A 243,793-nucleotide genomic window follows, 5' to 3' on the forward strand; every position below is an offset into this window, starting at 1 on the left:
AAAATTGGAACTCTTTTCCCAATACTTATACCTTAATACATTTCAAACCCTCTTCCCAATACCAGTACAATATTCATTGAATGAATGAATGAATGAATAAAAGACACATGAATGATAACCCTTAGTCTTTATTTATAGTCAGGATTTTCTTTCTTTTTTTGGGGGGGGTACTAGGGATCAAACCCAGCCCTACTTTTATTTTTATTTTGAAACTGGGTTTCACTAGGGTGATGAGCTGTCCTCAAACCTGTGATTCTCCTGTCTCAGCCTCCCAAGTGTTAAGATTATGGGTATCCCACCATGCCTGGCTTATAGTTAGAATTTTCTACTTTATCCTACTTGGAGTATCGACATCTGAAAGGTTTCAATCAATAAATAACAACTGGTCCCGAGAGTGTGCAATATCCCACTCAAAGAACAGTGAGTACTTCCTGGATTTTAAAGCATCTTAATGGCTCAGGACACCAGTGGCCACAGTTCTCCGGTGTTATTAGTAAAGTACATTATAATTCTTGAGTGCTAGGAGCTTAAAAAGTCCTATAAAAGTGACACTCAAAATAGCCCTCCAGGCAGTGAACGAACTGGGCAGCATGAACTGTCATAGGATGCCTCTAAACTGGCTTCCTCTCCTATAAGATGAGGACTGAATAAATTCTAAGTTTTCTTCTAGATCTATCAGGAATATGACCAGATATATTAACCATGGTTAGCCAACTGTTTGGATCAGCCAGGCCCTGCCTTCTTGTTCTACAGCATGGCCTGTGATTCAGTATGTGAGTTTTGGAGGAGGACAGCCAGAACCCTGTCACTAATGGCTGTGAGACCTTAGATAGGCTAATGTGCCTCTCTGTAAAATGGGAATGCCTGCTCCAAAGCTTGTTCTGAGGATTAAATAAAATGATACACATCTGACACTTAGAATAGCCTAGTGACACTTAGTAAATGTGCAAATGTCAGTTAACAGTTTCATAGTAACCACATGTTTAGTCCTTTTATCTGTGTTTCCTTGTGGCTGGTTACCTGTATGAGTGATCTGAAAAAACAGTGTTTCAGAAGCAAAGTCAAAGATCGGGTTACTTTGGGTTTACTGAGAGCAGAGCTGGGCTTGCTGGTGAAGCCCACAGGCTCCTCCTTGCCTCTGTCTGTCACCTGACCCTCGCAGTGGGTGCCTGTCTCCCCAGCCCAAAGACAAAGAGCTCGGTGAGCGCCTTGGGGCTGTGTCTGAACCACTGACCCTGAGCGATTCTGTGCCTTTCGTGCTCCTCTCCACAGACCTGGGTTTTTTTCTTTCTCTTCTTTCCTTTCTGTTTCCAGCCTAGCCAAGCTTTTTTTTTTTTTTATCCCCCGCCCCCATATGTGATACTAGGGATTGAACCCAGAGGCATTCTACCTCCAAGCCATACCCTAGACTTATTTTTTAATAGGGTCTCCCTAAGTTGCCAAGGGCCTCTCCTAAATTGCTAATGCTATTCTTGAACCTGCGATCCTCCTGTCTCACCTCCCTCTCAAATCTTGGGATTACAGACATACACAACCATACTCTACTTCTTTCTTAATGCAGTACTGGGGATTGAATCCAGGGCATGCTACCACAAACTACACCCCCAGTCTTTTTATTTTTTATTCAGAGGCAGGATTTCACTAAGTTGCCCACTGGCTTCAAACTTGCGATCCTCCTGCCTCAGCCTTCCGAGTAGCTGGGATTATAGATATGCACCACAGCTTCCAGCTTAGGCAAGCATCATTTTAATCCTCTTCTGGGTTAACGTGTCCTAGTGAACTGCTGTCTATGCCCCCCAACACCTGCACATTTACAGACAACCTGGGTTCAGCATGAGGCAGGTGAAGAGACCTTGCTCCCAGGGTCGGGGCTGGGGCAGGAGTGGCAGAAAGCCTCTTTGTCATGGGTAGAGGTGGAAGTTGCTCCCAGGCCTCAGTTCCAAATGTTCTTCTCTGCAAGGAGAGGAGGGGTTGGCGGCCGTCTTTCTATATGTAGATTCATTAATAGAGAAGAGCTGGGGCTGGGTTGGACAGCTGTCTTGTTGGACCCAGTACTCAAAGGGACAACAATCAGTTATCACCAATATCAGTGGCACTAAGGGAGAAAAATTGCTCATAATAGTCTCATGTGCCCTGCTCAGCTGTTGTCCAGCTGGAATGGGGAAAGTTTCCGGATCTCTCCCTCCCATGGCAGCACCGTCAGCAGTCTCCCCGCTCCTATCAGAAGTGGAGGCACAGTCAAGGTCAGCTCCCTTTATTTGGCATTAGCTCAGATTCCACTACAATCTCAGCTCCTGAGAAACTGCCTTTTGTTCTGGGGTTATTGCTCTCAAAATGCTTAAGGAAATAAATGAAATCAGTGGGCTCACAAAACCCCAACATGGACACAGGTGAACTGGCGAAACTTGGCAGCTTGACCAAGGTTTGAGCTGTTTCCCAAGGACAGGGTTCTCTCTCTGCCTCTGGGCCTGGAGCAGAGCCTGCAGGCAGTTAAGAGGGCTACCACCTCCACCGCACCCATCCTCTGCCCAAACTCAGCCAAGTAGGGGTGGTGGATGAACCTGGGACAGCTGAAAAGAACCCGGCTCAGGTCATGTGCCCAGTTTTGAACATATCTCTTAAGCCACAGGGTTAAGATTGACACACAGGCCCAGTTCACACTCAGCCCAGGAGCTGAGGGCGCAGTGAGGTCACATTCTTCTCTCTGCAGCAACTGCAGCAACTATTTAAAATCTTCCTCATATTATTATTATTATTAATTGTGTGTGTGTGTGTGTGTGTGTGTGTGTGTGTGTGTGTGTGTGTTGCAAAGGATTAAATTCAGGAGCATTCTACCTTGGTGCTACATCCCCAGCCCTTTTTTTTTTTTTTTTTTTTTTTTTTTTGAAACAGGGTTTTGCTAAGTTGCTGATGCTGGCCCAGAACCTACAGTCCTTCTCTCTCAGCCTACTACGTACTGGAATGCCTGACATGTGCCACTGTGCCTGACTTCCCTCATCTCTTTATAACTTCATCCACACTCTGACCCTTCATCATTTTCAGAGAATCAGGAGCCATCAGATAGGAGCTCCCTTGGTTTCTTGCCTCCAGATCCGCCTGCATTTATACTCAGCTGCCTCTTGCTCCCTCCTGTGAAATGGAAAAGGAGCCTGCTCTGGTCTAAGCATGTCCCTGAAGGGTTCACGTGCTGGGAGCTTGGTCTCTACTGTGCAATGCTGAGAGGTGGTGGGACCTCTAAGAAGTGGGCCCAAGCGGGCGTGGTGGCGCATGCTTGTAATCCCAGCATTTGAGAGGCAGAGACAGGAGGATCTGGGTTCGCAGCCAGCCCCAGCTACTTAGTGAGGTCCTTTGCAACTCAGTGAGACCCTGTTTCAAAATAAAGAATAAAAAATCGGGCTGGGGCTGTCGCTCTGAGGTAGAATGCCCCTGGGTTCCATCCCCAGTACCGCAAAAAGAAAGAAAAAAAAGTGGGCCCAGTTTGGAGGTCCTTAGGTCACTGTGGGGGGGCCCTCAGGAAAGACTCCTGGAATTCTTGAAGGACCCCTGAACTCTCAAGAGAGGACCAATCACAGGGCAACCTGATGCTTGCGCACTCTGGCTTTGTACTTCTGGATAGTCTCTTCCTCCCACGAGTGCTCCTGCAGCCAGAGGCTGGGCCCACCGGGCCTCCTCCCCTTCCTTCTTGGCCTCTGTTGGACTTCAAACAGCCAAAAGTGTGGACTCAATGAACTTCTTTTCTTTATAGAGTTATCCTGCCCCTGGATATTTCATTGCAGGAACGAAAAGGCTAATACACTTCCTCTTTTCCTCCCCAGAGCCAACCCCTGTGGACAGGGCCCCCGAGCCGTTCTCCTTAGGGGCCTGAAACTATTATTTATCCACTTCCTTTCTGCACACTCCTATTTCCCATCCACACGCCCTTCTTGCAGCCGGCAATTATGTATTACTCATGTATGTGCCTGGATCATCAAACCCACTGTAGAATGAAAGCTTCCTGTGACCACATACCTTTCCTCCCACTGCTGGCTCTCCTCCACCCACAGCCACGCCCCCGAGAAGAGTCACCTGTACGCACTCCCTTAATTCACTTTACTTCATTTACTTAATTCACTTTTTAGCCCCTATATCTGTTAGAATTGAGGGCGTACACATGAATAAGAAATAACAGCTTAAACAGTAGGAGGAAGTTTCTTTCTTTCTTTCTTTCTTTCTTTCTTTCTTTCTTTCTTTCTTTCTTTCTTTCTTCTTTCTTTTGCAGTACTGGGGATGGAACCCAGTGGCATTCTACCTCTGAGCTACACCCCAGCTCTATTTTTTATTCTTTATTTTGAAACAAGGTCTCACTGAGTTGCAAAGAGCCTCACTAAGTAGCTGAGGCTGGCTGTGAACCACGATCCTCCTGTCTCCGCCTCCCAAATGCTGAGATTATAAGCCTGCGCCACCACACCTGGCAGGAGGAAGTTATTTCTAATTTGCAAAGCTTAGAGGTAGGCTATTAGTTGGCTATTATGGTGGGAACTAGGTTTCTCTTATGAAGTGCCATTCTCCATTGGTGGCTTCCGCCCCATGGTCCAAGATGGCTCTTACCCTTTCTGGCCATAGAAGGAGGAAGATATCAAGAAGCCACCACTCCCTTACAGGACCCTTCTGGATGCCACACTGGACACTTCCCCATATATCTCATCGGCCAGCACTTAGCCAGAAGAGCACAGGAAGGAGACCAGGAAATGTAGTTTTGATTCTAGGACCCTATGTATCCAACACAAAGTTGGGACTTCTATTTCTAAAGAAGAGAGAGAAATATGGCACTTGGGGGCTAAACATAGTTCTCTGCCACACGGTTGACAATCCAATCTCCATCCCCATGTCTTTATCGCAGTGGCTTTTGCCAGGATTGTACTGGTATTGGGAAGAGGGTTTAAAATGTATTAATGTGTCAATACTGGGAAAGATGTCCAATCTTGAAATATATCTTCTTTACTAAGAAAGCCAGGGTTAGCTAACATGTCCTTGCATTCCTAAGAACAATTTAACACATTTTGGGGGAGAAGACAAAAGGTAAAAGCCTGTGTCTGGAGACAGAGATACCTCCCTCTCAGGCCATAAATCTGAGCCTGTGTTTGGAGACAGAGATGTCTCCCCCTTTAGACCATAAATTCGGCTGGAGAGATAACAGAAGCAGAGCCGGGGTTGGAGATAAGGGGTAACATGATCTCCAAAAATCAGAGGGACCTGCTGGACTTAGACAGGATAAAAACTCAGTAAACTGGTGTTCTTTGGCATTTTCGTTCGAATTGCCCCCCTGTGCCCGCTCTGGCACAGGGCTGTAACTATCTCTGTATTTCTATCTTTTTAATAAACTTCTTTAAATCTGCAGCAGCTGTCCAAGTGATGAATACTTGTTCTTAGCTTAGGACAAGAATCCACGGTTTTTCTGTTTGTCTGTCTGTCTGTCTGTGATAGTGGGGGGGGGTTACTTTTACACACACACAACACACACACCTCCCCCCCCCAACATCTCCCGCAACAAGGATCACCAAGGCTTCTGGGGCTCCAAGTACAATGGACACGGTTCAGTCCTCACTGTCCCGTCAGCAGGTGACCACACACTCCCCTGAGCCTTTCCCCTTGGTTTCCATGGCACCACGCCTTGGGGTTTCCCCCTCTCTCTGGCTGTGTCTTCTAGGTCTCCTTTGCCAGTTCCTCCCCTGTACGGAGCCTCTAGACATCAATCAGAGTTGTTCAGGTCTGTCTGGCCTCCTCTCACATTGTTTGTGGAGGATAATTGCTTATGTTCCCACGGCTTTAATCATGGTTTGCCAAGCCCACACCTGCAGCTCGAAACTCCTGCACGCTCTGGACCCATATATCCAGTGACTCTTGAATGCCTGCACTGGGCTGTTTCCAGCTCACAAGTTCAGCGGGTCAAAGGGAATCTGCCCCTCTCCTCCTCCAGGCTGACTCCTTTTGGGCTGGAGGCAGAGCCGATGCAGCTAATGGTGTTGCCCAATACCTGGCCTGAGCCAGGAATCTGAGAGCCATTCCTCCTCACCCTGTAAATCCATTTAATCACCGTGCCATATTAATTCAAATAGCTCTCAGTCCATCCACTTAACTTCCCACAGCCCCAGCCTTCAATCGGTCACGTGACTCTCCGGCCAAAGAGCTCCATCCACATTGTGACGTCGGCGCTCAGAATCAATGAAGTTAAATTAGATGCCCATTTTAAGCTCTGAAATTTCATAAATTAAATCTAGGCCTGTATCTTGCAGACAGAAATCTAATTTATAACCTTCTAAACTGTATAGGCCTTACATCCCAGGCTCACTGCTCCCTGACTTCTGCCTCCACATCATCCAGATTCTCCTATCAACACTTTTTAAAGACTAATTTCCTGGGCAGTAAAATAACAAAAAGGATGCAAAGGCCAAAGACTGTAAGTGATGTTTGATTACATGTATAAAACAATAAAAATTTAAATTTGATGCTGTGGTTTCATAGTCACTTCAAGCTTATTTTAGAAAAACTATATATCAGGATCTTATCTAGGTAGCTTGGGTCTGGATAACAAAATTTTAGTGTTGAAATAATTTTAAGCTCAGTGGCACCTTCTCTAGATTACTTATAATACCTAACATAATGCAAACACTAGAGATGTAGTTGTACTGTATTGTTTATGAGTGACAGAAAAAAAGTCTGTTCAAAACAGATGCCATTTTTCCCCAGTGGCTTTGATCCACAGTTGATTGAATCTATAGGTATATGGGAACCAACGATACGTTTGTTTCTACAAGAGCCTTTTCCAGAAGGAAGCGAATTCCAGTTTGTATGTGTGGGGCCACGTGGCCTTTCAAGATTCAGTACATCCTCATTTTACCCCTGAAAGTGCTGAGTGCTTCGCGGTGTTGTTCACAACTCTTGTGGTTGAAAGGCTGCTAAGTAGTTGAGTGTGTGAGCAGAGACTGCGCATGGAAGAGCTTTAGGAGGGTGATGGTCCAAGGCTCATTATTGGTTGGCCATTGCCGTACCCTATAATGAGGTGTCCTGTCTTTCCATTAGTTTGTATACCGTAGGGACCCCAAGCAAAAAGCCTGAGGGCGCAAAACTAGTTGGAACCACATCAAATGTAGCTAAGGTCTGATTTCTTAAGTCAGGCCTATGAGACAAGTTAAATATTGACTAAAAAGGAATCTGTACATAGCTGGAATGTGAGAACACTAATGATTTTCTTAAAACATAGCACTGCACGATGTACCAAGGAATTTTTAGGTTACTCCAGAAAAGGGAAGTCTAATTTAGCTGGAACTGGCTTTCTAATGATAGATTTTGACCAGTTACCTCTGTGACAAATGGCACAGTATGTACAATGAAGCACACTATGAGACAGGGGATCACGGGTTCATGCACAGCCTCAGCAACCTACGTCATTCGCAACTTAGTGAGACCCTGCTTCAAAATTTAAAAAATGTTAAAAATAGGTGTAGGTTATACCACAGAGGTAAAATGCCCCCCCCTGGGGTCAATCCCCAGGAACACACACACACACACACACACACACACACACACACACGGCACACTAAGATCCTAAACTGAACCAGTGATTTTGTCTCATTAATAAGTGACCTTGTATTATAATAAGAATTGCTCACCATTTAAAAAAAAATACCGATTTCTATTTAATATTACAGGTACCTATTAAACACAGAAAAAGAATTGATGAGGCTTTTCTACCCAATTTGGCAGAAAATGTTCAACCTACAGCTTTTCAAGTCCAAACAGCTCCATCCAGAATGCCACTTGGACCCCATCAGTAATCACAACTTCTGCCAAATGTTATTTCTATGGTGATTTGAATGAATAAAAGTTCTCTAAACCCCATTAAACCTCTTATCTAATTTCTTTCCAAGAAGCCCTTTGCTTTTCTTTTTACTTTTATGGGTGCATTGTAGTCTCACATCAGACTGTATTTCATGGTGATAGTGACCAGACTGAGAATAATTATATTGTGAGTGTCCTAAGTGAAGCAAGGTTTGGCCCACATAAGCAAGGTTTTTAAAACATAACCATCGATTTGCATTCCTACAAGTTATCCCCGGCTCCCAGTCAACCAGCTATTTTTCAATGTGAGTTTGAGAGGCTCTAAGAAGGTGGAATAGCAAAGACAGAGGTTCTGCTGCTAGTTCAAAGCATTTTTTGTTTCACCTAAGAACACCATCCTTCCACAACCATCATTTCATTCTTCAAATGTAAAGCTCTTCTGACTTTAATAAAATCTTAATCCAGTTATTATTATTATTTTGGACAAGAAAATCTGTCTTGGGTAAAGAAATGAATGGACCAGATCAGAGAAACATACATACATAAAATTTTATATTGCCGTACATTGCTAGTTATTAACTAAAAGTATATATTCAGATAGTTTGGATCTTGAATTCCACAAAGATCCATGTGTTAAAGGCTTAGTCCCCAGCCCAGGGTGCTATTGGGAGGAGGTGGAATCCATAAGAAAGGAGGCCTTAGCTGGGCGTGGTGGTGCACACTTGTAATCCCAGCGCTTGGGAGGCTGAGACAGGAGGATCACACAGGTTCGAAGCCAGCCACAGCTACTTATTGAGGCTCTCAGCAACTTAGTGAGACCCTGTTTCCAAATAAAGTATAAAATGGGTCTGGGGAGTATAGCCCGGAGGTAGAAAAGCCCCTGGGTTCCACCTCCAGCACCCCCCCCCCCACACACACACACAAGGAGGCCTGTTGGAAGGAACTTGTCACTGGGGCATGCTTGCTTTCAAAGGGGGCATCAAACTGCAGGCCCTCCTCTATTGTTTTACTTCTTAGACATCATGAGGTGAATAGTTTTCGCTGCCAAACACACTCATGATGTACTTTTGCTCCGCAGGCCCAAAAGAAATGGAACCAATTGACTTTGGACCCAAAGCTCCAAAAATTGTGAGCCAAAATAAATCATCTCTTTAAGTTCATTTGTCTCAAATGTTTGTTATGATAACAGAATTAACACAAACATATGTGGCTTCTCAAACTATGAAGAAGGTTGAGCCTACTTAAAGTAAATTGTTATATTACCATATAGAATTCACTCCAAGTAGATTAAAGATCCAAATGCATACACACACATGCAAACTTATTTCTGGAATACTTAAAAAGAGGAAGGTCAGTAACATAAGCAATATAAATGACCCCAGCTGAACAATAAATGAAGACATCAGAAATGAAAAATACGGATAGTAGACACACCAACAAAAATATTAATGAACTGAAATTAGTAACAACTAATCTAAAAAATGCAGAAAAAATGTTTTAAAAAGTAACGGTGCATCTCAGTAGTTGGGAGACTGAGAAGGATTATAAGGAACGCAGCCAGTCTAAGCAACTTAGCAATGCCCTCTGCAACTCAGTGAATAGTTTCAAAATAAATAAAATAGGGCTGGAGATAGAATGCCCCTGGGTTCAATTGCCAGTAAAACACACATAATTTTAAAAAGTACTTCAGTGGTCTGTGGATCAACTTCCAGCAGCCTCTATAATTGGAATTCTCAATAAGGTAAAGGGAGTGGACAGAAAAAAATGTGAAAAAGATATGGTTGGGAATTTCCCAAATATAAGATCAAAGCAGCTCAATGACCCTCAAGCACAAGAAACATGAGAAACTACACCCTGGCATATCATAATTGATTGGCTCAAAACCAGAGTAGTTTCTTCTAATATTAAAAGCAGCTGGGCGTGGTGGCGCACGCTTGTAATCCCCATGCTTGGGAGGCTGAGACAGGAGAATCACACAGGTTCAAAGCCAGCCTTGGCTACTGAGTGAGGCTCTCAGCAACTTAGTGAAACACTGTCTCCAAATAAAATAGAAAATTGGTCTGGGAATATAACCCGGAGGTAGAAAGCCTCTGGGTTCCACCCCTAGTACCACCAAAAAAAAAAAAAAAAAGATAAGAGCATCAGGAGTTGAGGTTTGCATAGCGTAGTGGTTATCACGTTTGCCTCACACTTGAAAGGTTCAAAACCGGGCGGAAACAGACTCTTAATTTGCGTGGTGGCACATGGCCCACGATTGTAATCCCAGCATTTGGGAGACTGAGACCGAGGATCCCAGTTCACAGCCAGCCTCAGCTACTTAGTGAGGGCCCTTTGAAACTCAGTATGTCATGGTTTCAAAATAAAGAAAAAAAAGTTATATATATAAAGAAAAACAACCAACAGCAGACTTGGAATAGGGTACAATGTAACCAAGACGACAATGGACCAACATCCTTCCAAGTAGGGAGAGCAAAAATTATCAACCTAGAATTCTATTTTCAATGAAAACCTTTCAAAAACAAAAGCAGTTTGGCATGTGTAGGAAACAGTAGTTTTTGTATTTTAAACAAAAAAATTAGCAAAATAGGCATACACACAAAATAATTCATCAATGGCTACAAAGAAATAGCAAACATTACTAAAAATGTCGAAGTGCTAGAGGACTTTGAAAAGGAAAATACCAGCATTAGCAGGCATCTCCAGAGGTACTAGAGAGTAATAAGTAATGCTAACTAGGGCCAAATATATAGGACATCCTATCCACAAACCTTTTCTTGTACCCCATTCTTAAAATAAGATTTCTCTACATTTTGGGAAGTCATGTTTGGCACGAAATTTGACCAAACTTGAACATAAATGGGACTACTATGAAACCTAATTTACATTTCTAAGACAAATTATAAAGTCCACTCTTAATAGTTTTAAAGGCTTACAAGGAGCCCAGCGTGGTGGCACACGCTTATAATCCCCACGCTTGGGAGGCCGAGACAGGAGGATCACACAGGTTTGAAGCCTTAGCTACTTAGTGAGGTTCTCAGCAACTTAGTGAGACCATTTCCAAATAAAATATAAAAGAGGTCTGGGAGTATAGCCCCGGGTAGAAAGCCTCTGGATTCTACCCCCAGTACCCCCCCACCCCCCCAGGCTTACAAACTTAAAAATCTGTGTAACTCATTACTCATTTAATACAGAATAAATTTTGCCCACAGGGCCCAACAGAACCAGATTTTGTGTGCAGGCATGTGGCTTGGCGGTAGATACTGATACTCTAAAAGCCTAATTTTATTTTATATTTACTCAGAAAAAGGAAGGGGATACAAGAGACAGAATTAAGCTTTCAGAAATATAAAAACAAGGTGATAATTTCATAAATTCTTGGTAAACTTGAGCTTTATTTGTGCAAGATCAATTTACATGTTATCCATTCCTCTATTATTTCTAGTTCACTGTCAGCAAGTGGACTGGTGAATTCTACAACATTAAGTTATATAATCAAAATACAACAGTAAATAAAGAAAGGAGACCAATTCAATAAACATGAAGATTTATTTTAAATCAGTTTGGTACATGATAGATTGATTTTGTAGATTTTAATGAACAGAAATTCCTAAATACAGCAGTGTCTGCTTGTGCAACAAATATCTGTAAGATAAAATATTTGCTAAAACTACATTTGCATGAACAAATCAGATGAAAAATCTGAAAAGTTTTCTATATACCTTCTGGATTAAAAAAAAAAAACCCAAAAATTATTAATGGCTTGAGGTACTACATTGCTAAAAGAAGGGGGGAAATTAAGAAAAGGCTGTGAGTTCTGTTCCAATAATCTGTAGACTTGTAAAATCTAATTTCATATTATGTTTGTTGTTGGAGCAGTGCTCAAAATTACAAGTTTCAAATCAAATTACATTTCACAAATTTGCTACATGTGGCTGACATTAATGTGTGGCGAGGAACTCATATACAGGTAAATGACAACTATACCACTGTAGCTAATTTTTGCCACCTTGTAAGGAATGACATTCTGTATATTTTCAAATAAATCTTATAGCACTCACTAAAAACTAACAGCCATGGCACCATAATAAGTTTTGTGAGGTACCTAGATTACTACTACTAATGGAAACACAAAAATGTGAGGTAAACCTACCTTTCCCCCAAAACCTTTGAAGCCAGAGATTTTAAACAATTAAGGCACTTGAAAAATATCAGGTATATGTACAAATGTGCAAGAAAAACAAACTTTAGCTGTACCAGCAAGTGACAAAGAAACAGTAACTCTTCATTTTAAGAAACTTTAATACAATCAACTAAATACAAGAGTTTTAGTTTATGAAATGAACCAAGGCAATTTGTCATTTCCTACTATAAAATACTGAAAACCAAGTGCTAAGTTGGGCCACTATAGGATAAAGAAAATAAAAGACTTTAATGACCTAGAAAAGCAAAAGCCCATTTTAAACTAATTAGAGCCTCTGAACTAATCCAATGTGTCAAAGGCAAGGGATGAGTAACCCTCTAACTAAACAACCTAGTGCTTTATGAAAAAATATAGAAACAAGGTATACATGTTTATTATACTAAGAAAAATGAAACCAAGGAGAGGAGGGAAGAAAGAAATGAAAGACAGCACAGTCTTCATCCAAGGCAATCATTATTAAAACTACAGTACTGTGATCAAAAATCTAGGGTTTCTTAAACTACACTGATCGCGTTTGCTGTCTGAAAACTTAAAATGATTGTCTCATTTAGTTACTAAATGATTCTAAAATTTCCTTCTTTGCCTCATAAAAGTTACTTTTCAGGAAAGCTTGGTAGAAATCCTTCCAAAAATCAATCAATTTTATCTATTCTCTTTATATAGCCCTAAGAAAAATGCTGAGAGGTTTAACATATGAAAGCTTTGGACTTTATATAATATTTTTAAGATTAAGTTTCTCAGCTTTGAAAAAAGTAGATGCTTTAAATATTAACAGTATGGTATCTAAACGCAGGTTTACTACTGGTCACATATAAACAGTTACGTCCTCAGGCCAACTACTACTTTTCTTAACATGAAAGAATAATCATGAAGATTAAGTTACAGCCTACCTCTGTCTGTCTTTTAAGGCACTGTTCTTTTTCTCAATGATATAAGGTGCTTTACAAGTATGAACAATAACCTGTTATATATTAATGGTCTGTATCCTTTCCACTCATTTCTTTAAATCTGGAATGTAATTCCCCACGTGGTATCTTATTTCTAATGTAGAAAAAAATAACTTATCAAGCTCTAAGGATACGCTTTAGTACTTCTAAATTAATAAATTTATCCCACTTTTGAAATGACAGCCAAAATTCCACCTGATTGATGCCCATTTGGCACACTCTTCTTAATTCTAGTCACTAAATTACATCTTGAATTAGGATGAAAATAATGCAGCTTTTGGGGTTTAAGAGGACTAAATTTAAACTGCCAAGAGGTTGTCTGCAAGGGACAACATTTCCCATCACTTACAAAATGTTACATTTGGCATGTCAAGAAAACAAACATCCCACAGCAGCAGCCACTGAAAATAAAAGAAGACAGCCACAAGGATTCATGCAGAATATTTTAAATATTCCTGTTGAGCAAAATATTAACTGACTTTTCTTCTGGAATGATGCTCCAAAATATCCTATATGCATCCTTTGGAAATTTAAAGATCCTGAAATAGCGTCTTCAAATGTGGGACTTCTTGAAAGGTAATATTTTGGTTTCAGTGAATTATAGAAATGAACTGCCAGTCCTTGTTAAGGGGTCTGTTTACAGAGTATGGTAATTTCGTTCTTTGGACTTGCAGAACTTATAGAGAAAGAAAATCACAGCCTGTACACCCAAGACAAGTACAATTCCTCCAATGAAACTGGCTGCATCAAAGGTAGACTTCTTGGTAGGTTGTGAGGTTGGAGTCAAAGTGGTATTTGTTGTACCTGATATGATAAAGAGAAATAACAATCCTTAATAAATCTCATGATCCTCTGTATTATAATTCTAAGACCCACCATAACTATTTTTGCCATGAGTCAAGTTCTATAAAAAGCATTGAGTCATATTTTCATTATTTTTAGTTTTGAAACAGAATCTTGCTAAGTTGCTGAGGCTGGCCACAAACCTGTAGTCCTGACTGGCTTGAGTCAAATCTTTTTACACTAGAATTTATCTCTAAATGAGAAAAGCAACTATTTGTCAGTACCATTCTCATTCTCTCTGTAGGTATCAAGTGGTCAATGCTGCTGCTATAATACTTCAAATATGAAAAAAAAAAAAAAAGATCTTTCTGGTCTCTAATTGTGCTGTGGAAATTTATCAAGTACTTTTTTTTTCCCCAGGTCTGGGGATGGAACCCAGAGGCATTTGACCTCCGAGCTATAACCCCCTGCCCAATTTTTTATTCTTATTTTGAAACAGGGACTACAAGCATGTGCCACCATGCCTGGCTTATCAAGTACTTTAAAAATATGCAATAAGCCGGGCGTGGTGGCACACGCTTGTAATCCCCACGCTTGGGAGGCAGAGGCAGGAGGATCGCGCAGGTTCGAAGCCAGCCATGCTGGCAATAAGAGACCCTGTTTCCAAAAATAAAGTAGGTCTGGGAGTGTTGCCCGGAGGTAGAAGGGCTTCCAGGAACCCCAATACCACCAAAAAAAAAAAAAAAAAAAAAGGAATAAATTTGTTAGACAATTATCTTTTTGTCTAATTGTTAAAGTAAATGATAATTTTTATGTTAAAACTGATGATATAAATTATACTAGATAAGTAAAAAAATTTAGTTGAAATGTTTCAAGTTACATAATTTCAATAAGCAAAATAATATACTATATCATAAGGAACATGAAAAAAATATTTTTGGTGAGAAAAAGAGTCTGAGACTAAGAAGCAGTATTTAAATAAAAAGCACTAATTAAGTTTTTTTTTAAAAAATAGGATATCAAATGAACCAGTTCTGTTAAATTGCTCAGCTCTAAAATTAATTTCAAATGAGAAGGAAACTAAGTGATAAAAGTACTTGTTTAGCATGCATGACACCCTGGGTTCAATCCCTGACACCCTGGGTTCAATCCCTAGCACCAAAGGAACCGACACAAATAATTACAATTGTTTTGTATTTCTTCTTGTAAAGAAAGAATGGCTTCACTCAAACTGAAAGACAGCACAAACATAAGCCTCAAGAAAAAAAAAAAAAAAAAAAAAAAAAGTATGGAACAGCCAGGTGTGGTGGTGCATGCACGCTTGTAATCCTAGTACTTGGGAAGCTGAGGCAGGAGGATCGTGGTTCACTAAGTAGCAGTCTCAGCTACTTAGTGAGGCTCTCTGCAACTTAGTGAGACCCTGTTTCAAACTAAAGAATAAAAAAATAGGGCAAGCAGTGTAGCTCAGAGGTAGAATGGCCCTGGGTTCCATCCCAGAATTGGGGGGGGGGGGAGTTAAACCCAGTACTAGTACTTGGGAGGCTGAGACAGGAGGATCACTCAGGCTCGAAGCCAGCCTCAACTACTTAGTGAGACTCTCAGCAACTTAGTGAGACCCAACAGGTCTGGGAGTATAGCCCGGAGTTGTAGAAAGCCCCTGGGTTCCATCCCCAGTACCACCAAAAAAAAAAACAAAAAAAAAACAAAAAAAACCAAACAAACAAACAAAAAAAACTTCTCAGCCTAGAAGCAAAAGTTTAATACATGGTAAGCAAAATAGCGAGGTGTACATCTGGTAGCAATGGTGGTTTTCTAAAGCTCTTTTGGTAACAAGAACAGTATTATATTCATTCATATTATAATAGTCTAACACAGCACACAATTCCTTACAAATAACTAGCAGTTACAAGTCAGATTTCATGTATAAGTTGTACTGAAAAGGTTTTGAAAAAACATTCAACTCTAAAGTGTCAGGCCATATGTGTCTATACCTTTAGAAACTAAAAGATGACTCTCAACAGAGCTTACATTATTGTATAACACTTGCCCTTTAGGTCTAAGAGACAAGTTTCAAGTCCATAGCCATTCATGAATGAAGATGGAGCCTGATGGCTGAAATTCTGAAAGGCAACACTGCACACACCCTATTCACGCTTAAGTTAAAAAAGCCTCACTTACCTGGTGTGACAACTGTGGTGGAATTTGCAGAAGGGGAAGGCGGAGTTGTGGTTTGAGCTAGAATGCAAACAAAATGCATATAAAAACAAGTTTCTAAATTTCCAGTTATATAACATCTCACTTTATAAAAGTAACGCTGCCAACATATTTTCAGTATTTGTGAGAACAGAAGCCAAATTTCAGTTAAAGGTTCAGTAACATATTTATATACCTTACACAACTAAGAATATTTAGCATTTAAATGAATTAATCTGCTGGGCATGGTGGCACACACATGTAGTCCCAGTATGTGGGAAGCTGAGAGAGGAGGACTGCAGGTTCACAACTAGCCTCAGCAACTGACCAAGACTCTGAGCAACCTAGTGAGACCCTATTTCAAATTAAAAAGTAAAAAAGGGCTGGGGAGGTAGCTTGGAGGTAGAATGCCCCTGGGTTCAATCCTCAGTACACCCTCCAATACACACACACACACACACACGCACGCACGCACGCACGCTGCATGACATTTATTTTTCTGGTACTGGGGATTGAACCCAGGCTCGTTCTACCTCCAAGCCACACCCCCTCAGCCCTAGCTGGCCTCAAAGCTGTGATCCTCTTGGCTCAGCCTCCCAAGAATTGAGATTACAGGTATGCATCACTGCACCTGGTTTAAATGTATTTTAAAACATTTAGCAATCATAAAATTATATTTGTTAAAATCTAAAATACATCTGGCTAAATCTGCAAAGACACAAAAAAGGGCAGGAATATTTAGGATTTTATAAAAAATCCTACTTCTAAGACAAAAACTATTAACTCAGTCATGGTAAGAAACAACTGCAATTTATCATTTCTTATATAGGTATCTAGATTTGCCTATTTTTATCTTCTTTAGGTGTTGGCAAAGTTTTCTTAAAGAGGCAGACAAGTAAATATTCTCAAGTCTTTGGGTACTGTGTAACACAAATGGAGCCAGACAACATGTGAATTAATAGGTAAGATTTGGTTTAAATAAAACTTTATAAGAACAGGTACCCCAGGGATGCAGCTGTTCAAATTTAGATGTTAAGAGCCCCAAGGGTAAGTTCTAGTTTACCACAATGTACAAGGCCAAAATACTATCTACTGCTGCCTTTAAAGAATACAGAGAAGAGTTAAGTTTGGGTGTAAAATCATTTTAGAAGATAAAGCATTCGATAAAGGGAACTTCAAACTATTAATATCTACTACGAAGTTTCATCTATAAGGGTTCTCATATTACTACTAGGAAGGATCTGAGATAGTTTAAACAAATTGACTTTTTTTTCCTTTCTTGTGGCACTGGGGATTGGACCCAGGTGCATTCTACCTTCAAGCTATACCCTTAGCCCTATTTATTTTTTTTATTTTAAAACAGTCTCAATATGTTTATGAGAGCCTCACTACTTGCTGAGACTACCCTCAAACCTGAGATCCTCATGTCTCAGCCTCCTAAATACTAGGACTACAGATGTACGCCACTATGCCCGGCTCAAATTGACATTTTCTTAAGAGTCTAGCTCAGTACTGGATCCAATCCCCAGTACTTTGAAAGAGCAAAGAGGAAAAATGAGGAGAGGGGTAAAGAAAGGAAGGAGAAAGGAGATTCTTAGGCTCTTAAAATATATTAAATATGTGATTATGTGCCCATTAAAAATATTTTCTCAATTAAAAAGGATACAACTGAAGGGATAGGAGGAGAAAGCTGTCCTTGAGCTGGGTATTGGGGGCATGCCTGTAGTCCCAACTACTGGGAAGACAGAGGTGGGAAAAATCACCTGAGTTTGAGACCAGCCTGGGCACACCATTTTTTGCAAAATTAGGGGGGCCCTCTAAGGCAAGGGGCTAAAGGAATCATTGGCTACGAGTTCTTTATCATGCCCCAGGAAGTAATTAGTTTATTCAGGCTTCATAGTGCAGGGGCTTCAATATAAAGATTTGCCTCCTTTGGTAGGCAGCTAGAGATAATTTGGTGAGAATTTAAGGGAAATTAATTACATGAGATTATTTTTATGAACATATAAAGTGCTATATAAACTGCTTTTGCAGTTTCAAAAAAAAGGACTTGACAGTTAAAGAGAATCTGACAACTATTCAATTCTGTTTAAAGTAACTGGGATTTATGGCATTTTGAAATTTTCTTGTCTTTTACTCATGTTCCACCTTTATATTAGAGGGTAAGACTGACTTATAAATACCTGAACTCTTTTTGGTATCAACATTCTACTTTTTATTTTGTCAATGAGAAGGTATGATAATCACTTAATGCTTCTGATTCTCCGGGCATAAAGATTATATCCTGTTAGCAATTTATAACTTTCATTTGATAAATGTATCTCAAGCTAACCATTACATATTATATGTATTAAAATATCAATCACAATATGTATAATTATGTGTTGATTAGAAAATGTTCTCTTGATAAAAAAGGACCTAAAGAGACTTCAAAGTGATATTCTTAATCCACAAAAGACAGGAAAAGTGTCAAGTAATTGTTGAGGCATAGACATTAAAAAAAAAAAATCTCTAAAACAATCAAAATAAGACAACTTGTATAGGATAAGCACCTTCCAAATTCCACTAATAGAAAAAGATCAATGCCTTAACAGCAATTACACACCAAGAGGAGGCTTGACAACTTTATTACGAAGGTATCACTGAAAGAGTAGAGGTATTAAGACCAGGACTCTCATACATGCAGACTGGCCATATCCCAAGGTTAACAGAATCTTAGGAGGCTAAGTTATTTTTATTTTTACTGGACCTCAAGTAAACAGGGAGTTTAACATATATTTCTAAAAGCTCTGGTAGGGTTTCTTTTACTAGGATTGCTATTACTAAGAGAGATTCACAGGTGACTTAATACTGATGGATATGTTCATACATTTGTAGCTTTTCCTCTCTTGCTGGAGCTATGCTATACACACTTTATCCAGCTGGCTCCCCTCCCCCCTTTAGTGTACTGGGAATTGAATACAGGGGCATTCTACCTCTGAACTACATCCTGAGTACTATTTTTTATTTTGAAACAGTCTTCCCAGGTTCAAGAAGTCTCACTATTTGCTGAAGCTATCACTGAACCTGTGACCCTCCTGTTCCAGCCTTCCAAGTACTGAGATTACAGGCATGTATCACCAGGCCTGGCTGCAGCCTATCCCAGACTGAACAGTTTTCTCATTTCTTTATCCTGTGAACAACTTAAATGGAACACTCTACATCTGAGCCCATCTGACAGGCGACACATACACACAATTCCTAGGTTAGAGGGTATGGTCTCTTTAAGGCTCATTATTTTCTTGAAGTTTTTGTTGCCTATCTTCTGTGTATCAAATATAAGCCAAACTAAACAAACAAAAACCTTTACAAAGTAAACATGTACTAAACTTCTTTTCAACCTTAAAGTACTAATTTTATTTGATGATATTAGGGAAAATAATCTTGCGTATTTGGTATTTGGTTCTTACTATCCACTCTCAGAATATGGTAAAACTAATTATTTTGTTTGAACCCTGGGACATGCTATACCTCAACTATATCCCCAGCTATACTCTATTTTTTATTTTAAAACAGTAAGTTGTTAAGTTGCTGAGGTTATCCTCAAACCTGTGATTTCCCTGTCTCTGCTTCCCAAATTACCTAAGACTCCAGGAGTGTGCCACCACCTTGAGTTACTTTTATACATTTTTAATTTTGAATAGTATTGTGTTGACAGTATTTTAAAAATATGGCATTACTTAGGGAATATACCTCTATAACTTACTATATGTTTACATACACATATACACACAACACACACACTATACCTCTATATACCTATATTTCTATAACCTATTATGTGTTGTTTACTCATATTTGCATACATACACACACAACACACTCATGCTATAAAAACTGTTGTTGGTGATAGAAGATTTGGAATATATGGTGAAGATATTTGAGTAATCCTATCACTTACAGTAACACATAACTTCCTGCTAGACTTTAAACCATTAACAAAAATTGTACCAGAAATGCTTAATAGTTTGTCTTCCAACTAAAAACATCATGAAGATTTCTCACTGTATCTCTGACAAATTGGTTATTTCGTTGTTAGATATTTACATTAATTATACTTTGGGAGGGTTAAACTAACCCCACTCCATGCCTTTTTACTAAAGTCAGATTCACTTTGCATTGCTGGTCCCTCAATTTCTCACTTGTTTCTTTAACAGAAGCAATGTTCGAATGCCATAGACACCACCTGAGGTTTGTCTTTCAACTTGTAAGTGCCAGTCAACTGGCGCATTTTCTGCAGCAAGCCCTGGTCTCCTTCCACTTTACAAATCCAAAGACAAAAACAGTTTAGAGAAGGCCCAATGTGGAACAAGCAGCAGAGACCTACATGAAAAGTAGGCTCGGGAAGAAATTAAAGCAAACCCAAAATGGGTTTTGGGAAAATGACCTCCCCACTTTTATATTTCTGCTCACATTCCACTTTTGATTTCCTCAACCTTTAACATTTTGCTTAGTAAATGATTTCTGATAAGTGCTAAATTTACGAGGACACCACTATGTAACAATCCACTAAAAATAAGTTTTGTAGTATTTGCAGACTTCTGTGTCATGAGTGATTCCACTGTAGGGATTTAAGAGTTACCAACATGGTTTAACTGAAGCTGGAACTGGGAAGAGCTGTGCACATGGGGCTAGCAAAAGCAGGTCTAAAGCAAGCTCTAACACAACACTGCTCAAGTCCTTCAAAATAAGTTCTTATCCAGCCGGGAGTGGTGGTGCAAGCTTGTATAATCCCAGCATTTGGGATTCTGAGACAGGAGGATCCTGGTTTGTGGCCAGTCTCAGCTATTTAGTGAGGCCCTCTGCAATTCGGTGAGACCCTCTTTCAAAATAAAGAATAAAAAAGAGGCGGATGTAGTGGTGCACGCTTCTAATCCCAGCATTTGGAAGGCTGAGACTGGAGAATCATGGTTTGTGGACAGCCTCAGCTATTTAGCGAGGCCCTCCGCAACTCAGTGAGACCCTGTTTCAAAATAAAGAATAAACAATAGAGCTGGGGGTATAGCTCAGAGGTCAAATGCCTCTGGGTTCCATCTCAGACCCGCAAAAAAAACAAAACAAAACAAAACAAAAACACAACACACTCACACACACACACACACCAAAAAAAGAGTTCTTATCCTTGTTATAGCATTTCACTACTTTTTTCTTTGGGGGGGAAAAAAAAATACACCTTTGTCCAGACACTGTTAGTTTCTTGCATACACTTCTGTGGTCTTTTTTTTTTTTTCCTTGCGGTACCAGGGATCGAACCCAGGGCATTCTACCTCTGAGCTACCCACCCCCAGCCCTGTTTTCTTATCCTTTATTTTGAAACAAGGTCTAAGTTGTAGTGGGCCTAAGTAGCTGAGGCTGGCTGTAAACCTGCAATCCTGTCTCAGTCCCCCAAGTATTGGGATTACTGTTATATTCCACCATGCCCAGCTCCACTTACTGTATTTTTTTTTTTTTTTTTTTGCAGTACTGGGGATGGAATCCAGAAGTACTCTACCTCCGAGCTACACCCCCAGCCCTATTTTTTAGTCTTTACTTTGCAACAGGGTCTCAGTGAATTGCAAAGGGCCTAAGTCGTAAGTAGTAGCTCAGGCTGTCCGCGAACCGGGATCCTCTTGTCTCAGCCTCCCAAATGCTGGGATTACAAGCTTGCACCACCATGCCTGGCTTTGTTTTGAAACAGGGTTTTGCTAGGTTACTCACTAAATGTGGAGGCCGGTCTTGAAGATGCAATCTTTCTGTCGCAACCTCCTAAGTACCAGAATTATAGGCATGAGCCACCACGCCCTGATTCTTCCCTGTCTTTCTTACTTCACATGTCCACATCTAATCCCTTTCTTCCCCAGTCTTTTTCCCTTTGATAGAGTTTGACCTCAGGCCCTTTCTCTATTCTCCAGTGGCCTCTACTACTCTCTAAATTGACTTATTTGTACTTTTAGCCAAGAGGACTCTCCATCCTTAGTGGCCTGGAAAAATCCCAAGACAGCCTTAATTTGCTGTGCCTCCTTCTTGGTAGTAAGGGAAGAGGAGTCTTCCCTTACTACTCCACCTCTCACATCCCCAATCATCTCCTACCACTCCCTAAGCCTACTTGTATACATCTATAGTTCCTCCTATTCGTGTTCTGGTAGTCCTATAACAGGGTATCCAATTTCTGAGTTCACTTTGGTCTTCTTCCAAATCAAATCTACTCTCCACAGGCCAGAGTAAGTTATTTTACTAAAATCCAAGTCTAATCATATGAGCTACAAACTTAAAATCTTTTAAGGTAACAGCCAAGTCTACCAGCAAGACACACAAGGGTGCTTCCCAATCCTGCTTCTGACCTGTTGTTGGCCATCCAGCTTACTCTCATTTTGTACTGGACACACTAACTCATGATACGCATATCTCTTCAACATGTGCTGATCACCTGGCTCCATTTGGGAAGCTTTCCTCATATTTTACAGTGTCATTTCAGTCACCTAGTCAATATCATGTCCCTCAAGCTGTCCCCACATGTGCAACGTGTCACCCAAGGGACATACCACCTTCCTACAAATTCCCCAACACTCAGTTACTGACATCATTCATCATTCCTATAGGAGACAAAATACTGCCTTATCATCTAGCCTACCAGTCCTGAAATAGATGCCCTTAATATTTGTAAAATACAAGTATTTATTCTTCCTAGTATTTTAGTAAACTTAGGGTGTAGTAGAAAACATTTCAGCAAGCACATATGAAAAACAATTCAGTGTTGAGCATTAAATAGTCATGCCCTCTGTCCTAGAATCCAGTTTGAATCAATCCTATTAGAGATAACAAATTATTCCCAGTTAAATGTTCACTGGAGAAAGAGATGATAAAATTGTCTAGTGAGCAGCACAATGAGCAAAATAGGTACCACAACCTTACAAGTAAGAAAAAAACAGCACAAAGGTACAGGAACACATCATCCAGTTTCTTAAGATTATTTACTTAGATATATACATAGAAAAGACTGAAAGAAATCACTGAAAACATCCTGGTGTACCACAGGATGATGGAAATTTTAATTTCCTTTGGGCTTCTGAATTTTTCATGATTTCTACAATATCCACAAAAGGTGGTTTGTGGACCCAATGTGAAAATCTGCTGAGATTCACTGTGAAGTACAAAGTTATATGCCATATGTACAAAAAAACATATTTATGTAATTATTGTACTCAATGACTAAATATGTTCTCATTAATCTTTAATATTATACTGACAACTTTTAGATATTTAATGACTAAGAAGTTATCCATCAAGAGAACTTAAATATCATGAAAAATGGAGGCAGAAAACAATCAATCATCTTGAATTACCTGTAGAGTTGGTTGGCACTGGAGTGGTAGTAGGCACTATTAAAAACAAAAACAAAATACATCAAAGCTGTCCAACATATTAGAATCTATAACACTATTTCACAACCTGCAATCATTTGAGTACCTTCATGATTTTTAGAACATAAGTTCTACTACTGGAAGAACTGCCTCCAACTCCAGTACCAGTATCCTCTCTTTACAAATGGAACTACCAATTTTTAGTGAGACCTCCCTTCCCTCAGGAAAGACATTTCTTGGCCTGCTGTTCAGCTAAGTAGCTATGTGTAACTTCTACCAGGCATCTTTATTAAGATTATAAACAGACTCTTTTTCTCTTTCCCTTCCTGCTGGTAGGAGAAATCAATGTGATGGCTGGAACATGGGCACCTACCTTGGATAGTAAAGTCAAAGCCATTTTTTAGGAAGATGAGAATGAAAACCTAGTAACATACTAAGTCCCCACTGGCTGTAGAGCTGTCACTATAGACCTCTAGCTCTACTGTAGCTCTGACTACCTTTATAGAAGAAAAGTGTATTTGTCCAAGTTTAAACCACTATGATTTGGGGGTTATGTACCTCACAGTTCTAATGGGTACATCATCAAATAAAGCAATATTACTTTTTCAATTTTTCTGTTAGTCATTATTTTAAAAATGTTCTAATCGTATCTCTAAGCAACTGAAAACCCAAAGGTCTGACAGTCATTACCTTTTTTTCTCATGCACTAAAATATTAAAAAGGCACTCATATACTGCCTAACCTATATTATGTACTCCACACAGGGTAAATGGATCTAGTACTAATGAAAGCCCTATTTATGTATAAAGTTCACCACGGATGGGAGAACACTTGCCAAATAGTTAAAGGTATCAAAGGCTAATCACACAAGCTACAGAGGTCCTTTACTATGTTCAATTACTTTCTAAATGCCAAATAAGGAGTTTGACCTTTTCATTAACATACTCTCATTTTAAAAAATGCTGTTTCAACTAGAAATTTTAATGATTTGCAGGATAAAGAGTAAAGGTCAAAATGTATTAAGTTCTCCAAATTAAAGCTCAAAAAAAAAGCTGGGCGTGGTGGCGCATGCTTATAATCCCTGTGCTTGGGAGGCTGAGACAGGAGGATTGCCTAGGTTCAAAGGCAGCTTTGAACCTAGCTACTCAGCTACTCAGTGAGGCTCTGAAACCCTATTTCTAAATAAAGTATATGTCTGGGAATATAGCCCAGAGGTAGAAAGCCCCTGGGTTCCATCTTCAGTACCAAAGGGGTAGGGGAAAAAAAAAAAAAAAAAAAGATTTGAGGTAACCTTCAGTGAATTCCTGGGGGGGGTGGGGTTGGTGGTACTGGGGATGGAACCCAGGTTCTTTCTACCTCTGGACTATACTCCCAAGACTATTTTATATTTTATTTGGAAACAGGGTCTCACTAAGTTGCTGAGAGCTTCACTAAGTAGATGATCCTCAGCTACTTCACTAAGTAGCTGAGGATCGAACCGTTAGATCCTCCTGTCTCAGCCTCCCAAGCGTGGGGATTATAGTCCTGTGTCACCACGCCCAGCGGGGAAAATTTTTTTTAAAGAGACCTAGCTAATTCATTACACTAGGCTTCAAAAGATCACCCTTTATCAATCAATTAATATGTTACTCAAGGCAAAGATCTTCTCATACCTGTGGCCACCTTCCCTGGCAGCCAATGTGAAGACTTACCAGAACAGAAGTTGGTGCTGTTCCCCACACTACAATTACTAAATGATGAGTTATGAGAACAGTAGCTTTTATTCCCTATGGAAAAAAAAATACAAAGAGCACTGGTCAGTCACTTATCTTTGACTTTACTACTAAGTTCTACAATGGTTTCTTATACTACTTTTCTTACAGTCTTGAGGATATTACATAGGACCCCTCCAAATTTTATCCTTTAGATTTATCTGTTCAATATTCATGTGAATTTGACTAGATCTCAGAATTATGGTATAGACTTATACAGTCAAAGAAGGCAGCCAGAAATCTACAATAGTCAATAAGGAGTAGTCAAAAAGTTTAGTAAACAGAAAAGGTGCATAGCAGCAGTAGGAACTCTGCTCTAAACATCCTTAATTTATTCTTCTATACTTTCTAAAAAAGCTTTCTTGAACACACAGACTTGAAGCAAAAGTAAGGGGTAGGGCACTGTGGCACAAACTTTTAATTTCAGCTATTCATAAGCCTCAGGCAGAAGGATCACATGAGTCAGAGTTAAAGGCCTGCCTGGGCAACTTGACAAAATTTTGCCTCAAAAATAAAATAATATAGGTAGGTGGAGTGACACATACCCATAATCCCAATATTTGGGAGGCTGAGACCAGAGGATTGCAAGTTTGAGGCCAGCCTGGGCAATTTAGCAAGACTCTCTTTTAATTTTTTTTTTTAAAGGCCTGGAAGCTGGGCGTGGTGGCGCACGCTTGCAATCCCAGCATTCAGGAGGCTGAGACCTGAGGATCGCAATTCACGGACAGCCTCAGCTACTTAGTGAGGCCCTCTGCAATTCAGTAAGACCCGGTTTCAAAATAAAGAATAAAAAATAGAGCAGGGGGTGTAGCTCAGAGGTCGAATGTCCTTGGGTTCCATCCCCAGACCCACAAAAAAATAAATGAATAAATAAACAAAAAATAAATAAGGCCTGGAGATATAGCTCAGCATAGAGAGCTTGCTTAGCAGCTAACATGCAACAGGCCCTGCATATCACCACTCCCCAAACACACACACAAAAGAGTAAGGGGACAGCTTTCCCCAACAAGTCAAATAAAGCACTCAACCCGCAAAACCTCTCATGTTCTATATAATGCTATGTTATGGGGGTAAGGTGTACCCTTAGTTCCCATTTCGTAACTTAAGAAATAAAATTTATAATGAAAAAGTTATTTTAAACCAAATTAATACCATAAAGAGTTTTTTGAACTGTACGCAACATAAGCATTAAATAAAGGAATTTAACACATGAATTTTATTAAAAAAAAAAAAAGCCAGGCATGGTGGCACACACTTGTAATCCCAGCATTTGGGAAGCTGAGACCAGAGGATCGCAGTTCCCAGACAGCCTCAACTACTTAGTGAGTCCCTTTACAACTCAGCGTGACCCTATTTCAAAATCAAGAATGAAAAATAGGGCTGGAGCTGGAGCTCAGAGGTAGAATGCCCCTGGGTTCTATCCCCAATACTGCCAAAAGAAAAAAATAAAAAAGTAGCTGAGTGTGGTGGGGCACACTTGTAATCTCTACTTGAGAGGCTGAGACAGGAGGATCGCAGGTTCACAGCTAGCCTCAGCTACTTAGTGAGGCCCTTCACAATTTAGTGAAACCCTGTTTCAAAACAAAGAATAAAAAAATAGGGCTGGGGTATAGCTTGGAGGTAGACTGCCCCAGCTTCAAATCCCAGAACTGCAAAAAAAAAACAAACAAACAAAAAAAAAAAACAAAACAAACACCCCAAAAGTAATCACGGGGGGGGGGGGGGGTTGGGGGGTTTGTTCTGCTAAAAAGAAGGCAACCTCCTTACATTTAAAAAAAAAAAAAACAGAATAATTAATGCTGTAACCCCATGATTCTAACAAACATCTTACCCACGTTTCAATTTACCTCCTGCTAGTTTATACAGTTAACTTAAAAGCGCATTAAAGAGTCAACTCCTTTCTTATTTCTCCCTCTTACCTCACCATTCAGCAAAGTTTCGAATTGTCTCTCTATAGTTCATCTTACAGGACACATAGGTAAAAACCTCAGTTTTCAAAGGAAAATTACACAACTTTCTTTCACAGATGATCCCAAGATTATCATCACAAAGACCTAAAATCTCTGTTCTTTTAAAAAGCTACTGAGCTTTAACTATAAAATCTAAGAAACCTAAACAAAGAAGGGTAAAAGATTCTTAGTAGTATTAATCAATTAGTACTTTAAAGTATTAAATTTGTGAATAATACAACTATCCTAAATGCTTACAAAATTTTCAAATGTTCAAGAGTACACTTAGTGTTTTTAGTTTCTTACCTTCTTCACATTCTATCCAAAAGCAGGTAGTATTAGCAATGCTAGCATTAAAACAGGAAATGCAGCTGTTGTGGCGTTCACAGGTTTCTAGGAAAATGAATGAAATCAATGAATTGGTGTCTTAGTTTGTTCTACTGAGTTATTCTGAATAAGCACTACATATAGTATTGTAGTTAATAATTCAGGGAAATAATAAAACTTAATGAACTGATATATTAAGAAATTCCAGTCATTACAAACCATGAAACCATAGTTAACACAAAAGAAAATGCCAGGCATGGTGACACAGGCTTGTTATCTCTGTACTTGGAAGACTGCAACAGAAGGATCGCAGTTATCCGCCAGCCTCAGATACTTAGTAAGGCCTTCTGCAACTTAGTGAGACCCTGATTTAAAAGAAATGGAAAAAAAAAAAGGAAAACAAGTTAGTGGGCATACTCAGTATACTAAGGCACCTATAAACAGTCTTTTTTAAAATACAGCAACTAGTTGTAAGATAGTCACAGCCACTCAGGGTTTCTCCAGGCATCTTAAAGCATCCTTGAAAAGATAAACCAACACTATACATAGAAAAATCACTACTGTGAAACATTAGATGAAAGACAGGAATTTTTGATAGTATTAAAAATTATAGGTTAAATTCAAACTTTGATGGTCCCATTATGAAGACAAGTTCATTTTTCAGAGATTAATGATTCATAAATGACCCACTCTTCACAAGATTCTCAACTGGAAACAACATCTAAAAGGCATACATTCATTATGTGTACTAAGGTAATTGCCAATAGTGTAAGCCAAATCGCCCAGAAACTAATTCAAAGTCTAGTTACAATTCAATGCCTGGACAAACAAATGGACTACAGAACTGGGCTCTATGCATTTTTCTAGAAATTAATTCCAACATTTTAATTTGGTTTTCCCCTTACCTAAAAAAAAAAAAAAAAAAACAGTTCTGAAGAGGCACTGTCTTTCAACACATTGCTATTTACTGAAAACTGAGAAATGTATAGTATCCTGGGGGAGGTTAACAAAGTAGATTCAAAGTTCTTCACAAATATACTAGCTATTTAAAATTTTTTATGATTGATGTAGCACAGTAAATGCTATTTACAATGAACTGAATGTGCTATCTCTTCTTTTCTATACTGGGGATTGAATCCCGGGGCATTCTATCTCCAACCTGAACTCCAGCCCTTTATTTATTTTTGAAATTAGGGTCTTGTTAAGTGGCTGAGGCTGGCCTTGAACGTACAATCCTGCAGTCTCAGCCTCATTTGTACTGGGATCACAGACATGGGCCACCTTGATCAGCTGAATGTGCTACCTTTTGGTCTATAGCTTGTCCAACTATGATTTCCAGAAAATACAAATGTCTTTGCACACATTTCAATTACACAAAAGAACCTAACGCAATATTTTCAAACTTCTTTAAACACACAGTACTTCTGAGAGGAAACTGCCAAATAAATGACACAAAAACTATTCTGCTCTATTATCTTAAATACAGTGCAGATTAGTCTGGAGTGGTGGTGGGGCACGCCCTTAATCTCAGGCATAGCTGAAACAGGAGGACTGCAGGTCCAAGGCCAGCTTCAAGAATTTAGTGAAATTTCGAAATCTAGTGAGATGGTTTCAAAACAATAAAAATAAAAAGAGCCGAGAACATAGTCGGGGTTGAATGTCCCTGTATTCAATCTCCAGTTCCACAAAACAACAAAAAGCAAACAGTGCAGTTAGAATTTCCAGTATTATACTGCAAATTACTTTCTTCTAACAAAAAAGCTTTATCATTCACCTCTTTTTTAAATCTCATTCAATTTTTACAAAAATTAAGACTAGGGAAGGCACTATAGGACAAAATGATTAGCATGAGAAAAATGCAACGGTGAGTCATTACACTCCAGCAATCCCTCCAATCCCTCAGTTAAGTAGCCAAGTTGCTTCTCCCTCATTATTAACCAGAATAACCAACCTTGTAGACTATAGTTTTAAACGTCTAGTGTTTTATTTAACTCATTACCTCAAATTTATCTTCCCTCTATCTTTTGTGTTGTCACGGATTTAAAACTCGGTTATGCCTTAAGCAATCCTACTCCTACTTTGCAGAGTTTAACTAAAGGTGGTTTTCTTGATCCGGTTTTAGAAAAATCTATGAGCCGGGGTTCCACAACCTACTAAACGCGGTTCCCTTAGAGTTCCTTTATCATCGCCCCTCCAAGCTACCTCGGCTTCACCACCTCTCTTTCAGCTCACCTTAAGTACTGAAAGACGTACACGCGAAGCATTAAGTACATGCATGGGTACTTTCCTTCCTTTGCATGATACGGAATGTGAAAATTTCACTAATTACATGAGCAAACCTCAGGAGTTTGTTCAAACTGCTCAAATTCAAGTCTGACACACGAGCGCTCGTTAATTTTTAAGTTTCGCTTTCCCTCTTTCGCCAACACTCGGAGACGCCTCTCTGCCGCGGGATACCCTGAGTGGCTAGAGGGCTGGCCCGGAAAGAGGGGTGTTGGGTCTCCTCACAACTTCGAGGCGCGTCGCCTCGCCCACCACCGAGCCCACCGCTGCCAGCGCGGAAGCACGCCACGTCCCCCTTCCCAGCCCGCGGGGAGGCCGGGATTACAAGGCCCGTGAAGAGGGACCACGGCGGGCGCCGCCTGGGGTCGAGCCGGCCCGCCACCCCGGCCCCGCGCCCCGCGCTCGGACCCCGGGCGCGCCGCCATGTTGCCCGAGCCGCCGCCGTCCCGGCCCCGAGCGCCCGCGGAGGGAGCGCGGCCGGCGAGAGCCGGGGGCCCCAGGCCCGCGCCCACCTGGTGCTAAGGTGGGGACCGGCAAGGCAGTCGTCACCACCGCCGAGGCGTTCGCTGAAGTCGGGGGCTCAGAGCCCGTGGGGGTCACGGTGGTGTTCGCGTGTGCAGACAGCACGCAGAGCGCGGCCAGGCAGGTGGCGGCCCACAGCAGAGGGCGGGAGAGCCGCGACATCGTGTCCTCGGCGCCGGCGTCCGGGTGAGAGCTGCGGCGCTCGACGCGCAGTCCGTCCCTCCGTCCCCTGCGGCGCCGCCTCCGAGACTTCGCCCCCCGCGGGCGCGCGCCGGGGTCACGTGGGCGCGGGCGGGCGGAAGGGGGCGGGGCGGGCGAGACCAATGGGAACCCGCGGGGGGCGGGACGCAAAGGGAAAGGTCGAGGCGGCCTACCCACAGAGTGAGGAGGCGGCGCTGGCGCTGGGAACCCCTTTATAACCCTTAGTAATCCCTTTCTAGCCCTCAGATTACCGCACAGGATGCAATCGGTCTCTTCTCAAGGTGGCCAGCCGCCCCCCCCGCTTGGATGGAACGGCCCACGTGACGTGGCGTGCGGCACCCTCCGGAGCGCTGGGCGGGGCCGTCCCTCCGAGGCCCCACGCCCCGCCTCCGCGGCCCCCACGTGACCCTACGCCCCGCCTCCAGGCCGAGTTCTACGGGACGGAAGTGTTTTCTGTACCAGGCGCGCAGAACAGGATTAAGAACTAAACTTGTGCTGTGCTGCCGCGTCCCTAAAGTGCTGATGTCTTCCCGGAGTACAAGCGCGTGTGTTTTTGTGTGTGTGGGTTTTGTTGCAAGTGACCCTGCTTTGAGACTCTCCGGGGTTAATGAGGGCACCACGTGGTTCCATGAGTTTCTGCTCTGCCGCCCACGTAGAGCGAGCGACTGTGCCACCGAAAACAATTTCCTGTCCACCGCTGTCGCGCTTTGCCAGACTGAATACCTAATGGGTATTCCCGACCGCGAGCCCAGCGGCCAGTCTGTCTCAGCTCCACCTTTCTAGTCGGAATCCGACGCAGGCTGAAAGCGGTAGCCATGGGATCGGTTCCCACCCCCACATCGCAGGCTAGGAAACCGAGACTTAGAGAGTACTTTGCACCACAGCTGGATTTTTAGGCACAGAATCTCCTGGGGTCAGAGATGGGTTTTCATTGCTTGTTCGTATTGAGGCTCCCGTTTTCAATAAAGGTGAGCGCCATCTGATGCCCAATCTCACAAAGTACACCTAATAAGCTGTATTTAGTACCATCTGTTTTCGCTGTTTTGTTTATCCTGAAATTTCAGTTGCACATATTTATCCTAATAAAGTAACACAAATATTGCTTTTGTGAGTTCTATTTGCTATGCCACAAATAGCCAAGAATGACAGCAGAAACTACCCTTTTTTCCCCCTAAGGTTGAAAGCTTTTATTCCTACCTGCAATCTAACTTGTACTTTTATAGCTGTGAACTTCATTGATACACTTGTTGGGGATTTTCTCAGATACAAACATAAAACTTAAGAGTTTTTACTGCTCCAGCCTATGGCCAGAGGTGTGAGTGCAGTCAAATAGTCTATCAGCCCTTCAAACAAAGAAAACTCTGCTCTTCTGTCAGGGAACCTTACACACCATGTTTGGCATATCACTCTGACACTCAGACTAAAAATGAACATGTTAGTCAACATTTAATTTTTCTAGATAAAAAAATATAATAGAAGTTCTGTTTTCCTTTACACACTTCAGTGGATTATCATGTTTCCACCCAAGAATCAACACACTCCAATGTGAAAGTCATTGCTTAGCAACTTATCATCTGAGTGTTCAACTCTGTTCCTCAGATATCTCGGTCTGTTTAACACTCTTAAGGCTATAATGTCCGTTGGTTCGTTTTATTTTACATGGCATCTGTTGAACCAGATCCAGGAAGAGTTCTAAAGTCATTTATACCATCCTGGAAACAAGCCATGTTGTCAGTTCCTGAAGGAGCAGTCATTTGTTTATTATCATATTTCTCTACCTTGGTACTATTGAGATATTAGGCTGCTTACCTCCTACTTGTCATGTATATTCGGGCTACCTCCTCACAACCCTGGCCTCTACCCAGTAGATGCCAGAAGCACCCCACTCCTGAGTTGTGACAACCCAAAACACCTGACATTATAAAGTGTCCTGGAGGTAAAATCACCCTCAGTTGAGAACCATTGTCCTAGAGGCTTCTGTTTGCAGTGTCAGCCATCACTCAAGTTATTCCCTCCAATTACATTATTGATTAGTTGTTAGAGGCACCTTATCTAACCACTTTTTTATTTTTGAGGTCAGCAGGACAGTGGCCTTTATTAATCTATTAGCAGTATGAGCTCCCTCTAATTCTTTAAACAGAAAGTAAAAATAAAAGCTGGGCATGGTGGCGTACGCTTGTAACCCTAGTACTTGGGAGGCTGAGACTGGAAGATTGCAGGTTCAAGGCCAGCCTCAGCAATTTAGTGAGGCTTTGAGCAACCTAGTGAGATCCTGTTTTCAAATAAGAAAATCAGTCTAGGGATGTAATTCAGGGGTAGAATGCCTCTGGTTTCAATTTCCAGAACTGGAAAAAAAAAAAGTAAAAACAAATTGTTGCCCCCTAAACACCTTTTCCCAAACAGACCAACATTCCAAAGAGAAGCCTGCCTTATTAGTATAACTAATATCCAGTAGGCTCTTAGGAACCAGAAGTTTGGCCCCATTATTTGATAGCAAGGAAAAGAAGCCTTCTTGAAATGGCTGATATTAAAGGGGATTCAAAATCTTCCACTGTGGATGGAAACCAAGTATTCATGACCAAAGGGAGCTTTGAACTTAAAAGGAGCCCCTGGCATGTGGGCCTAGCTTGTAGGCCCTGACCCCACATGATCTTGCCACCTCCAGCCCCGCAGCTCTCAATCTCCATTGCCCAGTATTCCTGTTACAGTTCTTGAGAGAGAGAACTTGACTGACCTCTAAGGACTTCTCAACCTATCCACTATCTACCTTGCTCTACTGAACCTATATCATGAAATCTATCCTAGGGCTCCGTGAACTTTCACTCTAGTAACAGCTCATAGTTTCTTTTGAGTCTGGATCTTCATACTGCAATTTCTTCTGCTAAACCACTCTTAGCCCCTCTAGCATCTGCCCAACTCTTACTTCCCCTTGCAAATTTCTCAGCTAGGGTGTCACACTCCCTCTGGAAAGCATCCTTAAAATCCCGAACTACTCCTCCCTTCACACCCCCAGACCACAGGTGCTCCTGCTCTGCACCTCTGCACCTTGCACTGCCCGGAGCAAAGCACACGCGACTTTATATTGCAATTATCTTCCTCACTAGAGTATCGACTCAGCATAGGGAGTGTGTTACTTACTCCCTGTTCCAGTTATGATGCCTGACTCATAGTGGGCACTTAGGTAATATGATTTTTAAAGGAATGAATACATGAACAACTGATTTGCGTCTTTCAGCTGTCCATAGGTCAGGAGGGCAGCTGCTACAAAGAGCTCTCAACATTGCCCTTTTCGGCTGTAGGTCTGGCCAGATTCATTTGAGTGGGATAGGGGTGGGAGGCAAAGACTGTCATCTATAATACAGGTTTTAACAACATGCATTAAATCTCATGTATCTAAATCAGTTTCAAGGAAGTACAGGAGAATTGTAGCAAAGATTAATAGTGAACTAAAACTATTCAGATTCTTCATATTTTAATAGTGGGTTTACGACTGATGATGAAATACTAGCAATACTTGAAGGATCTTTACTTTGTGGATATTTCTTCGGTGACTGTTCCACGGCTTTTCTTACACTTCAGTTCTAACTGTGGCTGCACATTGTCACCTGAAGTAAAGCCTGGGAATCAGGATTTTTAAAAGCTTCCCCAGATGTTTCTAATCAGCAACTCAGGTTCAAAACCCTATTTTACTTTTGCTTCTCAGGGTTTAGTCCATGAACAAATATCTGTGAGCCACAAGTCTCTTACAGATCTCTAGTATATTCCATTGATTCTGAAAATATAGCCTCCATACCAGTAGCATCAGCATCACCTTGAACTTGTTAAAATGCAACTTCTTCAGCCCAGCCTAGATCCACTGAATCAGAAACCGAGGCCAAAGAATCTGTTTTTAAAGGCCCACGCATTCCAATACATGCTAAGGTAAGAGAACTTGCAACTTACTGCATTTACAAAGCCCTGATCTAATACCCAGCCATGCAATTCATGTTGTATGTTACTCATGAGTTGGTTAACTATTTTTATGATGTATAAAAATTTATCAGAGACTTAAGATTTGCCAGAGTTAAGAAGTAGTGATTCCATCTGGGGAAGGATAGGAATAGTATGATCAATATAGTTTAAAAAAATGTGTTTCCAGAGCTGAGGATGTAGCTTAGTGATAAAGCAGTTGCTTAGCTTGTAACAGGCCATGGGTTTGATCCCAAGTACCACAAAACAAACAAACAAACAAAAATAGTTTCCTTAAGGGTGAGAGTAGTGTTGAGTGTGGCAGAGACCAATTTTAATGTTAGGGATAGAACTTTGATTTAGTTCCGTTGGTGGAAAAGTTCAAATGGTGTTAGAATAGCTGATGCGAAACATAATACAGACTTGATATTTCTTTATTTTCCATGTGTAGTCTTTATTTTTAATAAATACATATATTTAGACACATTGTTTAAATGGATGCATGTTTTATAAAATTTAAAACATTGAGCTCATTGATTGAGAGGACTTAATACTGCTTCTGTGCTTCCAAAGGAAGTACCCAATAGTAATGTTATTTTCAGTATATCCTCAAGATGATCCTTACTTGGAGAGAGAAATTCATTTAAGTAGGTAAATTATTGCCTTTGATCAGCCCTTTCTACCACTTTGCCCCTCAACCCTGGTCATTAAATTGGTTCTAGTCTAAATTTCTTCAGATTCATGTTCTCTTTTTGTAGTTCTCATTTCTTTGATATCGACAAGGTTAATATCTACCTTTCTTCCTTGAACTGAGGAACTGTTGTTAGCTCTTGTTCTCCCAGTAATTGTACTTCCAGCACAGCCCACAATCTGCATAATAAATGTGCTGAATGAACAAATATTGCGTTATATAGTCATATATGTTATGAGTAACAACGCATCATATTGTTTTTAAGTCTGTCTGAGAAGTAGAGGCAGACTATGGCCACTCCTACTTTCTTCTGTGTTTCTGAGGTATCAGGCTGTGCTAAATACTCTGTATGGCTCTTCTTATAATTTGTGCATTATTTGGAGATCTTCTATATCAAATAACTTGAGAACTTGCTAAAACATGAGATTTTCCAGTTACACTCCAGATCTACTCAATCACTTTTTGTTTTTGGGGTTTTTTTTTGGTGGTACTAGGGTTCCTGGAAACCCTTCTACCTCCGGGCTATACTCCCAGACCTGTTTTTATACTTTTTTATTTGGAAACAGGGTCTCTTAAGCCAGCGGGGCTGGCTTCGAACCTGCGTGATCCTCCTGTCTCTGCCTCCCAAGCGCGGGGATTACAAGCGTGCGCCACCACACTTGGCAATCACATTTTTTTTTTTTTTTACAGAGGAGTTGACATGATGTGAGACTACAGAACACCAATAAAAATAAATAAATAGATATCAATAAAAATATGTGTGTGTGTCCCTATGCAAAAAATTGATGTTTCTTGAAACAATTTTCAGTGGCAGTTAGACTGCTTTTTGTAGGGAGATATTTCAGAAGGGAAACAAATTTTTAATAGGTACCTGATATGTGCCCAACATTATGAGAAATGTCTTTGCTTGCTATCTTGATCTTTGAAACACTATTAGATGTGCCCACTTTTCTAATGATTTGAAGTCCAAAAGCAAATGATAGTATTATTACTGGTTTTTATAGGTGTATTCAGAGAATCACTAAAGTGTTAGAGCCAGAAGATAGCTCAGAGCATATTATTTATATTATTTTTACAAATTAAGACAGCAAAAATGGTGATTTAATCATTATTGCTAGATAGGTGGTTCTAAAACAAATATGCTTAACTTAAAATATATATAAAATGAGTCAGGCACACTTGAAATCCTAGTACTTGAGAGGCTGGGAGAGGAGGATTGTAGGCTCAAGACCAGCTTCAGCAATTTAGCGAGATTCTCAGCAACTTAGCAAGACTCTGTTTCAAAATAAAAAATTCAAAAAAGGGTTAGGATGTAGCTCAGAGGTAGAGTGACTCCTTATATTCTACCACAGTCAATCCCCAGTACCACCACCACAGCAAAATTATATATATATGTATGTATATATGTGTGTACATATATATGTAAGTGTGTGTGTGTGTGTGTGTATGTGTGTGTGTGTGTGTGTGTGTGTGTGTGTGTGTGTGTGTGTAGTGGAAAAACTCAGAGTCTGGAATACTGAGGTTGCAGTTGGGACAAACAAATTCCTTAGACAGAATTTTATTTTTTAAATTTTATTGGGGGGGGCACTAGAGATTGAACCCAGGGGCATTCTACCTCTGAGCTATACCCCCAGCTCTATTTTATTTTTATATGGAAACAGAGTCTTGCTAGGCTGATGAATGTCTCACTACTTTCTGAGATTGTTCTCAAAACTGTGATCCTCCTATCTCAGTCTCCCAAGTACTGAAATTACAGGTATTTGCCACTATGCCCAGCTCTTAGACAGAATTTTAAATGTTTACCTCTCAAATCTTTCAAAACCAGAAAAATGTTTCAATACCATACTTCGTATTCACATGGTCTAGTAAAATATAGCATCTGTATTTTGTTATATCAGTAGTTAAGGGTTTTCTTAGCTAGGCATGGTGGTGCATACGTGTAATCCCAGTTCTTGGGAGGCTGAGACAGGAGGATTACAGGTTCAAGGCAAGCCTCAGCTTCTTGGGCCCTTCACAACTTAGACCCTGTTTTAAAATAAAGAATAAAAAATAGGGCTGGAGGTGTAACTCGGGGGTATAATGCCCCTGGGTTCCATCCCCAGTACCACACATACACACAAAAATGACACAGGTTCTCACATAGTTCACATTTCCCATAAGTTATCAGAATTCCTTTATTCTATTTATAGACTCAGAAAAACTAGAATCCCTCTATCCAATTATATCAATGTCTTTTAGTTTGATTAAATCAACACCTTATATTTGGAGTTAATTGGGATAAATTTCTGAGTTTTCTAACAGCTTCTTCAAATTTCATGGTGAATCATACAAATCATCCCAACACAGAAGTATAACTGTATAAACTTTTCAATGGTGGTCTTTTGAACCACTGTCCATATAGATCTGTGGTTAAACTTTCTACAGCCTGGAAGTAGAAAGTTGGCACCAGCAAAGGGACCATGAACTTGCCATATTTGAGAAGACTGGCAGAGTTCTACTTTACATTGCTGCTAAGCAGAAAAAAGAAGCTGGAATCAGTTTCTTGTACCCAAGCAAATATCCCAGCTCTTTCACAATATCAGATAAAATGCTTAAGGCCACTAATATGGCTTCATCAACGGAAGAGCTGCTCGGCTGCTTGTTACTACATGACTGATGCTTGTAAAGCGTTTTAACCAGGGTCCTTGCAAAGCGTCAGCTTCAATTCTCTGATCACTTTACTGGTTGGTGAGCCTCAGTGGCAAGCCCAGCTCCCTTTTGTTTGAGATGTGCCCAGTGGGACCTGAGGACAGGCCAAAAGCCTAGCAAAAAGATCTAGAGATTTCATACCATAGCCTGAGTTCTTAGGTTTCCCAGGACTCTCTGGATATAGGAAGAGGAGATGTCTCTGTTTCAGTAGTTCCCAAGCCTAGCTGTTTATCAGCCATTGGAGAGCCTTAAAATTCTGTGTACCCTTCACCCAATTTCCCTAGTGCTTATATCTCATACAACTATTGTGCAATATTAAAACCAGGCAACTGACATTGTTTCCCATGTGTGGGATGTAATTTTATCATGTGACCAACAAAATGAAGAGTGAAGATACAGAACTTTTCCAACACCACAAAGACTTCCCCTGTGTTTCCCCTGGTCTTACCCATTCCTTCTATCCCTTATCTCCAACTCCTGATATTTGGCATATCCTTTGTTTTTGATAGCTTTATTGATATAAGACATGCATTTTTATACCAAGATCTGAAGTAGATGGGGAGAAAGCATACCATCTGTGGCACACTCTCGCCTGGTAAAGGCAGAGTGTGATAGGCATATGTGTTCTAGAGCCAGACTGTCTGGGTTGGAATCCTGGCTTTGTCCTGTCCTAGCTTCATGAACTCAGGAGAGAACTTCTTGGGGCCTCTATTTCTTCATCTGATAAACCACTGTATCTACTTCAGATGGTTGTGAAACCTTGGTGAATTAATTTGTATAAGGAACCTAGAAAGGGGCCTGGTAATGCTATAATTCCTGAACAAATACAAGTTCAATAAATTTAATACTTAGTAAATTACTGATGGATAACCTTCAGGGTGTGGTCTCAGAACTTGTACTTTAAAGGCTCTCCAATGACTGATAAACAGCTAGACTTGGGAACTACTTTCTCACTGGCCAGAATTCTATCTTGTGGCCACTTCTGGCTGTAAAGAAGGCTAGGAAACTATGTATTCCATTTTTATAGTCTATAGTAAAGGCAGGGAAGGAAAAAGAGGAGGCATAGGGTGTTAGATGAGCCGACCTATAGTGTCTATCATAGCTTTCAAATTAAAATTTATCAAGCATTGTTTAATTAGGTCTAAAACAACTGATCAGATGCAAAGTAATAAGTCATCAGAGAAAATACTGATATGAAAATCAGGCATAAAGATCTCCGCTGTTAGAAATACCACACACAAACACTGGTCTTTCATTCTGTGTTGGAACTAATTCTAGTTGTTCAAGAACTTTTGTTCCTTCAATCAATTGCCTGCATCAGAGAAAAAACAAAAACATAAAATTCATTCAGTCATAAATGTCCACATTTAGCTTGCATTCATTCCGAAGTGGAGTGTTACCTAGCTATAGCTAGGGCTATTTCCTGCAAATTAAATTAGCTTCAGCCATAAGTATCTTAAATGGCTCTAGATGTGTCCAGCTTGCTGCACCTGCACTGTGCACTGTCAGCTGGGCTGCGGCTGCCCCTGCCTGGAGGCTGCCCTGCTGCAGGAGCTCCTAGCTGGTTTTCCCGCATCTGCTCTGGCACCAGTCCCATCCCTTCTCACTGCAGTCAGAGGGATCATTTAGAAATACAAATCTGATGTCACTTTCCTGCTTAAAATATTTCAGTAATTTCCCATTATCCTATGATTAAGACCCAAAACCCTCACTGCAGCTGGGCCTGCATGCCCCTAAGGATGTGTTGCTGAATGCTCCCTCTTGCTCTCAGGTCTAGCCAGACAGGTTTCTAGTACCTTAAGAGCCTCATGCTTCTTCCTGCCAAGAATCTCCTCTCCCCACCTTGCCTGGTCACCTCCTGACCTTCCTTCAGCTCAGCTCAGTCCTTGCTTCCTTGGGGAAGTTTCCCAGGCCTCCCTGCTTAAGTCAAGTTCTCCCTCACCTTCCGAGAGGTTGCCAGGGTGAGTGTGAGTGTGTGTGTGTGTGTGTGTGTGTGTGTGTGTGTGTGTGTACCGCTGCTGCTTGATTGTTAATTTTTTGAGACAGGGTTTCACTAAATTGCTGAGGGTCTTGCTAAGTTGCTAAGGTTGTCCTTACACCTGCAATCAATCTTCCTGTCTCAGCCTCCCAAGCACTGGGATTACAGGCCTCCATCATTGTACCCAACTTTCAGGGTGAAGCCTTTGCATTTATTTATTTATTTATCCAACTTTATTTCTTATTTGGAGACAGGGTCTTACTAGGTTGATGAGCGTCTCACTACTTGCTAAGACTGTCCTTAAACCTGGAATCCTCCTATTTCAACCCACCAACCATTGGGATTACAGGCATGTGCCACTATGCCTGGCTTACATTTATTTATTCTTCTTTGGTTAATTTTGACTCTCCCAAGATTGCAGGGATCACGATTTTGCTCAGGACTCAGTCCCTAGTACAGAACCTGGGCACATACTAGACACCTAACTAATATCCATCAAGTGCCTGAATAAAAGCTTAAATCCATTCTATTTTGGACCTCTGTAGACACTCACTGGCCATGGGCTACGACTCCCTGAGGGGTTGAACTAGACTTCTGATGACTCTTCCAATGAAAGACAGCCGCATGTGGCAGAGAGACAGGGCCGAGGTATGACCAGTGTCTTCTACCAGTGCTCAGGCTGGGGCGGTGGCTCAGGGGCAAGGAAGCAACTTCCATCTTATGAACCTTTACAGGGATGTGGTCAGTGCCAACACGGACCGTGCTGTAGCCTTCTCTTCATCTGACTCTGGCCTCTATTTTTGCCATCCCAATCAGAAGCTATGACACAGGGTGCTATGGTTTGAATGCCCCTTTCAAGGTTCATGCTGAAATTATTGCTATTGCAATGGTAGTAAGAAACAAGACCTTGAAGAGGTTTTAGGTCATGAGGGCTCTGCCATTTTCACAGGAATGGGCTAGTTATCTCCAGAGTTTCCAGGTAAAAGGGTGAGTTTGGCCCCTTCCACATTCTTGCTTGCTCTCTCCTGTGCTTTCTCCTGCGTGACGCCCTCCACTATGTTGTGACGCAGGATGAGGGCCCTCACCTGATGCTGCTCCATACTCCTGCACTGTCTGGCCTCCAAAGGAACCACTGCTGTCAATAAATTACCTAGTCTGTGGTGTACTGATATACAACAGAAACTAGACACAGAGCAACACAGGTGCATCCTGAGGACCACGATCAGAGGATAAATGAGCAGATTCACCTCTGTCCAAAGAGGCAAATTCTCCAAACAGGTGTCACAAATACTGAATGAGCACTTACTGTGTGCATCCCCCTACACTGTGACAGGTGTTGGTAGGAGTGATCCAGTCCCTGCTTTAAGTTGTTCAAAGGTGCCAGAGAGGACCAAGAAACATCTGCTTTTGTAATCAGGGGGGTTTCTGACCTAAACCTTGAGCAGGATTTCAGAAGACTAAAGGGAAACAGAAACAAAATAAATGAAGCCCAGAGACTGTCGTAGGAGTAATGGTATTATAGTCTGACTGTAGCTCAGATGCCAATCTACAAATTGATTCCAAATTTACATCTCCAGCCCTGACCCAGCTTGACTATCTACTTCCTAGGACATTGCCAACTAGCTGACCATAGGTATCTTAAACAAAAACGTAGCTCATCCAGCTGAACTCCCAATCTTCTCTCTAACCCTCTTCCTTGTATTCTCTGTCTTGGTGAACGGTGATAGCCACCCACACAGTTCTCAAATCCCAGAGGTTACTATAGACCTGCACTGCCAAGTATGGTAGCCATCAGCCACATGTGGTTATTTATATTTATTTAGGATCTGGGTGTAGTGATGTACACTTGTAATCCCAGTACCAGAAGCTGAGACAGGAGGATTACAAGTTGGAGGATAGCCTTGGCAATTCAGTGAGACTCTCAATAACTTAGTGAAACTCTGTTTCAAATACATACATACATACATACATACATACATACATACATAGGTCTGGGGTATAGCTCAGAGGTATACTGCCCCTGGGAAGTATTTTTAAAATAAAATACAATATGGTTCATTAGTCACACTAGCCACACTCGCAGTGGCCATGTGTGCTGGTGGCTACTGGGCAGTGCAGATTATAGGACATTTCCGTCTTCATAGAAAGTTCTATTGGATAGCACCGAGCTGAACTGCCATGCCCTCACCCTCAACGTCTTAACAGCCATCAAGCCCCATGATTAACTTCTCAGCATCACTTGGATTCGTCCACTTATCCTTGCTCCTTTATGTTGCCAGTGCTTTATATCAGGATTTCACGGATGGTCTATGACCAGAGCTTCTTAACTGGCCTCTCTACCTTCATTTGAATCCTTTGCCAATCAATTCTTCACTTCTTTTTTTTTTTCTTCAAAATGAGAATCTGATCACATTCCCATGATTTAAAATTCATGCATGAGCCGGGCATGGTGGCGCACGCTTGTAATCCCCGCACTTGGGAGGAAGAGACAGGAGGATTGCGCAGGTTCGAAGCCAGCCTTGCTGGCTTAAGAGACCCTGTTTCCAAATTAAAAAAAAAAAAAAAAAAATATATATATATATATATACACATACACATACATATACATAATAGGTATCTGGGAGTGTAGCCTGGAGGTAGAAGGGTTTCCAGGAACCCCAGTCCCACTAAAAAATAAATAAATAAAAATAAAATCCATGCATGGCTCCCCATCACCTTGGGTAGAGGCCAACACTCAGCAGTGTGGCACCTGTGGCGTTCACTCTCTCCATTCTTTCTTGTTGACCAAGCTCTAGCTAGACCTGATGACTTATAGATAAAATACTCTTCTTATTCTTAGAGCCTCTCTAAAAGGGCTCCATCATTATTCTGAAACTGATTTGACTAACTGTGTTTTCTGTCCTCTATTTGGCTAACTTCTACTTCACTTTCCCTACTTAGCTTACCTTCTCACAAAGCTGCCCATGACTCTCTCCCACCTTGAAGCCCTCTTAAATTGAAATTAATTATAGCTGGGCGTGGTGGCGCACGCTTGTAATCTCAGCGCTTGGGAGGCTGAGATAGGAGGATCGCACAGGTTTGAAGCCAGCCTCAGCTACTTAGTTAGTGAGGCTTTCAGCAACTCAGTGAGACCCTGTTTCCAAATAAAATATAAAATAGGTCTGAGAGTATAGCCCAGAGGTAGAAAAGCCCCTGGGTTCTACCCCCAGTACCACAAAAAAATTGAAATTAATTCCCCCTACTACTATCTCCAATGAGTATACCCCTCCTACCAAGTGTATCCACAAATGGAGTCCTTAAAGCTTGCAGTTTGCTATTCTTTCTCTATCAGGCCACTGGGCAAGGCCATAATCTGTGGACTGTTGCAGTCTCTTCTGAAGAGTATTCCTAATGTCGAATCTTTTGAAGAAGGGGCAGGGGGGTTCACGTACCAGACACTGTAGCTTAGAAAGAAGGCCTGCTGCTGGGCATGACAATACATGCCTGTAATCTCAGAACTTGGGAGGCTGAGACAGGAGAAGCACAGGTTGAACAGCCTCAGTAACTTATCAAGACTCTTGGCAACCTAGCAAGACCCTGACTCAAAGGAAAAAAAAAAAAAAAAGACTGGGGATGTAGCTTAGAGGTAGAATGCCCCTAGGTTCAATCCCCAGTACCACAAAAATAAAGAACAGTAATAATAAGAAAAACAAAGAAAGGGAGGAAGGAAGGAAAGAAAGAAGGCAGATTTTATCACACACAGAAGTTTCTGTGCCTCTCTGAACCTTGCTATCTGGGCTTCCAGAGGCTGAGACACACCTGGGGATGTTAACAGACTAGGAAGGGGGCAGCCCTACACCAAGAAGGGAGGTACCCCTAGGAGTCATATTTCCTTTAGATAAACTAAATTATCTATCTGCCTATTACCTTTCTGCATCTCCCTTAGTGTTCTCTAAGGTCTCGTTCAGATATTACAGCCCAGCTTCCACTATGGTTTGGAGATTTAAGAGATAAATACAGATCGCACTTGGGCCAGAACAATAAAAGGGGCACAGTGCCTCCCTGAGGCCAGAGTGGTGATGACAACAAACTAGAGATTTCTCCAAAAGGAAGGTGAATCATGGAGACAAGGAGTCACTGAAAGCAAGACTAAACCCTCCTTCACTCTGCTGCTGTTCTGGAGGGTCCGTGCTTGCTTTTATTAACTCCTGCTGCAAACATACCAGTGTGTCCTGTACAGAACGTGCACAGCCCACGTTCACTCATCCAGCTGCTGGGCATCTGATCTACTTCCTAATGTACTCTAAGCTCCTGAAGAGCAAGAATTATGCCGTTTCACTCTCTGCTCGGCACTGAGCATCACTATTAGAAGCCTGCGAGTGCCAAAGAATATTCTGGTTGAATGATTCAGGAAGCTAGCAGAAGTGACATTTGAAAACAAGGTTCTGGGCCAGAAGGGGAAGGACATGGAATGCCACACTAGACTGTAGGCTCTGGGTGTCTGCAGGAAGGGGCCATGATGCCGACATTCAATGTTTTTGAGTAGTCATGCTTGTTTGTGTTAAGGTAACTATAATGAGATACAAAGGATCACTATGTAGTCAATAGAAGAGGTACAGACTGTCAATGGAGATGTTCCGGAGAGAATTCATTGGTTCAAGAAAAGTTGACAGTTATTTGGATTCAAAACCAATGCAAGAATATATTTTCAAAATTAGACTATAGTTTATTATGAGTGAAAACTGAAAACAATTCATTATTTTGGGTTATGCATCTATGAATGTAAAATCATCTCTTTAAAGATATCTTTTGGATGAGAATATACTTCCTACTTTTTCTCTTTCTCTCTCTCTCTCTCTCTTTTTTTTTTTTTTTTTTTTTGTGGTACTGGGAATTGAACCAAGGGACATTCTACCTCCTAGCTACACCCCCAGCCCTATTTTTTTTATTCTTTATTTTGAAACAGTATCACTGAGTTGCAAAGGGCCTCACCAAGTAGCTGAGGCTGTCCATGATCCTCCTGTTTCAGCCTCCCAAATGCTGGGATTACAAGTGTGTGCCACCACGCCTGGCTTACTTTCTACTTTTTCAATCTGAAGTTTCACGGAAAACAAAACTAAAGTGATAATGGATACTAAACAGATTACTGAGCTGGGTGTGGTGGCACATGTTTGTAATCCCAGTGCTTGGGAGGCTGAGATAGGATGATTACATATTTGTGGCCAGTCTTGCCTACTTTAGTCAGGCCCTCAGCAACGAGAGAGAGAGAGAGAGAGAGAGAGAGAGAGAGAGAGAGAGAGAGAGAGAGAGGGGGGGGGGAGGGGGAGGGGGAGGGGAGAGGGAGAGGGAGAGGGAGAGGGAGAGAGAGAACGAACACAGAGGAGAGAGAGGAGAGAGAGGGAGAAAGAGAGAGGGAGGGAGGGAAGGAGAGAGGGGGACAGAGATAGAGGAGAGAGAGAGAGGGGGAGAGAGGGAGAGAGAGGGAGAGAGAGAGGTATTGAGAGATTACTGTGGCTAAAATTACAGTGGCATAAAACTCCTAGAGCTAAAGAGTCAATATTTATCCCTATAATGTAGCTGAAATATTCTAATAGATATTTAGAAATATACTGATACTTTATCTTCATGGAAGACAAAGTAAGCTCTCCACATTTATATCAGTAATTAAACAGATATAAAACACTGGAGTAATGAAATGATATCCATCACTCATTTTAGGTCCACATGCCTATAAACATCTTGCTAATATTCTAACAAGTATTATCTAAACTGTTTCCATATTTTAAATTGTTCACTTATAAAATAAACTACAACTAGGTGTGGTGATAGACTATTGTAATTCTAGTGCATAGGCTGGAACAGGAGGATGACAGGTTCAAGGACAACTTTAGCAACTTTGCAAGACCCTGTTTCAAATAAGAAATAAAAAGGGCTGGAGTATATAGAGCTCAGAGGTAGAATGCCCTGGGTTTAATCTCTAGTAAAGAGGAAAATTTTTAAAAGTAAAGAAAGGAAAAGAAAAAAAACTTACTTGTAACACTGTGACACTGATAGTTTTCATCAGTCTCTTTCCAATGTTCATGGACAATAAATAAAAATGAACTTACCTCCTCACTTTTGCATATAAATACATCGATGTTATTAAGCAATATAGTATGATTCATAAAAACGGATAATATCCTGAAGGTTGAAGATTATAGATATATCTACTTACCATAGATGGATGTATGCATGTATGGCTAGACAGACAAACAGAACATTGCTGTGACTGTGTCTAAATGATTTCTGTGTTTTATGAACATCAAGCTTATGGAACATTTACTTCTAAATATGCTTGTCTATATTTGTATTACTTTTGCCTTTAAGCTGTATCTGAGGGCTTTTGTATTTAAGTTGCTGAGGACCTTTGATTGACATTTTTACACGTGTGGATATGATATAGACAAATCTATAATGTACATACCCAAAAGCCACATATTTTCTATCCAGATATGGAGTTGCTTGTAGTGTGATATAGAATTGTGACCCATTGGTGTGATGACCTTTGTTGACCATTCCAAGAACTCCTCTTTTATTATGAGGAATTGAAAAGTTTTCATCTAGGAAAGGCAATAATAAGTAGGCCATTAAAATACTTCTATTATTTTAATTGATTATAACAGGTAAGGTACAAACAGAACCTTGGTAATAATCTCAATCATATATATTGTCTAACTCCAAATTAATAGTTGGAGTAAAATAAAATTTTAGTAAATAAATATTCTATTTGTTTCATATTGCTTTCAAACATTCAAATGGAGTATTACAAAATTAAGTTGTAAAATCCTACTGTAGCTCTTTTAACATTTAGCTCTAACTTAATGTAAGAAAATCATGTAAACAGAAATATATACTTTGCTTACAAATAGAGGCCAAGAAACTATTTTGTGCTGTTTGGCAGTGGTATTTCATTGAAATGACCAATGTGATCATCAAAAACATCTCTAGTCAGGTATGGTGGCATGTACCTATAATCCCAATGCTTAGGAAGCTGATTCAGGGGATCACAGGTTCAAGGTCAGCCTAGGCAACTTAGCAAGACCCTGTTTCAAAATAAAAACATTAAATAGGGTGGGGGTATAGCTCGGGGTAGAATGGGCCTGTGTTCAATCTTCCTCTTGGGCCTGACCTTTACCCCTGTAGCATCCCACATACAGCTCTATGACATTCCTTGCACACTTTAGTAATCACTGGATTGTACTATGTTTCCTCTCTCCTATGGAAAGACAAGACCCTTGTCTCATTGCAGCTTTGACTCCAGGCCTCCTAGCTCATTAACTGGCTTAGGTGTAATCCTAAATGTTAATGATGAAGAAATTAATTTATGCTTATTTTTACTTATCTTCAAATAAATTTTAATTTCAACACTTGTATGGATGGGCCAAGATTCTGTGGTGATAGTTTTTTGTTTTTGTTTTTGCACTGGGGATTCACATCTGAGCTACATCCCTAGTCCTAGGCCTGTATTTTGAAACAGGCCTCAGAAAGTTGCTAAAGGTCTCGCTAAGGTGCAGCTCCAACCTGCAATCCTCCTGTCTCAGCCTCCCAAGTGCTGGGATTATAGATGTGTTGTACCACACCTGGGTAAGTGATAGATTTTTTACTGCAATGTTAACAAGTAAAAATAATCCCATAGTCATTTTTAGAAAGTATCATTCTTAGCTCTGCCTTCAAATTCAAATATACAGAAAAAAGTACTAAATGAGAAATTCAATAATTTTTTTTCTCACCCAATAGCTTTATAAAGTTCTGGGAATAATTGAAAAATGTAAATATTAGCTGTCAATAATATTTTATTAAACTGAACCTACTAACTATTATTCTTTTTTAAATCTCAAAACAAAATAAACAGTGTAGCCATATTGGTGGCGGTTACTTTTAGCATGTTAAATTGTAGGTTGAATAAAGACCTCTGAAACCTTATGAAATGCAAATAAGATATTTTTGTACAAATAAGTTTATGTAATTACATCAATTTCCTATAATAATTCCAGAGGAATATAGAAATAACCCATTGGTTTCACAGAATATCGTATGGATTGGAAATCTGTCCAATGCAAAGATTCAGAGTTTTATACGTTTTTTTAAACAAGGCCCAGGATTGAACCCATAGTTTTGTGCATGTCAGCCAGGCACTCTGCCGCTGAGCTAAAATCCCCAACCTTCTCAGAGAGTTTTTAGAAAACTGGTATTTCTCATTGCTCTTAGCTATTACTATTAGTTTTTCTTAAATTCTAAGTAATAGGATAGAAAATTGATAAAGGTATAACTTTTTTTTTTTTTTTTTGCGGTACTGGGGACTGAACCCAGAGACATTCTACCTCCAAACTATACTGCTAGCCTTATTTTTTATTCTTTATTTTTGAAACAGGGTCTCATTAATTTGTGAAGGGTATCACTAAGTAACCGAGGCTGTCCAAGAACCATGATCCTCCTGTCTCAGCCTCCCAAGTACTGGGATTAAAGCGTGTTCCACCACACCCCTCTAAGGTATAACATTTTTGCCGAAAATTCTGTGATCATAGAACTTTTAAGGCAGTTAATCATAATATCTAACCCCCCAACAATCTCCCCAAATACAACCTTTGTGGAAGCCCATGTATAAAAGAGATTTAAAAAAAAAAAAAAGGGCCTACGACCCTCTTACTGCCTGAAGATACCTTTTCAGGACCCCATGGAACTCCTCAAAGGATCATTTGAAAGCTGCTGCTATAAAGGGACAGAAGAAAGCATGTTTTGAAGAAATGTAGGTAGTTCCAGATTTTAAAATTTTAAATGTAGCCGGGAGTGGTGGCGCATGCTTGTAATCCCCGCGCTTGGGAGGCAGAGACAGGAGGATCGCACAGGTTTGAAGTCAGTCTCGCTGGCTTAAGAGAGCCTGTTTCCAAATAAAAATATAAAAATAGGTCTGGGAGTGTATCCTGGATATAGAAGGGCTTCCAGGAACCCCAGTACCACCAAAAAAAAAAAAAAAAAAAAAAAAAAAGTAAATGTATTGTCCTGAAAAAAAATGTGAGAAACTAAAAAATGACTTCTTTGGCTGTGTGAATCTAGAATGCCAATGTAGACCTTAGGGACCCACAGTCGTGCCGCTTCCACACGGGCGGTGACGGCAGGTCTGAGGGCAGCCACTCAGTGGTTGCTTTGGACTATTGTGGACCACTTTCAACAAATCCAAAGAAATTATATGTGAGAGTCCACTGTGATGCTGCATGTCTGTAGTTCCAGCTACCGAGGAAGCTGAGGCAGGGAGATCACTTAAGCCTATGAGTTCCAGACCATTCTGGGCAGTACAGTGAGACCTCATCTCAAAAGGAAAAACAAAAAAGATTGTTTAAAAACGTTTTTCTTAATGAAGTCATAGGTAAGAAAGAGTACTAATAATAGAATTATTAATAATTATTATTATTAATAGAGCGTATTAATAATAGAATTAAGACAACTAAATGTGTGTACAAAACTGTTCTTTACTGGACCAAGGTACCTTATCTTCACCATTTTTAACTCCCACTTTTACTATATATATTGTCCTTAATACTATCATACTTGGAATTGTTAAATGTCCAGTCTTCTTAAGTTTTAATAATCAACTAATATGACTGACGATTTTATTTTTTTGTACTGGAAAAACCAGGGGCATTCTACCTCCAAACTACACCAACGCTTTTTATTTTTTGAGACAGGATCTTATGAAGTTGCTGAGAGTCTTGCTAGGTTGCCCAAAACATCTTTAAACCTGCAATCCTCCTGTCGCTGCCTCCCAAGTGCAGGGATTACAAGCGTGTGCCACTGCACCTGTATGACTAACAGGAATGGCTGACAAAATTAAAGACATATACCTTCAAATGTTGGTCCATAAATAGACTCTCCACCATCTCCTTTTCCAGCTACTATATCTGAGAAATATTAGCAAATACACAGAATTTTGAGGATAAAAGGTTAGAGTACAGTAATCACAGGAGGGGGAAAGATGCTTTAAATTATGATTTAAATTATGATTCACTGTATACCAATGAGCAACTTATCTAATTGTTTAAAATCCCTACCATGAGCCGGGCGTGCTTGGGAGGCGGAGACAGGAGGATCGCGTGGGTTCGGAGCCAGACGCGCTGGCTTAAGAGACCCTGTTTCCACATAAAAAGGTAAAAAAATAGGTTTGGGAGTGTAGCCCGTGGGAGTGTATCCCGAATGCAGAAGGGCTTCCAGGAACCCCAGTACCACCAAAAAACAAACAAACAAACAAAAATAAAAAAATAAAGAATAAAAAATAGGGCAGGGGGTGTAGCTCGGAGGTAGAATGCCCTTGGGTTCCATCCCCAGACACACACACAAATATATATATATATTAAATTACACTATTCATAAAGCTGGTTCAGAAGTTAACTGACTTGCCTTCCATCTACAACCCCACACTCCACACGGATGCTGTAATAGCTGAAGGCTAAACCTGGATGTGGAGAAGTCCAGACTCCGCTAGCACCAATCCTTTCACCTAGAGTTTGCTTTCTTCAGGTGGTTCCTCCCCCCACTAACTTGCCTAACACCAGCCACACTCCTTGCCTCATCTGCCTGTTGTCTCCAATGTTCCTCTCGTCTTCTGCTTTTGATCTCCCAGGTGAGGATCTTAAACTGACTCCATTTCAATCATCATTTGCTCTTATTTTGTATGGCCATAACCCATCCCCTAGGGTCATCTTGCATCATCTGACATTATTTCTTTTATTTTTTTGGTGGTACTGGGGGGTAGAGCCCAGGGGCTTTTTTTTTCTTTTTTTTAATTAATTTATTTTTTAAATTGGTGCATTGTAGTCATATATCAATCACATTGGAGTACAAGACTTGAGAGGATATACAAGCACACATCATCCAATTAGCCCTCCTCCAGCCCCCATCCCATTCCCTCCCCCTCCCTCCATCGCACACTTCTTTGGTGATTTACTTTGATACATTTGTTTATGTACCTCCTGCGTTTTAAAGAGGCTCCGTCCTCCAGTATTACATACCCTCTGATTGGTCACATTAGTTGCTTCACTATAGGGCCCTTTCTATAGCTCAACCTCTTCCTGTTGCCCTTTTCCTCCTAGTTATTGCTGATTAAGAGAAGCGTCTGATTTATATTTTCTGCGATATTTCTCTGTGCATGCTGCGTTGCAAGTACCGATCCCACTCTTGATGGTCCCAGTAGTGGCCTGGCTACTCAGTGGACTGATCCAGACCTCGCTGGCTCAAGCAGCGGCCTTGCCTCATGGGAGGCCCCAGTTCTGGTCTCGTTGGCCCCTGCACCGGTCTAACCCCTAAACTGGCTTTGGTCCCGGCCTTGGAGGCCGCAGGAGTGAACTTGCCTCACGCCAGGCTCCGATGCTGGCCATTGGCCCCTGCACTGGCCTAACCAGCCCAGGGGCTTTTCTATCTCCGGGCTATATACTCCCAGACCTAGTTTATACTTTATTTGGAAACAGTTGCTGAGAGCCTCACTCAGTAGCTGAGGCTGGCTTTGAACCTGTGTGATCCTCCCGTCTCAGCCTTCCAAGTGCGGGGATTACAAGCGTCCGCCACCACGCCTGGCTCTGACATTATTTCTATATCTATGACAATAAATTCAGAGGTGCCAAAGAGTGGTTAAAAGTAAATTTAAGGTCAGATGATTTTCATTTATCTTTTTTCTTTTTGTACTGGAGACTGAATCCAGGGGCATTCTACCTTTGAGCTACACCCCTAGACTTTTTTGTTTGTTTGGAAAAGGGTCTTGCCAGGTTGCTGAGTCTCATTAAGTTGCTAAGGCTAATCTCAAACCTTCAATCTTCCTGTCTCAGCCTCCAAGTGCTAGGATAACAGGTATTCGCCACCACACTTGGCTCATTTATATCTTGTTGAGCTGGCAAGAAACACACATTCAAGATAGAATGCAGGTCATCTCCAGATTGAGAGAGGCAGTGGTGGCTCTCAAGGGCTAAAATCTCAGCTGCTACATTGTTTTGTTTTGTTTTTAGTTAAATTCCCCCAGAGCAAGATTTGGGAAAATAGGTCATTTATTTGTTTGGGGAATATTTGTTTCTTTATTCAAGGTAAAATTTCCAAATAGTAATGTGTACAGATCTTGGGTCATGTTTTCAAAGAGACAGAGGCAGTATGTTAAAGGTCAGTCTGGAAAAATAGGATACTCTTAGTTTCAGTTCTAAACTCTGGTACACATAAGTTGTGCCACACTTAGGATCTCAGAATCAGCTTCTTAATCATAAAATGGGGATACTTTTATCACATGATGTGATAAGAATTCAGTACCATGATGTACTGAAAGTATCAAATTCTGGAAATGATCTTCTCCCTTTAGATGTCAAATTCCCCCAGGAATATAGAATTTGGGAGCATAAGAATTATATGTGTGTGTGTGTGTGTGTGTGTGTGTGTGTGTGTGTGGTATTGGGGACTGAACCCAGAGGCATTCTACCTTCCAGTTACACTCCCAGCCTGATTTTTATTTCTTTTTTTTTTTTCCAGTACTGGGGATGGAACCCAGGGGCATTCTATCTCCAAGCTGCACCCCCAACCCTATTTTTTATTCTTTTATTTTTAAATAGGGTCTCACTGCAGGGGGTGGTGGCACACACTTGGGAGGTGAAGACAGGAAGACCACGCAGGTTCGAAGCCAGCCGCGCAAGCTTAAGAGACCCTGTTTCCAAATAAAAAGTATAAAATAGGTCTGGGAGTGTATTCCAGAGGTAGAAGGGCTTCCAGAAACCCCAGTACCACCAAAAAAAAAAAAAAAAAAAAAAAAAAAAAAAGAAAGAAAATAAAAGAAATAGGGCCTCACTAAGTTACAAAGGGCCTCACTAAGTACCTGTGGCTGTCCACAAACTATGATCCTCCTGTCTCAACCTCCCAAAGGCTGGGATTACAAGCGTGCGCCCCTATGCCTGGCTCCTAATTTTTATTTCTTATTTAGAAACAGGATCTTGCTAGAGTGATGAGTCTTTGATCCTTCTCTCTCAGCTTCCCAAGTATAAGCATGTGCTACCATGCCCAGCTTAAATGTGGTTTTGTGCTGTGCCTGAGGATGCTTCTAGGCACCGTTGCTTGGCCTTTTGGACTAAGAGGCCCCATGCAGTCCACACTTCCTCCCACTCAGCTCCCTTTCACTCATTCTGCCCCACACCAGGCCTCTGCTGCTCCTTTTGTACAGATGCAGAGCTAGCCTTTAGGTCTTCTGTTTGCTTGTCTGGGACACACTCTGCCCAGTTACGCCTCCAGGTATCTCCCTGCTACACCCCATGATCTGTCAAATGTCTGCCCAGAGTGCACCTCAGCAACGACTTACCCGACCAAAGTCAAAACTGCCACTTTCCTCTCCATACCCATTTCTCGCACTCTCCTATTCCCTTGCTGTGCTGTTTTTCTTTATAGTGCTTTTCTCCATTGGACATACTATTATCTATTTCTTGAGCATAATATTATATAGACATACATTTGTTGTCTATTTCTTTTCACTAGAAATAGCCCGCATTCTCCCTTGAATGTGTGTATGTCTTGCTTCCCGAAATAAAGCTCCATGTTAAAAAAAAAAAAAACCAGGAGCTCCTGATATAGGTCTCATTGAGGATCATTTTATACTAACCAAAAAGAAAAGAATGTGAGTAATCATCAGTGGGGAACCACATTGGTTTAGCAATATCATAAAAAACTGGGAAGACTCCAAAGATTTTGTGTATTTACCTTAATTGACATGGAAAGATAAATACCACATATTAAGTGGGAAAATGGTGAGGTTAGACAACACTATTTGTGATATGCTTGTTATGAAAAGGCCTGCTTTACATGCCAGATTCTTGGGATAAATCTGCACACCCCCCCACCATCAGCCTCAGAATGTTTCCAGGTATTCTGTTTAACTGACTCTTCATCTACTCATTCATTCATTTGTTCAACAAATATTTAACAAGCACCTACTACATTCCAGGCACTGTTCCAGAATGTAGGATGCACAAATGAACAAAATAGATAAAAATCTCTACCCTCATGAAATTTATATTCTAGTAAAAAGAAATAGACAATACTAGAAAAATGAAACATCATTTTAAGCTTCTATATATGTCATCTCATTTAAGCAAAACTCCTTCTATACTTTGCCAATTATTTTGTTTGTTTTTTGTAGTACTCAAGATGAAGCCCAGGGGCACTGTACCTCTGAGCTATATACTCCTAACCCTATTTTTTAGTCTTTTAATTTTTTTTTGAAACAGGGTCTCCCTGAGTTGCTAAAGGCCCCGCTAAGTAACTGAGGCTGTCTGAGAACCATGATCCTCTGGTCTCAGCCTCTCAAATGCTGGGATTACAAGCGTGCACCACCACGCCCGGATACTTTGCCAATTATTTTAAAATTGCCACCTGACTGCTCCCTGTGGAATAGCTCCCCAAAGCCATCTGAAATTTAATTTCATGCTGTTAATCAGGCACTTAGTCTGCATAAAGCCAAAGGACTGGCCTGATATGAAATCACAATAAAAGATAAAAATTCTGATAGTATTTTTCACTAGTAACAATGTAATGTCTTTGGCAAAAAATGGATTATTTTCCTTTTTTGGGGGGTACTGTGGATTGAATCTAGAGGCATTCTACCTCCAAAATATGCCCCCAGCCCGATTTTATTTCTTATTTGGAAATAGAGTCTCACTAGGTTGATGAGTCTTATTACTTGTTGAGGCTGTTCTCAAATCTGTGATATTCCTGTCTCACCTCCCAAGTACTGAGATTATAGATGTATACCACCACATCCAGCTGTATTTCATATTTTAAACTCACCTCCTCCTTGTATCCAACCATTCTTTACCACTCGATGAAAAATTGATCCTTTATAATGTAGCTTTATGCCGTTTTTAGAAATCCCTGCTTTTCCTGTGCACAAGACCTGAAAATTTTTACATGTTTTGGGACATGTATCACAGTATAGCTACAAAATAAAGATGAGAGGTTTCAGAGATTAAGTACTTAACACTCCAGCAGCTAAAGATGCCTCCAAATGTATTTTAAAAGAAAAACAAAACAGCAAAATCTTACCTCAAAAATCAACCTTCCAACTGGAGAAAAATCAATACTAATGTCCATAAACACAAAATCATGCTATTAAAATTAGGAAGAAAAAAATAATACAGGTCAATGTCTTTTAAGAAAGTTTCAGAAATGACCAAATATATAACATAAATTTTCAGTGATAAGATTTCAACAGTATGGATAATAAAACAGCAAAAGCAAATGAATTACTTCAAGAAGTTTATTTTACTAAGTCTTTACAACCTACATTATATATTTTTAAAATTTTGTTTTTTATTATACATTTTAAAAACCTTGCAGTAGTGAAGCTTTGAAAAATGTTAACTTATCACAGGGAATGAGAAGACACAGCTAGATGTTCACTACATTTCAAAGGCAGCATGGAAAAGAACACTGACTAATCCCCTTGGGAAAAGAAACAGACTGGGAATTCTTCTCCACTTCTCTTTTTTCTTTCTTGAGAAAGAAAAGGAGTTTTGGGGAAAGATCCATGGTGAGTGCCATGGATTTAGTTACGGTTTGTCCTGGATTTTCAGAAATAATACAAATTAGCTAACCAGAGCCAAACCACATCCTTTCTGAGTGGGAAAATGAGGCCACTCTATCTACAGGAGGTACTGCACCAGAGACAGGAAGCAGGAGGATGCTGTGCTTTCCAGTCATTTTCAATAATACCCTCCTGTGCACAGATGACCCCAGCACTTGTTTTCATTTCATATCCTTTCTGCTAGAGGCGACCAATTGTGAGACCTTGTCTAACCCTTTAAAGAGCATCCAAAATAGAAACGCTAGGCTTCATCACAACAGCATTCAGTAAGGGGCCAAAGCATAGCTAATGGAGTGTGTTTCAAATCTTAGACACCACGTACCAGAAAGCCACCTTATTTAAATGTGGTACATAACTTGTCCTGCCCTCTTTGTTAAGAATCTGAGAGCTGGTACATTCCTGTAATCCCGGTACTTGGGAGGCTGAAAAGACTTACAGCCCAGAACCAGGCCCTGATTTCAGAATACACCACTGAGCTAATGGAGGTACCCATGATATAGAACATACCACAGGAGCTCAAAGTAGCTAAGACACAGGAATTTTGTGTGTGTGTGTGTGGGGGGGTGGTACTGGAAGTTGAACCCAGGGGCATTCTACCTCTGAGCTGTACCACCAGCCCTATTTTTTTTTTTTCCAAAACAGGGCCTCGGTAAATTGCTAAGGCTGGTCTCGAACCTGTGATCTTATTTTTTCAGCCTCCCAAGTACTGGGATTACAGGCATGTGTCACTAAACACAACTGGACACTAGAATGTAAGTTGTTTATCATAGTTTGTCTTCATTTAAGCACATGTATGATAACATACTTGTGATTAATGTCAGCTTCCTGGAATGAATAATAGAACTGGAGTTCCCAGGTCAATGACTGAGGGGTGGGAGAAGTCAGACAGAAGAAATCACAGTCAGAGCCAACCTTAGCAACACAGTAAGACCCTCAGCAACTCAGCAAGATCCTGTTTCAAAATAAAAAATACAAAAAGGCTGGGGATGTAGGATGATCTCAGGTCCAACCTCCCAAAAATCCCTGGGAGAGATAAGTGATATCATCTTAAATGTATCTTATTTTATATCACTCTTTTTTAATTAAAAGACTGAAATAATACTGTGCTGTCTAGCATCCAGCAATAAAGTATTATATCCACACTAATTATAATTAATTTGTTATGGCCTCTCAATTTCTGCACTATAAGTTATTAATTATACAAGAGAATATTATAACTGAAGAATAGAAGACATAATATAGTAAACCTCACAGGCTTAAGAGGAGAAAGAGGCTATATTGGAAAACATGGTTGACTGGGGAAATGAGGGCATCCATTCAGGCGTGATTAAACTTCCCTATGCATCAACAGATTATCTTTATGGGTTGTCAAGGGTAGATAATTCTGCAAATGCTGATGAAGAGAGATAATGAATGCAACACAGGATAACGTCCCAGTCACCCGAGAGTCAAATGCACAAACATACTTTCCAGCATATAGTTCTAATCTGGAAGTAAACGAACCCCTGGGTTTGACTCAGCAAGAAAAATCCATCCTCTGTAAAACATCTCAGAATTTTCTCCAGAATCTAGGTCTGTCACTCACTGCCACCAATTAATTCAGGCTTTCCTTATGCTAGCCCATGCTACTCCAGCAGCTTTCCAAAAAGCCACCCTGCCTTCAGCTTTTGTCAAAACCATGCATTTTTTCCAAAAACAAACCCAAAGATGATCATTTCATACTCTTTATGAAAAGCTCTCTGGGTTTGGTTTCCTTCGGTATACAATCTAACTCTTTGGTTCAGAACAGACATTATTAAATCATAACCTGGCCTCAGCCTTACTTTAGGATGCTGGATTTTTCTTCCTCTTTCTTAACATATTAACACCCTTCTATTGGGGAGTTCCCACAGGGATGCACCACCCTCACTACAACTGAGGGGGCAGATCCTCCTCTCTCCACCCTGGGACAGCACCTATGGGGGGATAACCTGGGCTTGCCAGAGAGGTGCTCCTGCACAGAGCCTTGGAGCTCCAGGGAGTGATGCAGACACGACAGGAAACGTTAGTCTCTGTGCTGGAGACAGTGTGAACCCAGGGCCAGCAGCACCTGCAGCAGTGTCCTCATTGCATATTCCCGTGGCATATCTGGCCATGTCTTCCCCACCTGGCTCCCCTTGGTTCCCACCAGTTTTCCAAAGCTGGTTCTCCAGCTTTCCTGTCAATTGAGAGATAACCAATACCATTTCAATACATACCTTTTCTCCTGAAGTTATTTGCAGTAGCTTGGAATGTTAGCAACAAGAATTTTGGCTGAGATTCTTATTTCCTACTAATTCTGGCCTCCTTGTTTCCTGTTACTCCCAGAATGCGTTATAGACTTTTGGACTCCTGGCCTTTTGGGAATTAACTATGGATGTTAAATTCTTCCTCCCACCCCAAAGTTTCTAGCATCTTCAAAGTGCACTGTTTATTCACCTAAACATTCATTAAACGCTTAGCATGTTTTGCTTTTGTGTGTGTGTATTGTAGTGGGGATTGAACCCAGGGGCATTCTGAGCTATACCCCCAACCCTATTTTTTAATTTTTTTTTAATTTAATTTTTTGTGTTATTGGGGATGGAACCCAGATGCCTTCTATTTCTGGGCTACACCCCCAAATATATTTTATTTCCTATTTGGAAACAGAGTCTCACTAAGCTGCAGAGGGCCTCACCAAATTGCTGAGGCTGGCTGTGAACCTGTGCTCTTCCTGTTCCAGCCTCCCCAGTACTAAGATTACAAGCATGTACCACCTCGCCTGGCTAGTATGTTGCACTTCTGTTCAAGGCAGTGGCTAAATAAGCATCCACAAGACAAGGTCTTTGCTTTTGGACCACTCAGACCCTGGCACTGGGTCACTCTGTGGACTAACAGTTATTGCTGCAGAGGTTTCTGAGCAAAATTACAAAGTACTTTTACCTCTGTTGCCATCCTACCCTGGCATCTGTCTCTTACCTTCTTTTCTCACTATCTTCTGCCACTGGAAAAAAGCCTGAGCCTGTTGAGGACTGCTCTCATCAACTCTATGTCATACTTTAAAATCTCATCTTTCTTCTTGTCATTCTTTTGGGGGGTGTGTGTGTGTGTGTGTGTGTGTGTGTGTGTGTGTGTGTGTATGTGTGTGTGTGTTAGTTATTGGGAGCTGAATCCAGGAGGGTTCTACCTCTAAGCTACAACCCCAAATCCTATTTTACTTTTTATTCTGCAACAGGGTCTCATTAACCTACAGCATGCTAGCCTCAAACCTGCAATCCTCCCAAGAACTGGGATTACAGGTGTGCACCACTGTGCCGAGAAAACTGGATCTTAATGAGGTCACTGAGGATTTACAAACTAATCTCCTATCTTCTATGTCCCATTTGTTAGGATGTGAACAATTAATGCTGAATCAGTATAAATCATACAAAATTCCACTATTTTTCTTTAAAAGTTAATGTAACTTGCCTTGGTGTCTTTTAAGAATTTCGTGGAATAATCCATAGTAAGTGCCTCATAAAGTGAGGGGGGTTTAACATCAACTACATCCCACACCTTTTGAGCCCATTTCTGTAGGTCAGATGCATTACCAAGGAATTGACCATTAATAAAACACATCACGGAGGAAGAATATACCCAGGTTTCATTCTTCAGTTCCTACAAGAAAATAACAAAAATTAAATAAATAAATAAAGTAATGAAGAAAAAAACCCTAGTAACTTGTTACTCATAAGTCAGAGTTCAGGATCAACTCTAGGACTGAAACTGTCAACTCTAGAATTTAATCTTTTAAAAATATGTTTTACCATTATTTAGAATTATGTTGTCAAAAATTTAAGGACATTTTAAACAATCTAACATCATGAAAACCCAGAATGATTTAAAAAGTTATCTTAAAAGGTTACAAGCATAGAAGATAGTGATTTGGTAATAAAAATCATTATGTGGGTAGCATACTTGTTTCATTAACTTGTAAACAAAACTGTTTTTATGAAACATGATATACTGCATATATGTTTGGAAAGGTTGGCTTCTGAGTAAGAGATAGTTTTCTTCTTCTTTTGTGGGGGGTACTGAGGATTGAACTCAGGGGCATTCTGCTTCTGAGTTATACCCCCAGAACCCAGCCCTATTTTATTTTTATTTTGAAACAGGGTCTCACTAGATTGATGAGAATGTCACTACTTACTGAGGCTGTCCTCAAATCTGTGATGCTCCTGTCTCAGTCTCCCAACTACTGGGATTAAAAGCATGTGCCACCATACCCACCCAGTTTAAGAGAGCGTTTTCAGTGCAAAGGTTTAAGAGAATTTTTTTTTAATGGGGTAGGGATCTTCTTTAGGAAATGTCTCCTGAGGGAAATTTCTAGAACACAATCAGGGGCAATGAAGAAGACCCTTGAAGTCAAGCATGTGTTTTCCTCCACACAGTGCTGACAGCCAACCTCTTGAATCCCCAGTACGTGGCCAGAGTTACATCCCCTCTGAGGAGATCTGATCTCTTATTACCCAGCGCCAGCCCTGGTAAACCATGAATAACTTAGCACAGCCCTTCTCAAACTTTAGCAGGCAACGAGAATTACAGATTCCTGAGCCCAGCCTGACTTTCTGTGGGATGGGGCCTGAGAATTTGCAGTTCTTACTTTATCCCAGGAGGTGCTGATACTCTTGGTCTGGAGGTCATACTGGAGAAATAATAGTTTGGGGGAACAGTTTGCATTTAACTTCCAACTTGCCCCATTTTAGCTTCTCTTAGGAGATTTAACATCATGTTACTTGCCTCTCCTACCCTGCTCAAAACATGCTTCCTGGCAGAGAATGTTCTGTTCATGCTCAACTATAAACCACTAATAGAACCTGTGTGTTAATACTCCCTACAGTGTTCAAATTTATCAGTGTTATATTTTGTAGAACCCAAAATCCAAAAGGGGAGAAAAAAATCTAATTATGAACATTTTTAGCTAGCTTGATTAAATAAAGTAGAAGGTACATCATATCTGAAGACTGAATGGTGTATATGCCTTGTCTCAGTCTCTTTTGTACATGAGGCCTCCTTGCTTGCCTCAAGATAGCAGGCAGGACCTAATGGCATCTAGGACCTCTGTTACTGCCTTTCTGGAGAGGAAGAAAGAAGACTCTCAAAAGCCCCAAAGCCATCTCCTCAGGGTGGCATTACACTCTGCTAAAGCTTATGCCAGTTGGACCTAATGAATCGATTCACCCAGACCAACTGTGCTAAGAAGCCCTACATATAACACAAGACACAAGGCCTACATGAGGGAGGACTAAAAAGCTGGTCTGAAATGGAAGGAAAGGTTAAGGTGACAAATATCTAAATGATGAGGTTGAGATAGAGAGAAGAGAGGTGATAAGAAGTAAAAGATAGGTAGTAAGAAACATCAATGATTAACTAGAAAGCCTCACCCAGGACCCAGGAGAAAGGCAGGGGAGGAGAGCACAAAATAGGAAGGGCAGCGGGGGAATGGGACCTGCATCGGTCTCTAGAGGACAGTGGGGTATGCAAGAGGAGCAGGTATGACCCACAGATGAGGAGTTTTTCTGTAAGCAGGAGAGCATGAGACTGGTAAGTAGTAACTTAAGTTTGTTAATAAAAATCAAGAAAAATGTTTTATGTTACGGTGACCAACTATCCCAGTTTATCTAGGACTGTCCTATATTCCAGAAAACTACTTAGTACCAAGCATAGGGCCACTGGTCACCCTAGTTATGTAAGGATTAGATTGTGTGTGTGTGTGTGTGTGTGTGTGTGTGTGTGTGTGTGTGTGTGTAATTAGAATACTGACATATATGTTACATGTATGCATATATATTTACTATGTTTTTATATCCCTATGAATATGTTATGACTGTAGAAGTATGAGACTTTAACAAATGGTATTATTTATTCTGTCTTGCACCAGTCTTGGGCTAAGCAGAGAGTGAAGTGATCTCATAAAGCAATACTATTTATATAGACATAATCACAGGATCACAGGACATCTGTGTAAAACCAAGCACTGAACCATGGAAACTGCTCTGATCAGAGATATGCAGACTGCATCTTCCATTTCAGAGATGGTGTAGGGCAGGGAAATCAGGACTGGGATCAGAGGACCCAGGAATAAACCCGGAATGACAAACAAGAGACATATCCCATTCCGTCCTTTCCATCCATGGCTGAGCCAGGATGCCACCTTTCCTCTTTATCACCTGCTCCAGGCAGTGCTATCAAGCCATCAGGGTAGCACTCCAAAGGAAACCTATTTGCCATCCCTGGACAAGCTCTGCTAGCCCTGAGGTCTGAGGTTCTCCAAGGGTACTGTTAAACGGGAGCATGGCCAGAAGGAAGCGTCAGTGGAGACTAGCTGCTCTGTGGGAGCTGGGTGACTGCCATTAGAGGTCCTCTAAGCTGACAGAGGATAGCCACACCCCTGTAGGCTACCTTGTGATGGACGCAACCCACACGTTCCAGGCCACAGCAACTTGAGTGCCAGGGTGTCACAGGAAGAAACATGTAGGGAGAGAGGGGTAACCATCAACAGGATAAATAACACCCATTAGAGTTTAAAGCTCACCTTCATCACATGCCTTAGGAAGAAAAATCCTGTATTTAATTAAAACATCAGCCTTAAAGATAATTTAAGAAAAGTGCATAGTTTAGAGAAAAATTGTTTACTTTTTTTATTTGCAGGACTGGGGATTGAACCCAGGGGCATCTTACCTCAAAGCTTCACCCCCAGCTCTATTTAATTTAATTCTTTATTTTGAAACAGGGTCTCACTATGTTACGGAAGGCCTCACTAAGTAGCTGAGGCTGCCATGAACCCACAATCTTCCTGTCTCAGCCTCTCAAATACTGGGATTACAAGCAGGTGCCACCACCCCTGGTTTTAGAGAAATAAACATTAGTTGCATTAAATTACTCTTCCAAAAATGCACAGATAAATCATTCAGGCTGAACTTTGTTGGCAGTGTCCCCCATACCCTAAATAGCCAGACCTTACCCTTTTTTTCTTTTGTAGATATTGATCCCATGCAAATTCTTGAAGAGGAACTAGTATAGGGTCTTCAAACTTGGATGGATAATCATTCTTCAGACTCTAGGTTTCAAAGTAGAATAATTAAAGTTCTCTTTTAGAGTTATAACCATTTCCCCCAATTCTTATGGGGCCTTGGGAGTTTCATGCAGCACTCACTCAGCCTGACTGAGACGGCCCTGGTCTATTCCCAAAAGCCCACTCTCTCCCAGCAGTCCACACTGGGGATCTGGCTTATTTGTCATTTGCTTCTAGAGTAAAAGTTCCTGAGTGAAGTGCTATGTTCTAGTCTGCCGCTCTCCCCACATCTCTGCCACATCTGGTGAGACAGTTTTACTCTTGGCAACTGAATAAGCAACTGCGTTCATACCAATAGTTTTGTGATCTTCTTTGTTCTCTTAGAACTGGTTTTTCTCTAAATTAAACTCTTGCTAAATCTCTGTGGACCCAGATACTTTACTTGTAATGAAATAAGCAAATATTACTGCAGTAATTCACTGATGTAAGGGGAATGATCAAAAGGATACTGTTGTGGTTATACCCCTTAGGAAAAAGAGAAGTACATTCTAAATAAATTAGGTATAGAATTTAGGTTTAGTATTAAGTATGCTTTGGTTGAACATACATTATTTTGTCTGAATTAGAGAATTTTTTATGTTGCTGGGTACTGAACCTAGGGCCTTACGTATGTTAGGTCAAGAAAATTCTTACTAGATAGCAGTTTCTATCAATAAAAGTTTGGTTCCTGACAGTACTTCTTTGCCTCCCTCTAAAGCAAGAGAAGGCAGCTGAAGCAATAACAGTTAGGCATCACTTTATTGAATGGGTCTGAGAAGTAGTTGGGTCAATAGGGAAAAATGACAATTAGCACCTTTCAGGTAAGGATGGTGCCTGGGAGCTCTGTTGTTGTCTGAAAGACCACTGGCCCAGCATGCTTTATCAGGGGTATTTCAAAGGCAAGAAAGCCAGGAAGTGAGTGTGTCCAACTTTGAGACTAGGGTTAGCAGAAGAAAGTAACAGCAATTGGGTTTCCTTCTTAGACTACTGTACCCAACAAATATGATATATCCTGATTCTCAGTTCCAGTGTCTGTGCTGTTTGATGCAATCCTGCAGGATGACTACTGTTTCCTACTGAGGAACTATCTGAAATAACAATAAATCCAGTCGTTTTCAAATTAAACCCATCATACTTTTCTCATAATTTAGTATTTGTTTTAGAATTGACGGCATCCAAGTTAAAATATATATAATGTTTATCCTTACTCTTTACAAATTTAATTCTTGTCAGTGAATCAGGAATCTGGGATTGCTCACAAATGATAATGTTGGGAATACATTCAAATGTCCTCTATTAAGGCAGAGCTAACTGAATTTACATTGATGAATTTTCATATTTGAATAGAGCTACAGTACACAAGAACTTAAGAAGGAAAATTATATTATTAACTTATTAAAGATATTGTTTTCCTGACTTAGTATTCTCTATAGCAGGGTTGGCAAACTGGCCAGTAGACCATTGTGTCCCATCCTCTTTTTTTTTTTTTTTTTTTTTTTTGCAGTACTGGGGATGGAACCCAGGAGCATTATACCTCTGAGCTGCACCTCCAGACCGATTTTTTATTCTTTATTTTGAAACAGGGTCTCGCTGAGTTGCAAAGGGCCTCACTAAGTAGCTGAGGCTATCTTTGAACTGCAATCCTCCTGTCTCAGCTTCCCAAATGCTGGGATTACAAGTGTGCACCACACACCCGGCTCCATCCTCTATTTTCCTTTTTTTTTTTTTTGTGGTACTGGGGTTCCTGGAAGCCGTTCTACCTCCGGGCTACACTCCCAGACCTTTTTTTTTTTTTAACATTTTTATTTGGAAACAGGGTCTCCTAAGCCAGCGCATGTGGCTGGCTTCAAACCTGCGCGATCCTGTCTCTGCCTCCCAAGCGCGGGGATTACAAGCGTGAGCCACCACGCCCAGCTTCCATCCTCTATTTTCCTTTCTTCCTTCCTCCCTTCCGTGTGTGTGTGTGTGTGTGTGTGTGTGTGTGTGTGTGTAGTACTGGGGATTGAACCAGGGGCCTTCTATCTCCCAGCTCTATCCCCAGCTCTATTTTATTTTGAAAGTGGGTTTCACTAGGTATATGAGTCTCACTACTTGCTGAGGCTGACCTCCAACCTTAGATCCTCCTGAGATTATAGATATGTGCCACCATGCCCAGGCTACTCTGTTTTTGTAAGCCTTGAAAACCATGATTAATTTTTAGATTTATAAACAATTGGAAAAAATCAAAAGGTGAATCATAGTCCATGCCATGGGAAAATTACATCAATAAGGTTTTATTGGAACACCAAAGTTGAACAGCTGTGACTGAGACCCCGTGGCCCAGAAAACCTCATGCACTCACTACCTGTAATTCAAAGAAAAAAAAAAGCACTTTCTACTACTGTGTGGAGCAGGAACAAAAAGCATGTGTTTTCAGAAGAGGAACCGAGAAAGACAAGGAAAACAAAACCCCTCAAACTCATTAAATACAATTTTAGCCACAAAATGCTGCTGGTTCCATGAGACCAGTCAGCATAATCCAAAGTTTCTACTTTAGATGTTTCATGTATTACTTTTACAGACTTTTGAATACTTGTTTTCTTCATTTTGATGTAAACTTTACCTATTTTACAAATTATCTTGCTTATTTGATATAATTACAAACTTGTCCTGTGGATTCTGGAGCAGGCAAGAAGGCAGGGATTTCTTAAGATGAATTACGTGTGGGAACATTTTGCTGTTCAGTATCTGGCTGGGGACTTTAGGAGATACAAATATGAATAAGGCATTGCTGTGGCGTCTAGAGAGTCTCTGGAGAGAAGACTAGCAAAGACAGCACTTCTGGTTGAAATACTACATTTCAACATTTCATGCATTGCTACACTTCTTTGGCATTCAGACTGTAGGTGTGCTGTAGTATGACTGCCCTGGCTGAATTCTTCAGTTTCTTCAAGTGTTTTATTTTTACCATTCTGCTTGTTTAAGAAGAAATGTTTGGAGTCTTCAAAGCACTTGTTGGCCATTTATTTAAAAATCCCTGAAGCATTTAATTCTGCTGGAATGTAGTGCCTATACAAAAATTTTAATGAGAAAAAAAAATCCTTCCCGAATGAGATTTCAAAAATTATTTGAGCCTGGCATGGTGGTGCACATTTGTAATCCGAGCTTGGGAGGCTGAGACAGTAGATCGCACAGGTTCAAAGCCAGCCTCAGGCACTTAGGGAGGCTACCAGCAAGTTAGTGAGACCCTGTTTCCAAATAAAGTGTAAAATAGGTCTGGAGTATAGCCCATAGGTAGAAAAAAAATTATTTGAAAGCCCGGTGTGGTGGTGTAAGCTTGTAATCCCAGCATTCAGGAGGTGGAGACGGGAGGATGGTGGGTGGTTCGTTGACAGCCTCAGATGCTTAGTGAGGCCCTTCACAACTCAGTGACACCCTGTTTAAAAAAAAAAAAAAAGACAAAAAAATTAACTAGTTAAAACACTTTCCCCTAATCATTACTTTTGTTATAAATCTTGATATTTTTATTACATGTGTGTGTGTGTGTGTGTAGAGGGGTGTCCTGGGAATTAAACCCAGAAAAGGTCTACTTTTAAACTACATCCCCAACCCTATTTTATTTTCAATTTTGAAGCTGGGTCTCCTTAAGTTGCTGAGGGTCTTTGCTGAATTGCTGAGGCTGGCCTTGAACCTGCGATCTTCCTGTCTCAGCCTCTTAAATACTGAGATTACAGGCGTGCGCCACCATCCCTGGCTATGGATTTTTAAAATGTATAATCTAATTTAAAAAAAATTAACGTGGAATAAAATGTGTGGATACACTGGGGTGGGAATTACCATTTTCCCCCAGATGGTTCTGAATGCTTCCTTCGCTGGGATCTCTTTTTACAGGTCGCCCTTCTCGAAGTCAGCTGCCCGCCGGGACCTGCGCGCATCCTCGTGCGGTCCAGCGGAGCCTACCCCGCCCGCCCCTCACTGCGGTAGAACCCGGGCCGCTCGCGCGCGCGAGAACGGGGCGCGCGGTCCTCGCCGCCGAGGCCGGGAGGAGGGAACGTCGCCGCGCCTGGGTTTTCTCCGCGGTTACCTCAGCCGTGCTCTTCGCAACCTGAAAGCTGGAGCTTCTGAAGAGCCCCACGACCTTCACCTTCAGCGGCCGCTCGGGCGGCGGGGGCGAGCGGCACGCCGCCGCCGTGGGCCTGTGCGGCTCCAAGCTGGCCATGGCGGCGCTCGAGACCCGCCGGGAGCACAAACACCGCGCGTCGCCCTGGCAACCGCGCGGCCCCGCCCCCAACGCCCGCAGGGGGCGGGGCGAGGGCGGGCGTCGTGGGCGGGGCCTCGCCTCAACTTGTCGCCTGTTGCTGGCGAGCCCGGCGAGGGGCTGGAGAGGGGTGCGCGGGCGGCGGCGGCCCGGAACCAACTTCCGGGCGAAGCAACCCGGAGCCACCGGCTCGGGCGCCCTCTTGGGACCGCCAGGCCTCGCGTGCGGTCCTCGCCGACCCCTGCGCGCCGGGATTTCGCCGCACATCGTCTTTCCGGGTTGGCGGGCGTCCGGATCCAGGCCCGCGGACCGGTTGTCCCGGTAACGCAGGAGCCATCCCGGGGCCGCAGCCGAGTGGGCTTGGGGAGCTCGGGGTCGCTGCGGGTCACCTGTCCTCGCCGCCAGGAGAAGAGGCGCAACCCGGTCACTTGGCTTCCGCCTCCGCCGAGGGATCCCCGCCATGAAGCCCAACTTCTCGCTGCGACTGAGGGTCTTCAACCTCAACTGCTGGTGAGTGCGGCCTGAGGGCCACCTTCTCTTTTGCACCCGCACGGGCAGAGGAAGGAGGCTGGACTTCCTTACAGCCTGGCCAGGACCCCATCCTGCCCCACGATCTCGGGATACAGAGGGAACCCCAACCAAACAACAGAGCCCCCATCGGCCCCAGCTCTGATGGGACTGGCGGTCACTTCCCCTGGGCTGGACCTTCCTTCCTTAGGGGCATTCCCTTCGTGAGCAAGCACCGGGCTGACCGCATGAAGCGCCTGGGAGACTTTCTGAACATGGAGACCTTCGACCTGGCCCTGCTGGAGGAGGTGGGGTTGTGCAGCTCGGGTGCGGATCCCAGGACAGGGGGTAGGGGGGAGTTGGAGACTCCCCTGTTGGGGAGGGCCAGGCAGGCATTCTCACCCTTCCCTAGGTGTGGAGTGAGCAGGACTTCCAGTACCTGAGGCAGAAGCTGTCTTTCGCCTATCCAGCTGCACACTACTTCAGGAGGTGAGAAGCCTGCAAGGCTGAGCCTGTTCTCAGAGCAGCCTTGCTTGGCCCTGCCAGCTTTTCCCTGTCTTTCCAGCACCCTCCTTCCTGTCCCTCTGGGTGTGGGAGCAGGAGAGGGTGACCCAGGAAGAGCCCAACTCTTCAGCTCAGTCTGTTAGCAGGCTGCCTCCTCATCCTCCTGCACAGACTATTGTCTTGAGCTGTATTCTGGGTTGGTCTCAAGAGTAGAGAAAGAAGGAGCCGATCAAAGCTGGGAGGCGAGGAAGAAGAGGGCTGGGTATTTCCCTCCCTGCTTTTCTGGTTATTAAGCAGGGCTTGGCTTTCAGCGGAATCATTGGCAGTGGTCTCTGTGTCTTCTCCAAACACCCAATTCAGGAAATCACACAGCATGTGTACAGCCTCAATGGCTACCCCTACATGGTAAGCCAGCCTCTCTCCCCTAACCCCTCTAACACAGCCCTCCCACAGCTGCAGGGCAGGAGGAGGGTGCAGGGCCCTGAGTTCCTGCCTCCTCCTGCCTGCAGATCCATCACTGTGACTGGTTCTGTGGGAAGGCTGTGGGGCTGCTGGTGTTCCATCTGAGTGGACTGGTGCTCAATGCCTACGTGACTCACGTGAGTGAAGCCAGCAGTGCGTAAGGCTGGGACAGGCTACTGGGTCCTGGAACATAGAGGTGGGACTTTTCTGGCTGTGCTGCCTGGGGGTGAGGCATGGATCAAGATTTCCAATGGTAACAAAGGGGCAAAGTTCACCGGCTTGGCACCAAACACCATGCCAACTGGCAGGCACAAGCTTGGTATAGACAGGTCCTGGGATCGTTAATCTGATCGGCTTTATTTTCATCTCTCTTAGCTCCATGCTGAGTATAGTCGACAGAAGGACATCTACTTAGCACATCGCGTGGCCCAAGCTTGGGAACTGGCCCAGTTCATCCAGTGTGTGAGCCTAGGCTTGACGGGGAAGTGGGCTGGTCCTGGGGCCAAGGGTTGGCTAGGGCTAGGGCAGAGGTGGTGAGGGAAGAACTCCTTCCTCACCAACCTGGTTTTGCCAGCCATACATCCAAGAAGGCAGATGTGGTTTTGTTGTGTGGAGACCTCAACATGCACCCGGAAGACCTGGGCAGCTGCCTGCTGAAGGAGTGGACGGGGCTGCGTGATGCCTACCTTGAGACCCAGGACTTTAAGGTGAGACCCTGCCTGTCTGTTTTCCCACCTATACCCCCAGTTCTCTTCCTCTTCTGGCCCCCACATCCTAGCACAAACCACCTGTTTTCCTAGGGCTCTGAAGAAGGCTATACCATGGTACCCATGAACTGCTACGTCAGCCAGAAGGACCTGGGGCCATTTCCCTGTGGCATCCGCATTGACTACGTGCTTTACAAGGTCAGGCTGCTCCCCCAGTGTGCCTTCCCCCACTGTGTCTGTTCACTTGTTCAGCCTGCGCCAATCCTTTGTTCGAATCTAGTCTCAGCCTACTGAGAGCTGCAGAAGGGAATGCCAGGAGCTGGTGCTCTGGGAAGAGACCCTCTGTCATAAACATCTGTCTGGTCCTTACTTTTCCTAGGCAGTTTCTGGGTTCTTGATCTCCTGTAAGACTCTCAGAACCACTACAGGCCATGACCTTCACCACAGTACACCCTTCTCTGATCATGAGGCCCTCATGGCTACTTTATGTGTGAAGCACGTGCCCCCCCAGCAGAACCCCAGCTCCACCCATGGTGAGTCTCGACCCCCTACCCTTTCCCTTGGCTCTTCACCACCTCAAGCAACGCTTCCACTCTGACTTTCTCCCACCCCACTGCCTTGCCTCGTTTCAGGACCAGCAGAGAGGTTGCAGTTGATTAATGTGCTAAAGGAAGCCTGGACGGAACTGGGACTGGGCATAGCTCAAGCTCGCTGGTGGGCCGCCTTCGCTGGCAATGTCATTGGTCTGGGGCTGCTTCTCTTGGTCTTGCTGTGTGTCCTGGCGGCAGGAGAAGGGGCTAGGGAAGTGGCCATACTGCTCTGGACCCCTAATGTAGGACTGATGCTGGGTGCAGGTGCAGTCTACCTCTTCCACATGTGGGAGGCCAAAGGCTTATGCAAAGCCCAGGCAGAGCTCCAGCACGCGCTGGGAAGGGCAAGAGAGGCCCAGGACCTGGGCCCAGAGCCCCAGCCAGCCCTGCTTCTGGGGCAGCAGGAGGGAGACAGAGCTGAAGAACAATAAAGCTTGATACTCTAGTGGCTCTGCCTTTTTCTTGGTAGAGGTGAGGATGGGAGCCAAGGGTCTGTGTAGTTATCACTGTAGACCTTAGGGTTCTAATGCATCTTCTGACACAACCTCCCAGAACCCTCCTCCCTACATGCATAGTAAACACTGTGGCAGAAACTTTTTTTTATTATAAACAGTGAGGCCTCCTCTCAAGCAGCCCAGACAAGCAGGGGTGGCAGTGTCCTGGGATGACTGGGGTGAGGCTCTCTTCCCCGTAGGGAAGAAGGCAGGCAACCCGCCTTCCTCAGCCCTGGATCCCTGTCCCTGAGGCCAGCTCGCTGAGCCTGCGCTCCTCCTGGAAACGGATGAGTGTGTCCCGCTGGTTCACCACGTCTACCAGCTTCCTCAGGACCTGCTCCTCAGCTTGCTGGTCTGCAGCTGTTTTTAGGGCTTCTGAGAGGAGAAGGTGAAGCTTAGCGCACTGGGCAGGGAGGCAGGAGAGGCTCAGCCTAATCCAGCCTGTGTGATTTCTGCAGCCTAGACTATGAAGTGAGGGCTCTCCACACCATTGGTTTGCTAGCAGTAGTTAGCTGCAGTACCATTTCTGAAGGAGATCTTGTACAGAAGCCCAGTTGTGCAGCTCTGAACTGAAAGGCGAGCAGGGCTTTGGCCCCCCTTCTCTGGCTTCCTCCTGCACTGGGTCAGAGGTACTTGGACTAGGGGACCTGTGTTGCTAGGTCAGTATCAGAGGTCATGAGGCATCCTGCCTACCTTCCCGGTTCAGATAGCCGCGCAGCTCCTGGTCCAGCTGCAACTGTTTTTCCTCCAGATTCAGCTCCTGTACCCTGTGGAGGGTTGGATTGAAGAGGCACAGCTGTGCAAGGTACCCCTGGGGCTGGGGCCAGGCCCATGTGCCACTGTCACCATGCCGTGCCTTACATGATCATGAGCTCAGCCTCCTCAGCCACCAGGCTGTTTTTCTTCTGCACAAGCTGTAGCAGCTGTTCTAGCCAGAATTTCTTTTGCTGTTCTGGGGAACCTGATAAGAAGAAAGAGGAAGGGTTGCAGGAGTCACAAGGCCTCTAACTGTGGGGACACGGGTCAGAGGCATGGGGGAGACAAGGAAGGGGTGTTGTGGGTCTGAGCGGTAGCTGTGTGACTCGGCCAACAGGCCTGCTCTGTGCCAGAGCCTGGTGGCTTCAGGGGTTGCTGAACACAGTCCCACGAGGCACAGGGGTGTCTTCACTCACTGCTCTTGCTCCTCAAGGCCTGCTCCAGCTTCACACCCTCGGCTTCCAGCTCCCGCAGAGCAGCCTCGATCTCATTTAGTCGCCGCTGGATGGCCTGAGGGGTACATGACAGGAGGCCCAGGAGTCTTTGGCTTGCTTTAGAACAGAGCACTGGAGGAGCTCTGATCCCAGATTCAGAACTCTGACCCCATCAGAGCTTCTGGCAATCCCTGGGCCTCACCTGGGCCTTGCAGAACCTCTTCATCTCCTCCTCCTTAGCACGGCGCAGCAGAGTCCGGCGCCACGTTGGGTACTTGTCCATGGTGCCCGAGTTCTTGGCGAGTGTCATCAGAGTCTGTGGGAGGGTTGGGCTAGTCAGGGGTAAGAGTGAAAAGGAGTAGGAGGAAGCCAGAAGAGTGAGAAAGAACCTGGGCTGGAAGTGGGGTAAGTTCTGGCAGACAAGGTGGAGGTGTGGAGGCGTGAAGTCAGACTGGGTGAGAGGACATTCCAGGAGGAGGGCCCAGGAGGAGGGCTCAGGAGGCTGGGGCTACGCTCTCCTGAGGTGGCGGAGTGGATCTGGTGGAGGCATGCTGGCTTGGGCAGAGTGGGTGGCCAGGTGCCTGCCAGTTACCTGCTCTAAGTCTGAGTCCAAAGCCACAGCCTCTTCTTCCTCTCCTTCCCCTTCACTGGAGGAAGGATTCTCTTCCTCTTCTGTAGCCTCATGAACTGAGCAGATAAGGGGGGACATGGCTTGGGATCCCCATGGACTTCCTTTCCACTCCCCAGAGTCCTCCTACAGGAATCCCAGTCCTGCCACCCCATCTGCACCCTGGCTCAGCACATCTGTGAGAAGTCACCTTGCAGTGTCTGGCTTGGCATGCCCCAGCCCACAAAGCTGCCCTCCAGGGCCTCGCGGGCCAAGACCAAGCAGCTGCGAGGGGGCTTGGGTGGAGGCTCCATTTCCGAGTCTGGGGTAATGTTAAGGGAGGACAGCCGTTGGCGTTCCAGGCTGGAGAGGCGGATCCGCCGACGGCTCTTGGTCTGGCTGGGGCTCCGGACAGGACTGGCCCCCTCCTGCGGAGCTGTGGGAGTCGAGGTACCTGCTGGCAGGCTACTCTCACCTGGTGTAGGAAGCTCCTGGAAAAGCCACCATGAGATATGGTTAGGGACCTGCCCAGGGTGGGGGCATCGAAGCCACCCCCTTTGGAGCATTGGCTCTGGCACCATTCACTTATTGCCATCTAGTGGACACTGTCAGGCAGTGCTCTGGATACTGGGATATAACAGGTAAAACCAGACAGGCTCCATCGGAGCTTACAGTCCAGAGGAGGGGGGCATTCATTCACGCACAGCAGAGTGCTGGGCTGGAGAGACACCTTCCTGCTTCCTATGCCCCCCACCACACACACTCTTTACCGGGCTCTCAGGGCGTCTGTCACTGCCATCCTTGTGGTCTGGCTGGGGCAAGTGCTGCAGGCAGTAGAAATGTGCTAGAAAGAGTGAAGGGGGTGAAATCAGGTGTAGACAGCCCAGTGCCCACACATAAGAATTGGCAGGGAAGGTGGGAACAAGTCCCCAGTACAGGGACTTGCAGGTGCATTTCTGCCAGCTTTCTAGTTCCTTAGCACCCTGCATTAGAGCTTTGGAGGGGACAGAAAAGATTCTAAGCTCAGGGGAAGACAGTGTCATCTTGAGACTATTTCTACCTCATGCCCAGCACCCCTCTTCCTCTCCACCCTCAAGCTCCTTGCCCCCCAGGCAGGGCCAGGCTCAAAGTCCCTCTAGCAGTCTCCCAGCCCACTCACCATCTCCTGGGTGCTGCCCATAGCCACCTGGCCACAATGTGGCTTCACAAGTATGGCAACAGAAGCAGCTTCGGTGGAAGAATTGGCCATCCACACAGACGCGTTCCAGGATGTAGAGGTGTTGCCCACAAAGCGCACACAGGTCCTCAGCACCAGCCTACATTGGATACAGAGGACACAGGGTTAGCTGGAGCCACGGCAAGCTGCAAAGTCCTTCCTGTCCCCGCAACACTCCTTCCCTGACCCTCCAGGCCTCTGCCTACAGAAAGGGCCCTGGTTCTCACCTCCTGGTTCTGGGATGGGGGTGTCAGGGGTGCACTGGGTTCAGGGATAGATGGCTCTTCAATACTTGGAGTCTCGGCCTCTACCTAAGAAAACATGTGTTCAGACAGGATCAGTTGGGAGGGGATGTGTGCAGATGAATAGAAAGGGCTGGAGGGGAAGGAAGTAAGACCAGGAAGGGAGACAGGGTTGGGGCAAGCCATGGATGGGACAGAGAAGGGAAACAGAACATGCACAGGGAGAGCAACCCGCCCATGCCTGCACTTACCTCCAAGCGAAGCTTCTTGCCACCAGCATCCTCTCCATTTTCCTGCAACAAGCCCTATAGCTGTGAGCATGAGGCCCTGAGCCCCATCTCTTCCCTTCCACTCTGAAAGTCCTTAGCCCAGCGCTCCCATCCCTGACCCTGCTCAGACTCAACCTTGGCCCGCGTCCGCTGTAGGGTCCTTTGGAGTTTGCCAAGGAATAGTATAGCGCTGGAGGTCCCAGGAGAGGCTTGGCTGACAGGGCCTGCGGCTAGAGTTCAGGTGTCAGGGTAGATGAGGGGTCAACACTGCACCCCCAAAGAGCCACTCTCTCGCCCAGGCAGACCCTCAGGGGTGGCCTCCTCTTTCTTTCTTGCATGTACACTCCTCCCCCGCCCACCACATCCCCTCCAGCTCACCTGGGCTGTGAGGTGTGCTCTTGAATGCACTGTGGAAGTGGCTGAGGTAGGCGATGAGGCCCAGCGGGTCACTGCCTGCCACCACTGCCTGCGCAGACAGCACGGGCGCGATGCCCAGCTCGTGCTCTGCTGCCTTCAGTGCCCTGGCAGTTGCTTCCAGGGCCCCCACCCCTTGCAGCTCTGAGGGGTCCCTGTGGGGTGCCAGGGAGAGATGCCAATGGAGACAAGGAGCTGGCTCCACTGAGTAAGGAGAAGGGTGGGCAGTTAAGGCCAGCAGGAAGCAAGGGACCGAAAGGAGGTGGGGGCACGAGGGATTGTTCTCTCTGCTCCCCAATGACAGTCCCTTCTGGCCTGGGGACCCCCTACCACTCAAAACTCTCCCCTATCTGAATGCATTTTGCTCTGTCCTGTCAGGTGGCTGAGCAGGAATACCATCTCTGGGAAGCAAAGTGACAAGGGAGAGGTGGAGCTGGGACTCCTGCCCAGCAATCTCCCTACCATGAGGCAGAGGGAGGAGCAAGGGCATGCATACCGTCCATGGGGGATCCCCAGCCTGATCCCTGACTCACAGCAGGCCAGGGTGCAGCCGGTGCACCAGGGCGCACAGAGCTAGTCCATCAGACCAGGAAGAAGACAAGTCAGTGACGTGGACTCCTGGGTACCCAGCCGTCTGCTCCTGGCACCAGTGCAGCAGGTCCTCCTGGGTGCCCGCTGACCCTGGGAGTGAAGGCTGCACTGTGCCAAGGCCCCCCTGCCCTATGCGGGGCACGTGGCTTAGCTGCTGGGTGTGGGGACTCCCCACCTGTGTGGGGGCACCAGCCTAACGCTCACTGCCCGCAGCGTCTCCATCCCACTCTCATTTAACAATCCCTCTTTGGCATAAAGTGAGGGACAAATAAAGTGAAATCACCACCAGCCACACAGGCTATGGGCTGTGAACTGCAAGGCTAGAAGGGGTTGACAGAACAGCTGAGGGCAGTTCAGCTGTTGCAGCAAAGTATAACATGTGCAAATACTTCCAGACAGCTGGCAGGCAGCTGTTGCTCAGGGCTCTGTTGCCCTTCCAACACCCCAGAGGGCTCCAAACTGCTCCCACAAACATCAAACACTCCAGGGCTCTGGATGCTGTGCACTGGGGTGCAGGGTGGGGGGGGTGCTCACCGGTGGAGGGAGTCCCTGAGTCCGTCCTGTCACTCTTCCGCACAGACTCCTTGGTGACCACGTCATACAGATCCCGGACCTAAAACAGCTCCCTCAGGGCTCAAGACAGCAGACCACAGAGCCCCTCCATCCCACCAATCGCAGGGACAGTGACTGGGCAGGAAGGGCTGGCCTGGGGGCCCTGGGGTGGTGTCTCACCTGATTGGGCATCACAGCCCGGAGGTTCAGGTTGGGGTAACGGGTGGCTGGGTCCAGCCCGTACTGGGCCACGTTGCGGTTCATGTTTTCCGGGGATGTCTGTGACAGAAGCTGGTAGAGGCTCTCACTGAGGGGTGAGGGTGGGGGCCAGGTGGAAGGCATTTGTCAGCACCCACCCCCATCTGCCCATGCATGCCCTCCTCTGTCCCCGGCACCCTCTTCCCTTGCCCCATAAGCCACCCGCCTGCACCACTGCCCCCTCAGGCCTCACCGCTCAGCCAGCACCTCTAGGGGTGCAGCGCCCTCTGCCCACCGCTTCACCATCCAGGCTGCATCGAAGGCTGCCAAGAAGCCCCTGGCCACTCCAGTGCCCAGGGGCCAGAAGGGCTACATGTCCAAGGAAGAGGAGACGGCTCAGTGAGAATCCAGCGGGAGCATCCCAAGTCCTGATATGTCCAAAGAGCAGAGCAGAGCAGAGCAGAGCAGAGCAGAGCAGAGGGACCCTCACCCGCCAGGCAGCCTTCAGCACCGAGCAGCCCCAGCACCTCCCCTTGACAGGCAAATCTCCCTCCCCATTAGGCAGCCTCCTCCCTCTGTGGGACCTGTGCCTCCAGAAGCCCTCACCTCCACCAGGCAGTCCCCCACCAGTCCAAGCAGCAGGCGAGCACCGTGCTTCTCTTGGATGCGAGCAGAACTGTCTGCCCGCATCATGCTTGTGAAGTCAAAGGCACAGACGTCAGGCCGCCCACGAGCATCCTGGGCAAACTCTAGGTTCCCGAGCTTGCCATGTGTGGCGAAGTCAGCAGCTGCCCGGGCAAAGCGCTGCAGAGCCTCAGGCACCACATTGGCACTGCTCAGCAGCCGATCAGTATCCGGCCAGTCCTACACGGCCAACAGATCAGAACCTCTGAGACCTCTGAGGGCAGGGTCACTTGGCCAGCCCTGCCCTCTCAGGTGTAGAAGGTGCACACACCCTTCTAAGGCTCAGAAAAGGAGAGGGGCTTCTCAGACCACACGACAACTGAAAGCTGAGGTCTGACTAGAATTCCAATAGCCTTCTGTTACTTGTCCCGCTGCTGGGGGGTCTAGGTCCTGCTCTGCTTATGTAGCCCAAATCACAGCTGTCATAAACTGGCCTTGAAGTTGTCAGACCTCAGTTTATCCATCATTTAGAGACAACATACCTAATTTACAAGACATTTACGAAAATTGGATACGCAAATGCAAATTAAATTGTCAACACAGTACTTAGCACATAGTAGGCATTTGACTCATTCATTCATTCAGCAATTACATTATTGGGTGCTTCCTGCACATTAGGGACTATTCTAGGCACTGGCAATTAGCAGCAAGTAGGAAGCAAAGAGGCAAAAATTCTTGTCCTTATGCAGCTCATACACTGTGGCTGGTATAAGGTGTTTGGTCCCAAATATAATCTCTGCTGCCATGTAAATCCAAGCGGAACAGAGCTTAATTCCAGCACAAAGGCAGGAGAGGATGGGGTCCCTCCGTACCCAAGGGCAGACCGTGTCCAGGCTTGGCCTCTGCTCCCAGGGCCCATGTGCCAGCCTCTCCCTCCCTGGGCCTGGGCCCCACCTGGCGCAGCACTCCCAGGCGCAGCAGGCACTGCTTCTTGGCTGTCATCACAAAGTAGTGGGTGTCATCCTTATAGTACACAATGTTCTCCAGATCGATGCCTGGGGGCACAGGGGAGGGGACAGGAGATGAGTCCACCTATCCAAACACTCCAGCCATGGCCCTTGTCTGAGGGCTGAGGTCACAGCTCAGGCTGCAGAGTGTGCTGCACTGCAGAGCACAGCCTCAGGCGGGCGGCACAAAGGACCATCTGTCTCAGGCCCTGGAGACCTGGCAGTTTGGAACAAAGAGGGAAACTCGGGTGGGGTGGCATCTGGGTACCTGCACCACATGGTCACATGGTGGTGCTAGAGTAAACGTAGGCATCCTCTTGAAGGGCCACTTCTGCTTTCGGTTTACAGTACTTTCATACTAAAGCACAGAGGAGCACATAGTTCCTTTGCTTTCAGATATTCAGTGAGAGAGTTTCAAGGTTTCTTATATGGGGTGACCAAGTGCAGCTATGGCTGTTTAGTCCCGGGAGGAGAGTTCTTTCGCCTTTGCTGCCAAGACCAAATTGGACCAAATTGGACCAAGTGGATGTGTGTGGCATTCTTAGAACTAAGGGCAGGTCTGGGAAGAAGAGGCAAGAGGAAGCCCACAGTCAGCCAAAGGGAAGGAAAAGCCAACAGGAGGAAGCTCTGACCTGTGGCTTTGAGCAGGCTCTGAAAGAATTTCTGGTTGTAGATTCGGGCCACACCGCTGATCTCGGGCACCTGTGTCTCCTCCACTGTGCGCCCATTCACAAAGTTGGCCGTGATGCCGATGGCTAGTTTGCCACGCATTTCTCGAACGGTGAAGCCTAGCAGAGTATAGGTGAGTATGGCAGGAGGACCAGGGGCCTAGCTACCTAGAAAGGCTAGGCAGACCCCAAGATGTTGGCTGTTCTGAGGGAAGGGATCACTCACCTTCAGGGATGAACTTGCCTCCTGCAGCTGAGATAAGGACATCAAATTCATAGTTGGCCAGTTGGGCTGGGGAACTGGGCTGGAGCTGGGCACGCCAGCCACTCCCTGGAATAGGAAAGGTGCAAATAAATCAGAGAAGCCCCTTTTATCCCAGGTCAAGCTAGAAAAGCAATTGTATTTAGGTCTTACTATTAGAAAGGGAGAATCAGCTAGTATCTGGCCCCACCCTCGTCCATCCACTGGCCAAGACTTCCTCGGCAGATGGGGGTTCTGCAAGCATAAAAGTACTTACCCTTTCCAGCAGGGGCCTGGAGGCCAGTGAACGTGACACCCCAGTGAATCTCCACTCCCAATAGCAATGCCACCTTCAACAGAAGCAGCTGAAGCTGCCGGATGCCTGGAAGGGAGAGGGCATCAGGACAAGGGGCTAAAGGCTGCCCAGCCTCCCCAACACTGGTGTGTGTGCCCCTGGTCAAAGCTGGAAAAGGTCTTTAAGATCACTTTACATTTCACATGTGACTGACCTGGGTCTTCAAGGTCACCTGCATGGCGTGGATCCTGTGGTCTGCCTCTCAGCTGACCCAGCAACCCCCCAAGGGCCTTCCTCTTGCCTGGGTGCACCCGCCCTTCCAGGCCACCATGTGGTACTCACTGATGTGGTCCAGGGTGCCTGTGCAGAAGCGCCCATAGAATTTCTTGGCACCAAGTGCCCGCAAGTCATGGATGGTGAAGGGCCAGAGGTGGAGCACATTGTGGCGGGAGAACTTGGTGCGTTTTTCTACCAGCACCACGCGGGCTCCCAGCAGTGCCAGCTCCACAGCCGTCCGCAGCCCGCAAGGCCCAGCACCCACCACCAGGCACTGTAAATACACAGGGCAGAGCAGGATAGGCATAGCACCCTGTCTCCCTCTTTTGACCACTCCCCCAGGCCCCCACCCCTGATTCAGGCATCCACCTTGGTGCCTGTGCAGGCCTGGCCCTGCTGGTAGACCGGTTGGCCTGCTCGCTTGTCCAACTTGGCCCAAAGAGACTTGGCACTCCAGTAGTTGAGCTGGGCCTTGATCTTGTGGTACTGGGGCAGCCCTCCACCGGGCTCCAGCCCCAGGGCATCGCAGAGCCCCTGGAAGCTGCTCAGCACATCCTGGCACAGCTGGGCCTGCAGGAAGCTCTCAAAGTGGGCATGTGCTGGGTTGGTGGAGGTGGGTGAAGCCATGGAGACCCCTGGGGCTCCTGGGGAGGGGAGCTGCTGGAGAGAAGGGGGAAGAGGAAGAGGTTGGAGAAGGGAGGAAAGGACAAGGACAGGGAGGAGAGAGCAGGCTGGTGGCCCCAGGGAGCTTGGGCTCCATCTCTGGTTGGCTTTGCTTCTCTTTCCAGGCTCTGCTTCCCCTGCCAGGATCTGCTACCAGTTAGTGCTATGCGTCAGTGGTTATCTTCCACTCCAAGTGCAGTTTGCCGAATTTGGAAATGAAAAATCAGCAGTCTTGGGCACACAGGGCTCAGGGAAGCCAGGGAGACTCCAGCTCAGCCTCTCTGTCCCCGGATCCCAAAGCCTGCTGGAATCCCTGGGGCCCTAAGGAGCAAGGTCTGGCCTGCCTTTCCTAGGCCCTGTCAGCAGCATGTGGGACAATTTCTCAGAAGAGGAGGGCTGTCTGTCAGGAGGAAGGTTCCTCTTCCTGTAGACAGAGACAGACCTAGTACCGCAACTGCAGCTGGTTGACATGCGAGTCTCCCAGAGGCCTCCCTGCGCCCCTTGGCCTCAGCGCCACGCTGGGTGTGGGATGTGCCTCATGCCTAGGGCAAAGTTTTCCTCCCCAGCACTCCAGCTTCCGCCTAACAGGAGAGACAGTTTCTCCCAGCTTAGAGTCCACTTCCCATCACCAAACTACTCCATAAACAGCTGGAGGGCATTGCAACTGCCTGTATGACAGGGGCCTGAGCCTGTTCCTGACTCACTGTGGTCAAAACACTTCCCCTATGATCTGGTCGCTGCTCCTGTGGGCCTGGGAAGGAGCGAAGGCAGCGGTAGCCAGACTGCCCCTCCCGGGTGCTTCCACCCGCCCCATCCCCTGGGTGCCCATGCCTGCTCTCCCAGGAATCTCCGGAGACAAGGCCTCCCTTGTCCCCCTCCTGCACTCCGTCCGGCCCACACGCTGCTTGAGGGGTGTCGGAGGGGCTTTCTCACGCAGGAGCCAGAATGGGGGATGGGTGCTCGTGGAGTAGCGGGATGGGGGTGGATGCAGCAGTGGGGGCAGATCCCGGGAGGAGGCGCGCCCCGGGTCCCACTCACAACTGCTCCTCCTTTGCCAGCCCGCTGCATCCAGGCAGGAAGAGGTTAAATTTACTCTCCGCGGGTCGCCCAGACGAGGGTGGACAGGGCTTCAGAAAGGGAAACGGTCCCCTTGGGGTCGTGGGGAGGAAGTCCTTCTCGAAGGGGAAGAAAGGGGCGACCCAACCCGGCAACTCCGGGACAAAGGATGTGCGAGAGGTGGACGGGTCTGAAGGGATGGAGAGCTGGACCATGGGCGGTGGGGTGGGGGCCCCAACTCTGGACCACGACGTCCGAAGAGGGCTGGGCAGGGCGGGCGGGGGAGCCGGCCCGGCGCGCTTCCCGGGCGCCCCAGATGCCTTTTCCCGGAAGCGCCCCCCACCCCGCCGCCGCCCGTTCACTCACCCCGGGCTCCCGGCGCAGACCGGCGCTTCCTGCCGGGCGGGGGGTAGCGCAGCGGAGGAGGCGCAGGGCCAACCCGGGCGCCCGCCCCGCGGGGAGTGGGCTTCGGCTCGCGCGGCGCCCCTCCGGGCTTATCAGCGCCGCATTTGCAGGTCGCTGCCCGCGGTCCCGGCTCGGGACAGCCCTGCGCCCGCCCCTCCTGCCGGGTGGCGCCCGAGGGCGTGGCTCTGCAAACACTCGCTTCTGCACCCGGCCTCGGAGGAGAGGGCCCGTCGGGGGGCAAGGAGCCCGGGGTGCAGGGGCACGGTGCGGGCCTCCCAGTCTCCGCCTCCCCTCCCCTCTGGCTAGGCGAGGACCCTCGGTTCCGGCCCTACCAGCTCCACAGACTGTCTCCCAGCGCTGGCCGCGAGGGTGCTCGGACTGGTAAGAAGTTTGTTAAAGCTGCTGGCTCCAGGGTGGCCCCGGGATGGCCGAGCAGATCCACCTCTTCCTCCAGGAGAGCTCCAACCTGGACGCCTCACAAAGCACTCAATGGCGGGGTCGCCTGCCCTGCGACAAACCTGCTCCTAGGCTTGGACGAAGGGCGAGGTGCACGAGTTAATAAGGTCTTAGGAACTAGCCCGAGCGTGGTGGCACTCAGTGTTTGGGAGCCTGAGACAGGGGGAACGCAGGTTCGCGGCCAGCCTCAGCTACTTAAGCCCCCCAAAACTTGAGACCCTGTTTCAAAATCAAGAATAAAAAAATAGGGACTGGAGGTGTAGCTCGGAAGTAGAATGCCCCTGGGTTTCATCCCCAGTACTGAAAAAATAAAGTCGTAGGAACTCATCAATTGGCAGCTTCTAAGTTGGTATGAGAAATAAGGGTATGGTGGGTCTTGGTGTGGGAGTGGGATGTTAGACCACTACCAAGAAAGGCCTGCTGGGAGGGGTGTGTGGGGGAGAGCTCAAACGGCCAGTGCTGAGAAGGCCTTTGGGATCAGCTTCTTCATGTTTCTAATAAGTAAATTGCGCACAAAGTGAAGGGACCTGTCCCCAAAATTCAGCCAGCTAATATTAATAAAACATCAATTCTCATTTACTGAACATCATACTGTGAGTATTACCTTGATCTAAGTGTTTACAACAATCCCATTTTACTGAAAGGAAAGCTGAAAACCAGAGATTCCATGACCTGTGCCAGTTATCTGCGGCAGAGCCCATATCCCGCCCAGGTCCACCTACGCAACAGATGAGACCCAGGCAGAGAAGCTGTTTCTTGTTCAGAGGAAGGAACACTGCTATGCTAGAAACACGAATGTAACTGAGGAATAAATGGCAGGGACGCTTTCCTAGAGATCCAAGGATCAAAAAGAGCTGGGCCTTATGGCTCTCCCTTTCTCTGACTTCTCACTTGCCTTTTGTCTGGACATCCTGGGGCCCAGTAAGACCAGAGCACTCACTGCTTCCAGCTCCAGCCTGAGAAGCAGGCGGGGTTGGGAAGTAAGAGGAAATTCCTGCTCTCTGCCAGGAGAGGCCAGGCAATTCAGCCAGGTCACCCTCAGGAAACTAGGCCAGCCTCGCAGCTGGGCCCATTCTAGCTCTCATGACACATCACTTGGCTTGAAACGAATTTACTGAATATCAGACACACCCATATTTAAATATGTAGTGTAAAAACGCTCTCAAGTCCACTATAAATGGGTTACCAGGCCTTTAGAAGCACCTCATTTCCCTTTCATTAGCAGATGGCAAGTAGTTCCTCTAATTTACCACATTTGTTTGCAAAGGCCCAGCAAGGTCTGGCTTGACTTACTTTCAATTGCAGCCAAACAGGGTTATATGGCTTTCTAAGCAATGGAAAGTAGTCTTTTAACAAGATCATGGAACAATGATTCAGTGCTAAAAAAAAAAATAATAATAATAATAACAAAATAACAAAAAATACCCTGTTGACCTGGGGTGTTTCTTTATAATAATTAAAGACATTACCTGGAGAATAAAACCACAGGGATACAGTAGTTTGGAATCCAGAAGTTCTGGTCAGATTCCAGTTTTGCTTCACATTCAGCCTAGTGTGACCTTGGAAAAGTCACCAACCGCCATAGTTCAGTCTTCTCAAATTGAGCACATTTTAATTCTTAATTCCTATTATTCAATGTTGCTGTCCCTAAGAAATGTACAAACTAGAAGAGTCAAGCCAAATTCTAGAGTTTCTTCAAAGAAAAAAACAAAACAAAACAAAAAGTCCTTTATTAAAGACCAAAGAATGCAAGCTGGACGTAGTGGCCCATGCTTGTAATCCCAGTATTTAGGAGACTGAGACAGGAAGATTGCAGGTTTGAGGTCAGCCTCAGCAATTTAGCAAGGCCCTGAGCAACTTAGCAAGGCTAAAGAATGCACCTATTTTTTTTAACCTCTAGAGTCTTACTAGAGTCACAATCTACACTGAATGTTTTTATAGAATTAAAAATAATGACACAATCACATTGACCAACTCTCATTGGATCAAATAAGTGGCCCATACATGAAGTGAGTTTTTAAAAAGATCCTATTATTAAGCTGGGTGAGGTGGCACATGCTTGTAATCCCCGCGCTTGGGAGGCTGAGACAGAAGGATTGCACAGGTTCGAAGCCAGCCTCAGCTACTTAATGAGGCTCTCAGCAACTTAGTGAGACCCTGTTTCCAAATAATATATATTAAAATAAAAAGGTCTGGGAGTATAGCCCGGAGGTAGAAAGCCTCTGGGTTCTACCCCCAGTACCACCAAAAAGATCCTATTATTATTATTTTTGTAAATAATTATGCCAGCAGTGGCCTAGGTTAAAAACCAAGTCATTAGCCAGGCGTGGTGGCGCACGCTTGTAACCCCCGCGCTTAGGAGGCAGAGACAGGAGGATCGCGCATGTTCGTAGTCAGCCTTGCTGGCTTAAGAGACCCTGTTTCCAAATAAATAAAAAATATAAAATAGGTCTGGGAGTGTAGCCCAGAGTTAGAAGGGTTTCCAGGAACCCCAGTACCACAGGAAAAAAAGAAAAAAAAAAAAAACACCGAGTCATTACAGTACTCCTGTTATGGTTTATATCTGACACGTCTCTGAAAGTCGGAGGTGGTTCTTTGGGGAAGTAACTGGATCATGTGGGCTCTGACTCTATCAGTGGATTAACCCACCAATGGCTGGATGGACTGCTGGGTGGTGAAACCTACTTGGAGGAAATAGGTCACTGGAGGTGTGTCCTGCGTTTATCTTCTCTCTGGCCTTTTTCTCGCTTTCTCCTTCCTCGTTTCCATGAGCTGAGTAGGTTTCCTCCTATTTGTCCTTCCACCATGATATTTTGCCTCACCTCAGTACCAAAGCAGTGATGCCACCGATCATGGATTGAAACTATGAGCCAGAATAAATTTTCATCTATTAAGTGGTTCATGTCAAGTATTTTGGTCACAGCAATGAAAAGCTAACAGTCCCCTTCCTCTATCCTACACCATGTTTTGACTTACTTCTTAGCTATCACCTCCCAATCTCCCATCTCCTGGGCATGGAGCCAGAAATAAGGCTCCTAGCACTACTGGTGACATGTCTAAACCACCCTGTAATAAGGCCTTCCACCTGCAGGTTAGTTCCTTCCAACAATAAACCTATGGTCCTGGCCTGGCAGTATTATGGCCCAGAGAGACAGCTAGCTCCTCAAGTAAAAATAATTACAAACAGAGCAGGTGTGGAGAGTGCTGTGAAATATAGTGACAGGGTGGCTTGACTGTGATTAGAGGGTGGGAGCCTCTCCTAATTGAGAGATGAGCAGTCATGAGTCAGACAGTGAGGTCACACAACCTTCAAGGCTGAGAAACCACCTGCCCCAAAGTCCTCGGGCAAGAAACAGCTTGGTCTGTATTGGGCAACAGCCAGGAAGCCAGTGTGGCTGGAATGAGAATAGGCAAGAGGGGCCCAAGAGGAAGCTGGGATGGGGATTTTATTCTAGGTACACTGGTAAGCTGCAGAAGGATTTTAAGCAGAACAATGATATTTGGCTTAAGAAGTAATGCAAATCCATTCTTTTAGCAGGGCAACCTATTTGATGCTAAGGAGACAATGGTGAGCTCCAATGGATCTCCACTTCCTGTGGAGAAAGGGATGGGGAGGGCAAGAAAGATCAGTCAGGGTCCAGCAAGAGACTGCACAGCAAGAGACTGTGCAGGTCATGGAACCTCTGTGGTCTTCAGCCCCCTCTTCAACAAAATGAGACTGTTGTGGACATTGAGATTAAGGTAATCTTCATAGTATGGTGTCCAGTGAAGGAAAAGAGGCATTTTATTACTCTTAGCTTAGTGGTGTATGTGAAGATGGGAGAATGGGATGGATTCAAAAGATACTTTTGAGGGAAAACTGTATAACTGGGTGATGGACTCATGGTGGGAGATGAGAAGGGCCACATTAAGAATGACTCCCAGCCTCTCTCTTGGCTTGAGTGGGATATCACAAATTTGGGTCCTTCATTCTTTCCTACTCTTCCAGCCCACCCTATCCCCCTGAACGCTGCTTTTTATTCTATATCTTTGGTAGAAGTCAAAACACAATGACCTCACCGACTCCAAGGTAACACAAGAGCCCAACCTTACTGAGAGGCTACAAAGGTTAAAAATACAAAGAGGGTCAAGGGTCGGTTTAAATACTTTCCCATGTGTGGTTATGACATTGTTTTTGCCCTTCATACACTAATATTAAAAGAAAAACTTGTCCAGAAGCTACTTATAGAAAAGTTATCTGAGGTAGAATAAAAAATGTGCACAGTTTTAACTGTAATTTAGCCTAAGAAAACTTTGGTTTAACTTTTCATATAACAATGATAAAAATAATATGAACTATAACCAAGAGCCAAATTATTCTTTTGGAAAATCACCTTCAAATTTAAAGTGTATATGTTAAAGTATTTAAAGTGTATATTGTAAAGTATTTAAAGTGATGTTATAAATATCAAGAATTTAAATAAATAAATCCATACTTTAGGACCCAGAAACTTCCCTGTCCCAACCCTGGCTCAAATTTTTTTCTCTTTCCATACTTCACATTGAGTTCAGCATCACTTTTCAGACTCACATAAAGAAAGTTAAGATTCCTTGCTAAGGTTACCTAAATGGAGTAAAGTTCAAGTTCCTATATTTTATGTTGAAAATACGATTGAACTTGAAATGTTCTCCGGATGTGGTACATTTCAAGTGACAATGACATATGTATTAGTCAACTAGTCCTTGCTGCTTAATTATGTGTATATATTGGGAAGCAAGCTAAAGGACCACAAGGTGACTTCAGCTTCTTTAGAGGTCACTTTTTTTTTTTGGGTGGTGGTACTGGGGTTCCTGGAAACCCTTCAACCTCTGGGCTACACTCCCAGACCTATTTTATATTTTTTATTTGGAAACAGGGTCTCTTAAGCCAGTGAGGCTGACTTCGAACCAGTGCTATCCTCCTGTCTCTGCCTCCCAAGCGTAGGGATTACAAGCGTGTGCCCCCATGCCCAGTGCATAGAGGTCATAGAGGTCACTTTTTTTTTTTTTTTTTTTTTTTGGTGGTACTGGGGTTTCTGGAAGCCCTTCTACCTCCGGGCTACACACCCAGATCTATTTTTACATTTTTATTTGGAAACAGGGTCTCCTAAACCAGCGCGCGCGGCTGGCTTCGAACCTGCGCGATCCTCCTGTCTCTGCCTCCCAAGCGCGGGGATTACAAGCGTGCGCCACCACGCCTGGCAGAGGTCACTTTTTAATACTGGCTACGTACAAAAAGAAAGCAAGGAGAAATTTTTAGGGGTCATTCTTCTATTTCTATTTACAAAAGCAAGACAAAGGGTTTTCTTTCAGTTCCTAAGGATTTGGGCCTAAGTTTGAAAACAGGATAAAAATTTACCTTAATATTTAAAAAACAAATCTGTCTTAAAAATATCTTCAGTAAGAGTTTGAAAAAAGGGTCTATTTACTGAGAGTCATGTTAGCTAAGACATTTTCACTTTAGTAGTAATTTTTACCCATTGGGTAACTTTTGGTTAAGCTTTAAGTCAAAAGTAGTAAAATACTGATACGATTGTTAATGAAATGGTAGCTGATCCATTTTGGCAGGCAACTGTAACTTTCTCTTGTTTTAACTAAAAATCCGACTGCACGATGAAACTTCAGAAAACCCTCACTTTTAGTCTAAACCTGCCTAGTAAAGCAGGGTAGTAGGATCAGCCAGGCTTGTGTTCCTGTTTTGGCTCTGCCACTCCCTATATGACCTTGAGCAATGTTGTCATCTGTAATATGGGCATAATAGTACTAATAACAACGCTATTTGCCTGATAGGAATGGCATGAAGATTAAACCGGCTCCCAATGGGTTCAGGTATGTACTGGTCATGGCCTCTTCCTCACTCTAGATGCCTGTTGCTGAAGGCTGAATTGTGCCCTGTCCCACCTGTCCCAATTCATGCTGAAGCCGTAACCCTAGTACCTCAAAGTGGGACTATACTTGGAGACAGGGCCTTTAGAGGCAATTAAGTTACCAATGAGGTCATTAGGATGGCTACTGGGCACTTAAAATATGGGCAGTGCAAGTGAAGAACTGGATTTTAACTTTAATAGAAAGTTGCCTAGGATTCACAGGTCCTGTGTGGCTATCTCCAAAGCACACAAAAACAAAATAAAACAAAACAAACCCCCTAGGCCTGGGGTAACCTCAGTGGTGCATAGTTAATGCTTAGCATGCTCAAGCATGGGTTCAAGTCCCAGTACCCAAAATGAGTAAATAAATAATAAACAGCCATGTACCCATATTTTCTGAATATTTACCTAGGTATCTAGAATGAATGAAAACTAATTTACCTTATTACTATGTATTTCCTGGAGAAAATCTGAATCATAAAAGCTTTGTTTTATGAACAAAGCTTAGTAATTTAAATGAGTAAATAAAACATCTGACATAATAGTTAAGGTATGACTATTTGTAAAAATTATACCTTTGTTCCAGTCAGTCCAGATTTAATATTACTTTGGTTGATGAACACTGTATCATTTGGGGAATTTTATGAGTTATATATACTAAAATATAACTTGACAAGTACACAACAAGAATATTTTCAACTTTTTTAAAACCTGAAGAATTCAATAAGCCTCTAAAGAGCATACTGAATTCATGTGGAAAAAAAATGTCTGAAACAAGAAAACTGATGTGAGGCCCTTATTTCAGACCTACTTTTATCACCCATATTTTTTTCTTAAATGTTAACTTAGTACCCATATTCTTTTCTTAAATTCCATTTTAACAGTTTGAGAGAAAGTAGTTGAAGAATTCAGCCAAGTACACTGAATATGAAAATCTAACCTAGACAAAATTTAATCTTTGATGACTTAAAATTGCATGATTATTGATACATGCTGGTTACAAGTCTCTGAGGCTCACAATTATTTTTAAGATTAAGAAAATATAATTTTTAAAAATGATATGTCCACTTTGTGGGATTTAACATAGTGTGCAATAAAAATAGATAACAAATTTCCACCTCCTGAAAATTATCAGAAACAAAACACAAATCAGTACTTTCATAAATCAATCAGAATATATTTAACACAAACTACACAGAATAAAATTTTATGTTCCAGGATAATTAAGAAAGCTTTAACTTCAAGAAATCAAATATCATTTCTACCAAAATTCAGTTTATTTGGGGTGAATGTCTTGATCCAACTTCATGGTTTTTGTTTTGTTTTGTTTTGTTTTGCAGTACTGGGGATGAAACCCAGGGTCATACTACCTTCAAGCTACACCCCAGCCCTATTTTTATTCTTTATTTTGAAACAGGGTCTCACTGAGTTGCCAAGAGCCTCACTAAGTAGTATGTGAGGCGGTCCTTGAACCACAATCCTCCCATCTCAGCCTCCCAAACGCTGGGATTATAAGCGTATGCCACCACACCCAGCTCCCAATTTCATGTTTTAATTAGACTTTTATATTAAAAATTTAATAGCTTGCTTTAAAATATATGAACTCATATCTTGCAGAAAGGTTGAAGTCAAAAATTTTAAAAAGTATATTTTGGCTTTCTTGTTAAATGAATTTTAAGTTGTGAATGTAGTTTATATGAACCTGAACCTATTAAGCATGATATGATTAGATCACTGTACCACACAAAGGTGAAATGTCAAAAGTTACTGTCACCCAGAAGTGGCACAAGCCTGTAGTCCCAGCTACAGAGGCGGCCCAAAGGAGAAGATCACCATTTCAAAGTCAGTCTGGGCAACCTGGTGAGACTGTCTCAAAAGAATATATACTAAAAAAAAAGGGGGTGGGGCTGAGGATATAATCAGTGGTATAAAGTTTTGCTTGCCTAGCATGTAGGAGGCCCTGGGTTCAATTTCTAGTAGTGGGTGGGTGGGGGTTACTTTTAGGGGCTTAGAAGATATTAAAAGGACAAATCCTTAATACACTGTGATTTGTCACAAGATTATAACTTATCCTGGACCAGCAATTATGTTACCTAAGAGAAATAAGGAAGTAGAACCAACCACCCTATTGAATTCCACCTATACATGATTTCCTCTGTTCTGAAAAATTTAAAAATGTACCTGGAAAGGTCAGCAAGACTATAACTTATGGCTGGTTAACATTTAATACTTACAGAAAAGCCTAAATCAAGGCCCCAAAAGAAAAATTACCTCCGTTTTTAACAAATGTAGATGAAAATGAAAAGTATTCATTAACAGAACCATTAAATCCAAATCAGTACTTCAGATAAGACACGAGACTCCCCCCCCCACCCCCGCCCCAACTGCCTGGATGGAGCACATTATCACATTATGAACATCTCCTGGCTATCACATCTCAGTATCTCTATGAGGATGTGTAAGCTGGCATCTCAGACAGCATGACTTCAAGCATTTACTATCCTGCTTTGGCTGGCAGAAAGGGCCAGGTGCAGCCAACGTGTGCAGGTCAGCTCTGCTCCTGGCCCAGTGGTGTGGGCTGGGACACATGGTGAGTGGGTGCTGGCGGATCAGGCTCCTGGGCCAGCTGCAGGTGCTGAGCAGGATCCGAAGCACTTGCTGCTAAATGGAGCGCCTCTGTTTGTTCTTGATGGACGTGGAGGTGTTCCAGGGTTTCCTTGGACAGTGTGATTACGTGCACAGGCTCTGTCTGGGAGGACGTCATCTGGCTCTCGATCATATTGAGGCTCTGAATGTGCTCCGTTTCCTCCTGCTGAGCTGAAAGAATTAAGTTCTGCAGTTGCTCTGGCTGCTGTGTGAGTAGGGTGAGATTAGCAGCCTGGTCTGTGGTCATGTTCTGGGAACTCTCAGCAGCCACAATGCTGATTCCCTGGCTAGGACCTGGCATGAAATTGATGTTATGTACAGAATCAGTTACGAGAAGCTGAATCTCCTGCTCTCCTGAAGTAGAGAGTTGGTATGGCTGTAACTGAAGAATATTCCTGACCTCTTCAGCATTACTACTGCCAGAAGTGCTGCTGGCATCTGCTGCATGTTTCTCTTTGCTGTGGATTTTCAAGTGAGCCTTCAAGTTGTCTAAGCGAGCAAACTGTAAGTTACACTCAGAGCAGGAGAAAGGCTTTTTGCCTGTGTGTAAAATGCAGTGTCTCCTCTTGGCACTGGAGTCAGAGAAAGATTTGCCACAGATGCTGCAGGAATATGGCTTTTCTCCTCTACAAGAAAATATACATTTACTTTATTTATTTATTTTTTAAAAATATGGAACACTTCACGAATTTGCATGTCATCCTTGTGCAGGAGCCATGCTCATCTTCTCTGTATCATTCCAATTTTAGTATATGTGCTGCTGAAGCGAGCACTACATTTTACTTTAAAAACAGAAATACTTATTTATAACTTCCTGGCTATTTAGGGAAAAACAATCAAGAACTGAGGAAAACTGACTAGACTGTGAGTCGTAAATCATGGGTTCTCCCACTAAAGGATTTACAAAGCAAGTCACATTTGCATGGGCTTCAGTTTCTAATCTTAGGGAAAAAATAAAAAAGATCTATGGGCATCATACTTAAGGGTTGGGCTAGCTGTAATAAAATTTTATGATTCCATAGTATATAGTTCAGATAAGAAAGTACACACTACACAGTGTTCTTTTATACTTTTTTTTAGTTCTTACTGTGAATTTTTAGGCCCTAGTGGCCAAATAGATATATATGATTAATGTCAATATTAAAAATTTGAGAAGCTACTTATTCAAGAAGTTGTTAGAATACACTTAAATCCAACTCAGGAGTAATTTTTGTGAACAAATCATTTATTCAGAAAATGTAAAATGTAATGCTTACTGATTAAAGACTTCAGCCCTGAACCCAAAATAACAATTTAATTAATTAAATCAACAATGCAAAGTTTTACTGGTCAGAATCAGTATTGTTGACTTTGCCTGAGGAATTTCATTATTGAAAAGGTAAAAGCAAAATAATGTTACATAAAAAACTCTACAATTTGAGGAAAAAAAAAACAATTTGGGAAAAAATTATATAGGTAACACATGTTGCTTCGTGGAATGCCAGAGTAGACTGAGGTCCCCCTTGAGAGAAATATTTGCAAAACCTTACCGATGAATTCTGATGTGAGTCTGAAGAGAACTCTTTGCTGTGAAAGATTTGCCACAGATTTCACAAGTAAATGGCTTCTCACCTAAAACAAAGGATAACATTTAAAATACATTTAGCATTAAAAAAAAAAAAAACCCAACCTACTCCGCGGTTTCATACTATGAAGAAAACACAGGCGATCTCTCCATCAACGAATGGATGAATGAAGCACAGCCACACAGTTCCTCCACACTTTTCCACTCTGCTGAGGGCCAAGAGCAGAAAGAAAGCAGGTTTATTTTAAAATAAAATCGATTCTTTTCCTTAAAAGACTTGGAAACGGGGTAGCGTCTACACCTAGGAAACAAACAAACTCACCAATTTACTCCTGTATTTCCTGCCCTAGGCTTAACAGTGACTTCTGCACTCCTGCCTTACCTATTACTAAAAAGGGACTCTTGTGCACTAGGGCGTTTCATGTATTATTCACATTTATGTCTATCTTCCAAATATATTCAGAATGACTACTTATTACCTGCACTGCTACCCTCAGTTTGTGCCACCACCATCCTGCCTGGATCATAGCAACAGCCTCTAAAAGGGTCTTTCTCTCTTCTGACCACTGTCAATGCCCAGTCAGAGTGAGTCCTGGGAGAATGAGCTCACTCCATGCCAAGACTGCAAACACTAAGGGCTCCCTGTCTCAAGATAACAGCCCAAACCTCTTACCTTACAAGGCAGAGCCTTGCACCCCTCCTCCCCCCAACCTCCCGACCTCATCTCCTGCGGCTCACTTGCTTCATCTCCCTCTAGGCTCTGCTCACCTGCTGTTTAACCAGCCAGGCCTTATCACCCCAACACCCACCAAGCACACTTTAGTCCACTCCCCTCAGTTTTTCCACAATGCTACCACCATTCATATACTGTACATCATATTTATTAACTCTCTCTCCTTATGTGAGATAATCTGGGGATTTATCTAATCCTAGTACCCCAGTGCCCAGAATCTGGCCTGGCATGCTGTTCTAGAAATCTCTGCTGTATGAATGAATTTCAGAGGGGTGGACTAAGCCCCATACAGATGCTGTGACTGCTCAAACCTCACTATGCTTCATTAACACCAACAGGTATTTATTCAGTGTCAGTTTGCACTGTGTACATACAATGATAGACTGTGTTGGTGAGAGCTATGAATTAAATAATAATAAAGAAAGCAAGCAGCAGAATCCTACTTTAACAAGAGAAGAGCAAAGGATAAATGTAGTTTTAAGTGGAGGATGATGTGTGAGATTCCATTCAAGCCAGACATTCCCTCAAACTGCATCTAGGCAGAGGACACCTGTGATAACTCGGATCAATCTTCATCTTTGCATCGCTACCTCTTAAGATCTGGTTGCTTTCTAAATCAGAGTTGGGCTTGATTTGATCTTAGTTTTCTCTCTCTTTCAATCAAAGACTGAGAATTTGTGATTATAAAGTTCTGTGTTAGAAACCACATAACAATGCTAATCTTATCCTATATTTATAGCTGTGTTATATCGCAACATTTGCTGGCAAATGTTATTTTTAAGGTCAAGCAGCTATTTAAAATAATGAGAACTCTTTCTAGGAACATCCTGCAGCTACAGCTCTTTGAGGGAAATGTGGGAAAAGAAGAAGACACATTTTCCCAGCCAAGATGAATTTGGGTGGTTTAGTTCTCTTTGTGTTGGAATAACAGAATACCTGAGATTGGGTAATTTACAAAGAACTTATTTCTTACAGTTCTGGATGGTAAGAAGTTTAAAATCAAGGACCTGCATCTATGAGGGTCTTCTTGCTGTGTCATCTTGTGGCAGAAGGTAAAAGAGCAAGAAACCACTTGCGAGAGAGGGAGGGGCTAAACTCATCCTTTTATCAGAACTCCACTCCTGTGATAAGAGGCATTAATCTATTCATGAGAGTCCCACTTAACATTGTTGCATCAGCTATTAAGTTTCTGACACATGAACTCTGTGGGACACAATCAACCACAGCACTGAAGAAAGGCTCTGACTCCCTGGTTTCTGATTTGCTCTCCTATATGCGGCTCTGCCATCTTCAGCTCTGTGACCCATTCCTAAGTTTATTCCTTTCTGAAACACTGATAGACCATCAACAAAGTTAAGGGCTAAGAAGCAGAAGACATGAGCACTGTCTCAAAAAGGGATATAGTCTGTCTGAGAAGATCACCAATGCAGGGCTGTGTTTGAATAATGAGCAATGTCAACAATACTGAGTGTTTTAAAACAGGGTTTCACCAAGTTCCTGCGGGCCTAAGTTGCTGGGGTTGGCCTTGAACCTCAATCCTCCTGTCTCAGCCTCTCAAGGATTAGGATTATAGGTGTGTGTCATCGGTTTCTTATTACTAAATCCCATTAGCCACTTTTTTTTTTTTGGTGGTACTGGGGTTCCTGGAAGCCCTTCTACCTCCGGGCTACACTCCCAGACCTATTTTTACATTTTCATTTTGGAAACAGGGTCTCCTAAGCCAGCGCGCGCGGCTGGCTTCGAACCTGCGCCATCCTCCTGTCTCTGCCTCCCAAGCACGGGGATTACAAGCGTGCGCCACCACGCCCGGCCCCATTAGCCACTTTATAGAGCCCTTTCAGTCTCCTCTTTTTACCCAACACACATGCACCATCCACTGTCTTCAGCTTCTCCTCAAAGACAGGCTGCATAGCATTTGCAGGGATGACAGAGGAGTAGACTTCTGTTCCTTAGCTTCGCCCCCTTCATCCTCAGGACAAAACCCAGGTGAAGCATCTCTCTTTGGCACTGTTCGACATGACCAGTTGAGGTCATGACCAGGCTATTTCAGCCCAGCGTCCATGGCAGCCTCACATACCATTTGTAGGCATACAGGTAAGCATGCATGTTCTGCCTATGGCCCTCACCTGAACTCCATGCAAATATCCAACTTCCCACTCACACATCGCGCAGCTCTAACTCAGAGGCTCAAGTGATCGCAATCTGACTCCTGATCAGTTCTTCCCAGTCTTCCCCAGTTTTTCCTCCTTCCAGATGCTTTCTTCTCCTCCCCTCACCCTCACATCCAACCATGAGCAAAGCCTGTGGTTGGCTCCTCCCCAGACTCTGTCCAGAACTGGCCCAGGTGCTGCCACTTCCCCTAGTACCCCACTATGCCAAATCCCTGGGCACTGTAGCAGCCTATTAACAGGCTCCGTCCCCAGCCTCACTTTACCCCACCCCACGTGGTAGGTGGAGTGATCCTACTAAAATCCAAACTGATGGCATGTTATTCCTCTCAATAAAGCCATTTCACTCAGAATAAAACCGGTGGCTCTCAAGTTGAGCCTGTGTGCACGTGAGAATCACGGAGGCAACCTCTTGCCCTCTGTCTACCCTGACAATTTAATCAGAATCTCTGGGGCTGACACCAGCCTTTTTTTTTTTTTTTAAACCTTCTCAGGTGATTGAAGTGTGCAGCTAAACTGAGAACCCCTGTGCTGCACAGACCCCAGCTGTCCTTGATTCCCCCGCACCACTTCCTTGTACTACCAGCATCCCCGCTCTGCCCCCTCCCCCGCCTTTCTCCAGCACATTAGAAATGCTCCTTTCTGAAGGCTTTGTACTGCCTGTCTCTCCACCTAGGACACTCTCACCTGGACACCCACAATGACTGTTTGCTCCCTAACACATTCTGATCTCCATCCAAGATGCCTCCTTTCCACGAGCCCTTCCCAAAATAGTCCTTACTCGAGCAACTCCCCTCCCCACACTGTTCCCTGACCTGGCATTTTCCTCCTTCATGGCACTAGCCACCTAACATGTTGTGTACTCTTGCTCTCTGTCTCCCTGTTTAAATGTTAGCTTCTTTAAATGTTAGACTCTGTCCTTCTCATTCGCTGTTGTGTCCTCAGGGCCTAAAACAGTGCCAGGTTATCCAGTAGCTGCTCAGTAAATATGTGCTTAATGGATACATTTTTTTTGCAGAGCCTATAAATGATAGTCTTTAGAAAGACTACAGGGAGATAGTTTTTATAAAACTCATACCCTTTGAGATATTTACTGACTTTAGGAAAAACAGTCCAGGTTGAGTAACCATTATTGGGAATGCTTGAGATCAGAAGTATTTGAAAATTTGTACTTTTTATATTTTGGAATATTTGCATATACATAACGAGGTACCCTGGGGATAGCATAAATGCAAAGTTCATTTATGTTTCATATAAACCTCATGCAATAGCCTAAAGGTAATTTTGTACAATATTTCTAGTGTGCCTGCGTTTTGAGTATGATCTATCACATGAAGACAGCTGTGAAATTTTTGGTGTTCAACAAGGTTTGGATTTTGGAGCATTTTGGACTTTTTTTTTTTTTTTTTTTCCAGTACTGGGGATGGAACCCAGAGGCATTCTACCTCTGAGTTATACCCACAGCCCTATCTTTTGTCCTTCCTTTTTTCCTTCCTTCCTTTCTTCCTTCTTCATTTATTTTTGTGGAGCTGGGGATTGAACCGAAGGACATTCTACCTCCAAGTACACCCCCAGCCCAATATTTTATTCTTTAATTTGAAACACAGTCTGAGTTGCAGAGGGCCTCACTAAGTAGCTGAGGCTATCTGCAAACCTGGATCCTCCTGTTTCAGCCTTCCAAATGCTGGGATTACAAGTATGTGCCACCACACCTGGCTCTGAATTATTTTGAAACAAGGTCTCACTAAGTTGCTGAGAGCCTCAGTAAGTAGCTGAGGCTGTCTATGAACCCACGATCCTCCTGTCTCAGCCTCCCAAGTACTGGGATTATAAGCATGCACCACCACTGCATTTTGGAATTTGAATTAAGATATTCAACCTGTATTTAGAAAACAAACTCTTCCTGGTCTTGGGAAGCTGAGAGAGTAGGATCACAGTTAGTGCACAGTAACTTAGTGAGACCCTGTTTCAAAATAATAAAATGAAAGGTTATGTCTGTGTATAGATCAGTAAAACCACAAAAAAAGGTCTAAAGCACCATAAACCAATATGATATATAATTTTAGTAGATAATCACTAAGTAATCAACCTATGATGGGCACTTTTTCTTAGAAAACCTAGCAAGCTTATTATTATCATTATTTATTTTTTGTGGTACTGGGGATGAAACCCAGAGACGTTCTACCTCTGAGCTACACCTTCATACCTAGTTTTTGTTTTGAAACAGGATCTTGCTAGATTGCTGAGAGTCTCACTAAGTTGCTGGGGCTGGTCTTGAACCTCTGATCTTCCTGTCTCAGACTCCCAAGTATAGGATTAGAGAGGTGTACCACCATCCCCAGCAATTTATTTTTAACGTGTCCCTTACCAAAAGGTACAGGAGGATCAGTTTTGCTTTTATGATCTTAAATTAAAAAAAAAAATCTGGCCTGCTCTTATCAATCCTGCTTCCTCTTCATCCCTGCAGCTCTTTTCTGAAGGTGGGGATGCTTAAGTTGTACCTGCTGGTTCTAGGGGAGAAAGTGAGAATTCTCAGTGTCTCTATTACCTTAAGTCTATTTTACTTTGCTTCCCTTTCTAAACAAATTACCATAATCATCTTCAATGCTGAAGAGTGAAACACAGATCCAGACTCATACCTGCACTATTTTGTGGAATTAAATGAATCTCACATATGAATAGTGCTTTTAAGTCATCTCCATTTTCTAACTACAATGAGATGTAATGTCCCTATAGAACAGAGCTGACGGCATTTTTCTTTGGGCTTTCAAATGATCTATGTCTACAACTCTTACTCAACTTACAATAAACTCCCACACGCAGGCTGAGGAGGGACTCAGAGCTTCGCTCCCCTCTGCTGAACATCAAGTGCGCTAAGGAAGGCAGACGAGGTGCTATTGAGTTACCTGTATGTGTCCGTAGATGTTTCTTTAGCTGAGACACATCCATGAATTTGCGATGACAATGGGTGCATTCCGGTAATGAGTGGCCTTGTCGCAACAATAAAAAAAGTGTCAGTGCATATATGCTCTCCCTGCATTTCTTCAGTGATCTGTGTTAAAGCACTTCCCTGAAAAATAATCACTTTAAATATGGTACTTTAACAACAAGAAAACTTTTTTTTTTTGTTAATTTGGTAACAGTAAATATTTTCCTATGCTCAATTCACTGTTTCCCTGAGAGCTGAACCCTTCTAACCCCCCCAAGTCTTTCCCCCTCGAAGCTCTGGTGTGTCTGGCCAACTGATCTTGATGCTCTCACCCCTTCTTCATTTCTCTGACTGGCAGAAAAGAGAAAAGGACAGTGGGAGACCAGCTGGGAGAAAGCCTGGACTGACTGCCACCGGTGAAGTCTCTGATCAGGCACCACTACCAACCAACCAACTGAAGCCCTGTTGGGCAGGTGTCACTTTTAAAAGATACCAATTCTGTAGCGTTTCTGTGGGTGGCACCAAAACTATAGTAAAAAAAAAAAAATAAGATCACACAGTAGTATAGAATAACACGATGGCCTCTAATTTAGATTGCTTTTTAAGACTTTTTTCCCTAGCAGGCCTGTAATCGCAGCGACTCCACAGGCTGAGGCAGGAGAATATCAAGTTTAAGGCCAACCTGGGTAACTTAGTGAGACTCTGCCCAAATAAAAAATAAAAAGGACTGAGGACATAGCTCAGTGGTAAAGGATTTCTGGGTTCAATCCTCAGTTCCACTAATATGAGCTTACTATTTTAGAAATAATTTGTCTTTGCATTTCCTGTCGAATTCAAAATTTCTCTCACTTTATTGTTACTGTACCTGTATGAACTCGGTAATGACTCTTTAGTTGTCTTTTCTGGCTAAAATATTTTCCACATTGATCACAGGTGAAAGACTTCTGTCCTGTCAAATAAAAAGTAAAATGCTTAAACAATGCAAAGAAAAAAAAAAACTTTAAAGGACTAGAATGCTCACTACAATAAGGTAAATAATACAGTGGGTCCAGGTTTCCATTTTCTATAAATTATACAAATTATACTAGTGGCCTGTCTACACACTCAAACAACTTTACGGTCTACTACAGAAACATACTTGTCCAAAGGTATGTAAGGAAATAGTCTCCAGGTGGAGACTATGTAGAACTGGAAAATTCAAGTTTCGCCCAAAGACATTCAAAGTAAGAGCCTTCTAAATTCTGGTGCTTAAGCAAAACGTGTTTGCACATAAGTTCATAAGCTTTAGTTGAAGGCTCAGTGCAGTGCAGAACTGTGAACTCTGACAGAAGTATAATCCTGTCTTTCAATGACACCTTGTAAGAAATGATACAAGACTGAGAAAACACCATGTAGATCCCGGAAATGTCCACCCCAAGGATTGGGAATCTGGTGGCAGATGTCCCTCTGGTGCAAGCCCCACTACCTGAGTGCAGGCTCATATGCTCCAGCAGTGAGTGCTTGGTGGTCAGAGCCTTGCTGCACACGGTGCAGGTATATGGTCGCTCGCCTGTGTGCATCCTGGTGTGGACCTGCAAGGAGTGTTTCTGAGCAAAGCCTTTTCCACACTCATTACACTTGAAAGGTCGCTCCCCTGAAACAAGAGGCCCAGAAGCATGGCGTAAGCAAGAATCCACACATTTTTCTGTTCCCTCCCCAATTAAAATGGCAATAAAGGAATTCCTCTTAAATGGCATACATCCAAAGGCCACTGAACAGGAGAGCTAGTGTGGGCAATAAAATTTGGAGTCTGGAACAGATGAACCCAAAGCTAGCAGTGAGGAGCAATGAGATACAACCTAATTTTTAAGGCAGAGCCTCCAAAAAGCTCAGGAATTGGTGGCATCTGCAATCTACAGGAGTACAGGACAGTCTGTTTTAAAGGTACTTAGACCCCCCTTACCCAGTCTCCCACTCACTCAGCCAGGAGTCTGGCCCTCTGCCAGCAGAGGACAGACATTATTCTCTGAAGAGAGTAAAAGGCAGGGTCTCTGGATTGGGGGCTGCCAACACAGCTGAATGAGATTACCATAGGAAATGAGGTCAAAGTCTACATTTGGGATAATGAGATCACCCTCCCTACACACACACACACAGCAGGCCTAGTGACTCCAGGTAGGAAAGCAAAAGAATATTTCCTACAAGGTGATAGACCTGAAGCAAGAGAGCTGCAGATGCCCAACCCAGGTACCAGCAAGGAAGTAGGGCCTAGTCACAACCCTCCCACTTTCTTTTACAGTTCTCTTCTCAACCACAGAGATGTCAGCAGCTTTTAGTAACCTAATTTTATATATGATTAAATATGATTTTTAAAAATCATCAGCATTCAAGGAAGGTCTTTAGTAGTAGAGACAGATATTAAGACAAACAAGAAGAAAAAAAAGCAATGTGCAGAAAATAGATTGCACAGGGTAAAGAAAACATTAAAAACTAACAAATAATTAATTGCTATCATTAACATTCTAAGAGAAGATATTACGTCATAAAATTAAAAGAGGATCCCAATTTTTTAAAAAAATTACAGAACAAAAAGTGCTCCTAGAAAAAGAGAGAGAGAGAGAGAGAGAGAGAGAGAGAGAAAGAGAGAAGAAATAGAAAACCTCTAAGGGCTAAAAATTAAAAGTGGAAATCTCCCAGAAAGTACAGAAAATGCCATGGGTGATGGTGCATCCCAGTACCTGTGAGGCTAAGATAGGAGAGATAGAAGTATCACAGGTTCAAGGCCAGCCTCAGCTACTTTGGCCCTCAGCAACTTAGTGAGACCCTGTTCCAAATTAAAATAGAACTGGGGTGTAGTTCAGAGGTGGCACACCTCTAAGTTCAATCCCCAGTAACACACACACACACACACACACACAAAACAAACAAACAAACAAACAAACAAAACCGGAAGTATAACAATGATGGAAAATATAAGTAAAAAAATAAGAAGGTTAAAGGATGGGTCCAGGAGGTTCAATATCCAAATAGCATTTCTGAAAAGGAGAAAAGAGAAAACAGAGAGGAAGAAATCATCTATGAATTACAATTCAAAACATTTTCTGAAACAAGAAAAAAAATAAGAGCTAGCTTCCAAACTGTATAAACCTACCTGGTAGCTACTGAAATGGAACAAAACATACCCACATTAGAGTGGCTGACCTCAGAATACTGGGGCAAAAGGGAAGATATTCCATGCTGAGACTTTGTTTTGTTCTAAACAAGTCTTACAGAATTTTTTTTAACTATTTAAATTTTACATCTATATATCTCTGATAAAAACACCAAAAAAATAGCACAAAATAGTCTATTACAAAAATAACAAACAGAACCTTTCTTTAGAGCTCAACACATATTTGAGGATCTACTTTGTTCAAAGTACCAGAATGTGGGGTTTTCACCTGATATGTATGTAAACTCGCCGGTGGTTTTTCAAACACCAAAGTTAGACAATTAGGAAAGAGGAAATGGGTGAGGCCAGTTACAGGTAGTTTTAGAAACTCCAGGCAATTCTAATGTGCAGGCTGTGAACCCCAGCACCGGACGGAGGCTGACATATCACATTACAGCTAACTACTGGATGACAGAAGACTTAGGCACTAGCGCTTTACTCAAGTTTATAATTGAATTGAGGGATAATGGCAACTTGAGCCTGACCTAAAGCAGAGTGAGTTACGCATCTAGACAGAAATCAAAGGAGGAAGTGATTCTTTGCTAGTGCTACACTGTCTAGTGTGGGGTAACCATCAGCCATCAGCGATTAATCAATTTAAACTAACTAAAACAACAAAAAGTTTTTTAAGGTACTGGGGATTAAACTAGAGGCGTTCTAACTTCAAGCTACACCCCAGCCTGATTTTTTTAAATTTCTTATTTGGAAACAGGGTCTCATTAGGTTGATGAGAGTCTCACTACATGCTGGGGCTGTCCTTGAACCTGCCATTCTCCTGTTTTAGCCTCTCAAGTACTGGAATTACAGGTGTGCACCAGCACACCGAGCTCTAAAACAAAATTAAAAATGAAAGTTTCTTGGTCACACTAGCCACAATTCAAGCATTCAAAATTAACATAAGGCTAGTGGCCACCATGTTGGACAGCGGAGGCAAAGAACATTTCCATCATCACAGAAGGCCTAGTGGCCAGTGCTGGGCTAGTGACCAAAAAGGAGAAAGCACCTATAGCTAGGAGGCTGAGTTACAAACCTTTCCACATAGAACTGGGCAAAAGAATGCTATTGTCAAGATGAAGAATATTCACGAATCACAAAGCTGAGTAAGTGGCGCTAAAGCTTGACAATTAAATAAAGCTAAAGCCCCAAACCAACAACTCCAAACAGAAAAGTTCTGGAACCCGGCTAGCTGGGTTCAAATCCCAGCTCTGACATGAAATAGTGACCCTAGGCAAGTTCTATGAAAATTACATGTAGTAACATGTATAAAGGCTCTATTACAATGCCTGTCACGCCAAAGTAACACAGTATAGAAGAACTATTACTACCATTGTCATCCCGAGTTCCGAAATGCACCGCAACGTGCTGCAAAAGCATAATTACCCGTGTGGCTCCTTTGGTGGATTGCTAAAAAGTGATTGTACTTAAAAACCTTGCCACAGTCTTTACAACGGGCCTCGGGACCACTGGGACGCTTTCTCTTTCCATACATCCTCTTGGCTGAACCCTGCTCATCTTCATCCCCCACAAGTTTATAATCTTTAAGTTTGACGGACCTCCGAGTCCTCCGCTTGCTGTATCTATTCTGGTTGTCCTGCCCATCCCGGATCTTGGGATCACAGTTCTCATCTTTTTCAGCGGGCATCTGCTCTACTCTACCTAGCCCACAAGTGGGCTCAGATTCTTCCTTTTCTCTTATTGAAATCTGTTCATTTGGCACACCATTGTCTCTTTCTTTAACCACAAAGTTTTGTTTATTATGAACTGAATTGTTTACTCTTAGCTGTATTTCTTCCTCTGCAGTCAGTTCTGATTTCCCTTCTTGCAAACTATTGACTTTTCTTGGTCTTCCTCGTTTCCGTTTTGGAGGATCATTTTTCTTATTAGAAATAACAACCACTGGAGTACCAGTACTGTTCAAAGTTGTTGGCTTGGGGGAGCTGTGATTATTCTGGAAGTCTGTGTAAGCCTTTACCAAGTCGTAGACTTTTAAGAATTGAGCAGTAGCTAGAATCTGTTCTGTACTTTTTTCACTGGCATGGAGATAACCTGTGTAGATAAATTCTAGCAGGATACCAAAGGTATCTGCAACCATGCCTTCCAGCATATAAATAGACTGGCCAATCTCCCCCTCTTCTGCAAACATCATTGAGAAATATTCGCTGCTGGCAGCAAGTAAGGCTTTGTGGGCTCGGAAATGCACATTCTCCACAATTAAAGTAATGTCACAGAGAAAGCCTTTCTTCCTTTGATCCTCAAAACTGGCCAGGACAGTGTCACTGTGAGTGTCTGAGCGTACAACAAGCTGCCCAGAAGGTTCTGGTGATGTTTCTGCCATTTTCTTCAGAAACCAGGAAGGATTAAATCTAAAATAAGAAAACAATGTTTAATAAGGAGGAAGCATTGTCTAACAAGGCTATCCTAGTACACCGTAAACCTGCTTTCACTTCACATTGTTAACTCAGTTTCACCACTACCATTTTTTGTAACTAGATGTATAATTGTTATCATTTAAAATAGCCAATTTCAAGCCAGGCGTGGTGGCGTACCCTTGTAAGCCCCGCGCTTGGGAGGCGGAGACAGGAGGATCACGCAGGTTCGAAGCCAGCCTTGCTGGCTTAAGAGACCGTTTCCAAATAAAAATATAAAAAATAGGTGTCTGGGAGTGTAGCCCGGAGGTAGAAGGGTTTCCAGGAACCCCAGTACCACCAAAACAAAAACAAAAGCAAAAAATAGCCAATTTCATTTTATCAATATTCAGTTATTGATACTCAATTGGCAATCATTCTCCACCAATAAAATGTGCAGCACCAAAATCGATACGATAGGCATGAGATAGGATAGAAGTAATAGATAGAAAAGAGACACAAAGGAAGAAGGAAATAAAATTGTAATTCAGAAGTTCCACATACTTTTCCAGGCCTGTCATTCCCTAAGCAAGTCTCTAATTACTCTTAATTTTCGGGGAAACCTATAAATCTTCAAGTGAACTCAAAATTGTAATTATCTTGTGCACTGGGTATGTGTATTTAGTACTATGGTTTGACCCCAGGGCATTCTACCTCTGAGCTACACCCCCATCCCTATTTTGTTTTTTATTTTGAAACAGGGTATCATTAAGTTGTGGACAGCCTCCCTAAATTGCGGAGGCTGACCACACATCTGTGATCCTCTAGTCTCAGCCTCCCAAATAATGGGATTACAGGTGTGCTCCACCACACTCATCTCTGTGCACTGTTGATTAACCCTTCCCATAAGGAGTTTAAGCAAGACAGATATATCTTGAGAAACCTATAATTTAGGGTCTTTTCAACATTATCTATTGATTAGACAATGGAGATCACCTCAAGGATACAGAAGATGGCCAGATTACCATAAACTGACTTTTGATCACCAGACTGATGTTATCCTGACAGGCCTTCCCATACCTACACTTCATCAAATTTCCTTTCAAAGAACCTGGCCTCCCCCCCCCCCCACACACACAAATGCACATCTCATTCCAGAGATGGCCCACCTTCTACTTGGCCTATTCTTTGCTTTACCCCAAAGGCCTGCCTCTTTCTCTCTTAAGATGGCCAGTATTCTCTCTTGCTCTCCTAAGTAAATCTCTGTGCCTCTACTGACTCCACCCCTCAATCTGTCAGGGGCCGGTGCTGATTCTGAGTTGGGTTTTCCCCTTTGGGAATTTCTTCTGGAGATATCTCTTCTTCCATGACAGGTGTATAGCCAATATGTGAAACTGTTGAAGACGACAAGCTGGAGGGAGAGTAAGGGGAGGAAAATGAGTAGTGAGATTGACCAAACTAAGTTATATCCATTTGCATTTACAAATATGCCACAGCGAAACTCACCACTCCGCATAATAAATATAGACCTTGTTTCCAAACAGAGTATAAAATAGGTCTAGGAGTATACCCCGGATGTAGAAAAGCCCCTGGGTTCCACCCCCACTAACACAAACACACAAACACACGTCAAGTTACCACCAGTACTTTCTAAACTCTAATTTAAAACTTAGCCAAGGGTTCTCATTCCTATGGCAGTTACCTAGCTGGGAGAACTACCGACATTCATGTACCAGCTCACGGTCTGTTTTCTCTGCGAATGTAGGGATAGGATGTAGCCATCTGTGAAGTCCTTCCCAGCACTAACTTTCATCACTGCACAAAAATCAGAGTGCGAGCCACGCTACCTCAACCCCACTCTATTAGCTATTTCCTCCCTGGGATCAAATGTGGAAAGCGCGAAGCAAATGTCCAACGTGAAGCTGGGGACGCTGCCATGCAACCACCACCCCCGCCGCCGGGCCTCGCACCCGAGCGCGGCGCGGGGAGAGGCGGCGGGGCACAGCGCGGGCCAGGAGGGGACCCGCAGCTGCGGCCGAACCCACCGACCGCGGACCTACCTCTCAGGGGCGCCGGGTGGGGCCCGGGTCGCGGCCAGCCCACTCGGCGGCCTGGCGAGCGCCCAGGCCGGCCGCCCGGCCCTGCTCCGCCCTCGGGCGCCGGCTCCGCCCACGCCGCCGCCAACCCGGAAGTGCGGCGCCGGGACCGGGCGCGCGGACGCAGACCACGTGGCCCGCTGAGGTGCCCCGCGGCGGAGGGCGGGGCCTGGCGGAGGGCGGGGCCTGGCGGAAGGCTCCGCCCCCGGCCCGCATGTGGGCGCGGCCTTGGTCGCTGTGTAGGGCCTGGTGCTCCGCTGTGCTGTTAAACTTTGCGCTTTGGGGAGTGCCACAGAGCCGTAGATCTTTAGCTTCTCACCCGAACTTTAATCACTTCTGTGTCTTCTCAGATGTCGAATCTGGTGCTAAGGTCTGGAATGCATGGTGAACGCACGAAATCACCTCCACCTTTCCTGTTTGTCGTCATCACCATCAATCTAATGCTAATATTACCTCCCTGCTTAAAGTTTTTCATAACTGCCCCCCCCCCCCACACACACATATTTGCAATGCCTTGGTCCAGGGAAGCAGACAGCGCTCTAGTCCAACAGACCTGAGTTCTGAGAGATTGGGCTCACGGTACTTATTCACAGGGCCTCCTTTGCCGTGCCTGTGCAATGAAATGCTAATATTAATGCCAATGTGGTAGGGTTTGGCGTGTCCCTAAGATTAAGTCTGTAATGGGCTTATTATGTTCCTTAGTAAGTCATGGCTGCTGTGACAAAACTGATCTTTATTGTTATTATTCAGATTTGCATCATCTGCCTCCAATAAACTGTTAAAGCTTTCTAACTAGTCTTAGATGCAGTGTCATTTCCTCTGAGACAAGGGAGTATAGAAGATTTTTCCAAGTACAAATCAGATGCAGAGATTAGAGTCACTCCTCTACTTAGAATCAATTAATCGTTGTGGCTCAGACCACGCCTTCTGAATAAAGTTTAAGAGGTTTTTTTTTTGGGGGGGGGTGTTGGGGACTGAACCCTGGGGTATTGTACTTTTGCACTACATCCACAGCCCTGTTTTATTTTTTATTTTGAAACAGTGTCTTACTGAGTTGCTGATGGCCTAATTTGCTGAGGTTTGTCTCAAACCTGACATCCTCCTGTCTCAGCCTCCTAAGTACTGGGATTTCAGGCATGCACCAAAAGATCTTTGAGAACTCAAACACTAAAGTTTGAGGGCTTTTTTTGTGTGTGTGTGGTACTGGGGTTCCTGGAAACCCTTCTACCTCCAGGCTACACTCCCAGACCTATTTTATACTTTTTTAAAATTTGGAAACAGGGTCTTTAAGCCAGGGAGGCTGGCTTCAAACCCGCGTGATCCTCCTGTCTCCGCCTCCCAAGACCGGGGATTACAAGCGCGGGCCACCATGCCCGGCAAAGTTTGAGTTCTTTATACAGTATCCTCACTCGTATCCATCCCTACTTCCAATTATTTATCTCAGCATTCTGCTCTCATTTGTGCTTCATTAATCCCTAATTTCTTATAGTTTATTTTCCCTACACTTTGAGCTTCTCAACATGCCATTTGTAACCTCCCTAATTTTCAAATAACTACTAGCCTGAATCTTACATTTTTAATAGTTTTCCTTAAAACCATCAAGCCACATGTACCCCTGCTCTGAGGTTTCCCCTTCATCTTCAATTGCTTCTGTGTCTTCGGGATGTGTGGGGGTCGAAGTGGGACTGGGGAACTCTGTCTGACTGCTCTGTGCCATCGAGAAAAGGAATCTGCCTTGGACTTGAATGTCGAGTTGTTCTTTGCCATCACAAGAACTGCAGTAAGAAATACTGCCGTTAAAAAGCCACAGATGTGGGGACCAGGCGTGGTGGCTGGGCATGGTGGCGCATGCTTGAAATCCCAGCATTTGGGAGGCTGAGACAGGAGGACCCCGGTTAGCAGACTGCTGCAGCTACTTAGTGAGGATCTCCACAACTCAGCGAGACTCTGTTTCAAAATATAGAATAAAAATAGGCCTGGGGTATAGTCAGAGGTATAGTGCCCCTGGGTTCCACCCCCAGTATCTCAGAAAAAAAAAAGGCCATAAATACACATATGAGGTATCTAATTTGAAGAGTAAACAAATAAATTAGATAAACAATATTGAAAGATCATACAATTTAAATAGGAGACTGGTTATCAGCATTACTGTGTTTTCTTTGTTGTAGTCCTGGGGATTGAACCAAGGGACACTTTTAGCACTGAGCTACACCCCTGTATTAATCAAGATTCTCTAGAGAAACAGAACTCACATATGTGTACATGGTAAAAGGAGATTTATCAGATTATCTTACAGTCCAAAGCAGTGTAGTCCCAGGTGGCCACCCGTACATAGAAAGCCAGAGAAACCCACAGCTGGTGGAAAGGTTCGAGAGCTGGAGTCTCAGAATAGGAGCTACAGATAATGCAATCTCCATCCTTGATGGAAAGGTCAGAAAACTCTCCAGAGAAATGTTGATGAAAGTCCAGTTTGAAGAACAGAAAGGCTAAAGGCTAATATCCCAGGCGAGAGCAGAAGCACTTTTCTCAGGAAGAGCAATGATGAAGTTCACAGTTTTCTCTTTTTTATCCAGGTCCCCCACCTATTGTCCACAATTCAAGGAAGGATTTCCCCCTTTGATCTGCTATTCTACTGAGGCAGGAGCTAGTCTTGGCAAGAAAACGAGGAATAAGATAAAGGAATAAAGCTACTTCATTGATAGCCCCCCTCAGACAATAAGCAGAACCTCCCCAGGCAACCCATAAGATAAGGAGTAGAACCTATAGAAAAAGAGAGAAACAATGTATTGGCTAATTACAGTTCTGCTTCTGTATGTTGCCTATGCAGAAAAAACAAACAAGTCTTGCACTTACCCTGCTCTCTAAAATACCAAATGTATTAAAGAACCTAACAAGACTCAGATCTGAAGCTTTGCTAACTGTGCTTTCACCCGTGAATAAAGTAACCTGCTATCCAACTCCGACTCTTGTCTCTGGGGACTTTCCCACAACACCATAACTGAATCATCTTAACATACCAAAAGTCACGTAGGTGTTTTGTATTACAGATTAATCATTGCCTCCCCCCCAATTTTTTAAAGATAGTGGTCTCTCTAAGTTGCCTTGGCTGGCCTCAAACTTGCAATCCTCCTGTTTTAGTCCCCTGACTATATTTTTTATTTTCAGAGTCTAAGATGCCCAGGCTGACCTTAAACTCGAGATCCTCCTGAGTGTCTGGGATCACAGGTGTGCACCACCATGCCCAGCTGTATTAATGTGTCTTAGTGAAATTGATTACCTTCAGATTTTGTGTATGCTTGTTAAAAGGGTAGAGATGGCCACTCAATGTATGGAATTAGAGAGTGTAACTTCAAAAAGTGTAGAGGTGATAATGGAATTTAATAGTCTTTCATCAATCCATAAGAAGGTAGGAAAAGGATAGAGAATATGTAGGAAAATTAGAAAGGTCTATATAATATTAGGTCTCTTATGCCCAGTAGGGAGTTGGGATTTTTTTTTTTTTTTTTTTTTTTTGGTGGTGGTACTGGGGTTCCTGGAAACCCTTCTACCTCCGGGCTACACTCCCAGACCTATTTTATATTTTATTTGGAAACAGGGTCTCTCAAGCCAGCAAGGCTGGCTTCGAACCTACGCGATCCTCTTGTCTCTGCCTCCCAAGTGCAGGGATTACAAGTGTGCGCCACCACGCCCGGCCTGGGAGTTTGGATTTTATCTTAACTGAAATAGAAGTCCCTTGAAAGATGTTTGAAAAAGACTGATGAAATATAATTTACATATTTAAAGTTTACTCTGACTGCTAGATAGAAAGTGAATCCCAAAGAGACATTGGTACAGACATGAGGATCAGGGTAACAGCAGTGCCAACTGTGAGAGGAGCCTGTATTCAAAGTCTATTTTGAAGGTTTTTCAACAGGACTTGCTCAGAGAGGTGTAAGGGGTGAGGGGAAGAATGCATTTAAGATCGACCGCTGGGTTTGGGGTCCAATGAATGGTAGAGTTACCACTATTGGATCTAGAGGAAGACTGGAGGAAGAAGAGTTGGGCTAGGCATGGGCTAAGCATGGGATGGACATATTAAATTCAAGATGTCCACTAGATAGCCAGGTAGACATACTGTAGACAGTCACAGGAAAGAGATATTAATCATCAGAGCATGTATTATGAGCTATTATAAGTAACTTTATAGAGTGAATATTGATAAATAGGCTATTTAACTTTTTTCCTTTCTTCTCCAAATCCAGTTTCTGTCCTTCTTTCTGCCCAATTCTGTTGGCCTCAGGAGGCTTCCAGGACTGAAGAACTTTATCAACAGAGCTCTGTGTCTACTGCATTCTGGATGAATTGGGTCAATGGAGAGCCGGGAGGTGATTAGCTGTCAATTAAAGGTCAGTAGAAGCTCTTTATCAACTGGATGTGGGTGCACACTTGTAATCCCAGTACTTGAGAGGCGGAGACAGGAGAATTGCAGGTTCACAGTCAGCTTTAGTAACTTAGTGAGACCCTCTGCAACTTAGACCCTGTTTCAAAATGAAAAATGAAATGGAGCTGAGTATGTAGGTCCGAGCTGGAATGCTCCTGGGTTCCAACCCCAGCAAACACACATAAAAGGTGAGAGAGAGAGAGAGAGAGAGAGAGAGAAAGAAAGAGAAACATGGAATAGGACATTTTTTCTTTTTCTTTTTTTGTGGTACTGAGCATTAAATCCAGGGACATTGTACCTCCAAAATACACCCAGCTCACTTTATTTTTTATATGGAAAGAGTCTTGCTAAGTTGCTGAGAACCTAAGTTTCTGAGGCTGGCTTCAAATGTGTGATCCTCCTCTCTCAGTCTCCCAAATCCTAGGATTTGGGGTGTGCACCACCACATCCAGCTTCATTTGAGCATCTTTACAGGGATTTTTTAAAGTACTCAGTTTTGCTCCAGTTTCTAGGTCCCATATCTCCTGTACTACACACAGGTGGTATGTATTGAAGAACCTTGAATTGTTAATAAGACTTAGGCAGAACAGAATCCTTCTCTCTGTCTCCAAAGCTATCAGCCAAAGAACTGCAGCCAGGATTGACCTTGGTCAGCTAAGAATTGGCTGTTAGCCCAGCTGAATACTGACTGATAAAACCCCAAAACCTGCGCTTAAAAAGTTTAAGCTGACCATACTGTGGTCAGTATGGACCAATCCCCTTGCGCCAGACCAATCTTGTTCAGAATTCACCCAATCATGTATCTACTAGTTCCCCCATCCCTACCCTAACCACCATAAAAGCTGTGTGGGTAAAGTCTGAGAGTGCAAGCTTAAGCCTAAATAAAGGCTCTTTGCTTTTGCATACGGTGTTGGTCTCCCGGTGGTCTTTGGGGATTCCTCGAACTGGGCGTAACAGTATCTGTTTGTATTTTTATCTCCTACACTACACTGGGAGAGTTTTTGTGAATATTTGTGGTTGTATATACTAGGTAGTCTTCAACATGCCTGGCACACAAGTTTGGTGAATGTGTGTGCTCATTAATTAATTGTTGGAATGCCTTTTACCTACTGGTTAAATTTTCAATTTTTGCCAGGCATGGTGGTGCGCACCTGTAATCCCAGTATGTGGGAGGAGGATCAAAGGTTTGAGGTGACAACTCATTGAGGTTCTCAGCAACTTAGTGAGACCCTGGTTCAAAACAAAAAATAAAACGGGGAGTGTTGCTAAGAGGTAATATACCCCCGGGTTCAATCCCCAGTAGCATGTATATACACAAAATCTCAAATTTTATTCACTTCTCTAATTTTATCCTTAATTCTTCAAGGTCGATTAATTCAGATGTCACTCCCTTCAATAATTCTTTCGAGAGCTTCCCCCCCCGCCAAATTGAGGGCTTTTAGGGTAATAAAAATATGGGTTTGGGTAATCACAGCATTGTTTAATATAAACAACACATATCCAGCACTTAGGAATGATTAATTATAGAATATATATTCAAAGGATGTGAATACAACCATTAAAAAAAAAAAACGAACCAAGAAGGTAATGCCAAATGATAGCAAAGAAGTAAAATGAAATTTGTGATCTTGGGCATGCCTGGAAACAGTATGAATTTCTATAACCATTTGCAAAGTGGTTTAATAATATGAATTATGAATTCATGCCCTTTTACTGAGCAACTTCCCAGAATTTTATATCAGGCTAATAATCAGGAATACTGGAGAAATTTATTGACAGGACAATAGTCCACACCCAGCAATAGAAATGGCATTGATAATGGTGTATGTAGACCAAGGATGTGAGTGTGACCATTAAAAAATAAGCAAGAAGGCCAGGTGCGGTGGCCCACATTTGTATAATCCCAGTACTGGGAGGCTGGGAGAGGAGGATCGTGGGTTCTCGGCCAGCCTCAGCTACTTAGTGAGGCCCTCTGCAACTTAGTGAGACCCTGTTTCAAAGTAAAGAATGAGAAATTGGGCTGAGGGTGTAGCTCTGAGGTAGAACGCCCCTGGGTTCAATCCCAGTACCAAAAAAAAAAAAAAGAAAAAAAAAATCAAGGAAAGGGTGTCTTCCAAACCCTTTCTCTTCGTTTTCACATTTTATTTTCTGTAGCCAGCAAAGGCTGTACTGTCTCAACCTGACCTCTTCCTGCAGAATGGAGGCTGGAACCATAGCTTGAGGAGCGGTGGGCACGGAAGCGGCTCTGAGCCCCAGGATGGTGACTCATGCTTAGGCTTCTTACTCAGGGAAGATGTCAAGGGTCCCTGGACATCCAGTCAGAATATTCTATCATGATGTCTGGGACATTAGTTAGTGAATTATTTGTAATAATATACAAGCATAATTTTTAAACAAAAGGGAAATTTCAGTAAGAGGGTTTTAAATATGTATTCTCTCGTCTCATGGCAGAAATGCTACCCTCCCTTGTTAATGACAGATTGTGTTCCTTTGACATTGCTTGCTAAAGAAGACTCAACTTGCTACCCTGAGAAGAAAAACAAATATTACACGTGGGTGTAAGTGCACCTGTGGGGTGGGCTGGGGGAATTTCTCAGGCCCAAGGAGATTTTGCCAAGGGTTCTCTGTAATATTTTTTGTACTTAAACACACACACACACACACACACACACACACTCACACTCACACTCACACACAAAGTATTTTGGACAATAACACATTGTAAAAACACTGACGCCAGTTATGCACATTTGTAATCCCAGTACTTGGGAGGCTGAGACAAGAAGGATTGTGAGTCCAAGGCTAGCCTGGGAACTTTAATGAGACTCTGTCTCAAAATAGCAAATAAAAAGGGCTCAGTGGTAGAACATTCCTGGGTTTTATCTCCAGTAGAACAAAAAGAAACAAACACAAACAGTGACATCATCATGCTGGGTTCCAAGATGTGCTGATGGGGTAGGAGGTGGTAGGAGTAAGGGCAAGGCTCTGGAGATAGGCTGATCTGGGTCTGAATCCAGATTCTAGAGCTTTGTGATCTGGGTAGGAGGCTTTTCTCATATGTATCAATTCAATACTTAAGATTATTCCAATCTTAGTATATGTCCTGCCAAAAGGAGGTTTAGATAAGCTGATGTGTATGAAGTCTGTAGCACACTACCTGGCAGCAGAGCAGACAGTCGTTCATCAAAACAAGCACCTACGCGTAACTGACTCTTTGCATTTGAGTGTCAGGGACCTACCATGCCCAGACCTGTAAGCTACTGTGGGAATTGGACTGCTCATGCCACACGCACTGCTCACGCCACACACCGCTCCTGCCTGCTGCACTGCGTGGCAGAGACTTAGAGGAAAAGGCCCTGCGGAGAGAGGGATGAGGAAGAGAATCACGTGGCATCCAGTGCCCTGCTCAGCTGGGCCACGGGTTCTTCCTCCTAGGAAAAGAGGGAGCACGGCTCACTTTCGTGCCGGCCTCAGCAGCTCCAGAACTTACGTATGAGGTATAGAGCTCAGAGACAGCATTTTTGATTAATAGATTTCTCAGGGTGAAGCTGTAGGGTTCCCCAGTTTTCCCAATCTGGGTGACACTGTGACTGGTCCAACTACATGTTTCCCCAGGAGGCTCCAATCCAAGCCAGACACTGACAAAGGTGCTCATGTGGTTGCCCTAAACACCGAAAAAGACTAACTCCACCCCGTAGCCCAGTTCCTGAAACCTTCATATAAACTCCATGCCCTCACTCCTCCTGGTTGTGGACATACCTCTGCAGAACATCTTTGTCTCACTACAGCCCCTCTGTTAGTCCTCCTAATAAATGCTTTCACTGATGTCTCTGGTATTTACTGCTTCTTTGAAAGATAGGGCTGGTTTGGGGCACTCCCTATAGGAACTTTCCTGCTTCTACTTTGGGGGCAACTCTGACAATGGGTTCAGTGGATGAAGCAGAAGCCTAGGGAATGGCTGGTGTTCAGTGGGTGTGGACTTGCTCTGGAGGATGTGAGATGCTCCCTGGAGGCCCCAAAGGATCTGGGAGTATGCTGTAGGGCTGTTGTCCTTCATAAAGATGAGGGCACTGTAAAAATGGAGTATGGTCTAATTGGTGAAGGAAACCCACTGAACCCAGAGGTTGAAGAGACCTGGGGACATTTGTATCTTGTTCTTAGATTCTCAGCAACTTAGTGAGACTATTTTCAACAAAAAATAAAAAAAGGGCTTGAGGTGTGGCTCAAAAGTAGAATGCCCCTAGGTTCAATCCCCAGTACCACATATACACACACAAAAAAAAAAAAAAAAAGAAGGAAGGAAGGAAGGAAAGAAGGAAGGAAGGAAGGAAGGAAGGAAGGAAGGAAGGAAGGAAAGAAGGAAGGAAGGAAGGAAGGAAGGAAAGAAGGAAGGAAGGAAGGAAGGAAGGAAGGAAAGAAGGAAAGAAGGAAGGAAGGAAGGAAAGAAGGAAGGAAGGAAGGAAGGAAGGAAGGAAAGAAGGAAGGAAGGAAGGAAGGAAGGAAGGAAGGAAGGAAGGAGAAACCGAGGCTCCAAGAGCTTCAGCTTTACTGGTCACACAGTTAATGTTTCTATTTTTATTTTGTAGAACACCAATCTTACTATTTAACTTTTTTTTTTGTTTGTGTGTTACTGGGGATGGAATCCAGGGGCATTCTACCTTTGAGTTACACCTCCAGCACTATTTTTTTTTTGTTTATTCTTTATTTTGAAACAAGTTCTCACTGAGTTGCAAAGGGCCTCACTAAATAGATGAGGCTGTCCACGAACCACAATCTTCTTGTTTCAGCTTCCCAAATGCTGGGATTACAAGCATGCACCACTACAACCGGCCAACATTCTAGATTTTTTTTTAATATTGCTGCTGAAAATTGATTTTGTTTTAAAAATCTCATTTGAATTCAATATAGTAAGTTTTACTCTGCATATATATTTTTTCAACAGATTCTCTAGATTGCATAAGAATAAGATTCTCTAGATTGCATCTTTCTTAAATCTCCAGGTGATTTATAACTACAAAATACTACATAAAGAATACTTCAGTGAATACTTAAAAAAAAAGAAAAGAGGCAGTCAGTTACTGCAAAATCCATTTATTTTGTTGGGAAAATGATAATGTCTTACCTTCACAAAGTTTATAAACATTTGTTTTATTTAAACCAATGTTAATGCTTCTTTCAAGCTAACATTTAATGAGTAATTTTCTTTAACAGAGTCTGATTTTCCTACTACAAATAATAAAATGAAAATAAATAATAAATTTTATAAATTATTTCAATATCCTAAGTGGAATTCTAAATAGAATGTTTCTATTGCTAAAGCATCAAAGTTAAGGGAAAGAGCAATACGCTTTAAACTTACATTAAAACTTATGCTTACAGAAGAGTCCTTATCCTTGGTGGTAGACTTTTGAGTCCATAGAAAGACTTGCCATCATAGAACATCACTTGCGAGGGAAATGTACTGCAGTGAGGGTGGGTTTTTCCATCTGCTTCTCTCAGTTTCATTCTAACACTTGGAGATAACCTTTGGGATTCAGGTCACAGTAGCCCAAGCAAATTACCCATTAACTGGGTCTATATTTCTGAGAGAGAGAAAAGCCTGTAATTTGTGATCAAAGTCAATGGCTCTGAACTGAGGCTCCTTGTATCTTCTAGTCATCTTGGCTCCCAGGTAAGTTATGAGTTCACATCTCTCTATAAACTGCTCCATCTTCTTCTTATACTTTTTTCTTGTATATTCAGAACCTTTGGGATTAAATGCTGTAGAAAAATCCACAGAACTGTGAATGATTTCTGACAGGTCAATGCATTAATTAAAAGAAAGAGAAAGACAGCTGGGTGTGTGCTTTGAGGTACACAACTACAGTGGAGGAGACACCCATATCCCAGATCAGACTGGAAGTTTATTTTATTTTAGATCATAATTGCCTGTATCCACAGTTCTCAACAGTATGGATTACATGCCATTAGAGCTGACTATGTTAGTTCTAGTCTCTGCTTTTAAAGCTAGCATTTCAACTTTGATGTTCATATTAGAATCGGCCAATTCTGTATTAGCCACCAACACATACATGCACACATCAACAAGCAAACAACCCAGTTAAACAATCTTATTGATCCCAAATACTACAATTAATGATAAATTTGTTCCAACTAGTGTATCATTAAAAAAGACATACCTTTTAGATGAAATGCTATATATAGTAATGCAGATCTCCTTATACTTAAGAAGGGGAATTTGGGCTTAAGGCATCCTGCTGCATTCATTGCTTTAATTAGAGAAGATGCGGTGCCCTGCAGGTAGGCAATAATTGAAATCATGTTATATTTGCTTTTAGTTTTTTAGTGCAGAAAGATAAAGAGGACTATTTCTTGCCTCAAGGATCCTCCCTGGGTCTTATGAAGATGGTTAGATAGTCAGGGTGGTGGAATATGTCTGTAATCCTAGTACTTGGGAGCCGGAGACAGGAGGATCACAGATTTGACACCAGCCCCAGTGACTTAGCCAGGCTCTCCACAAACTAGTGAGACTCTGTTTCAAAGAATTAAAAAAAAAAAAACAAACAAACAAAAAAAAAAAAAAACAGAACTGGGCAGTGTAGCTCAGACATAGAATGCCCCTGGGTTCAATTCCCAGTATCAGTAGCACAAAAGAGAAAAGAAAGAAAAGAAAGAGAAAGGAGAAACTAAAAAAAGATGGTTAGATGACCACTTAGCCAACGGGAAATAAGCACAAAATACATTTGATTAAGAAAAATGAAGCCGGGCGTGGTGGCACACGCTTATAATCCCAGCATTTGGGAGGCTGAGACTGGAGGATCACGGTTTGCGAATGGCCTCAGCTACTTAGTGAGGCCCTCTGCAACTTAGTGAGACCCTGTCTAAAAGAATAATAAAAAAAAATAGGGCAGGGGGTGTAGCTCAGAGGTAGAATGCCCATGGGTTCCATCCCCAGACCTGAAAAAAAATAAAACCCAGAAAAGAAAGAATGAAAGAAAGAAAGAGAAAAAGAAAGAAAGATGAAATGCAAATTGGTTTAAATGAGCCAGGCATGGTGGTACACACCTGGAATCCCAGTACTTTGGAGGCTGAGACAGGAGGATCACAGGTTTAAAGCCAGTCTCTGCAACTTAGCAAGACTCTCAGCAACCTAGGGAGATACTGTTTTAAAACAAAAAATAAAAAGAACTGGGGGTGTAACTTGGGGGTAGAATGCCCTTGGGTCCAGCCCCTAGCACGTTCTCCCCAATTTAATTTTTTGGGTTTAAATGCCAGCTGAGTGATGGATAGGTACATGTATGGGCTTCATTACATAACTCACTCTATTTCTATATGTTTGACGTTTTCTATAACAAAAGTCAAAAAAGAAATAAGGGAACACTGGGTTTGAATTGTCTTGGCTCATCTCTGCTTCCATTCTCAGAACTGGCCAGACCGCCTCTCACTGTGAGGATCCTTGCCACCTGGCAGGGAACTCTGAAGACCACAACTTAGTGGTGCAGTGGAGATTCTGGAATGCAGAAGAAGGTAAGAAGCCATCTCTATAAAATTTGGTCTCTGTATTCCTCTCTGAGTGAACTTTACCTGGTATTCAATCAGACTGAAGACTAAATTTCTAGGCAAGTTGAAAAGACCAGTGGTTAAGAAATTATGACAAAGGAATTATGCCCTAATAACTTATTTTGTAGATTTTCCATAAAGTAGCTTTAAAATAATAGTTTACTACTGAAAAGTCTTATTATTTTAAATAGAGTTATATTTGGATAAAAAAGTATATGACTTGAATAAATGGTTTCATTTGAATTTGGGGCAAAATACGGGGCCTTGTGGTTCACTTGTCCTGGGATTGCACCTCAATTCTTTTGAGCAGCGAATGAATCTCTTGGCTGCTGAAGCTGCACATTTCAGTTTGTGAAATTTTTACAGACACTGAAATTAAAGATAGAATTCAAAATATAGATCCAAGTCAAATGTAAATGATTTTATGGCGATCTACTCTCTCTTCACTTTTGCAGATACTTAGGAATTAGCTATGGAAGTAGGGGCTTCTTATACATTTTATTTTAACAAGCACCCATAAAGTGGGTTAAGAGAGGATTTGCAGTTTAAAATCAGAAAATTCTGCCTTGACCTTCAGCATTACCAAATGAAAGTTATGGTAAAAAAAAAAAAAGGAAAAGACCATTTTATTTTCAAATGTGTATCAAAGAAAATCACGCAATAAAACCTGTTCCAGATATCCAGGCAAAGGGAGACTCGTAAGGTTTATCGGTTCCTTTAACGGGGGTAGTTTGTGTGGAAGTGTCTGATCCCAGTATCTCCATGGCAACCTGAGGACATAAAGCTCATTAGATGGTTGCTCATAAATATACTCATTCTGTGTATTTAGGAGTGCAAATATACATGAGACAATTAAATATAAAGCTCACTGCTTGTTATTTTCTCCTTTAGAGAACACTACACAAATGGAAAGTCCACCCTTTTCACTTGGGACCCCAGCCCTGCTCACCTAATCTCCATTTTCTTATTTTTTTTTTTTTACAGCAACTCTAAAACTTTATCTCCTCAAATTAATTCTCTTAAGTACCCTCTTCCACCTCCCAGGCAGAGGCCATGCTATGCCCAGACTGGAAGCCATCAGGATGGCACTCTTCCACCAGCTCCCTTTACAAGGAGAGCACACAAGAGGTCCTCCTCCTCAGCAGAGGTGCCACCATGGAGCACCCTATCTCCACATGTCTCATGACAGCAGTTTCTCTGCTCTCACATCTTTGGTGCTATGGTGGTGGCTCCTCTTCCTCCTCCTCCTCCTCCTCCACTTTCCCCTCTTCCTCCTCTTCCTCCTCCTCCTCCTCCTCCTCCTCTTCCTCCTCCTCCTCTTCCTTTTTGGTACTGGGGATTGAATTCAGGGGGCATTCTACCTCCTAGCAACACTTCTAGCCTGTTTTATTTTTTAATTTGAAACAGGGCCTTGTAATGTTGAAACTGAGCTGGGGAGTCACAAAGGAGATAAACGCCAGCTGAGTTATCAAAAAAGCTGCTTTAATCAAACTCTGCCCCTTCGGCCAATGTCTATGGACTATGGGGGAAGGAACCAGTGAGCCATGCGGTCCACAGAGTTGCTTGGTGGAGCGGAAGTACTGATGTTTAAAGCAGGGTGGGGTTTGGGGGTGGGGATAGCACTGTGGGAATGCTGATTCTCTCGAGACATCCAGAGTCTCACAATGCCTGGAGTCTGCCTCGTGATGCCTGAAGTCTTGTGGCATCTCTGCTCTGGCTTCCAGGGTTCTGCCTCCTGTCCCTGCTGCGGGGTCCCGTGGGGTAAGGGAGGGACCCAACCTATCATGGGACCCCAACTGGCATCACCTTACTTGGCTAATAAAGGGCTTTGTTACAACGGCCTCATGACAAATTCTCTTGTACAGTGTTGTGGCCCACTAAGCTTTTCTTGGCATAATTCTCTTTAATGCTTTATTTCAGCAGGACCACTTGTTTATATAGTACGGTGCTCTCCCTCTCCAGATGCCAGACAGTCATAAGTATTAAACTCTCAAAATCTGTTACTGATACTCCTGACCTAATAGCATGTTTTACATTTGACCTGACTGACCCATACCTACTCAATGCCGAAGAGAGTGGAGTATGTCTCAGGGAAAATACTGCTATTACATTAATGAATCTGGTCTAATGAAGAAAACTGCTGAAAAGGGTGGTGTATGTCTCTCTCAAGGAAAATGCTGCTATTATATTTAATAAATCTGGTCTAACTGAGGAAAATGTCTAAACTTTGACCAGGTTAAGCAAAAATCTAAAGACATGATAGTGACAATCTATCCCATATCTGGAAGGGTAGCTGCTAGGCTCCTTCCCTTCCGGGCAAGGTCCAGTAGCTGATGGGCTCCCTCTTTTCCCGGGACCCAATCTCAACGATTTGCCTTTTCTTTTAATAGCTCCTCATCTGTTAAAGTTTATTTGAACATGTTACAAGCTGTCCAGGGTTACCTCCGACTCCCATTGAAGCCATACTGCCACCTGCCCACTTCCAAAGAACTGGATCTCTCCTGGCCAAGGGGCTCCTATGATGCCCCCTGTCAGTAGGAAGTCGCTATGGACTTGGTCATCGCCCAATATTACCAAAAGGCCGGGATGATAGGTTGGGTCCCTCCCTTTCCCCCACGGGACCCCACAGTGGGGACAGGAGGCAGAACTCCAGAAGCCAGAAGTGGAGATATCGTGAAAATCCAGGCATCGTGAGGCAGACTCCAGGCATGGTGAGACTCTGGATGTCACGAGATAATCGGCATTCCCACACTGCTAGCCCCCCAAACACCTTCCCCCGCTTTAAACAGCAGTACTTCCACTCTGCTGCGAGACTCTGTGGACCGTGTGGCTCATGGGATCCTTCTCCCATGGTCCATAGACATCGTCTGAAGGGGCTGGGTTTGATTAAAGCAGCTTTCTTGATAACTCAGCTGGTATTTACCTCCTTCGTGACTCCCCAGCTCAATGTCAATGTTACAGGTCTCACTAAGTTGCTGAGGGCCTTGCTAAATTTCATTTGATTCTCCTGTTTCAGCTTCCCAAGTATTGGGATTACAGGCATGTGCCGCTACGCCCAGCTTTCCTTCTTTATTGAATCCTTCCAATGCAGCTGCATTTAAATAGGCTCATGATTTCTCCATTAAAGAAAAAGACAAAAAGAAAATCCACCTCGTGCCTTCAATCCTTTATCCTTTCCAGCATCTAACACCCCTCTTGTTACAGCTAAACCTCTTGGAACAGTGGGCCTCAGTAGAGATTGCAAGCTACTGCACATGTTCTAGCCACAGATGTGATTTCATTCACATATTTCATTTTAAAAACTTGAATCAGTCACAAATATTTAAAAATCAGAAGCTTTAAAGAAATTTAGTCTTGAACGTCTTGTGAAAACCAGAACTATCTGGGCAGCTGCTGTCCCCTCACCCGGAGCTGTGGGGCCTGATTTCCAGCAGTCCTGGCCACCATCCTGCCTCCTCCAGGCTGTTGAAGCATCTGGGCATGTAGTCTCTGGACTACAGGCACCGTCTTCATCCCCCTCACCTCTCTTCGCTTCCTCTAACTCTTCTCACTCTACTCAGCCATTCTTACCAAGATCAGCAACCCGCCCCAGCCTCAGCCTCAGCCTCAGCCTTATGGGCATTCCAGCCTGTGTCTGGCCCGACCTCTTAGCAGCACTTAAGCTTATTGGGCTGGTTGTTGGCCCTCCAGGAGGCCTTCTCTGACCCTCCCCCTCCCTCTCCCCCAGCTCTCCTTTCACCTCTCTGAGGCTCTTTTTCAGTCTTCTCAGGGTATGGCCCCAAGCCAGCTGTACGCTATTGCATAGTATTTGGACAGGATCACACTAGCAGCCTTCTAAGAGGTATTCCCACCTCCAACCTATCCTCCATACCCCGCAGTGGTATCACTCAAGAGAAAATTTGACTCTAACACTGACCTAGTTTAAAACCAGGCAGTGCATTTGTATTGTCCTGAGGGTCAAGTTCAATGGCTGTATGGTGATTTTATTTGACCTTCCACACCCTGGCCCTGCCTTTCCCCACACAGCCTCACCTCTGCTCCTTCCCAGTCATATCCAGCCATGCTGAATTTTTTGCAGTTGCATAGTCCCCAGGACCAGGGTGGTTGCAGGTCCCTCTTGGAACTATCTCTCTGTCCTTTTACCTGCCATTCCCAGGCCTCATTCAGACAATTCAGCCACAGAACTAAGGCCCATCACATTCTGTTGTTACCAGGTACTTGAAGTCTATTTTACCCTGAGCCTTAGGCTTTGGGACAGCAAGGACCAGTCCTTGGTTACCACTCCCCAACTCCCAGCATGGTGCCTGGAACATAGAAGATATTCAATACATATTTGTGACTTAGTGAATGGCCTCACCTCAAAAATTTCTGCAGTTTTTCTTTACTCTCACAAATATATATGCGATCACGATATTCTATAGCATACTCAATGTTACCAGGTACTAGGGCTTCATATCTGAAAGGCCAAAAACAAAACAAAAACAAAACACTGTATGTACAATTAACATGCAGTACTGTGTAAACAGAATGTCAAAATCTTTTCCTTTTCTACCTATGGAGTTCAAAGAAGAAACAGAACATTTTTACAATTAAATAGTAGTGCCCTTTTTATTGTTTTTTTTTGTTTGTTTGTTTTTGTGCTGGGGACTGAACCCAGGGGCATTCTACCTCTGAGCTTGCTGCTAGTCTTTCTTATTTTTTTGTTTTGAAACAGGGTCTCCCTAGGTTTCTGAGTCTCACTAAGCTGCCGAGACTGGTTTTCAACCTGTAATACTCCTCCTATCTCAGCCTCATAAGTACTGGGATTACAGGTGTGTGCCACCAAGCCCAGCTGATGAAAAAAAATTTAAGATTGTTACATGAGGCACTCATTCCAGGAGGGGCATCGTTCTGTGTACACACCGGGGCGAGGACTTGAGAACTTGCCTTTGTTTTCCATCCATATAGGTCACTGGACAATAGCCCTGGAGCTCAGCACACTTAGGGAACCGACTCTTCAGCTCTGACAGTGTCAGCCTTTTGGGGATCATGTCATCAGATGGGAGTGGGTAAGGTGCTAAGGGAGGCACATACAATTCTGGGTTCTCCAAAAATTTCTGTTAAAAAAAGGGTTACAGGAGCAAGATCATTTAAAACAGCAATGACACCGTGGAGGTTCCTCTGTTCCTTTCCCCACTTTTGGTGGCCATGCTCTGTCTTTCAGATCACCTGAGAACTGCTTCCCATGCTATCATTTCTCTGGTAAGAAATTCCTTAAAGCTGGGTGTGGTGGTACACACTTGTAATCCCAGCATTTGGGAGGCTGAGACAGAATGATCGCACTTCATGGCCAGCCTCAGCTACTTAGTGAGGCTCTTGGCAATTCGGTGAGACCCTGTTTCAAAATAAAGAATAAAAAATAGGGCTGGGGGGGAGCGCGTAGCTCAGAGGTAGAATGCCCTTGGGTTTCATCCCTAGTACTGCAAAAAAAAAAAAAAAAAAAAAAAAAAAAAAGTTCCTTATGGTAATCCACTCAAGTGGCCTGTCTCTTCTAGTCTCATTCATTCATTCCTACAAAAATGTGTGTTGAGCTCCTATGGTGTGACCAGCACTGGAGAGTACACTCACCTGCCAGCCTGCCTTCCTGTCTGCTGTGTGTATAATTAGCTGAGTAACTAACTAGTTAGTTTTGAACAGGGAGTTAGCTTCTCGGTGTCAGCTATCACTCTATAAAGTGGAGGGGGTGGGCCAGATGTGTGACCTCTAAAGCTACTTCTGGTTTTAAAATTATGCAATTACTATTAAATAAGCAGAAAGAAAGAAATATCTCCTTAAAACAGAAACTTTAAAAATTCTAATTCAGAGGAAATGAAGAATGAAGATGAGACATCTGGTTGGTTTTCATTATTGTCTTCTACTAACCAACCATTTTATGTAATCAAATTATAAGCATTATAATAGCAGAACAGAAATGTATCTCTGTTCCATTAAACAGAAATAAACATTGGTTTTGCTCTGAACACGTACACACTTTTCTCTGCCCATTATTCTCTAAACAATACAGCATAACAAACTATGTGCACATCATTCATAGTGTATCAGGTATTATAAGTAATCTAGAGGTGATTTAAAGTGTATAGGAGGATTGTGGAAGTTACATGGAAATACTACACTGTTTTATGTAAGGTACTTGAGCATCCATGGATTTTGGTATCCTCTTGAGGGAGTGTCCCGGGACCAGTCCCCCTTGGATAGTGAAGGACAACTGCACAAAATATTCAAAGAATTCCAGTGTTAGAAAAGTCTTTTTAGAGGGTGGGGTTGTGCTTGCCTAGCATGCATGAAGCCCTGGGGCAATCCTCAGTACTGCGAACAACAACAACAACGAAAGTTAAAGCACAGGAGACACGTACCAGCTCTTGCTTCACTTCTACTAGCCCAGAGTCTACAAAAGCAGTCCTTAGTGCTCAATCTCCAAGATGCCTGCCAGTGGGCTGAGCCCTGGATACTCGGCACCCCCTACTGGTGAGATTCAACATCAGCTCTCTCTACCTGATAGGCTAGCCAAGGCCAAAAGCCCTCACTGCCCAAGGACTTCTACTGTGTCTCAAAGTGTGTCCTGGGGTTTAGCCTCAAGGCTGACCTCTGAGTTCTTCCCTGATCCAGAGCCACAGATTCCAATAATGGGGTTCCTGATCCCAAGTTTCTGGGTGCTCCCAGGTGTGCCTATCCCTTGCTATTTGACGAATTCCAAGATAATGTGTTTTCTTTCCTTTAGTAAACATTTGGAGTTAGGAACAAACTTACATTTAGTTTTTCCCGAGAACTCATTTTATAATAGTGGCCCCTGAACTCTGCTGCAAATTCCAAGGAGTCAGTGTCAGAGCAGTCAAATAATTCATGTGTTTCTGCCAGGCTGACAGGGCAGAACTGTCCAAATTCTCCCAGGCGAGAAATCAGCTCTTGAGGTGTGATGCATAACTTGTTGATCTGGGCAGCTTTTCCTAGTATTAACATACAAACTATTATTACATATTCATAGGAAATAGAATGACTTTAAAAATTAAAATAATTTAAATTACACAGCACTATATAAATAACACACATTTAAAAATCCCAAGCAATAGGATAAAAAGTTAATATTCAGATCTCCTTTATCTCAACCCAAAAATCCTCCTGAGAGGTAATCAATGTTGGGTTTATATCCTTTTCAGTCTTTCTCTTATACATTTGCATATATGCATATTTTTGCATATACTGTGTTATGCCACTTGCTTTTATCAGTTATGATCATTGTTAGCTTTCCATATTAATTATATACTTTACCTAATTTTTGAATTATTGCATAGTATCCCACTGTAGGATACACATATAGTTTCAATAATCACTTATCTATTGATGAATGTTTTAGTCATGTTAGTTCTTAGCTTTGTAAACTACACGTTATGAATAATAATATGTATTTTGTATATGTGTGTAAGAAAGGGTATATGTGTGTATATGGCATGTATATGTAAACTTATGTATGTGTATATAAACATATATAAATTTGCTGCATATTTAAAAAATTTCTATGGGAAAGTGTGAGCCCAGCATTCGGGAGGCTGAGACCAGAGGATCATGGTTCACAGACAGCCTCAGCTACTTAGTGAGGCCCTCCACAACTTAGTGAGACCCTGTTTCAAAATAAAGAATAAAAAATAGGGCTGGAGGTGTAGCTCAGAGGTAGAATGCCCTGGGTTCCATCCCCAGATCCACACAAACACACACAAATAAATAAAAATAAAAGCAGAAGTGTGGAGAGATAACGTGATGGAATAATCTGGGGTAAGGCCTCCCAACCATCCTCTTTTCAGAATTATTTCTGACCATTTTGGAAGGTGGGATATCATTCTTAATATCAGAGTACTTCATCACCTGGACCCCAGATTATCCTATCATGTTATCTCTCCACACTTCTGTTTTTATTTATTATTTATTTATTTATTTATTTATTTATTTATTTATTTTTGTGTGTGGATCTGGGGATGGAACCCAGGGCATTCTACCTCTGAGCTACATGTCCTGCCCTATTTTTTATTCTTTATTTTGAACAGGGTCTAAGTTGTGGAGGGTCTCACTAAGTAGCTGGGGCTGTCTGTGAACCATGATCCTCTGGTCTCAGCCTCCCGAACGCTGGGCTCACACTTCTGCTTTAAACGAGGTGTGTGTGTGTGTGTGTGTGTGTGTGTGTGTGTGTGTACAAAATAATGCGATTTTTATTATTTGGCATTCCTTTAAGCAATTGTTGCTCTCCAACAAAACAGGCATTTAAAGCCATTGGCTTATTGGCTGCCATCCTCCATTCACCTGCTGAAAGACCCTATGTCTTAATACTATTGTATTGGAGACTTTAAATAAATAATTTTTTGGGTGAGGCACATGCATTCAGACCATAGCACCATAAATAGTAGTATATATGTATTAAAATAATGTCCAAGCCGGGCGTGGTGGTGCATGCTTGTAATCCCTGTGCTTGGGAGGCTGAGAGGGGAGGATTGCACAGGTTCAAAGCCAGCCTCAGCTACTTAGTGAGACCCTGTTTCCAAATAAAATATAAAACAGGGCTGGGAGTATAACCTGGAGGTAGAAAAGCCCCTGGGTTCCACCCCCCAGTACCATAAAATAAAATAAAATAAAAATCAAGATTGTCAAGACAAACAATGAATTACATAACACGGGTAGGGCATGTTTAAGCTTTATATTGGTTTTATTTTTACTTCTAAAGATATTTTCTTACCTTCATTTATTCTTTCCAGGTATGTCTGCATGTATTTATTCACCATCTGAATGTTCTTACTGACTTCATTCCATACCCACCATTTACTGTGGAATCCGTCAATCACATACCAGTTCTGATGCTGTTCTTGGTAGTATTGCCTAATCTCACCAATATTTTTGCGGTACTTTGCATTCTTCACAGCTATAATCTGTGTGCTATTGTGCAATGGATAGGGCAAACTAACAGAGAAACAGAGAAGCAATGGGAAAAGGTGTTAAAACACTCCCCCCATGATTAAAATTCTTTTCTTGATCATTGTTTTGATCATGTACATTACGTTTGTTCATTTTTTTTTTCTAGGAACAGTCTTCTGAAAATCTCCTTGGAAGGCACATCCAACTCAAAGATGATCATGGGAATAATCGATCTGGTTTCCAAGAGATTAATTTGATATGTAGTCACAGGGTATCCATCGATGATAACGCTAACAAAGAGAAACATAAAAATAAAAAACTCCACATTTGATTTCTTCCCTACTTCTGTTCAGTGTTCCAGAACCGGTCTGTCTCTTTAGGACTGGCCCCCGGTTGTTCCTGATCTAACCATTTATCTTGTGTTTTCCCATCTTCATCTCTACATCTGAAACCTCAGTTGGCCCAAGCACAATGATGTAGGCAGTATTCATACAGACACCTTTCAGAAGGCAGAGGTAGGAGGGAGTCAGCATCTAGATGCTTAGCACCACAGAACTGAGTGATTTTGAGATAACACAGAATTCCTTGAACACTGTGCTGCTGGATGCTAGTAGTTTCAGCATGAACAGTAGCAAGAGTAGATTTTAAACCCGATTTAAACTCTCTGAGCCTCAGTTTGTAGTAAAGCTGGAGAAATTAACTTTAACCCTTGGAATTGTTTTAAAGATTGGAGAGTGGATACATAAAGCAGCTAGAGCAGGGCCTGGCATATATTACATGATCAGTAGATAGCTGTGGATATTCTGTGAGGAGGCAGCGATGCAGGAGAGATGGAAGGTAGGTGAGAGGGGCTTGTGGTATCTGGGTGGGGATCATCCATCAGGGACCATCCATCATGCATGCTTCTGAGCAGAAAGGGTAAAGGGAATTAAAATTGGTCCAACAATCGGAGCTAATGAAACGATTGCCATGATCAAGGAACAGAGGCTGTTCATAAATCCTCGGAGGCGTGGTCTCCTAAGTCAGGTAACTCAGTGTGAGGTGGAACCCGCTGGGCCTGCTGGCTGATGGTCAGTAGAGAGGAGGCGTCTGCCTAAGTCACAGGACAGTCACCGCAGTGCTCTCTAGCAAAGCCTTTAGGCTCTAGCTCTAAGTTCCATGGCAGAAAGTAAACAAGCTCAGCTGGGCTGTCGTGGAAGAGCAGGTATGAGGGTGCCATTGCTATATGTTTTCTAGAGAGAAGCTCCACTTCTTTGTTCTGTAGAGGGTCACTTGAGTTGCCCTTGGGATTAGAGGAATCCACGTGAATGGAACAATTATCTCTCTGAGATTAAAGTGAAATCAAACCTTTGTGATTCCACCAGGTTGACCTCACCACGGTCCCTCCTATGCACAGCTCAACATCAGGAAGGAGGTTAACTCAAGGAGGACACTGAGTTACCTTCTTATCCCAAAGGCCTTCTCTGGAGGAAAAGTCTGCTAGAAGGAAAGGCCAGGAGACTCCTCACACACACACAATTCCTTTGAGTAAATTGGGGATTCTAGGTTATGCTCTCCAGAAACAACTCCCATTCCTAGGTGTGGCCAGTGGTCACAGTGGAGTAAACTCAAAGGAGAGCTCAGGCCTGTAGCATATTCTCTCTCTCTCTCTCTCTCTCTCTCTCTCTCTCTCTCTCTCTCTCTCCAGGTCTGGGGATGGAACCCAGGGGCATTTGACCTCCAAGCTCTACCCCTGCCCTATTTTTATTCTTTATTTTGAAACAGGGTCTCACTAAGTTGTGGAGGGCCTCACTAAGTAGCTGAGGCTGTCCGCGAACTGCGATCCTCTGGCCTCAGCCTCCCGAATGCTGGGATTACAAGCGTGCGCCACCACGCCCGGCTTTGCTCTCTTGACTAGTTAAGCAAGGCACACTGTTACTTGTGTGGGGGTCCAGGACAGAGAGAGACCATGTCCCTTTCACCAGCACCGAGAGGCAGGGAGAGTTGCTCTTTCAAAATACCATGGGAGAGTGTGGAGCACAACTAGGCTTGGCCTGGGCTTCCTCTGTGGACCGTGTAAGGCGGAGGCTTTGCATGGCTCAGGGGTTGTTTTGGGGTGAAGTGGCCTGCTGCTTATCTGACACATGAGCATTCAAGCCAAGTTTTACTTTGGCAGAAAAATTAAATATACAACCTTTATAGGTGGAAAAAGTCTTAGAGGACCCTTTAGAAGAGCTTTAAACTCTGTTTAAGGGAGGGGTTTAAGCAGGGATGGCAGTGCAAATTACTATAATCCTAGTACTTAGAAGGCCAAGATGGGAGGATTGCAGGTTCGAAGCCAGCCTCAGCAACTTAGTGAGGGCCTCAGCAACTTAGCAAGACCCTGCTTCCACATAAAACAATAAATTAGAGGCTGGGCATGGTGGCGCATGCTTGTAATCCCCACGCTTGGGAGGCAGAGATAGGAGGATCGTGCAGGTTCGAAGCCAGCCACGCATACTGGCTTAGGAGCCACTGTTTCCAAATTTTAAAAAATGTAAAAATAGGTCTGGGAGTGTAGCCCGGAGGTAGAAGGGCTTCCAGGAACCCCAGTACCACCAAATAAATAAATAAATAAATAAATAAATAAATAAAATAAATTAGTGCTCAGGGTGTATCTCAGAGTTAGAATGCCCCTGGGTTCAATCCCCATTACCTACCCCCCAACACACACACACACACACACACACACACACACACACACACACACACACACAAGATAAGGGTTTAAAACCCTGTTTGGTGGCATACACTTGTTATTCTAGTACTTGGGAAGCTGAGATATAAGGATTACACGTTCCAGGCCAACACACAGTAATTTAGCAAGACCCTGTTTCAAAATAAACAATAAAAATAGGGCTGAGGATCCAGGCATGGTGGCGCATGCTTGTAATTTCAGCATTTGGGAGACTGAGACAGGAGGATCGCGGTTGGCAGACAGCCTCAGGTACTTAGTGAGGCCCTTCGCAACTCAGTGAGACCCTGTTTCAAAATAAAGAATAATTTTCAAAATAAAGAATAATTCAAAATAAAGAGGCTGAGACAGGAGGATCGTGAAGGTTCGAAGCCAGCCTCAGCTACTTAGAGAGGCTCTCAGCAACTTAGTGAGACCCTGTTTCCAAATAAAAATATAAAATAGGTCAGGAGTGTAGCTTGGAGGTAGAAGGCCCCTGGGTTCTATCCCCAGTACCACAATAAATAAATAAAATAAAGAATAAAAAATAGGGCTGGGGGTGTAGCTCAGAGGTCAAATGCCCCTAGGTTCCATTCCCAGTACTGAAGAAAAAAAAAAAATAGGGCTGAGGGTATAGTTCAGTGATAGAATGCCCCTGGGTTCAATGTTCAATTCCCAGTATAATACACACACACACACACACACACACACACACACACACACACACACCCCGGGTTTAAAAATTGCCAGTGAGCAATTTCTTGAGAGCAATTCCACTCCCACAGGCCTCTCCTCCCACCTCACTCCCTTACCCTGTGGTGTTGCAGACACCCTGCATCAGAGCAAGATCCAAGGCCTGCACAGCCAGCTCATCGGGCGCTGCCATCCCTTTGTAAAGATGCCAGTTTAACATCAGAGCCAGCTCCGTGTCTGGGTGGCTGCTTAATACAGAGCGCAAGGCATCGCCTACCGACAAACGCTTCAAGCCATATTCACTTGCAAGTTTTTTGGCAACTGAAAAACAACAACAAAAATTAAACTTGTTCCGTGTCACACATTCATCAGTTAACCTCACTTTTAGACTCTGCTTAATGACATCAACAGCAAGCTCCTTTTCATATGTGTCAAAGACATTTTAAAATGAAAATAGCCAAATTTTACTGAATTCATAATTATTAAAGATCAGTTATTATCAGTACTTCCGGTTGTAGTTAATGGAGCTGGTTAATTGATTGTGTGTGTGTGTGTGTGTGTGTGTGTGTGTTGTGCGTATGTATGTGTTTTCCAAAAACAGACTAATGTTTGTCTTCTTTCTTCTGCAGGAGGTAGCAACATTTTTGAAAGCACTGCAACAATCCTATGTATACTCTTAATATTTGGTAGTATCTCCAAAATAATGATGTAACTTTCCTATTTTGTTGTATTATACCATTCTCTCCTGTCTGTACATTTACATATTTTATGCTGCAATCAGGATAGCATACCTTGTATAATTAGGTCTCAGTAACTCCTCCAGGAAATAATTTTTAAAAATTATAATGGTTTACCTGTCATTTTAATAGTGATTGATAGCTTATGAAGCAATTTTTCTTGTATGGCCTTGTTTTATATTTTCAACTAGTCTATCAGATGGGTGGAATGGATATTGAAATTCCAAGTTTATAGACAAGGGAAAACAAATCCCACTAGACTAGAATGAATTGGCTGAAAGAGGACTCACATTGGCTTTTTCTTTTTTCTTTTTTCTTTTCTTTAATTGATGCAAAGTAGTCATACTTCTTAATGGAGTACGAGATGGTGGAGGCATACATGCACACATCACTCATTTAGCCCTTCCCCAATTCCCGCCCCATTCCCTCCCCCCTTCTTCTCATGTTTGGCTTAGTGATTGACATTGATATGTTTATGAATGTACATCATGTAGGGCTACACTCCCAGACCTATTGTTTTATTATATATTTTATTTGGAAACAGGGTCTCTTAAACCAGCCAGGCTGGCTTTGAACCTGCGCAATCTTCCTGTCTCTGCCTCCCAAGCGCGGGGATTAAAATCGTACGCCATCACTCCTGGCTTGATGGGAGGTTTTAAGTCACTGCAGAGCCTGCTGCAGTGCACATGGATGTGAGCCTCCCTCTTAACTCCTCGCCTCCCTTTCCTTAAACAAACTCTTCTCTTCCTCTTCTCCTCCGTACCCCTCCCCCTCTTCTTCATGTTCATCTCTGTCTTCTTCTCTAAAATTTGATTGAACCCAGAGAATTCTACCTCCAAGCTACACCTCCAGCCATTTTGACTTTTTAATTAATTAATTAATTAATTTAGGTGGTACTGGGGATGGAACCCTTTTACCTCCGGGCTACACTCCCAGACCTATTTTATATTTTATTTTATTTGGAAACAGGGTCTCTTAAGCCAGAGAGGCTGACTTCGAACCTGTGTGATCCTCCTGTCTCCGCCTCCCAAGGGCGGGGATTACAAGCGTGTGCCACCACGCCCGGCATTTGACTTTTTATTTTGAAACAGGATTTTTCTAAATTGCTGAGGGTCTAGCTGGGCGTGGTGGCGCACGCTTGTAATCTCCGCGCTTGGGAGGCTGAGACAGGAGGATCGCACAGGTTCGAAGCCAGCCTCAACTACTTAGTGAGGCTCTCAGCAACTTAGTGAGACCCTGTTTCCAAATAAAATATAAAATAGGTCTTGGGAGTGTAGAAAGCCTCTGGGTTCCACCCCTAGTACCACCAAAAAATAAAAAAATAAAAATAAAAATAAATAAATAAATAAATAAATTGCTGAGGGTCTTACTAGGTTTCTGAGGCTGCCCTTGAACCTTCGATCCTCCTGATTCAGCTTCCCAATTACTGGGATTGCAGGTGTACGTCACCACACCCAGCTTCCTTAACCTGCAAGCTTGCTTTCCTCAGCTGTGTTTTAGGAATGGGGAGGTCATTTTGTCCTTTTGCTACAAGGCAGACTGATTACCTTGTTTGCTACCAGGTGCGCTGATGACTATTGCCCTTTTCAACCTGTTTACTAGATGTTATGAAACCAAAGCACCAGAGGGGAACGGGCTTGATGGGACATTTGACCTGGCCACCTTGGGCTGACCACCAAACATTTGCCTCAGTTAGTTCACACAAAGTTCAGGTAGCTGTCCCCAAAAAAGGAGAGCTGAGGCACTTCTCTGAGATTTCACTATGGAGCTGGTGCACGGCCTGAGCCCAGTCTGTTCTGACCAGTTCTCCAAGGAGCTGCTGACAGGACCTCCCAGCCCACTCTAGGTATTGACTGTTCCTGGTCTGGTGAGGTATATAGCTTTCTCTTATGATTTTGCTTGATTCCATGCCTTTAGTTCTTTTTGTATATTGAAGTAGAGTCTCTTGTGTGTTGATTAGTTTTGTAATTGTCATTTACTGTCTTATAACTTTTTTTTTTTTTGCAGTACTAGGGATAGAGCCCAGGGGTATTCTACCACCGAGCTACACCCCCAGCCCTATTCTTTATTCTTTATTTTGAAACAGGGTCTCACTGAGTTGTAAAGGGCCTCACTAAGTAGTAGCTGAGGCTGTCCTTGAACCAGGATCCTCCTGTCTCAGCCTCCCAATGCTGAGATTACAAACATGCATCATTATGCCTGGCTCTATCTTATAACTTTTGCACATGAGGGAGTGGTTTCATTTTTGCTGTGGACCCAAAGTACTAAGCAAAACATGTGTCTTTGAAGAGGATTGTGAAACCCTCATCTCTTCCTTTTTGTCTCTTTTTTTGTGTGTCCAAACCATGAAGCAAGCAGCTCTGCTCTGCTCTGCACTCCCTGTCATGATGTGCTACTTTGCTATAGGTCTTGAAACAGTGGGGCCAACTGGCCAGGGACTATGTGCCTCCGAAACTGTGAGTCAAAGTAAACTTTTTCTCTTTATAAGCTGTTTATCTAGGGCGTTTTGTTCCAGTAACAGAAAGCAAACTAGCATACTTCATTGATTACTGGCCTATTTACTTTTTACTTTTTATTTTTTTAGTCAATTTTGGTAGTTTCTGGAAGAGGTGGAATTGGGTTTCAGAGGATTCTTTTATGCTTGAGGAAAACAAAGACAAATACAGACTCACCTGTAGTTTTCCCTGATTTTGGAGGTCCTACAATTATAATCCTAACAGGCACAGTAGGCCTAGGTTTGGGTTGGCGGATATATTTGATTGGGTTCTTTACAAATTTTTCTTTAGTTTCCTTACTAGACAAAAAATAAATATACTGGCGATGAATTACAGGATAAATGGGATTGTCTGTGTTTTCAGTTGGCTTGATTGTTTCTCCTTCACTTAGCTGCAACACAAATTGAATTTGTAAGTTAGTTTTAATTTAGCCAGCACTTCCCCCAACACAGTTGAAAGCAGCAATTTGTTAAATTAAAAAAAAAAAAAGTGGGGAAGCTGGGCGTGGTGGCCCACGCTTGTAATCCCAGCATTTGGAAGGCTAAAACAGGAGGATTATGGTTTGAGGACAGCCTCTGCTACTTAGTCAGGCTCTTTGCAACTCAGTGAGACCCTGTTTCAAAATAAAAAATAAAAAAATAGGGCTAGGGGTGTAGCTTCGAGGTAGAATGGCCCTGGCTTTCATCCCCAGTACCTCAAAAAAAAAAAAAAAAGTGGGGCATGGAGGTGCATGTTCGTAATCCTAGCTACTTGGAAGGCTGATGCAGGAGGTTCATAAATTCAAGACCAACTTCAGTAATTTAGCAAGACTGTGTCCCAATACAAAAAAAAAAAAAATGAGCTGTGGATGTAGCTCAGTGGCAGAGTGTCTCTGGGTCCAGTCCTTAGTACTGAAAACGAACAAACAAATGAACAAAACAAAAACAAGCCGGGCGTGGTGGTGCACGCTTGTAATCCCAGCATTTGGGAGGCTGAGACCGGAAGATCGCGGTTCGCGGACAGCCTCAGCTACTTTTAGTCAGGATCTCTGCAACTCAGTGAGACCCTATTTAAAAATAAAGAATAAAAATAGGGCAGGGGCTGTAGCTTGGAGGTCGAATGCCTCTGGGTCCCACCCCCAGACCTGCAAAAAAAAAATTTTTTTTTTGTTTGATACTACAGATTGAACCCAGGGGACACTGTACCTCTGAGTTACTTACACACCCTCAGTCTTTTTAATTTTGTTTTTGAAATAGGGTCTCAGTTAGGCATGGGGTTGTGTGCCTGTAATCCTAGTACTTGGGAGACTGAGCTAGGAGGATCACAGATTTGAGGACAGCCTCAGTAAAGAGTGAGACTCTGAGTAACCTAGAAAGACTCTGTTTCAAAACAAAAAAAGGTGGAGTGTAGCTCAGAGGGAGAATACCTTTGGGTCCAAGACACACACACACACACACACACACACACACACACACAGAGAGAGAGAGAGAGAGAGAGAGAGAGAGAGAGAGAGAGAGAGAGAGAGAGAAATAGTCTTGCTGAATTCTCAGGGTCTTGCTAAGTTGCTGAGGCTGGTCTCAAACTTACAGTCCTTTTGTTTCAGCCTCCCAAATACTGGGATTCTAGGTATGTGCCACCACACCCAGTTACTAAAAGCAAAATCTTTCTCACAGAATAAAAAAAAAACTAATTATAATCAAATATTAATAGTAAATAACGGTAAGATATACAAATCACTGGCTTTCAATTCATGACCATTGTTATTCTACTTTCTCCATAATGCCTTTAATATATATTGCATGTTTCTGCTAAGAAGTATAAAGTTGTTGTCTTTTCACAAGCTAATTTATCTGCACAAACATCCCTTCTTAAGGTGGTGTTATGGATTGAATTGTCTCCTTTTTTCTCCAATACATATGTTGAAGCACTAATTCCCAACGTGACTGTTTTTAGAGACAGGGCCTTTAAGGAGGAAATGAAGGTTAGATGGCACCATAAGGGTAGGGCCCTAGTTCAACAGGACCAGTGTCCTTATAAGAAAAGCAGGCGATACTAGGAGCACACACCGAGAAACCCTTGTGTGAGGACACTATGAGACGAGGAGTATCTGCAAGCCAAGGAGAGGCTGCCAACACCTTGATGTTGGACCTCCAGCCTCCAGAGCAAGGAGGAAATAGCTTCTGTTGTTTAAGATGTCCTGTCTGTGGGATTTTGTTATGACAACAAGAGCAGTCCACTATGTTTGGATTCTTGGGTTATTGTTTAGGGTATACTGGTAGGTCAAATGAAATCCTATATCGATGAAATACCATACTCATAAATATTAACGGCAATCACCAAAGAGAAAAATACCCAGCAGGCAGCCTAACGTGCCCATGTGGGATGTAGTGGGAGAGGTGTCCCACATCTTTGCACTGGTGATGATGAGGGGTGGGTACCTAATTGATGTTGGGTTTGCGTATCTTTTTACAGCGTCAGATGGCTGAGAATCAGCCATCTCTGGACCTGACAGAGAGGATGTAAAATAGTATGGTGATCTCACTTCTGCTCGAGAGCTATGCCAGGACAATTGTCACTAGTCAGTGGTATTGTCAACGTCATTGTTCTCAGGCTGGAGAGAAATTTCTGGCTCGGTGTAAATGCTAGGGATAAAAAGAATCTCAGGAGTGGGGTAGGGGGTATTTGTTAATTTTAAAAAGTTGAAAGTGTAGTTGATTCAATATCAAATTCCCAACTATTTTTTATAGCAACTTAAGAATGCTATACGTAGCCAGGTGTGGTGGTTCACGCGTGTAACCCCAGCATTTGGAAGGCTGAGACGGGAGGATCTCGGTTCAAGGACAGCCTCAGCTACTTAGTGAGGCCCTTTGCAACTCAGTGAGACCCTGTTTCAAAATAAAGAATAAAAAATAGGGCTGGGGGTGTAGCTCAGAGGTAGAATGACCCTGGGTTTCATCCCCAGTATCACACACACACACACACACACACACACACACACACACAAACTCACAGAATTCTACACATAAAATATATATATATACATACATACATACATACATACATACATACACTAAAGCCGGGCGTGGTGGGTGCACGCTTGTAATTCCCGTGCTTGGGAGGCGGAGACAGGAGGAACACAGGTTCAAAGCCAGACTTGCTGGCTGAAGAGACCCTGTTTCCAAATCAAATATTAAAATAATAGGTCTGGGAGTGTAGCCCAGAGGTAGAAGGGTTCCATCCTCAGTACCACCAAAAAGAAAAAAAGAAAAAGATATATACTAAGAACACGATTTTCCGATGTATTTGTTGAAATTACCTTTACAGGGTCCCAGTAGCCAAATGAGCTCATATACTTGTAGGTGAAGGTGAGTACTTTCTGGGCGAGGTTTGATGGTATTGGGTAACATTTCTCAAAAAGGCTCTCCCGATTTTCTACCAGTGGCTTCAGTTTCATATGCAGTATGTACTGTACAATGTGGGTTTTCCGAGTTCCATTTACCTGAATTATTGGTATCAAAAACTTCTCAAATTCATCCTGATGGGAGAAATAATAAAACCTAAAATATTTAGCGGGGGAAAGGCCGGTGGTGTTTAATCATAGCACACAGACACTGCTGGTGACGGCGTCGGTGTAGAAAACAAATACCTTTCCCCTTCCAAGCGGCCGCGTGCTGACAGCTAAACTTACTTTGTCCCTGTGAGGCTTCCTTGTTGCTCTGATTTATGGACTTTTGTTTTTCATAATTCTTAAGTGATTCTGATCCTAGGGAATACAGCCCCCCAATACATAGGCCTTTCTCGGAATGTTACAAAGCCTAAGGCATACAACAAGTTGCTTTCCCTTCATTCTCAAACGTTACTTTTTGAACTATGAAAACATGAAGGAAAGGTCGCGACCTGTATCGTTTGTAAATTACTCATGTCTGCCTCGAATTTTTCCCCCAGTTCGCTTCTCAGGCGCTCAATTGCATCCATCTCCTGTTCTTCATCTTCCTCGCTCATCTCTTCCTCATCTTTCGGAAACTCCTCTTCAAGAATGTTGTCGATGTCATCTTCCTCTTCTTCAGGCTCCTCCTCACTAATATCGTCATCTTCTCTAGAAGCCTAAAGAAGAAAACATTCTGTTTTACTCTGCCTATAAAATATGTACCAACAATCTGCGATAGCCAAATTATGGAATCATCCCAGGTGACCGTCTACAGATGATGAATGGGTAACGAAACTGTGATATGTGCACACAGTGGGATCTTACGCGGTCACGTCATGTGCAGGACAGCGGATGGCCTTGAGATCTGACGCTGAGGCCAGCCAGTCTCAGAGACTCAAGGGCTGTATGTTTTCTCACCTATGCGGAAGCTAGAGAGAAAACAGGGATCAAGAGGAATGAGGAGAGAAACCAGTAAAGTAGGGGAAAGAGGAGAGGAAGGCGGAGAGGGAAAAAAATAAGGATTGAGGAAGGGGACAGTTCAATAAGGCTACGATCAGACATGAAGGTTCCACTGTCAATGTGACTAGCGTGTACAGGGAGAGAGGAAGAAGGTGGGAAATGGAGGGAACGCGCCAAGTGCTGTGTGCGTGTGTTTATGTATCACTTGAATCTCACTATGATGTGTAATTACAGTGTACCAATAAAAGGACAAAATAAATAAAATTAAAAAAAATATGTGCCAAATGACGTGATTAACAAACCACCCGGAATATTTTATAATAATGTCATACAGTTGGCATCCTGTCGCAACATTTGTTGATAACGCAGTAAGATTTTATATATTTGGCACCCTGAGAGGTGCCTGATAGTGTTATATCCTATAACCTTTATAGGGTTTTGATAAGCTTTAATGAGGTAACACATGGAAAGCCCCTAGAGAAGTGTGTGGCAGGGAAAATATGCAAATGAGAACAATTATGGCTATTATCATGCCATTATAGTCCCTTGGGATAAAGCACTCTACTAATAATGTCACTGCCCTTTTAGGAAAACTATAGTCCATTTGAAAATCAAGACTCACTCATGAACGATTATTATTATTTTTTATTTTGTGGTACTGGGGATGGAACCCAGGGGCATTCGACCTCCAAGCTACACCTCAGCCTTATTTTTTATTCTTTATTTTGGGACAGGGTCTCAATGGTTGCATAGGGTCTCACTAAGTAGCTGAGGCTGTCTGCGAACCTCAATCCTCCTGTCTCAGCCTCCCAAATGCTGGAATTACAATCGTGCGCCATCACGACTGGCCATGAAAGATTATTAAAGACTGTGGCAGGATCTTGGCACTGAGTTGTGCGTACAGACTGTGAGAGCTATGGTTCCCTTCACACAGAACTGAACCCTGTAGCATGCACCCTGCGCTGACTTCCCTGCTCTCCCCACAGGGTTCCTTTCAGCCGTAGCATTGCCCTTCAGTCAGGAGTCGGGGAGTTAACTTGGGTAAATGTAAAAGTGAACTTTTTTTTCTAAAATAAAACACATATGGACCAATATAGTTACCATGTTTTTACAATATTACATGGAATAAGAGTGAGTCTAACAAGATTGTGGAAAACCAAAATGTATGTGTTAATTCTAGAGCAACCACTAAAAGAATAAAACAAAGAGGTATGACTAAAAAGCCAACATATAATTAGAATGATTTCTAAAATGTATTCGAATAACTCAAAGAAGGCTGGAAAGGGCAAAAAGGGAAACAGAAAACAGAAGGGAAACTGGGCATGGTGGTGGACACCTGAAACCCCAGTGACTCAGGGGGAGGGGGCTGAGGCAAGAGGATCACAAGTTCTGGGCTAGCCTGGCCAACTTGATGAGACCCGGTCTCAAACCGAAACCCAAATCAAACAAACACAAAGAAAACAGGAATAAATGGAAAGCACATAAAATCTACGGTCTCAGAGAAGCAGGACTAGATTTTGGGTGAACTGTATTGCAACTTTCTTTCCGTAGGGAAAGGTGGGGTGGGCTGCATCGGGGCAGGTGTTTATGCAGGAGAGTGATGGAGACTACAGTCAGGGTGCTTATGATTAGAAAGAGCCGAGTTCTGAGGGCTTTCTCACACAGGTGCACATCATTCAGATCACTGGATTCCCTTCTTACACTGTGGCGTGAATGAGTTGCCTTTCACCCTGGTATGATGCTGGGAAGTTTGGTTTTCAGTGTCTTGAGTCACAGTCTCCAACCCATACATCTCTCCATATTTTGTTTGTTGTTTCCTCCTGACGTGCCCTCTGCACATCGGCCTTTGGGCTTAAACACTCTGCCTTCTCCCTGGCGGAGGGCAGAGATGGTACTTGGTCTGGAAACTTGTCTTACCCTTGTTTGCATCCTGACTTTGGTTTCCCGCAGTACTTAGGATATGCATTACTCCGTCATAATCTAACCTCTTTGCTCATTGCTTCCCTGGCGTCCTGTTCTGGATCCTCCTGGCTTTCTCCCTTTTGCCTTTCAGTGGCTACCCAACACCTGACAGAAGAGACACAGGTACCAGGGAAGGAGCAAGCAGACAAGGAGAGAGAAGCAAGCCAGAGTGGCAGTATTGGTATTTACATTCTAACATTCTTTAGTCACAGAGTCTGAAGCTCCACAAGATGGCAACGTTTTCCTATAAAATTAATGCATGCAGTCACTGTGGGCCACTGAAGTGGTTTCTAATATTATAATGTTTTATTTGCTGCTAAAAAGTCAGCCATTAAAGGCAGCGATTTGTGTTTAGAGCATCTAAAGAGGACAACCCGGGAAGGGTTTTGTCTACGTGTGACTTCAAGTGAGTTTTAAAAAAGAGAGTCATCCTGTCTTGTAATCCCCGTACTTGGGAAGCTGAGCCAGCGTGAGGCTACTTAGTGAGATCCTGTTTTCAAATAAAAAAATTAAAAAGGGCTGGGGGTCTAGCTCAGAGGTAGAATGCCCCAGGTTCAATCCCTAGTGTTCCCCTCTCACAAAGGTGAGTTATGAAGCTACATATTTTGCAGCTTAGAGAGGTGGATGAGAAACTCTCTGCCTCTGCTCCAGACAGTGAACTCCAGGGTATGTGTGGAATCAGAATGGATTCATTTCAGGCCGTCACATCAACAGTTATGACAATCACACCAAGCGATCCCATAGGCACCATTTTGTTCAGTGTCTGAGGTAGTAGCAAGACACACTGTACAAAATTTTCATAAATGGTATTGGAGAAAAGAGTCAATGCACAGTTATAATTTATAATTCATCAAAAATATCAGTTCTCTTCCAAAAGTTTGTTGTATAAATTAATTGTGTGGGCTGGGCCAGGTGGCTCATGCTTGTAGCACCAGTGTTTTAGAGGCTGAGACAGGAAGATCACAGGTTCTTGGCCAGCCTTATAAACTTATTGAGACCCCCTGCAACTTAGGGAGACTTTGTTTCAAAATAAAAGAATAAAATAAAGCTGGGAGTGTAGCTTAGAGGTACAATGCCCCTGGGTTTAATCCCCAGTACCACAAAACAAGCAAATTATCAAACAAACAAAATTTATTATTATTATGATTATTATTATTAATATTATTAATATTATTGGTTGTACTGAGGTTCCTGGAAACCCTTCTACCTCTAGGCTACACTCCCAGACCTATTTTATATTTTTATTTGGAAAAAAGGTCTCTTAAGCCAGCAAGGCTGGCTTCGAACCTGCGCGATCCTCCTGTCTCAGCCTCCCAAGCGCGGGGAGTACAAGTGTGCACCACCACGCCTGGCAAAATTTATTAATTTTATGTGATACCTAGCCAATTTTATAAAAGAATAAGCCTTAGGCAAGATAAATTACAAAATCCTATTTAGTCAATAAAATAGAATATTGGATCTTTGAATTAAAAATAAGAATAAATAACGTGATTCTCTTTTTATACTGGCCATTGAACCCAAGGCCATTACACCTGTGAGCTGTACCCCCAGGCCTATTTATTTATATTTTTATTTATTTTGGGAAACTGCATATTGAACCCAAGGGCATTCTACCTATGAGCTACACCCTCAGCCCTATTTTATTTTGTATCTTATTGTGGTACTGGGGATTGATCCGTGGGGTATTCTACCTTTGGTGTGAGCTACCCACCAAACCCTATTTTATTTTTTATTTTGAAATAAGGTCTTCATAGATTTATGAGAGTCTCATTACTTGCTGAAGCTGTCCTTGAACTGTGATCCTCTTATCTCAGCCTCCCAAGTACTGGGATTACAGGTGAGCACCACCACGCCTGGCAGTCTAATGGTTTTAGATACTTTTGATTGTGGGCACTTCATTCTGACAAAGCAGCCATTGTTTGGGCCCCTCTTCTGCAGTATTTCATGCCCACAGTTAGTTACAGGTGCATTGTGTCATTGGTCCTTTGTATAGAAGACCAACATAGCCACACCAGGGAGATGCGTGGTTACACTGTAGCAAGTTCATACTTTCTGTTATTCTTCTTTTTCACCGTTTTCTGTTTTTTCTGGGCATTTTTATATAGATGGAAATCAGATCATAGACTGGTCAGTCTTGAAAAGATGTTATCAGGGTGTCTCAAACCAAAAGGCAGGGCTATGCTATCATTTGCCTTGGTCATGTGGTTACTTGTAGGCTGACTGTAAATATGAGCCTCAGTTCTTCTGTAGGACAGCTTGTCTAGTTTCACTTCCTCTTGACTTCTGCATTGAGCTGCTTGGCTGAAGCAGTCAGGTCAGCTAAATCGACTGGGGAGTATCTGATATCAAAATAAAAACCCATAATCCTCAAGGTGTAGCCTCTTAAAACAGCAGACAGGGAGAAGGAGCTGTATGGAGCATCCTGTGGAGGTGTCTGGCTGTAAGCGTCCACAGGCTTCCCTCATTTTGCTCCATATCCTGAGATAATCAACATCTTACTTCCAGCTTATAGTCCCTGTCTACCTTCGCTCCCAAGACCTGTCTCTCGGTGGCATTGGCTGGAAGTGTGAAAAGCAAAGATGAAAACCCAAAAGAAGAGTCGGATACACTATTATATTTGCATTAAACTATGTAAACATCTTTAGAGTCTTTCCTTGAAAGTGTTCATTTTTTTCTGATTCTAAATGTAATAAAAGGTCATTGTAAATAGTTGTGGCATACCAAAAAGAATAAAGAAAATAAATATGATGTGTAATTTCACTAATCCTGTATAAATTTGGTGTAATTCCTTTACAGCTTTTTAAACACATTTTTAAATTTTACCCTGTTGGGATTATGGGTGATAAATGTTCTTTAAAAAAAACCAAACAATTTGCTGGGTATGGTGGCACATGCTTGTAATCCCCACGTTTGGGAGGAGGAGACAGGAGGATCACGCAGGTTTGAAGCCAGTTGCGCTGGCTTAAGCACAACTTTTGTTTTGTTTCCAAACAAAAAGTATAAAATAGGTCTGGGAGTGTAGCCCGGAGGTAGAAGGGCTTCCAGGAACCCCAGGAACCCCAGTGCCACCAAAAAAACAAAAGCAAAAAACATAATTTTATTACTTACCTCCACTTTCTTTTTTTTTTCTCTCTCTGAAATAAGTTCTGCCCTTCTTTTAGCAATCGTGTCCTCCTGTTAAAGAAACATTTAAAAATTTTAAAATAAATTGACAAAATTATTTTCTAAGTATTGACTTTTTTTTTTTTTGAGGTAGTAGGAATGGAACCCAGGGGCATTCTACCTCTGAGCTACACCCCCAGCCCTATTTTTTTATTCTTTATTTTGAAACAGGGTCTCACTAAGTTGTAGAGGGCCTCACTAAGTTGCTGAGGCTGTCCGTGAACCGTGATTCTTCTGTCTCTGGGATTACAAGTATGCGTCACCACACCTGGCTTATTGGCACATTTTTTCCAGGTGGAAAAAACATTTGGGTGGAGTGATGGGGAACTTTTCAGGAAAGACCGTGATGTTGGTAATTATGTTGTTTGCATCCTTGAACTCTGGGGTCTCTTGATCAGGTATCTTCCCTCAAGAGGGATGAACAGCACTTGGTGTCAGTCACTCTCTTCACAAATTTCAGAACCCCTTTTCAAAATTTATTATGCATTTGTTTTTGGTGACAGTGGATTTTGTACATGGAGAAATCGAGACGTATTTGGAAGTAACTTGTTGAAATTTTTTGGTAATCATTTACCTTACCATTAAAATAAAATAATCTAAAGAAAGCTAGAAATAGGTTTGTACATCTGAGGAAAGCATATGTAATTTGGAGATGGCCACAGGGTAAATGATAGTCCTCCAGCTTATCAAGGGCCCTCTATATCTAATGTGATGGGTCATTAGACATATCCCCAAGGTTTGCATGGAAACTAAGTTTCCCCCAGGTTTTGAGGCTGGTTGGCTTAGGAATTTCCAAACTGGAATCTCTTTAAATACTTAAGACTTAACATACATATTCTTTTTTTCTTTTCTCTAGTGGTACTGGGGTTCCTGGAAAGCCTTCTACCTCCGGGCTACACTCCCAGACCCATTTTATATTTTTATTTGGAAACAGGGTCTCTTAAGCCAGCGCAGCTGGCTTCGAATCAGCACGATCCTCCTGTCTCCGCCTCCCAAGCACGGGGATGACAAACGTGCACCATCACGCCCGGCTTAACATACATATTCTGAGTCTACTTTCCCTTCTCTTCTTTCACTCAAATCAGCAGTCAGTGGCATTTAACTAATAATGCACATGTTTGGGTCGCCAGCACTGTTTTGAGCACTATATTATATAGTCTTTCATTTTCTGCTCTAAATAAACAAACCAGATCCTACTCTAAAGGCGAGTTAACAAAAATTCAGAGGTGTGTGAAAACCCAGGGTGTGTGAGGATGGTTTAAGACAATCCCAGAGAAGGGAATGGAGAAGCATACGGTGTGGAGGCGGCTGAGGAAAAGGGTCTGCCTTTGTTCCAGCTGAGAAATACAGTCAGGGAGAGCATTTAGAACAAAACTGGAAGGTCAGGACCCAATAGGAACACTTGAACAAAGTAGGGTTTTAGGAAAAGTAGCCTGGAGTAGATGGCAGGATGGCCTCCTGGGAGCAGGGATGAAGCCTGCAAGGACGATGAGGAGGTCACTGGAGAGTGCTGGTGTGAACCCAGAAGGGTCTGAACCCAGGTTGAGTTAGTGGGTGCGAAAAGAAAGGGGGTTATGAATAAGCTCCTGAAACCTAAGTTCCCAGACCATGTGATGACTAGGTTGCTTTGTGTCCAACAGAGGGAAGCCTTGGCATATTATCTCTTTCTTTCTTTCCTTTTTTATCTTGGAGAGAGAAACTTAATATACTGATGATTAAAAAAAAATCTTAGAAACTGGGTGTAGTGGTACAGGCCTGTAATCCCAGTACTTGGGAGGCTGAGACAGGAGAATGGCAGGTTTGAGGGCAGCCTTAGCAAGTAGTGAGATTCTCATCAACCTAGTGAGACCCTCTTTCAAAAATAAAAATAAAATAGGTCTGGGGTTGTAGCTCAGAAGTAGAATGCTCCTGGGTTCTATCCTTGTACCAAGAAATAATAGTTTTATAATCTTATAATTCTTGGCCCTTATTATAAGAACTCAGTATTTATTAAAAATGTTTTCATGCTTGCTGTGATATTAAAATCAGAAAGGTACATTCTTGTAAAGACCACTTTATAGTTTGAATAGGCGCTAAACAGATTTATTCTCATGTATTTGTATTGGTTATGTACCCTGATTTTCGTCTTCAGGTCTTTGATGAGTTTTTTCCTTTCTGCTTTCTTCTGCTGTTTCAGTTTCCACTTTTCAATTTTGGAGGGAAGGAGGCGATCAGAAATATCTTGATCATCAACTTGTATAAAAACGGCAGCATCTGGGAAAAATCCATGCTCTCCCAGAAACAGGGCCTCTTCTGGATACCGTGGGAAGCCATCTAGTATAAAACCTGTAGAACTAGGTGGAAACTTTCAAAATTTACTTTATTTTCTTAAAATATTATATTATAGATTTATATATATTTATATTATATACTGTTATATCTCTCTGTATTATAGATGAAAATGCCCTGATGAATCTCAACTTTAAGTCAGATGTGCAATAAATAGTTTTAATACTTTACCATAGTATCTTTCATTTCTTTCATATTTATAGTTGTATACATGATACTTCTTTAAAATATGTGAAATTGAATTAAATAAAAATATTTTATGCTTATATTTATAAGATCATAGTCAATCAGCTTACAGATAGTTACTATTTAATTACTATTACTATTTAGTAAGCTTTTAGGCTTATTAAAAGTTGGAAGAAGATCACAGGAAAAGAGAAAATAGAGGAGTTCCAGCCTAAAAAATATGTCACCCTTATGTAAAGAACTCATGTGGCTGTCCTACTATTAGTGGGAACCCTCAACTTTGGTAGTTTTTCTTCTAACAGTGCTTGTTTTCATGAGATGATGCATACACTCTTCCTTGGGTCTCCTCACAATCAATGACAGTTATCGTGTATTCCGGTTTCTATGTGTAAGATGTTTATATGCAACCGGGCTGTCAAAACTTGCCCAAGTATGATGGAACTTTAAGGTTCTTAAAAATAACAAATGTGACACATTTTCCTTAGGCAGTACTTACAAAACAATCAGGCTTTGAGAACCTGGCTTTATTTAGTTGAGAGAATCAATATTGGTCTCTTTTTAATTAAGAGTTTATCTTGGCTATCTAAAATTTGATCTAAGTATTTAAGCAAGTTTTCTTAATAAAACAGGACCTTTAGGAACATATGAGAGCTTCAGCTTTCAAAGATGTTAATTCTAAAGTGTTATTCTTCCTTTCTTATTAGGTAGGTAAATTTGCATATATTGGCCATAATATGCATTTTTCCCCTCAGGAATGCCCTCAGCCTAGTCTTCTAGGAGAAAAAATTTCAAGGTGTTTTAGCCATTGCTTCTTTGTCAATGACTCCCAAGTGTTTGCTTCTGTACCCCAACTCTCTTCTGAGTTTTGATTCAGAATTTCCAAGGAGTTGCTCAGTATCTCCCCCTGAATGCTCTTCAGGAGTGACATGCATGTTTTGGCAAAACCAGGCTTACTGTTGTCCTTCTGAACTGCTTTCCTCAAACCTATCAGTCCTTAATTGCTAAACTGAAGCCTAGGTCCTAGTCTCATACTCTGACAGATTCTGATTTAATTGCTTTGGGATGGGACCCTGGCAGCATCAGTATTTTTAAAAAACTCCGCGTGTGTGTGCGTGTGTGCGTGCTTGTGTGTGTGTGTGTGTGCGTGCGCGCGTGTCTGTTTGTCTGTCTGGGGATTAAACCCAGAGCCATTTTATCTTAAAGCTACACCCCAAGTTCTATTTTATTTTTAATTTTGGAACAGGATCTTGCTAAGTTGCTAAAGGCCTCACTAAGTTTTTGAGGCTGTGTTCGAACCTCTAATCCTCCTGTCTCAGTTTCCCAAGTACTTAGATTACAGGCATGCGCCACCATGCCTGATTTCACAGATGTTTTTAATGTATAGCTCAAGTGAGAATTATTAATTTACATGAATAGAAAAAAGAAAACTCTCAAGTTTCTGTTAGACTATATTTTACCTTTAAGATAAAGCAAATATAAATCAATAAATGCATAATCCTATACTAATCAAGGTACCGTATTGGTTCTTTAAACCACCAGTCAGAAAGAATGCCTTCAAGAATTTCAGGAGGCAGCGCGTCACCATCCACTAGGCTTGATTTGATTATTTCCTCTTCTTCTGTAAGGTGTACTTCTGGAGGCTAAAGACAAAAATCAGAAAATAAGACAAATTTAAAAGTCCGTATTAACAAATAATATAATTACTACAGAATAGATTAGGATGAGACCTATTTCCCCTCTGAGTTTTATTTTTTACTTTTTGTGGTGCTGGGGATTGAATACAAAGGCATTCTACTTCTGAGCTACACTCCCAGCCATATGTTATTCTATTATTATCATATTTTTTAGGTACTGGGAATGGAACCCAGGGGCATTCTACCTCTGAGCCACATCCCCAGCCCTATTTTTTATTCTATTTATTTATTTATTTATTTATTTATTTATTTATTGTGGTACTGGGGTTCCTGGAAGCCCTTCTACCTCCGGGCTACACTCCCAGACCTATTTTTACATTTTTTAAAATTTGGAAACAGCATCTCCTAAGCCAGCCAGCGCTGCGGCTGGCTTCAAACCTGTGTGATCCTCCTGTCTCTGCCTCCCAAGGGCGGGATTACAAGCTTGCGCCACCATGCCTGGCTTTATTCTTTTTATTTTGAAACAGGGTCTCACTGAGTTGCAAAAGGCCTAAGTACCTGTGGCTGTATAGCCCGGAGTATAGCCCGGAGGTAGAAAGCCTCTGGGTTCCACTCCCAGTACCACCAATAAATAAATAAATAAATAAATAGTAAAAAAATAAAAAAGAAAGCTCTCTAATATGCCTACTTAGAAGTCACATGTTTCAGAAAATAAAAAGAGAAAATGGAATAACTATAAAGAAGCAGAAAATATTTTATTGCAATAAAATATAGACCCATAAAATTTGAAAGTCTGGGTCAATATACATTTTTTGTTTGTTTTAAATTATTTTATTATACATCATAGTGAGGTTCAATGTGATAAAAAAATACACACACACAGATTTCTGTATATTTCCCTCCACATTTTTAAGTTAATAGAATATCAGTTTCTCTCTGACTCTACCAAATATAGGTGGAAAACATTTAAATGATATTTTTGAAGATGTGCCACATTACCTGTCAGGACACTACATGTCACTATCAAACTCTGTTTCAATTTGAAGTGTTATATATAATTATACCTGGGTCTCTTGATGACAGCTTATTTGAGAATAAAATGGTCTAGCTATATCAGAAATAATTTTAAAAGAGATTAGAATTAAAAGACCCCAGAAGTCTCCTTTTAGTTTCTTATTTTGAAACAAAGTCTTGCTAAGTTGCTAAGGTTGACCCTGAACCTACAATCTTCCTATTCCAGCCTCCGAGTATTAGGATTAGTCTAGGTAAATGATAAAACTGATAAAAGTCATTTTTATAGGCTAATTAATTTCTCATCTTGGGAAGTTTATAGATGTTTATACTACTTCAATTCTACTTCCCAAAGTAACATCAGTAAGTCCCACCAACCCTCAAAGACACAAAGAGGCTTACCGGCTTCTTTGTGCTTTCTTCCTCAATTTTGACGTTGGCCTGAGTCGCAAGCTCTTCAAGTTCTTGTTTTGTAGCTTGTTCCTCCTCAGAATCGTCCTCATACTCAGGTCCAAATTTCCTTTCAGCTTTGAGCAGTATTTTTTCTTGAAGAACTTCTTCAAACTGAATGTGAAAAATGCCAAATTTTTCTGCCAACTGTCTTCCACACACAGTTTTTCCAGAGCCATGGGGGCCCAGAAGGCATATTCTTAATGGAGGAGCCTGTCACAGAGGGAGAGGCAGAGAAGGATGGGACAGAGGGAGAGTGTGGAAAAGAAGTTTTGAGTAATCGAGGAAACATAAGGTTTATTAGCTGCTTTCCCTAGACCACTAGAAACGATCACTTCACAAACTCAAGGGTGTTTAGACATTACAATATCACTTAACATGATTTACTGCATCAACAATGATCCACAGGAAATATCAATGATATGGATATGATATGCCAAAAACATTTAATAAAACAAAATTAGCTTTTGTTTTATTTTTTTAAAATTTTAACATCAATAAAGAATGAAAAGACACTTTCTTAGTAGGATTAAAAAAGATCACTCTAGGGAGACTTCTGGGAAGATGGTGACCAAGAAAAGCGGGGCTTAAGAGCCCCGCTAACAACCAATCTCCATTACCACAAAATCAACGCCTTTCATAGCCAGAAAACACCATCACCAGAGAAACAAAAAAATCACCAGGCTCCAGAGAGAAAGCAGACTGAGAACAGAGCTCAGAGCCACAGAGGAGATACACCGGCCTCACGCCCGAGGACGTGCAGTGCCATACTTCTGGCAGCAGCGGCGACTTCACCAGACGGCTACACAAGCCGAGGTGAGCCGCTGCGGAACAGCCAGGCGGGATTTCTCGCCGCAGGTAAAATCTAAAGCTCCCAGTGGCTGAGCTCAGCACACACTGCAGGGATTCAGAGTGGAAATCAAAACCAAGAAGAAATACGCCAGACTCACGGCCGAGGGCGTAGCAGCAGCGCCATATTGCCACCAGCGGCAGCAGCAGAGAATTCACCGAATCCAGTACACCTACATCTGCGTACTCAAGAACAGTGAGTCAAATTGCGGGCCACAGAGGAGAAATCCCAGTACTGTACTCCCTGGGACTTGACTCAGTGGGGGAGGGGCAGTGGCAGAGATATCACACCATAGGAGAACGTGCAACCTGGCACCCCCCACAGTCTAAAGCAGCCTCTATTGACTCTCTGGGTCAGAGACTCTGTGATACAACCCAGTAAAGGAGTAGTGGGGTCTGAGATACTACTGACTCGAGATCCAGAACACCTTAAGTGAAGTCATAGTGATCCAAGGGAAGAACCCAGACAAGGCACAAACATCCGAAATCATGGGAAAGAGGAATAATACTGGAGCAATGAATGCCCACAACCCCACAACATCAGAACCCGATAAAACAGAAAATCAGAGATTTCTAGAAGATCAAATCAGGAAAACAACTGTAGAAATAATAGAGGTGCTTCGAAAAGAACTCAGAGAGCGCCCAAAAGAGATAAAGGATGCAATTAATGAAGTAAAGGCCTTAATTCAAAGCACAAACAACCGATTAGACCACATGGAGAACAGAATCTCGCTCTTAGAAGATGATCATTCCAAAAATGAACGCATAGTTTCTAATCTAGAAAAAAATATCCTACAGCAGGAATCTGACATTGAAGAAATATGGGCCCATTTTAAGAGAGCTAACCTAAGAATAATTGGAATAGAGGAGGGAAAAGAAAGTGAAACCAAAGGGATCAACAATCTCTTTAAGGAAGTAATAGCAGAATATTTTCCAAACATAGAGCAAGAGGTTGATACACAGGTCCAGGAAACTTATAGAACTCCCTTTAGACAGGATCGGAGAAGAGGATCCCCACGACACATAATTGTCAAAATGACCAATGTGGAAGCCAAGCAGAGAATCCTAAAGGCAACAAAAACAAAGGGCCAAGTGACATTCAGAGGCAAACCAATTAGAATCACTCCAGACTTCCCAAACCAAGTCATGAGAGCCAGAAGGGCTTGGAGTAACATATTCCAAACTCTGAAAAAAAACAACTTCCAGCCAAAAATTTCCTACCCAGCAAAACTTTCTATCAAATTAGATGGAGAAATAAGAAGCTTCCATGACAAACAGAAACTGAAGGAATTTATGTCTTCAAAACCAGCACTAGAGAAAATACTCAAAGAGATTAACTACAAAGAAGAAATAGGTAACACACACCAGAACCAGAAAAACAAGAGTTTCCATCCAACAGACAACTAAGATTGGTTATCTGTGGAGATTCATTACTTATGTTAGTCTTTTACCTATCTCTAAATGGTATTGTTTGCCTTTATTGTTGTTAATTTTTAGGATTTCTAGTTGGAATATTAATATACCTTCAGATATAGCATTTGGAAATATTTTATCCCATTCTATTAGTAACTGTTAACTCTGTTTACATTGTCTTTGGATATACAATATTTTTTTTTTTATTTTTTAGGGAGTTTGTATACTCTTCTGTTGCCTGTGCTATTGAAATCATATCCAAGAAATCACTGCCAATTTCAATGTTGTGAGGTTTTATGACCCAGATTTTCTCCTAAAAGTTTATAGTCTTAAGATTTATATTTAGGTCTTTTATCTAGTTTGAGTTAATACTTGTATGTGGGATTAGGTAAGGGTCCAATTTTATTCTTTTCCATGTAATTATTATTTTTCAACAATATTTAGTTAAAAGATTATTATTTCCACCACCAAATCTTTGTGGAAACCTTGTCAAAAATAACTTGACAATATAGGGAAGAAGTTAGCTCTAGGCTTGTATTTAACTCCAATGGTCTATATATCTGCCTTTAGAATAGTACTACACTGTTTCAATTATTGTAGCTTTATATGGTTTGAAATCAGAAAATATATATCTTCTAGCTTTGTTCTTTTTCAAGATTGTTTTGGGTATCTAGAGTCCATATTCCATATTAGGATAGATTTTTTTTTCTGAAAAATAAATATATAAATATATGATAGTTTCACCTAAAAAAAATAGGAAAAAAATATTCTCTGGTAAGAAAGAAAGCAAAAAGAAATATTGAAATGTTATCTTTAAGTCATCAAAAGCTTGGTATCAGACAAATGAAACTGTTATGTGAGATTATCATTTTTAATTTTGGATAAATTGCTATAATACTAGATGTCAACCACTAAGCCAAGCATGGGAAGGAGGGCTGGGGAGAGAATGGGGTGGGGATCGGGTGGGGGCTGACTGGGCGATGTGTGCATGTATGTCTACAAAAGTTTGTATCCCACTATGATGTATGAATACAGTACACCAATAAAAAAATAAAAAAGATCACTCTACCAAATAAAATGCCCACTAGTAATAAAATTTAGAGACATTTCCATTAATTCTTGTGATCTCCAGACAGAAGAGGAGGAAGCATAAAGCCAGAAGAATCATGGTTGTGCAAATTATCCAATGAATGATAAACTTGTCAAGGAGACTGGTGACAAATGGGCTGGAGGGGCAGCTAAGCTTTCTGTGAGTGTGGAAATGATTGAAACTGGTAGATGACAGCAACACCAGGCGCAGTGGCACACGCCTATAATATCAGTGCAGAAGAATCTCAGGTTTAAGGCCAACCTTACCAACTTAGCGAGGTACTATTTCAAAATGAAAAATAAAATAGGTATGGCGGTTTAGTTCAGAGGTATAACACCCCTGAGTTCAATACCTAGTACCAGGGGGAAGAAAAGTGGGCAGGTAATGAAGGGAAGGTATGGGTTTCAAGCAGCTGCAGAAGTGAGGAGTACAGTCTCATTATCTCTTGTCCTTTAGAAGGGAATACTCAGAGAAGAGTTCAAAGATGCAGGGAGAAACATAGCAGGGAAGAAAGAAGAACCAAGATAGCCAAGGAATAGGGAAGAATTTAAAGTGTGTGTGTGTGTGTGTGTGTGTGTGTGTGTGTGTGTGTGTTGCTAGGGATAGAACTCGGGGCTTTACACATGCTAGGCAGCTGCTCTACCACCGAGCCCCGGCCCCTGGGAAGAAAAGAAGTTTTTAAACACATTTAAGAAGATACTAAGACCATAAAATATTTGAAATATTTGAGTATTTGAAAAAGAGAACTATCAGAAAAAAGGAAGAGCTTTTAGAGATAAAAAAATGTGATGATAAAGTAAAAAATTCAATAGTACTTTGAAGTTCTTGCATTCTGTGGTGTGAAAAACCGGCGATTTCAGAGAAAATGTGCACTGTGCATATCCTGGACAATATAAGAAAACCAAGAATGAAGAAAATATTTTATGAGATTCCAGACATTGAAAGATATCATATACAAAGGAATGATAATCAGCATGGCCACATGAGGCTAGCACACAAGAAAACCGAATCTTTAATATTCCAAAAGGAAAGTGATTTGCTAATATTCCAAAAGGAAAGTGATTTGCTACCCAGATATGCCCCTATAGGTTGTCAAACATATGTGATAACCGAAGAATGACATTTCAGATAAGAATAAAAGTGAAAACGTGTTACAGCAAAATCAAGGTAAAGAAACAAAAACAAAGACTTGATAGAACTATTGATTTTGCCATGCAACATTTATTTATCCTTCTTGGGTTAACCTTAGTTGGCTTCCCCCACTGGAGAACATCTTTTATTGCTTTTATTTTGTTTTATTTTACTTTAATTTTTTTTGGGGGGGGTCTGGGGACGGAACCCAGGGTCATTTGACCTCCGAGCTATACCCCCTGCCCTATTTTTTATTCTTTATTTTGAAACAGGGTCTCACTGAGTTGCAGAGGGCCTCACTAAGTAGCTGAGGCTGTCCGTGAACCGTGATTCTCAGGTCTCAGCCTCCTGAATGCTGGGATTACAAGCGTGCGCCTCCACACCCGGCTTATTCTTATTTTATGTGCTTCCAGTGAACTTGATCCATCGTTAAAGAACTAAACCTCTCACAAGATTCAAGAGAACTGGTGTATCATTTGAAGAAAAAAAAAAGGAAGAACAGAGTAATAATGATAATAGAACGGCATGAAATTATGTAGCCATAGGGATCACATTCTAAATGCCCAGTGATAAAGTTGTTAGAGCAACACCACACTCATCCTTGAACCTCTCTGGCCACTAGCGGGGTCTGGCACTCAGAGGGTATTGAGAGAGCCGGCAGGGAAGGGCAATATTCCTGGCAAACTCACTGCATTGTGTGCTTTGCAGAACTGTGGAATCATCTGGAGGATTTTAGGATTCTGTCTTTATGGACTTGTATAAAATGAGGCAAAACATCCCAGTAGGAAATTAGACTAAGAGGAAATGGCTGCTGAAAGCAACAACAAAAGACAACAAATGGCCACAGTACCACTTACCCAGCAGATTGAGGGTTCTTAGTGAAGACATAACCAGCTACATCGAGAGTCCCCTGGACACCGTACAACTGAGCTTCACGAAAATGGACCATCCTACCCAGAAGAGTTTAAACTACATGCTCAGGTTATAGTGTGATCAAAAGTAATAATATAATATACCACACTTTCTTTATCTTCATTCAGTTACCCCATTTTAGGGATTTTTTTTTTTGTGTGTGGTACTGGGGGTGGAACCCAGAGGCTTTCTACCTCCTGGCTATACTCCCAGACCTTTTTTATATTTTATTTGGAAACAGGGTCTCACTAAGTTGCTGAGAGCCTCACTAAGTAGCTGAGGCTGGCTTCGAACCTGTGTGATCCTCCTGTCTCAGCCTCCCAAGCGCGGGTGTTACAAGCGTGCGCCACCATGCCCAGCCCATTTTAGGAAATTATTAATAAAAGGATTCAAGAGAGCAAAGAATCGTTTTCCCAAAGATTACTCAAGTACCAATTAATATCTATAATGATAAAGTCATTTTATAAAAAATACTAAAAAAATCTAAAAATAAATGTTAAAATGGTATGTGAAAGTGAAAATCATTAAGTGATCTGTGTAGAAATATATAAAATTTCTATGATATAAGCAAAAGAGATTATGAAATATGATGGCATTATACTTCTGAGCTGTATTCCTAGTTCTTTTTATTTTGAAACATGGCCTTACTAAGTTGCTGAGGCTAGCCTCAAACCTGTAATTCTCCTGTGTTAGCCTCCCAAATAGGACTATAGGCATGTGCCACTATAGTTGGTACCATTTTTATTTGAAGGGTATGATTCAGTATCATACAGTTTTGTGTACCCATCACTGTTGACCATCTTCAGGGTTTTCTCATGACTCCAAACTGGAATCTATTTGTTCTCATTAAACAGCTCTCATTCTCCTCCCCCTCTTCTATGCAAATATGTCTCTTCCAGGTGCCTCATCTAGATGGGATAAAACAGTTTTTGCCTTTTATGTCTCACTTTCATATTTCTTTTTTTTTTTTTTTTTGGTAGTACTGGAGTTCCTGGAAGCCCTTCTTCCTCCGGGCTACACTCCCAGACCTATTTTATATTTTTGAAACAGGGTTTCTTACGCCAGCACGGCTGGCTTCGAACCTGCGCGATCCTCCTGTCTCCGCCTCCCAAGCGCGGGGATTACAAGCGTGCGCCACCACGCCCGGCTCATATTTCTTAAAAAGAAGATGGAGGCCGGGCGTGGTAGCGCATGCTTGTAGTCCCAGCATTCGGGAGATGGAGACCAGAAGATCGCGGTTCACAGACAGCCTCAACTACTTAGTGAGGCCCTCCGCGACTTAGTGAGACCCTGTTTCAAAAAATAAAAATGGGACTGGGGGTGTTGCTCAGAGGTACAATGCCCCTGGGTTCTATCCCTGGTACTGAAAAAAAAAAAAAAAAGATGGATAACTTTCCCAAAAGAGATAAACAAATAAGAGTAAAAACTTTCTTATAAACAAAAGAAGGGGGGAGAAAGGAGGGGGGAGAAACTGTCTTATTCTATAGACAGGGTGATGCTAGCCATTTAATCAGTTTTAAACTGGTTTAACTGACCAAGGATAAGTCATCTCAGGGGAAAATTTTTTTTTCAATCCAATCAGTGCTGGTCATCACTCTTTAAAATTAACCAACCAGGGCTGGACTTGGGCTGAAATCAGGCCTCTGGGGGTGAACCAATCAAGAGCAGTGTCACCTGAGTCCTTCTGAGTCTGTAGGCCATGTTAACCCACCTGTCCTCAATTCCACAGTTTCCCCTAAGTCACTAGCCTGCTCTTCTCAGAGATACCAATCAGCGAATCCTAGCTGGACCTTAATCTACTAAGGCATAATTCAGCCAGGTCTTTTGACTTCAAATAAAAAGACAGATGTTAAGTGATGGTAGAAATCGAAATAGATAATTATTTTATGCTATATTGCAAAAGGTTGCTCTTTGGATTGGGGTATTTTCAGCATGTTACTCTATGAGACTGAGGACTTTGCTACTGACGAGATGATGGACACTGGCAATGATTCCTTTAAGAAGCACTCTGTGACACTCCCCGGGATAAGAATATCGTTTTCACCTTTAACGGTTCCTCATGAGCCACGTAATCCTCAGGATGCTCCAGAAACTTTTCCTTCGCCTCAGGACTTGAAAAGTAGTAGATTTTTTCTCGGTATTTAACTGCTTCTTCTGTGTTGCCGGGTTGTAGAATGAAGTTTTCCTTGAGAACCACTGGACAAAAGTGCTTCGTGTCTCCCAGATGCCTCCTCTTCTCTTTAATTCTTTCTTCATTCTAGAAATATTATTCAGTTTGGATAATATTATAAAAAGGCATTTGATGTAATATAAAAAAGGGACTTTAAAAAAGTCACCTTGAACCTGGATGTGGCAGTGCATACCTGTAATCCCAGTACTTGGAATGCTGAGATAGGAGGGTCACAGGTTTGAGGATCTCAGCAACCTAATGAGATCCTGTTTCAAAAAAAATAAAATAAAATAATAAGATCTGGTGGTGTAGCTCAGAGGTAGAATGTCCCTGTGTTCAATCCTCAGTACCACACAAAAAAGTCATCTTAAAAGCCAGGCGTGGTAGCGCACGCTTGTAATCCCTGCGCTTGGGAGGCGAGACAGGAGGGTCGCGCAGGTTCAAAGCCAGCCGCGACCCTGTTTCCAAATAAAAAAGTATAAAAATAGGGCCAGGAGTGGAGCCCGGAGGCAGAAGGATTTCCAGGAACCCCAGTACCACCACACACACAAAAGGTGATCTTAAATAATTTTTAATCTGTAACAATCCAATTTAAAAGCAATCCATACAAGTTATCTTTACAGTATTTTAATTAATTAAAAATCAGTTACTCATATTCTAACTTACACCCTTTGTTTTAAATTTTAATAAAGAAATAAAAGGTACTGAGAATGAAGGTGTGCCCAGTCCCCTCGATACATAGGTATAATAAAAATTTGCAGAATGTGCCGGTGCTGGACCACTGTGAGGTTAGTCTCTAAGTTAAAATTATTCCCAAGAAATCAAAACTGAGTCAGGGTCATAGTTTTTTTTTTTTTTTTTTCAGTACTGGGGATTGAACTCAGGGTTTTCCTACCACTGAGCTACATTCCCAGCCCGCCCTTTTTGAGACAGGGTCTCACCAAGTTACCGAGGCTGGCCTTGAACCTACAATTCTCTTGTCTCAGCCTTCCAAGTGGCTGAGATTATAGGTGTGTGTCAGGCATCTGGCTCTAACTTTTACCTGTTAGAAATTAAATGGGAGATGCCTGGCTCTGGATTTGAGTTATTCTCCCCACTTGGGGTTCTAGGGATTGAACTCTGGGGCATTCTTCCTCCAAGCTATATCACCAGACCTTTCTAATTTTTATTTTGAAATAGGATCTTGGTAAGGTGTTGAGGCTGGCCTTAAACTTGTAATCCTCCTGTCTGAACCTGCTAAGTACTGGAGTTACAGGCCTGTACCACCACACCTGTCTACTTTTTTCCTTTTAAATGTATATAGGATCAAATAATTATCTGGATTTTATTTAGTTAATAAATAAGTAATATGTATATATATATATTTTTTTTCTTTTTTTGTGGTACTGGAGTCCTGGAAGCCCTTCTACCTCTGGGCTACACTCCCAGACCTATTTTTTTTACACTTTTATTTGGAAACAGGGTCTCCTAAGCCAGCACGCGCAGCTGGCTTCGAACTTGAGCGATCCTCCTGTCTCTGCCTCCCAAGTGCGGGGATTACAAGCGTGCGCCACCACGCCCGGCTATTAAGTAATATATTTTCATTTGTGATAAACATATGTAAGGTTCTTTGAGGATTCTTGCAATTTATTAAACAATGAAAACACATTAAAAATTTTAATGTTACAAAATGCATGTTTACTGTAGATATTCAGACACACTGCAATGTATAAAGTGAAAATCTCCTCTTACCTTTTTCCTTCCAATACTATGTAAACATTCTAACAATTTTATGAGTATTCTTCCAAAACTCTGTTTTCTAAGCAATACTACTGATATGCAAACAAAACCAGATATATATATTTAGGCATAAATATTGAATTTTCAAAAATACATGGAATATTATATATAATTATCTTATAATATGCTTCTTTTGTTGGAAAGAAGTTGGTCACAAATTTCTATAAAGGTAAAAATGAGACTAATCAAAACCTTCCTCCCACCATTCTTGTTTACTTTTTCTATCAAGATATTTAAGCTTGAAAATGATTTAGGAAGAGCTGGGTGTGGTGGGGCACGCTTGTAATCCCAGTATTTGGGAAGCTGAGATAGGAGGGTTGCAGGTTCATAGTCAGCCTCAGATACTTAGTGAGGCCTTCCACAACTTAGTGAGACCCTGTTTCAAAATAAAGAATAAAAAATAGGAATGGGGGTATAGCTCAGAAATAAAATGCTCCTGAGTTAAAACCCCAGTACCAAAAAAAAAAAAAAAAAAAAAAAAGATTTAGAAAGTATAGTTTTTTTTCCTATAATGTGGAAGAGTTTAAACATAGGTAAACATAGGAATTATTTAATCAACAAATATACATTAGAAATCACTTATATGCGCTGGGCGTGGTGGCGCACGCTTGTAATCCCAACATTCGGGAGGCTGAGAATGGAGGATTGCAGTTCGCAGACAGTCTCAGCTACTTAGTGAGGCCCTCAGCAACTTAGTGAGACCCTGTTTCAAAAATAAAGAATAAAAAATAGAGCAGACGGTGTAAGTCAGTGGTTGAATGCTCCTAGGTTCCATCCCCAGACCCGCAAACAAAACAAAACAAAACAAAACAAAACACTTATAACTCCCCTTCTACTTTACTTTTGTTTAGGTTTTTATCTTTCTTCCTTAGTAAATTTTAGCAATTGATTTTTGGGGAATAAAATCCTTTTTATTTTGACTTTCAACTTTATTGATATGAAATCTATAGTTTGAAACAACCCCTAAAATTTTTTTTATTATATAACCATTTTTGTTTCAAATGTTAATTATTATTTATCTTTTTATTTAAAAATATTTCATAAAATGTATTAGGTAAATTGAATATAATTTTAGGAGTTCTGCTTGGTATGTATTACATTATGCTTTTTCTGTGTGTGTGTGTGGTACTAGGGGTAGAACCCAGGGGCTTTTATACCTCCGGGCTATACTCTCAGATCTATTTTATACTTGGAAACAGGGTCTCACGAAGTTTCTGAGGCTGGCTTTGAACCTGTGTGATCCTCCTGTTTCAGCCTCCCAAGTGCTGGGATTACAAGTGTGCACCACCACGCCTGGCTTTTTACATTATGCTTTAACAAGAAATTTAATAATATTGTCTTGGAAAGATGTAACATTTTAGTGAGTTTTTTTTTTTTTAGTGCATTGCAATTATACATCAGAGTGGGGTTCAATATGTTAAAACCTACATACACATAGCTTTGTCAGTTTTCCTCCTAATTTAGCTTGCAGGAAGTTTGTATGTCTTATTGCTCAATCAGTGAATTAACTTTGCTTTTTTTTTTGTGTGTGGGTCTGGGGATGGAACCCAGAGGCATTCGACCTCTAAGCTACACCCTCTGCCCTATTTTTATTCTTTTTATTTTAAACTGGGTCTCACTGAGTTGCAGAGGGCCTCACTAAGTAGCTGAAGCTGTCCGTGAACTGCAATCCTCCAGTCTCAGCCTCCTGAATGCTGGGATTGCAAGTGTGCGCCACCACACCCAGTTTAGTACATACTTTGTGTGTTCCAGTTAATATGTTTCATGGGCTGCTTGAAGTTATTTCACAGATCACTGATGCTCTCCTTATTTTTTTTGGTTTCATTTTAGGTAGTTTCTATCGATACTTCTTCAAGTTTACTAATCTTCTAAACTATCGTTATTCCTTTCAATGTATATTTCATTTCATATTTTATACTTTAAAATTCTAACAGTTCAGATTATGTAGTTATTATATCTTCTATATCTCTGCATAACTTTTTGAATTTATTGAATGATTTATAATAACTGTTTAAATGTCCTAGTCAGTAATTCTAACATCATTGTCAGTTCTGGATATTTCAGTTAACTAACTTTTCTTCTTATTATGCATCATTTTCCCTACTTGTTTTTAGATAATCTTTCAGTGGATGAAAGAATTTTACCTTGTATGTCCATAAATGTTCTTTTTTTTTTTTTGTGGGTCTGGGGATGGAACCCAGGGGCATTCGACCTCTGAGCTAAAGACCAAAGGCCACCGGGGCCCCAAATTACAAACCACTATTATTTTATTAGTGATAGATGCCTGAGTGGGGCACTAGTAAATGAAAATGGTCATCATCATTCTGGGGCCAAGGGAATATATTGGTGCCTGAGCATTTGTTTGAGAATCCTGCATCGCTGTTATCATGCAAGCTGCCTCTCAAAGACCCCATGACTGTGTTATATACACACACTTCTATTAAATTTATAAAATATTTACATCCTTAGTACCTGAATAATTTTTCCATGGGAATTTGTGTGTGTGTGCATGCGTGTGTGTGTGTGTGTGTGTGTGTGTGTGTGTAGTACTAGGGATTGAACCCAGGGTCCTTCTACCTTTAAACTATACTCCTAGCTCTATTTTTTAGTTTTATTTTGAAACGGGGTCTCACTAGGTTGATGAGCATCTCACTACTTGCTGAGCCTATTCTTTTTATTTTTTTTATTATTTTTTAAAATTTTTATTGGTGCATTGTAATCATACATCACATTGGAATACAAGACTTGAGAGGATATACAAGCACACATCATCCAATTAGCCCTCATCCAGTCCCCATCCCATTCCCTCCCCCTCCCTCGATCCCATGCTTGTTTGGTGATTAACTTTGATACATATGTTTATGTACCTCCTGCTTTTTAAAGAGGCTCCATCCTCCCCTATTCCATACCCTCTGATTGGTCACCTTAGTTGCTTCACTATAGGGCCCTTTCTATAGCTCGACCACTTCCTGTTGCCCCTTTCCTCCTAGTTATTGCTGATTAGGGGAAGCATCTGGTTTTAATTTTCTGCGATATTTCTCTGTGCATGCCGTGTTGCAAGTACCGATCCCACTCTTGACGGCCCCGGTAGTGGCCTGGCTACTCGGTGGACTGATTCAGACCTCGCTGGCTCAAGTAGCGAACTTGCCTCATGGGAGGCCCTGATTCTGGCCTTGCTGGCCCTGACACTGGCCTAACCCCTCAGCTGGCTCCGATCCTGGCCTCGGAGGCCCCAGCACCGGCCTTCCTCACGGCAGGCTCCGATGTTAGCCGATGGCCCCGGCATCGGCCTAACCCCTCGGCAGGCTCCGATCCAGGCCTCAGAGGCCTCGCTTCATGGAAGGCTCTGATACCGGCCGCTGGCCCGGCACTGGTCTAACCCCTCGGCAGGCTCCAATCCTGGCCTCCGAGACCCCAGCACCGGCCCTGCCTCGCGGCAGTGAGCCTATTCTTGAACCTGCAATTCTCCTGTCTCAGCCTCCCAAGTTCTGGCATTATAGGCATATGCCACCATGCCTGGCTCAGGAAAAAAAAAGTAAAAGTTTTCCCTTTTATTTTTTCCATGGGTGTCTTTTTCATACGAAGTAGCCCTGGCATGTCAGGAAGTCAAGTGAGGCTGAGCTAAGGGGAGAGAGTGCACAAACATATTGATTTATAAAGTTTAAGATTCCTGTTGTTAGTTATCATTCTGGATATGTACATTCCGGTGAGCTGTCAAATGAGAATGGGTAGTAAAAAAACCAATCATGCCTCTTCCTCCTCCTCCTCCTCTTCTTCCAGCTCCTCTTCGACTTCGGCTTCAGCCTGATAGTCTTCTGTTTCTTCATCATAATCTTCCATGGTTAACTCCCATGCACTGTATTGAAAAGGTTCTTAAAAAAAGAATAATTGAGAAGAATATTTTTAGGATAAAATATTTTTAGGATAAATAGTAGTCAAAAGTTAGAAAAACTAATTATTTTTATTTATGTCTGAGTTTTAATATGCATGAAAATAGGCCTTCACAAATTCTTCATGAGACAACTGGCCAGGATGGCCAATGTTGTGTGTGTCCCAGGCTTTTCTGCACTATGATAATTGTTAAATATTTATGTATCAGTCTTAGATATATTGAATACTTTACTTCAGAAGCCATCAAAAAAGGCCTTAAAGTTCCAACATGCTCTTAATACGCCTACTTGATCCTGATCATGAACATTAGGATTACAGCCCTTACTTTCCATAGTGTCAACTACTTTTTGAAGTAGTTCCTTTGGTGTTTTGTCAGCAACCTCCAAACTTAAGACTTGTGCAAATGACTCAGTAAGTGCTAATTCCAGCTGTTTCCAGGCGACAATGAAGGAATTAATCTGCTCTTTATATGGCTCCATTTCAGGAACATCAGGATAAGCGTCTTCTGGAAACTCAGGTAGTGTCACTTTTGAATAAAAGTTAAAGGAAAAGGAAAAGAGGCTTTAGATGTCCTATCTCTAGTCACATTGTCAAAATAATATATATGGAATCCAGGGGCATTTGACCTCTGAGATACACCCCTGCCTTATTTTGTATTTTTATTTTGAAACAGGGTCTCACTAAGTTGAGGAGGGCCTCACTAAGTAGCTGAGCCTATCTGCAGACTGTAATCCTCCTGTCTCAGCCTCCCAAATGCTGGGATTAAAAAGCATGTGCCACCATGCCCGGCTATTTCATCATAGTTTTAAACATTTGAAGGAGACTTAATATTCTAAGCAACAATATACTTATAAATTCATATTTTAATCATGTTTTGTTCCTTATAAGCTAAACATGAATTTAAAACACTATTTAAAAAGTCAAATTTAAAAAGTCAAATTAAGCTAGGCATGGTGATATGTCCCTGTGATCTCAGTACTTGGGAAGCTGATATAGGATGATTGCAGGTTCAAGGTCAACCTCAGCAACTTAGCAAGACCTTCAGTAACTTAGTGAGACTTTGCTTCAAATTTAAAAATAAAATAGGTTGGGGTGTAGCTGAGAGGAGAATCCCCAGTGCAAACACACACAACACAACACACACACACATACACACACACACCCCAAACTCAAATTGAATAATTAATAGAAGTTTCATATAGAAACTTTAACTATTTATTTAATGTATAAAATAAAATTTGAAGAAAGTCAGTGTTATAAGTTGGACAAATACATTTTTAAAGGAATAAACTAAATAAATAAATATCAATTGGCATAAAACATAGAAAAAAGTAAGTAGAAAGCAGATACTGTGCCCAAAATAAGGATTAGACTTTGTAAGAAATATGAAAAGCACTTTCATGTATCACAGACTAACCTGATTCAAATAATTCTTGAGTTTCCAGGACCTCTTTGGATTCTTTTGGAATTTCTGTTTCAGTAGTAGTAGTATCCTCAACAGGCTGAGAGACTTAGGAAAGAAATCTAATTGTTAGTGTTTTAACATTTTTTTTGTGTGTGTGTGGTACTGGGGGTGGAATCCAGGGCCTTTTCTACCTCCAGGCTATACTCCCAGACCTATTTTATACTTTATTTGGAAACAGGGTCTCACTAAGTTGCTGAGAGCCTCACTGAGTAGCTGAGGCTGGCTTTGAGCCATATGATCCTCCTGTCTCAGCCTCCCAAGCGCTGAGATTACAAGCGTGCGCCACCATGCCTGGCCCTAATTGTGAGTGTTTAAATTTTAAAATGCTATCTTTTGGTGGGTGTGGTGGTGCACACTTGTAATCCCAGTACTTGGGAGGCTGAGACAGGAGGATCGTGGGTTCACTGCCAGCTTCTGCTACTTAGTGAGACCATGTTTGAAAATAAAGAATGCTCTTTGCCGCCATCTTCCAGTAATTCGCCAAAATGAGGAACACAAAAGGGACGAGGAGAGGAGCCCGTTACATGTTCTCCAGGCCTTTTAGGAAACATGGAGCTGTTCCTCTGGCCACATATATGCGAATCTACAAGAAGGGTGATGTTGTAGACACTAAGGGAATGAGTACTGTTCAAAAGGGAATGTCTCACAAGTGTTACCATGGCAAAACTGGAAGAGTCTGTGATGTTACCCAGCATGCTGCTGGCATTGTGGTAAACAAGCAGGTCAAGGGCCAGATTCTTGCCAAGAGAATTAACGTGCATATTGAGCATATTAAGTACTTTGAGAGTTGAGACAGCTTCCTGAAGTGGGTGAAAGAAAATGATCAGAAGAAGAAGGAAGTCAAAAGAAAGGCGCCTGGGTTCAGCTGAAGCGCCAGCCTGCTCCACTCAGAGAAGCACACTTTGTGAGAACCAATGGAAAGGAGCCTGAGCTGCTGGAACCTATTCCCTATGAATTCATGGCATAATAGGTGTACAAACAATAAATAAAGTCCCCTGGGCTGTAAAAATGGTGTTAGTGAGTAGAAGCGTGGCGTCTTCTCCCCCAAAGAAATAGTTAAAGCAAGATTTTTAAAGCATGTCATGTCTTTACTATTTACATTTAGTATTATTATTGCTGATTAGCTTATTGTGTGTCAAGTGTACTCAATAGGTTAGAAAATGGCCAAATACTATTTAGGAAATATTTATACTGGTTTGAAGATGGTCTAAATCACCATGGGGAAAATATGTACAAAAATAAGTGGAAGGTAATATGTTATATAAGTTCAGGAAAAATCAGTTTTTCAACTATATTGTAAATAGCTAGAGTTTAAGGATCCGGAATTTGCCTGTGAAGCCTACTGCTTAATAGCATTCTGTTTTTTAACGAGTTAGTTACTAGTTCTGAATTACTTTAACCATTAATGGAGCAGGGCTCAGAAAACAAATATATAAAAACATTCGTCTTTGTCCTATAATATGCTACCATAGAACTCAGTAGTTTGTACGTAATAGTTGATCTTTCATAGCTTTGGAGGCTGGGGAGCCCAGGGTCAAGATGCTAGCATGTTTGCTATCTGAGGCCTGGTTCCTACTGCTGTATCCTCATCTCCCCAAAGAGGATGGGGGCAACTAGGTAGGAATAGTCTAGTTGCTTCAGCTCAATTCTAAAGGGTGCTAGTATTCACTAAGGTGTAGGGCCCGGGTCCTCTTCTAATGCTTCTCTTAAGGCCCTACCTCTTGTGAGGATTGGGTTTCAACATGAATTTTGAGAGGGAAAAACAGCATGGGTAGTGTTATTTGGTTTAGCTGAAATGGAAACTGGCTTCTCATTTAACTCATCTGTGTGCATTTTATCCCACTTTAAATAAACATCTCTATCCTTGAAACAAAAAAAAAAAAAAGAAAAGAAAAAATAAAAATAGAGCTAATCTTGGAGATAAAATTCTGCTGAGTTTAATCCACAGTTCTGCAAAATAAATAAAGTGCTATTTCTTTATAAATATTATTGCACAAAGAAAATTCAAAACATAATTTAAATTTTATATGTCTCATTGAAAAATAGAATTCTTGGATAAAAACAGCATTTTATGCTATTTTATGTGGCAAAAAATTAGTATTCTAAGTATATAATAAGACATTAACTAGAATAAAAATTGACACATGGTATATTCAATTCTAGTTGATGACTTTTAAGTATTTTCAAAATTCTGTTAATATGACATCAGATTTGCAGTGTGGTATTCCTTTTAATTTTTCATTAAAATATCCATGAAGGGCCTGTGGGTGTACCTCAGTGGTTGAATATCTGCCTAGCATGCACAAGGCTCTGGGTTCCATTCCCATCCTGAAAAAAAAATCTACAAAATATCCATGGAGACATTCCAGAAGACCACAGAGTAACAGTGAAAGACAGTGATATAGCAAAGCCCCAGTTCTGGGTGTAATTATGGAAAAATTGAGGAGAATCCCAGCTAATTTCACTGTTGAAGACACAGACTGTAAACTCTTTCTTGGATAATATAAGATGTGACTCACAGACCTAGCATGGATGGTTTCAGGGAAGACAGAACTAATGATCTATCTTCTTACCACACAATCTGCCCCCAGACACTATATGTATGTAATAATATATTACATATTATATAACTAATATTATATATTAATTAATACTATATATACTATATATAATATGGAGAAACACACACACGCATTGCCATTCTAGAAACCTTCTGTGAAAATCTTTTGAGTAAGTTAATCTTTGGTTCTCTTTCAACAGAATCTATAATGTTTAATACTTATTAGAGCAGGATGTAGAAAGGGACAAGATGAAGGTTGACCTGGTGTTCGCATGTTTAATTATAAATTTCTCTATTAATAAAAGCATTATAAGCTACGGCAAAGAGAACATTGAGACTACACATATAATTATAAATTGCCTTCATTTTTCTGGCTTTATCGGAGACAGGAGTGGTTGAGGATGAAGAAGATCTAGCCTCAGTCAAGAAGGGCCATACGTGATGAGTACTTGCTAAATATTACAGCTTATTGCACGTTAATTTATATATGTAAGGTCTCTATCTAAAAGTGCAAAGCAAGAAGAAGTTTAGATGAAAGAGGTGTGTGTGTGTGTGTGTGTGTGTGTGTGTGTGTGTGTGTGTGTGTGTTTTGGAGTTGGGGGTATTGTTCTTATAAATACTTCCTGCTAGTTTTAATAAAACCTATGAAAACTATAATGAGGACAAAGAAAGTATTGATTTAAAGATTTAGATAAAGACTTCTGAAAAGAATTTCTTATATTAAACAGAGTAAATGCAGTAAGATAAGGGTTTAAGTACTCAGAGAGCACAACGGAGTCAATGAAATAAGGGCCATGAGGCATAAAGCTAGACCAATCTAAAATAAAGGCAGAAATGCAAGAAAATAAGCTTAAATGCAGCAGCAGAATTAAAATATGCGTTAGGTGTGAGGCAAGAAGGAGCAGAAAATAAACCAGTGATATGGAGAAATGCAAGTCTCCAAATACAAAGAAAAAGTATAGAGAGATGAAAACTATTGCGGAAAATAAGATGGATAGTGTTGGGAATCCACAGTTCTTGAACCAAAAAAATCGCTAAGTGATCCCAAAAATGGAATCTGAAATAATAGTTTTTTTTTTTTTAAAAAAAACAACAACATTCTGAGCTAGACAAAGACTGGAGAAACTGCAGGATTTGGGAGCAATCCCCAGTGGAATTATTAACAATCCTACCACCACACAGCTACACACACCCAAGGCCCTTCCAGAAACTGACTGGAAATGACTGTGGCCACAACAGTGGCAGTCAACAACGCTGGGAAATTGTATCTCTTTTCAAAGTGATATCTGGGAGAAGTTTATAAGCAAAATAATATCCATGTAAATATTTATTATTTATGAGAATAATTCTGAAGGAAGACTAGAAAAATGTCCCAGAGCAAACCTTTCTCTCAGGCTGAAGTCTAATTGGATTACAGGAGAGAAAAAAACAACCAACAACAACAAAACAAAGCACTGCATGATAAATATGCATCAGAATGTTAAATATTTTTGTCTTTGTTGTGAAACCACGATTCCTCCTTTATTTTTCTATTCTACATTTTATAACTAAATATATTTAATTAAACTTGGCTTTAATTTTGAACAATTTTCAAATAGTTCAACATCAATTATGTCAGAATGAGCACCATGATCTTTGATAGATATTTTCCAAATTTTAAGTAGTCTATAGTGTTTTTGGTGCATCAATTCCTTGTGACCTGCAGGTGCACTGTGCAGCTAAGTCATCCTAAAGTATATGTTTTCAGTATCAAATTTTCCTTAGGTACAATATTGATATTTTTCTGTGATATAGGATAGACTATTAAACTTTTTTTTCAAGTAAGTTTTCCCTATGGCAGTAGTTCACAATTGCTAGCATTTATAGCATTCTTCTGGGGGTGTGTATTAACATACAGATTTCCAAAGTTCGTCCTAGACTTGCTGAACCAGAGCTTGTGCAGAACTCAGTAGCCTTTAAAGTAAGAAGTCTAGGTGAGAGAGAGAGAAAGAGAGAGGGAAGGAGGGAGGGAGGAAGAAAAAGAAGGAGGAGGAGGAGGAGGAGGAGGAGGATGAGGAGGAGGAACGAATACAATGTAAAGACAAAAAATTGGCAGAAGTCACCAGAAGCTATAAAGAGATAAGAAAGGGTTTTCCCCTAGTGCCTTCAGAGGGAGCATGGCTCTGCTGACCCTTTTATTTTGGACTTTTAGCCTTCAGAATTGTGAGAAAATAGATTTCTATTATTTTAAACTATCAAAATTAAGGTAAATTGTTATAGCAGCCCTAGGAAACTAATATATTTCCCAATAATCTGCTTGGAAATAAGCATACATAGAGCAATGTAGAGCTGGACCCGACGGTGCATTCCTGTAATCCCAGTACTTGGGAGGCTGAGACAGGAGGATCATAGGTTTGAGGCTAGCATATCATCAACTTAGTGAGACCCTTGGTAACTTAGCAATATCCTGGTTTCAAAATAAAAAATAAAAAGAGGCTTGGGGTGTAGCTCAGTGGTAGAGCTCTTCTGGGTTCAATCCAGAGAGACAGAGATAGAGACAGAGATAGAGATTATATATAGAGAAAGACTTTATATATCACACTGTTGGTAATTCTCAGAGCCTGTTTCCTCTCCTTCCTTCCTGGCAGATTGGACTTGTGGTCTAGTGTTTCCTCTCCGTGTGATTGGGGAATAACCCTAACTACAATTCTAGGTATTGGTCCAAGCCCAAAATGTACTTCCATTATGACTGGGGCAGGAGGGGGGCAATAACTGTTGATTTTAGTAGTGCTAAGATTTAATTTTGGTTAATTTAGGGTAGAAATCCTGAGTTCTGACCTTTTCAGGATTTATATAAAGTAGATGAAGAACAAAACCGTAGCTTCTAGTCTAATAACAAGAATGTTAAAGCATCACCATGTGCCAAATACTGTGGTAGTTCTATTAGATAAATTTTTTTTTTATCCCTTATAACTACTCTGCTAGTTAAATATTCCTGGTACTGTTTTATAAGTGGAGAAATCGAAGCACAGAACAATTGAACAACTTGCTATGCAAACACAAAAATTTAAAAATGTAAATGAGATTATATAGACTACTTAGAGAAAACTTTAAACTCCTGGAACCTCTGGCCTCTACTTCCTCCAATTTCATTTCCCTTGCTCACTCCAGCCATACTTGGTTTCTTTCTTGACCATGCTGGGCTGCGCATATGCCTGAGGCTTTGCAGTGGAGTGAGCTTCCCCAGATACTTTTCAGTCTTTTTGTCTTGGTTCAAAAATCATCTCTCAGATGACACTGTTCTTTGACCAAAATACTTAGTGTTGTACCTTCCAGACTATCCTTAGGGTCCCTCTTCTGCTCATTCTCTCAACAATTATTAATGGATCTCCTCCTCTATCCCAGGCAATGCTTTCATGCCTTCACATTGTCTTCAAAACAATCTCAGAAAATATCTTTGTTACTTATTTGTTGATGCTCATTTTTATTCCGATAGGATATCAGTTCCTTTAGCAGGGGTCTTGACTATCTTGATCAATGTGGAGTCCTCAGTACCTAGGTTAGTACTATTGTATATATATATATATCCTGACACTTAGAAGGAATTCAAGTACTTGTTAAAAGAATGAATTAGATCTGGGTATAGTGGTGCATGCCTGTAACCTCAGTACTTGGGAGCCTGAGACAGGAGGATTGCTGTTTGAAGAAAAGGCTCAGGACTTCTGGGAAGATGGCAAACAAGAGAACCAGCACTTAGGAGTCCTGCTGACACCCGATCTCCATTGCCTCAAAAACAGCATTCTCCAAAGCTAGAATGTACTATCACTAGAGAAATAAAAATGATAAATACAAGGGACAGAGAATGGAATGAGAAGATTAGATGACTGACCAGAGAGCAGAGAAGAAACCTGCCTGCCTTGTGGCGGTGGGCACCATGGCAGCGCCATCTTGCCTCACAGCTCCAGACTCTAGATATGAAAAGGAAAGCAAAGACCTGAAGTGAGCAGCTGCAGATCAATGGGCTGTGAGTCATCAGTTCTTCCCGTGCAAATACCAGCTGCAACTTCCAGCGACTGAGCTCACCACACCCTCCAGGGATCCAGAGTGGAGCTCAACATCAGAAAAGAAATCCACACCCCTCACGGCTGAGCTCACCGTGGAGGCGCCATCTTGCCAGCAGCAGCGGAGCTCACCACACCCGCCAGAGATCCAGACCAGAACGCACCAAAATCGTGTTATTATTCAAAATTGATGGAGAAACTAAATTGTTTCAAGATAAGCAGAATCTCAAAAAAAATTCATGAATTCAAAGCCAACACTGGAGAAAATTCTCAAAGAAATAAACCATAAAGAAGAAAAAAGAAGCAGACTTCAGAACCAGAGAAGAGATAAAGTTGATCAGCGGGGCATCTAAGTAAAGAAGAAATAACATTATATAACCAAATAACATTATATAACCAAGTAACCAAACAGAAGGATTGCAAGTCCAGGATCAGCCTTGGCAACTTCATGAGACCCTGTTTCAAAATAAAAAAGGGCTGGGGGTGCATTTCAGCGATAAAGTGCCTCCAAGTCTAATCCTTAATTCCCCCCCAAAGAACACTATGGTAATACATGCATACCCATGTTAACAGCAACATAGTTCACAATAGCCAAGTTATGGAACCAGCCTAGGTGTCCCTCAACAGATGAATGAATAAAGAATGTTGTATAGATAAACAATGGTGTTTTATGCAGCCATAAAGATGAAATTATGTCATTTGCTGGTAAATGGATGAAGTGGAGATCATCTTTATGAGTGAAGTAAGCCAGACACAGAAAGTCACATTATATGTCTTTTCTCAGATGTAGAAACTAGAGAGAATAAAGGAATTTAAAAAGGGATCTCATGTAAATGGAGGTGAGGTGAGAAAAGGAGAAGTTGTTGATGGGGGTGGGGTTGGGAAAGAGGAGTCTGGGGAATTAAATTAAATAACCAAATTATGTTACAGACATGTGCAATGTATGTCATAATGAACCTCACATTTATTTATAATTATAATGGACCAATAAAAAAGAGAGTGAATTAATTCTTCAGTGTTTATTAACAGCTAGCTCTATGCAATGGTTTGGACATGGTTTGACCAAAAAGGCTCATACATTGCAAGCTTGGGCCACAGTGCGGCAATGCAAGAGGTGGTAGGACCTTTAAGAAGTGGAGCCTAGTGTGATTTCATTACTGGCCCCTCCGCGGGGTCTCTGGCTTCTGGCCTCACCATGTGCTTTCCCTCCCTCTTGCATGTGCTCCTGCCGCTGTGCTGCCATCTGCCATGAGGTTCTTAGCAGAGCTGAGTCAATGGCCATGCCATACCCTTGAACCTCCAGAACCACGAGTTAAATAAAACTTTTCTTTATTAAATACTCAGCCTCAAATACTTTGTGAGAGTAATGGAAAACAGATGAATATACTTCACTGCATATCCATGAAGTGCGTGGAATGCAGCACTGTGATGTGAACCAATGGTTACTCTAAGCTCACAGTCTTTCAAGCGCCATATGATTTACCTACACCTCTACCCAATCAGTACATACAGAACAAGTTGGGAACAAAGTGATCGTTCTCAAAGCCCCGAATGCATAGGTTATTGTCCCTTAAGGCCCTGGTTCTAAGAGATACATGTGTCATTTCATTCTAAGAAGGTTAATGACAACATGACTGAAATGACTCTTTAGTCACTCTGCGGACTGACATAGGTTGTGATTATCTTATGGCCCACGGCAGAAGTCAAACTCTGAAGGAAAAATATGCTTTCCATTCTTTGCCATCTCATTTCCATGAGCATCCCTGATGCCCCGTCATGAGCACAGAATTTCAATGGGCCCATGATGGAAGAGGAAGCATGAGTGGGTGGAGGGGAAACTTGGACAGCCTGGGAGATCATCTTTCCCTTTGAACTAGAACCTTTTTCAAACACAGGAAGCAAGCACTGGCATGCACCTGCCCACATAAACACACTAATGGACCCGAGTGGTCAGTGAGGTGGCCCCCAGTAAAGTCTAACCTGGTTCAGGCTCTGGTTCAGGGAACTCCTCGGAAGCTTGCTGTAGCAATAATCCTCTGGTCTCATCAGATATTTCAGGTGCCTCAGACTCATGGCCTTCATATTCTTCACCTTCAATTTCTTCATCAGCTTCGTTAAAAGCCTCTTCAATTTCTAGAAAGAATCAGAAGAAAAAATCAGCATTCAGTTTAAGTCAATAAATATTCATCAGGTAAGTATTGAAGCCAAAACAAAGAATAAGGGGTGGTTACTGTCATCCTGGAGTGGCTTAATAGGGGGGATAGATAAATGATCTCCATATTATACCTATTTACTTTTTAATTTATCTTTCTATCCCTTAAGGGGAGGTGCACCACTCCTGAAGGTACTGTGATACCAGGTTGATGTGAGGAGTGGACAGAGCGAGCTTCAGTCTATCTCCTTGCTCCAAAATCCATTAAATATATTGCTCTTGGATAGAGGATTATCAGATATTAAACTGATAAGAACAGATACTACATTTATCTTAGCCAAAAGGTCAAAGTGATATTTTACCTACTTAAATGTGGTGGTCAGGATGGCAGTCATCTGCTCAGAGTACTAAGGGAGAATCATCAGACCATGGGTTTGTTCAAAAGAAAATGTTTATATCAGTCCAAGTATTTTAACAATAAGACTATAAACATTCCAATCAATGTCCACTCAATAAGAAAAGGACTAGATCTGTACTGTCTAGGATGGCAGCTCCTTGCCATGTGCAGCTTTTGAGCACTTGAAGCTAGTCCAAAATTAGATACATGTAAGTATGAAATATACAAAAATATACAATATATTCAAAGATTCATTATGAAAAACTGAATGTAAAATGTGTGGCCACTTGAAAGTTTAAAGTTACATATATTACCAGGCATGATGGCATATGTCTGTAATCCCAATACTTGGGAGGCTAAGACAGGAGGATCGTAGGTTTGAGGCCAGCTTCAGCAATTTAGTGAGAACCTCACTAACTTAGCAAGATATTAGTTCAAAATAAAAAAATAAAAAGGGGTGAGGGTGTAGTTCAGAGGTAGAATGCACCTGGGTTCAATCCCTAGTACCAAAAAATAGAAATAAAAAAGTAAATGAGTAAAATTACATATGTGGCTTACATTATATTTCTATTGGGAAGCACCAGGCTTCACTATAAACAAAAGGGTAGATTTTCTTATAGATAATTAAAAATGATGAATAATAGTTTTCTGATCAATATGCTAATTATAAATTTAGAAAGCATAATACTAAATCTACCATAATTGCTGATAGTCATTATAAATGTGGAAATCTTTCAAGAAGGTAGCAAGTAGTATTGGAAAATTTATCTCCTCAGTTCTCTTTCATATACTTATGAAATTGAGCATTATAAAAATAAAAAGCAAGGTACTTTCCACAAAAAGATGAAATGAAATACATAAATGAGTTTGTTTTCTCAACTCCTGTGGCAATTTCTTCTCCTGGTGATTCCTCCAAGTAAAACAGAGGTATCTCTGACATCTGAATTTTATCTAAATCTAGATAATTTGGCATCCAGAGTAAAGTATCCTGAAGTTTCCTTATATCTAGGTCTGAACTAGAACCACAGTGAAGCTGGTTTACAAGAATGTCACTTGGGATGTGGTGGATCTTTGTGATAGATTGAGAGTCTTCAGGCTCATGAAGCATAAAGCAGCAGTTGGTGAATCTTTTTACAGCTTGAGATGAAGTTATGTGCTTTATACGAGAAACTTAAATTTTCTTTCAGGTATATATCTTGTAGTAAAAATTATCATACAGCTTCAATTTGTATATATTTACACAAATTTGTGTATTCTTACAGACATTAGTACATTATAAAACATACCTATAAAATAATTTATATAATGTTGCAAAAAATTATAAAAATTTCAAATCCATTTTTTTCCTTTTTTTTGCAGTATTGGAGACTGAACTGATGGGCCTTCTACCTCCAACTTACATCCTCAGCCCTATTTTTTATTCCTTATTTTGAAACAGGGTCTCACTAAGTTGTGGAGGGACTCACTAAGTAGCTGAGGCTGGCCATGAACCTGTAATTCTCCTGTCTCTGCCTGCCAAGTAATGGGATTACAAGCATGTACCATCACACCTGGCCAAATCCTTTTTTTCCCTGAAGCCCTAATTAATAATCTTTATCACATATCAGGAATGGGTTGAAAGAATGTTCTACAATATTTGAATTACTTGTGATGTGTGTGTGTGTGTAGTGGTATTGGGGATTGAACCCAAGGGCATTACCTATAAGATTTAAAAATGTTTTGTTTTGAAACAGTATCTCATTAGGCTACTGAGAGTCTTGCTATTGATGCTGAGGCTGGTCTTGAACCTGTAATTCATCTGTTTCTGCCCCTGAAGTACTGGGAATACAGGTCTGCACCACCATGCCTAGCTTACTTGTGATTTTGACTGCTAATTATCTGTTACATTAGTTTTCCATTGATTCAGAACAAATTATTCAGAAACTTAGTGATTAAAACAATAGTCTTCACATTTATCCTTGTGGTTTCTGTGGATCAGGAATTTTGGAGTGGCTTAACTGAATAATTTTGGCTCAGGTTGTCTCATGAGTTGTAATGAAGATGTCCATCCAGGCTGCAGTATTCTGAAGGTCTGACTATGGTTAGAGGGGCTACTTCCAAGGTAGGTCATTCAAAGTCAGAACAAAGGTGCTTAAGTAACCTCCAGCTGCTATCGCTGTTCCCTACCCAAAGTCCTGACTCACACAATGATGTGTTTAACAAAAGTGGTGATTTAAAAAATTTTTTTGTGTGTGGTACTGGGGTTCCTGGAAGCCCTTCTACCTCCGGACTCCACTCTCAGACCTATTTTATACTTTTTATTTGGAAACAGGGTCTCTTAAGCCAGCGCGGCTGGCTTCAAACCTGCGCCATCTTCCTGTCTCAGCCTCCCAAGCACAGGGATTACAAGCATGCGCCACCACACCTGGCTTAAAAGTGGTGGTTTTTTTACACCACTAAGTTTTAGAGTGGCCTGTGGCATAGCACTGGAAAGCTGAAACTGATAACTCTTCATTCTTTGAGCCATGGTTCCCTTTGGTAGTCTGGTGAAATGTACAGACCTCTTCTCAGAATAATGCTTTCAAACTCATACAATACACAAGAAACCAATTATATTGAAATACAGGTATCAAGATAAGCTTCTTTGTGCTACAGAAAAATTTTGCATCATTACTAATGTATTAAAGAAGAAAGGGGCTGGGCGTGGCGGCACACACTTGTAATACCCACGCTTGGTAGGCTGAGATGGAGGATCGTGCAGGTTCAAAGTCAGCCTTAGTTGGCTTAAGAGACCCTGTTTCCAAATAAAATATAAAATAGGTCTGGGAGTGTAGCCTGGAGGTAGAAGGTGCTTGGGTTCCATCCCCAGTACCACCAGAAGAAGAAGAAGAAGGGAAAGGAGGAGGAGGAAGAGGAGGAGGAGGAGGAGGAGGAGGAGGAGGAGGAGGAGGAGAAGAGGCAGCTGGTATAATAATTACTATAATTTTGGACAGTGGTAAGCATAATAAGATGTATAAGACTAAAATGTGACATGAAAATATCCTCCTTTCTACTGATAACAGAGTCAAGGTACTTCTAATATTGTTGTGGTTTGTTGTGTGTGTTAATAGTTGAGGGAAATATTATATTTCAATTATAGGTTAGTGAAAATATAGTTGGAAGTATTTTTCCACTGAAGTTCACAGACCCAAGTTTTATGTATGGATCTCAGTTTGAGAACTCCATTCTTAAACTTAAAACTTAGAAGAGGAAGTTCTTCCGTAATGGGCATGGAAGTTTAAGACAATGTAATATAGCAAGAGTTTGGCTATTCTCTCAAGTCTTGTAACGTGTTACTGCAGCACGCTAAAAATACCCAGCATGCTATTTTTCTGTTTATACCTCTTGGAGGGCATATAACCAGATAAATATGTTAGGAGTTCTTTTCCCTATGAATCTATTACTTCAGTGAACATATAATTTATTATCTAAATTGGAACATTTTTTATAATGAAAGGGGCTGCTATAAATATTTCAGAACCATAGGCATAAACCTGGACTCATGGGCAAACTGGGAAAAGTGATTACTGTGGCATAATTCACTTGAATCCCTGCAGTTGCTTGCGGTAACAGTATGAGATTAAAACACACATCATTAGTCATATCAATCTGTGTTTGCCTTTTGCTTTTTCATTCATAGCTTCCAATAATCTTTGTTTCTCTTCTTCCATTCTCAATGCCTCTTCTTTGGCTTTTCTGAAATGAAAAAGTCCCAATTTTAATTATCTTTGGTAATTCAGACATCTTTCATTATTATGGGCTTAAATGTTTACAGTGGTAAAAATAACATAAAATTGTTTATAATATTTTTTATAATTTTTGCTTTACAATTTTAAATTACTTGTGAGGACAGTTAATTGTATTGCTAGAAGGTAAAAACTGAAATGGTATAGTTTTAAAAATGACTATTAATTAGGAAACTTGTCAAAATTAAGAAAGGATTACCTAAGTTCAAAGGCAAATGGGAGGATTTACAACATTTTTCTCTGATTTAATGAGCAAAATTAAAAAAAAATACAATGTTAAGTAAAAATGCAGAGTTTAAGACCATGTATAATACAATTTTAATTTTGTGTTTAAAATGTACATAAATGAGGATAAAAAAGATTAGAATAAAACTGTCAAACTATTAATAGTAATTATCTCTGGATGGTGGCATTAGGAGAGTTTAAAATTTTTTTTGTATTTAAAAATTTTCTACATTAAAAAAATAGAAAACTAATTAATCTTTTTAATCAGAAAAACCCTAATTAATTTCTTTTTTCTTTCTTTCTTTCTCTCTTTTTCCTTCTTTCCTTTCATTACATATGAAGTAATGATTTTTTTTTTTAATACCAGGAATTAACTATATCCTCCTGCATGATAGGCAATCACTATCACTGAACTAGATTCTCTGCCTCTATAATGATTAAATTTAAAGAGATCAGGAATATGGAGGCCAGGCATAGTGGTGCACGCTTGTAATCCCAGCATTCTGGAGGCGGAAACCAGAAGATCGCAGTTCACAGACAGCCTCAGCTGCTCAGGAAGGCCCTTCGCAACTCAGTGAGACCCTGTTTCAAAAATAAAAAAGACTAGCCGAGAGTAGTGGCGCACGCTTGTAATCCCCGTGCTTCGGAGGCTGAGACAGGAGGATCGCGCAGGTTTGAAGCCAGCCTCAGCTACTTAGTGAGGCTCTCAGCAACTTAGTGATACCCTGTTTCCAAATAAAATATAAAATGGGTCTGGAGTATAGCTCAGAAGTAGAAAGCCTCTGGGTTCCACCCCCAGTACCACCACCAAAAAAAAAAAAAAAAAAAAAAAGACTAAAAAAAAATAGGGCTGGGGGTGTAGCTTGGAGGTATAATACCCCTGGGTTCCATCTCTGGTACCACAGAAAGGGGGGGAGGGGGAAGGGGAGAGGGAGGGGGAGGGGGAGAGGGAGAGAGAGAGAGACAGAGGGAGAGAGAGAGAGAAGAGAGAGAGAGAGAGAGAGAGAGAGAGAGAGATCAGAAATATGGAAACTTAAATATCTGGAGGGAATTTTATTAAGATTAAAGCACTAAACCTTCCTTTGGAATGGTGAAGATAGGAAAAAACAAAGTAACATGACAGAGAAAGGTATGATTTATTAAAAATAAAAAATATGTATACTTTTGACCTAAAAATTGTGTCTTAAAATTTAGACATAGGCACAAAGAAACATATAAGAATGTTGATTGCATCTTTTAAAATCTATATAAAAAAACAAGGATTCACCAATAGGGGACTGGGTAAGAGTCTAGATAGCATTTCTATCAGAAGTACCCACAGCTTTCCTAAGACCCATCATTCTCTTATATTCAGTGTTCTTTGTGTCCAGTTTTGCTTCCCATGAAAGCTAGTTACATTTATTCTCCTCAGAAGATGTTACTACAGCACTTCCCAAACAGGTCGACTTCTCTCACTATCCCAGGCCCTGCCAGCCAGAAATCTTGGTGTAATTTGAGTTCTCTGTTCAGGACCCAGACCTCCAGACTACAGAGCCTTTTTGTTTGCTTGTTTCTGTTCCTTCCCTACTCTGATTGTCCAATGAATGGGCAGTCATTCATTCTACTTAGTTCAGACATGCCCCTCTGTGAGACTTCCTTACCTGGATAAACCCAGATAATGCATGTTGCTGCAAAGAATCTAAGATCTGACCAGAACAAGGAAAAATTTTGCTGGCAGTTATTCAAAGCATCTATAAATGAGGGCTCATATCTAGAATATACAGAGAACTCAAGAAACTCAGCACTAAGAAAACAAATAACCCAATCAAAAAATGGGCAAGTGAACTAAATAGACACTTCACAAAAGAAGAAATTCAAATGGCCAATAAATGTATGAAAAAATGCTCAACATCATTAGTAATCAAAGAGATGTAAAAACTACCCTGAGATTTCACCTAAATCTAACTAGAATGGCAATCATTCAAAACACAAACAACAACAAATGCTAGCGAGGATGTGGAAGAGTAGGAACTCTAATACATTGTTGGTGGGATTGCAAATTAGTGCAACCACTTTGGAAAACAATATGGAGGATCCTCAGAAGAATGAAAATGAACTTACCATATGGTCCAGCAATATCACTTCTGGGTATCTACCCAAAAGAATGGAAACCAAACTACCAAACTAATACATGTGTGTCTATGTTCATAGCTGAACAATTTACAATTGCCAAACTATGAAACCAGCTAAGATGTCCATCAACAGATGAATGGATTACAAAACTATGAGATATGTACACAATGGAATTTTACTCAGCCTTAAAGAAAACACAATTATGTCCTTTACAGGGAAATGGATGGAACTGGAGAACATTATATTAAGTGAGATTAGTCAGTCACAAAAAAATAAGAAATCGAATGCTTTCCCTAAATGTGGAAGCTAGGGAGAAAATGGGTCATAGGAGGAACTCTAGAAGAAGAAGGAGATACTATAGATGAGCAAATAAAGCGGCCTAACTGAGGGGGATGGGAGGAGGGAGAGGGAAATTCCCTATGTACATGGTGTACATTCACAAACATACCAAAGTCAATCGCTAAGCCAAACATGAGAAGGAGGGCAGGGGGAGGAAATGGGGTGGGAATTGGGTAAGGGCTAATTGGGTGATGTGTATATGTATACCTCTACCATCTTGTGCTCCATTAAGATGTACGACTACAATGCATCAATAAAAATTTTTTTAAAAATAATTTTTTGGATAACAACCCTCCTCCCCAAAAAAACCAGACAGTTATCTTGCAATTTGGCACGTTCAGAAATTGATGCCTAAAATACTGTAGAATTTAGTATGTCTTTAAATATTTGACCCAGTATGTGCTTCTCAATCCTGTTGGGCTTTCTCTGTTCTAATCAACTTGTTAGGCTTTTGAATGAGTCTCTGATCACTTAACTCCATTTTAGCTGTTTCAGATTTCATTTTGTGCAATATACGGAAAAAGTTAATTTTGAAATACAAATTAAAATTTGAAAACCAACATATAGAAATGTATAAAAATTAACATATAGAAACCTAGAAAAATTAGGGTAGGTGTTTGACTTTATGAAGTTTATAAAGATGTGAAAAATCTAGAATCAAAAAAAGTATATAAGCCAGGTGTGGTGGCGCATGCTTGTAATCCCAGCATTCAGGAGGCTGAGACCAGAGGATCGCGGTTCGCAGACAGCCTTAGCTACTTAGTGAGGCCCTCTGCAACTTAGTGAGACCCTGTTTCAAACATAAAAAGAATAAAAAATAAGGCAAAGGGTGTAGCTCAGAGGTTAAATGCCCCTGGGTTCTATCCCCAAACCTGCAAAAAAAAAAAAAAAAAAAAGAGAGAGAGAGATATTGATTGGATATGATTTCAATGGCACAGGCAACAAAAGGGTAAATAAACTCCCTTAAAATAAAAAAAAAATGTATATCCAAAGACAATGTAAACAGATTTAAAAGTTACTGATAGAATGGGATAAAATATTTCCAAATGCTATATCTGAAGGTATATTAATATTCCAACTAGAAATCCTAAAAATTAGCAACAATAAAAGCAAACAATACAATTTAGAGATAGGTATAAGACTAACATAAATAATGAATCTCCACAGATAACCAATCTTAGTTGTCTGTTGGATGGAAAATCTTATTTCTCTGGTTCTGGTGTGTGTTACCTATTTCTTCTTTGTAGTTAATCTCTTTGAGTATTTTCTCTAGCACTGGTTTTGAAGACATAAATTCCTTCAGTTTCTGTTTGTCGTGGAAGCTTCTTATTTACCCATCTAATTTGATAGAAAGTTTTGCTAGGTAGGAAATTTTTGGCTGGAAGTTGTTTTCTTTCAGAGTTTGTAATATGTTACTCCAAGCCCTTCTGGCTCTCATGACTTGGTTTGGGAAGTCTGGAGTGATTCTAATTGGTTTGCCTCTGAATGTCACTTGGCCCTTTGTTTTTGTTGCCTTTAAGATTCTCTGCTTGGCTTACACATTGGTCATTTTGACAATTTTGTGGCAATGGGAACCTCTTCTCTGATCCTGTCTAAAGGGAGTTCTATATGTTTCCTGGACCTGTGTATCAACCTCTTGCTCTATGTTTGGAAAATTTTCTGCTATTACTTCCTTGAAGAGATTGTTGATCCCTTTGGTTTCACCTTCTTTTCCCTCCTCTATTCTAATTATTCTTAGGTTAGCTCTCTTAAAATGGGCCCATATTTCTTCAATGTCAGATTCCTGCTGTTGGATTTTTTTTTCTAAATTAGAAACTATGTGTTCATTTTTTGAATGATCATCTTCTAGGAGCAAGATTCTATTCTCCATGTGGTCTAATCGGTTGTTTGTACTTTGAATTGAGGCCTTTACTTCATTAATTGCATCCTTTATCTCTCTTTGGCTCTCTCTGAATTCTTTTCAAAACACCTCTATTATTTCTGCAGTTATTTTCCTGATTTGATCTTCTAGAAATCTCTGAATTTCTGTTTTATTAGGTTCTGATGTTGTGGGCATTCATTGCTCCATTGTTATTCCTCTTTCCCATGATTTCAGAAGTTTATGCCATCTCTGGGTTCTTCCCTGGGTCACTATGACTTCATTTAAGGTGCTCTGGATCTCGAGTCCGTGGTATCTCAGTCCCCACTACTTCTTTACTGGGTTGTATCGCAGAGTCTCAGACCCTGGGAGTCAATCGAGGCTGCTTTAGACCATGGTGGGGTGCCAGATTGGGCATTCTCCTATGGTGTGATATCTCTGCCACTGCCACTCCCCCACTGGGTCAAGTCCCTGGCAGTACAGTACTGGGATTTCTCCTCTAGGGGCCACAATTTGACTCACTGTTGTTGAGTGTGCAGATGGAGCTGTCGTGGACTCGTTGTTGTGAATTCGTTGCTGCTGCTGCCGGTAGCAATATGGCGCCACTGCCACGCCCTTGGCCAGGAGGCTGGCGTATTTCTTTTCTGTTTTTGAGCTCTGCTCTGAGTCCCTGCAGGGTGTGCTGAGCCCAGCCTCTGGGAGCTTTAGATGCTCCCTGTGCCGAGAAATCTGCTGAATTCCTCCCAGCTGATCCACAGCGGCTCACCTCAGCTTGCTGTCCGCCGCTCCTCTCTAGAGCCTGGTGGGCTGTTGAGTGCATTGGTCTGGTGCCATCCGGTGAGTTCGCCGCCGCTGCTGCCACATCCTCAGGTGTGAGGCCGGCGTATCTCCTCTGTGGCTCTGAGCTCCGTTATGAGTTCCTTTCCTCTCTGAAGCCTGGTGCTGCAAGGGAAAATGGCGCCCACCGCTTTGCGCCACAGTTCCGGCTGCAGCACTGCAGTCTGGTTTCTGGTGTCTCGTTTTTCCAGCCCTCTTTTTCTCTGTCCCTTGAAATTACATTTTTTGTTTCTCTGCCGATGGTGTTTTCTGGCTATGAAAGGCGCTGATTTTGTGGTAATAGAGATTGGTTGTTAGCGGGGCTCGTAAGCTCCGCTTTTCTCCATCGCCATCTCCCCGGAAGTCTCTTAGTATTTATTGTAAGACATCTATCAACTATAAAAGACACAATGATCTGTTTTCTAATGCAAATCTTACCTTTCTTCTTCTTCTTCCTTTCTTTTTGCTTGGAGTTCCTCTAATAATCTTTCTAAAATCCTAGTATCAATTTCAGATTTATTATGTAAATATGTTCTATGAAGTAAATGTTTTCCTGAAATAGAGATAAAGAGAAAATATTATTTTTGAAGCTATATAAAATAGTGAGATATATTTTAGAAATTAACAATGAAATTAGTTTTACCTACATCCAAATATATTTTTCATTAAAGATTTATCTCCATGGAACCTAGCATCTTTAAAATTTTAATAGACCACCTTAAATGGCACATATTAGCATAAATAGCTAAAAATGAAAAGATATAGTGTATTATATTATCCTTCTGGAAATTCTCATTTCAATTTTTTTTTGGGGGGGGTACTAGGGATAGAACCCAGGGGCATTCTGCCTCTGAATATACCCTCGGTCCTATTGTTTAGTCTTTTTTTAAATTATTTATTTATTTGCAGTACTAGGATGGGACCCAGGGGCATTCTACCCCTAAGCCACACCCCCAGCCCTATTTTTTATTCTTTATTTTGAAAGAGGGTCTCACTGAGTTGCAAAGGGTGTCACTAAGTAGCTGAGGCTGTCCTCGAACCATGATCCTCCAGTCTCAGCCTCCCTAATGCTGGAATTACAAGCATGGGCCACCATGCCCACCTTAGTCTTTTTATATTTTGAAGTAGGGTCTCACTGATTTGCAAAGGGCCTCGCTAAGTGGCTGAGGCTGTCCATGAACTGTGATCCTTCAGTATCTGCCTTCTGAATGCTGGGATTACAAGTGTGCGCTACCACTCCTGGCCTCAAATATTTCTTAAGAGGAAAAATAAAGTGGAAATCACCAAGAATACAAATAATAATAAAAGCTGGTGAGGTTGTGGGGAAGTAGAAATCCTTATACATTGTTGGTGAAATTATAAATTAGTGTGGCTACTATGGAGATCATTGTGGAGGTTCTTCAAAAGACCAGGAATGGAACCATCATATGACCCAGATCTACCACTCTTGGAGATTTTTCCAAATAAATTTAAGTCATAATATTATATTAATAATGCATATCCATGTTTATGGGAGAGCAACTCACAACCACCAAGTCATGGAACCAGGCTAGGTGTCAATCAACAGATGAATGGATTATGAAACTGATATATAAATACAATGGAGTTTTACTCAGCCATAAAGCCATAAAGAAGAACAAAATTATGTCATTTGCAAGAAAATGGATGGGACTAGAAGATATTTAGGCTAAGTGAGATCAACCATTTTCAGACAGTGAAAGGCCATATGTTTTTATTTATATGTGGAAGCTAGAGAGAAATTGGGGGCAAAAAGGACTTCAGATAAATGAGGGTAGATACTAGTAGAATAGTGAAAGTGGAGAAGCTGGGCTTGGTGGTGCTCACTTTTAATCCCAAGATTTGGGAGGCTGAGACAGGAGGATCGCGGTTTGAGGACAGCCTCAGCTACTTCGTGAGGCCCTTTGCAACTCAGTGACACCCTGTTTCAAAATAAAGAATAAAAAATTGAGCTGGGGGGTAGCTTGGAGATAGAATGCCTCTGAGTTCTATCTCCAATACCAAAAAAAAAAAAAAAAAAAAGAATAGTAAAAGTGGGTTTAGAGAGGAAAATGGAAAATGGGAATGAGAAAGGGGAGACTTAATGAAGGAAAAGTTCAAATAATGCTGTGTGCATGTATAAAGTTATATCAATAAGAATCTCCATATTATGTAAGGGGGTGAGAGTTGGGTGGAATCTGGAGGGAAACATACCAAATGCTGTGTGCGTGTATGATCACTCCAGTCTGAGCCTCATTGTGATGTACAATTACAATGCAGCCACAGAGAGTCAAAATGACAAAATGATTAAGATTAGCATATGTATGTACCTAATTGCTCTCAGCCTTATACATTGTTCATTTACAAGTTATAGTTGCTGCCTGCGAGGGGGGGTGTTAAATTCCCAACTCCAAGGAACAATTATAAGGGCTTGTTGGAATGTTCATCAATCCAGCCATTATTCCAGGCCACCCACTTGTGGACAGAAGTCTCGTTTTATGTATTAGTAGGTTCTACAGGGATTGCTTATACATCAGGAGAGTAGAGAGTTCTCAGTCTCCCAAGTACCGGGGTTATGGATGTGTGTCATGCCTGGCGTGTTCATCTACTTCATATCAGATTATTGCTTCAGTTTGTGAGTTGTAATGAGCAAAATTAAGTCACAGATAAATATGGTAATATACACACATGGGCATACACACACATATCTTACCTGTGTTCATATTTTAACAGTATCTTTTGAGTAGATAGATAATTCAGAATGAGTTTGATATGGGCTGTGAAAACATTCACAACTGTGTACATTAGAAATTCTCAAAGTATTGGTGAAATTACTGGTTTTTTTTTTTAGCATTAACTAGAATTGGATCTAGTTTACAGACCTCTGAACCTCATTAATTATAATGCAGGAACAAAAAGAGGCAAAATGACAGGATGATAAAAATTAACATATTTATGTACCTAATTGCCCTCAGTCTTATACAGTGTTCACGTACAAGTTATAGTTGCTGCCTAAGAGGGGGATGTTAAATTCTCAACTCCAAACAACAATTATAAGGGCTTGTTGGAATGTTCATCAATCTAACAATTATTCCAGGCCACCGGCTTGGTAGACAGAAATCTCATTTTATGTATTAATAGGGTCTACAGTGATTGCTTATACCTAAGGAGAGTAGAGAGTTCTCCACTCTATATTGTAAAACAAAGTATGGTGAGTAATCAACTTTTCACTTTCAAATTCATATGATAAATATTTACCATTATTTTCCATATCTGATAAACAGATTATCAAATCAGGTATAATTCCTTTCTCAGAGAAGACTGTCCACAGATCTCTTATAAGAGGGCAGTTGTCCACAATCCAGCCTCCATTTTTTGGGGCACCAGAAAACCGATTCCTATTTTCTTCCATCACCTGTGAAAAATTGTACACAGATATTGCCATTATAGCATGGTAAGTCAGGGATTCTACCTTGAGATGTCATTATTGTGGCTCTCAAACAAATATGTTTTGAATTCTGACTATGAGAAGAGAGAAAGAGCAACTTAATTTTAAAAGAGAACGTAATTTTAAAATACTCTAACTTTTAAAAGTTAAAAATATAAAGCAAAATGCCTTATGAAATAAACATAATACATTTTTTTTGCTATATATTACTCAGTATCACTGAGTTCAGATCCTTGTTCAGAAGGCTTGGGATTGGGCCTGGGTCTGCATTTCTAATATGCTCCTGGGGATGATCACAAATGGACCACTCTTTGAAGAGCAAGGTCATTGATTGGTTTGTATTTTTAGTACAAACACTATTCAATCCCGTTTTGCTTTTACTCTTTTTCCTCTCAGCGTGAGAGAGGAAAAGTACTGAGATGGTTATTAACAGCAGTAGGAAAGAATTGGGCCTAGAAGAAAGTTTGTAGGTACTTGGGAAGTTCGGCTACTCTCCCCAATTGCAGTAGCTTTAATACAAATATGGTAATGTGGTGCCATAGTTAGATGTAGAATGGCCCCTTGAAGAGCTCATAAGTTAGTGTTTGGAGTTGATGTAATTGAATCTTAAGGGTTGTGACTCCAGCAGTGGATAAATCCATTGTAATGGATCTATCTGGGTGGTGACCCAGGCTGGTAGGGTGTGGCTAGAGAAGGTGGGTCCCTGGGGGCATGGCCTTAGGGATTATATATGGTTCCTCCTCCTGATCACTGTCTCGCTTCTGGCCCCCATGATGTGAGTGGCACAGCCCATGTGCTCGCCCTGTCTCTGCTGCCCACTGCCATGACACGAGAGATCCATGATTCCCAGCTTCTGATGGAACCCAAAACCATAAGAAAATAAATCTTCTTTCCTCTAAGTTATATGGTCAGTGATTTAGATTATAGCTGTAAGAATGCTGACTAGATACTGTGGTTTAGTAATAAAATTAGTAATGTGGATCTGCCAATATACAACTCTGAGGGATTTAAACAAGTTTGCCATCAAGTAGTCATAAAACAGTAGAAATAAAAAAGAAACAATGTCAGCTGGGCACAGTGGCACATACTTGTAATCCCAGCATTTGGGAGGCTGAGACAGGAGGATCGCGGTTCACAGACAGCATCAGCTATTACTTAGTGAAGCCTTTTGCATCTCAGTGAGACCATGTTTCAAAATAAAGAATAAAAAATAGGGCTGGGGTGTAGCTTGGGGGTAGAATGCCCCTGGGTTCCATCCCCAGAACCGAAAAAAAAAAAAAAAAAAAGAAAGAAAAAGAAAAAGGGAGTGATGTCAAGACAGCCAGTATAACCCTCTGGTCTATCTAGGATATAACATTATCTGCTCTTTGATTTTTTATCTAAGTAAACAGTCTTTAAAAAATTTAAACACTTTGAATGGTTAAATTAAAAACTATAAGAAGGGACAAATGGTTAATAAAAATTTTACTGTTCAAGTTTCATAGATACAAACTTAAAATAACATTTAGATAAGGCTTATAATATCTCTGCTTTTTGGAGAAAAAGTATAATGGCTTTATAATATTTTATCACGTGAATAAATTTTAGTTTATTTAATCATTACTGTTAAATATTTATGTCACTTATAATTTTATTTTAACACTGATGATGTTATTTTAATAACATTGTGATGAATGTTTTATATAAAAATATTTGCCCCCAAATTTTATTTCTTTAGGTTAGATTCCTAGAAGACATGTTTTTAGATCAAAGAGAATACAGGATTGAATATTTTAAAGGCTTTTTATACACATTACTAAAAATATCAGTATCAAATAAAAAGAGAAGAAAAAGCAGCATGCTGGCATGCACACTGGAGAGCCCGAAAATGGAACTCTCACATTAGTTTTTTAACTGAGCTTTTGTTAAAGCTGCACCAAATATATAAATTGAGAAAGACATGTTAGTAAGATTTTGTCTTTATATATAAGAAATTGTTATGTCTGTTTGTGCTGACATATGCTTATATTTACATTTAAAATATTTTGATTCATGTGAATCATCTTTATTTCAAATTTATTATTAATTATTTTACATTTATGTACCTGTCACATGTAGATTTTAATTCACTGGCTACCTCATTTCTGAACATGCTTATTAACTCTTATTGCTTCTTAAACTTTTCTTGGGTGTTTTAGAATAAATAGCATCAGCTAAAAATGATTATAATTCTCCTCTATTCCAATAGTTATTTCTCTTATTAATGTTTCAAGGCATTTTATATATGCCAATTTTCATAAATCACTAAAAGTTGGAGCAATAGGAATATCATCATCTTGTTTCTGACTTTAATGTTTTATCATCTGCATCCCTGTTCTTGACCATCTTTATCATGTTAAAAAGGTATTCTGCTTTTCTTAATAGGTATTCTGCTATCCTTCATGTTATGAGATAATTTATTATAACAATAATTTGTGCTGTTCTTTTTTGTTTGTTTGTTTTTAGAATTTTGAGCTTTTCTTGCTGTAGCTTTTCCAGGAATCAGCTTCTCTGAGTGCTTTCTTTTTGGGAGACGTTTGTGTGGTAGGGCTGCAGAAGTTATCTTTTTTTACTTTAATCTGTCCTAAGTAATTTTGCTACAGATAGATAAAAGATTGCCTATTGAAAAACAGTGGAGCAAGGAGAAAGAAAAGACTATTGGCATTGTCCATGGCTTCAGGGAAAGAAATGGCAGACAGGGGAGGTACTGCTATGGCTGCAATAGCTCAAGAGACCAAGGCCAGAAAAGGTCTGGGGGATGGGAGCTTGGGTGGCGGGGGATGCACGCTCTGGATGTACCAGCAGCACAAGCTTCAGATTAGGAATGTATCGAGGGTGTTTTCTAGTTGGGATACTTGTGAGAAGGTGGAAATCTTCCTTAAGATTTCATATCCTAAAGAATTCTTGCCCATGTAGCCAAGGTAAGGGACCTGAGACTCCAAGTCTGGAAACTGTGTCCCTGGAGGGAGAGAAGGTATGGAAATTGGGAGGGGACAGAGGAAGACTATGTCAAAACCCATTATCACCAAAGGGCATGTTCATCAAAGTGCAATGGCACATGCTTATATTCTCAGCTACTGGAGAGACTGAGGCAGAAGGTTCAAAAGTTCAAGGATAGTATCAACAAGTTAATGAGACTCAGTCTCAACATAAGGGTTGGGATGTAGCTCAGTGAGCCCTTCCCTGGGTTCAATCCCTAGTACCACAAAATAAATTAAATAAATAAATGTAAGTGTAAATAATGGGAATTTCCTTTGTACATCCTCAGGGGAAGAGTGAATGATAGAAAATATTTCCAAATATAGCATAACATTGCTATCTATTATTCATGTTTATCCTCTTGTAACTTTAATAATAAAATGGTATTTTCTGCATCTGAACATGCTATTTCTGAATTCTCTTTTCTCTGCCAGTTTATGTTTACTTTGTAGTTGCTCACTCCTGAATAGACAGATAGGGCGTAGACTGAAACTGAGGGAATCAGATGAAGTAGGAAGTGGGAAGTAGGATCCAAGGAGGTGTGGGAGGCATGGAAAGACAGAAGGACTGTGCCAGGCACACGGACCTGAGGTCAGGAATGGACAAGAATAGAGAGAGAACTGTGTGTGTGGAGAGGGAAGCAATGCAAAACACAACTTATGACACAGAGAAGGATGGAATGACAGGAGAAACAGGATTCACACCACCAGATTTCGAGACATAGAAAACGACAGTATTTAAGACATGAGGCATGCCTATAATCCTAGTACTTGAAAACCCGAGACTGGAAAATCACAGATCTGAGGCCAACTTAGTGAGACCCTAAGCAACTAGCAAGACCCTGTTTCAAATGAAAATTAAAAAGGGCTGGGGGAGTGTAGCTAAGAGGTACAGTGCTCGTAATGTTTCTGAAGAAAAAAAAAAACTGATGATGGAATAACCTGAATATGCAGAAGATGTTAAAGAATCTGTACTGGAAGATTAGAGGAGGCCAAGGGTGTGAGGAACCCAATTGTCAGGGAGGTTGGACACCTGGAGAAAACTGTCCAGTGTGTACCGAACTCTCATGTACTAATCATTTGATTCCCACATAATAAGTTAAATTATAGGGAAATGCAAAAGTATGTTGAGAGTCCAAAATTGCTTTGTTCTTTCTGTCTTTGACTTTTGTCTAAATTTTTACCTGAGATTTACACACAAAACAGATTCTTATGAATATCTTGTTCATTGTAATTGAAAGATAAGCCTTCCAACTTTGCATTAATAGGACATAGCATTTAAGACTCCCACAATGGGCCTGAAAAATTACACACATATCCATCCATCTCCCTTATGAACATACATTCAGAGTGGTTGAATGAAATATATTGGCCGTTGTGCAAAATTTATTTCAGTCTATGACTAGTTTGCTCACAGATGAAAGATAAAACTTTGGCACTGTCTTCACATGCACCCACTTTTAGCCAACTGAACTGCTTCAAAGGCAATTACACTAATGAATTAATTAAAAGCTATAATATTAAATCATATCATTTTGTGGATAATTAAAAATTTACCAAAGAACACCAGCAATTGTCTACTGGGATCCCTTACACATAACAATGTTGGCCACAAAAGGCACATTGAGGCTACAGCTTCCAATACTGTAAAGTAAGACTAAAATGATTACACATATACTAGAGCAACACTTTCTTAATTATAGTTAATTCAAAGGTAAAAATAGGCCAGTTTTAAATTTACATTTATTTATTTATTTATTTATTTATTTATTTATTTATTTATTTTTACCTCTTTGAGGACTTGCTCCAAGATCTCAGCATGTTTTTCATAAGGCTGTTCAAAGTCCATATCCTTTATCTTTTTTAGGGACTCTTCCAACATGGCAATAACTTGTGGGTGATTTTCAGTTACCTCTTCAATCGCATCTTATAGTGAGTTGAAAGTAAAATAAGTTAATAAATTGATGCCATTAGTACTTTTAATGTATAATGCTATTTGCAATGAAAAAAAAGATTAACACCTTACCCAAGGCAGATTAACTTTATATGACTGCAGTACATGCTAAAAGAAGGGGAAGTGAGACAAGGGAGAGGAAATGTTACCTTAGGAATCACAGACTAGCAGAGTAGTGGCTTAAAGGCAGTGGGTCAGAATGAAAGAACAGGAGGCCAAGAAGAAAATTATGCCAGGTAAGAGTCAAAATCAAGGAATCCAGGAGGAAACATAAGCAGAGAGGTTCCAGGAGTCAAGCTAAACCAAGTCAGGCTTCTTGGGAATGAGTCAGAAAATAAGATGAATACTGCTAGTCACAAACATAAAACCAGACAGGTTGGTGAGAGGATGAAAGTGGGCATGTTGGAGGGGTTTAGGGAGAAGGTGGCACAGGATTGCTTTTCAAGTGTTACACCTGATTTTTGCTCTTATTTTTGTGGAAGTGCCTCCTTGCATGGTTGAGTTTGCTCTCAGGTTGCAATGTGATTTTATTTTTTTATTTATATTTTGGTGGTACTGGGGGTGGAACCCAGAGGCTTTCTACCTCCGGGCTATACTCCCAGACCTTTTACATATTTTATTTGGAAACAGGGTCTCACTAAGTTGCTGAAAGCCTCACTAAGTAGCTGAGGCTGGCTTTGAACCTGTGTGATCCTCTTGTCTCAGCCTCCCAAGTGCAGGGATTACAAGCGCTGCTCCTCCAATGAGAGAGAAAACTTGACAGCTCCATCTGATTCCCCTATGTCTGCATTTCCAGCCATGCTTCTGAGCTGCTTCTCCCAGGCTCCAACCATCAAGGTCTCTGTCCAGAGCCCAGTTGACTTTACCCCAGGGAAAACCACCTCCAAAGGACCTTCAAAAAGCAACGGTGTGCCATCCTCCTTGCCTTAAAGTGCCCTCAGGGGAGGAAAGAGACGTAGTTTCTGTACAATCAGAGCAGAAGAATTAAGAATCCATCATCTTTCCGGGCGTGGTGGCACACACTTGTAATCCCCATGCTTGGGAGGCGGAGACAGGATGATTGCACAGGTTCGAAGCTAGCCGCGCTGGTTTAGGAGACCCTGTTTTTAAAAAAAAAAAAAAAAGGTCTGGGAGTGTAGCCCAGGAGGTAGAAGGGCTTCTAGGAACCCTGGTACCACAAAAAAAAAAAAAAAAAAGAATCCATCATCTACCTGTACCCATGGAGAAGAGAGCATGGTGAAGCAAAAATGGCCAGGTAAAGATGTTAAAGGTACAAGCTGCTGGCTGTTCACTGGACAGCCAGTCTCCTCTTCCTTAGTAACAGAACACACCTTGATTTTGTCCTGCTCAGCAATGTGCCTGGCTAAGAAGCTACATATTCTGATTTTCCTTATAGCTTGGATGGTCAATAAAATAATACACACACACACACACACACACACACACACACACACACACTTGCAAGTATCCTATCAACTCTTTAAGAGAGTTAATTCAGTTGGGCAGCATACCAGATTTGTCCCTTTCATTTTATCCTTTTCCTGCTATGCGTAATGACACACTCACATGATGGCTGGAGCTTCAGCAGCCATCCTGTGAATTAGTATGGCAGCCACATGACAGAGATGGCAGAGAAGAAAGTGAGATTGCTTATCTCTTTTCCAAAAGAACATACCATGTGTTCGTTTTCTGTTGTCTCTATGTGTCCGACTATTCATAATATATATCCATTAGGACAGAGTAAGTTGGGTATTACGTGTGTGTGTGTGTGTGTGTGTGTGTGTGTGTGTGTGTGACTGGGAATTGAACCCAGGGGTGCTCTGCAGCTGAACTACACTCCCAGATCATATTTATTTTTTATTTTGAAATAGTGTCTTGCTAAATTGCTGAGGCTGACCTTGAACCCGTGATCTCTCTGTCTCTGCTTCCCAAATACTGGGATTATAGGCATGTGTCCAACTACACCTGACTTACTAGTTCTTTTTTAAAATAATCACACATTTCTCCTAAAAGCTAAAGGAGGTACTTGTGTTTTGTAGAACCATAATCTAAGAACCAAATCACCCAAATATGATTTACCTTCCTCTTCATGCAAGTCTAGATCTTGGCTCATTTCTTGAGAACTCCTATCCACTGTGGATGGTTCACTGATTTCTTTTTCATCTGTGAATAAAACATTGTTATCAACTAAAGAACAGCATTAAAAAAATGTAGATAGATTCCCAGGGAAGAATGTGGAATGGGCCCAGAGACACAGGATTTCAAGTCCCAATTTTTAATTTGTAATGCAAATAGGTAAGCATATCTATCTGTAGAAAAAAAATTAAAAACTAAGAAAATAACAATCTAGCAAAACTAGGGTAATTTCAGTTTAATATAATGCCTAAATCAACAGTGGAGAAACAATGAGTTGATTACAAAAGCTATGAAAACTGCATCTGTATTCTTCAAAAAATAGTGAGGTGATTTAGAAGACAAATTTCTCAATTTGAGAAAAATATGAAAATAAGAGACTAATAGAGAAATTTTTGCAAGAACCATGTAACTGATAAAACAATTTGGAAAAATTGGCAAAAGACAAAACTGATCATCTCAGAAAAGAAGAAATAGTTAACAAATATTAAAATAATAAATCTTTTTTTGTGGTACTGGGGTGGAACCCAGGGGCTTTTCTACCTCCAGGCTATACTCCCAGACCTATTTTATACTTTATTTGGAAACAGCGTCTCACTAAGTTGCTGAGAGCCTCACTAAGTACTGAGGCTGGCTTTGAACCTGTGTGATCCTCCTGTCTCAGCCTCCAAAATGCTGGGATTACAAGCATGCACCACCATGCCCAGCTTAATAATAAATCATGAAGTAAAAATTAAAATAACACTTAGAAAATACTGAGTAAACAATGATATGTATTTTGTGTATTTCTGAGTAGAACATACTTTGGAACCATTTTTATGCAAAGCAACTTGATTCTTGTCAATACCTTCAAATTCATCAATTTAGTAATCCTATTTATGTCAATATACAGATTTAAAAATTTATTAAAATATTGTTTATAGTAGAAAAAAGAAAAGTAACTTAAATTTTGAGCATAAAGAATTGGTTAAAACTAATACTTAGTCATAGGGAAATCATTCCGTATGTTAAAATGAGCGTTAAAATATTTTCTAATGGAGTAATATAATGGCATAGTATGCCATAAGTCAAAATAGGTAAAAATTGCTTACATTATAGCTATTATATAATGCTACATATACTTATAATTGTATGATGCTATGTAATATAAAGCTACAAGCTAGCTGGGCATGGTGGCACATGCTTGTAATCCTAGCATTTGGGAGATTGAGACTGGAGGATCACAGTTCGCAGACAGCCTCAGCTACTCAGTGAGGCCCTCCACAACTTAGTGAGACCCTGTTTCAAAATAAAGAATAAAAAAATAGGGCAGGGGGTGTAGCTCGGAGGTCAAATGTCCCTGGGTTTCATTCTCAGACCTGGGGGGAAAAAAAAAGCTACGAGCTCTCTGTTATAATACAAACAGAAACATTTTATAAGGGTTAATAACACAATGGATAAAAAATCAAATCTTACAACTACAATTATGAGTTTATGATGCTAATCTAATACATTAAAGGAAGCAGAGAACTTTTGAGAAATAACTTATAATTATATAATAATGATTACATAATGTTTGGAAACATTAAATTTTTTCCCCTTGGTATCTGCTGGTATCTGATTTCTCATTTTCTCTGTTTTCTTCTTCATTCTACTAAATCTATTTTGGTTCAATAGCTATTCAATTTAAATCTGTAAGAGGAAAACTACCTTTCTTAATTCTGCAGTTTCCAGTGTTTTTGTGGTAATTTTTCATATGTGTGTGTGATTACTAGGGATTGAACCCAGGGGCACTCGAACTCTGAGCTAACCCCATTCTTTTTTATTTTTATTTTTTTGTTTTTGAAACAGAGTCTTGCTAGGTTGCTGACAGTCTCGTGATATTACTGAAACTGTTACTCCAACCTGCAATACTCCTATGTTAGCTTTCCAAGTACTAGGTTTACAGTACTTGTGTCACCATGCCTTGCTTTTTGCAGTATTTTTAAGTTTCAGTATAAGCACAATCAGAGATAAAATAAAAGGAACTAAGATCCATGAGCATGCACTAGCAGTTCACTTTGTTACCATCTTTATCAACTTTGGCAGCTTGATCATCAAGGACATTTTCTGTCTCTATTTTGGCTTGTTCAGTGTCTTCCACAGATTTTGATTTGGGGAGTTCTTCAGTGTCTGCTGCAGCAAAAGAATAACATTTTTTTTTTTATCAGCTAATCTACTTATATGAGGAAAGATCCAGGAAATTGCAATGGGAAATTTTTTTTTTTTACCTTCTTCATTAATTGAAAAGCGTAATTCTTCTGAGCTTTTATCTGCATCCTCTGGGAATTCTTGAAACTCTTTTCTTCGAAACTGTCTTTGAAATTCTCTTAAAGTTCTCTCAGCTGAAAGATAATATTTGGTTATGTTAGAAAAAGAAAGTTGGAGTGGGGTATGGTGACATGTGCTTAAAATCCCAGTACTTGGGAGGCTGAGACAGGAGGATTGCAGGTTCATGGCCAACTTCATCAACTTAGTGAGGCCCTCTGCAACTTAGGTGAGACCCTGTTTGAAAAAAAAAATATATATATATATATATATATATATATATATATATATATATATATATATATATATGTTTGGATGTGTAACTTGGAGGTAGAATGCCTTTGGGTTCAATCCTTAGTACTATCAAAAATATAAAAAAGAAATAAAGAAAAGAAGAAAGAAAAAAGGAAACTGGGAATATGGAGGTGAGAATAGCAATTAAAAGTCTCTGCTTTAAAGTTTGACAGACTTGGGTTTCAGTTCTGAGCATCATGTGAAAGCAGTGGGCTTTGGTACATTACTTGATCTTGGTCTCAATTTCCACTAGGAAAATGGGGATCATTAAAGGATTGCTCTGAACATTAAATGGTTGGCATACAGGAAACCTGCTCCATTTCAGCTGCTACCCTCTGTATTATACTATATATTTTTATGTTTGCAACACCTCAATATTCTCTACTGACAAATTTTACTTAAAAATGTATTTGAGTAAAATGCAACAACCAAAAATTCCAATGTTTTAAATATTAAGAAGAGCTGACTATTGTCAGATTTAGAATAATCAGTGAATTTTAAATGGAAAAAGAAAAAGGCTTTTAAGTTTGTAGCATGTAATAGCTAGCATCTATTTTCACATTCTAGCAGGAGAAGGCAAGGAATAAAAGGCTTTATGTCTATAATTTCATGCCACAATTCGATGTGAAAAAGATCACTACAGATTCTAAGAAACATGAAAGATCACTGTTCTTTCTCCAGGAGCCTGGCTAGCTGCCTTTTGTGATCCAGGTCTGAGTCAAATGTCCCCTCTTTTGAGAGGAGATCCCAGTACTCCAGCATCCCTGCGCTCTGATGATTGCTCTATTACCCTGTAATTTTTTCATCTGTTCACTTGACATTTTTCCCCCCCTTATCCCTTCTGCTAAAATGTAAACACCACAAAGACAGGAGCTTCCTGTGCCCTATTTATCTCTATATCCCTAGTGCCTAGAATTATGTTTAACACAAAGTAGGTACCCAATTAATTATTGAATAAATTAAAGAATTCATTTTGTCCAGGCTTACGTAATTTGAATAATAAGTCCTTTTAGTAGGCTGGGTCGATATTTCTCCAGTTTCAATTTGTAAGCTGTATGTGAATATTTTTTTAATTTTGATTTTGATTTTGAAGAGAATATAATGAAACTATCATTTTATTCTAGATCATCTGGGTGATCTTTTGGATGGCCGGCAATCTCAATGCTGGTCTTTTTGTCATTTTTTGTAATTTCTCAGACACCATGTTGGATTCTTTCACTTGTTCATAGATGAATCAGAAAGAAAAGGGTCAGACTTATTAGGTAAACAGTGTGTTTTTATCCAACAAAGATGCTGCATTGCCATAGAAGAGGTGATTTCCTAGCTATTTAAATAGTTTCAAGGACAAAAAAAAATATTGGGAAGCTTCCCAATTTATGTAAAAGCTTAAAAAAAGAAACCTGTTAGCAAAATCTTACAAATGGAACACACACGCACACACACACACACACACACACACACACACACACCACAACTATAAAACAATCACATTTATGAATGTAGAGGAAAAGTTCTAAATAAACAAAGGTAAAAAAATGTAATGAGACTAATATGCCATGTCCAGAAAAAGTTTATTTCTGAAACACAAAAGGAGCTTAAAGTTGGAAAATACACTAGTATAACTGAACAAAATAACAGGTCAAAGAACCAAAAATTTAATGACTACCTTGATAGATGCTGAAAAGACACTTGATAACTTTCAGTATCCATTCCAGATAAAAGTACTTAATAATCATATGGAGAAACATTGGCAAGAACCCTTTTAAAGAAGGTCACTGTCACTCCCACTATTGAGAATCATTCTAGAACTGCTAGTGTGCATAATTATATAAAAAAGAAATGAGCACAAATATTGGAAAAAATGGAGTTGAAACTATATGTGTGTGTGTGTGTGTGTGTGTGTGTGTGTGTGTGTGTGTGTTATACTGGGGGATTCTACCTTGGAGCTACATTATCAGACCTTTTTCATTATTTTATTTTGAAATAGAATCTCACTGGTTTGGTAGTAGTGAGAGTCTATTTGCTGAGGCTTTCCTTGAACCTGTGATCCTCCTGTCTCAGCCTCCCAAGTACTGGGATTGTACTTGAGGTGCATACTACCACACCTGGCTAAAACTACACTATTCAAATGACATGATTTGCTACCTGAAAAACCTAAGAGAATCAACTGAAATCTACCAGAACTAGAAAGTAATTCTAATAAGGTGGATAGTTACAAATAAATATATAAAAACCTAATATCCTTCCAATATACTGGTAATAACTATTTAGAAAATTTACAGAAAAGCAATTGCTCTGGTCCTGGTGACCAATATTAAAAAAAAAAAAAAGGCTCTATGACTGCTCAGCTAGAGTTGCTGATGAAGATATACCCTGTTGTGACAGGCTGGCCAGCTCTAGCTGCCGGCTCTCATAAGATAAGGAAACAGGACATAGATATTAAGCTTGAGGTCTCCAGTGGGCTGGAGTGCATCGTTTGAGCACTCAGCCTCATTCTCTCCGGTGTGGCATTTTTCTTTTGCTTTGCAATAAACATTCTAGCATTGAAACTAGGTTTTCTGGCTCTTTATTTCTGTACAGGGCTTAGAAAAAGGGCCCATGGTAAATCCCAAACTGTAGATTCCCAGGAAGATGACAACCAAGGGAAGCAGCACATACCAGTCCTGCTGACACCAAATCTCCATTGCCTTAAAAACAGCATTCTTACAAAAGCTAGAAAACACCACAACTTTAAAAAGAACAAAGGTGGCAAGGAAAAAAAAGGCTAGAAGGCTGATCAAAGAGCAGAAAAGAAACCTTCCTGTCTCACGGCCATGGGTGCTATAGTGACGCCTTCTTGCCTCACTGCACCAGACTCCAGAGACAAACAGGAAAACAACCACGGACCTAAAGTAAGAGGCTGCAGATTATCTGAATTGTAAGCCATTAGTTCCTCCTGTGCAAACACCAGCTACAACTTCCAGCAATTGCAGCCAAGCTCACCATGCACTCCAGAGATCTAGAGCAGTGCTCACCAACACTATCAAAGAAACCTGCCCACCTCCTGGCCTTGGGCACTGCAGCAGCGCCATCTTGCCTCGCTGCAACTGACTCTAGAGACGAAAAGGAAAACTACCAAGGACTTGTAGTAAGCAGCTGCAGATGATTGGAATTAAGTCATGAGTTCCTCCTGTGCAAACACCGGCTACAACTTGCAGCAGTGGTGCCAAGTTCACCATGCCCTCCAGAGATCCTGAATGGTGCACAGCAACACCGTAAGTGAAGCTGCTGTCCCTGTGGTAAAACACGCAGTACAGCACCCCCAGGGACTCACGCAGCCCTGGTAAACTCCTGGGTCTGAGACTTTGTGGTTCAAGCCAGTAAAGGTGGGGGTGGAGTCTATAACTTGCAGCAATGGCGGCCAAGCTTACCACGCCCACCAGAGATCCAGACCAGTGCAAAGCAACACCGTAAGTAAAGCTTCTGTCCTTGCAGGAGAACACCCAGCGTGGTGGCCCCAGGGACTTGGGCAGCTGCAATAAATGCCCTGGGTCTAAGATTTTGTGGTTCAACCCGGCAAAGGTAGGGATGGAATCTGCTTTTAGACATAACAGAGGCTCAGACAGACTCAGGCTCTGCGTAGGTAAAGTGTGTATGGGGAGACTCATGCTTAACACTAGATCCAACTAGTAGGATCTCTGGGACCACCACAGACCATCCAATTGTGGTGAACAGGGAGAAGTTAGATCAGCCCAGGACTAGCTGTGAAGAACACAGACCCTTACATTGAGTTTGGTTTCAGAGGCATCTGCCACCTACAGTGGAAGGGAGAGACCAAGACTCCACATCTGCAGAAAGCCTGGAGGGCAATCTATGCTTAACACTAGATCCAGCCCCATTGGTACTGGTCATCAGTATAGACTGAGAAAGACTCAGAGAAGCAGGCTTGTGGCAGGAAAGGTGCTGGTGGCTCTCAGTGTCTGCACAGAGAGAGATGGCAGAGGCCCAGTCTGCTGAATATTCATATATTTGTAGGGTTGCATTATTTTGGTTTTGTGTGTGTGTGTGTGTGTATGCTTCTTTGATTTCTCTATTCCCAACCCCTCTCCCAAGCTTCTTCCCTTGTACCTACCTACTCTCGTCTCTCCATCCCTTTTCTTTTCTTTTTTTCTCTCTTCTTTGTCTTATATTAAATCCACTTTATACCACTATATTAAAAACTACATGGGTCACTAGAATACTACTAAATATTTACTGTCTCTAATCTCTACTATATACTACCTTGTCAAACTCATACTCTCATTCTATTTGATCCTATCTGTGGTTTACCCTATCCCTGCATTTATGACTTCACTTTCCTCCTCACTCAACCTTCACTGTTGAATACAATTCATCTTGCCTTTGGATATACCAGCTGACACCTAGAGACTGAGAGAAATCAATCTCTAGGTGAAAAAAAAAAAAGCTTCCAGGTCTAACCTCTTTCCTGGAAGCCCTAATTTATGCCAATATTAATAAAAGTTATATGCTGTTCCAGAAAAAAAAACACAAAAAACAAAGTAGAAGCTAGGTGTGCTGATGCACTCTTATAATCCCAGCATTCGGGAGGTGGAGACAGGAGGATCACGGTTTGCGGACAGCCTCAGCTACTTAGCAAGGCCCTTCAGAACTTAGTGAGCCCTTGTTTCTAAACTAAAAAGACTTAAAAAATAGGTCTGGAGGTATAGCTCAGAGGTACAATGCCCCTGAGTTCCATCCCCAGTACCACACACACACACAAAAAAAAACCCGCAATGAAAGTAAACAATAAAATAGGACTGGGGGTGTAGCTCAGAAGTATGCTTCTGGGTTCAATCCCTAGTTCCATAAAAAAAGAAGAAAAACTCTACATCACACGGGCCTGTTATGAGCATTAAAAGGGTAATAGATGCAATGCAGCTCGCATAGATACAGCGTGTAGTAAATGCTCAGTAAATATTGGCTATGATTATATTTGTAAGGAAAAACAGTTCAGTAGGAAAACATTATTTGGAATCGAGGCACCAAGAATATTTGTAATTGAGACAACAAAGTGACAGAATCTTGCCATAGCTTCTGGGAAATCCAAATAATGATGACTGATTCTATTCTAAAATTGCTGGAGCTAATCCCAAATTTTGGATCCAGATCTTTGAAAATGAAAAAGATCCCATATATAGTGCATAGGATGTGCTCCACTAAGAATATTCCAATAATAGGAATATACATTCATGCATTCTAATTACTAGTTTCAAGGGGGCCAACTAGATATATAAATTCTACCAAAACCAATTAATGTCAGTCAATCAACTTCAAGAGTAGCCATGAAACAAGAACATTAATTTTTCCTGGAGAAACACAGAGAGAAAAATAAGCCTTGTGTCTATTTTAAAATAATATAATCAATAGTTCGAGATACAGTAAGAGGCAGAATGGCCAGGAGAAAAAGTGCTGGAGCTTTGGAAATGAGGGTTCAAGTCTCAGCTGTGTTACTACTGGGGAGGCTGTCAGGGAACCATTTATTTTCCATGAACCTCACTTTCCTTACTTGTAAAATTAGAGAATTGTGTTAATTGATCTTCATATTTCTTCAAATTTCATTGCATTATGACTTATTGAATTTGAAAATAATATTTTCCAAATAGAAAGACTTAATTGTAATCAGACATATAAACCCCGAACAACAAACTCCACAAGAGTCAGGTGGGTTCTTCTTGTTTTAATTACTAATACAGATAAAGTAAATACTGCTCAGTCTTTGTCCAGTTAAGTAGACCTATGCATGCAAAGAAATTAAATTTTGGAAGCTCCTGGTTTTCTTATGAGTCAGCTTATGCACACTCATTTCTTCAATGATGTACTAAGAGACTACAAATGTGCAAAGAGCTGATGCCAATCTGAAAAAAACAAAACAAAATACCACAAAAAACAAACAAAAAACCTTTGCCTTTAAGTATCCAGGCTTAATAGCTTACTTAAACATAAAATGCACATTTGAAAACAATGATTCACCTTGTCTTTTAGCTTGTAGTTCTGCCTGAAGCTTTTCTTTCACAGTTTTAATGGCTACTTTGGTAGCCTCATCTATCGTATTTCCTATTAATGTTTCACGGGCTTCATTATAACGTGGCTGAACAAGTGTAGCATAGTCAATTACCTGCAAAGAATATTTAAGAAAATTAACATGATCATAAGATACTTGGAATATTAAGCACATTTGCATATTTATATCATCCATCTGTCTTCTAAAAATATTAATATTGTTTGAGATACTTTGAGAATTATGTTCAAATTTCACTGATTTTTAAAATATCTGCTTTGATAGAAATTCAGCCATATTTCAATTTTTACATTTGAATCATCCCCCGCCCCGCCCCAAGTGTCTTATGCCTTCCAGAGTAATGGTTGAGAAGTTCCACAGTATTTGAATTCCCAGTACTTTGCATGTCATCTAGTTATTCTCTGTCTCTCTCTCCTCTCTCTCTCTCTCTCTCTCTCTCTCTCTCTCTCTATCTCTATCTCTATCTCTATCTCTATCTCTCTCGTGGTATTGGGGATGGAACCCAGGGGCCTTCTACCTCTGGGGTACATTTCCAGACCTATTTTATATTTTGTTTTGGAAACAGGGTCTCACTAAGTTGATGAGAGTCTCACTAAGTAGCCGAGGCTGGTTTTGAACCTGTGCGATCCTCCTGTCTCAGCCTCCCAAGTACTGTGATTATAAGTGTGTGCCACCACGCCCAGCTAGCTATTTATTCTCTTTAGAATATTCTAGGTTTGCCGGGCGTGGTGGCGCACACTTGTAATCCCCGCGCTTGGGAGTAGGAGACAGGAGGATCGCTCAGGTTCGTAGTCAGCCTCACTGGCTTAAGAGACCCTGTTTCCAAATAAATAAAAAATATAAAATAGGTCTGGGAGTGTAGCCCAGAGGTAGAAGGGCTTCCAGGAACCCCAGTACCACCAAGAAAGAAAGAAAGAAAGAAAGAAAGAAAGAAAGAAAGAAAGAAAGAAAGAAAGAAAGAAAGAAGGAAAGAATATTCTGGGTTTATTTTTCTAGACACTTCTGAAACTTACCCCATTGTCCTATCATTTCAAAGTGATATGCCTTAGTGTGAGACTTTTTCTGTTCATTGTACTGGGTGTTCCCTGGATGGGATCTTCCTTCCTTCCTTCCTTCCTTCCTTCCTTCCTCCTCTCCTCTCCTCTCCTCTCCTCTCCTCTCCTCTCCTCTCCTCTCCTCTCCTCTCCTCTCCTCTTTTCTTTTCTTTTCTTTTCTTTTCTTTTCTTTTCTTTTCTTTTCTTTTCTCTTCTCTCTTGTACTGGGGATTTAATCAGGACCTCATACATGCTCAGCAAATGCTCTTGCCTGAGCCACATTCTCAGATTTTAATTTTAATTTTAATTTTATTTTGGGACAGGCTCTTGTTAAGTTTCCTATGCTGCTCTCCAACGTGTTATCCTCTTGTCTCAGCTTCTAAAGTAACTACTGAAATTATAGGCATGTATCACTGTGCCCAGCTAACAGGTCATTTCAATTTGGAAATAGAGCCTTAAATTTGGGAAATGTTCGACAGCTAATTATTTCAAAACAGTCTCCTCTCTGGTATCTCCTAGAATTCTTATTTGGATGATAGAGTTCATAGTTGTTTTTTTTCACCTTTTTCTATCTCTTTATTAAATATGGGCAGTTTTAAAAACTCTCCTATTAAATTCTTCATGTATGCTATCATATTTTAATTTTAAAGGACACTTTTCACTTCTGAAATGTTCCCTTTTCCAACTGTAGCACCTTGTTCTACTTTCTAGAGTCAACCTTTGCACTTATCTTCAAGAAGACATTAGTAATTGGAACCTTCATTTGTATAGGTATGGTTTGTTTATTGATGGAGTGGTCTGGCTTGGCAATGGCATTGGGTTCAATCCCCAGCATCACACACACACACACACACACACACACACACACACACACACACATACACACACACACACACGTGAAAATGATCTTAGTGTGAACATGTATTTAAGTTATCTAATTTTTTTTTGGTATTTGGGATGGAAATCAGGGGCATTCTACCTCCAAGACACACCCCAGCCCTGTTTTATTTTTATTCAGAAAAAGGGTCTCACTAGGTAGATGAGAGTCTCACTACTGAGGCTGTCCTCGAATCTGTGATCCTCTTGTCTCGGCCATCCAAGTACTGGGATTATAAGTGTGTTCCACCATGCCCAGCTAAGTTATCTCATTTTTAAAGGACATTTTCCTGGGTGATGTGTACATGTATGTCTACACAAGTTTTTTTTTATCCCATTATGATATATGAATATGTCACACTAATAAATAATAAAAAATAAAATAAAGGACATTTTCACTTGATATATACTACTAGGATAACTTTTCCTCCCTTTAAGTTTTTTAAGTTATTGTTTCATTGTTTTCTGATTGCCATTGCTTCTGTTGACATATCAGCCATCATCTGTATCATTTTCTTTTTGTATTTAATATATCTCCCCCCGCCCCTGTGGCTGCATTAGGGGCTTTCAGCAATTGAATATAGTGTGGTACCCCTTGTATTTTTTCTTCTGCTTGGGTATCACTGAACTTATGGATCTATAAGGGTTTATTTTTGTTGTTAGCTTTTTTAAATTTGTGAGATGTTGGCAGTTATATCTTCAAGTATTTGTTTTTCCTGTTCCACCCCCCCCACCCCCGCCCCGGCTCTTCTCCTTCTAGTATTCCACAGATATACCTTAAACCTTTTTTTCTTTTTAAACTTGGTACTCGGGATTGAATCCAGGGATGCTCTAAATGTGAGCTACACCCCCAGTCTAATTTTTTTGAATTAGAGAATGTGTGGAAGCTAGGGAGAAAATGGGTCATAGGAGGAACTCTGACAAAGAAGGACCTTCTATAGATGAGCAAATAAGGAGACCTAACTGAAGGGGATGGGAGGGAGGGAGAGGGAAATTCTTCAATGCACATGATGTACATTAACAAACCTATCACTGTCAATCACTAAGCCACATGAGAAGGATGGAGGGGGAGGGAACAGGGTACAAATTGGGCAAGGGCTAATTGGGTGGTATGTGCACGTATGTCTCCACCATATTGTACCCCATTAAGATGTATGACTATAATGCAACAATAAAAAATTTTAAAAAAAGGTAAGTTTTTCCACCACTGGGAATTTATCTTCTGCAAGGTTCTCTAGTTATCTGTTCCCTATTTTTCAAATGTTGTTTATCTTTTTCTTTCTATGAAGGTACACTCTGTCTAGTACCAGAAACACTCTTTCAGTTATACTTTTTTCAAAGGTCTTTTTCCAGGTTATTGTATATTAGTTTTAAAATACTGAGGTTTTTGCCGGGTGTGGTGGCACATGCTTGTAATCCCAGCACCTGGAAGGCTGAGAAAGGAGGATTGCAGGTTTGCAGCTAGCCTCAGCTACTTTTTGAGGCCCTCTGTAATTTAGTGAGACCACTGCAAAAGAGAGAATAAAAATAGGGCGGGGGGTACAGTTTGGAGGTAGAAGACCCCTGGGTTCGATCCCCAGTACTGCAAAAGAAAAAAATTGAGGTATTAAATTAGAGACATGTTTATATTTTGATGAAATATAATTGTTTACCTTTAAAAATTGTTAGGCATGTTAATTGTTCAATAGCTACACATCATTCTAAAGCTCAGTGTCTTAAAAAAACATTAAAATTTTCATAGTTTCCGAGGAACAATTTCCATGATCGTAAATGGGAAAATTATATATATTGACCCAAATTCTATTATGCAAATAAAATACAATAAAATGCTTAAATATGAGCAATAGATTATCCTGCTTGAGTATAAAATGGGTAAAAATTACTATGGATCACCAAATAATTAATGAATGGGGTGACACAGTTGTTCTGCATATGACCCTTCTTAGGGACAGCAAAATTAGAGACTTGCTGGGCATGGTGGCACCTGCCTGTAATCCCAGGATTTTGGAGGCTGAGACAGGAGGATCACAGGTTCGAGGACAGCCTCATAGACCTATTGAGAAACTGTTTTAAAAAAAAGATGGGGGTAGTTAGTAGGTAGAATACACCTGGGTTCAATCCTTAGTACAAATAAAAAAGAAAGAAAGAAAGAAAAGAAAAGAAAAGAAAAGAAAAGAAAAGAAAAGAAAAGAAAATGTCATTCAAGCTGGGCATTGTGGTGCACTCCTGCAATCCCAGTACTTGAAAGACTGAGCAGGAGGATCGAAGGTCAGAGGGTAGCAGTAGAGGTACCTTAGCGAGATCCTGTTTCAAAATTAAAATATAAAATAAAATAGGGCTAGGGGCATAGCTCAGAGATAGAATGCTCCTGGGTTCAATCCTCAATATGACCAAAAAGAAAAAAAAATGCTATTCAAAAAGTAAAATGGAAAAACACAGGATGGCAAAATATAAAAACTGCTTATAACCAACAAGTTTTTGGTACATAAATAATGTAAAGAGTTCCTATTAGTGATATGTAAAAGTATACAATAAAAGTGGGCAAAACACATGAATAAACACTTCAAAAAGTTAATATCTGAATGACCAGTAAAACATAAAAAATGTACACCTCATCAGTCACTAGGAAAGTATAAATTAAAACTACACTGAGATACTACTAAACACCCACTAGAATGGATAAAATTAGAAAGACTGACCATAGCAAGAATGGGCAGAAATCTGGAATAACAGAAATCTGCTGATAGGATCTTTAAATTAATAGAGCTATTTTGGCATCACCTACTCAAGTTGAACATATGCATACTCCTGTGTCCCAGAAATCTTTTTCCTACGTATATCTTCAACAAATAAATACGTGCATGTGTGTGCTCAAAGACACAAGAATGTTTATAGTAGTATTATTCATTGCCACCAATCTAGAATCAATCTAAGTTTTATTAACACTCAAATGCGGATAAATTATTATATTATGTATGTTATATTAAATAGAATATAGTAAACCAGTAAAATGAGTAAAGTATAGCTATAAATATATATATATATATATATATATATTATAGATATATATCACAGCACAAACATAATTTTAAGTGAAAGAAGCTAGGCACAAAGAATGTAAATTGTTTAAGTCCATAAAGTTCAAAAACATACAAACTAACACATAATATTAAAGTATGTCCGTGATAAAACCATGAAAGTATGGAAGCAAATATCATAAAATTCAAGGTACTAGCTCCATTCTTAAACAGGAGTAATTCAATAGCACTTTTAATAACTTCAAAACCTTCCCATGGCTTGTCCTGCTTTGATTTCATCTTCAACCCTTACTTGCGCCGTTCTGGGCATGACTGGAGAGACACTGACCATCTTGTAATTTTTCTACATTCCAACCTCTCATTTGAACATTTGATGCTCCTTTCAAATTATAACCCAAATCTGCCTGCTTCTTACTATCTTGGCTGTTCCCATTCTTGTCTGAGCTAAGAATAAGTTCACTTTATTACTGAGGGTGGAGAAAAAGATCACTGAGGGTGAAGAGGTCAAGGAACTCACAGGACAGGGGTCTGGAGGACCATCTTTGCAGATGTTGAAAACACCACGAATTAGGGCAGGAGTCGGAACGTGGGGAAAGTGAGATTGAGGCAGCAGTGAAACCCAGAAAAGAGGAGGTGAGTGCAACTGAGAAAGGTCATGGGCTGGGCATGGTGACACACACCTGTAGTCCCAGTGTGTGGGAAGCTAAGACAGGAGGATTGCAGGTTCGAGGCCAGCTTCAGCAATTTAACAAGATCCTGAGCAACTAAGAGAAACCCTGCTTCAAAATTGAAATAAAAAAATAAAATCAAACAATAGTAATAATAGAAGAAAGAAAGGGGGAAGGAAGGTGTCATGGTGGCATCATCTGGAGAACATGGCATTTAAATCTAGGGCTTCTGGGAGGCAGAAAGGGATTAGGATCTGAAAGCTCCAGGATAAGGAGGAAGGAAGGAGGATGCCTTCCTCACTCCAAGTCCGGTAGAGCAATTTCCCAGGTGACAGTGTGAAATTAAGAAAACTAAATACAAATAAAATCTACAAATTATAACCAAGGATAGATAGATAAGTAGGCAGTTACCTTTCCTTTGTAATATTCTGCAATCAGATTGCTAAGAGTTGTTTTCCCCGAATACTGAGGTCCAAATACGAATACCTTACATGGTGGTGCTGGCATAGGTGGAAGAAGATAGGGGCGTGGGTTCAACAGGAAAGATTTTAGTGTTTCTTCTGATGAAAAACAGTATATTTTACCTAGAAAACTTAAAATACGTCATAATCATAAGCAACTGAAAACATGGATGGGTAAGTTTTAAAATTAAGTTCTGAAAAATCTCACTTACCTTACGGAAAAATCTGCTGCTCCTGTGTAAATGTTACCATCTTTTAAAGACACAGGACATGTACGTCCCCATTTGCTTCTCTGCCATCGATATCTTGGTGCAATAAGTTTGTAAGATGCAAGAGTGCGAAACAGCTCCTCCTGTGAATCACATAAGCTACATTTTAAAATGTGGGCCTAAGTTTTGCTGAGACTAGCAGCATTAAGTATTTTATTTCTTACTTAATGGTGCTTTACTATGTAAGAGTGATTTAGAAGACAAATGTGGCCATTTTTCTTAATTACAAAATTTTGTACTCGCCCTAAATTAATAAGACTAATTTCCATTTCTGTAATGAACATTATTTTGATTTCACTGAATATGTTCTATCATATGATAGAATGAGTGTAGGAGAGAATTTTCAATCACCTGCTTCAAAAATCAGATTCAAAAAAATCCTTTCTGAAAAGGCTTAAAAGTGTGCCACATTCTTAGTCAATTTATCTAAACTTTTAAATAGTAGGATGTTGCATACAGATTGTTTTTACATTTACTTAGCTTATAAGTGGTTCTTTCATTCTTAAACATTATAGGGTCCCTCGGCCATCCTTTTTGTGGGTGACTTTGAGAGAAGTTGAATGTATGGAGGCGCACACTATAGTCCCAGTGCTCGAGGGGCTGAGTGAGACAGGAGGATCACAGGTCCGAGATCAGCCTCAGAAACATAATGAGGCTCTCAGCAACTTAGTGAGATCCTGTTTCCAAATAAAAAATAGAATATGGCTGGGGGTGTAGCTATGAGGTAAAATGCCCCTGGGTTCAATCCTAGCAACACACACACACACACACACACACACACACACACACACACATACACACACCTAGAAGGTATGTCTATACAGACTGTAAAGACTGCTGAAAGGTTTGCCTGTCTTAGGCTAGCTTAGCTCCTTAGCTAGGGGTAAGAGAACTGGAGAGAGATGGCTTGGTGGGTAGCTGGCAGGGAAGGATCACACATGGGTTGCACATGGATCTGCTGGCTCCAGAGTTGATCACGGAGCCCATATGAGATTAGGAGCTATGGTCTTGCCTGGACTTTTGCAGCCTCAGAGAGCAAAGAGGCATGCATCTTGCAGGGATGTTGTACGAGAATCCTCAATTCAGGGTGGAAGTGGCAGTTAAATACTAAGGAAGCCATCAAAGCTTAGAGGAGCTGCACAGGACTGGGAAGCTGGATGGTGGGGCACATGGTGCTACCAGCCTTCTCCATGGAGCCCTGAGACCATGAGCAAGGAAAGAAACTGTCTTCAGATAAGTCAGCAGGCAGCCACTCTTTCCTTATCACCCCTGCTTCCTGTCCAGACAGGGGAAAAGTGAAAAGCGAATAGCAGACCATGTTCCCCACTCACATTCACTAACTCCTGAGCTTTACTTCCAGTAGATGCTGAGTGGAGGGAAGAGGAACTTTCCATTGAGTTTGGTATTGCAGTCTTAAAAGTGACAAGGACTCTTCTAGTTAAACTAGGGAGACCAAACACCTACATTTATATTTGCTGCTTTCCTAAAGCCTCGCTAAAATGATAGTAGAGGAATAAAAGAAGGAATAAATTCATGAAGATACAGAGTAGAAGAGACCAAAGATGCAGGTCAGAGCTGATAGCTGATCAGCTACACAACTTTGTGAGTTAGAAAGCTGATTGATGAGTGGAAACTGGCTTGGAGAGAAAAGTGAAGGCTAACTATCTTTGATGGTGAGGGTGGACATGGAATGGGTGGGGACCACAGAGGCCAGTTGATTCACTGTGCAAAACCAAAGAAAAGCATGGGACCTGGTGATGCCAGGTACCTCTGAAGGGGGATGAGTGGAGAGCAGAGAACAGGATGACTGCCTGGAGATCTTTGAAAGGGGGGACTGCTGGACATAGCTACCCCCACCCACTCAGTCAGCCAACTGACCTTTCCCTCCATTCTCCTACCACCCCTTTTTCATTCAGAAGACTGGAAGCATACTTTGTAAAGAGACTGAACCAGAGGATCATGTGAGCGGGACCTCAGATAGAGCTGAGGTGGGGGAGGAGCACAAGAAAGTTGGCAGCCAATAGCCACTGTCCTCAAGTGCCACACCTGAGTCTCTCCCCAAGGACCTCTGGACTTTCCCAGGATCCAGCACCTCAATAGTTTACTGGGGGCACAGCAGGGATTCTCAGCTCCACTGCCAGCTCTGCTGTAACTGGGTGAGCCACCTTGCACTAAATAGGTTAAATTTTCAGACCCAAGATAAAATGCAAAATATAAGGCCCTTGTTATAGAATTATAAAGACTTTCAACACTACAACAGCAGAGCATTAAACTTGGAGCCCTTCTAGGCACATGATCCTGTGTGAAGTCTCTCCCCAGGCAGGGCTGTTAAATATCATGATTGTCACCACTGGTCCTAGACACTTTACAAGGATGAGCTCATGTAATCCTTACAATAACTATGCCACAGGAGTTGCTGCCCCTTTTATATTAACCACTAAATTAAGGGCAAGGTTACAAAAAGTCACAGATCTGGTAGACGTGGAACTGAAATTCAAATTCAAGTCAGTCTGATTAGAAAACCAATGCTGTTACCTTTTATGGTGCCAACTGCCAGCCTCACACTGTTCTCCATCTATCACATTCTCGCACCTCCTCTCCAGCTACTCACACAGCCCCCGCCAGTCTACGAATCCTCAGATATCACAGTTCTCACACTCCCCACCAGGAGCTGGAGACCCTGTTGATGACCCTATTGATGGTCTTGGTTCCTCTCTCTCTTAACCTTTTAAACCAATGTGTATGTGTGTGTGTGTGTGTGTGTGTGTGTGTGTGTGTGTGTGTGACTGAGGATTAAACCCAGGGACGTTCTGAGCCACAAGCCGAGCTCTATTTTAATTTTAATAGAGTTTTAATTTTAAACTCTTGCTAGGTTGTTGAGAATCTCACTGCATTATTGAGGCTGTATTCGAACCTGTGATCCTGCTGTCAGCCCCCCAAGCACTGGAATTACAGGTGTGTATCACCATGACCAGCCCCCCAATGGGTCTTTTTCCTGGATGTATAGTAGAATCTCCTAGGGAGGTTTTTGTTTTTTAAATTGTGGTTAAATATATAACATAAAATTTACCATTCTAGCTATCTTTAAGTGTACAATTCAGTGGTATAAGTATGTTTATGATGTTGAACAACCACTACCATCTATTTATAGAACATTTCCATAATCCCAAACACAAAGTCTTCATTACCCACTAAATAATACCTCCCTACCCTCCCCTCCCCCAACCTCTGAAACATTCTTACTTTCTATCTCTATGAATTTGCCTATTTTATATATCTCATATAAGTGAAATCCTACTGTGTGTGTAGGTCTGTGTGTCTGTGTTAAATTCGGGGGCATTCTATCTGAGTACACCCCAGCAGTATTTTATTTTGAATCATGCTCTCACTAATTTGCTGAGGGCCCCAGTACATTGCTTAGGCTGGCCTCCAACCTGCAATCCTCCTATCTCAGTCTTCCAAGTACTGGGATTACAGGCATGTACCACCTCACCTGGCTAATATAGCAATTCTTCATTTAACTTTTTGAGGAACTACTAAACTATTATAAACTATTAGACTATTTTAGCTGCACCATTTTATATATCCACCAGCAATGCAAGAGGGTTCCAATTTGCCAATACTTATTTCCTAGTTTTTGGATAAGAACTACCCTAGTAAGCATGAGGTGACTTCTCATTTTAGTCTTGATTTGCATTTTGCTTTGATTGGTGCTGTTGAACATCTTTTCATGTGCTTACTAGTCATTCATCTGTATTCTTTGGAGAAATGTTCATTCAAATCCCTTGCTCATTTGTAAATTAGATTATTTTATTGTTGTGGAATTATGTGTTCTTTATATATTCTAGTTCCTCATAAGGTAAATAAGATGCAAATATTCTCTATTCTGTGGGTCTTGTCACTCAGCTGATAAGTTTGTACATCCTTTGATGTACAAACTTTTTCATTTTGATATAATTTATTTTTTCTTTTGTTGCTTATGTCTTTGATGTAATATTCTGTTTTGTTTTAATTAATATCAGATCCCTATGCTAAAAACAGTTTTAACAGCTATGGGCATTGGTTTTCTTAAAAAGTATCCTAGATGAACCTTCTGTGTAGTCAGGGCTGAGAATCACTAAGCATTCCCACCATACTGAGTCTTTAGATAATGCCTGCCATTATCTAAAGAAAGAACATTCATCCAAAGTCTTTCAAAATGCACCTGAGCTTGTCAATCAATCAACTTTAGTCAATGGGCTCCTATAGTATATTAAATGTTAAACAAGCGTTCTCAGATTTAATTGGGTATAGTAATCCATTCTCAATCCTGTAAAAGTACATTTCCAGGTCAATCACCAGACATTCTGGTTCAATCAGTCTAGGATATGGGAAGAAGGAACTTTTATTTGTAGTAAACTTCCCAGGTAACTCTTTTGGAGGTGGTCTGGGCTGCCATGGAGAAAGAAAGCTTATGGGATATTAGTACTGACTCGAGAGAAAACGGCAAAACCCCCTGGCCTTTTTGAAAAAGGGCAAGCACAAACAAAAACAAACACAGATATTTCCCTCGGCCTCGTTTTTTATTGTGCTCATTTTTTATTGTCTTCAACACCAGTTTTTATTACTGATGGCCCAGGACATATTCTACCTATAGGACCCACTAAGATCTACAGATTTCATGGTACACAATAACAACACGACCTCTTCCTTCAAATATTGTTTTGTTTGAATTATGATATCTATTTATGATCCTGGTATGTTTTTAAAAATTTCTGTTCATATAGATAAAACTGAATTTCCCAGAATAGATCAAAGCCTCTAATCAAAAGTTCTTGTGGAGCCACGCATGGTGGTTTATGCTTGTAATCCCAGCTGAGACAGGAGAATCACGGTTTGCAGCCTCAGCTACTTAGTGAGGCCCTTTGCAACTCAGTGAAATCCTGTTTCAAAATAAAGAATAAAAAATAGGGCCGGGCATGGTGGCGCACGTTTGTAATCCCTGCACTTGGGAGGCGGAGACAGGAGGATTGTGCAGGTTCGAAGCCAGCCTAGCTGGCTTAAGAGACCCTGTTTCCAAATAAAAATATAAAAAATAGGTGTCTGGTAGTGTAGCCTGGAGGTAGAAGGGTTTCCAGGAACTCCAGTACCACGACTAATAATAATAATAATAATAATGACAATAATAAACAATAATAATAAGGCTGGGGGTGTAGCTCGGAGGTAGAATGCCCCTGGGTTCCATCCCCAGTATCTCAAAACATTTTTTTTCAAAAGTTTTGCTGTGTTGTTGTTAGTGTCTAACAGAATATTATGCTACTATTACAGCTTCTTCCTAGAAGTCATATTTGTCTTTACAAAAGGTTCCTAGAAATTCCTTTTAGACCTTCAAAAAAGACACAAATAAAACTTACAACATGGACTTTCAAACAGTTAAATATAACTTACGTTTTCCATCATGTCATTAATTTCTTCCTCTGCACTCTGAAGTTTGGTTAAAATAGCTGCCCTTTTTAGGTTCAGATATTTAAGTCGGTCTATAACTATCTAGATTCAAAGAACAAATAGTTCAGAACATTAGAATTTGAATGCCTCAAACATTCTGACAAAGTGACAGGTTCATTATTCAAGCCTACGCTTCCACTGAGACTCTGGGCAGAATCTGGCTCACTCCTTGGTTTCTGGCGATTTGCTGGCAATCCTTGCTGTTCTTGACGCATCCACGCCTCACTCCAATTTTTGACTCTGTTGTCATGTAGTCATTTTCTCCCCGTGTGTCTGAGTCTCCTGTTCTAATCCACATAGGACTAGGGCACATGCTAATTGAGACCTCATCTTAACTCTGTGTGTGTGGGGGGGGGGGAGGTCTGAACCCAGGGGCATTCTACTTTTTAACTATATCCCCAGACTTGTTTTATTTTTATTTAGAAAGAGGGTCTCACTAGGTTACTGAGAGTCTCACTGAGTTGTTGAGACTATCCTTGAACCTGTGATTCTCCTGTCTCAACCTTTGAAGTACTGACATTATAGGCAGGTTCATCTTAACTTGGTTAAATATGTAAAGACATTATTTTCAAATAGGGTTGAATTGATAGGTGCTGAGGTTCGGGTTTTGAAACATTCTTTTCCTCAGTACTTAGATTGAACCCAGAGCCTCATGCATGCTAGGCACTCTTAATTCTGAGCTACACCCAGAGCTCTTCTTTCTTATTTTTTAATTTTGAGGTAAGGTCTCATTAAATTACCTAGGCTGGCCTCGAACTTGGGATCATCTTGCCTCAGCCTCCCAAGTAGCCGGGATGACAGGCAAGGACCATTGCACCTCACTTTAACATACCTTTTTGAGAGACACATTTCAACACAGAAGATTCTGCTTTAGGGGCCCTGAACATTCATGTCCTTCAAGGTCTGGGTCTACAGAAATTCTTAAGACAAAGGGAAGATATCCAAATGAAGACAGAGGCAGATACTGGAGGTATGCTGCCATAGCTTGGAATTTCAGAACTATGAGAGAGTAAGTTTCTATCATTTTAAGATATCCAGTATGTGGTTCTTTGCTATGGTAACCTTAGGAATCTAATACAAATACTATGTAGAATAATTTTAAAAAAAGGCTAACACATAGAAGCTGAGATGAAAGTGAGATAGATAAAACACTGATTAAAATACTGATGGCATGTGGTTACGTCTATGGGAGATTGTGTTATTTGTTCATAATTCGACTTTCCCTTGTTTCACTTAACTCCCTGTTGCATTTCAGGCAGGGTACGCTTTTTTACCCCCTTAATGTTTAGCTTCGCCCTTTGCTTTAGCAAATGGAATATGGGCAGAGGTGCCAGAGTGCCCGTTCTGAACCGGGGCCTTCATAGGCAGGGCCAGTTTCAACTGGACCTAATGTAGCTTCTGTTCTCTAGAAAAGTGTATCCAGGGAGTAAGAGGTGGTAAAATTATGGACATACATTGAAGAAGGAGCCTACTGTGTGTGCTGATGGATGGGATGTGGCCATGAGAAAGAGGGAGCAGAGCAGTAGGAAGAATGTGTGGGAGGCGTGGGTTTGCAGTGGGTGGTGAGTGGGATGGAGTGTTGTCTTGCATATTTTATACCAAGATGATGATTAGACATCACCGAGATGACGCTTAGACATCCAACTGGAGACACAACACTTGAGGAGCAGCTGACTACACCAGTGTGGAACTGAGAGGAAAGATCTGGGATAAGAATTGGAATTTAAGAGTTGTCAGCATTGAGAGGGTAATTGACTTTCGACTGAATGAAGTCTCCTAAGAGGTAGGATGGGCAGAGAAGATCTCACAAGGAATCAGGTTTGGGGTCCTCCAACACGAGATGTTAAAGACTTAGAAGTCCTGCCAGGTGGATTTCTTAAATAGCTCTCAGATCTGTCTGTGTCTGTCCACTAATGCTTACCATCACACATTGAGCCATCTTTTACCTGGTTTACTATTAAACCTGGTTTACTATTAGAACCAGTCTTCCTACCTCCTTTATGATTCTCCTATTTTTCTCTTGCAGTATAGTATGAGTGTCCCTTCTTAAATGGAAATAAAACCATTTTCACTCTCTGGCTTAAAATCTCCTTCTGGCTGCCTGCTTCCTCACAATGAGGCCTAAACTCCTTAACATGACTCAGGTTTTTCTTGGTACAGCTCCTGCTCAGTTCTTGAGTCTTGGCCCTATTTTATTCCTTCTATCTCATCCCCCCAAACTCCAGTATTATAATTCACTTTACTCTTTCTACCTCAGGAAGCTTAGCCCTAACTCTTCCCTCAGCTTATAACACTATATCAAACCCCACCGCTGCCCTAGCCTTCAATTCTTACTCATCCTCTAAGTGCAATTTCGGACAGGCCCTCATGAGCAGATTTTGTCCTTCAACCAGGAGCTTCTATAATACATTGTACTTCTCTGACTATTATACAAACCACCATTTAAATGACCCCTGCCTCCAATGATCAGATACTACACAAGAGGAGGGACTCATGGATTCATCTGCCTCCTTCCTGTCTGTATCCCTGGAGCTTATTATAGTGTCAGATACTCTTAGGCATTTCAGAAATAGCTGCTGTATTATTAAATTATTCCATTATTTTTTGTAAAATATTTTTGGGTTTCAATTTCTCTACATCCTTATCAGCACTTATTATCTTATTTTCTCTCTCTTTACTTTTATCATTCTAGTGGGTGTGAAGTGATATCTTGTTATGCTTTTGATGTACATTTTCCTAGTGACTGATACCTTATATTTATCATATCTTCCACAATATAAAAGATTTTTATAATCAAATATATATTTGTCATGCAGAGGTTTTAGACATAAATGTAGTTTTGATTTAAATATGAATAAATAAACAAATATAAGATTAAATTTTAAAGTGTCAACATTTTTTCAAAAATTATGGTGTTAAATTTAAATAAATACACATACATTAAGATAAGTACAAGCCGGGCATGGTGGCACACGCTTGTAATCCCAGCACTCTGGAGGCTGAGACCGGAGGATCGTGGTTCGTGGACCGCCTCAGCTACTTAGTGAGGCCCTCCGCAACTTAGTGAGACCCGGTTTCAAATTAAAGAATGAAAAAACTAGGGCAGAGGATGTAGCTTGGAGGTCAGATGCTCCTGGGTTCCATCCCCAGACCCGCAACAACAACAACAAAAGTACAATACTGTGAAAAGTTTTTACATTTTCAACTATAAGATATTTTTACTAAACATTGCACTTACTGTTAAGAGCTCATCGGGTGGCTTATGTCCATCTAACTCAATGAGATACTGGGGATTATGTTCAGCCATTATTTCCTGCAGATAATAGAAAAGAAACCTTATAATCCACAATCACTGGGGAAAATGACTACAAGACCATAATCTTCATATCCTATGAAGAAATCTTAAAAGCTAACTTGTTTGCCTTAAACCTGCTCTAATGCACACTACTTTCAGTGCTCAAGAGATCTATTGAAAAAGTCCAAACTATGCTCACTACAGATTGTTTTGTTTTCTTTTGCAGTGCTAGGCATTGAACCAAGGGCATCATGGCTACTAGGCAAGTGCTCTACCACTGAACTATTCCCCAACCCCTTAACCCCTTACCATCAATTTCATTGTCTTTCTGGTTTTTGTTTGTTTGTTTTTTCTCTACACGAAAGTTTTAAAGTCCTTCCCGATACAAAATGTTTCAGGATATCTGTCTATCTGTATATATTCATACCTTTGATATCTGGTTTTATTTTTTATTTTTATTTATTTATTTATTTATTTTGTGGTCCTGGAGGTGGAACCCAGAGGCTTTCTACCTCCGGGCTATACTCCCAGACCGATTTTCTATATTATTTGGAAACAGGGTCTCACTAAGTTGCTGAGAGCCTCACTAAGTAGCTAAGGCTGGCTTCGAACTTGTGTGATCCTCCTGTCTCAGCCTCCCAATTACTGGAATTACTGGGCGTGTGCCACCATGCCTGGCTAAGGCATGTTCTTCTTATGAAAACATAGAAAAGTAGAAAGAAATAATGCCTCTAATCCAGCTACCTAAAGGTAACTAATACTGTCTTCCTCCCATCCTTTATTCCACAAAAAAAGTTTTCATGTTCAAGACCATAATGTATATATAACTTTGAAGTTCACATCTTCACTTAACATTATAATTAACTTTCTCCGATACTTTTACAAGATCATTGTCAATACACATTTTGATGCTTTTATAAAATTACATACTATGGATCTATACAATTTATTTAACGTTCCTCTGTTTGTCATTTAAGTAGGCTACTGTGGTATGTGTGTTGTTTCTAAGCATCTTTAGGACTCCAGGTAATGGAGGGGAAATCTCAGCAAAGCTAGAATGGTAGGAGAAGAGAGGAAGAAGGCTGAAGTTGATTAATGGAGGAGCTACATCTGAATATGTGTAAAAGTATGAATATAGCATGGTTAACCTGGACCCTCATTGTTGGGAGGAGGAAGGGGAACTGGGGAGTGGGGAGACGGCACCAAGCACAATCTAAATGTTTACCATTTTCAATATGTTCCACATATAAATAAAATAAAAAATTATTAATATTAAAAAATTAAAAATTGTTATTTTCCAATAATTACAAAAGTAATTTTTATACTAACAGTAATGAGTGAAGAAACCCAGACAAGCATATAGGAAGTGTTACTAGGACCCCTTCCCATTCTTCTACTCTGTATCACCAACCAGGTATGTCTCTTTTCTCCCCATTCTCTTCATTAGTAGAAATACTGCACACACATACATTTTCATAACACTGTATAAGCATTCTTTTACTATATAATGATTTCCAAAGTAGGTTTTAATGGTAATGAGTATTGCCCATTGATTTTGCAGTAGTGTTTGACAATGTTTATTTCTTCCTGCCACCATTGGCTATTTTAGCTTTCAAATTTCTGGCAAACTGAGTGGACAGATGGGATTGTATTTCTTTTACTTTATATTTCCCAGGTGAAATTCATCATTCAGCTATATCTTCAAATTGCCTAATCATCACCTCTATCAAATTTTTATTTCCTTAATATTCATGAAGAGTCTTTGATCCTCAGCTTCTATATCAATTATGAATATTTTACCTTTTTTGGTACTGGCTATTGAACCCATTCCACCCTCAGCCCCCCCCCTTCTTTGTTTTGTTTTGTTTTGGAAACAGTCTCACTAAGTTGCTGAGAATCTCACTAGGTTGCTGAGGCTGTCCTTGAACCTGCCATCCTTTTGTCTTGACCTCTCAAATTCTGAGATTACAGGTGTGCTCACCCCATCTGGCTCTGGCTCCAATGTGTGTGTGTGTGTATAAAATTTTTTGCATTACTGGGGATGGAACCTAGGGGCATTCTACCTCCAAGCTACACCTCCAGTCCTATTTTTTTATTCTTTATTTTGAAACACGGTTTCACTAAGTTGTAGAAGGCCTCACTAAGTAGCTGATGCTGGCTGTGATCCTCCTGTCTCAGCCTCCCAAGTAGAGGGATGACAATTGTGTGCCACCGTGCCTGGCTAATATTTTACCTTTTTTTTAACTTTTTTTTTTTTTTAGTACTAGGGGTGGAACTCAGGGGAATTTTACCTCCAGGTTACACCCCCAGCCTGATTTTTAATTCTTTATTTTGAAGTATGGTCTCACTAAGTCATGGAGGGTCTCATTAAATAGCTGAGGCTGCCCTCAAACCTGCGATTCTCCTGTCTCAGCCTCCCAAGTACTGGGATTACAAGTGTGTGCCACCATGCTCTGCTTTTTTTTAAATAATGCCTTCTTTAATGTAAAATATTTTTATAATTAAATATATCTGTTTTCATTGCTTCTGGGTTTCCTTTATTGTTTAAATTAGGTTTTATCCATCTCAAGATTATAGAAGTATCCTTCTTGTTTTCCTTTTCTTTCTTTCTTTTTTTTGTTTTTTTCTCTAATGTAAAATATTTTTATAATTAAATATATCTGTTTTCATTGCTTCTGGATTTCTTTATTGTTTAAATTAGGTTTTATCCATCTCAAGATTATAGAAGTATCCTTCTTGTTTTCCTTTTCTTTCTTTCTTTTTTTGTTTTTTTCCTTTGGTACTGAGGATTGAATCTAGAGGCATTCTATCTCTGAACTACAACCCTAGCCCTATTTTACTTTACTTTCGAAACAAGGTCTCACTAGGTTGCTGAGGGCCTTGCTAAGTTGCTAAGGCTGACACTGAACCTGTGATCCTCCTGCCTCATCTTCCCAAGTACCCGCTTTTGTTTTTAATATTTTTATTTAATTTTTGTTTTAATATTAAAATCTAAAATCAGCGGAGTGTGGTGGTACATGTTTGTAATCCCAGTACTTGGGAGGTTGAAACAAGAGGAGTGCAGGTTCAAAGTCAGCTTCAGCAACTTAGCAAGACATTGTTTTCAAATAAAAAAAAAATTAAAAGTAAGGCTGGGGATGTGGCTCGAAGTTAGAGCACTTTCATCCTTCCTCAAAGACTCAGATAAAAAAATGAAATCTGTCCCCATCCTTCCTTGGCTCCCCAAGATTCAGAGATGGCTCCCTTGTTTACTTGCTTCCATAAACCCCAGCTCTCCTTCCATTGCTCTTAGAAGGTCTTCAGTAGTGAACAGTTTTCATAACCCCTCAGCTGGCTCCGATCCCAGCCTCGGAGGCCCCAGCACCGGCCTTCCTCATGGCAGGCTCTGATGCTAGCAGATGGCCCCGGCATTGGCCTAACCCCTCAGCAGGCTCCGATCCAGGCCTCTGAGACCCCAGCACCGGCCTTGCCTTGCAGCAGGCTCCGATCCCGGCCTCGCTGGCCCCAGTACCGGCCTAACCCCTCAGCATGCTCTGATCCCGGCTTCGGAGGCCTCAATAGCAGCCTTGCCTCATGGAAGGCTCCGATGCCGGCCGCCGGCCCCGGCACCAGCCTAACCCCTTGGCAGGCTCCGATCCCAGCCTCGGAGGCCTCAATAACGGCCTTGCCTCACAGAAGGCTCCGATACTGGTCGCTGGTCCCAGCACCGGCCTAACCCCTCGGCAGACTCCAATCCCAACCTCGAAGGCCCCGGCACCGACCTTGCCTTGCGGCAGGCAGGCTCCAATGCAGGCTGATGGTCCCGGCACTGACTTAATCCCTTGGCAGGCTCCAATCCCGGCCTTGGAGGTTCCAGCACCGGCCTTGTCTCACGGCAGGCTCTGATGCCGGCCTTGCTAGCTCCAGCACAGGCCTAACCCCTCAGCAGGCTCTGATCCCGGCCTCTAAGGCCCCAGCATTGGCCTTGCCTCACGGCAGGCTCCGATCCCAGCCACGCTGGCCCTGGCACTGGCCTGACCCCTCAGCAGCCTCCGATCCCGGCCTCAGAGGCCCCAGGACCAGCCTAGCCTCATGGCAGGCTCCAATCCCGGCCTTGCTGGCCCCAGCACCAGTCTAATCCCTCGGCAGGCTCCAATCACGGCCTCGGAGGCCTCAATAACAGCCTTGCCTCATGGAAGGCTCCGATGCTGGCCGCTGGTCCCGGCACCGGCCTAACTCCTTGGCAGACTCTAATCCCGGCCTCGGAGGCCCCTGGCACCGGCCTTGCCTCGTGGCAGGCTCCAATGCAGGCCGCTGATCCCAGCACCGACCTAATCCCTCAGCAGGCTCTGATCCCAGCCTTGGAGGCCCCAGCACCAGCCTTGTCTCACGGCAGGCTCCGATCCCGGCCTCGGAGGCCTCAATAGCGGCCTTGCCTCACGGCAGGCTCCAATGCCGGCTGCTGGCCCCAGCACCAGCCTAACCCCTCAGTAGGCTCTGATCCCGGCCTTGGAGGCCCCAGCACCGGCCTTGCCTCACGGCAGGCTCCGATCCTGGCCACGCTGGCCCTGGCACCTGCCTGACCCCTCGGCAGGCTCCGATCCCGGCCTCGGAGGCCCCAGCACTGGCCTAGCCTCACGGCAGGCTCTGATCCTGGCCTTGCTGGCCCCAGTACCGGCCTAACCCCTCGGCAGGCTCTGATCCCAGCCTCGGAGGCCTCAATAGCAGCCTTGCCTCATGGAAGGCTTCGATGCCGGCCGCTGGCCCTGGCACCAGCCTAACCCCTCAGCAGGTTCTGATCCCAGCCTCAGAGGCCCCAGCACTGGCCTTACCTCATGGCAGGCTCTGATCCCAGCCTTGCTGGCCCCAGCACCGGCTTAACCCCTCGGCAGGCTCCGATCCCGGCCTCGGAGGCCTCAATAGCGGCCTTGCCTCACGGAAGGCTCCGATGCCGGCCGCTGGCCCCAGCACCGGCATAACCCCTCGGCAGGCTCTGATCCCAGCCTAGGAGGCCCCAGCACTGGCCTTGCCTCACAGCAGGCTCCGATCCCAGCTTTGCTGTGTTCGTCGCCAGCCTCACCCCTCGGCAGGCTCTAATCCAAGCACCCTCTTCGCCCAACCATTTGTCCCACGTTCTTGAGGGTGCGTGGTGGTAGCATTCAGCCTCTGGGGTCATTACTTCAAAGGTTTCAGGTGTAATGCATCAGATCTCTGCCTCCCCTGAGTACTGGCCACTGCCATTGCCACTGCCTCCACCATTTCAAATCTTTCCCAAGCTCTTTTTCCACTCTGAATGTTGTCCAGTGTTCCTAAGCATGCGCAATGGTAGCATTCAACCTTTGGTGTAATTTTTCCAAGAAAAAAAATAAGGTTAGTAGGTTCCAATTTCTGCTTCTCCTGATTACAAGTCTCCACCGCCAACGCGGAGACCGCTTTCTGCACCACCTTTCTCCTTGGTCTCCACTAAAGTCTCTCTCCTTACAGGTGATGTCCAAGATTCTTAACAATGTAGAGAAAAGCAGTCCTCCTTAGCGGGGAATTTTCCCAATAATTCCAGTTCATTTGGATAAGTTTTGTCTGCATCTCCAGTATCCTGGCATCCGCCACGGCCTCCTTGACCCCTCTCTGATATTTTCCTTTTTTCTTTTTCTTTTTCTTTTTTACAGGGTCCATCCGAGTAGAAAAGGGGTCGCCTAGGGGTGCTCCGCCAGTGCCTGCCCACCCGCCCATGGTCGGGGACAGAGGCACGGACCACAGGGTCCTTCCAGGTGGGGAGGGGGTCACCTAGGAGTGCCTCGCCAGCGCCTGCCCACCCGCCCAGGGTCTGGGCCAGAGGCTCGAGACCACAGGGTCCTTCCGGGTGGAAAGGGGGTCGCCTAGGGGTGCCCCGCTAGTGCCTGCCCACTCGCCCAGGGTTGAGGCCAGAGGCCCGGACCACAGAGTCCTTCCGGGTGGGGAGGGGGTTGCCTAGGGGTGCCCCGCCAGCGCCTGCCCACCCACCCAGGGTTGGGGCCAGAGGCCCGGACCACAGGGTCCTTCCAGGGGGGAAAGGGGGTCGCCTATGGGTGCCCCGCCAGCGCCTGCCCACCCGCCCAGGGTCGGGGCCAGAGGCCTGGACCCTCTTTTGATGTCTTATGTTTAAAGGCCATTGAGAGAAGAAGAGATGGAGAGGACTAAAAGTCATATCTAAAAGAATAATTAAATGGGTTCTCATTTTGGAGGAGAGGTGATAAGAAAGAAAATGATCCGCCCTTTGAAAAAATATAAACACTATAAAACAGCAGAAAGGAAATTCTTCAGTTTCTCTATCAGGTGGGAAGAGACGATTTTAGGGCCGCTTACTTGTCTTCCTAGTTCAGTGACTTAGCATGTCTGTGCAAGTGCCCACATTCAGTAAATGTTTCTTGACTAAATCTCTAACACAAATGATCATATTTGTCAGTCTTCATTGGATTTTGAACATATGTTTTTAAATATTTTTACTCTTGGCAATCATACTTTAAAAACAGTAATTAATTCAAACCATCCTATTACAATAAATAATATCATGTTTGCATGTAATCAGCTTTGCATGAGATAACCACAGAAACCAATGTAGAGATAATAATTTGTTCAGACTGCAAGTTAACTAAATGAACAATTCCCTTTAGAGCTGGGCATGGCGGTGCACGCTTGTAATCCCAGCATTTGGGAGGCTATGACAGGAGGATCGTGGTTCACGAACAGCCTTAGCTACTTAGTGAGGCCCTTTGAAACTCAGTGAGACGCTGTTTTAAAATAAAGAATAAAAAATAGGGCTGGGGGCCGGGCATAGTGGCGCACGCTTGTAATCCCCGCGCTTGGGAGGCGGAGACAGGAGGATGGCGCAGGTTCGCCTTGCTGGTTTAAGAGACCCTGTTTCCAAATTTTAAAAAATATATAAAATAGGTCTGGGAGCGTAGCCCGGAGGTAGAAGGGTTCCATCCCCAGTACCACCAAAAGAAAAAAAAAAAATAGGGCTTGGGGTGTAGCTCAGAGGTAGAATGTCCCTAGGATCCACCTCCAGTACCACACACATGAAAAAATTCTCTTTAGAACAAAAAATGAATTTTAAGTTAGCAGTCTGCAGTTGTTTTGATACCTGTAAAGTGTGGATTGAAAATGGTTTTATTTGTTATTGTTTGCTTGTTTTTTACAAAATGTTTTTGCTTATGCTATGGATCTTCCAGCCCCTGCCTATGAGTTCCCCTGCTGACTTTTGAAAACACAGTTTGCTTGTCACTTTTCAGCAAGAGCCACTTTTTGAGAGTAAACTAATGGCTATAGAAAATGGCTTTTTGAAGGAAGCCTCTTTCTAATAGCTTTTTGCCAAGTTCAAAAGAAAACCAAGCATACAAGGAGATGAAGCCACATAAAAGCTATTGAACCAGAGACAAAACACAAATATCAATATTTCCATTTTAAGCAACGTATCTTGCTCTTACTTCTAAGGAAGGAAGAGTTGTTTCCTTGTAAAGTTGAACAATACTTTCCACATTTTCCAAATAATCCTCAGGCCTCTGAACAAGATGCTGAAGAATTTCAGCTACCAGCTGCATTTCAGCCATATATGCCTACGTGGAAAAGAAAAGGGTTTACTACCTTTAGGTCAATGATCATTCAATCTATAAGCCACATCCCTCCCTCCTGATGCTTAGATGCCATTGGAGTGAGAAGTAAGGGGAAGGAGAAGATTAGAGACTGAGGGTTTAAGAGAGACTAAACATCCCTGAGAGTCTTCACTGAATGAAACAAAGTTTTAAAGTGACTATTGTTCCCTAATTGGTAGAGAAGAGTAGGAGAAGAATGGCAAATTTATTTATTTTTTTTGTTGAGGTAGTGAGGACTGAACTTGGGCATTCTGCCTGTGAGCTCTACCTCTAGCCCTTTTTATTTTGAAACAGGGTCTTGCTAAGTTGCTGAGGCTGGCTTTGAATCTGAAATTGGTCTCCTAAGTACAGGTATTACAGGCACGCACCACTCCTGGCACTCACTCTCTCTATTTTCTTATATATATATACATATATATATGTGTATGTATGTATGTATGTATATATATATATGTGTGTGTGTGTGTGTGTGTGTGTGTGTGTGTGTGTGTGTGTGTGATATCTATCTATCTATCTATCTATCTATCTATCTATCTATCTATCTTAATGGGACTGGCTTCCCAAAAGAATGGATGGGATGTGGAGGGGAGTGGAAGCCAAGGAGACATTAGATTGTTGAGATTTGTGTGTACTTAAGGATAAACACACTTCAATGCAATTATGGGCTCTCCACCTGAGTGGGCAGCAGTGGTCAATCTTCTGAATACTGTTGTGTCTCTAGGCAAGGCACACAGCAAAAGTTCACTAGAGGCTGAATATAGTCCAAGGACAGAAGTTAATTGCCTTCCACAGCATTGGCCTATATTGTATTTTAAACATCTTGGATTCATCACCAACTATTTTTATTTAAATTCCTGATTTGTGGTTTCTGTGGAAAAATTGGACTACCTGATAAAAATGTGCTAGCGTTTCTTTATGGTAACAGGTGGCTGGGCTGGAGCTGAGAGGCTAAGAATGCTCTCTTTCTGGCCAAAGAAGCTTACGCAGTAATGCAGCTATGCTGTGTCTGTGCTGTCTGTGGAGCACACAGCTGCATTTGGCAATAGAGCGCCTAAAATGTGACTAGTGACACCGAGGAACTGAATTTTTAATCTTACATAATTTTAATTTAAGTAGCCACATAGAAACAGTGACTATCTTACCAGACCGTGCAGTCCTAGTCTATGTCTCACCACATGATGCCATGTTGGTGTTGATTCAAGATGGTGTGCTGTATTTATGTTATAATGACATGCTTTTATTCCTATCTACTATGAGATTTTCCTTTTAAGAATTCTGGAATAGATACTGATTATTACCTAAAGCTTTATTTGCACAGGTGGAGTTATTTTGTTTTTAAACGAACTTTATTGTGTTAATAACTTTTTAAATAAATAAAAAAATGCCCCATGTTTTTTGACCCATTGGTAAGGGAACAAGTAGGATGACAAAGAAAAGTATTTATAGTTACTGATATAAGATTGCAGCATTAGATACAGGGCTAATTAATGGTGTATATGGCAATAAGACTTTGGCCTTTGGGATATCTTTTCTATTGGACAAATATTTGCGATGTATCCATCTGTAAGTTAACTTTCCACTTCACAGAGTCTAGTCCCTAGAAAAAATTGTCAATCAGGCTCATTTTGCTAGAATAGGGACTGGCAGACTGTGGCCTCATTCTAGTGGGCAAAAATTCAAAAACAAACAAAAAGACCCAGACCACCAACTGTTATCATGTATTTTACTATCACATTTTCCTCATTAAGACATAGTAAAGCTGGGTGTGGTGGTACATGCTTGTAATCTCAGCATTTGGGAGGCTGATACAGGAGAATTGTGGTTTGCGGACAGCCTCAGCTACTTAGCGAGGCCCTTTGCAACCCGGTGAGACCCTGTTTCAAAATAAAGAATAAAAAATAGGACTGAGGGTGTAGCTTGGAGGTAGAATGCCCCTGAGTTTCATTCCCAGCACCGAAAAAAAAAAATATGGAGAGATTATTATCTAATAATTCTTGAAAGCATGAAATATATTTGCTTATGCCCTTCAGATTTAATAAAAAAGTAAAGAAAATATAAGTTTCTTTAGTACCTGCTATTTCCTAATATCCATGCTATCATCGAATTTACTTATAGCAAACTTTAAAAGTGTAGAATATAGTAATGACCTACTGGCATATTACCTCTTCTTCTTCCTGCTCTTCTTCCTCTTCTCCTTCCTCTTCAGCTTTTACTTCTTTTTGAGAGTCTTTCTTCCTTCTCCTACGACTCTCAATGACTTCAGGATCCCACTGATCTCTATTGTATATGTATCCTGTACTACTGTGCTGTCTTTGCCCAGAAATTCTTTGACACAAATCATAGTCAGGGCACTACAGAAAAACAGTATTAAATTACCAAAAACATTTTGAATCTGCTTTTAATACCATTAATATTATGAAATACATGAACTAAAAATTCTTAAAACCTGAGCAATGCAAGAGTGTGACCACAAACTACAACTTTTATGCTATACTATTGCTTCCATTTGTCTGAAATTATATATGTGAGAAAATATTGGAAGTTGGAAGTTGAAGAAAGAGGGTTTGAAAAACAGTAGAAAGAGTTAGAGAAATAATATATACAGTCAGTTTAATCTGCAAAGGTTCACAGGAGAATTCTATCAGATTAGTTTGGAAAAGCTGAAAATGGAGGAAAATGGAATAGCTACATATGTCCCTTCTCTTTCAGAAAATAGCCCTTTAAAATAGTTAACCCAGTATTATGATTAAAGCTATTTTGCAGCTGAGAGAAATGTAGACAGGTTAAGAGACTGGTCTTAGATCATAATGTTACATGAAAAACTTCTGATCTATAGCCCATGCTCTGTGGGAGCTTTATTAACAATACTGATGGTTTGGGGGCGACAAATCCTGCTCTGGATGTTTTCTAGAATAAAAACAAAAACAAGCTGGGCGTGGTGGCGCATGCTTATAATCCCCACGCTTGGGAGGCAGAAACAGAAAGATCGCGCAGGTTCGAAGCCATCTGCGCTGGCTTAAGAGACCCTGTTTCCAAATTAAGAAAAGTATAAAAATAGGTCTGGGTGTGTAGCTTGGAAGTAGAAGGGCTTCCAGGAACCCCAGTACCACACACACACCAAAAAAACAAAAAAACAAAAACAAAAAATTTCTGGATAATAATATATAACAGTGATTCACAAACCTAGAATATAGCTACATGACTCATCTGAAGAGCTTGCTAAATGAACACATCTGCTTACCCTTGTAATTTATTAGGATAGGGGTGAGGCTTAGGCACTTTAAAAAGTATCTTCAGTGATTCTGATGCCCACCACTCTTTGAGAGACAAAGGAAGCAAGGAACTGGGGAAACTTCCTTGCTCATTTCCTAATTTCTTCATGCCTCCTCCATGTGGAGATGGCATGTGCCCTTACTGACTGTGCAAGATTTTAATCTGGGATTCCTAATTCTCCACCAAAAGGATTTCAACATATGCAGATAATTCTTAAAACATGTGGATTGATAATCCAGGATCCACACATTCTGAGTTATTAGCAAAGACAGCCACCTTCAGCTGTCTCCTGTCTCCTCTTGTAGGAAGTGACTAAGGACACGATGAGGCTGAAGGATGTGCCTCGGAGCAGGAGTCCTCCAGCCTTAGCAGGCATGAGAGTTAGCTGCACACCCCTGCAACAGTGACAGCCAGGTGCCCCTCTCACAGTGTGTGGCTCTTAGTTCTGGAGTAGGGCCTGAGAATTTACATTTCTAAAAAACTTCTGAGTATGCACGTACACCTAAGGCTTTGCATCATGGATGCTTAAGGATTCCTGGATCCTAGGTTAAGATCTTTTGCATTAGAAATAAAGCCATTTCACTGAGCTTGGTGGCACACGCTTGTAATCCCAGTATTTGGGAGGTGGAGACCTGAGGACAGCCTCAGCTACTTAGCGAGGCCCTTCACAACTCAGCGAGACGCTGTTTCAAAATATAAAAGACTAAAATATTGGGCTAGGGGTGTAGCTCAGAGGTAGATGCCCGTTCCATCCTCCGTACTGTTAAAAAAAAAAAGAAAAGAAAAGAAAAGAAAAGGAAAAGCCATTTCATCAGAGAAACATGCAGTGTTCTACTTGTGTCTCACTTAGATTCTCTGATTACAGTCTGGTTACCCTGAGGAAACTGCCTGGGCTGCTCACTCTCTTGCCCACTTAAGCTATGAATGGGTTAAGGACTTTGTTCACTACTTAAAGCAGTCTCATATTAAGACTTGTGCAAGAAAAGATTTTTTAACATGCGTTTTGTTTTTCCTGAGAAATGGCGTATCTTCTCACTCGCAATGTGTTATAACTGGTCACATTTCCCCTTTTTCTTCAGTTCATCAAACCTGGAACCAGATATCCAACTCAAATTTTGTAAGCATTTGGGGCCTTTGGGCCTGAGTATCTCGAGGCTCTCTTTCCATCAGGTTTCAATTTCCTATTTAGCCTGCATTTCCTTTGCTTTAAACTTTACATTTGGTTTCACTGTATTGAGCTCTCTTTTCCTTCTAATGCACATGTTCACACATGTGATCTTCTCAAGTGTACTTAGGATTTTGATTGGCCCTTGGCCATGAGCTGGGGTTGGGGCTGCAGATTCCATTGTAAACCTGGTCATTCTCTCTCTCTCACAACTGACCCTCACACTCCACTGGTCCCAACATCTGAGTTAGGAAACATCTAATTTGTTTTGAGCTATTATAAATGCTTTGGGGAACTAAGTAGGGTCCGAATATAAAAGTTGGTCATTTATTTTCACATAAACAAATAGATATAGCTCACTGGGTTCCTATCATTACTCCACCCACAAAGCAGCCATTGTTATCTTTGAAAAGAGGAAATTGAGGTTTCTAAATGTGATCTACCAAGTTCCAATAGTTAATAAAGGAGAGAATTGGGAAAAAAGACCTAGCCTTGGCTCTTAATGTGGTAGTGTTATTTAATATCCATACACTCAAGTCATTTGGTGTTTGTTTCTTTTATTTAGTTGGTAAACTTATTAGGAGTTACCAGTTATTCCATAGTATGCCAGCTGATGCCTAATGAATAAGACATAGTTTCTATCTTCAAGTAAGAGATCCTAGGAGAAAAATGGACAAGTATAATGAGCTGAGTAATATGAGAGAAGAAAGTAAGTGAATGGTCATCAGAGAAGCCTTTAACTCTCCTCTGGTAAGTAAGGTATATACAGTGGAGAGAGAGGAAGAGGGAGAGGGAGAAAGAAACGAATGGGAGGTGGGTAGGGGGTGGTTGTCAAGGAGAGTTCTGATGAGATGACGCTTGAACTACTCTGAAGGGATGGCCATGACAAGCCTGCTGAAGGAGCAAGGTTCTCGTGGATGGAATTGTGGATGCAGAAGCACAGAAGTGTGAGAAAGTCAGTCCCCATGACTGATGCCCAAATTACTAGTTCCATAACTACATAAGATTTTTGAAAACATTCCTTGAATTTAAAGACAATAAAAAGAAAGGTTTGCTATACTAGAACAACAACTAATGTCCTTACCTTAATATTGATTAAAATATCAGGTTTCATTTTTAATTTTTTAATTAATTCTATTTGCTGCAAAGTTGTCATGGTGTCCTGTGAAAGTGATGGTATTTCAGTGATAATATAACCTGTAGAATAAAACATAATTTCAAAAAATTATATTATCAATATTTGAGAGTATGAATTTATTGTTATTACTTTATAAAATATCATCTAGTTATCAATAAATATTAATGCAGGTCATAAAGTTATGTCAAAATTTTTAAATTAGGAGTTAAGGTTTTGCCCCATGAATGCAACTATGATTAATGTTTTTCTTATAATAAAAAAGTCACTGGGCTAGGAGACATCTCTAAAAATTCCAAGTCAATTTATTTTAGACAGATGAGGTGCCTAGGCAGAAAAATTCCATGTGAATACTTCTTTTAACTCATGTTAGGAAAGTTTATATGATGAATGCTAAAGTGTTACCTGATATATTATTTTCTTTCTTAAAGAAATATCTCATGCAGGTGTGGTGGCTTGTACTCTCAGCATTTGGGAACCTGAGACAGGAGGATCAGAGACAGCCTCAACTACATAGTGAGGCCCTTTGTAACGCAGTAAGACCCTGTTTTAAAATAATAGGGATGGGGGGTGGTGTAGCTTGGAGGTAGAATGCCCCTGGGTTCCATCCCTAGTACCACAAAAAAAGTATCTCATAATAAAATAGACTATATGTATATAATGTAAGTTATAGAGAGTAATAAAGCACCTATGTACCCACCATTCATTTTAGAAAACAGGACAAAATATGATTTGGGCATAGCACATTTATTGTCTTGCATTCCCCCCACAAGCCTAAATCTCAATGAAGTTTACCCTATTTACCACCATTGCATTTATTTCCATGATATTTTCTTTAATTATTTAATATTAACTTCTTTAATATTTTTATATTTTTAAATTCTTTATTTCTCACTCAAGAAATGTTATTAACTCCTTAATAAACTCTTAGTTCCTTCCATGAATACTAAAGGGCTTTGGCCTGTTTTTCTGCAATTTTTTAGAACTTTTTTTCTTGGAAGAACAACTGACACAGTATGTTTCAGCCTTGGATATTTAACATTTTATAAAAAGTAAAGAAGGTAAGCGAGGAGTGGTGGCACACACCTGTAATCCCAGTACTTGGCAAACTGAGACAGGAGGACCTCAGGTTCAAGACTAGCCTCATTAATTTAGCTGCTCTCAACAATCTAGCGAGACTCTGTTTCAAAACAAAAAATTAAAAGGGCTGAGAATATAGCTTGAAGCTGGAATGCCCTTAGGCTCAACCCCAGTAACCACCCCACCAAAAAAAGTAAATAAAGGTAGTCTGTCACTTCAAAGACAACAACGATAGTATTTGTTGTCAATTATCAAATTCAAATGAAAATTTCCTGAGCTTTAGGGATTGTATTGAGGAAGTTCCTACCAGTGCCTCTATGTTGGACAGTTGATCATATAGTTGACTTGGTCTAGTTTTATTATTCTATATATAGATACAGTTTTCCCAGCATAATTTATTGGAAAATCTGTCTTTTCTCCAACCTATATTTTTCTTCAGTGTTTATTTTTGACACCTAAGTCAGATGGCTATAAATGTGCAAATTTGTCTATCTTCTGTTCATTGATATATGAGTCTGTTTTAATGTCAATACCATGCTGTTTTGTTACTAAAACTCTGTAGCATAATTTGAAATAAGGTATTGCAATGCCTCCTGTATGGCTATTATTGCTCAGAATTTTTTTTGGATATTCTGAGACTTTTCTTATTCTATACAAATTTTGGATCATTTTTCTAGATCTGTAAAGAATGACATTGGAGTTGATAGGAATTGCATTAAATCTGTAAATTGTTTTTGGTACTATAGTCATTTTGACAATATTTTGCCTATCCGAGAACATGGGAGGTATTATATCTTCTAAGGTCTTCTTCAATTTATTTCTTCAGTATTATATAATTTTCAATTTTAGAATGGCTTCCTAATTCTTAAAATTTTTCTAAGACTGGTGGTAAGATTAACAAATATGATTTTTAGGAAGATGGCGACGGAGAAAAGCGGGGCTTATGAGCCCCGCTAACAACCAATCTCTATTACCACAAAATCAGCGCCTTTCATAGCCAGAAAACACCATCAGCAGAGAAACAAAAAAGGTAAATACAAGGGACAGAGAAAAAGAGGGCTGAAAAAATGAGACACCAGAAAGAAACTAGACCGCAGTGCTGCAGCCGGAGCTGCGGTGCGCAGCCGCGCAGACACCATCTTTCCTTCCAGCTCCAGGCTCCAGAGAGGAGGGAAACTCAGAACGGAGCTCAGAGCCAGAGAGAAGATACGCCAGCCTCATAGCCGAGGACGCAGCAGCAGTGCCATACTGCCGGCAGCAGCAGCGACTTCACTGGATGGCACCAGACCAACGAACTCAACAGCCCACCAGGTTCCAGAGAGGAGCGGTGGACAGCGAGCCAAGGTGAGCCGCTGCATTTCAGCCGGGCGGGATTCGGCAGATTTTTCGGCGCAGGGAGCGTCTAAAGCTCCCAGGGGCTGGGCTCAGCGCACCCTGCTGGGACTCAGAGCGGAGCTCAAAAACAGAGAAGAAATACGCCAGCCTCATGGCCGAGGGCGTGGCAGTGGCGCCATATTGCCACCGGGGTGGCATCAGGGAATTCACCAAGTCCACTATAGCTCCATCGGCGCACTCAACAACAGTGAGTCAAATTGCGGCCCCTAAAGGAGAAATCCCAGTACTGACTCCCAGGGACTTGACCCAGTGGGGGAGTGGCGGTGGCAGACATATCACACTATAGTCACAACTCCATGCAGGAGAACACCCAGCCTGGCACTCCCCATGGTCTAAAGCAGCCTTGATTGACTCCGTGGGTCTGAGACTTTGCGATATAACTCAGTAAAGGAGTAGTGGGGACTGAGATACCACAGACTCGAGATCCAGAGCACCTAAAGTGAAGTTGTAGTGACCCAGGGAAGAACCCAGAGAAGGCACAAACTTTCGAAATCATGGGAAAGAGAAATAACAATGGAGCAGTGAATGCCCACAACCCCACAACATCAGAACCTGATAAAACAGAAATTCAGAGATTTCTAGAAGATCAAATCAGGAAAATAACTGCAGAAATAATATAGGTGGTTCAAAAAGATTTCAGAGAGTGCCCAAAAGAGATAAAGGATGTAATCAATGAAGTAAAGGCCTCAATTCAAAGTATAAACAACCGATTAGACCACATGGAGAATAGAATCTCGCTCCTAGAAGATGATCATTCAAAAAATGAACGCATAGTTTCTAATTTAGAAAAAAAAATCCGACAGCAGGAATCTAACATTGAAGAAATATGGGCCCATTTTAAGAGAGCTAACCTAAGAATAATTGGAATAGAGGAGGGAAAATCAGGTGAAACCAAAGGGATCAACAATCTCTTCAAGGAAGTAATAGCAGAAAATTTCCCAAACATAGAGCAAGAGGTTGACACACAGGTCCAGGAAACTTATAGAACTCCCTTTAGACAGGATCGGAGAAGAGGTTCCCCATGCCACTTAATTGTCAAAATGACCAATGTGGAAGCCAAGCAGAGAATCTTAAAGGCAACAAAAACAAAGGGCCAAGAGACATTCAGAGGCAAACCAATTAGAATCACTCCAGACTTCCCAAACCAAGTCATGAGAGCCAGAAGGGCTTGGAGTAACATATTTCAAACTCTGAAAGAAAACAACTTCCAGCCAAAAATTTCCTACCCAGAAAAACTATTTATCAAATTAGATGGGGAAATAAGAAGCTTCTATGACAAACAGAAACTGAAGGAATTTATGTCTTCAAAATCAGTGCTAGAGAAAATACTCAAAGAGATTAACTACAAAGAAGAAATAGGTAACACACACCAGAACCAGAGAAAAAAGATTTTCCATCCAACAGACAATTAAGATTGGCTATCTTTGGAGATTCATTATTTATGTTAGTCTTTTACCTATTTCTAAATTGTACTGTTTTTATTGTATTGCTTTTATTGTTGTTAATTTTTAGGATTTCTAGTTGGAATATTAATATACCTTCAGATATAGCATTTGGAAATATTTTATCCCATTTTATCAGTAACTTTTAACTCTGTCTACATTGTCTTTGGATATACAATATATTTTTTTTCCCTAGGGAGTTTGTTTACCCTTCTGTTGCCTGTGCCATTGAAATCATTTCCAAGAAAACACTGCCAATTTCAATGTCATGAGGTTTTATGACCCAGATTTTCTTCTAAAAGTTTATAGTCTTAAGATTTATATTTAGGTCTTTTATCTATTTTGAGTTAATCTTTGTATATGGTATTAGGTAAGGGTCCAATTTTATTCTTCTTCATGTAATTATTATTTTTCAACAATATTTAGTTAAGAGATTATTATTTCCTCTACCAAATGTCTGTGGAAACCTTGTCAAAAATAACTTGACAATGTATGAAAGAATTTATCTCTAGGCTTTTATTTAACTCCAATGGTTTATATATCTACCTTTAGAACAGTACTACACTGTTTCAATTATTGTAGCTTTATAACATTTGAAATCAGAAAATATACATCTTCTAGCTTTGTTTTTTTTTTGAGATCTTTTTGTGTATCTAGAGTCCATATTCCATATTAGGATAGATTTTCTCTGAAAAATAAATAAAGGTGTGATAGTTTCACCTAAAAAAAAAGAAAAAAATATTCTCTGGCAAGAAAGAAAGCAAAAAGAAATATTGAAATGTTATCTTTAAGTCATCAAAAGCTTGGTATCAGACAAATGAAACTGTTATGTGAGATTATCATTGTTAATTTTAGATAAATTGCTATAATACTAGATGTCAAATACCAAGCCAAGCATGGGAAGGAGGGATGGGGAGGGAATGAGGTGGGGATCTGGTAGGGGCTAACTGGGCGATGTGTGCATGTATGTCTACAAAAGTCTTTTTTATACCATTATGATGTATGAATACAGTGCACCAATAAAAAAATAAAAAAACCTCAAAAAACAAATATGATTTTTAAATATTGTATAGAACATTGTGTTAACATCTGGAAGGTTTGCATAATTCAGCGGACAAGTGTTTTCTGAACAGTCAATGCACGTTGCTACAAAAGACACTCATACCAAGTGCAAGGTAGATCAATGGATTTTAATGTAATAGAGTTAGAAAAATTCACTGACACGATTTCCGAAGACACACTACAACGAACCTTAAAAACATAAAAATTCTACTTGTCGAGTGTTGATGTAGGATTAAGAATATTCACAGTCATTCCAAAGCAATTGGATCCATCAATTAGAACACTGCTCCCTCTTCTAGCTATCTATCTGTGTGTAGCAGGAGTTTCTTCATGTACTTCAATAAAAGCGATGTGGTTACAGGAGGAGATATGGGATTGAGAGCTAAGGCATTTAAGCCTGTCTCACCATTGCAAATGTAGTGTGGAGTTTCATAGTAGGGCTCTAGACCCATTTCTGGGAAGATCTCAGGGAACACTGTTTACTGAACAACCAGAGTGGATGAGCCCAACATTGGCTTCTCTAACCCTGAAGACATGTGTGAGGATGGAAGCACAGATGATGAACTCCTCCATCACTGCTCCCACCTTTTTGAAGCCACTACCAAATCCGTGCCCTCCTCCCACATGGAAGATGGAAGAATGCTGGACTCCAGGCCACTCCTTGTTGGGAGGCTTTGCACGTGCTAGCATAGGAAAAGTAGGCATTTTTGTAGGAGACTGCCCAGCCTGTGTCACTCCAACCAAAGAGAAAACCAAAGGCTGCAGACCACTGCTCCGGGGAAATCATCTAGTACAGGCCCACACTCTTAATTTGCCTCCATTTCTTGGCATAGTGGGAAGGACAAAGTATTTGATATTCCCATAAAACCAAATGTGGCAGGCTAATGTCTTCATATTGAAGTGATGAGGGACTCAGAGACATCAGGTAGCTTTGTGTCCAACCAGCCCTACTACCCACTGGGCCTCAGGCCAGTCTGACATGTGTGGACACACTGGTGATCAATGACTCGCTGGAAAATATGAACTCTTGTAGAATCCAGAAGCAGGAATCAGAGAGAAGCTTTCTGGATGCCCAGGCTTTGACTGTATCTTTTTCTCTTAGGTGAGGATGTGATTTCCAAAAGCTGATTTTGGTTAAAGCCATCACAACATGATGGAATATGAATGAAAAGATTAAAATTATAGATCCTATAGGTCCCTGTGAATGAAAAGATTGTAATTGTAGGTCCTATAGGTCCTTTGTAATGATGGAGGCTTCAGGTAAAAAGGGCTCTGGTACAGAAAATATTAAGACTGAATTCAGCAATACTGTACAGTTCAGTGTCCCTGGCAGCACACATCTCTCTTTAGGGATTTTGGATTCATCAATTTCCAGCCTCACCTAACCCCTGCCTCAAGGTTATTTTCCTGTTTCAGGGGCCCTTTACTTTAGATTTTACATCTACTGTCTACCTGGTTACTGGCTGGGCCCTAATAATAGAATGAGAGAATCCTTACTGGGAACGTGATAGAGACTTTCAAACTGTGTTTGGCAGAGTGCTAGGTTCCAAAACTTCCTTTGGGGATGCTACAGGATGGGTGGAGGGAGGTGATATTTGAGTTAATATTTGTATATGGTGTTAGGTAAGGGTCCAATTTTATTCTTTTTCATGTAATTATTATTTTTCAACAATATTAAGTTAAAAGAAAATTATTTCCTCCACCAAATGTTCGTGGAAACCTTGTCAAAAATAACTTGACCATATATGGAAGAATTTATTTCTAGGCTTTTTATTTTACTCCACTAATTTATATATCTGCCTTTATAGCAGTGCTACACTGTTTCAATTATTGTAGCTTTATATGGTTTGAAATCAGAAAATATACATCTTCTAGCTTTGTTCTTTTTCGAGATCGTTTTGGGTATCTAGAATCCATATTCCATTTAGGATAGATTTTTTGTGAATAATAAATAAATAAATATATGATAGTTTCACCTTAAAAAAGAAAAAGAAAGAAATATTCTCTGGTAAGAAAGAAAGCAAAAAGAAATATTGAAATGTTATCTTTAAGTCATCAAAAGCTTGGTATCAGACAAATGAAACTGTTATGTGAGATTATCAATGTTAATATTGGATAAATTGCTATAATACTAGATGTCAACCACTAAGCCAAGCATGGGAGGGAGGGATGGGGAGGGAACAGGGTGGGGATCGGGTGGGGGCTGACTGGGTGATGTGTGCATGTATGTCTACAAAAGTATTATTTTTATCCCATTATGATGTATGAATACAGTGTACCAATAAAAAATTTTAAAAAAAGAAATCATTATTAATTTTTAGATGTGATGATGGTAATGTGATAATAGGTTTAAGAGCCCTTATCTTTAAGAAATACATACTGAAAGATTTATAAATGAACTGATATTCTATGGAGTGACTTCAAAAGAAAATAGTCTGGGAGAGAGGGGTAGAAGGCACAGATGTGACAAGATTAGGCAGGAACTGTAAGCTCAGTGGTGTGTGTGTGTGTGTGTGTGTGTGTGTGAGAGAGAGAGAGAGAGATCATTATATTAATTCTTCAGTGTACTTTTGCTTTAATTCTTTCCTAGAAATTTTAAAAGTTTATGAACTGTGAATGGCACAACTAAGTTTCTTTTCCATTTTTCTTTCTTTTTTTTACCAATAATAATAATAATTTATGCCATCTTTTCAGGAGCATTAAACCGCTCAAAAGTTTTCAAGTGAGTAAAGTATAAACTAATATTTACTTATATATGTATGTGCATATTTTAGTTTAAATTGCTATGTTTTGGAGGTCACTTACTGATCTAATTTGAAATTCTGTGATTGTATTTTTTGCCACTTTACTAATCTAATCTATAATCTGGGCATTTTTCCCAAGTTCATCCTCTTTATCACCGATGAATAGGTAGATAGATACAGATAGTTTATAAACTGTAGGTTTATAATAATTATATTATATAACCTATCAGTTATTAGTTTTTTAAAGTGGGGATTGAGCCCAGGGACATTTTACCTTTAAGCTAAACCCCCAACCTTTGTATTCTGAAATAGGGTCTCATTAAGTTGCTGAGGGTCTTGTTAAGTTTCTGATGCTAGCCTTGAACCTAAAATTCTCTTGTCTCTAAGCCCCTCAAGTATTGGGATTACAGGTGTGTGTCACAATGCCCAGCAAGTTTTTTTTTTTAATTTGATCTTGTCAATCTATTCATTCAGGGCTGAAGGTCAGTAAAGAAGAAAAGGCAATTTCTCAATCCTTTTTGTTCGGTTTTCCCCATTTGTTTCTTATGCTGAAGCTATTGCATAAGCCAATAATTCCTCTTGTACGTGTGGCTTAGATCCTCCACAGGTGAGAGTCTATATTTTCTGAAAACACTTTTTATTTAGCATAAGTAAATACAGAGCAGCCCAAATGCTAAGGAATACCTCCTTACCCACTCCGTCCTCATCTTTCTGGCTTTTAAATTATAATTAGAGCCGGGCGTGGTGGCGCACGCTTGTATCCCCGCACTTGGGTGGCGGAGACAGGAGGATCACGCAGGTTCGAAGCCAGCCGCACTGGCTTACGAGACCCTGTTTCCAAATAAAAATATAAAAATAGGTCTGGGAGTGTAGCCCGGAGGTAGAAGGGCTTCCAGGAACCCCAGTAACATATATATATATATATATATATATATATATATATATATATATATATATATATATATATATTATATATCGAATTTGTGTATGGATAGATACAGTTCACTCCATATATCAGGTATACATACATATGTCTTTGTAGAAAGAACTCTTTCAAATTAGACATAGACCATAGATTTGTAGTTTGCCTCAGTTGCTTCATTGTTGATTTGCTTTGGCAGTCATGGTTTTTACTTTATTTTTAGCTCTATATTCTAAATAGTTACAATGACCTTTTTAATAACGTATTGAGGATACAAAACAGCTTTCTCAAATTTTCTTCTTGCATTCAATAAATCTATTTTATGTGGAAGATTTTTCCAAAGCTTATCTTCTTTCCTTCTTTGGCAAATGTCTTAAAGTTTGCCCTTTTAAGTCATTCTAAGTTTCAGCCATCTTTATCTTGAGAGTTAAAGCCCTTGCTCAGCATCTATTTGAGTAGAGGGAGACTTTTCTGTTCCAGGATCAGAGAGCAGACTGAAAAAGGCTGAAGCACGGGTATCTGAAGCCAGAGGGCAAGCCTTCAGAGTGGGGGCTAATGCAGAGAGAGTCAGCCCCCGGCAGGACTTAGTGAGACCATTCAGGGTGGACAGGGATGCAGTGCACAGAATCTAGAGGCAGTGCAAGACTGGCCACAGCACATTCTTATGCTGTTGTCAGACAAGGCGGTCCTAAGTAAGATTGGATCATATAGGCTTATTTATTTTTTACAATTGTAGAATCTGGAGAATAAAAACAAATAAGTGAATAAAACTATGTCTGAAATGCAGACACTACGTTTCCTCACTAAAGCAAAAGAAGGAGCAACTCCAGAAACTATTCGTGCCTCACTATAGATGTGTGGGAATGAACTTACCAAAGTGAGAGACTTCCAAGGAGTTGAGCTTATCCAGCATCAGCTTTATGACGAGTTCATCTGGAATGCTCTGGCCACTGATCAACATCGACTGCAACTAAGAACAAGCACAGATATGCATGTGACCCTATGAGATACCTGTGGGTCAGAGCTTTTCTGGTAAACATGGTCATCTTGGAATTTAGATTTTTTTTTTTTTTTACCATATTTCCCGATTCAGTTTCAGAGGCAATCTTGTCTTCCAAAACAGGTAAAGCTAAAATATGAATTTAAAATATTAGCACAGGATGGTATTAGGACTGCAAAAATAAGAAACACATTTGAGTGTCTTCTAACTGGTAGCAAAGATTAACATCTCAATATCATTTTGGAATTTACAAAGCATATTTCTGCACACGATGTCATTTAAGCCTAGCCAAAGTAGAGGTGGCAGGATTTATTCCATAGAGAATGTGTCTCTGCCACTTGCTTGCTGAAGAATCTTGAGGGCTAACTCCATAAACACCTCTGTACCTTGGATGCAAGTACCCTGTGCCATACAGAAGAGAATGTGGGGATGAAATGAGGTGTTGTACGTGACAGTGATTTGTAAATTGTGATGTATCATGCAAAACTATAGACTAGTGTTATTAGTCCAGATCCTTTTATAACCATCATGTCCAGAATGCATTGATTTTCTACACTGATTATATAAAAGGAAAGTATGCATCAGGAAATGTTAAACTGGATAAACACTGATTCGAAAACAGGGTCCTGAGGCTAAAATTCCAATGAGTTGTTTCCTTTTTTAGAGGAAATATGTCATACCTTGATAGAACACGTTCTGAGACAGGACTGATAGGGGCTTGACCTAGGGGATGACTCAGGTATATTATGTCAGTAGCTGTTAATAACCTATGAATGTTTGGTATTCTTTAATATTTCCCAGAAGTGAAAGTTTTTTGGTATCCATTAAGGTTTGAATCTGGAACATCTCCCAAAAGCTTATGTGTGAAGCAATGCCAGTGTTCAGCAGTGAAATTATTGAACCTTGAGGGCTCTGACCTCATTGATGGAGTGGTTCTTTATGATGGATTAATATTTTGAATGGACTAGGTGATAACTGTGCACAGGTAGGTGTGGCTGGAGGAAGTAGGTCACTGGGAGTGTGGCCTTATATCTCTCCCTGGTTCCCTCCTCTACCTCCTTGCTGCCATCATGAGCTGAGCAGCTCGCCTTTCTTCTAAGTTGTTCTTCTCAGCTGTTTTAGTCAAAGGGATGAACAAGCTGACTGACACAGCTTTCTAGCTTTCTTTCTTTCTTTCTTTCTTTCTTTCTTTCTTTCTTTCTTTCCTTTTTTCTTTCTTTCTGTGATACTGTGGATCAAACTCAGGGCCTCATGCATGCTAAACAAGTGTTCTGCCTCATGCATGCTAAACAAGTGTTCTGCCTCTAGGATATATTTCTTATCCCAAAAGTAAATTTTTTTTTTATCAAAACCAGAAAAAATTTAGAGTTGTTTCTCTGTTATGTGCTATAAAATTGTTCTCCAGAAAAAGTTGTACCAGATTTTACTAACAGCACGTGGAATACCCATTTCATAATATTCTTGCCAATAACAATGTAGTAATTTTAAAGATGCACTGCCAATTTGATGGCAAATATGGCTCAATGTTTTAATTTACATTTCTTTGAATAATAGTGCGGTTGAACTTTTATTTCTTATATTATTAACTTTTATAAATTTCTCATTCATTCTTTTCCTCATTTTCCTATTAAGATATAAATAGTTTTACCGATTAAAAAGATAAAGTGTGTGTGTGTGTGTGTGTGTGTGTGTGTGTGTGTGTGTGTGTGTGTGAAGATAGGTAAATAGAATTGGAGGCAGTAGAAATGGAGTCAAGAACATTTTATAAACCCTTATAAATTATATGAACAAAATTGGGACTAACAGAAGGGTAAAACATGTTTGGATCGATATAATTATAAAGTTAATATTCATTGGATTTGTAGATAGATGTCTGGTAAAGCAAACATGTCAAATATGGAGTCTAGATGTGGGAACTGGGCATTTACTGCTTAACTCTTTCCAATTTATGCATATTTGAAGATTTTCTTAATATCGGGAGGAAAGATAAAATTTACCTTCAACACAAATACATTTCCATGTCTGTGCTATCAGACGGGCTAATGTTGTCTTCCCAACACCCTTATAAAGAGAAATAGAATAGTCACTTGGCAGTGAAACAAAAACAAAAATTTTAAAGATTCTATTGATGGTAACTATTTTTTTTGTGTGTGTGTGTGTGTCTGGGGATGGAACCCATGGGCATTCAACCTCTGAGCTACACCCCTGCCTTTTTTTTATTCTTTATTTTGAAACAGGTTCTCACTAAGTTACAGAGAGCCTCACTAAGTAGCTGAGGCTATTGGTGAACTGCAATCCTCCAGTATCAGCCTCTTGAATGCTGGGATTACAAGCATGTGCCACCATGCCCGACTAGATGGTAAATATTTTATCAATTTTTTTTCCCATTAAAAAAAATAAAGAGAAGTCAGGCGTGGTGGCGCACGCTAGTAATCCCAGCATCGGGAGGCTGAAACCAGAGGATTGCTGTTTGCGGACAGCCTCAGCTACTTAGTGAGGCCCTCTGCAACTCAGTGAGACCTGGTTTCAAAATAAAGAATAACAAAAAGGGCAGGGGGTGTAGCTCAGAGGTCGAATGCCCCTGGGTTCCATCCCCAGACCTGCAAAAAAAAAAAAAAAAAAGTAAAAAAAAAAGAGTAGACCCTCTATATTATAACTTCATCTTTATTTACTAATTCTTATGTCAAAGCACTTGAAATGATTTTAAATAAAAATTTTAAATTAATAAATTCTCCTGAAATTAGGAAACTATATGTATGGCATTCCTTTAGTTCCCAAATTTTATAATCCTGATAAAAATCATTTGATTATACTGAGATTCATCATTTTGTTTCCTTTTTAAAGAAAAATGAAAGTTTTGACAGATTTCCATTTAGAAATTTCTAAGAGAAAATAAACCTTTTATAATTGACATCTTTGGAAAGAATCATATTTTAAAGACAAAAGCGTACTTACATAAAGTAACATTTGCTTCTGGTTGCTGTCAGGGTTGACTATTAGAAACATATTATGCGTTTAAGAAAATAAGGAAGCCGGGTGTCCCTGCGCTTGGGAGGCTGAGACAGGAGGATCTCGCAGGTTCGAAGCCAGCCTCAGCTGGCTTAAGAGACCCTGTTTCCAAATAAAATATAAAATAGGTCTGGGAGTGTAGCCCGGAGGTAGAAGCCCCCTGTGTTCCAACCCCAGTACCACAAAAATAAAAAAAGAAAGAAAATAAGGAAAAATTCTTGGAAAGATTTCTTGGTAGTCCAGGGTTCCTATAAAAGAATGTCAAGGATGGACTCCAGCCCCTAATATCTGCTGTTCTGGAGAGGTTTTCAAAGCATCTCAGCCCTGGAATGGTAACAGTTATCTAGTTCAGTAGCTGAAAATAGCTCTTACTTTGCAGTCCTCACCAGAACTGCATAAAAAGGTAATTTTACAACAGCTACCTTTTATTTCTTCCTAAATTGTGGAAAGACAGTTCATAGGTCCTCTAATATATTGTAGATAAAGGCTGTGGGACATGCCTCTCAGCGTCCTCAAGTATTAACAAGAAAGTCTCCTGGTTTGTTTTGATAGCGTCCCATCTTTATATATTCAGAGAGCTTTGTAATAAATTGGCTAGAAAATCTTATGTGCGAATCATGTCTGAAATAACTTTAGAAGACATACTTCTAACAGTTATTATGGTGCAGTGCTTTGATAAGTTAATTTACTAGTAGTATAAGATAAATATAAATACACTGTAAGTTTTTTCAATCATGGTGTAAAAGGAAAGAAAGTTATGATTTTAAAACCACTATTAAGCGCCGGGCGTGGTGGCGCACGCTTGTAATCCCGCGCTTGGGAGGCAGAGACAGGATGATCGCGCAGGTTCGAAGCCAGCCGCACGCGCTGGCTTAGGAGACCCTGTTTCCAAATAAAAATGTAAAAATAGGTCTGGGGGTGTAGCCCGGAGGTAGAAGGGCTTCCAGGAACCCCAGTACCCCCAATAAAATAAAATAAAATAAAGTAAAATAAAATAAAGTAAAATAAAACCAGTATTAAGCCAGGTGTGGTGGTGCACATTTGTAACACCAGTACTTGGGAGACTAAGAATGAAGGATCGCAGGTTTGAGGACAGCCTTAGGAAATAATGAGGCTCTCATCAACCTAGCAAGACACTGTTTCAAAATAAAATTAAAAATAAAAATAGAAATGGGGATGTAGCTCAGAGATAGAATGTCCCTGAGTTTCACCACTAGTACCACAAAAAAATGTAATAAATGTTACATATATTGGGTTAGTAATACATTCAATTTTAGGTAATACAATGAATATCTACCAGACACTTAAAATATTAACATACCATGGTTTTCATTCTTGCATGGAAACTTATAAGATTGTGATTTTAAAACTAGAAATTTATACTAACTAATAAGAGAAATAACTTACTGGTTTTCCAAATACAGCAAAGCAAGCAGGTTTGGACAACAAATAATTTTTTTCAGTTTCATCTTCATTAAATATATCTGCAAAAGGATGCTCTTCTGTTTTCTCTTGAGAGGTCATAATACAAAATACTGCAATAATAAAAAGTAAAATGGTTGAAATGATTAATTTGGTTGGAGCAGGTAGGTGAAGGAGAGCTGGAATATGGAATTTTATTTATTTATTTATTTATTTATTTATTTATTTATTTATTTATTTATTTATTGTACTGGGGATGGAACCCAGGGGCATTCTGCCTCTGAGTGACAGTCCCAGCCCTATTTTTTATTCTGTATTTTGGAACAGGGTCTCACTGAGTTGCAAAGGGCTTCACTAAATATCTTAGGCTGGCCGCAAACTGCAACCCTCCCATCTCAGCCTCTCAAATGCTGGGATTACAGGCATGCGCCACCACACCCGGCTGGAATATCCTTTAAAGTTACTTACCTCAGAAGCCATTCCATACATTTTTGTAGTAATTGAGAATAAGTTAAATTAATCTATTAGAACAATATTAGGCTCTTAGTTGAAGAGAGAAACAAAATCTAACGATAAATTACATAAAAGAGAGCTCAGCATGTTTCCCAAAGACTAAAGAAAAAAAATATACATGTCTATGTATACGCATATATCTGTTATGGTGTGTATATTAAAGATCATATTAAAGTTAAATATGTTATATATACATATGCGTGCATAAATTTTACCAGAAATAGAAAAAATAACACTGATTGAATTTATTAGATTCATAGTTCATAGTTTAGGAAGCCCTGATTGATTCCCTGCAGAAAAGTTTTCCAAAAGTAATGTAGTTTTTATATGTTTTCACTGTGTAATAATTACAAATATCTATAAGAATATATCTTTATTTATCTTTATTTAAAGTCATTTTTGAAGCCTTTTGTTAGTTTGAGATACTAAGTGAATTTTAGGCACAGAAACCCAATTTTGAAATTATATCTCTAAGAACTAAGTTTTCAGCATATGCTAGTTTTGTTGGAGTGAATCACAAACAGATTAGGTCAATATTACTTACTTATTTATTTATTTATTTTTGTACAAAGCCCATGCCCCATTTTCAAATAGACTACTTATATGTTCGTACTCATAAAATATTTACATGTACTCATAGTATTTTTCTATTATGATTACTTATTTATTTTTATACAAAGCCCATGCCCCATTTTCAAATAACTATTTATGTTTGTACTCATAAAATATTTACATGTACTCATAGTATTCTTTTATTATGTGAATAAAAATTGCATGAACTATATTTTTACAACAATAATGTTAAAACAATTATAAAAATATTTTTAAAGCTCTATAATCACTCTGGAAAATAGTCCAGCAGTTTCTTAAAAAAAGTGTACACATAATTGCTCTATTACTGTACAATCGAACTCACTGGCATCTATCCCACAGAATGGGAAAATTTATGTTCGCACAAAAATTTATGCATAAATAATTATAGCAATTTTATTCATAATAACTCCAAAGTAGAAACAATCTCGATGTTCTTCAACAGGTGAATGTTTCAAATGACTGAGGCACATCTATGCCATGGACTATGACAGTAACAAGAAGGCAAAAAGGAATGAGCTACTGATACACTCAACAGCTTGGATTAATTTCCAGAGACTTACGCAGAGCCAATAAAAGCCCACATAATGGATCTTTGTGTTGATGAAAATATTCTGTATATTCACTCTATCAATGACTATCCTGGTTGTGATGTTGTACTATCATTTTACAAGATATTGTTAAAAAGGAAGTAAGTAAAAATACATACAATCCCTCGGAATCATTTTGACAACTGCATGTAAATATACAATCACTTGAAATGAAAAGTTTAGCTAAAAATATTATCTAGCCAAAATATGTCTAATGTACTTAGTGAAACAAAATGGCTAAAATATATTAGCAAGGCAAAAATAATATCAAAAACGACTGAAAAGATTTTAAAAAGATCCAAGTAGATCTATACAAATGAATAATATAAAAATAAACTATAAAAATTTAACCAGTATGCCGGGCGTGGTGGTGCATGCTTGTAATCCCAGCATTTGGGAGACTGAAATGGACTGCAGTTCTCGAACAGCCTTAGCTACTTAGTGAGGCCCTCTGCAACTCAGTGAGACCCTGTTTCAAAATAAAATATAGGGTTGGGGGTGTAGCTCAGAGGTAGAATGCCCCTGGGTTCCATACCCAGTACTGAAAAAAAAAATAATTCAACCAGTACAGAA

At 41.4% G+C, this 243,793-nt stretch overlaps 7 protein-coding genes and 1 pseudogene across 8 annotated transcripts in view; 3 read left to right on the forward strand and 5 right to left on the reverse strand.

Moving 5' to 3' along the window:
* Window positions 1–7,814, forward strand: part of LOC308266059 (uncharacterized protein) — a gene marked incomplete at both ends in the record, with an annotated part of 178,896 nt that extends 171,082 nt beyond the window's left edge. The window contains 2 exons of the mRNA XM_080700095.1: window positions 6,309–6,436; window positions 7,689–7,814. Coding sequence (XP_080556221.1) covers window positions 6,309–6,436; window positions 7,689–7,814 — 254 coding nt within the window. The remainder of the gene's footprint in view (window positions 1–6,308; window positions 6,437–7,688) is intronic.
* Window positions 7,815–13,603: 5,789 nt separating this feature from the next.
* Window positions 13,604–30,315, reverse strand: CD164 (CD164 molecule; the record flags this gene model as incomplete). Its single annotated transcript, XM_080700096.1, has 6 exons — window positions 13,604–13,770; window positions 15,928–15,984; window positions 23,304–23,339; window positions 25,013–25,087; window positions 27,328–27,414; window positions 29,976–30,315. 6 exons carry the CDS (start codon window positions 30,313–30,315, stop codon window positions 13,604–13,606), a joined length of 762 nt encoding a protein of 253 aa, XP_080556222.1.
* Window positions 30,316–38,881: 8,566 nt separating this feature from the next.
* Window positions 38,882–66,620, reverse strand: PPIL6 (peptidylprolyl isomerase like 6; the record flags this gene model as incomplete). The annotated part of the gene is made up of 8 exons (XM_080700519.1): window positions 66,423–66,620; window positions 62,270–62,365; window positions 58,735–58,923; window positions 54,729–54,791; window positions 54,474–54,621; window positions 49,517–49,573; window positions 46,102–46,237; window positions 38,882–38,993 (listed from the first exon to the last, which is right to left on the reverse strand). Exons 1-8 carry the CDS (start codon window positions 66,555–66,557, stop codon window positions 38,882–38,884), a joined length of 936 nt encoding a protein of 311 aa, XP_080556645.1. The 5' UTR covers window positions 66,558–66,620.
* Window positions 66,621–67,056: 436 nt separating this feature from the next.
* On the forward strand, window positions 67,057–69,797 carry SMPD2 (sphingomyelin phosphodiesterase 2; the record flags this gene model as incomplete). Its single annotated transcript, XM_080700681.1, has 10 exons — window positions 67,057–67,106; window positions 67,315–67,411; window positions 67,516–67,592; window positions 67,919–68,012; window positions 68,117–68,206; window positions 68,445–68,527; window positions 68,644–68,776; window positions 68,870–68,974; window positions 69,156–69,309; window positions 69,409–69,797. 10 exons carry the CDS (start codon window positions 67,057–67,059, stop codon window positions 69,795–69,797), a joined length of 1,272 nt encoding a protein of 423 aa, XP_080556807.1.
* A 289-nt stretch (window positions 69,798–70,086) lies between these two features.
* On the reverse strand, window positions 70,087–78,877 carry MICAL1 (microtubule associated monooxygenase, calponin and LIM domain containing 1; the record flags this gene model as incomplete). Its single annotated transcript, XM_080700732.1, has 24 exons — window positions 70,087–70,235; window positions 70,554–70,627; window positions 70,722–70,821; window positions 71,033–71,126; window positions 71,253–71,366; window positions 71,643–71,737; window positions 71,869–72,148; window positions 72,428–72,501; window positions 72,817–72,973; window positions 73,101–73,184; window positions 73,367–73,408; window positions 73,520–73,608; window positions 73,763–73,953; window positions 74,332–74,479; window positions 74,924–75,002; window positions 75,122–75,248; window positions 75,393–75,508; window positions 75,746–76,003; window positions 76,718–76,818; window positions 77,403–77,558; window positions 77,665–77,769; window positions 77,957–78,061; window positions 78,317–78,524; window positions 78,620–78,877. The coding sequence occupies 24 exons, from the start codon at window positions 78,875–78,877 to the stop codon at window positions 70,087–70,089; spliced, it is 3,204 nt and encodes a 1,067-aa protein (XP_080556858.1).
* A 10,386-nt stretch (window positions 78,878–89,263) lies between these two features.
* Window positions 89,264–102,280, reverse strand: ZBTB24 (zinc finger and BTB domain containing 24; the record flags this gene model as incomplete). The annotated part of the gene is made up of 5 exons (XM_080700097.1): window positions 89,264–89,987; window positions 96,733–96,896; window positions 97,616–97,704; window positions 98,221–98,388; window positions 101,326–102,280. The coding sequence occupies 5 exons, from the start codon at window positions 102,278–102,280 to the stop codon at window positions 89,264–89,266; spliced, it is 2,100 nt and encodes a 699-aa protein (XP_080556223.1).
* A 12,083-nt stretch (window positions 102,281–114,363) lies between these two features.
* AK9 (adenylate kinase 9) lies at window positions 114,364–241,628 on the reverse strand (the record flags this gene model as incomplete). The annotated part of the gene is made up of 41 exons (XM_080700098.1): window positions 114,364–114,566; window positions 114,986–115,100; window positions 117,034–117,136; window positions 120,724–120,822; window positions 121,293–121,462; window positions 123,153–123,349; window positions 125,125–125,345; window positions 125,444–125,590; window positions 128,805–129,006; window positions 132,095–132,308; window positions 135,213–135,431; window positions 135,794–136,000; window positions 141,354–141,419; window positions 143,521–143,740; window positions 145,437–145,561; window positions 146,969–147,229; window positions 154,456–154,668; window positions 160,111–160,232; window positions 160,577–160,777; window positions 161,669–161,761; window positions 162,177–162,299; window positions 170,297–170,449; window positions 174,503–174,579; window positions 180,418–180,532; window positions 183,235–183,391; window positions 188,210–188,346; window positions 190,454–190,561; window positions 192,554–192,661; window positions 192,757–192,870; window positions 199,097–199,241; window positions 205,173–205,353; window positions 205,435–205,574; window positions 210,919–211,017; window positions 214,214–214,288; window positions 221,713–221,841; window positions 224,040–224,228; window positions 227,400–227,512; window positions 236,969–237,065; window positions 237,172–237,224; window positions 239,093–239,156; window positions 241,512–241,628. The coding sequence occupies 41 exons, from the start codon at window positions 241,626–241,628 to the stop codon at window positions 114,364–114,366; spliced, it is 5,892 nt and encodes a 1,963-aa protein (XP_080556224.1).
* On the forward strand, window positions 162,202–162,683 carry LOC308265964 (large ribosomal subunit protein eL21-like; annotated as a pseudogene). Its single transcript has one exon. The product of its transcript is annotated as a large ribosomal subunit protein eL21-like (transcript).
* Window positions 241,629–243,793: the final 2,165 nt, after the last annotated feature.

The sequence above is a fragment of the Muscardinus avellanarius genome (assembly GCF_963383645.1).
Source record: "Muscardinus avellanarius genome assembly, chromosome: 8".
NCBI lineage: Eukaryota > Metazoa > Chordata > Mammalia > Rodentia > Gliridae > Muscardinus > Muscardinus avellanarius.